Raw genomic sequence first — 226012 nt, forward strand, 5'->3', positions numbered from 1 at the left:
GGCTTGCAATAATTTGTCATTTCCCATGCTTCCACATCTGGTTTTGTTACCCTTTTCTGGCACAGGAAAGCAGTCAGGGGCCAGGGCTGGGTACCTGACTCTGAATGCCTGTTCTGCACTCATTTGTTTTCTCCTCCTTGCTGTCCTCAGTAATAATGGGATTGTGCTTCCACAGACAAAGAGAACCTGCCCTGTGCAGTTCTGGCACTGTGACTTTGTGGAGCAGTGTGTGTGATGAAGGTGCTGCTTAGCACAGAATCTAGTGAAGAATCTTTAAAGAAATCTATGGAAATTCCAGAAATTATGCTGCGGATACGCCGTGCTGTTCTCCATCAGGAATGGGAAACGTTGGGAACCTATAGGAAGATTTTTTTATTATAAGATTTGGTCTGGAAAAATCCCTAGGGATTATCTTCCTGGTGTGGCTTCCAGAGCAAACACTACAGAAATTCTTTCCCTTTGCAGTGTTTGGACTGGCACGACCCAGAGTTTCACTACCAACCTCCGCATCTTCAGGCTGCAGCTTTCAAAAAAAGGGGATGGGGCAACAAAACTTCCAGTGCCACCTTAACAGCATGAATCCCAGTGTCTTGCCAGCACTGTAATTAGCACCCTAGATCCATACACCATGGCAATTAACTTGCTTCTGAAGACTGTGGAGATAGATAACGGTTGCTTTAGTCCTCCTGTTCTTTGACTTCCCTTTAAATCAAGGCCTGCCTTACAGGCCCAGGACCACTCCTATGTTGATCTTGCTGCTGGAGGAAGTGGGAGCAGGTGCTCCTGCTCAGACAGGTGCCACCCATCCTGCAGCACATGCCCCGTGTTTCCTGCTATGGGGGTCCCATGCTGCAGGCAGGAATGCTGAGCCTGGCAGGCTGCTGCTTTCATGGGGAGAGGAGCTGCTGTAGGATGCTGCAATTTGTGCTGTCACAGAAAAATGAAAATGGCTTGGATTGGTCTTTGCCTTACTTCCTAGTGCTGAGTAATCCCTACAAGAGTGATTGCTCTTGTATTTGTTAGGAAGACCAAGAAATTGCTCACAACGTAGCATGGCGCTTTCCTTTTGGTGTAGTGTGGGGCCTTCTGTTAGTAAACAATTTTGGGGTCAGCCCTTGGGGATGATGTGTAGTGCTTTGGGGCAGAAGGGGAGAAGGGACAAGTGGTGTTGAGGCACACCTGGCATTGCTCTGCTCCCAGCCATCGTGACATATTCTTGGGGACCAAAAAGGCAGGAGAACTCTTTCTGGACCAAGTGGGCAGTTGAAAAGCAGTGAGCAGACAGGCCCAGGTGGTGCAGATCTGAAAGTTCAGGAGAGGTGGTGTCAGGTGGTTGGGTTGCTGCTAGAATTGCTTTCAGTTGGTGAGAGAAGCTGCTCTGGAAGGTGGGAGGGTAACAGATATATTGCCTGTTTTTTTCCTAGAAGGATTCTGAGACTGAACTAAGTAATTGCAAACATGTCAGTGTTTAAAGTGTCCTTATTGAAGTGGTTGAAATGATCGTGGAGTTCTTCGGAGATGTCCATCATTGTATATTTTTGTCTCAGTGGGATGGTTTGAATTCGTCAGCAAACCGTGAAAGAAAGAGCAAATTAATACAGTTTACATAGAAATCCTTTGTGAAGGTTCAGGGAATACTGATGGGGATGGGGAGGGACCAGGAGGGATTCTCCTGGGAAATGAGACAATAGAAGGACTCTTATTTTAGAGAACAGACACTGGAAGATGTGATACGTATTATTTAATAAAGTATTAAGTGGTCTAAAGAGAGTAGACTTGTAGCTTCTGTGCTGCTTGTCTCATCAACAGACAGTCAATGGAGTAAGAAGGGAAAGAGACCTGATGTAAGAGTGTTGCTTTCTCTGGGAGCTCGTTCAGCAGATGCCTGTGGCCATAAAAACTGCAGGATCAGAAAGGCTGAGCGTGCTGTGTGGACGGACGATGATGACACTGATCACTGGGGGATTTTTTAAGAATGAAATGTTGCCATTCTGGTTTTCAAGAAAGTTTCTAGGAAACAAAATGAGCCCCAAAGGGGAAAGGCTATGACAGGCTGTTTGAAGGATCATAGGATAACTCGGGCTGGAGGTGACCTCAGGAGGTCTCTGGTCCAAGCTTCTGCTCGCCCACCCGTGGCTGTGAGCAGTTGCTCAGGGCTCTGTCCATCCTATCCGACCCGTTCTGCCTGCTGGGCTCTCAGCACGTGGCACTGGGGCAGTGGTGCTGGGCTGAGTAGACCTGAGCGACGTGTGCAGGTCTCCTCCTTACTTACACAGGTCAATGCCAGTGGCAAAACTCAGCACCATTGGAACGTGTCATTTCCTTCTCCCTCCTCTCGCACCCTGGAACTGTGATCAAGAAGAGCAATCAGTGTACACTAAATCTCACCTTCTCCTTTCGTTTGTCAGGTTCCATCTGCCATTCTTATTGATCTTGCTTTGTTCTGATCTGATGATCCTCATTTACGTGACGGGCACAACTGGGCTGAAGATTTGGCATCTAAGTAGATAGGTAAGTGCCAGCATTTATTTTATTTGACCAGCTTCTGTGATTTGTAGAGTCCTAAATCCTTCTAAAGTGAATTGAAAGCTATACTGAGAGCAATTATTTTCAAAGCCATTACTTTTCCAGCTCTACTAACTCGTGCCAAAACTGGCTGTCAGGTCACACTGACAGTAGCAGCATCGGAAACACTGAGATGCAGAGCAGGAGCCTGGGCATGCAGGTCTGGAAAGGGAAGAATAAGACATAAATTGTTCGTTAGTTTTGCATTGTTTCTGTGTTTGACATGGTCTTCATGGGGCACTGAACATTGATTGCAAACACAAAAGTGCAGATCTGTTTCAAAATTTACTGTCAGGCACTGGCCGTAAATAAGCTGACAGTACAAGTGTGTCTGTGAGAAGTATTTAAGGCTGTGGAGGATGTGAGATTCTATTTTTCTGCACACGCTGTCTCCTACTTAGAAGAAAAAGGTTAATTTACCGCAATAACTGCACCAAGATTCTGTCCAGGAAAATGAAATTTATGAACTGGCTACATAAAACTTCAGTTTCTCTCTGGCAGGAAATGACTCCAAGATTCACAGCAAAATCCTCTGCTCGTTCAGGAGGCTATGTCTAAAATAAATAAATCCATTAACATCTGTAATTGCTTATAGGAAAGGCTGACCCATGAAAGTGTGTAACCAGCATTCCTCAGCCTTGCCTGACTGCAGCCAAACCATTTGAGAAAACAATCTTGCCTGTGTTTTTCCTCCTCTTTGAGTCTTTCGGTGCCCAGAGCTTTGCTGGAGAAACTGAGCTACAGTTGCTGCCATTCCAAGTGAAACACTCTGTTAGAAAGAATTAGGTTTGGGGAGCAGTATAAAACCTCTGGTAAAATAGCCAGAACTGTAGTGAGCTTAGGACTGGGAAGAAGAGGACAATCAAAATGTCTAAGAATAGAGATCTACTTTTAATGTTGCCTGGGGATTGATGACATTTCCATCTGGATATTACAGCTAGTGCTCTTCCAAGTAATTCATAGCTAGTATAGCTATTTTATAGCTGAATAAGATGAAGAAACCCTGCAATATCATTTGTTTAGTCTGTTTACCTTGTGTGTTTGACAGCAGTCTGTGTGACATGGTTAGTGCTGTAGTTTACTGCGTACTCACTGGAGGAGTTGAGTGTTAGCAGGGGAGCTGGAGCTGAACGTGAGCAGGCCATGGGGGCCGGAAAAGATGAACATGCCAGATAGAGTTTTTCTAAGACTCGTCCTTGAAACCCTCTTGAAATGCAAGAAATTCCCTTTATTTACTTCTCAGAAAGAAGTGAGGCTCTCCCTGTTAAAGGTGCACTGTCACAAGTGTAAGTATGAATTTATTTTTAAGAAGAAGCCCCTGGGCAGAAGCTCACATAGTATCAGATGCGTGCTTTCAAAGCTTTCCTCTTCTCTCCTCATGTGGCTTGTGTTGGCTGTAGTATAGCTGTAGTGGTTTGAATCAGTACATGCTTGTCCTATTATTATTTTGGACAAATTTGGTTCTCCCCTGCCCTTTCCCCTGGGGGGTTGGACTCGATGATCTCTGGAGGTCCCTTCCAGCCCCTACAATTCTGTGATTCTGTGATTCTTTCACATCCTGCATGTGTATAGGACACCCCATGTAACCCCCTTGTGTATTTCTTTGTTTCAGGGCTTTCCAGGGTGTCTTTCTGAAGCCCTGTAGCATACCAAGGAGAACCTGTGCGTGCTCTGCACAAACTGCAGTGTTTACTTTATGTTCTAGAGACATCTGAAGAGCCAGATTGTCAGTGCAGTATATGTGAAGGCAAGTGGGGTCTGTGAGGAGAGAATATGGCTGCGAATTAAGTGTGGAAGAAAGAACCGTGGGAACGATGAGGAAATGCCCACTGCTTTGACCTCAGTGAATTCTGGATGTCGGAGCTCCCTGAGGGGATGGAAAAGGTCATGAAGGATGCACACCTGAGCTGATTCTGCTGTCTTCTGCTGTCCTTCAGTCCACACAGTGTCATTAGGCAGCAGCGTTACTGGAACCTGCAGGCCAATGGATGAACAGGACAATGATTTTAAAGAGTTGTGGGCAAATCTTTTGGGTAAAGGGAAGAAAAAATCTGGGGATACTGAGGCTGCAAAGAGGGCTCAGAAAAGATCAAAGAATACTGCAGCAAAAAGCAGAGTAAGAAGAGGCAAAGCTGCTGCTAAGAGCCAAAACCATCACCTCTTTCCATCTGCAAAGCAAAAAAGCTTGCTTCAGGATTTGGGTCCTAGGATACAAACACTGGGGCACAAAGCAGACAGTGACACTGTGGCCTGCAGTAGTGGTGACACTTCAGAAGGGGATGGAAGCAGAAGCCCTTTCCCTGCCAGCCAGCTGAGTTCCACAGCCAGTGACTGTAGCCAGGGGACTCTGACAGGTGAGTCAACCAAAACAGAAAATACACTAACTGAGAAGAGTGGAGCTCTTCACCTGGAGAAGATGAATAGCAGCACTGTTGAAGGAGTTTCCATCTGCACTTAGTTACGTAGGCTTATCTAGGCATTTAACCCAACAGTGTGCTCTGTATAGATGATGTAAAATGCTTCATCTTTTCTCAGATGTGGTGTTATCACAAAGGAATCTATTAGGAAGTCATGATTCAGTGATTTTCACAGTGTCAGAATTTAGAAAAACGCCTGTGGAGGTCAGAGCAAAAAACATCAGGAGCCATCAGGACATTGTGCATTGGGAAGAGCAGGGCTTTAGGGCTGTGTTACCTGTTCTTCTCACTAATGACCCTAATGACCTTCAGACAAGGTTTTTCTTAATATTCCTCTCTGAAGGGGATGGAGAGGTATTTGAACTGCATTGCAGCAGGAAAGCTTGATACTGTTACTGTGGTTATCAATCACGGAGTCACATAATACACTGAACATGAACACATTGTTCAGTTCTCTGTCTAAGAATAAGTGTTGCAAAGCTGAGCCTGGCTTAGCCTGGCTTCCCATCAGCTCTCTGGGCAGCTCAGGGATGTGTTTAAGACTGACTGGTAAAACTCTGCTGTTTCTTTCCCCTTCCAGTAAATAGTCGGAGTGGTTGCTCCCAAACAACGTTATCTTTCCATCCTGCGACACAGCCAGGGAGCTGTTCTTCACCCACCTCAAAGATTCCACCTCTCACAGGCTCCAAGGTGCGGGTGGCAGAGCTGGTAGTGGAGAGAATGCAGCAGTTCAAGAGAGTGGCACCTGATCAGCTAAAACACAGCACAGATTGTAGCTTGCCAAAGTCCTTAACCAGCGGAGATTTTGCTGGTGAAAGCCAAGAGCAGAACTCAGCAGAGAATGGTAAGTTTGTCCTCCTTGCTTTTGTACGTGCAGAAAGAGTGCTGTGGGTTGGTTAGAATGGTTGCCTGAGAAGGAGCCCAGATTCCTGGGCTTTGTTCCCAGCTAGCCAGTGGCTCGTTGCACATGCAGCACTCCAGATCTCTTAGAAAACTTGCTTTCTCAGTCGTTAAAGGACTGTCCATTCCTTTCTCCCAGCTCCTTCCTGAGCCTGAATTAATCTCATGTTAGATTCTGGAGGGCTAGTCGATTTCTTGGAAGCAGGTTGAAGTTCTGACGGGATCAGTCCACTGTGTCATCCTTCCCTCGAGAGGTGAATATGACTCGCAGAATGACCTCATCATTGGTAGCCCACCAAGAGCTCTTCAGAGCTAGTATGTTCTGTGCAGGTGAACTGAATTCACAGAAATTTTGCTCTGCTTTCACTCGTTTCTTTGTTTATTTATTTTATATCAAGGCCCTCTTTCTGCATCAACACGAAATCTGTGTGGTTATGTATAAGACCCCAGTTCTTCTTAGCAACTTTAGCCGAAGCTTACCTGCCTTGGCAGTGTGATGTGCTATGAATGACACCTGCTGCTCCCAGAGTAGAGCAGTTCTGTGTTATTTAAAGAGTGCGTTTTGTACATTACCTTGTGAGAAAAAAGATGTGAAGGTACAGGAGGAAGATTGTAGAGCTGACTTCTGTGTGTCTGGTTTAGTAATGACAAGTGTAATAACTCCCTGCCTTTCATACAGGATTCTTCATTCTCTGTCTTAGCTTATCATGTTTCCTTTCTTTTGCCAGATCTCTGTGATCTTCAGTGCATGCAGCATGACGGTGCTCTGGCTTTGGCCCTTCAGCAGGAAACACAGAAGGATTCCCTGGAAAGCCTGGAGGATGCAGGTTTGTTCTTCTGTCAGATCTGCCAGAAGGATCTCTCAGCTATGAACTCAACGCGACGAGAGCAGCATGTTAACAGGTGAGGGACCAGCAGGATGAGTCCTTTCTGCATCTTCTCCCTGCTCAGTCAGCTTAGCCATTACAGAACATGGTAATCTGAGAGGTGACACTGACCTTTATGGCTTGAATTAGCAAGTTGCTTTGATCTCAAAGCAGAAGCTGATTGTCTTGCCCTGCAGGGCTTCTGCAGAAATGTGTTAAGGTAAATGCTGCTTTTATCAGTAGTGCCTTGGAGGGGCTGTGATTGTGAAGTGGCTAGCAGAAGTAATGAGGAGCTGTTATTGCAGGCCTGCCAATCTCAGTCCACAAAGTGATATTTTGCTCTATTTTGCTAAAAATGGTTTTCATAAGGTCATTTAACATGTCAGTGCACATCTGAGTTGTTTGCTGAGGGAAAAGTATTCAGAAAGAGGGAAAGTTGCATTACAGCATTTGTCATTGAGAGTGGAGAGGAGAAGAGGCCTTATCAGAATGGTGAGCAACTAAGCTGAAACCAGTGCCCTTAATTGAGCAGTTTCCTTACTTGTAAATATCAAATAGTGTTAATACATGATGTGCAGGTGGCTTCTTGTAGATTAGCAGCCTGTTGAAGAGGTATCAGAAACAGCACACTTGAACAATTGTATTGTCTTAATGTCAGCACTTTAAGAGGCTGAAGAGTGATTTGGTCTGCCCAGTTCTACAGCTTGTTTTTGAGCAGCTCACATTCACTTGCACTGTCTACAGCTGCGTTTTTGGAGGTGCTGCTGCTGTTTCTGTCTTCAGATACTTGTTGGGAATGCAGATGCTCTAAAGCAGTGCCAGTGTCAGGAATAACTTTGAGAATTGTCTTTCTGAGCTGTTAAACGTGGTCATACAATGAGATTACAGGGTTATTGGCTGCGGATTTTCTGATGGCAGTCTTCATCATAAGACGTAAAGCTGCAGATGGATGGATGTCTTGGCAAACTGGTAATCACCAGTCCTAGGACATCAAGAGTGGTCTCTTATACAGCCCCTCGTCTGCAGGTTCTGTACTTTATGTCCTAATCAGGGGGTGATTTTTATAGCGTGCTTTGTAACACAAACAGGTACTGCGTATCTCTTTGGAGAGGAAGGAAAAAGAACCTGTAACAATTTTTCCACAGTCCTGGCATACCAGAAATTATTAGCAGTTAATTGTCCAGTACTCTAGAGTGCAGCATTCATTTCAACCACTCTGCTTTTCTGTGGCAAAAAAAGCTGCCATTGTCAAGAGAGATGTCTGCCTTGAAGGTGGCTTGCTTTCTCAGCACTGTATGAGGTCATGCCTGCAGAAGTGATCAGTGACAAGAAATAGCCACATTTTGGGTGAGGAGGACTTACTGCCTCTCTGGTAGGGTGATTCCACTTTGAATGGTGATTTATAAATTAGCTGGAATGTTAGAATGGATGCAGAAAGAGGGATTAGATGACGGACACACAGTACAGTTTTAGAAGTTGATTGCTTGCACTGGCTCCTGAGCAGCATATTGTTAATGTGCCTCTGAGGCTGTGACGTTCAGCTCTCTGTTACATCACAGCCATCACAGCAGCAGGCACATCATTTTGTTAGGGGATGTTTTCTTGGCTGTTAAAGCTGTGAGATGGTTGTACTTCCTGGTCTTCAGCAGGGCTTAAACAGTAGTGTGGATAGTTGTAAAGCTTTACTGTTGTCTCACAGGTGTCTGGATGAGATGGAAGAAGCACAGACGTCATCCTCCAGCAAACCAGCAGTCCCTGAATGTCCCATCTGTGGGAAGCAATTCCAAACCCCCCAAAGCCGAGTCAGTCACTTGAAACGCTGTGCTGTTGAGATGGATGTTCCTCCTCAGATGCTTCTTCAGGCGGTGCAGATGCAGGTGTCCACGCTTGGTGAGGCACCTCTTCAACTTCCCAGGTATGTGGTGAAAATAGAATCCTAGAATGGCCTGGGTTGCAAAGGAGCACAATGCTCATCCAGTTCCAACCCCCTGCTGTGTGCAGGTCGCCAACCAGCAGCCCAGGCTGCCCAGAGCCACATCCAGCCTGGCCTTGAATGCCTGCAGGGATGGGGCATCCACAGCCTCCTTGGGCAACCTGTGCCAGTGCCTCACCACCCTCTGAATGAAAAACTTCCTGCTAATATCTAACCTAACCCTGCCCTGTCTTAGTTTAAAAGCAGTGAGATGCAAAGTGCTCCTTTGTCCTGAGAGACATTGACCTTGCAGTCTTTGGAAAGAACTGTAGAAGCAAGGCAGGCTCATGTGGGCCCAAGTCCAAAGAGGGTGCTGCTGCACAGCAGACTGGGAGCGCTTTTTTTTTCTCTTCTTTTTGCGAGTTTGTTTTCATCCTGCTTCAACTTTGTTTAATTGTTGCCTTTTCATACATATTTTAAAGTGTTCAGGATAGAGATCACAGGTGTTTAAGAAACACACGAAACTTCAGTCACTGTTGTGGTCTCATGCTTACCTTCTCAAAGTAAGGTTTTCTCAAGGTTCTGTAGGTAATAAGGAATCTAATCTCTGCTGGGAAAGAAGGCACTCCAGATAGTTTCTTATTATCCCAGATGTGGGGATCACTCTGATGAAGTAGAGCAGCTTCTCGGAAGTGCTTGGCATTTCTTGTCTCTGACTCAGTCATGCTAAATTGAGCTTCCTGCTGCATTCTTCCATTTCAGCAATCAACCAAGCAGGTCAAAGCGAAAAGTCTCCTCCAAAGAGGACTCAAAGAACAAGCAGAAGAGGGCAAAAATGGAGACTAAGGATGAAGATTTGCTGGTTGCTATGGCGATGTCACGCTCTCTGTTGGAGCAAGAAAAGCAGGAACAAGCAAAATCAGTTACAAATGTGAAACCAGTGGCTGCTTTGCCAATCAGATGGAAGCCAGGATCAGGTATGTATTAAAGTGAATTAATGTCAAAGACTGTGTTATGGGAGGAATGATGTAACTCAGCCTGCTTTTCACTTTCCTGTTGGATACAGGAGGGATGACAGCCCTGTTCATATTTTATTTAATCTGTAAGAGCTTCAGCAGTGTGTAGAATCCACACACAACCAAGAAGGACTGCGTCATGTCTGTTGGTTTTAGAGAAATCTCTTACGAATCTCGTGCTTCTCTTTTTTTTCACTGATTGTTTTGAACCTGTAGAATATTGTTAAGATGAGCTATTGTATTTTTGTAAGCTGTTAAAGTAAAAAGAAATAACTCAAAAATAACATTGTTGTTTCTCATGCAGTAGATTTTTCTCATATTCATCCTACTGCAGCCTTGATTGATGCAGTTTCTCTCTCTGTTTTCTTCCTAGAGCAGACATTGTGTGTCTTACATGCTGTTGAGCCTGTGCTTTGCTCTTTCAGTGTACAACAAGGGTTTAGAAAGGAAGACAGCTGGTCAGTGGAGAGTCCTGAGTGCTGCATAGAGCACTTCACTCTTAGTGACCTCAGATCTCCTCCTGCCAGTTGGATTAGGGGCTGGGCATTAGTAAGAGACAGGTAGTAAAACACAGGATTGCCAAACAGCAGCTGTGCTGTGGTTGTGTGGGCTGAGATTTGATACTATCAGTGACCATGACACATGAATATGCACAAAAAGAGTCCTTCATAGATTTGCTTGGTTGTTTTCTTTCCCTCTCTTTTTAGTGCAGCTCTGGGATCTATCGAAACCTGTTTATATAGGCACCATGCTGTGGGTCTGGGAGGTGCACTGCAGGAGTATCAGCTGTAATGGTCAGACTTTGTAGAGATGTGGCATCTTTAAGCATAGAGCAGAGCTGTGCAAGCGTGAGGCCATTTTTTTGGAGTTCATTTCTCCAATAGGGGTGATGTGAGGCTTCGGACTCCTTGCAGAAATGCTGAGGGCTGCGTTCAGCTTGCAGCTACATTTTGGTTGTCACTGACTGCAACGCTTGAAGGAGCTAGCGTGTGAGCTCCTCTGCCCTATGTGCTCAGCTGCTTGTTTATTTGGGTTCTTCTTTCTTTTCTTCTTAAAGAAAAAAGGCGACGTAGAAGAGGCCCAACTACCCCTCCTCCATTACTGCTGCAGGATCCAGCGAAGGTGCGCAGAAGGATAGAAGAGAGGCTAGCTGTGCTGCTTGCACAAGAGGTGGAATTCCCTCCCACTCCTCAGCTTCCCACCAGCAGGATTTTGGAGGTTGAATCTGGGAAAGCAGCCTGGCTCTTGCCATTGCCCAAAAACAGGGACTGCTTTTTGTGGAATTTCAGTGCTCTGACAGGACCGTGTGACCCTGAATCATTCTATGCTGCTGGGTTAACCCCTCCGATTGAACCTTGGAAGCCTGTGCAGGTAGGACGCTCTTTCGTCCACGCTGTGGTTTGTATGTGTCCTAGGTCCCTCACCCTGCAACTTTTTCCTGTTGCATCACTTGATATTTAAATGTGACCCCCTGCCTTTGCATACTCAGTTCTCCTTTACTGTTGTCCCCTGGTTGTACAGTTGGATTTTGTGATTTTGAACTTTCAGTCCTTACTTTTGGAGAGAAACCAAGGTTTGTATTACCCTGCTTTTTGACCCAAACTGCTGTAGCTCATGGAGCATTTGGACACCTCTCCGAGACACAGGGTTTGGATTTGGGTGATCCTGTGTGGAGCCAGGGATTGGACTCTGTGATCCTTGTGGGTCCCCTCCAACTTGGAACATGACTCTGTGTTGTGCTCAGGCAGCAAAGAATTAGGTGAAAAGTTTAAACTGAAGACTGCTATTTTTGCCTTTCATAGAGAAGGTGAGAGTGCCCAGAATTGTAAAGTGAAGCATTTGCACTTCAGGCTTTCCCTGTGCAACCCACTGACTCTTGGCACATGAGCTTTGATCTTGTTTTCAGTTCCACTGTTTCATTCTGTTTTTCATCCAGATCTCCTGCCTCTTTCAGTGCTCTGTATTTTTATAAAACATGCCTTCACAAGGGACAAAAGTCTTTTAATCTCTCATCTTACTACAGACTTGCTCACCAAGAAGAAATATATTACTTCTCTTCCTTCCCATGTGCCTTACTTGAAGGATTGTTTGGTGCTTCTCTTCCAAAGTTACTGTGTGTATATAGGTACTTCTTAAAATAACTTTTTCCCTTGTCAAATTGCAGTGTTTTTCACTGTTTTTTTGCTGTTAGGGCTATAATAGAGGGACTCCATTCTTTGTGGATTTTCGACCTCTCAAACGAAAAGCACCAGAGAAGTTTAAAAAGAAGGGAGACCTTTAAAATCAGGGCCGTGTTTGCCCGTCTCATTCCTTCCATTCTCAGAAATGGCTAAGCCATTTCTACTTAGAAATGAACAAAACTGTTTTCAGTGGGAAGCAGAAATCGATCCTGGAAAATATCAGCTCAGAGGTGAAAGTTTGGCATGGTTACTTGTGACTGCAAAAATATCTTTAGATCTCAGAACAGAAGCACCTGGGCAGCTTCAGCTACAGCTTTTGCCAAACACTTCAGCAATAATGAAATATTTGGATGTTGAATTGGGAACATTTCCACCATCCTTTCTTCTTCCTTGCCAGTTGCCTGCACAGACGTGCACTTTCTGAAACCACTTTTCCTGTATTTTCTCCTGTAGTTCCCTTTTCCCTTTTTCCCTTTATAGCTATCTTTCCTCTAGAGTGTCCTTCATAGAATTACAGTTTCTGCCTTGGAAGCCCGAGGTATGCTCTGTAATTCTTTACTAGATGTTCTGAAACTGTGTTCTGAGCTCTAAAAATACACACTGCACCTAACTTATTGGTGTCTTTTTCCCCTCTTTTGATCAGAATCATAAACCAGAGGATGCCCTGCCGTCAGCAGGATCTGATCAGCCAAAAGTATCTCAGCAAATTCAGCCTGACTTTGGTTCTCATGAGTCTACTTGCAGAGAGATTAGAGACCAAACCTGTGATGAATTCAAGTCAGGCCCTGAAGGAGATGGGCAGATTTTATCTCACAGCCAGAAGGATATTCAGAACCTGCAGGATCTAGTTGAATTGGCCGGGGAAGGACTCACCCTTACTCAGTGGAACCTTGATGTTGGCCATACTCGTGCAGCAGAGCAGGCAGGTGAGTTCTGGCAGTTTCTTGAGCCCTGTCCCTAATTGCTGCAGCTACACAGAGCCAGACTTTGGTTGCACCGTGTCAGGAGAGCCACGACAGCATCCACAGGTGGCTGATGATCCGGGAGGTGATGCTGTGGGTGAACATTTCTCTGCAGTAAGCTTTAGTTACAATCAGCAGACGTTTCTAAAATGAGTTGTAAGTCCCGTCATTGAGAACTCCCAGCAGCAAATACCACATTTTATTTTAAAATTCCTTTAAGGTTATCAGAGGCTTTTCTGCCAGCACAGAGCCCAGGCATATCCAGTGACAGAGCCAATAAGTTCATTCTGACTGTTTGGAAACTTTCTGTTATGTGTGCTGTCTTCTTGTTCTGGAAACGAGAGATGCAAGAGCAGTGATTGGTCCATTGGTACAGAGACCTGAAGTTTATCTGTACCTGCACAGGTGAAAAAGCACAACATCTGCTCTAACCTGCCACTCATAGTTGCACACAGTGCACAGCTGCACTTTTTAGTGTCACCCCTTAAAATGGCCTGGGCTTTTAGCAGGGTGTACTGTGTGTCTCCTGGTCACTTGTGAGACAGAACATGGTTGATGAGACCACCTGCCTGCCTGTGTTTTCTCTTGGGTGTAATATTCCTCATTTCTCCAATTAAGCTGCAGCAAACAATTGCTGTTCCTGTAAAACTTGTGCTGGGTTTTCAATGAAGATACAGGTTCCTGGGTGAGGGAAATCATTTCTGCACATAAATATAAATTGTGCATACAGTAATGCAACCGAACCCATTTCTGAAGACATCAATTCCTTCTGTTGCTCCTCATCCTGGTCTGTGCACAGCACATGGATCAGGCTGTGCAAAACTCCTCTCATTTCACTGCTGCCTCTGAGCTCTGGGGCCCACGAGCATTTTGTCTAGGTTGAAATGCAGATCCAAGATGCACTCTCCCTGTCTGCTGGGGTTTGTCCCATCCCACTCTGTGCCTCGTTTTTTTTCCCACTGGAGGAAAACTGAGATGTGAAGTGGAGAAGCGTGCCGTGCTCAGCAATTCCTCTGTTTAGGTGAAAACCTCACGCACAGAATGGTGCTCACATACCCACAGCCTGTTGCAGCACAGAGCCATACCCCTCTGAGAAAGGCCTGGGGGACAAGCTGGGTGCCAGCCCAGCCAGGCTCACTGTAGCAGTTGTCCTGGGGAGCTGCTGTGGTAAAGATTCTCTTAGGAGATCTTACATCACTCTGTCTCAGTAGGAAGGTGTTCATGATTTGTGATCCACTTTTTCTTCTTTGAGGAAAAGAACTGAGTTCCAGTGATATTCCATGTACTGGTTTTGTCCCTTCACTTGAAGAGAAGAGATTCCTGACACGCAGCTGTAAGAAAGTAAGGAAAAACCTTTTCCCCACCCTTATTTTGTGTTTGCTTACTGCTGTAAAAAGGAAACTATAGGATTTGTGCAATCTGTAGAAATGTGGAATATTTCCTGTTCCTTTCTATGGAAACAGAAGTACTTAAGGTTCAGTCTCAGGGATGATGATGGCACAGGTGAGATCAATGCACATGGTCTTTCTTTGATACCTATAGGCAGACCTGTGAATTTGTCTTGTCCCACCTAACAAGAAAGATGATTTAAAATGACAGGTAACATAAAGCCAATATCTGCATTGTTTATATAAAGAGAATCAGGCTAAACCATTATGTTGAAGCATGAAAAGAATTTGGAAGCAGGGCTGTAGCTGTGCTGCTGTTGGTGGTACTCTGCTTGAATTCCCAAGCTTTATCAGAGCATGTTAGCTGGAGCTTGGGAGAGAGAGGGTTGCCTGCTGCTTCATCCAGGCTCACATACCAGTGACTCTGTGGTTCTGAATGGAGCTGTTCCTTTTCTGTCACCTTCCTCTCCACATCACGCTTACCAGTGGGAGAGAAATCATTGCAAGGGCTGACTTAGGCTGAATTATTAGACATAGAAGCCTGATAGATGGGATAATGTGCAGTTCATGCTTCTTAGACGCTCACATTAGCAGCAGAAGAAAATCCTCAGTTGTGAGAACATGTATCAGAGGAACTAGGTGAACAACCAGTGTGCTCTCTGTGGTGAAAGCCACAGGCCAGAACGTCACAATTTCTTATGAAGACAGTAGTGTTCTGTAGATCATGTTTAGCCTGGATGTCCCTCTCCTTTCTCCTGTAGATGTACAGTCAGTTTTCTTCAATTAAAGTTTGTTTTTAAAAAAGCCCTAACTCATCTCCAGGGCCATCTCATGAAACTTACCATCTTTGGTTTGCTAATAACTAATTGTGCCATGAAAAGTAATAGGAATTGGTGCCAGGTGAACTTTGGTGCCTTGAGAAGACAATTTTGTGTTGAGCATGTAGAATTCAGAAATTTCTGAAAGAAGACAAATCTTTGAGGTCGGAATCAAATAAATTTGAGCATCCCAATTACTTGTTATAGAAAGTCTAGATGTTCTTTGAAGGTGTAAAAAAATCCATAGCAAATAAAACTTGCTATTTCATAAGCCTCTGAGCATGAAAACAAATGCCTTTAGCAGTGCAAGGACTGTTCTGATCCTGTGGCTGGAACTCAGTTACCAGCACTAATGTGATGATTGACTGTTCAAATCGAGTTTAATTCCATGATTCCCAAACAAATGAAGAGTTCAGTTGACAGTGAGAGAGATTTGTGCTTCGTGAACACAACAGTGGTAAGCACATAGAGCTAATAGATCCACTGCATTTGTGACACATCTCCCTGCCCCGTGCTTAAAAGCCCTGTGACATCTGTAGAATCCAGTCTGGTTGGCTTCTGTAGGAGAGAGAGTGTCTTGGTGATTTCTCTTACAAGCTCATGTACCTGCTGGAGCTGTTTTTACACCAACCTGTTTACTTTGCACAGAGAATGATGCAGCCAGGAGGTTTTTAGTCTTATTTAATTTCCCCATTCTTGATTTGTAATTTTAACATCAGCAGGAAGGCTGTCCTGGGCTGGCTGCCTGGAGCACAGCATCAGGATCTGTGTTTGCTGGCTTCTGGAGGGGCTGTCTTGCAGGTATCCACCTGCCAAGAATAAGAAAGCAAGAAACATGAGATTAATTTCCAGACTGAGCTTCCTATCTTCCTCTTGGAGGTCAGTCCACACCACTCCCAAACACACGCAGCCTTTGTAGGCCACCTACGAAGTCTTGGAAGAAGTGTTCTGCTGTGTGCTGCTGTTTGACTGCTCATTATTACTGGCTGCCTGCAAGCACGTGCTGGAGCAAGTAGAAAGGTTGGATTTCCACAGTCCAGTGTGGAAACCTGCTAATAGAATAAAGAGCTGTGTTGTTCCACGTGGAAGTGCATCTCATGCAGATGTTCTCTAGAGTAAGACTTGCATTTCTTCAACTCTGCAATAGGCTGAAAAAGCACAGGCTCAATGACTAGTGTGTTATGTATGAACTGGTTTTCACTTGCTCATTCTCTTAACTGTGAGCTGAGATTATCTCCTGCTTCTCTGAAGCAGTGGGCACCTCCAGAGGCACAACATTTGCCTCCAGGGGTCTGAATCTTTAGAGAATTGCCTGGGGTGAGTTTGTACTGGGAGCAGCTCCAGAGCAGAAACCGTGTCTATCAACCCTTGATATTGTTTCTGCCTTTGGCAGCATGCCCCAAGCCTCATGTTGCCATTGCCATTTGCAGTCACAGGTAGCTCAGGCAACAAGCCCTCCTCGAACTTCCAGCAAGGTGTTCTGGAACTGTAATAGAAACTAGGAGTTTCTGATGTTATTGTTTGGGGGCTTTTTTGAGTGGAGTTTTCAGGAGGAGTTTGTGTAACAAGCATGTAAACTCCTTTCAGCTAGATTACTGCATTAGTTCTATTGCATGTGAGCCCCTCGCTGCAGAGCTGCTCTTCTGAGCTGTCACTGCCAGGCAGTGAAAGAGAGGAGAAAGGTTCACTGCCCCATCGCTGAGTCACCCTCTTTCTTCTTACTCTAATTACAATGAACTGAGCTCCAGTCCATCAAAGTGAAAACTACAGTTTCCTAAAATGAGGTGGAAGGCAGCAGATCAAGAGGCCAACAGGAGGCAGTGGCTAAACCACACCAGGAAATGGTTTGGAAATCTGATGGTGATTGTGTGCTGTAATGCAAGGCAGAGCAAGGAGAATACAGCACAGCTGCCATTTCTTCACCATTGCCAGGCTGTGAAGAAGTAGAAAGGAGGAGGAGAAAAACAAATCCAGAAATGTCTTACAGGCTTGTCTGCTTGTTTCACCTAATGCTGCTGCTTATCTGCGGAAGGCAATGACAGCACATCCAAAATGGGGCCCACAGTACAGCAGTGCTGACAGTCTGGGTAATTCTCGTGTCAGGGAGGTGTGTGACAGCTGTGATATGACTTGTCTTTGTGTTCATTCTGTGCTCTAGTCCTCCCTGAGGTCGCTGGCTGCAGATTTCAGTGCAATGGTCAACAACCCCCACTTAAGTGATGTCCAGTTCCAGGTGGACTCTGGGGAAATCCTTTATGCCCACATGTTTGTGCTGTATGCACGGTGTCCGCAGGCCATTCAGACTGTAAGTACTGCTGATAAGTAAGTACTCCTGTGCTGTAAGTACTCCTATTCTCCTTCAGCAAAGCCCACACCTACAGTCGGTGCTGCAGGTCCTAATGGCAGGTGCCTGCGGACATGCAGGCAGATTCACCCAGAAGGCAGAATCCTGACAAAGTAATGGAAACACATAGTATGTTATCTGGAGGAATTATAAGGAGGCAAGGATCCTTACTTACATTCTGCCCACGAGCAATGCAGAAAACTTCCAAGGTGCCCTGTGCTTTTGGGTGTTACATTAATACCAGTGCAGACTCCATCTTAGTATCTCCTGCCTTTCACCCAGACTGGGAAGGTTGATTATGGGTTAAAGAAATTCTGGGCAGTACTTGAAAATAACCTGCACAGGGGTTCTGCCATTGTCACAGTTGCTTTGGAAGTAGCTGCACTGAACTGGGCTTTTTGCAGGGATAGTGCATGGTTCCTGTGTCCTTGGAAACATTTTGGGTTGATTGGTTCCCCAGTTTTCAGCCTTAATGTGAAATTTATTAAGGGATCTTCACAGCCACTATCAAATGTGCCTGAGTCCACAAATCAAAAGATTTTAAAAAACCAAACAAAACAACAGTGCATTAGCCAGACTTTCTTATATCCCTGCAACTCTATTTGGCTTCACTGTTCCCATCAGCTGTTTTCATGGGCAGGAATCATTTGCATGAGCACAGTGGTGAGACTGACCCACGCTCTGTGTATTTTATTCCTGCAGAGGGTTGGTTTCCACCAGGTCCATGTCTGCAGTGTTTCACATTTGTTTTCCATGTAGATGCTCTTATTTGTTGAAGCATTCTGGTAGCAGTGAGAAAGTAATTAATCAGAGTTGACTTTGGAGCTCATAATGCCCCCTGACTTTGAGGAGAGTTTCAGGTAGCACATTACATGATTGGACTGCAAAGGAAGTGAAACCTTACTAAACTGGAGAGATGTTCTCAGCAAAACCTGAAATCGGATTGGACCCACGCAGATAGTGATCCAGTTCAGTGACACAGGGTTTATTTGGTGTCTCTTTTCCTGCAGGACACCGGGAGAACCAGAGATTTGTCCATTTATCAAGAGTAGGTAAATTCAAAACAGCTAATACTCTAATAAAAAGTACAGAGGAAGCTTTCCTGTGAGGGAGGTGTAGATAACTCTGGAAGCTGTGCTCTGGGCAGTAACTGGATTCTGAGGCAGAATGGAGAACTCAAGACCATATTTTGCATGTTTAGCTAAAACAACGAGTGGTCAAACTTTATCCAGTCTAACAGCTGTAGAGTCAGGCAGGAAAGAATTTGTTCTGTATGAAGCTCTTCATAACTGGTCACGTCAGGGTCCTGGTCCTAGGCCAAGCCTTTGGTGAATGGAAGAAATGAGCTGACACAGATATGAATATTAGCATCGATACTCCTTTGCTAGCAACTTTTTTTTGTTTTCCTCTTACCCCAGGAGGGCTTTACTTGTTCTTCTCTTCCCTCAGGTTCACAGTGAAGGGTTCTTAGTGGAGGAGGATGGCAACACGCAGACGCACCGTGTGCTGCTGAGTGATGTGACAGGAGAGGCAGCCCGTGCTTTCCTGCGGTACCTGTATGCTGCTGATGCTGACATCCCTGCTGACGTGGTGCCCCAGGTGGGGGCTCTGGCTGCCAGGTTTGTATCATAAGTTTGTTTGGGATCCCTTCTTGCTTTCAGCCCACAGACAGACCCTATGCAGACCCCACAACCTGGGCTCTTCTGTTGTAGGTTTAGTGGCTAAAAGTTCCATAGTCCTCTATAGCATTACTGCCCTCATGTTTCACACAAGTCTCTCTTCAGGTTGAGTCTTTGTGAGATTTCCTTTTACAGCATATGTCTGTCACACCTTTGCCAAGAGTTTTGTCTCAGGCTCTGTATTGACAGCCGATGTCAGTGATGAGAAGCATGCGTAGCATGTGTGATTCTTAAAGCATTACACTCTATGCATGTGCAAACTGAACACTTCAGAGTGTGTGAGGTGCACAGAACACTGATGTATTTTGTCAGCTATGCTCTCAGTTATGAACCTGGATGTGCACTGAGTAAAGAATCTGGAATAGGAACAGCTGAGACACTGATAGCTGGGTTTTGCCTTTGTGTGCACAGGGGTGCCTTGTCTGCCATGCCGTGGGGATTTCACCAGTGCAGTTGTCAAGGGGGTTTTAGTCATGCTTTTAGAAGGTTTGTATGTTTGTTTGTTTTTAAAAAAAAGCAAGAGTGAACCTGATGCTTTCATGTGACACCTGGAAAAAGGAATTCTGGGTGTCGGGAGCACACTGGAGCTTCTGTATGTTAGGAAATCAACATCCTCATGCAGATCCTTCACAGGGCTCGCAGGAGTGTCCAGGCAGGGAAATACTGAAAAGGGGAGGTATTAACATTACTATTACATCCTTGCAGGTTTGGTGTGAGGGAGCTGATGGCAAACTGTGAAAATAACACTGGAGAGAGTCAGATGTCTTCTGGAGTGGATTCAGAATGTGATCTGATCTCCGTGACAGATGACAAAGATTGTGAGGACAGAGCAGAGAACTTCCAAGACCTCTTGAAGTCTGTGTGGGTGGGTGAAGATGAGGAAGAAGTAGCTGACCTCAACCAGGAATGCCAGAAGGAGGATGACAATGCGGTGGGTGAACAGGAGCTGGAAGAAATCTATGAGTTTGCTGCAACTCAGAGAAGGATGATTCAAGGTAAAACAACACCGAGTGAAGGAACTGACTGCAGCGTGTGCAGTGATACTGAGGCAGCCCAAGAGATGAACCAGCAAACTGAGGAGGAAGAGGTGAAGAGATCTGTATCTTCTTCAGTAAGCAGTAACTTCAAGGATTTGAGGGATAACAGTGATGTGGAAACATCTGCATGTGACTTATCTGCAGAAAAAGAGAGAATGCAGCATATAAGTAGATACAGAAGCGTGAATGCTACACAGATCACTTCTGTGCCTCACCACAGAGAAGCTCAAAAGAGGGATGTAGCATCCCGTGGTGCCACCACTGATGAAGGAGAGACTGTAAGGAGATGCGAAGGCGGAAAGGACTCCAGGTCATCTCAGGCCTCACACGATGTAAAAGGGGAAGATCACTGTGAAAAAGAGTTTCTTAGCTTTGCCATTGATACTAATATCAATGAGAGTTACGAACACTTATTTTCTGCAACTCAGGGAGATTACTGTGAGCCTTCCCCAACAAAAGAAGTTAGTAAGGTATCAGAAGAAGCTCTTGGTGAAAAACACGTTGATGTCAATGATTTTCATCTGCACAGCAAAACACAGAAAGACTTTTCTCCATGTAAAAATGGTTCTTACAGGAGTCCTCCTTCCAAAGCTTTTGTGCCTCTTTTTCCTGCTGTTGGATCTTCACCTCTGTCTCCAAAATCAGACAGAAAGCTTGCGAGCGAACATATGTCAACACCAAAACAAACAAAAAAATCATTCCCACCTGATGAAATTCTTTTTCAGAAGGCCAATGAGCTGGAGACTGCATCTCCACCAGAGCTTCCCAACACTGATTTAAACAAGCATGTCCCAGTGTTGTCAGCACCAGTTATCAGAACTCAGGATCCTGCAGCTCAGGGGAGCAAGAAGGGTGATGTCATTGTTTTATCTTCTGATGATGAAATGGAGTTAGAAGACAAGAAGTCACCAGAGTCAGGCTCTGTTCTGAAGAAAGTGGAAAGCCCTGAGCAACTGAAATGTGCAAATAGAGGACGTGGTCCTGAAATACCAAAACCTGAACACAACACATCAGTCACTGAAACAGAGCAGAGATCACTGCAGATATCACACCTCGTTACAGATAAGGCGCACGTAAGTAATGATGTGAAGATGTCCACTGAGTTGCCTCCCAGCAGCCACGCAGATGCTTGTACAGAGGGTGAGCAAAGCCCAAACCTGAGCCCAGAGAAAATGCTCAGTCACGAAGTGTCTTCAGGTACTGAGAGCTCCTGGCTGGTGCCTGACACACCAGTTCTGACCAAAAGCAGAAGTTCCTCAACACAGACCCACGTCACAGGTAGTAACTCTTCCAGGAGCCCAGAATCTAAAGTCAGCACAAAAAGCCTAACAGCTGATAGTAGTAACCGTGAAATGGACAGAAATGTAAGAGAAGTTCATCAAGCAGCATTGTCAGACAAACATTTGCCTGTGGAGAACTGTGTCAGTGAAAGAAATCCTTCCAGCAGCCCAGAAGCAGGGTCAGTTTTTGAGAAATCTGCACCGCTTTCTTCAGTGGATCCAGTTCTCACCCTTGCTCACACCAGCTCACAAAGCAAATGTGATAATACCTCATTTTTGTCCAAATCTGTGCCTCCATGCCATGGGAAGTCAATGGAAGATAAATCAAACGTCAGCGTGGTTGAGATACAGGACAGTGAGGGGGAGAAGGAAATAAGTATAGTGTCTTTGAGCAGTAGTGTCTTGCTTGCTGATGAGCCTGCAATTCCTGCTGATGACTGCTGGCACAGTAAGTATCTGTCACCAGTCAGAGCTAACAGCCAGGACTCCAGACAGAATGGCCATGCAAACACCAGCGCTGCCAGCAGCCCCCAAACTGACCTTGTGCACGAGCAGTGGGAGAGCCCAGACCAAGCGTGGGAAATTAAGGGCAGTACTCCTCTTCAAGGAGCTCCTGTTGGCAGAAGAACAACTTTGCTCCGTCTTGAAAAGAGTCCCATTGAGGCATGTACACCACGGGGCAGCAGAGCAAGTTACCTGAACTCCAAACTCTGGGATGAGTGGGATGGAGAAGAGGAGGAAGATGAATTTCCAGAGGTGCTTCCTCTGTCACAGAGGGTATCAGCAGCAGCAGGTGCAGATCCTATAAAGACTCCTGGTGAGAGCTTGCATTGATACTAGTTTCACTACAGTAGGTTAAACTGTTTTCATTTAAAGTCATTCCACCTCTTGTTCACTTGATATGCTGGTAGGGATTTTGGCTGCCTGATAGTACTGTCAGGGCCAGACGCAGAGAAGGTGCAGTCATCTTCTATAGCTGGGGAGCACATATCTAAATGTGAGGTTACTGGAGCACACCTGCTTGTGTGTCATTCTTGCTGGTTCTTTGATGATGTCAGTGGTCACTGCAGAACCTACGGGTACCTGGAGGAAAAAAGAAAGGAAATAAACCAACCAACCATAACCAAATCAAAACAAACAGTCTTCAGTTTGCGTGCTGATGGATGTGTATTCACTGTAGTACTAGGTTTCTGTACAGTCTGCTGCTTTTCATGCATTCAGGAAGCGATGCTTGTGCTTACATCAGGACATCTGGTAAGCAACAAGATGCAGCTCTCTAGCACAAGTGCAGTGGGTTTCCTTGTATTGAAGGTAGCTGGGCTGAGCACTGATCCCAGCCCGTGGATTTGCTTCATGCATGCTTTTCTGCAAAACTCTGCTGATGCATGATTGTCTTGACTTCCATTGCCTTCCATTTGCTGTTTCTGGGGTCTTGTAATAGATCTCTGGGTGCTGGCAGATACCTGAGTGCACGGCACAGCAAGAAGTCAGCATGGCACACATAAGACTGAGAGCCACAGTCTTTCCATCTTTGTGCCCGCTTTGCCCTGGGATCCACAGGAGTTCAGCCTTCTTGAAAGCCTGACGGTGCACAGAATGCTAACATAACCTTTCTGGTCCCAAGAACTTAGAAATATTAGTATTTTACATGTGTTGCACTTGCGTGGTTCCTTCCATTTAACACCAGTAAATGATCTCACAGTGCCTAATTAAAATATTGCTCTGTACTAAGTGAGTAGTTTAACCAGTGCTGACAGCATGACCTGCAAAACTGGCTGCTCTTCACAATGGCAGCAAATCTACTGATTCATCAAATCAGTATCTAACTCAGGACCCCAGGAGCTTGACTTGCTCAGTTTCTTCTTCATCAGGTCTCCCATGAAATTTCCTTCATGGAAAAGAACTGCTTCATGGAATTCACTAAACACTTTTTTCACTGCCTTGCGAGAGCTGCCTGTTCTAACAGAGCCCTGAATGGCCTTTGTAGTCAGGCCTGACTTACACCTTGATGTGAACCATTTTCCATTTTCAATTCAACAAAAAGCAAGTGTCCCACTCTAAAAAGCAAAAGAAGTGTCAGCTGTTCCATCCAGTATGAAGGTGAGTAGTAAGTAAAAGAGTTTGTACTGCTGCTTAATTATTATATAAAATTAGAATATCTGCCACTAAGAATGAAAAATAACAGCTATTTTAAGTGCTAAATCTGATCGTGGTGATTTCATTCTGCTGCAGAACCTGCATGTCAAGAGAACAGCAATTCTCCCAGCACTCCAGTGACACCAATGCCATCTTACTCCATGATGGAGACACCACAGCTGAAGGAGGAGTTGAAAAGGTTAGCGTTACCTCCATGAGTACATCTCTTGCAGCACAAACTTGCGAGCAAGTAGTGTGAAAGGAAGCAACTGGGATGAAAGAGAAACCTTGGTGAAGCTCTTCCAGCTCACCACTGGAGTTCCTCGCATGAGCACCTTCCTGAGGTATGGCAGTGGAAGGTGCAGCATTATCTTAGCCTAAGCTCTTACTTTTTTTCTTTCAGATTTGGAGTTCGTGCTCTCCCAAAACGCCAGATGGTGTTGAAACTGAAAGAGATATTCCAGTATACTCACCGGGATGGGGACTCTGACTTTGAGGATAAAGTACCCTCCTCCCAGCCTCCCCAGAAGTCCCCTGCCAAACGCTGTAGGCAGTCAAAGGCAGCTCAGACTACAGGTGGAAAGAGTCCCAAAGCCTCGAAGGCTGTGAGCAAAAGGAAGCAGGTTGCAACAGGTTCTTCAGTGCTCCCTGTAGGAAGGAGAGAGGATGACCTTGTCGGACCCTCTAAAAAAGGCTGTGCAGCACCCAAGCAGAGAAATGAAATGATACATCATCCAGAAGGAAACAGAGAGCAGAACAGGTCAGCTGCATCTCCAGAAGGATGGTCTCTGGGAGCTGATGGTGAGGAACCAATGCTCTCTGCATCTCAGAAGTCTACAGTTTCTTCGGGGGATGGAAGTGACTTCTCCTTCAGTTCACAGAGGTAAGGGAGTAAAATACTGAACAGAGTAGTCAAAGATGCAAGACAGAGATGAGCTAGGAGCACGGCTAAGAGGTGAGCGTCTCCGTGGCCTACAGGAGCCCTGCTGCTTCCTTGGGTTTGTCATCTGAAGGTCAACACCATCGTGTAAAATAAATGAACTTTGGGCTGTTTGCTCTAAATCCCAGTGAGCTGTTCTGTTCCCAGAGCACAAAAGCTTGTGGCATGGGCAAGGCCCACGTCTGGCATGCCCAGTCACTGCTTGTCACAACAACGAGCATTGGCTGAGAGCTGCATTTGGCATAGGGAAAGGAGAGCACAGCAGTACTTAGCAGAGAAGGCCGTGGTACAGCAGCAGTAGGTGCTGTGGGTCAGAAGCAAGGAATGGCAGCCAGTTCCAGGCCTCAGTGAGCAGGACTGGAGCTGTCATGGCTGGAATAGGAAAGTTTGTAGAACGTGTGCCTTGTTTTTCACTCAGCATGTGTACTGGTATCAGTCTATGATCCTACAGATGGTAGTCACAAGGGCTGGCCACCAGCTATGTAGGGAGCTCTCGTTCTGGTCCTCGTGGCTTGTTCTTTCTTTGATTTCGGGTACACTTGGCCTTCTTTTTAGTTCTTATGTGAAGGAATTGGAGGCCTATGCATTTGCATCTGAAGAGGAGGAAGAAGAACTTCCAGCATCCCAGGCAGCAGCTCGGGAAGAAGAAAAACTGGAGGCAGTGAGGTGCTACATCCGCTCAAACCCAACCCTGTACGACAGGATTCTCTTCTATGAGCCCATTGAGCTGGCTGACCTCCACGCAGAATTGAAACTGAATGGCATTAAGATTTCCAAGGCAAAGCTGCTGGACTTCTTAGATGCTCAGTGCATCACCTTTACCACAGCTGGAGCCCGGAAAGAGAAGGAACAGAAGAGAAAGGGGAGCAAAAAAAAGAGGAAACGATACTGAATGGATCCCACTCCTCTATCCTGAAAATTTCCTTCACAGAGGCCTTCCTCCTAAGGTGGAAACCCTGTGCCAGGCTGCTCCTGGCGGAGCTGGTGTGATCGGTGGGTGCACTGCTCCTCCTTGTGGCCTGCTGTCCAGATGACACGCTGGAAAACGGATCTGAACTGAGCTCCTGCTCTCAGCTTTCCTCTGAGCTGCACAAAATCCTCTTTCAGGAGCCTTTTTATGTTCCCTGATTTTCATCCTGTGCATTCTCTTGTCTTTCCATTTTAGTAGTTTTAGATCCCCAGCTTCTCTTCTTGTTGGTGCTTCTGAGATGGCTGCTTCCTCCAGTGGTACTTGCCACGGTCCTTGCCCTGGCCTTGGCCTGAACCCTTTTTGTTCCAATATTGAGTGGAATAACCCATGTGTGTTTCGTAAGTGGCTGCAAAACAGTGCAGGTGTTTTTGTGGTCTGTTTGTGGTGGCTGCATCACCAGATGTCACGTAGAAGCCGTTGAGGTTTGAACGTTCAGTTGTGTGCATTCACTTTGCTGAGATTGGTGCTAAAGACATTACAGCTCCATTTTCTGAGTACTGTTTCACCGTGTCATTCTAGCTTGACTGTGTGACATTTTAAAAAAGACAGTGTTACAGTGACCAATGGATCTCTCAAGCAATTCTCACACCCTGATCTAAAGCCTCTGTGGATCTGTCTTGTCATTTCCAAACTGAACCAATATTTGGTTGGAAACTGTCTGGGACTCTTGGGGAAGTCTTGGACGCTAAATAGTCATCTTATTTATTAACTTCTACCACACCTTTGGATTTTTCTCTGTTCTGGCAGGTCTGAGTCTGCAGAGTCTCACTCACCAAAATAGACACAACAATTAAAAAGAAAAGGCTTGATTTCTGAATGTATTTATGTATTTGGAACATACTTTTTTATTATTTGATACAGCACTGCCTTGGTTTTATTTGATTTCTATACAATAAACAATTTGGAAGGAAATAATGCTAAGCTATATGTAATGTCTTCTGAGGGACTTTTAGGGATGGTTCTAAGCAGAAACACTGGGTCTGGTTGAGAGCAGGAGGAGCTGTGCACTCTGTGCCTGTGCTGATCAAAACCTGAGCAAAAAAACTGGAGGAGGAGCATTTGTGCCAGGTGCCCTGCAGCACAGAGAGGTGGACTGGGAGAGATCAGCCTGCACTGATGGATGGTGGATTGGTGACCTGGAGGGAGACGAACTGCACAGGGCGTCAGGAATGCGTGGTCCAAAGGTAAGGGAGACTGCAGGGAGGGCAGGAGAAAGGGGGGGGGTCTTCCAAGAGGGACTGTGGGATGGGTCTGGCCTTGGAGGGGAAGGGGAAATGGGTAACCACAGAGGGCCTGTGACCTTCCTTCTCTATCAGGCGTTGCTGTGGCATGTGTGATGGCATAGGGACCTTCAAGCAACACTTTCTGCCATCTCTTGTGACTTGTCAGGAATTTGGGGCAGTTTTCTTCCCTGGCAGTCACATCACTTTTGCTCCCTCATCTTCTTGTGCAAGAGTGCTGTGTGATGGCTTTATTAGATAAAAAGACCCAGGCTTGCCTTGAAGAGGCAATCTAGGAAATGTTGCCCTCATTGTACCTTGTGTTTCTCCCAGCAGATACTTAATATTCAGAAAAAGCTTCAGTGACACTTGATCTTAATACAGGAAAATAAATGTGATTCCTTCCCAGCTTTTTTGGCTCTTTCTAAGTAGGACTTACATTTATGATCAAAGATTCTGCAGCCAATTTTTTGTTGTGTCTTGACATTCAGGTGACGCAGCGTCACATTTCCATACACGTAAATTACAGCTGTTCAAATATAAGAAAGAGCACTGTGTCATAAATCATTGAGCATGCTATGAAAGAAATCAGAACGTTGGTCCCTGGCAGTGTCTCCAGCCTCCTGTCTTTGGCATCTGTAAACTTTGCAGTGTTGTCTAAGGTAAAAAGATAACTTTCATATCTCCCCTGTGCTGTCAGGGTTTGGAGATGACCATTTTGCAGGAGCTTGCCACAATGCTTTCTTGTTTCTGAAGCTGATGAAATGGCTCTTGAAGTTCTAGAATTTTTTCTCAGATGGCAGATAAAGGATTTGAAGTCTTTTGCAGCCTTCAAGATTACAAGGACATGTCTGACACGCACTGCAAATTTTCTGAAAGCCATTATTCATTTGCCTGCTCTGTTAATCTGTGAGCAAAGTATCCATCCCCCAGCTCACACTGGTGTTACCATCTGCCACCGATAATGTGGTGCCAGTTTGATTTGTAAGTATTCCTGTGTCTTTTGCACACCCGATGCAGGCTTATATTCTGTCTTGGAAAATCCATTGTCATCATTTTTTTTATTTCCAGCTGCATATTAGCAGCTATGAAAAATATTCTGGCACTTCTGTTTGTGTTAATGCTTCCAAGGTCACAGAAAAGAAAAAACAAATACCTTTTCAACTTTGGTTTTAATGTATTTGATTTTATTTGTGTTAAAAGACAAGCAGATTTACTGGCATTGCTCACACCTCACATGTCTCACCAACATGCACTGCGTGAGTGCTGCATGAGCTTTGAAAACACTGCTTCTGAATTCCCTGTGGCATCCAAATGGTGTGTATGATGGATTTCTGAAGATTCTTTTGCAGCTACCGTGTTGTTTTCTGTATTGTCACATTTCCTGCTGGAAAAAAAGAAATAGACTGAAAAGGTTTTCTTCTGAAAAGCTGTGCTGCAGATGTTTATGTAATAATCTTGTATATGAGCACTGTTTCCTTACAGAGATGCAGTTCTGTCCACTTACCCCTAAGTCACCTTGTCTCTTAATGGCATTTCTTCTGCAGCTATCATCCATCACCATGGCCGAGAGGCTAACTTAAATAAAACACATGAGAATAATATAAAGCAGAGAGAATAATATAAAGCTGTGCTTTCCCTTCGTAGTGAGCCAACAGACTTCAAATGTTATGTTCACGGTGCTAATGTTTAGATTTCACGGGGCTGATTATGAGAGCAATCCTTTTTGCAGCTCTTTAAGTGGACTGGAGCCATTCTGGAAATGCATTTCGAATGCACTTGTTTGCATTTTGGTGATGGTTTATATTACTCCTGCACAACACCTTGTTCACAAGCATTGCTGTTTAATGAAACGGCAGCGCCTGGGAGAAACGATGCAGCCTTCAGCAAAGCTGTCTGTGTGATTCAGCTGCTCTCTGTGTTTCAGAGCAGTGTTTCAGAGGTACCTGCAGTATTCCTTTGCCTGAGTGCCTCGCATCCTGCTGCTGAGCTGCTCTAGTGCCCGAGCAGTCATCTTGCAAAGCTTGAACACGTTTATCTCAGAATGGAACATTAACGCAGTCCTTGCTTGAGCTCAGCACAAGCCCACCTCTCCCTTTCTTACTGTACTGTGCAATGCTGAGGCCACGTCTCCACTGTGGGGACGCAGGGCTCCCCTGCAGCCTGACCCAGCGCACCCAGTAGGTCCTTGTCTGTCAGCAGGACATTGAGCCCAGGTATAGATTTCCCAAATTCTGCTTCGATCCCCTCTGGCTAATTTCTTCTTGGAAGGAGTTGGCTATTTTTGTGCCTTGAAGTTTGTCTTGTTCACTGAACTTCTGCAATGGAGTGTCTGTAATGCCACCTAGGGTGGGTGTTTGCTGTTCACCTAACAGAAACCTTCCTGGAAATGTTCTTCTTTTGTGTTATTTGACTTCTCATTTTGGAAGATCTTCAATAATTTGCACAGTTGATAGCATGAGTTTGTGTTAAAAGATTTCTTACCTACAGAACAGTTCAGAGTTGTCACTCAGATTTGGGCAGATGAAAAATGACCCCAATCCCGTTTGCTGCAAAGTCTTTGTCATGCAGCCAGCAGTATTTGCTATGACTATTTTTCTCCCTGTGCCAACACAAACACCCAGATCCCTTCATTTTTTTCTTATTAGATCTCTAGAAAGCTGATCTGCCTTTTATTTCAGGCAAGAAAAGTCCTGAACATTAAATGCCAGTGTGAAACACAGCTGACGTGACAGAAACCTCTGTTCCTGCTGCACCAGCACAGGTGATGCATCTGTATTTCCCTAGTAGCTGACAGAGTGAAGGACGTCTCCCTGTCACACTGGGGACCTCCAAAGCCTCTGGACCCACGTGAGGCATTAACAGAATGTGGATACTTTGTATGTTCCCAACTGCAGTATAGGGGAGCCCTGCACCTTCTTGGACTTGCCCTCTTCTCACCTGTAAGACCAGCCAGCACAAGCTGCAGAGGTGGCAGAGGGACATGAACAGCATGCCTCGAACAGCTTTTGCTGCAGCTAACGTCTCCCTCTGGGTGTGATTTCTCCTGTGCACACCAACGTGCTGACACCGGAGCCAGGAGGAGGAGAAATGTAAACCCAAAGGGGCTGACTGAGCGCCGGGGCGAGCTTTGAAACAGAGGCCATCTGTGAGACTGGGGATATCGTGCTGGGAGCTTGACTTACGCACCTTCTGCTATTGCAAGAGATTGTCCTTGGCTGGAGAAATACAGAACAGCTTTGTTCTGGGGAGATGTGTGGGCTGGCCGTCCTGGGAGAGCCTCGCTGGGCTCCGACACTGTTAATACTGATAGGTGAGGAAAGCCGGGAACCAGCTGCGTCTCAGCTGTGCCAAAGTGATTGCTGCCGGGTGTGCGAAGAATTGCCTTCACGGACAGCGAGTGCTGTGGCAGAACAGCGTTAGCTACCCGCGGGGGGAAGCTCCTCGGTCCCCAGAGCCCAGACAAGTGCCGTGCTGCAGCGTCTGCCTCCATGTCCTGGGCAGCGCTCAGCTGTGCCGCCCTGCGGGTTGGCAGCGACCAAAGCCAAGCTGCTGCCACGTGACTTCGGGCAGGGCTGCCTTCGCACGCACGCGGCTGCGCTCAGTGTTACGGAGCAAAGTTTGGAGCAAATTGCTGCTAACTCCTTTCTCCTCTCCCGTGCACGATCCCTATTACCGGGTATCTCCTGCTCGGTTTCTTTGCTGCTTCCGCGGCTCGCTGTTAGCTGAGCCAAAGCGGAGGCACGCACGCGGTGCCCCGCGCTTCACGGCGCTGATCTCGGTCGGTGTGAGGAGCAGAGCTCCGCCGTTTGTGGCGGGAGCCCTCCCGGCCGCCGGGCTTCCTGTGCGTTCGGGGAGCGTCTGCACGGTGACTGTGGGCGCCGGGCCGTGAGGGCGGCGGGAAAAGCTGTGACTTCAGATGGCGGTTCTCTCTCGCGTCAGCTTCGCGGGCAGGAGCGGCCCCGAGCACCGACCGCCGCCATTTCCCGCCGCCCTCGGAGGCGAAAGCCCCGCGCGCCATTGGCCGCCGCCGTCACGTGACACCGGCACGCCGGCTGTGCCGCGCCGATCGCGGTGCCGCGCGCGGGTTCGTCCCGCAGCGCCGCGGTCCCCGAGGCTCCCCGCGGGGCTGAGGACGCCGTGGCCGAGGCGCCCGCGTCGGTGGGACCCGCTGTTGTAGCTCCCCGTTACCGGGCGGAGCCGGGCCGGCCTCCCTGCCCGCCTGCAGGACCTCGGGGACGGACATGATCTCCCACGCGGACCCGAAGGCGGAGCGGTGGTTCTCCCGTCTGCGTGCCTGCGAGGGGCGGGCGGGTCTGCGCGGCTCCTGCCCAGGTAAGGCGGTCCGGCTTTGCCTGCACCAACCTGGGCTGTCGGTGGGTGGAGGAGCAGGCCGTGGTGCATTTCTATGTGCTTTGTCCGGTATGGACGTCTTTGTTTGCTGTGCCAGCACACACTGAGATCAGCCCAGGCAGCACAAGGTGCAGAGGCTTTCCCCCCCTCCCGCAGCTCTCTGTTTACCTGTCATTACCCGTCACCCAGCTCGTCAGTGCCCTGAGGTGCTGCCACAGTTGATCCTTGCAGTCAGCATTCATCCCCTTGGCCCTGAATGGCATGGAATCACCAGCAAATCTTTCCGTTTTCCCCTTTCCCTCCATCACCACATTATTTCGGGTCCCTCTTTGCGTAGCAACTTCATGTCTTATTCAGTTCATGTGAAGAGCAAATGTTCAAGAATGCTTTTAGACACATCTCCCTTCTGTAAAATGGATGATGTCTCTGAAGAGCTCTGTAGTTCATAAGGTGAGACTCCTGTTTCCAAAGGCTGTGCTGGCCCTTCCCCAGTATGCCTTCCTTGGTCATCTGTCACTAAATCTCTTATAACAGCTTTTGTTTATTTGCTTGGAATGTCTGCTGGGCTTCCCGCTCCCTGGATGTTGCCTCAAGGCCTCCCTCTGCCATCACATCCAGCCACCTGACAATGAGGTACAGCAGCCAGGAGTCCAGCTGTGTTGGGAAGTTCCATGAGCAGGCCCTGCTGGGTTAGACCCAAGTCTAAGCCACGTCTTAGGGATCCCAGGACTGGCCAGAAACGGATGATGCCAGAGAAGGGAATCAGTATACAGTGACACCTCTGCAAATGCTCTGCCATTCTTCCACTTAAAATCCTTCCAATGACTTCCGCTCATCACGATGTTGATTAAACCTTTTACAAACAGCTTGTCCTGGGTGCCAGTGAAGATGTCAGATAGGTCAGGCATCAAACAAAAATGGTCGTAGAAGTTTCATGGTGGAGAGCTGGAGCCATACCAGTAGTTACTGTGACAGGAAGCTTAAAACTTCTGATACTCTCCAACTAAGTCTGATGGAGAGGTCAAGAGTTTCATCCTGGCCTGCCAAAAATGTCATCCTTCTAACCTGTCTTTGGATATCGTTCACTTTTCTTTCAGGCCTGGATGGATGTAACTGCAGTCAGATGGAAGTGCCTTCGTAGTGAATAGCAATGTTCCCGTTTCTGTTTCTTTCAGGGGATTACACTAATGAAAACCATGAGAGAACCACACCAAATTGCTATGAAAAGCCACTTAGGAGTTCTCTGTGAAATCATATTGTGACGTTTTATACGCTGACTAGAAAGAGAGAGATTAAATAGGTACATATATTGGTTCGGTTAAAAATCGTAGACTCTCCTTCCTTAACTGCCTGCTTACAACTCAGTACTGACTCCTCTTCCAAGGCACACAGTTCCTTATCACAGCTCTGCCAGACCACAGGAAGCATCTGTGGTTTGTGCATCAATCCCACTGGGCCGATATGCTGCCAGTTTATTTTACAAGAGTTTTCAGAGTGTCAGGAAATAGCAGTCAAATCTGTCCCACTTTAGAAAACAATCTGGAGGTCTCTGTTTCTGCAGCTTTACTTCTCAGCCCCTTCCATATTTTGAGTTTTATGTATAGTCAGCAGCAAGTCATCCCTGGAAGTCCGTGTAAGGAGATCACATGGAAATCTATTGGCCTGATTGACCTATGTGATGATACATCCATCCCTGGAGGCATTTGGGGCGGGATCCTGGGCAGCCTGATCTAGTGGTTGGCAGCCAGCCCGTGGCAGGGGGTGGAACTGCACGATCCCCTCTAACCTAAGCTGTTCTGTGATGATTCGTGTTGCCATTTCTCCCTAAGCGTTCACACCTTCTGTCCTGCCACTTTAAGGTATAAGCTCGCAAAGCCCACAGCACTGTTGGGGATTCAGGTTTTTGATCCTCTTAGGATGCTCATCAAACCACACTTCAGTAGTGAGCTGGAAACAGTCACTGCTCTGCATAAATGCCCTAGAAATCCATGCAGGCTTCTTCCCCTGGAAAGGCTTTCAAGTGACCTTGAGTCTGTGTGGCATACATTTCTGTCAGTGGTGGTTCTCCAAGACTTTGTGCATAAGAGGGCAGGTATTTGCCTGTGCCTTGCTGCACAAGATAGTTCTTTATGGCCTTTCTCTGCCTGTTCAATTTCTAATGTTTTTAGATATAATATCCCAGAATAGCAGCTATCTTTTCCATTTGAGCACTAAACTTTTACCTGTGATGTGCCAGTAAGCCCTGGGTAATTTCCACAGTTTGTTCCTGATGCTGTGAACACTGCAAAATCCTCTGAGTAGGTGGGAAGGAGTTATCAGAACGTTTTAACCTTAAATTCAAGCTGCTGCATTTTTAGAATTTGGCCCCTTTTGATTTCCTTTGTCCAAGGCTTCTTTCTTGCATGTGACACCTCTCTGGATTCTCGTTTTCTTACAGCTGAGGATGGGATTGAAAGCAAGAAAGAGGAGACTCCCCACTGGGGCATTCCTGGGCCAGCAAAGCCTGAGGGTTTAGTGTCAGCACTTCCCAAGGAGAAGAGTTCTCACAGTCCTGAACAGGACTCGGTTCACCTACGCAGGTCAGAAAGGGCTCAGAAACCTCCCCTGGGGAAGAGGCACAGCCGGGTGATGGTACGTGGAAAGAGCTTCAGGAGGCTGCCAGATATCATCCAGCAGAGAAATCCTGCTGCGGCGAGACTGACAATATGTGGGGACTGCGGGAAGAGCTTCCGGGTGAGCTCCAACCTCATCCAGCATCGGAGAATCCACACTGGAGAGAAACCCTTCGCCTGCACCGACTGCGGAGAGAGCTTCAGGCAGCGGTCACACCTCATCCAGCACCAGAGGACCCACACTGGGGAGCGGCCCTACGCCTGTGCCGAGTGTGGGAAGAGCTTCAGCATGAGCTCCAAACTGATCCGCCACCAGGTAACCCACACAGGGGAGAAGCCCTACAAATGCACAGAGTGTGGGAAATGCTTCTCTGGGAACTCCCAGCTTGTCCAGCACCAACGGGTGCACACTGGGGAGAAACCCTATGAGTGCAGCGACTGCGGGAAGAGCTTCAGCGTGAGCTCAGCCCTCACACGGCACCAGCGGGTCCACACCGGGGAGAAACCCTACAAGTGTGTGGAGTGCGGGAAGAGCTTCAGCCAGAGCTCCGAGCTCATGAAGCACCAGCGGGTCCACAGCGGGGAGAAACCCTACGAGTGCTCCGAGTGCGGGAAGAGCTTCACGGTGAGTTCTGCCCTTATCCAGCATCGGCGGTTCCACCTGGGCGAGCGCCCTTACGGCTGCACCGAGTGTGGGAAGAGCTTCACGGTGAGCTCCCACCTCATCCAGCACCGCCGCTTCCACACCGGGGAGCGGCCCTTCGAGTGCGCCGAGTGCGGGAAGAGCTTCTTGTGGAGGTCGGCCCTGCTCCGTCACCACAGGGTCCACACCGGGGAGAGGCCCTACGCCTGCTCCGACTGCGGGGACAGCTTTCGGCAGAGCGCCCACCTCATCCAGCACCGCCGCATCCACAGCGGGGAGCGGCCCTACAGCTGTGCCGACTGCGGGAAGGGCTTCACCGTCAGCTCCGCGCTGCTCCGGCACCGGCAGATCCACCGGGGAGGGGAGCCCTAGGAGGACCGAGGGCGTGCGGTGGTTTGGCCCGATGCTTGCTGCCATCCCTGGGAGCAGAGCCCAGCGTCTCTCTCTCCTTGCACTATTGAGTGTGCTGCTTGTCGGGGGTGAAAGCAATTTCTTTTTAAGAGAACAAATCCTGAAAGGTAGGGATGGAGGAAGGTTGCAAAGAGCTGAGCTGGAGGTGGGGGAAGGAGGTGGGATAGCTCTTGGCAGAGGAAGAAGTCATTTGAGAAGGGCAGAATATCATCAGCGGGGTGTTTTAGAGGAAGGGAAATACACTGCCTCTCCTCTCCTTGGAGAGCTGACAGAGGGAGGGATCTCAGAGCCTGCAAAGCTCTGATTTGGGTAAAGAAAAGCTGCTTTCTTCCATGGTTCGATCAACGTTCTCCAGATTGAGGGCTGTGCCCATAGCATGGAGAAGCCCAAAGCCCCGTGCCGCTGCCACCCACGGCTGTCTGACGGTGTGCCGGGTCACAGAGCAGTCGGTCTGAGGTGTCCGTCTGTCCGTCCGTAGCCTGCGGCTGCGTTGAGGCTCCTTTTGGGGCTGCCCCCTCGCCGGGCTGTGGGCGGAGCAGCCGCACGGCGCTCCATGAGGGCATCCCGGACTTTCAGCTTTGAAGATGTGATAGCTGAGCGCTCTTTCCGAATGTGAATAAGCATTAAATCGTACGTTAATGAGGTTTAATTATTTCTAAAACTTGTAAATAAAACCCTTCACTAAAAAGCATTTTCACCGTGCATCTTTAGCCCCCGCCGCGTAGCCTCGGCTTTGCTCCTGCCATCCTCGCTTACGTTTCATCTCGGAGCGGAGCGGCCCGATCAGCTCCGGACGCGAACCCGGCGTGCGGTCACGTGCTCAGCCGATCGGCCGCGCGGGTCGGAGGGCGCGCCGCCGTTCGCGCCTGCGCAGCGTCAGACCGTGGGCGGGGCTTGCCGTGACGTCAGGTGTCCCCATTGGCTGTCGACGAGGCGGGGCAGAGCGGAAGCGCGAGCCCCCTCAGTGACGTAAGCCGCCTCCTCCAATCACAGCTCTCTCCCGCGAGGTAAATTCGGGCCGGCAACGCCGGGCCTTTGTCTTGCGCCGCGGGGCACGGCGCGAGCGGGCGGCGGCGGGTGAGTGCGCGGTGCGTCTCTGTGGTAACGCGGCCCCGTGGCAACGCGACCGGGCCGGGCCGGGGCCGCGCTGAGGTACGGCGATCCGGGGCACGGCCGGGCTGAGGCCTCGGTGCCCAGGGGCGCTCGCGGTGTTTGCCGGCCCCTTCCTAACGCTGTCCGGGTGGGGACCGGGCTGCGGTGTGGGGAGCGGGGAGCCGCCTCGAGGGAGCGGTCCGTGCTGCCGCCTTCATCGGAACCGGCTGCCGGGACGGTGGCGGCTTCGGAGGCGCTGCTGCCGTTGTGCCGTCGGGTGAGACGGGCGCCTCGTTCGGGCCTCACCGCGTTCGTACGCTGCTGCGTTTCGTTCATCGGCCCGAAGTGCTGCTGCTCCAGCCTGCGGTGTCCCGGGCTCTCCCGGAGGGAAGGCTCTTCTATCTGTGTGTCACGCTGCGCTGCCCTACCGGAACGTAACCCCTGCGAGGCCGCTGGTGGGAGGGCTGCCTGCTGAAGGGCAGGGCTGGACGGGTGACCTATGGTCTCAATAGGTGCTTCCTCCCTCAATCGGTGCGCTGATCTGCTGGACTGCGGCTCTGGGAGGCAGAAGTGGTGTTTGCTTGAGCTCGTTGTAAGACCCAGCTCCAGGTGGAGCCTTAAATCCAGGTGGGATCCGGTAATGCAGCTGTTTGTTCCGTGGGTCTCTGTTTCAGCTGACCTCCCCAGCAGGAGGAGGAGGGGTGAAGCTGCCCCAAGTTCTTTAGTCATGACCTCAGGCCTGGAGTTCTGGGGTCAATCTCCTCCCTCACCCCGCCTTCAGAGATGTTTGGGTAGGTGTAGTTGTGCTCTGCTGCTTTAAAGCAAGGATCTTAGCCGTGTGCATTCGGAGCCATGTGCTGGTTGAATCACAGAGACGAGCTCTGTATTGAGTGGTTGTTCTGTCAGCTACTGAACCGATGAGAGTGCCCAAGCAAAGCCAGCACTTCCAGTCTTGCTTCTTACTGCAGCGGTGTCTCTCGGATTCCTTCAGAAGGCATAGAATTATTCACGTTGAGTATCTGAGAACAACAGCCATGCATGTTGAGTGTGAAGCTTGCTGTGCGATTGTGCGTAGGGGCAAACAAACTGCTGGCTAGATGAGGATATTTTACAGGAGGGGCTGAGTGCTGTGTTATTGGAAAAGAAATATGTGGAGTGCTGAGCTGTTGTGTACCAAATCTTCTCCAGCCCTGCTGTCCTGTGGCTGCTGGATCGCTCCCAGGCAGGCTGCTGGGGACTGTGTTTACTCTGAATGTCAGCCAGGAGCCTCAGAGCAAATGAAGCAATACTCCAACCCCTGAAGCACCAGCAGGCAACTGCTGGGAGCTCCCTCTGCATGTGTAGGACACTGCCTCTTTCAGAGGAGTGGAGTGCTCCAGGATACCGTTGCTTTGACCAGTGACTGTGCTGTGGGATTTCAGTTGCTGAGGGTTTGTAGTGACGGGAGAGTGAAAATGTTTTTATTTTCCTCTTCTCTGAGTTCTCCTACAGTGTCATCATACCGCAGAAGATGTGCATTGGATTGGTGCTGCCTTGTCCCTGATTCATGGCTCATCAGGGAGGTGTCTGTACTGGAGACTGTATTGGGGAAAATTAAACTGCCTTCTTTTCCTGTAGGCGTACTGTCTTCAAAGCATGCTAGAAGGACTGGCTTCATTGCTGTTTTGTTATGGAGATGAACATGACAAGCTGAGCTTCTCCAAAAAAGGCTTGGGAGGTGCAAGTCTGAGAGCACTTGGTCCTTAAATGAATTTTTACATGCTAACTCCTTCCAATGGTAGGAAGATAGTGGGGCTGTAGGACTCTTAACTCACATTACTTTTCCTACTGCACGGGGCTAACTCATGTCACAGAGCAGTGCATTTTGGTCCTGCATGGTCCTCATCTGTGCTGCCACCTGAGCCAGGCTGTCAGGGTGAGAAGGAGAGCTGTCTGGGCACAGGTGGAAATGTCACCCTGGTAATGTGCCCCAGCTGTGTGCTGTGCTGTAGCACACCTGGGGATGTGCCATCAGCCCCAGCTGCTCTGCGGGACAGAGCTCTGCAGGGTGTCCAGGGCACCTGAGAGGGTTAGTAGTAGGTGAGGAACTGGAGGGCAGTTAATTGGTAACTAGCATGGTTTGTGTTTGCATCTCGTGAGAGTGGAGCCACCGACTGTTCTGCCAGCTCAGGCTCTGTGAGCTTGCTTGGCCTGTTCTCATCTGTTTATCTGGTCTGCTCTCCTCCTGTCCCCAGATGCAGCCCTCCAGGGAGGCCTGAACTCAGTGCTGGGAGAAGGGCTGACTCCCTTACAGCCTTGGTTTGCTGAAGAGCCAGCAGGAAGCTCAGCTCCTTGCTCATTTGGCGAGGCTGCCTGTAATTTGGGGGAGTAATCAGCACAAAGCTGATTACAGCTCCATTTTATAAATGGGATGCCTGGATTTATGGCCAAGCCAGAGTGTTCAGCTGGTATAAACCAAGTGTCTTGCTCCTGGCTCTGGGTACTTTTTGTGCATGCTGCTACATCACATGAGAAAGAAAATCTACCTCTGCTTTGGAACGTAATCTGCTCTGTTGCAGGGAAGGCTCTTGTGAAAACGTCTGGTGGCTGCTCCTCACCACCCTGCATGGTGGTGCAGCTGCAAGGCTCCCTGTTGGGCTGCTCCATGTTTCCTCCCCATTATTGCTTTTGTTAAGGCAGCTTCCCTCTAAAATCCCTCTCTAATTTTGCCTTTCAGTGTCTCTGATCTCCAGAACAGACCAGCAATGCCGTCAGTTATGGAGAACTCAGAAGGAGGAGATGAAGGGGAAAGCTTACGCTATGAGGAAATGGAAGATGACAACGTCAGGTGAGTGCTGCTGGCCTTGTCTGGTAATGTGGCATAGAGCTGGGTTTGGGTAAGGCAGGGCATATCAAACTCAAGTTCAGTGATCTCCTTGCTCATCTGTAGTCTTCTCTAGCTGAAAACTCGTCCAGCCAGGACTGAGGCTGCCCTGCAGTTGGAGGTGTACGTTCCTACAGAGTAGGAACAAATGCAAAGGCTGTTCTTGTAGGGTGATGTATCACAGAGTGGCCAGAGTTGGAAGGGACCTCAAGGATCACGAAGCTCCAACCCCCTGCAACAGGCAGGGCCACCAACCTCCACATTCAATACCAGCCCAGGCTGCCCAGGGCCCCATCCAACCTGGCCCTGAACACCTCCAGGTATGGACGGGGCATCCACAGCCTCTCTGGGCAGCTGTTCCAGCACCTCACCACTCTCTCTGTAAAGAACTTCCCCCTGACACAGAGCAAGTTCTGCAGAACTTCTTCAAAGTACACAAAACTGTTTGGTTATCCCTCCAAACAACAAATAGCTGCGCTCAAAGCATTCTAAATTGTGCTTTAAAAGGAAAATTTTCTTCATATGAAAATGAGAAGGGCGAGTAGGGTGGTTCCAGAATACTGAAGTGAGCTGATTGATTGCTCTTTGACTTGATGGGCTCAGCTTCATGAGAGGTTAATGCTCCCTGGCTCTCCTGTTGTGTTCAAGTCTTGTCTAGCCTGTTACTTGCATGAGTACGGAGCGTTCAAAATGTCTTTTTTACAGCTAAGGTAAACGTGCTGTCTGTAGCAAACCAGCCATAAAAACAGGGTAAGGTGCACTGTGGCATCATTTTGTGGGTGTAGGTGTTGATAACTGTACCGAGTTCCAGGTACGTGCAGTGGCTGTGATCCAAGATCATCAGTTTTTTAGAAGGAGAGCTTGTGGAAACATGCAAAACCAGCATATTTCAGAATGAATACCTCTTGTTTTTAAGAGTGTTCCTGCCCTGTTTTGTCTGTGGGTTCTCATCTTTTCTCTAGTGGTTGCTCAGAGAGGTTGTGGGTGCCCCATCTCTGGAGGCATTCAAGGCCAGGTTGGATGTGGCTCTGGGCAGCCTGGTCTGCTGATTGGTGACCTGCCCACAGCAGGAGGTTGGAATTGGATGACATTTGAAGTCCTTTTCAACCCAGGCCATTCTGTGATGATTAATGCAGTACCCTTGGTGCCCCAGTCAGAAAAGCTCAAGTTCTGCCTGTATGTGTCCATCTGCTCCTACTCAAGGCTGTCTTCTGCAAAGAGACTAAGTAGTATATGAGCAAGGCCCTGCTGCTCTTTATCCTGTCCTGGTAGTTGCTCTTGATACGCTCAGGGTCTCCTTTAGTGTTGTTGTGGCTCAGGGTTGGAAGTGAAAGCACCAGTGCAAGGAATTGAGAATCCTTCACAATTTCTCCAACATCCTGGAGCCCCTGCTCAGCACCAGGGCTCCCGGGTGAAGTCTGGCTCGGGTGGGAGCCCTGACTGCTGTCACCCTGACATTTCCTGGGGGTGATGCTGGTTGCAGCCAGCAGGGCTGGGCCGAGGGATCCCTGCTCTGAACCTGCACCAGACAAGGCCTGGGATAGTGAGGCTGGAGGGTCCCTCCAAACTCAGCAAGGACAAACTCATGACTGTATGTGGGAGTGGAGTGAAAGGAGCTCTCCCTGCTTGCCTGCAGCCCGACTGACCTTTCAGAGCTGCTGAAGGAGGGGACTAAGGAGTCCCACGACCGTGCAGAGAATACTCAGTTTGTCAAAGACTTCCTGAAAGGACGGATCAAGAAGGAGCTCTTCAAGGTGAGTGTGGCTCTGCTGCCTTGGCAGAGAAACTCTTTGTTGTACTTGATGACTACAGCTGGGGACTTGCTGAGGCAGAACACCACAGGCCCATGTGTAGAGGGTAGATTGGGGATGAGGGGTGGGGGGGGGAACTGGTTTCTAGATGGCATGGCTGAATGGTGACCACTACTGGAGGGCCCTGTGCTGCTCAGTGTGTCTCAGAGCTGGAACTCGGGATGGTGAGGAGCATACTGGCCCAGAACAATTTCACTTAGGTGGAAGTACTGTGTTTCTGGCTGCTCAGGGCAGCTGCAGCACATGTACCAATGGCAAAAGCTGTGTGCTTATGGATCAAAAGCCATGTGGGCTTACAGCACTCATTTCAGGCTCTGGTTGTTGTTTTCTGTAGATTTCAGGTCAGTGTTTTCTGTTCTGAGCAGAAGAGATGATGTGGGGTACTGTCTTGGCACAGTCAGTCTTTGGCTGTTGGTGTGAATGGTACCTTTAGGATGCAGCTGGTCCTGTGCCTAGTACAGGCTCTCCAGGTCTTGCGTCCACCCTGGGGTTTCCTTGTGTAGCCCTGTTCCATGAAGGGATGGAGTAGTCACAAGATGCAATAGAGCAAGCAACTTATGTTCACTGTGCTTTGTCCACAGCTGGCTACCACAGCACTTTACTTCACATACAGTGCTTTGGAAGAGGAAATGGATCGCAATAAGGACAACCCAGTGTTTGCTCCTCTGTATTTCCCTCTAGAGCTTCACCGGAAAGAAGCGTTGATCAAAGACATGAAATATTTCTATGGAGAAGATTGGAAAGAGAAGATACAGTGTTCAGATGCAACTCAGCAATATGTGGACAGAATCCATCATGTGGGACAGCATGAGCCTGAGTTGCTGGTGGCTCATGCTTACACACGCTACATGGGGGACCTCTCAGGTGGCCAAGTGCTGAAGAAGGTAGCCCAGAGGGCCCTCAAGTTGCCCATTACTGAGGAAGGGATCCAGTTCTACACGTTTGAGAACATTTCCAATGCACAGAAGTTCAAGCAGCTGTATAGAGCAAGGCTGAATGCTCTAGACTTGGACAAGAACTGCAAGGAACGGATCGTGCAAGAGGCCAACAGAGCTTTCAGATTTAACATGGAGGTACTAAATCCTTTGTGCCCTTATACACAGTGGTTTGGATGAGAGACCAGATGAAGGGATTCTGGTGGAAAGGGGATTCTGCCTTTGCTGTTTGGGATCCTAGTCTGAATAGATCTTTCACTATTTTAAGGAGATGAGGTTTGTATTGGGCAGGAATTCATGCCATACGCACCAGTGGAACCTTTGAGCCTGAGCTGAGATGGCTTCACTGCGAGATTTCCATGAACTGTGTGGCTTTGAAGTAGAGGTGGGAACAGAGCTCTCTGAGATGGCTGTACTCAGCCTGAGTGCAGTGCATCCAGTCTCACCTGTGGGGTGGTCAGAAGTGTTTGTAACCCCATGGGCCCCTGTTACTGCTCAGGGTGTTTGCCAGTCATAAAACACGCCTGAGTTTCAGTAGGAGATAAACGTAGGCTTAGTTACCAGATGTGAGCCTTAATCTCTGCCTGGAGCATGTTACTGGTCTCAGCGAGGTGGGATATGGCAAGCTCTTCCATCAGGATCCTTACAGAAGCCCTCCAGCAGAGCTTGAAGGGCCTGCACAAATGGGAGCAGTAACCCAGAGAGGGTCTGGCAGCAGGGAGGGCTCTTTGCCCCGTACTCCCATGTGCAGCAGGCAATCTGGTGCTTTTGCCATTGGCTGTGCCTTCTCACAGCTGTGGTGTGTGCCAGGTGAGACCTCACCACACACCTGCCTGCAAGGCACTCTGAAATGAGTATCGAATGCTGCGTTTGGGATCTGGGCGGAGGCAGGCAGAAGCAGCTCTTGCCAGTTCTGTGCATGTCTCCATAGGTCTGCATGGCAGCTCTCTGGCTTTGCTCACTCCACACACTCGCTGTGCCCACTTGCAGGTGTTTGATGAACTGGACAAGATCGGCCAGTCGCTGGTGGAAGAAGCCCAGGATGGAGGTGTTCCAGTTCACGACGGGAAAGGAGACGTGCGCAAATGCCCTTACTATGCAGACAAGCTGGGTAGGCTTGGGGTGATGCGAGGACTGCCATGTGAATGTGGCAGAGGACTTGCAGCACTGACAATGCTTTCTTTATTCTAGCAGGCAGTGCAGCAGCTGGCTGTCCCTATCACACTGCTGTGGCCTTGGCAAAGCAGCCCATCGTGCAGCTGATCCTGGCGGCTTGTGTTGCTGTGGCAGCAGGAGTTGCAGCGTGGTATGTGATGTGATGCCAAGCCTGGCGCCTGGCCACATATGTGGTGGTGAGGGGAGAGACACCCTGCCCTTGTTCCAGCTCCTCCCTTGCTGCTGGTGGAGTGACTGCGGGGAAATAAAGCAGGGAGAGGTTAAAAATCCAGGGGGACTATCCAAGACTTCTTGCACACCAATAATGCAAGCACTGTAATGCAATGTCTTTAGCTAACTAGTGTACGGAACTGATCTGGTAAGAGGATGTGAAGATTCCAGTTCAACACTGCTCTATGCTGGCTGGAGCAGCTTTTAAAGCTAGAGATGTCTTGTCCTGCAGTGGCAAAGCCTTCACGTGCTTGGCTTTTCTTTGGCTGGAGCAGTCTGTGGAGGGAATTTCCTGCCCTGGGCTGCAACCCAAGAATGTGTCGTCGGTCTTCTCAGAGAAGAGTACTCAAGTTTCCTACCCTGAGAAACAAACATTTGTCATACTCTGACTATGCTGTGGGTCCGTTAGCTCAAAGGAGTGACCCAGGGACCAAGCATAACTCTCGTTGGATGGAGCTCACTGGGTGAGGGGGCAGGACCAAATGTGTGGGTTGCTGGTATGAAGGTGTCAAATGTACATTGTGCAACATCGATTTATCTTTGCTGAAGCCTTGATTGGAATAAAAAGCTGCTGTGCTATAGCTGAGGAAAGCCAGAGGGCCCTCTGGAGGAGAGTGTAGTTCCGTGTGGGGGATATGGAAGGCTGGGGAGGAGATCTGTGGGGAGAAGCAGGGTGGATGAAGACTTACCCGCTTAGTTTTTTGACTCATGCACATCTAGAGGTCCTCCTGTCCTTACAGGCCACCCTATCACTGCTGCCTCTTGAGTTCTTCCTAGCTCCTGTGAGGAGGTGATTTGGCAGTGCAGGAACCCCTCTGCCTTCTTCCAGTGCTGTCATTGGTGAGCAGTTGGACTGGAGAAGGGATACCTGAGTGGTGGAGCTGGGGACACCTGGAGTGCAGCCCACGGTTGTGCAAATGGAGGTTCTCTACCTGGGCCAGGCCCAATGCTGCCCTTAACATCCTGAGCTGGGGTAGGAAACTGCTGCTCTTCCTCCAGTGATTAATGCTACCACAATTCTCCCACTCATACAACCCTCACTTAGCAAACTTGGGGTACATCTGCGTATTTGCTTGCAGGGGGATAAGGAAAAGACGTACACTGAGCTCAGGGTCTTATGTTTATTTACGTACAAATACTGGGACTAGCGTCACAGTTCCACCTCTGAGCAAACAGCAGCTGCCTGTGCAGGCCAGGCTGTTTGCAGACATGCTCCCTGAGAAGCCCCTCTGCTCAGTTCTGGGGGCTGCACACCTCTGCTGCCCTGACTGCAGGAGGTGAGAGCAGGGGGAACCAGCATGAGGTGTGGCCACAGAAATTGAGACTGGCTCTCAGGTCCTCTGGCCCTTGTCTGTCACAGTGCTGCTGGCAGCTTGTGTTGCTGCTTGCCCCCATCTTTCTGCCCCGTGTAAAGTGAGCTAAAAGTAAACCCCTACACCCACATGCAACAAGGAACCCCACAGGATGCGCCTGTGGTGACAGCAGGGCGGGTGCTGCTGCGGTGCCCACAGACCCTGCTGGGCTTGGGGTGGGGTGCAGCTCTGCAGCAAGTGGGTAGGGATCTGCTCCAGAGCTGGGAGCCAGCTGCAGTCAGGTAACAAAGTCCCCTATTCTACAGCGCCAGGGCAGGTAGCAACATGCTGGATGCACTTCTGCTAATAGCTTACCAGGTGGGTGAGAAACAGCCAGGGGCTTTCCTCCCCTGAAACACCTGCAGCAGGGTTGGGAGGAGGTGCATGCAGCTGGAGCAGCAGCGGACACCAGGCACTGGGGCTTCCCTACCAGGATGGATGGGCTGGTTGAGGGTGCTGTGCTGCAGCCCTTTCCCTGGCTGTGCCTTGAAGGCAGCTCCATTTGCCTCTACCTGGGACACGTTGCCTATAGGTTCTACTGACCTGGCTGGAGAGGGCCCTGAGCCAGGTGGAACCTGGCACTGACTGCTTTGTCTCCTCAATGCCAAACCTCCACCAGGCCACGTCCTAAAAGGACTGCAATTGAATGCATTGGCTGTGCTGCATCTGCAGTGTGCTCTGCCAGCTGCTCTTGCTTCCCCCATCCCCTCAGAACAGCAAGCGGGGCAGCATATCCATGCTCCCCCACCCCACCATGTCCAGTGGGCTGCAGTGAGGGGTGGGCACTCCAGCAGCTGCTGCTCATCCCCAGCTTGCTCCAGGCGAGAGGAGCCGTGCTGATGCCCTGGAGCAATAGGTGCCAAAGGACAGCCCTGCTCCTCTGTGCTGCAGAGCAGCTGTCAGAGGGAGCCCTGCACGCAGCACCTGGGGCTCAGCCCTGTGCATCCACACCACATCCCCAGTCTGACCGTTCACAGCGAGGAGCGGAGCTTGGGGAAGCAGTCACAGCCTGGAGCGAGAGGGAGGGAAGGGACACACATACACACCACCAAGGGTAAGCAAAGGAGTGCTGCACACGCGTGGATTAGGACGGCAGTGGGAGAGGGGCCGGTGTCATTCCAGTGGCTCAGGCTCCCGGGGTGCTGTTAGCACATGCGCTTGTACGTGTAGATATAGGCCTTGCAGTTGGGACACGTGTGTGTCACATCCTTGAAGTCATCGAACAGACAGGGGATGAGGCAGCAGCAGAGATCGCACCTGGAGCACAGGAAGATGCAGAGTGCTGTGAGTTCTGGCTCCCAGCTGTGGGTTGGGGAAGGAAAGCAGGCAAGGGGCCACGCGTGGGGTTTGCTCTTGGGTCTGGAGAAGGGGTGAGAACTTGCTGCTGTGAGCCAGCCATGGCAGCCCCCCCCCATCCATCCAACCTGCAGCACCACAAGGTCTGGGCACAGGGCTCGATGGCTCCTGCACACAGCCTCTTTGATGCTGGTGGCTTTACAAAATGTCTTTGGGGACGCAGCTTCCTCACAGCTAGCAGAAGCTCAGGGCTCCAAACGCTGCCACCCCACAAAGCTGTGAGCTGTGCAACAGCTCTGCCACAGCCACTGGCATCGGGGCCACCAGGAGCAATGCGCAGTAAGCACCACCGTGGTAGGGCTGCTGGCGGCACCTACCCCACGAAGCAGCATAAGAAGCCCAGCAGGAAGCTCATGAGCCCAATCTCGTAGGTGATCTTGGTGGTGATGGCTTGCTGGCAGTGGGGACACACTGTCTGCACCGGGGCGCCCTGGAAGATCTCGCCCTGCAGCACGGTCACTGTGGTGGCAGTCCCTGAAGGGACGAGCACCGTCGCCGTGTGGCCGCTGGGAGATGGGTAGTGGCCTGGGGCAGGGTAGTAGCCCATGGGAGGGTGAGGGCCTGGGGGTGGATAATAACCTGCTGGGAAACAGAAACAGGCACAGATGTGTCTTTGCGCGAGGTAAAGGAGGCCATGTCTCCACGGACCGTGCCCTGCTGCCGTACCACAACTGCAGTTATGTCCGTGGGCAGCCCTACTGCAGGCTGCCTGCTGCAGGCACTGAGCCCCCCTCCTGTCCAGCCCCCGTTCATTGCCTTCCCTCACCCAGCACCACCCCGTGGCCCGCAGCTCCTCCCCACACTCACCAGGCGGCATGTAGGGCCCGGAGCCTTCTGTGGGCATGTGTGGGGGCACGAAGCCCGGCTGTGGAGGCTCATATGGGGGGGGTCCAAATTCAGGAGGAGGGATGGGAGCCCCCTGGGGCTGCACCATGGCTGGGGAGATGCCATCTGAAAGGAAACACAGAATGAGCAGCCACGGCAGGAGGCAGCAGACAGTGGAGGCTTGGCTGAGCGATCCAGAGCCCTTGCGGGGAAAGAGGACACAGCACGAGAAGGAGGGACTGTGAGGAAGGGGAATAAAGCACACGTGGAGGGTCTGTGGCAACTGTGGGGACACAACAGAGGACACAGGGAAGTGCCCATCAGGCACTGCCCCAAGGCAGCATGCCCAGGGCCACGAGAAGCCCAAATTCATGCAGCAAGCAGAGCTCCCCCTGCTCCTGCCTGCTCAGCAGAGGCACCCTGCTGGCAGCTGGGACCCTCAGTACCTGTTGCAGGGGGTGGGCCGTGCTTCTCCTCTATCGGCGGTGCTGAGGGGCCTCCAGGATAGGGTGGTGGAGGGTCGTTGGACATGGCTCAGGGCTGCCCTGCAAAGAAGCACTGTTAGCGGACAGCCCGCCTTGGGAGCTATGGGGTGCTGGCTGGGAGCTGACTGAGAGGCCTGGTGGCACTGCAGCAATAGCCTCAGCCTCATCGAGGGCAATACAAAGCCTACAAAGCCCTGGCCACAAAGCTGGGCAGGCCCTGAGCTGGGTTACAAACCCAGGGTGGAACGCTGCCTGATGGCTCTAAATTGCAGCGTGAGGTGGCACAGGCTCAATGGCTGAGAGCTTACCCGGCCTCTTCCTTGCAGCAAGGAGCTCAGCGGTTTTGCCAGAGGTAGGAATGCCAATTCTCAGCAGTGCACCCTGGAAACTGTCCTACCCCACCAAACCTGTGCAAAAGGAGAAAGCAAGCAGGTTACAGCACTGCAAAGCTGCCTTGGCTGCATGCCCTCACCTCCCCTCCCCAGTGCTGGTATGGGAGAGCAGCTCTGGGCACCCCATTGGTGTCTGGCACAGCTGCTCTGTCCTCAGCCCATCGCAGAGCCCCAGCTGCATGCTCTGAGACTGGGACACAGCCTGGGGTAGTTCTCATCCTGTGGGCTGGGGATTCCCCTGCAGATCCTGCAGTGCTGGGGCTGCTGCACCACCCGGCATGCATGGCGTAGGCCCCAGCCCTGTGTGCAGGGGACCCAGCAGGGATGGGAGCCAGAGGCGGGCCTGGCACTCCAAGGAAGTGCAGTGACATCAAGCAACCCGATTTTCCTGTTTACTCTGGCTCAGTTACAGCTGGTAGGACGTGACTAAATTGGGAAACATACCAAGAGGCTGTTCACTCTGCTCGGGAAGGCTGCCATCAAGCACGGGGCAGGGGACACTGTGACATTGCTGTCAGTGCCCGGGAGGCAGTGCTTGGAGCTCCCCCCGGGGCTGAGCACAGCATCCAAATCTCCCAGCAATGGTTCCCGGCAGGCCAGGGCACATGGACTGTGCTGCTGCAGTGCCCCGGTCTGCTGCTGCCCCGGGGACCAGCTCGGTGCACTGAGGAGCTGAGCAGAACCCAAACAGCCACTGCATCTCTCCAGGATGTCAGTATTTACTGAGAAATATCTCTGCCCAGCGTTATTAACTATTACGATACAGACACGCTGCTTCCAATCCCAATACTGGGGCAGCCGGGGAGTCATCTTCCTCTCCGTTTTCTTCCTTAAAAGCAGGCACACAGCCCGCATGAGGCTCACACAGCGCTGCCATGCGGAGCAAAGCAGCCATCCCCAGCGCACCGAGCGCTGCAGAGCTCTCCTCCTCCCGTGACCTACAAAGCCACAAACTGGGCCGTGCCCCTTTTAGCTTCACTGGGGATGTAAAGAAAAAGGTTTGTTCTTCTGAAGGCAGCCAGCCCTCCTGCCCTGCGTGGGGCTCCTGCAGGAGCACAGCCCTCTGGGGCAGCCCAGACCTCCCTCTGTCGCACATGGGAAGACCCCATCACTGCTCAGCTCTGCCTTCCCAGAGCACGGCATCCCGCAGCGCGCCCTGGCCACCATCCCGCGCCACTAACAAAGCACAGGGAGATGAGCCCCAGGGGCAGTGCCAGCCCTGTGCTGCAGCACTTGTTCTGAGCCCGGCACCAGGAGCTGCTGCCTCCAGCTCAGAGCACAGGCTGATGTTTGACACCGGTTGTTACCATCCCACACCAGCTGCCCCTGGCCCAAAGGGATGGCCGTCAGAGGAAGGGAGGATGTTTATGGGCCGCAGAGCTGCTCTGCTCGTGCTCAGCCACTCCTAATGCAACATCCTGCTTATTAAAAGAGATCCATAAAGTGCGAGATGTTGTGTGTGCCCTTCCCTGGAGGAAAGGAAAGCCTGCTGCTGCTTCTAAGCCTTTCAGAAGCCATTCCTCCTATGCTTTCTTTTATCTCAGGGCAAGAAGCACAAAGCCCATTGCTGTCCATTTCCACTCACGAGCTCCATGAGGAGCACAGGGCTCCCCAGCACAGGGCTGGTGCCAGACAGAGCTCACCCCACACATCGCTCCCAGCACTGCATCCCAGCACAGCTGGAGGTGAGCACCCAGAGGGAGAAAAGTTGCACAGACAACTCGGGCTAAGTTTACTGGGACCTGAGCTGAAGGTCTGATGGAATCACACAAATGCTCCATACGTGTCCTTTGAGGACCTGGCTCAAGATCGTTTGACCCAACAGGAGCTGGTAACCAGCAAAAGGATGGGGATGGACAGAGGAGATGGCCCTCCCAGCCAAAAATGCAGAGTTCTTCTAAACTGAAGGAGCAGAGCCTGGCTCTAAATGGATGGGAAACCTTGCAGTTTTCAGCCTAGGTTTATTTGTACTCAGATTACCTCCACCTGCTCCTCAGCCTGAACAGCCTTTCCTGCTCTCCCACTGTCTGCCAGCAGCCACCATCACAGCTCAGGCTGCATTTGGCACACAGAGCTCCTGCAGGCGTTTCTGAACCATGATCCTGGTGCCATCCTGCTGTCCCCTCAGGTCTGAACAGCCACAGTGACCTCAAGTCACGCTCAGCAGTGAGCACCTCCTGTGGTCCTCTGGGTGCTGGTCCTCTAAGGAGCCGGTGCTCCCTACGGGTGGCCAAAGCACAGCTCTCCACACACTGCTCGCCCCGGTGACATGGCAGCATCAGATGCTGCTGCACCCCGATCAGAACAGCCTGTTTGTTCATTACTCACTCATTCTATAGAATTTTTTCAGAGAAAGTCAAAGAATGCAACGACACTGCCGCTGAATGGAGCTGAATAGATGTGGGGCTCCCATTAAATAACACACTGAGCTCTGACAGAGGAAGAAATGAGAGTCATACAGGATGGAGACAGAGACAAATTTCAGCCAGGACCAATCAGTGCCCAGACCCCATTGGAGCTCCCTTGCAGACTGTGCAACACAGCGAGCTGACTTTGAATACACGGGTGATGATTCCAGGCCCACTTTCCTTCCACAACACATGTCCAAGTACTGATGTTTCCTCAGCCAGAGCTCACTGCAGGACCAGCCGCAGCCTCTGAAACACCAGCGTTTCTGTCCCCCGCCAGCAGTGCTGCCTGGCACCAGCAGAGCTGCTGACACTCCTATTTAGCAGCACAGAGTCACCTTGTGTTTTTCCAAAGGACTCATGAGAAATACTCACTGTCATCTGCTTTTTTAAGGGCCACAGCAGTGAAGCATGGTTTGGGATTGAGTAGGATCTGAGCCCTTGCCAACTCCTTTGTAAGCCCTCACCCCAAACCTGCTGCTCAACAGTGGCATGCGGTGAACTGCCATGCACCCATCGCTCTGCTCATGCCAGAGCTGCTCCCCACCATTCTCTTCTGCTGATGATTGCTGGGAGGCACAGCAATCCTACAGGACACACAGAGAGCCACAGCACTTGCCCTGCTCAGACACAAGCAGATCCGACATAACTCAGCTACCACGCTCAGTGAGGACTGCAGCTGAGCATACAGTGCTGTGTGCCCTTGGAAGACAAGGGAGAAAGAACAGACAGTGGCCTCATACCTCCCCAGGACAGCTCTGGGCACCATCTCCATTGAGGCATGTGCGGGATGTGAGCCACATCAACCCCACAACAGCAGACACAGAAAGCAGAAGGCCTCTAAAACCCAGGCACTTCCACTGATTTCAAAGCATCACTAATGCTCAGCAACGCCCCCAAGCCTCCCTTCTGAGCTCTTCTAAAGCCTTGCTCTGTCATTACCTCTCTGCCTTACTGTGAGATGCTGGTTAGAGGGTTTCCAAAAGCCCCAGGACTGAAGCTATGTGCAGAGGCTGGATCATCACTGGGTTTTCCAGCTGCAGTGCCCTCAGGAAGGCTGATTTCATCCAGCAGCACCTGTTCTCAGGGCCTCCTCACACAGAAATGCTTTTATCTTGGTTGGCTTAACAACAAAACAGCATATCCAAAAACGTGGGGGGATGCTAAAGAAGAACACTGCCCCTGCATGGCACAACTCACAGCAACATAGTTAAGCTTGCTAGCGTTCGTTGGTAGATACTCCTGCCCTGCAATTCTTATCTGGATAACAGAAAGAGCCGTGTCTGAATCAAGGAGATAAGGAAGTTCTGCTGAGCCTTTGCACCAAGGAAACTGGAGGTCCTGCTTGGAATCGATCACGGAATACGTAACACACTTCTGGGAAACTTCTGCATATGTAACACAAGTAATGCATATAAACTGAAGATCTTTTGTGTAAGCTGTGCATAATAGCAGGATTACTCTTATGCATCCACTGCTGACATTGAAGAACATCTGCTTTATAACACTCCAACATGAGCCTTAGAGAGTTTCACACCCAACTGTCTTAGGGCATCATGTGCTTTGAGTTCTCTGATGCTTTTGTCTGAGACTTTGTAGCAGAAATGCCAAGTCATGGCCTGAAGCAGTGATGGAGCACCTGGTGGGAAGGCAGGGCCAGCCCAGGGGAGCTCAGGTGCGAGCAATGCACTGAGTAACCAGAAGAGCTGGAGCCAGGAACCTCCCCTTCCCAGCCCTCATTTAAGGGCTGGCAGTAGAGATGAGAGAATCTCTCTGGAGATCCCTGCCTACCTGAGGTTTTCTGAAGGTAAGCAGCTTCTTTCCTTTATTTCTGTACCCAATGCTGTTGCTTTTGAGTGAATCCTCACTTGCTGCAGCCTGGGATCTTGCTGTTCTGCTGTAACTGCACTTTCCATTGTGCTACAGACATTTCTTTTGGCAACCATGAGATTTGGGAAAACATAGAGGACCTCTGTTGCTTTTAAAGTCAACTGTATTTTCAAGGCAAAATAGATACTGGTTCTGCCTGCTTCCCACTTGTCTAAGTCTTAACAGAAAGAGTATTGCTCTTAGTAAGACCAAAGCTATTCAGCAAAGATAACTGAATAAGGGACACCATATCAGCTACTTGAGATGATTCAGTAATTCAGGAACAAGGAAAAGATCGGAGGAAAGCAGGGTGTAACAACAAGCGAGAGGAGAAAACAGCAAAACAACACGAGGGTCTCCTTGCTCCTATCAGCCGGGAGCTACTGGCCAACAACAGCCCATCCAGCAACCAGGAAACAGAGCTGTGGGAAGGGCTGAGTCATGGCCAAGGGGGGAGGAAACACAGCAGCTGTACTGGGGACCAAGACTCAGGACTCCCCCACCCAGTCCTGAAAGCTCAGGCTATGGTTAAGCTTTCCTGACATCTTTCCACGTGACAGTCTTCGTTCTGTGACCTAAATGAAATCGATTGTACAATAATTCTCCTGGGTACGGCAACCTTTGCCCGTAATCTCAAAGATTACACCTACTCTCCAGCTGTGGGGCTTTGGGAAGACACAGAGGGATTTCTGAGCACCAAGGGCTTATTTTTAATGCGATTGCTTGGCTGCTCCTCCCAAATGACTGAGGGGGCTGTGTCTTTCTCATTAGCTGCTTCAGAGTATGTTAAGAAGAAAAGGCTCTGGATCTCCCTTGCCCCCCAGGGTCCATCAGATTGGTGCTGCAAGGTAACAAAGGCCCTCTTGGGGAGATCTTCCACTTCAATGCAGAGACTGGGATCAAAGCAGGTGTGGGACATGCACAACGGGAATGTTTGGTGCAGGGTGGAGGGCCCACCATGTCAGCACATAACTTTGAACACTCTTAAACTATAAGATACTGTTCCACCTCCATTGCAGCCCTGTGCCAGGCAGCCTTTTCTTTCCCAGAACACAGCAGATGTCAGGCAGAGCACAGCCACGAGACACCTGGGAGTGAATGAGCTGAAAGCAATGCTTCAGCAGCAGAGAAGAGCTTCTGTCAGCGTTCTGTGACAGAAGTAAAAGCGGTGCTCCCCCGGCCTCTGTACTGATGAGAAAATGGACTGTGGTTTTTATGGCCTCTGTGTTAATTGTGTTCCCTTTGACGTGAGGAGACGCACACAGTGCAGCATGCATGGATTTGATGCTGCCTGTGGAAGCTGTGCTGCTGCTCGTGGGACTGATACAGGGAACAACAGGAAAACAGCAACGGGGAACAACAGGAAAGCAGCGTGAACGTCACGTCCCAAGGAGAAGTTGTGTGCCACGTGTTTTCCAAAGATAAAACAGGTACAAACATCTGTTTGTAAAGTGGCACACTCCCAAACCTTGCTCTGAAATCCTTGGGAGAACAAACCTCACCTTCAGGCTGCAGTTCTTTGTCTTCACAACGGCTGTAAAACCAGACCCCAGAAGTGAAAAATAAACCTGAACTCCACAAAGATCAGCAGAGCAGCTGCAGTTCCCATGACAAACTACTACCCTCAGTGCACTGGGCAGAAAGAAGAGCACTGTGTGATTAACTGTTCCCTCTTAGAACATCAGGCAGCGATACTATCAGCACCCACCTGCTGCTCTCCAGTTCCCTGCCCTCCCTGCTCTCAGCAGCTTTGCATGGGGTCACTCTGGGAGAGCAGCTCCTGGTTGCTGTGTCCTTTCACGTTTCACTTAGAAGCTGGCAAACCTGTCTCAAATCCTGAAATTAAACTCAGCCCTGCTGCCTTTGTTATTACTTTAATCTTTACATTGCTTAAATACTATTTGCTCCTGCTCTCAGCTGGCAGCCATCAATCTTATCTCAGTGCAAAGTAAACGTGTCTTCGTGTAGAAAAACTGTCTCATCACTGTCAGACACTCAGCACATGCACATCCTATGGTAATACCAGCAGTAATGCACGGCCTGGCTGCAGGCCCTACAGAAATTATACCAAAAGACTGTTGAAGACTTAGCTTCTTTCAGGCTAAGTTATTGTCTTCTGATTAAAGCAATCGTAAGAAAACAAACTGAGCTTTATAATGGCACTACAGACAGAAGTGGAAGACTTGATATCATTTTTCTTCTTACCTATAGCAGAAAGAAGACCTTAGATCTGAGCAGCTACAGAAGACTGCCTGCCTCCTTCCACAACCACTTGAGCTGGAAGAGTTCTGCACCAATGACACAACTTAAATGCAAGTATTTGTCTAATTCTGAATTGAAGGGGCAGGGGAGCCTGCAGCCTCCTCTTGTGATTTTGGTGAGTAAGGCTGGCACTGGGAGCGATTGTTTGAGAATGCAGAACCCCCATAGCACAGTACTGGTGCTGTGGGTGCACCCTGTCACAACACCTTTAGCTGGAGGAGAGCATCCACTAGTTGTGCTCCATCCTGAGGAGAGCAGTAACCATGCTTTGCATCACTGCATGACATCGCATGCGCAAAGCGTGGTCAGCTGGGAGGTGAGTTCCAAAAATATGCTCAGAAAATGAGACATGGCACTGACAGAGACACATTCCCTCCTTAACAGTAGCTCCAGTCAGAGCAGGTGCCTGAGGAACTGAACTTCAGGTGGACTGAAGTTGTGTAGGACCTGTTGAGGGAGCACAGCAAGACCTCGGCACAGCCTTCTGTCTTGGGAAGGGCTGCGGCTCTGAAGGAGAAGTTCCCTCTCTGCTGCCTGTCCCAGTCACACTATAGGTACTCAGCACAGCCTGACCCAGCCCCGTGTGGATGCAGCCACCAGAGCCCAGCTCAGGGCATGCCTGGGAGAGCTGCCCCACCATCACGGCCTCGCCCCCTTCTGCCCCAGCCCACACTACAGTGCAGCCTTGCAGGCATTCATAAGGTTGTTCTCTTTCTATCTTCCTCACAGAGCGCCCAGGGACAACAGAGCAGCCACGTTGCTAGATGCTCCAGAGATCTCCTGGGCACGTGGATGCGGCTGCACCATTCAGCCAGGGAAACCTTTGGGGAAGTTCTCAGCCTGCACTTCCCACGGTGACCCGAGGTTGTTCTGTTCCTAAGTACGAGTGAGCGACGCGTTATGGTCAGCCTGTACTCACACACCCACGCTCGCAGAGACCCAGAAAGGCTTCAGCCTGAGCGTGGCTCCTTCAGGCAGCCCAGAGGACAGCAGCACAAGGGGCCCGCAGCTCCCAGCAGCCGAACGCCTCCGTAACAGCTGTGGCAGCTGCCGCTCCGATCCCCGTGGGAGGCAGAACCGAGGTCTGTGCGCTCCCGTGGCTGGAGCCTCCTGCCAGTATTTCCTAACGGGAACGCGCTGTTGCACAACGGCATCCATGAGCAGGAAGGGCTCTTCTCGTTTCACGGGGAGCTGCCAACGCGCTGACGGACACCGCCTGCACCGTCCCCATCAGCCGCAGCGTTACTCTCTCCCCGTCTGTTCCGGCCCCGCTCCCCTTTCCCCGCAGCCCCTCGGCGGGCCGTACGACAGCCCCCGTTCCGCCTATTTCCGAGCCCGTGCCCTCGCTCCCACACGGTGACATTTCGGGCCCCGCCACGCCCGACCCTTCCGTCCCCGCGCCGCCGGCACAGCCGGGCCTCCCCGCCCCCCTCCGGCTTCGCCTCCCGAGGCCGCTTTGCCCGCGGCACGGAGCCCCGGCTTTCCGTCTCTCGGCGCCCCGCGCGCTGCCCTTCCCGGCCCCGCACACGCACCTACCGCAGCGGGCCGACGGCTCCCGGCGCTCCGTGCCGGCACCTGCGGGGCGTGGCGCTGCGCTGCGGGGCGGGCCCGGCAGAGGCCTGCGGAGCCGCGGCCTGGCGTAGCGGGGCGGGCCGGGCGCCTCCTCCCCGCGGGCGGCTGTCGGAGCGGCCCGGCTACGCCGTGCGCCGAACCGCCGGCGGCTCGGCCCTGCGCTGCGGGGTGGAACCCCCGGCTGTCGCCGGGTAACGGCGCTGTGACCTCAGCCCGCCGGCCCGGCCCGGGCGCCGGAGGCGACATGAGCGTGGCGGTCACGTTGGCGGAGCTGGCGGATGTCGCCTTCCGCACGGCCCGCGGCTGCGGTGTCAACGCCGGCGCCCTGCAGCTCCTCCTGCGCGGGCTGCTGGAGCACCTGCGGCTGCAAAATGCCGCCACACACCTCTCCGAGGACGAGAGGGGCCTCCTGCAGCCCGAGGTCAGCGCCAGGCCCCCCATTCTCCTCCATCCGGGCCATCCTGGCGGGTCCCTGGGTGTGACGGAGCTGCTGAGCTCTGGGCAGGGACCTGGCACGCCGGCCGCTGACACGGAGCAGATGGTGCAGCTGAGGAAGAGGATAGAGGTGATTGAGGAGGGGATGACGAAGGTGAGGAGCCATCCTCAGCATCCTGCCCTACGCAGTGCTGTGCCTGTGTTGTGTCGTGTCCACGTCCCCAGAGATGTCTCCTCAGACAGGACTGGAGAATCTGGCATAGCACAGGGCCGTATTTCTAGTTCAGGTGATGGTAGCTTAGCTATGAGGTTTCATTAGACTGCAATACATTAACATTGCCACTGGCCAAAGGTGGTTTTGGCTACTTTTTATCTGCCCCTTTTTATCTGAGGAAATGCCTCCATTGCATGATGCACACTTTGTGTTGTGATCTGCTGACAGGTACTTCAGGTTGCCCAGGGAAAGTGTAGGTGCCCCATTCCTGGAAGCACTCAGGGCCAGGCTGGATGGGATCCTTGGCAGCCTGAGCTAGTGTTTGTTTGTTGCCTATGACAGTAGGGTTGGAGCTTGATGATGTGGCAGCCCCTCTGGGTCTGAGCTCTGTGTCCCAGAGGGCCCTCCAGTCCCAGGTGCGGCATGCTCAGAGGCACTGGCTGGGCACTGTTCCTCAGGTCACAGACACACTACAGGAGGTGCTCACCAACACCTGCTCCCTGAAAACCACCATCCAGGCCTTCCAGGAAGAGCTGCAGCTCCTGAAGGACAGTTTCCAGAAGGTATGTGAGTGGAGCTGGGCACTTGGTAAATAGCTCTTAGCGGGGGGGGGAGAGGGAGGGTCAGACTCTATGGGCATCTCCACGTATGGCAAAGGGGCACGGGGTTACAGGGATGAATGGAGCTGGGATCTGCCCAGGGGTTTTGGAGAAACAATGCCCAGCAGTGTCCAGCACAGGCATTGTTTGGCTGCATGGAGCCTTTACTGGACACTGCTGACACTGATACCAGTCTCAGTCCCTGTGGGTGCTGAGCCCTTTGATGTCCCTGTTTATCAGACAGGTCTGGAGGAGCTGCGAGAGCAGGTGATACAGCAGGACAAACACAGCCACCTCCTGCAGAACATCCTGAGCCAAATGGTGAGCCTGGCAAAGCGGCTGGAAGCAAGTACCCAGCCCCTGGCACTGGCTTGCAGGGTTGGAGACAGCATGGCACTGGGTGTGCTGGCCAGGTTTGGTGTCCTGTCCTCACTGCAGGGGCTGCTCAGGCTCTCCCTGCCACAGCAGGGCTGATTTCTCTGCTGGTCACAGGTGGAGGTGCGGCAGCAGCTGAGCTCCTTCCCCTGGCAGACCAAAATGCTGTGCTCGCTCTGCAGGCTGCCTGCTGGTGAGGTTTGTGCATGTGCTCCTGGTTACCAGCTCCAGCTGGAGGCTGGCAGGGCTCTTCTCCCTCCCCTAAACCTTGGGGCTGTTTCATTTCAGAAGCTTTCCAGCCAGGACCTCATCCCTGAGTCCTCACAGGAGCCAGCTCTCGAGGCCCCATGCAGGCTGAGCGGGCTGTTGGAGCAGCACGAGAGTGTGGAGACCTGCATCACCTGCAGCAAGAGCACGCTTCAGCAGCACGGTGAGCACTGACTTATCCACCGTGTTGGGTCACTGTGCTGGGCTGAGCCACTGTGGCCTTGCTAGGTGCAACACGTGGCAATGGCTACACTCAGCCATCCTTGCTGAGTCTTCACTCCACTGCAGCCCCTGTGTCCCACTGTCTTTCTCCCAGCCACGCTGCCTGCAGCAAAGCTTTGGTGTATTTTCAGCTGGCCTGGGGACCTCAGAGGATGTGGCCACGGAGAAGATGCAGGGAGAAGTAAGGCACCTGTAGGACAAAGGAGAGAAAGCGTCCGGTTGCCCAGGCCTCAGGGGTGCTGCCCAGTGGCCTGGGGGCTGCAGCCCACTGCTCCACTCACCACGAGCACACTGGGGCCACTCATGAGCCCACCTCATGTGGCTTCCTTGTGCTGTACACTTGCCAGGGGTCAGATTTCGGCAGGGAGGTGCTGAACCAGGTGGGACAGCTGCAAGAGCAGTGCACAAGACTCCAGGAGGCTGCAGAGCAGCTGTGGGGTGACTCCAAGGACACTCAGGTGAGTGTGGTCACCAGCTCAGCGCAGGAGCCACTCGTGCTGTAGTTAGTGTCAGGTCCAGGTTGGAGGCAGGCCTGTCCAGCCTTGGTGTGTCCCCACCTCAAGTTGTTCAGCGTGGCAGGATTTTGCAGACTGTGTGCTGTTAGAATGGGGCGTGGGTGTTGTGAATAGGGGCAGAGCATGGGCGTGCAGGGATGGAGGTCTGCTGGAGATGGCTGACACCACATCCTCTCAGAAAGCAGATGAGACTACACTGGAGACCAAAGCAAGCCAGGATGAGTTACAAAATACCATGGCCCAGCTGAGTGAGATGATGCAGGACTTGCTGCAGAGGATGTTCCTGCATGGCCAGGACAGGCATAAAGCCTCAGAGCTCACCAGGGAGAGGAACTCCAAGGTAGCAGTGTCACCCAGAGAGGATGGAGGGACGTGCCAGACCAGGGGACGGTATCCCTGTGTATAGTCTGCAAAGAGAGGGCAAGCGCTGAGCCTGCCTTGTGCCAGGGCTGGGAGAGTCCTGGGGTGTTGCCAACATCCCCCAGGGGCAGCAGTGTCCCCAAAAATGGGCTTGGTGTCCCTTCGCCCTTCCTGAACTTGTGCCGTGTGGTGCAGGCACAGCGGCAGCAGACTTGGAGGCTCAGCAAGCAGTGCCACTGCCAGAGACCTTACTTTGACACCAGCAGTGCCAATAGACTCAAGAGGTGAGGGCTGCTAGTTCTTATTCTACCCCACTTCACACTACCCTGTCCCTCTCTGTCCCATCTCATCACTTCCAATCCTGTCCCGCCCTGCCCTGTCCATCCCGTACAGATCCTGTTTGTCCCACTCTGCCCATGGGGTGCTGGCCACCCATGGGACCTCCCATGGTCCCCGACTGCCAGTGGGATGCTGAGCAACTGCCCCTATGTTGCAGGAACCTCTTTGATCCCATGAAGTGCATCTCCTGTGACAGACCTCTGGCCGCAGCCCCAAGGCTGTGAGTAGTGTGCAGACTGTGAGCTGCACCTGCGCTACTGCCCAGCTCTGCCTTATTTTGCTCACCTGCAGGCCTTTGGTGACAGTCCGCAAGGCCAGTGCTGGTGGCTCCGACTGCCTGGCACAGCAGCTGCCAGGAAGGTGAGGCCAGGGAGGTCCCTGCCTCTCCCTCTGGGGTCCCCTTCCCTTGGCAGTAATGGTAACATCAGTTACCATCTCCTTCCCAGGGAGACCAAAGGGCGCAACCAGATCAGCCAGGGTCCCATAGCTCCCACCAGGCCACCGTCTGCCTCCAGCTCCCTCACTACTATCTGTCCCTTCGGAGTCCCTGCAGACCTCACCTACAACAATGTGAGGCCCGTCCCTGTGTGATGTGTGTGCTGGAAACCAGCTGGGCCCAGCTGGGGTGGGATGCTGGGAGCTGAGCACCTCCAATGGCATCTGCTGCTCCTCCCTGTAGGGTCAAGTGGATATTTTGGGCATTGACGGAATCATCTACAAGGGCAGGCTAAGCTCACAGGCCACCAATGGGACAGCCACTCGGGGCAGGGACTTCCCAGGTAGGGGAGCAGCCCTGGTGCACTGCGTTAGCTCCAACCCGAGCCAGCAGTGCTTGAAGTGGCTCAGGTGCTACCTGCCCTATGACCCAGCCTCATGTCCTGCTGCTAACAGTGCTTTTGCATTCTGCCCTGAAGGCACAAAATCCCCTCAGCCCTCTGCCCAGCACACTGCAGAGAAGGTGCGCCGCAACCCCAAGTATGGCAGCCAATACGTGTCCCCGTACTCCTGTGAGTGCCTGTCCCAGGTGTCCCACACACAGTCAGCCCTGCTGTGCACGCTCACCCCGCTGTGTGCTGCCAGGGCTGTGCCCCACACCGTGCTGTTTGTCCTTCTGTGCTGCAGGTGCTGCCATGCGGACAAGGATGGTCTCCTCAGCGGGTCGCTGGCCGGCCTCTGATGGCGGCAGCAGGATGGCAGGTGTATGAGCTGGCTGCGGGTGGTGTGAGTGTACAGCAAGGGGCTTCAGGGATTGGAGGGGTGGGGGCCATGCTGCCCCAGCCTCTCCTTCTCCCTCACAGCCTCTTATCACAGCAGGGTAACACCATATGCCATAAATCTCTCTCCTCTGCTGCCTGGGCTCTGTGTGGTTCCTGAGCATACAGGGCACCCTGGGGGAGGACCTTGCAGAGGTCCTGGTGCAGCCTCTAGGATGGGGCAGTACAGGTGGTTCCTGCCCCATTTTAGCCCCAGCCAGGTGTGTGCTGCTCTCCCCACAGCACTTTGAGATGTTTCCCCACAGGGATGCTTCTGGATCGTGCTGAGTCCCAGTGAGCTCTCTAACCAGTCCACAGGTCCCTGGTTAGCCCTGGGCTGGAGCATGTCTCCTACAAAGGCAGGCTGAGGAAGCTGGGCTTGTTAATCCTGGGGAAGAGAAGGCTCTGGAGAGACTCACTGCAGCCTTTCAGTATATAAAAGGAGCTTATAAGAATGATGGACTTCTACAGGGCTCTGTAGTGACAAGGAGCAGCAGTTTTAAACTAAAAGAGGGGACATTTAGGTTGGATATAGGAAAGAAATTTGTCACGCAGAGCACAGTGATGCCCTGACCAGAGTCATGAGTGCCCCATCCTTGGAGATACCCAAGGCTGTGGATGGGGCCCTGGGCAGTCTGAGTTGGTGGGAGGTGTTACTGCCCATGGTGGGGTTGGACTGGATGTTCTTCACATCCCACCACTGCTGCAAACGAAGCAAAGACACTGGGTTCAAAGCAGAGCGTGTATTGCAAGCAGCTGCGACATGTCCAGAGAGACTTGCAGCTGCCAGGAGAAGAAAAGAACAGAGGGGTTAAAAATGATCCCAGTCTGTAGGGTTACACTTTGTCATGCAAACAGCCCCAGGGCAAACCCCATCCCAGGAGGGTGAGGAGATGTTGTGTGGCTCACCCAGGGCTCCGCATCTGCCCCCGGGGCTCTGCGCCTGCCTCAGCCCTGCTCACCCCCAGCACAGCGCGTACAGGGTGCAGGAGCAGCCCTTGCTCTCCTTCTTCTCCTCATGAAGAACCAATATGGGGTATCTGCCCCCCATCCTGCCACATGAGGCCAAAGGAAGGGGGCACTTGGGCAAGGTCTGGCGCAGGGACCGTGAAGAAGGAGCCTCTTCCTCCGTAAGTGTTACTTGCATGCAAATTCCAGTGTCCCAAAGGAGGGGGCTGCACCCTCCCCGAGTCCAGGCAGAGGCTGGCAGCAGTCTGTCCCACGCAGCCTCCCGCTGTCCCTGGGGAGCTCTGCTCAGCTCTAGGACAAGTAAAAACTACTTCAAACCAAACCCATGCAAGGCAGCTATTTGCTCATGTGTCTCTGTGGCTGCCAGACCCCCTGGCAGCAGTTTCTCTCCTCTTTGGGGAGTGGGGGGGGGGGGAAAATATATATATAAATTTATATGTAGGGGTCCCCGCTGCAATCGCTCTCCACCGCAGCCTCATCTCTCTGCCTCCATGGTCACGTTGGCCTTCTGTTCTGCTGTGGCCTGCTGGGAGACGGTGGCGGGCCAGCCTGCGGGCTGCGCTGGGGGGGTTGGAGTCCACATGGTCTGCTGCTGGCCGGGGGGTGAGGCCGTGGGCCAGGCAGGGTTGAAGGCCCCGTGCTGGGGCAGCGGTGGGGCCGGGGGTGGCGGGGATGTCGCCATAGAGGCCACAGGGCTGCTGCTGTTGAAGCTCTCGGAGGCCTTGAGGCGGGAGAACATGGTGAGGGCGTCGGGGAAGTTGGGCGGCGTGGCTGGTGTGTTGGCAGGAGTGCACATCTGTGGAAGGAGAGAGGCGGTCAGCGGGGCCGGGGCTCATCCCCAGCTCATGGTCTCCATCTTTTGCCTCCCACTGAGGCAGTGCCCCTCAGCTCTGCTGCACACAAAGCTGCCTGGACCTGATGCACAGCACTGATCTGTAGGACCTAGCCAGCACAACCCAGCCCCTGGCTTGGGGTAGAGGTAAGAAGGGGAGGCATAGAGGCAGAAAGGGACGAGACATCGTGTCCTGATGATGTCCCACACACGGCAGCTGCCAGCAGCCTTGGGACAGCGCTGCCTTGGTCTCTGCTGCAATCTTCTCACCTTACTTTGCGGCTCTACCAATGATGCTCCCTGTCGGTTGTAGATGTTTAAGGCTCTGAAGCTTGATTCTGCATCAAGAGCTCTTGGATGGGACCCTGCTGCGTGTGCTCCTGTGCCCAGCTATGCTGGAGGCTCCCTCCATACCACCCCTGTCCTGCTGCCGTGTGGCTCTGCAGGCACCAGGCTCAGCTTCTGCCCCAGAGCCCCTTCCCACAGCAGCCCAGCCCCGCCGGGCATTCACTCTGCAAGCTTACTGCATGCTCCAAATACCCAACTGTCCTGTACAGTCAAATAAGGACACGGCAGCCAGCAAATCCCTAAGATACATCTGCCCAGGCAGATTACAGGTTGCTGAGGCACGAAAGTTAAAGGGGCAGAATCTCAGATTGCTTGGGCAGGCAGCACCCATGTGCATGCATGGCCTCATGTGTGCTCATGTCCTTCGTGTGCCCCTGCAGGAACAGGGGTTTGCACACTCAGGTGCTCCAGTGAGAGCACAAGAGCTCACGTGTTTACAAAGTCTATGCGGTCTGGTGCTCCAGAAACCCTTCAGCCTCCTTCTGCTGTGCTGGGACTGCAGGCCATGCCCAAAGCATCCTCTATCAGATCACTCTTGCTTGCGCTTTGGGAGTTGGGAAACAGTGAGCTGGGCTAAGTGATGGCCCCATGTGCCTGCCAGCTGATGCTGTGGACAGGAGGGATGGGAGAGTACTTACCATCTGATGGTGGTGGCTGTAGGGGATGTTTGTTTCTTGGAAAAAAGCACTGAGCGCAGTCTGAAAAGAAAAAAAAAAAAAGGAAAAAGCAAAAAAAAGGAAGGAGATGTTAGCAGCAGCATACAAACAGGGCATCTACATCATCCCTGCACACACAGCCTACTTCCAGCTTGGGGTTCACATCGTGTGAGAGCCAAACTGCTCTAACACAAGCTTGGCCACCCAGCCCAGCATCTGTTTCAGTCGGAACAGTGTCCAAGCCTGGCCCTGGGGCTGCACTGCACAGGCACTGCCACCTGCCTCTGGGGCCAGCAGGAGAACAGCCCTGGTGCCCTGAGTCTGCACTCCACGTGCAGCTGCTCCTGTGATCCCAAAGCAATGCTGTGCTCGTGTCTGCTCACAGCAAGGCAGGCAGCCATCCCAGTGCTCAGGTCCATGGCTGTGCACGGAGCAGGGCCCAGCCGCATTCTCACAGCTGTCAGCAATGCTGCAGGAAGGGAGAGGAGGGAAACCAAACCTAACCCCAGCATGAGAAGCACAGTGGGAGCTGCTGAGATGCGCATCATAAATGGGACAGACTGTGGGCACTGCCTTTGTGCCGGGAGCTCCCCAGGGCCATGGGTGGGACTCTGCCCACTGTGTGCACCCAGGCATGCTGAATTCAGCTGCCAGGCAATACGGTACGACCAACATCGTTTTGGTTTGCTTCCAGTTCAGACCAGTAATAATCTGGTGAATGTGTCACGTGCCCGTGGCATGTGATAGGCTTGAGGGCTGCAGGGTGTGGGGCACAGAGGGGTGAGGAGGGCAGGCGCCAGGAGCAGGGCTGGGAAAAGGCAGCGGGGCCCACTGGATGCAGGGTCAACAACAGTGAGGCTGCCCCACGTTCTGCACCAGGTGTTAACTGAACTGGGGCTAGGAAACACAAATCAGTTCCCCTTGTTGATCCGATGGAAAATGGCTCTGGAAAGGTGCAGCTGTGCTTGCAGCACTGCAAAGCTGGAGAACTGCTGCTGGCCATTTACAGCAGGGTTTATGGCTTCCTGGCTAACCTATCAGCACTACGTGGCAGCCAGGGGTTACCTGGTTGCTACGTCCCATGAACAAAACATGAGAATCCAGAGATGGGTGGGGAAGTGATTGCTGCTCTGGAGCCTCGTGGCTCCAATCTGCAGACGGGACATACAGCAGTGGGGCTGGTGGGGTGGTTCACAATTGTGCTTCTCTGCCTGGGCTCAACACCTCCGGGAGCACCCAGTGCCCCACATGGCACTGCAGAACTCAGTGATGGCTGCAAAGCACGAAGGGGAGATCTGCAGATCAGCCCTGAGAGCTGATGGAACCAGGGTAACTTCCCTGCCACTGTGCTGCCTTCATCCTGGGTTACTGGCACTGCCTTACAGTGTAACACTGCAGACAGAAAGGAACGTGGTAAGAAAGAGAATGCAGTGAATGGGAAGTGTGCACAGAGGTGGGGGCTAAAGATTGTAGGCTGATTAAATCTGCTGTATGCTCCTGTTCTCCAAGTGGCCTTGTATCTGGGGCTGTGTCACCAGCAGATGGGACAGAGAAGGTCCCTGGTGTCCCCTGAGCCCCCTTTCCTACCCAGAAGCCATCATCCTGGTGGGGGAAGCACACCACAAACAGTCCCTGTGCCCAAACACTGCATCTTCTGCCTCCATCTCCATGTTCCCAGCACTCCGGGCCTCACGTTTCTAGCTCCAAAGGGCAGCTGCCCCCAGAGACCTAGCATCTGCATGTCCACCAGGTGCCAGGACCAGATGTGCCCAGAACTGTGGGTGCCACCTGGTCTCCAGCCAGTGTCACAAGTGCCAGGAGCAATTGGTGCAATGGCAATTAACGCTCTTGATTGAGCCACTGCAGGGAATCTGTCCTGGGGATGTGAGCGGGGGCAGCTCCAGGGCCTTCAGCCACAAAGGAAAGGGGAAGGGGCTGGATAAGCCTTAAATACATCAGGACAGGAAGTGGAAATCCAACCACAGCCACAGCAGGGCCCAACAACCGCTCCTCCTCTCGCTCCCCTCTCACAACCTCGCTCCCCTGAATACACACTACACTCAGCAGCAGCAGAAAGGCAGAACCGAGCTATTTTTTAAATCTGACGTCTTCTTATTCCTCCCGAGCAGCCCCAGGGGCAATCGGCACATAGCAAAGCCAATTAACATCCTTCTACCTGAGCAAGGAGCCTGAGCCACAGATCAGCCCAGCGTTCTGCAGATGCCCCAATGGCATCTCGCGGTGAGATGGGAGCGAAGGGACAGCGAGTGGGAGAGCCACGCATTGCCTACGGCCCTCCCGACGGGGCCATCGCCTCGCAGCCTCTTTCTTGCTGTCTGTGAGAGGCAGCAGACCGCCTGGCCTGCCGTTGTGCTCCCGGAGGAGCACTGTGTGACCACAGACAGCACGAGCAGAGGCAGTGGGAACCGGCGCCGAGCTCGTCAGAACTCCAGCAATTTGCTCTCACCGCAGATCCGGGCCAGCCAACAAAAGGGCACCGCACAGAAGAACAAAAGCCTGAGAACATGGCATTCTGGAGGGGAGGCAGCACCTCCCCGGCGGGGCTCCCTGAGCAAGCCGTGCCCAGCGGCCATTTTGCAGAGGGAACGATCTGACCGTTGCACCAAAAGTGAGTGGGAACGTGGTTAATGGCTCCTCGCCTGCGTTTGTTTACAGCCGCGCTTCCTCTGAGTCATGTGAGCTCCAACCGGCAGGAGAGGCTGCGAGCACTTGTGCAACTCGCCCGGCGGTGGCAAAGTTCTGCCAAGAGTCGGCTTTAAGAAAAGCGACTTTTGTCACCCGTCCCTAAGGCTGCGCAGGGCGGGGGGAGCCGATCCTACAGGCAATGGGGGACACCGTTACGCTGTGTTGGTAAACAAAGCCCGGGGCTGTGCTACGGAGCAGGGACGCGGCAGCGTCCGCTCGGCCCCTTACGTCCCGCATGGCTGCGCCAGGGCTGCGCACAGCCGGGCTTTGGTGCCAACACTGGGGAGTCCTGTACGTGCAGGCGATGGGCTGCTGCCCACGGCTGGGCGCAGCTGAGCCACCCGCTCTGCATCCCGCCTCAGACCCGCAACACAAAACAGACGCTTCAATTGGAGAGGTGCCACGAGCGTCAAATCCATCAGCTCCAGCCTAGCGAGCTGCCGGGGCTGCACGGGAAAAGACAAAACCCCGTTTAGAAGGAACGGGCCGCGCAATCGCCGCCGCGCTCCCCGCGCTTTCACCGTGCGGGAGCGAAGCACCGAAGCGCCCACCCGAGACCGCGCCGTGCTGACAGCGCCGCCCGCGTCCCTGATCCCGCAGCGGGGAGGGCCGGGAGCGGCACGCGGAGCGTTCCACGCTCATTCGGGGCCGCCTCCCCGCCCGGGGCTCCGCGCGCGGAGGCCCACGAACGTGCGCTACCGCGGTCCCGCGCGCGGGGGCCGGGCACGATCCACGGCCCCGCCGGCAGCGCGAGTCCCACCCGCGTCCGCGGCGCCGCGCTCCGACTCCGCGCCCACACGCCGCCCCGACGTGCGCGGGGCTGGGGGAACCCGCGGCCTCCCCGAGCTCCCGGGGCGGCCTCACCTCGAACTGCCAGTGTGCCGCCTGCAGCAGCTGCTTGGCCTGGTCGGCGGCGCAGCCGGCCGCCAGCACGAACTGGTTGATCATCACTTGGTGCTTGAGCTCGTCCATGGCCCCGGCCCGCCGCCCCCCTTCCCTCCCCCCCACCCTCACGGCGCCGCCACCATCGCGGAGCCGGCGCGGCTCACGCCAATGTTTACTGGGCACTGACTCACGGCGCCCGGCCAGCCCCGCCGGCTGCCGCGCGGGGCGGGACGGGCGGGGCGGCCGCGCGGGGGGTGCCGGGAGATGGAGTCCCCGCCCGGCGCTCAGCGGCGGCGAGCCTCCGCCGCTTGGACTCCATCTCCCGGCATGCCCCGCTTTGTTTGCAGAGCGGCGGCGGGCGTCGACGAGAGCTTGAGTGACCCGTACGGACAGCCAACCGCCGCCCGCGGTGTGGTAGTACCTTACCATATATGGTCAACAACACCGCCGCCTCCAATGAACGAGCGGCGGGGGCGGGCCCGGCTGGGGTGGGGCGGGTCACGTGGGCGGGCGAGCGGGGTGGGGGGGGCGCGGCGCGGCTCCGGGCGTGCGGTGTTTACAGTCGGCCGCGTGCGGTTTCCTGTTGACGTGCGGGGAGCGGCCGCGGACGACCGGGAACGGCCCGTGTGCCTCGGGACTCGTGAGGCGGCGCAGGGCCTGCTAGGCTCCCGCCTCGTGGGTTAAAGCCGAGGCCTGGCACGGCAGCGGCGGCAGCGCGGTGCTCCCCGGCTATCCCGCGACCTGTTGTGTCTCTCCCATCCCAGGGGCGCAAACCCCGCTGCGCTACTCACCCCCCACCCTGTGTTTGGGGAACGTTCTGGAAGCCCTCTCCGCCGTGAAAGGGTGCTTTGAGCGCCGTATGGCCGTAGTGGGGGGGCGCAGGCGGCGCTGCCCGAGGACAATGGTGCTGCTGAGTACCAGGAGCGATCAGTGTGCGTATGGGGAAGAGGAGCCGATGGAGTGAGATGGGGAGCACTGCTGCTCCTTGGAGCTTAGGAGGGCTGAGGGCCTCCAGGGAACTGCTCCAGGCTGCAGCTCATGTTGCCGTGGTGGGCTTTGCCTTGCTGGGTTGTTCCATAGCCAGGCCTGTGCTCTGTGTATGGCTGCAGTTGCGGCTGAGGTGTTGGACCAGAGCAGGGTGGAGCTTGCAGGCCTCAGGCACAAATTGCCTCAGTGTTGCCCAAAGTTGTGTGCCTGGAGCCAGCTGTCCCTCAGTGCCTGTGTGTCCTCCTACAGCCACTGCCCCAACATCAGCAAGGAGCCATCTGTGCAGAGGGGAGCATGTCAGGGAGTGTTGCAGAGGGGAAAGAAGCAGAAGGGCTCTGCGGCCAGCACTGCGATCCTCCTGCAGAGTTACATTAGCTAGAGAACACCGTGCACTTGTGGAGATCTCGCAGCTTGGTTTGTGTAGGGGGAAGGGCTGGCCTGGGTCCAGCAGGGTGTCTGGGGAGGGCTGTGAGCTCTGTGCAGTGTTAGGGAGGCAAAGTTCACAGGCATGCCACTCCTTCTGGCCAGGAATAGCTGTCAGCGCTGTCTCCAAGGCTTTGTTTTACAAGCAACTGAAAAAGAGTAGCAGGGAGGGGGCAGGAGGCAAAACATTTTGCTCTGCTAGGCCACAGGCTCCATGCAGCTGGTTGGACTTTGGCTGAGCAATAAGCCCCAGGCTGCAAGCAAACACACACCTTAGTTACAGGGCTGCTTGTGACTCCAGCCAGGATGCACCGTGAAAGGCAGCAGTGATGCTGTGGGTGGTTGGGTGCTTCCTTGCAGGGCCGTCACGTTCCCAGATTGACGTTCCAGTGCCCGAGGTCCAACCTCAACACCTTTTTGATGGGTGAGGAGGTGGTGCACTGGGTGCTGGTGCTCCGGGACCTGGTGCCCCGGCTCTTGGTGGCAGTGAGCTGAGGACAGAGCTCCCAGCGGAAGGATCTCCCCTGCACACTGCTCCTCCTCGGCCACCCTGCTGGATAGCATCGCTTCACCTCTACATCTTGCCTACAATCACGCACGGCCGGGGTTGCGTCCCGCACACAGCGCGGACGACGGGAAAACAGCGGAGACAGGAAAAACTGCTGCGCGCAGAACGCATCTCTGCGCGTGCGCCGCAGCGGCGCCCCCTGCTGGCGCAGTGCCGCGTGCTGGGGGGGAGGAGAACGAGGCGGAGGAGGCGGCTCCGCCGCGGGGCCTGACGGGAGTTGTAGTCGCGGGCTCGGAGGACTCGCGGTCCCAGCGTGCCCCGCGCCGCCGCCGCCGTGAGTGCGGGTGCGGGCTGCTCGCCGCCGCGTTGCCGTGCCGCCCCCGGGCCGCTGCCGCCATGGGCTCTCTGCTCAGCCGGCGCATCGCGGGCGTGGAGGATATCGACATCCAGGCCAACTCGGCCTACCGCTACCCGCCCAAGTCCGGTGAGGGTCGCGGCCTCGGGTGGGGAGCGGGGCTTCGCGCGGGGCCCGGCGCTGCTCGGCGTCCCGTCCGGGCCTCCGCCGGGAGCAGCGCGCGGTGTGCGGTCCCGCTCCGGGTGCGGGGCAGAGTGGGGCCGCTCCCGCCGCTCTGGAGCCGCTGCCGGCCGTGGGGCATCGGGGGGAACTCGGAGCGGGGGAGCGGTGCGGGACCGCCGTGCCGTCACGGCCCGTGTTTGTGTGCGAAGGGGGAGCTCGGAATACCGGGTTCCGTGCCGGGTTCGGCCCGAGGCTCACCGACGGGCTGGCTGCAGCGGCCGGCCGGGCTCAGCTTCTGCGGAGTGATCTATTCCTTCCTTTCACAAAAGCAGCCGTCAGGGCGTTCTGATGTCTCTCTCCCTTACTGTACCCACACGCTGTTCCCGTGGCTCGGGACAGGTGCTGCGTCCTATGGGCTGTTAGGGCTGTGATGGAGCCGGGGTTCCCCTTGGGTTTGTTGTGGTGGCAGATCTGAAGCGGAGGCCTGCCGTTGTTGCACCCTGGCTTGTTGCAGGTTTGCCTTCGGTAAGGATGGGGGTTTTCCACGAGCCCTTTCCTGGTGCGGCTGCTCGGGAGCTGCCAGGCCTACATGGCACTCACAGCTAACACTGGCACTAACAGCACAGCTGGCACCTGTCTGATGCTGACACATGGACAGGATTTTAGATGTTAGATTCTAACTGGATTAATTATTACTACCGCACACAATGAACCTTCAACTACTTCTTTGAATTCATCACCATTCAGTTTTCTTACTGTTGTAATTAGTTGGATCAGCGTTTAAGCTGTGTTGGGCTTCAGCCAATGTACTCATAGACAGAAGTCATGACAGCAGTGCTGTGTTCCTGGGGTCTGCTCCACACTCACTTCCCCAGGAGCAGTGATGTCCCTGATGCTGTCACAGAGCCTACCAGTGCAGCCCCTAGTAAACCAAACAGCTGATGCTTTCCAGCAGTTGATTAAAAAACATACTTATTTCCTTAACAGCTTTGGATGCAATTAGGGTGCTTGTTAATTGTGGCTGAATTTTCTGTTGTACTTGCTTGTGCTTTTCTAGAAAGCATGCTGGCCATGGCCTTTCTCCTCACCTTCTTGAGGTTTATCCAGCAAGGCTGTATTGGCTTCAGGGAGAAGAGCTGTTGGAGCTCACGTTGATTTGTGCAGAACAGATCTGAGCGCTTCTAAGCTTTAGAGTCAGAGGGTTACTGAGAGAGGAGTGGAAGGAGTACTGCCATTGCCACAGCCTGCCTCATTTTAAGGTGATGTGTTCAGGTGGATGCTGTCCCCTGGTCCTGCAGTCCTTGGGCTGGCTGACTTGGGGCTGGCAGGGCTGCTGTCCCTAGCATGAAACCCCACAGCCTGAAGTGGGCGTAGATCAGACGTGATTCCATTGAGCTCACTGGAAATGGTTCATAAAGTTCTTAGGCTAAATGATTGCTAATTATTCCCAACTCAACAATATCGCATCAAACTCTGTACTGCTTTAAAGGAAAAAGGCAGATTTTCCATCTGATCTGTTGTGTGTTTGAATGTGTGCCCTGCAGTGCCAGCCCGACACCCCTGCAGGCTCTTGGCTGCCCACAGGCTAACTGAAATGCAGAAGTGTGGGCAGGGAGTGCTTCCTGAGCTGACTCTACTGCTGGGGCCCTGTGTGGCACTGGGGGTTCTCTGCTGCTTTCTGTGTCCCATCCCTCTGGGTTCAAGCAGCTCCTGACTCGTGGCAGGTGTCTGTGCAGGCTGCTGTGGCTCTGACCAGCTGCTGGCTGGGATTGCTTTGGTGAATGCAGGTTTGCATTCTGGAGCAAGTATGCCACCTGCTATGAAAGCTGTGTTATGCAAGGTGAAAGCCACAGAGTGTGGGCATCCCAGTGGTGATGGAAGCAGCATGTCAGCCTCTCTGTGGAAGGGAGCGGAGCTACTTTACCAGGCAGTACTGAGCATTGGCATCTCGTTGAGTCAGGGCTGGGTGCAAATGCTGTGATGAATATTCACTTTTCCTCTATTGGCTGTTGGGGTGCTCAGTGCTGGGTCAGCTGTGCTCTGTGGAAGATGGAGCTGGCTGTTAGGGAATCCACCTTGGTCCCAATGAGCCAAAGTCACCGACAAGGGGCTGGCAGATCATTCAGCAGCCTCCTGCAGCCAGCATGCAACAGGGTAATTAAGAGTCCTCCTCTGAAAGTTCCTTGTGTGGTCCTCTGAGGTTCTGGCTATGGGTTGTCTGCGTTTCCCTTTCTGCATCCAGCCAAGTGCTGTAAGGTGACTCCTAATTTCTGTACGTTGCTTTTCACTGGTACCTTTTAACCTTCCTTGCTTTGTGGAGCCTGCAAGCATTGCTGATGCCTGCCTGGTTGGAAGGGAGTTGGAAGAGTGCCCAGCCTGTAGTGAGGAATCAGTGCCTCCATGCACTGGGCTAAAAGCAGGTAATCACAAGGAGCAGCTCCTGATCCTCGCTGTGCTTCTGTGCTTGGAACAGTAGAACGATCCGTGTCATTGCACACAGCCTCGCTGTGTGCTGCCCCTGTCACTTCAGCAACCAGTGAGCAATGCACCAGTGCTTCTGCAGCTCATTTGTCAGCTCATTGCTTGTTCCCCAGAGCTCATCCGCAGTGTGCAGCGGGCAGGGCATGCCCTTGGGATGGCCTTCCTCCCCCTGGAGTAGCTTGCAAGAAAATTGCAGACCTTGGCTTTTTTGGGAGCAAAAAGGAGAGAGATGATGCCTCTGTGAAACCTGCTTTGTTGTTTGGACCCAGTCTGTCACCTTGCTCTTGGCTCGGGAGCTGCATGCATTGTGACAGTGCTGGGACAGAAGTACTGCAGGTGCAGTCAGTCCCATTGTCCCTGTTATTGTGCTGTATTCCTGAAGGCCTTCAGCCCCACCTGCTGCTCCTTCCGTGCCACCTTCTCCACAGGCACTTGTCTTATGGCTCAGCAGCAGTTTCTTCCTTTGCTGTTGTAATTGCTTTTGTTGATCCGCGTTCTGTTTAGCCCAACTCGGAGCCCCGTTGTGATTTGCCATGTGATGGCTTTTGGTGACCCAGGCACAGAGGTTGGTGAGGCTGATTCAGGTGCTGGCCGAGGAATTAAAGAAAGATCCACTTCTTTCACTTCACCATTAATTCTAATAGTGGCAGGAAGCCTAAATTGTCATCTAACTGCACTCTCTTCACAAAGGTGCTACAATACAGCTGTCCCAAGCAATGCCTCTGACCGTCTTGGGATGCTCTGATAAGCAAGCTGTCTTTGGAAGGTGCTGTGCTCAGTGGTGGTGAGCCTGTGTCCCCTGGGGTGGGATGCTGATGGCAGAGCAGTGAGTGACAAGATGGGATGGATGGGCACCGGCATGGATTGAGAGGCCCAGAAATACAGGCTGGGCTGAGCCGAGCCCCACATCAGTGTGATGCTGGGTAATCAGCTGCTGCAATTCTGAAACATCCTGCACAAGCGTTTTCTTCGCAGTTGATCAGATGAAATGCTCCAAAACACAATCCTACTTGACCCACATAAAATGTGAAATTAATTCCTATCCCTCAGCGTTCGTCATGCTTTTCTGAACCTCCGTGTAAGCACAAAGCACCGTGGTGCATCTCAGCTGCAGGGACTGCATCGAGCTGGCTGTGCTTGGAGGTTGTGTGCAGATCAGCATTTTAAGTTCTTGCTTCTAGGGAGGGGTGGGAATAGGTGTTCTGCCAGTTGGAGTACCTGTGTGTCAGTCTGTGGATTCTGAGCAGGTTCTGTGCTGAGGTTGGTTGCTGTAGCTGGAAGGACAGACGTGTTTAATGTAAACATCTGGACGCTTGCAGGCTGAGCTCAGCAACAGAGAGCACTCATCGTTAGAGCACTGCCAGCTGTGCAGAGAAAGAGGTTTTTCTTGAAGCATAAAGGAGGAAAACTTTAATGGAAGAAGCAGAACCGTTCATGAAAGCCCTTCCATTTCAGAGTAAATCATGCTTTTAGCTAGGGGGACTGAAAATCCTTCCATAATGCTCCCATAGCCATTCACTTGAATAGTTACTGCTTCTGCAGCTCATTTTAAAACAAATTCTAGACTGTCTGTGCACCTGGAGAAGGTAATGAGTGTTTGCCTCCAAATTTAAAAACCCCACTCTAAACTTAAAGGAAGGCAGTTTGAATGGAGCCTTTTAACACCCTCCTGCTTCTCAATCCTTGGAAGCTCCAACTCCATAAAGTTTAGGTGTGAGTGTTCTCCCAAAGCCTTTCTAGAAGGAAGCTGCATCTGTGGTGTTCTCACACGTGTATGTGTGGCTGCAGCTTGGGGGCATGGGAGGGAAAGCCAAGTGCCCAGCAGGAGCCCCTGGGGTGTGCAGGGAAGAAGCCTGGTCCTTCAGTGAGCGGGTGTGTGTGGGACAGAGGTTTGCATCCGGAGCTGCCACAGGGAGGAAGGATTCATCAGAATTGAGAAATATTGGGAAGAGCTCTTTCTCTTCTGGAAAACAAGTTAAAATGGGATCATCTCCTCTGTAGTGATTTGCTCCAGGGTGATTTTGTTCTGCATCTGCTGTTGGCAGTGACCTTGTGTAGTACAGGGAAGGAGTGAACAAGCAAGTATTTTCTCTGCTTTGTGCTCGTATGAATTGAGAAATGCATAGACCAGCTGTTTTCTAGGAAGTATGGATTTAAATTTTTTCATAGAACATCCTGAAGCTGGAAGGGATCCACGAGGATCATCGAGACCAACTCCTTTTGTTTCCCGTTTTTTTTTTTTTTCCCTAGGAAACTACTTTGCAAGCCACTTCTTTATGGGAGGCGAGAAGTTTGACACCCCTCACCCCGAGGGATACCTTTTTGGTGAGAACATGGATCTAAACTTCCTTGGGAACAGACCTGTTCAGGCAAGTTCCTATATCCTATCTGTTTTGCACTTCTGTTTCAGGCCCATAAAGCCTCTTCATCAGGTTTCCCAATTGGAACATAGCATCAGTTTTCCCAAATGGAACATGGAAATATTTTGAGGCTCGCAGATGGGAGACTGTGGAAAGCTGCCTGCTCCAGTGCAGAGCCTCTGTTCAAGTAGAAAGTGCAGGTGAAGAACACAGCTAGGAAGGAGGGACCAGATGGAAATTCTGCTGGACGTGCAGTGCTGTGCAGGCAGGACGAGGCCCACCAAATACCCTGTGCCATGTCTGCGTGCAGGGCAGTGATGAAGTGCTGACTGCTTCTCCTTTGCTCTGTGAGCAGCAGCTGCACAGCACTCCAAGGAAAACAGAAGATGTCAGCTCAATACCCGATGTGCTTACGGCTGCAGGAACTGGTTGTGCAGTCTCAGAGTTGCATTATCTGTGTGTCTCAGCCTGGGTTCCCTTGCAGACATTCTGGCACTGAATTCCATTTCTTCAGAGGGGAGTGGGTGAGAACACTGTTAACACAGTGGGACATTTGCCAAATGGGTTTAAGAGTGGGAGGCTGTCGTGGCCTACAGTTTGCCAATGTAAGGCAATGCCCTTTGGCAGCTCTGATTAATCTTTAAGGAAAAAAAAACCGACTTGAACACGCAGCAGCACCACAGCTCTGTGGAAATCGGCCAGGTTCTCCTTTTGAAATAACTGAGGACTCGATTGCTGTGTGTGCAGCACTGCTACTGACCACAGTGCTGAGCAGTTGGGTCACAAAGAAAGCAGTTGCTGCCTCCATCAAGTCTGTGCTGCCTGTGGCTGTGGATTGGCACCCTCGTGTTGGTCAGAAATGGCATGTTTTCTTTCAGGCTCTGGGTCTTGCCACACCAATGTGCTTCTGTGGCCCAAGGGAACAATGGCACAGGGTTGTGTGTTGGAACTGCCTGAAGCTCGGCGGGAGCAGCAGTAGGCTGCCTGCTTAGCAGATTCCTCATTTCTATGCATACACTCATATTGGTGCTCCCTGATATTCCTCTGAGTTAGTTGTACTCTCTGGTAGCTCAGCATTGCTGCACAGCTCCTGGTAGCTGTGTTTGAAGGGCCACAACTTTGATGTGGCTGTGAGGTGGCACTGCTGCTCGTTACATTCCCCTAACTGTCAGCCTGAGAGCCTGTCTGGTAGCTCTGTATCTCTGTGTCACAGTGTTGCTCTGATGCAGTGTGATTGCATTGCCAGTCTGAGCACCTACAGATCTTGCAGACATTTCAGCCTGACTGCTCTGCAACAGCAGATCTGCAACAGCAAGGGCTACAGGCCCCACACTGAGCAGTTCTCTCCACATTGCTTTGTGGAGGTTCTTTGACCGGTGTAGAAAACTAGTCTGCATCACCAACCTTCTGCATTTAAAGGGCAGTCTGTGAGAGAAGAACTCTGGATTGTGGAAACGAATGAGGACCCCTATTCCCATCTCTTTTTTTTCTCTCCCTTCCCCCAAACATTTGCCTCATTGTTTCGGAACGAAAGAATTTCCCCCAGTAATCCAGAGCTTCTGCATGCTGGTTATCAGTCAGTCACTGCACTCTGTAATACGTGTGAAAGGGCAGCATTTCTTCTGCTCAAGCTGGAGGTAGTAATTTCTGTACTGAAAATAAAATCTTGTGAGAGCGAGGCTTTCTAGACTGCAGTTCTGGAGTGCAGAAGAAGAGCTTGTGAGAGTGCCCTTGTTAAGGGACATCCGCTGGTGTGCTTGCAGAGCAGAATTTTCACTCTGAAACATGCTTGATTTATCTAAATCAAAGAATAAATACAATTCTCTGTCACTGTTCTTTGGAGATAGATGAACGTTTCTTGTTTTGGGTAAATAGTTTGTCAGGTAACGTACTGCTACCTTAGGTAATAATAAGACGACAATCGTTTGCTTTTGTATTTCAGTTCCCATATGTGACCCCAGCTCCCCATGAGCCCGTGAAGACACTGAGAAGCTTGGTGAATATCCGCAAGGACTCCCTCCGCCTCGTGAGGTACCGTTACTGCCTGAACTCATGTCATTCAGCCCAGGGATCCAGAGCATCTGGAGCCAAACTGCCAGTTCCATACGGTTTAGGGGAACAGCTGAATCCCAGATCTCTGTTGGTAGATGTATTCCAAAGGTTCTGGGTACCACTGTGATCAGAGTTTTCAGGCAGTTCACGTGCTTCTTCATCCCTGGGCTTAAGCAATCTGTGTTTTCAGAGAGGACCAGTATGTGTCTGTACAAAGAGAACAGAGTGGTAAACAAAGCCTTGAATTTTGCCTGCTATTGCTAGCACAAATGGAACATATTAGTCGGGTCAGTAAACCCTTCAGACAGATTCCTTTCTGCATTCTTGTGTAAGGAAAAGCCAGAAAGTAGATGCTCCTGGTGCAAGTCACTGGCAGGGAGCACTAATTGCTTTTGAGAGAAACTTCCTCGGCTTCCTCCTGCTGCCAAGACAAAGTTTGGTCCTGGTGTTATGTACTGATGTAAATGGCTTCTGTCCCACGAGTAGGGAAAGGAGTTCTGGATAGTCTTGAGATCTGTTACCTTTCACTGCTTTACACTGAGATCTAAGGCCACGCTAACAAAAATGTGACTTCTGGACTAGATGCCACTTTGATTTGAATTAACACTTTGATTTGAGGCTGCCCTCTTTCACACAGATGGCTGAAGAGCAGAGACCCAGCACACAGGGCTTTGTTTTGGTCTGAGCACTTGGGCAGATGTCCAGGATAAGCATTTCCCAGAGATGCTCGAGTCTCTGAATTCTGTGTTACTGACATGGGGTTGGAGTGCTGGCAGGGGGCCGGGTTCAGCTCTCAGCCAAGGTGATTCTGAGAGCGTGGTGTAATGTGAGTCAGTCGAGTCATAACCATGCAAAACCTCCAGTTTGTTTTTATCTGAAAACTGACGTTGGTTGTTTGTTTGTTAATAAATGAGCGATACCTGTTGTTTTGAAATCAGCTGAACAGGAAAAGAGAGAACTTCTGAAGAAGTAACCGTTGGCAAACTGTTTTGAATGCTGTCCAGCTTCTTCAGCTAAGGGCTGTGAAGTTCTTTTCTGGAACAAAGTCTCACATTCTTCCCAGACTTGCTGTGGAAAGGGCATTTCATTCTTCTTTCAAACATCCACAGTTCAAAAGAGGAGTTGTTGCAGGAGTTTAGTTTAGTTCGTACAGTTCTATCATTTTGTTTTCTGGGATTTCGTGCCCTGCCAAGCTGAGTTGCAGCTCTGGACTATTTGAGATGTAGAATCTATGTACCTTGGCATTATCTTAGTTTTGTGTCCCTGTAGTTCCCAGTTCTTTCAGTTCTTGGCCTCATGAACTCTCACAGGCTCTTGTACTGCTGTGTTGCAGCTGACGACAGCACCACTAATACTATTCTATTTTATTTTATACCAATGTAGACCCCAGATGGGATTTTAATTGCCAGTCCTTAAGGGCATGTTCTTTCTTGTGCTTTTCAACTGTTCTGTACTGCAGGCTTTTCATTTCTTCCTGTGTACACATAAAGGCACTTGCTGCCCCCTCCAGCTTAGTTCATTGGCAGTTGATGGTTAAGGCTTGGAGATTCTTCCCAGAAGTAAAGAAGATACCATTGAACTGAGTGCCTAGGTACGAAGTAGGCTCTGATGGTAACATCCTCGTGGTCCATTTATTTTCTGCTTGTTATTTTTAACTGAAAATTTGTTGCTTTCCTCTGGAAAGAGTATTGATTCATAATTTGGAATATAGAGCTGAATGGAAGAAGGTGAAGAAATGTTCACCCTGGGTTTCCTGCCTTGCTGTCACCAGACAAAGTTCTGAGCTTTGTTGAATCCTAAGTATATCCTGCAGCTTTGGAGAGAAGCAACAGACCTCTGGGTGTTGATGTTGGAGTTGTGAGTCTTTGATGCCTGTGTGAGTGCTTAATCTCTAACAGGATGAAGTTCTGCAGACCTCAGAGGAGGGCAGCATGAATTTTGCTGTTAAGCATTGACAGAAGAGAAAGAGGTTTTGTGTCTGTTGGCCTTCTTGGCCCTGGCTTGAGAGCTGCCTTTCAGAGCTGAAGCACCTGATGGGCAGGACCAGGCTGCTTGCTCATACCTTGAAAGCACTTCCTGCTGCAGGAGGAGGGTCAGCTTATGAGGCAGTGTTTCACAGAGCAGGAGCCCCCTGGCTCAGCCACGCTTCTTCAGTGTGGGCTTTGGATTTTGAGTAGAGCATCGTGGAACAGAAATGTGAATACTGATAGAGATGGCAGCCAGTTGTTACTTTGTTTGGTGACTGCCTCAACACTGACTTAATGCATTTATGAGTGTACGTCGTACTACAAACTCACACGCTACTTAACATTTATAATGCATGTCTATTGAGTTGTTCAAAACCTTTAATTTCCCCAAAGGATGAAATCAGGCTCGACTTGACCCATTTCTGTAACATGCTGCTGTTAATTATATTTTTATCTTTTAATTCTTTAACAGACAAGCAAAAAGTTCCAGCACTTCCACTGTTTTATCCAGAAGGGATGTCAGACTAAGTGGCCTCAGCTCCCTTGGTCAGCCTGCTTTGGCTTTTACATCATAGCATTGGATCAGCTGTTTGTTCTCGAGGTGGTCGGTCTGTTCTGCCCTGTAGGTGTGATTGTTAAGCTATGTCATTAACTTGTGTGCATGACCAAAAGTCACACTAACAAAGTCACTGGTTTCTAAATTAATGCACACATCTGAGGCCACCTCACATCAGCACTGTCTGTAGGGTTTGACTGAAATGTACACTGTAAACTTCAAGTACAGATGGAGACAGAAAGGCTCTTGAAACTCCTGGACCACCTCCTTGTATGCCACATTTGTTGCAAAGATGGGAGGAATACAAAATGTGTGGCTTTGTCTTGCTGATCCCCTGAAGTTTACATCCTGCACCATAAGGTGGAACATGAAATGTCCCTGCCTCTCAAGGTATGCTCTGTGGTAGTCCTTGCTTGTCCCCTGATTCAGCTGCTGGCTGGCAGAGCTGCAACCTTTTCTCACATGAACTCCTTGTTATGTGGCCAATGTTTTCATTAATCTCCAGCACCAATATGTTATCATAGGAGATGTGCAGGCAGCCTTACTGAGGCTGCTGCTGTTCAGAATGTGTGCTTTGCCCCTTGTTCCAGTGATGCTACCGCAGGCAGACGGGGCTCTGACTCCACTACTCTGCAGCAGTGCCCTCTCCAGAAGCCTGCCCACCAGGCACTAGGTTGTAGTAACTAGGTTATCCAGAGTGCCAGATCAATTCTAGTCTAGATTTCACCCTTTTCTACTTACAAGTGTGGGAACGTGTTCTGAATGCTGGTAGGGAGCTGCAGGAGTGAACCTGGGAGCAGGGAGGTGATATGGGAATTTGGGTGCTCAAAATGATTTCCCTGAGAAGCAAAACAGAGAATGGTTTTACTGTCGACGTGTTTGTTGCTCTTGTGGGATCCACCCTCCTGCAGGTCTCCCACTTTGTTACTTGGGGCTATTCTGGGTATCTAGGATTGTGTTGCTTATCAGCAGCTGTGCCTGCCAACCTCTGTGCAGTGAGATGAGGTGAGCTAGCTAACCACCATCAGTGCCTGCATGAAACAAGTGCTGGCTTTCCCCAACCCTGCTTCTTCTGGAGGACTGGCAGGTGCATGTTAGCCTGGAGATTTTGCTCCTCTTGACCTTTGCTGCCTACTTTGGATCAGCAAAGGACCACAGAGCAAGAGCTAATTTTCAGCTCGTGTTGCTGCTTTCTCTGGACACGCACAACCTTGCAAGTGGGTTAGTGGATTGTTGCCTTCAGTCTTCTCACATTGGTCCAGCACAAAATATTAAAGCTACAATCGTATTTTCTATGGCTAGAATGCTTCCTGTGCACAGCCTTGAAGTGCCATGATTTTATTCTTTGAATGTCACCTGCTTGTGTGAAAGTACTGATGCAATACTCGTGTACAGCAGAATACTCATTCTGTTACTGGTTGTTGTCTGCTGGCTGCTGCAGATGTTTAGTCTGCCCATTCCTGGGTTTTGTTTTTTTGTACTAGCAGTTTGGATGTATTCTAACTTGATTTACTCCTCTGACCTGAGTGAACCCTCTGGCAAAGGTCTTGTTTTGAGTCTTTCAGACAGAAATGCAAGTGTATGCAGTACTTATCACAGAGCTGTAGGAGTTGGAAGGGACTTCTGGAGATCTCTAGCCCAACCCCTCCTGCTGAAGCAGGTTCCCAAGAGATTTGGTGAGGTCACATTAGTACAAGTGTGCATGTTTGGTATTTGATTGTACTGCTCTTAAATTTTATTTTGTGCCTTCTTTAATTGGCTGAAGCAGAACATTTCATTCTTGTTTAGTGTGTTAAGTAAAATTCATACCAGAATTCTTAATTAGGCAGCAGTTATTACGTCCCAGTGAACTTGGTAAATATGAATTCCCTTGACAATTTTTAGATTGAATGATGGAGGTGTGCCCAGCCTATTTCAGAGTGTTTTCAGCAGTGCAGCGTGTTTGTGGAGGCTGTTTAACGAGGGGAGAGGCCAATTAATACTGTGAACTTAGAGATGGTGCCAAGCTTTTCCTGAATAGTTCAGCTGCCTGGCTCTGACCCAGGCATCCTGGCAATTAAGCTAATAGCGACAGGCAGTGAGGCTGGGACTGGGCAGCACAGCAGTACTGTGGTACACTGCTCAAAGCTGACCTGCTGCATTCACCATTACCACATAATACAGAACGAACTGTTGGACCTGAAGTTGTAGAATTACAGTGGGGTTTGAATTAACGAATGAGAATCTGCTGTTCTGCCAGTAAGTTGTGTCCTTTCTGTCATTTGGTGCTTAAGGACAAGGGCAGCTTTTCTCATGGTATGTTGCATTTGTTCCAGAACCTGCTGGTTTTCCTGGCCGTTGGCACACTTCAACTCACAGCTCATCCACATCTGTACCGTGCTGCCCTGCAGCCTGCCTGCTTCATGCCACCTTTTTCACTGGATTTGTTGCCTGTGTTTTTAGCAGGAAGGAGGAGTAACATTCTGTTGTGGTGATCAGCCGTCACACAGTGGGATCCAGCTGTCCAGTAGCCCAAATCCAAGTTATTGCTCCCTTTTATGGTCACTGAAATACACATTCTTGAACATGTTATCCTGTATCTGATGCAATTGAATGTGTTAATTTTTGTTGATGTAACAAATGTATATACCTCTCAGTCATGAAGAATGTTTCTTCTCCTAAAGTTCAGTGTTCAGTAGTTGACCTTCTTGGCTCTTTCCACGGCTGTAAGACTGGATGAGATTTCTCAACATCATTGTTATGTAATTCACTTCAATAACTTCAGAAAAATCTTGGAAGAACCTTCCTCAGAGGAAAGAACAGAAATTTCCTGGGCATTATGGAAGCCCATGATGACTTTTCTGCCCAGAGCACTTACACTGGAGTACTCTTATTCTGATTTCCAGAGTGAACTCGATGGCTATGAAATACCTCATAAATGTGTTCTAATCCTTGGCATTCTTTTGCAGGTATAAGGATGATGTGGACAGTCCTACTGAGGAGAATGGGAAGCAGAAAGTCCTGTACAGCCTGGAGTTCACTTTTGATGCAGATGCTCGTGTTGCCATCACAATCTACTGCCAGGCTACGGAGGAGTTTGTTGGTGGCATGGCCGTGTAAGTCTTGGTCTTGTGGGCACTTGGAGGGGTACAGAACCTCTCAGGTGAGGAGCCTGACACACATCTGTCCTTTCTTGCCTGTGAAGCAGTGCTGCTGCAGATGATGGAAAGTGGATTCTCTTTCTGTTTTATGTACTCTGATAGCTTTGAATATTGCTTTCACTTCCTTCCCCCGCAAAACCAATTTCCTCTCTTGTTCCCACATTGGTTTGTCTTTTGGATGTGGGGAAACCATTTTGTGTTCAACAAAGGAGAGGAACTCACAGCTGTGTGCTTTTTCAGCAAGATGATTTACAACATTTCAGAAGCAAATACCCTCCTCTTCAAATACGATCTGTTTTTCCAGATCACACCACTGGATAGATTTTTCTGTTCCCTGGGGTGGGAGCATCTGGGCCACCAAAGAGAAGTTCAGCTTGACGAGTACATGTGAGTCCGTGAGGAACTGAAACCTATCCAAAGTCCCATGTGGGGGTAAATGACTACCTCAAAACAGGGTATTGTAAAATGGCTGTCAGGAACATTTGCTGCCCAGAAACCCTGCCTGTATGTTTTCTGTCAGGTACAGACTAACCTTTGGCTCGCTGTAAAAAGAGTGCTCAGGGTGTGATCTGTGGAATCTTCCTCACATATTTCGTTGTAGTAATGTATCTCTGCAGATTTCAAAGCCTTTTTATCTAAGTGAGCACATTTAAACCATTCCAATCCACACTGTGTGCCTGTCCTCTAAGATTACAAAAATTTCCTCTCTTCACTGAGGGCTGTGGTGGCTGAAACTTGCTCTTCCTTGTGTGCACTGGGCACACTTGAGCTGCTGGTACATGACTGCAGACTTCAGTAAGCATGGAACAAAAAGTTCTTCTTGTTCTATGGGTAAAGGCTGCAAAAGCTCTTGGCTTTTTCTAGTAGAGGCTTTTGGCTGATCAGGAGCTCTGTGCACATAGTGCTGATGGCTTCTGCTGTTGTGCTCTTGATTTGGGGGTAAAGTCGTGGCTTATTTAAGTGATCTGTAGAGGTTTCAGCAGGGAGAAAGACGTGTGACAAACCATAAAGTGGCTCATGTGCTTTATACGAAGTATAAACATCTCAGTGATGCTCAGAATAAGGTGGCTTTAGAAATGAGACACCTTCAGTGCTCCCATCCAGATGTCCTTTCTTCCAAACTGGAGGATGTCCTGGTCCAGGATTTTGTTAGGCCCCTCTTTTCTGTTGAAGATTGTGACTGCTTAGTTAATTAAGTTAATTAAGTTAATTAATTTGATCCTTTTAAGTGATTGAAAAATCCCTCCTGACAAACTCAGAAAATCCCTCCAGCTCTGAGAAACTGAATCTAAATAGAATGCAGCAGGATGCCTTAGAAATCCTGATGAAGTTTCCATGTTCTCTCTTAGGTCCTTAGGTTTCCTGTGAATTTAGTGCTAGTCAAGTGCTGGAATGGCAACCTTGGAGATTGAAGTCCTCTTTTCCTAATACAGGTACAGCGTGGACAGGCAGCTAGTTTCCCTTGTGCTGCCTTGCAGAGCATTCCTTGGTTTTCATCCCAAGAGGGAAACTGTTATGGGCTAATGGGGAGAGCTGAAGGCCTCCGTGGCCAGGGTGGATTTGCTGTTGTAGCTACTGCATAGAACTTATTGTTTCTGGACTCTGTGCATTTCTGTAACTAGGAACTCTGTCCTCTCAAAGCTCTGTCCATTGATTGGAGGTGGAAAACACAGTTTCTGGTTCACTTAAAAGGATGCTATTTTACTGAAATTTCATACCAATTAAGCCATTGGCTTCCTCTTGGTCTGCCATCTGTTTTTTAAAGCTTATGCCACAAACATGAATTACCTAATTGCTTGTTAAATTGAATTCCTAGGTACAGTTTATGAAAGGTAACATAACTGTCAACTTCAGATTAAAAAATACATTTTTAAATACCAAGTTTTTAATCCACCCTGTCCATGTTCACCAAAAGATGGATCTCTGCTCAGGTGATGAAGGAGAACCTTACCTGCCTCTGCATGAAACCAGGATCTGTGGTCAGTGCTCATTTCCTTGCCACATGTGGCTGATGTGACTGAGTTGCCCTCAGGGATGGAAGCAGTTCCCAGAGCACTAACCCTTCATGCTGAAAGTCAAAGCACTTGGATCCAGCTCTTGCTTCCACTGCTGTCCTTTTATTTAATAAATCATAGTTTAATTTCCTCATAGCATAGAATTGATGAACTGTCTATTTCTGCTCTGGAGTTCTTGCACAATAAATGTTACAGAAAAATGGGGTGTGGGGTGCTGCACTAGAAGCCAGTAAACTTTTTGAAGGCATGATCCTGATTTCATGCAGATGTGTAGGTAGTAGGGGCTGGGGGAAGTGAGATACAAATATAGACTTTATAAGCTGCTTTAATTCAACCCAGGCAGTTTTTCCATGTGGAAGTGGCTCATGAAGCACATCTTGGGGCTAGTGCAGCTGCCCAAATTAGGCATCTCTGCTTCTCTGGATTTGCTGGCTGCTAGTAAAAACCTTTTGAAGCTCTGATTTCAGCTTTGCAAAGCAATTCTGAAAGGACAGTGCTATAATTACTTTGATTTATTATTTTCAAGTTCTAGTGGGGAAAAGCTGTAAGTAGAGTAAACTGTAAGAGTGCCTTTTTAGTGCACTAGCAGGAATGCAGCTTTGCTCCACGTGAGGTGGTACTTTTTTCTCTTTTTCTCAATTTCTCTTGGTGCTGACACCTGCATTTAAGTAACAAATGTGTGCAAGAGTTGCCCTGCACTGTGTGTAAACCCAAAACTGCATTTCTTGCTGTCCAGCACTCGATTGGGAAGAAGACTGCTTTGTTATAAAGGCACTTTTTTTTTTTCTTCCACTTTTCTAAATTGATGCTGATTCCTAAAATGGGAGAAACTTTCTGGACCATTTTCTAAAGCAGAAATTTCCTCCTAGTCCTTGGGCTGCAGCATGGCTCCTTAGAAGTGCTAGGCAAGTTATTCTTGCTTCTTTGCTGGAGGAACTGCTGAACCTGATAGCATCCGAACCTGATAGCATCAGTGTTTCTGCTGCTGTGAAACTGCAGCTGGGAACATCATTATGTTCATGCAGTTTGGAGTGGGAGGATGGAGGGGATGAGACTCTCAGTGAGATGAGGCATTGCTTGTTGTCAAGCTTCTGCTCACCTTTGCCTGCGGTCTGTGGGCCTGGCTTTATGAATAGCCAGTCTCTGTGACAAGAGGGAAGCGTTTCTGCAATCCAGGAGTCTTCCTCCTAGAACTGCTTGGGCTCCATCTAAAAGCTGCAGGCTTCATCAGCCTATGCTGCCTGTACTGACCTGCCTTAGAGAGTGTTCAGCACACTCCCAGGTAGTGATGCTGGGAGATGTGTTCAGCTGTACTGCTTCCCAGCCAAGGTCTTGGCAACACATCTCCCAACCACTATCTGCCTCTTGTCCTGAGCTACTGAACTCTGAATTTCACAGCAAGCTGTTGTTACCGTGATGGGGTTGTAGCTGACCAATAAAGTGTGAAGATAGCATATGTATGTATCTGGGGAAGGGTATCCAGTACTTTCTGGGGCTAGTGCAGATACAGCAGCAGCCCCTTGAACAACGTGGGTATTAGTTTAAATCTGGAGGGCACTACTGCTCTGACTATCTGAGTATCTCTTGTCCAGGTAGAGTGTGCTTAAAGAATCTGTAGGTGAAAACATGTTAGCTCTTGGTGGAGCAGCTGGTGAATAACCCAGAGCATAACAGGCCAGAGCTATCTATGTCTGGAGCCTTTTTAACAGCATGGAATTAATGGCAACCTGCTTCTGAACAGTTTGGTGTCCATGTCATCCTCAGTTTTATGTATTGTTGTGGTTGTGTCCATTTTCTTTGATTTTGAGAAACTGCCCTGACGGGACATTTGGTTGGAGGAAGAACAGGGGGTGTTGGGTCAGGAGGATATTTTAGAGACTGCGGATTAGGGAGCAGTTGGGTTTGTTCTGCTTGGCAAATTGTGGAGCACAGAGATTAAGGGCAGGCCAGAGAGGAGGTGTGCAAGGGATGACTGGGATGGGACCTGGCTGAAAGGGATGAGAATCCCTGCCTTAGCAGAGGGAGGCACAAGCACACAGATGTGTGAGCTGCATCAACTACTTGTTAGCGATCACCCGTAAGTCTGTGCTGTCCCTCAGAGAAATGATAAGATATTATAGATATCTGTATCTATAGATAAGATATATGTATTGCTTGCAGTGCAAACAGTTCCTAGAGAATACTTGAAGGACTTTCAGTTTATAGCCAGCTTTTTTCTGCAGTGAATGGTTTGTGTGTTTGTACCCTCAGATTTATTGTAGGAGACAAGTATGCTTTTGGGAACAGGTAAAAGAGATGCACGTATTCTCTTTTTGTGTGCTCAGTGCATCTATCCTTTCCTTTTCTGGCACAGCCTTGATATGCACATATTAGGTTCCTGGGAGGGCCCCCAGGACTTTTCCAGCTGTGAGTATCTTGCTGACTAGCAGGAAGGGTTGTGCAGTTCTAACATGGCAGCAGTGGATGTTTCCTCAGGGGAGGGAGTCAGACCAGCTGGAAGCACTTAAGGCAGCCAGCTCTCAGGGCAGGAGCAATGTGCACAGATCATGAGCTGCTGATAAATGTGACATGAGAGATGTGAGTTTTTGCAGTCCTTTCTTATGACAAAGACCTTCCTCTTTGGACAGAGATGGTACTCTTTCTTGTCCTAGTAATGTTGCCGATGTTTCTTTATTATAAGGAGAAAACAATGAAAACATACCAGTTAGCTCTGCTAGTCTTCACCCTTCTTCAGGATTATGCTGTCTGTGCTGCTGATGCACAAATGGGTGTGCTGGAATTTTTTTGGTCTAATTTCCTTGCTTGTTTTGCAATGTCTGCTACAGATTACAAACATTCTACCGCTGTCTTCCAAACTGAAGTGGATGTGACACTGCAGTACATGATGTGTTTTGTCTGCATGTGGAGATGTGAATAGGTAGCTCACCAAATGCAATCCAACTGAAATGTGTAGCTCAGCGCATGGCCGTTTTCGCTAAAGCTTGTGTAGGAGGGACAGCAGCACTCATATTCCTTTGTTTAATCAGTAGCCTCTGTCTGTCTGTTCAGAGCCTTTGAAAGGTGCTCATGCTGCTTTTGGCTGTGAACTGTGGTGATTAATATGAATTCTTTGCACAGAGAAGATTTCTTCAATGTGAAGAAATCAGAGGCAGAGCTTTTTTCTGCTAGGCACAAGCCTTAACAGCCAAAGCCTGCTTTGATCTATGCAGGCACCAGTCCCCAGGGGACTGTAGTGTACAAAGTTCACATGCTGAAAAGCTAAATTGTGTAGATTTCATTGAACAGACAAGCCCTCTGTCTTTAATAAGGGTTCTGGCCTTTGTGCCTTTCTCTGTTGTTGTGCTGTAAGTTGCCATCTTTGAAGCCTGGCTGGAATCAGGAGTGCAGCTCTCCCTGCGATGAGCTCAAGTGAGATGGCTGCAGGTGCTGGAACAGGATCTGGATGGCAGGGTTTCATTGCATGGTAAGGTGTTTGTTTCTTCCTGGCCTGGCTTGGAAACCAAATCTTGTGAGGAGGCAGAGGAAGAGGAGAATAGTGTGTGTGGCAGTGACTGCAGTGCACCAACTGAGCACCCACAACTTCTAGACTGTGTAGGAGTTTCTTGGTGCTGGATCTTGCCTAACTCTGGCTGTGAACCAGTGCTACAGCCTTCTTACATTTTGTTAGTGTTTCTTTTATCAATAAAAAATCACTTTGAGTTACCGGGGACACTTGCTCAACTTCCTTCTTCCCCAGAAGCTGACTTGTTCAGATCCTGTCCAAAGATAAAATGGAAATGTGCAGATAGAAGGGAGAGGGAACAATGTACTTGCTCCACATCAACTCCTGGCCCCTCTGAACACCAGCAGAATGTGACTGGCTCCTTCGCCGAGGATGCGGAACTTGCCAGGCAGCTGCACGCTGCAGTAGCAGGAGAGCTGGTTCCTGAGTACCCTCTAGAGCTGGGACTGGTGCCCTGCTGTAAACTTCCCCAGGCACCGACCTGGGGAGGAGTGAGAGGGAAACTCCCCTGCATGTTCATCTTGCTTCTCTAATGAGTGTGTAGCAACAGCAACTTCACTTAGCTTAGCCAGGGGTTCCCAAACATCATCTTGCCCCTTGTGCTTCGGGAGCTAATTAAGGTCTACAGGTGCCCAGTAGCAAATCTGGTCTGTTTGAGCCGTGGACTGAGCAGCTGCATGCAGGTAGGGAGTGCTTCTCAGCTGAGGGCAGGGAGTGAGATTTGGGGAATAATTTCAGTTAGTTTCTTGGATTCCTCATATTCTTCAATAAGCACTGTCTGTGTCAGGCATCCAGGCCGTCTCTGACCTCCACTCTCTCCTCTGCACTTCAGTTGCAGTAGGTTCCTCTCTTGTTGTCACCTTAGATAAGTCATTCCCCTCCTTCCCAGTTGCACAGGGAGAATTGTGCCTCTCTGCATAGCTGGGAAGCTTTGAGAGAGCCACAAAAGGAGCTAGGTAAAGGCATACTCTATTCATTGCGCCTGACAACTCAGTAAATAAAACTTCACTCAATTGCTCTCCCTGTAATTCACATACAAAAGATCTGTCATCCTGATCTCTCCCACACCGTGCTTTAAATGCAAAGGATGGGGTCAGAGCTTCCAGTAAAGCAGCACTATTGTAGAGCAGTTCAGGAAAGTCTTTGAGGGTAATGTATTATCAATGCATCTACCTCGGCAAGAAGAGCAGAGAGCACATGATGGTCCTGATCTTCATTATGGCCTTTCAGATTTTAATGCTGATCTTGTGGCAAGCCTTGAAGACCATCTCCTCATGGATCCTCAGTGGTTGCTGGAACTACACCAGTTTTCCAGGGAAAGGCAGATTATGCCTATTTTTTTTTTCTCTTGGTTTGAGAGGAATTAAGTATCCATCATCATCTGGTATCCAGGTTTTTACTGCCCAGCTGCAAAATGCATCCTAATAATTGTGCTTTAAATCTCTGTGTTGGCTAATGAGCCCTGGAGGGCAGGCAGCATCCCTGTGAGCTGTATGCACTGACATCAGGTTGGGAGGCCTAGAACAGGCTGTGTGGGTGCTGGGAGTCTGGCTCAACCCAGCCTCCTGCACAGGCAGGGTATCTTTGGGCTCTGCATTAGCTGGGGCTGGAAATGTGCCCTGCCTTCCCCTTCTGCTTGGACAGGGGAACGCAGTGGTAGGGTTGCTAAAAGTGTGTTTAAAAAGTCACCAAGTACACCTTGCCACAGAGGTGTTGCTAGGGAGATTGAGGAAATTAAGCTCCATAAGCAAGATAGAAGATACATGTTAAATAGTTATGGTAAGTAAAGCAAGAGCTGCATTCAGCTTCTGGTAGGAGGCAGAGCAGCTATTACTGCTCCTTGTCCTCCAGCCAGTGCTGACTGTGGTGTCTTATCCATTACAAAGTCTGTGCACATGCATCGATCCCATTTCATCATCCAGGTTCGTTAGTGTAAAATAGCTTCTTGTACGATATTAAGGCTCAGATGTGTCTTCACTAATCACCTCTGCCATCCTGCAGCCCAGTCTTTTCTACGAGATGTGAAGTCTCAGGTGTGCACATCACACACAGTCATCAGATGTGATGCTCAGTTCTGCAGTTATTGGCTGACTGTGCAACTTGAGCTCTTCCCACAACATTTGCTTCACCACCTCTGGAGGTGAGCTCCCTGAGCCCTCCTGCTCCCTGCTCAGAGAAGCAAGAAGGCATTATGCCTGTTGTAGAAGAGCTTTGCATTGCCATCCTTTTCTGATGTGCTGTGCTCCTCCACAAAGTCTACTTAGGCTGATACTAATTGGAGCTTTGCAACTTCTGCTTATGCAGCTGGTGGTTTGTAAACTGTGTCTGCATTTTGGAATGGCTGAATGTCCTTCAGAGTACAGAATCGTTTCACAGGCAAGGATGGTCTTTTCTGTGCTTCTGTGCATGCTCTGTTAACTGCTTTACCTCACGGCACTCTGTACTGATTTGGTCCACAGCAAAGCGATGCCTTTGGATCTTCTGGTGTTGTGCTCTTCACAAGGCTGGCAACAGCACTGTTCACTTTATCATTTGAGAGTTGTTATCAGCAAAATACGCCACACTGATTGGCAGGGAATACTTTGTGATATCCCAGCTTGAATTAAGGAAAAACTCAACCTAGAGCTCTTGGTTCTAATGTGACACTTGTCCCAGGATGTCTGGTCAATCATGGCCAGTGGCAGTTAAGTTTGAGCAGTGACCAGAGCTTCTGACTGCTCAGAGGTCTTTGCAGTGGCTGGAGGACAGTGTTCTCCCAACTCTCACTTTATGAAGCTCTGCCCTGGAACTCAGAATTAGCGTAGGAGAGACATCATCCTATTATTGTGATGGGTTAACATCTTCCTTGTAGAGCTGGAGTTAGACCTGTCTGTCACTGGGCCTGTGGAGGTCTGTTGGGCGAGGGATCTTCCTCTCTGTTTTGTCAACATGCTCTGAACACAGTGTTAGTAGCTCAACAGCACAAAGGCTGTGGTAGTAAAACCAGCTTTGGTTGTTCCCACCCTGCTTTATAGTCCACTGCCTGTTCCTTTGTGCCAGAGCTGGCATGGTTCAGAGATCATGTGGCAGAAAGGGGCATAAAACCCTGTTTTGCCACTGCAGCCCCTTGTAAGTTGTGCTGTATGTAGTGAAATATATTTTTGGGGGCAGACAGTGCTGGGGGTTCTGGATGCAGGAGATGCTGGATGTTAGCTCTGGTTCCCTTCCCAGAGGCATTTGGCCCAGCCTGGCAGTGCTGGGACTTGGTTGCATTTCATTGATGGCCCTTGGGTAAGTGGGAGAGTTGTGACTTCTCTAGGAGGCTGGCATAGAGGACTGCTTGGTGGTTCTGTAGTGCTGTTGGTGCTGTGGTACCTCTGGGGAAGCATATGAAGAGTAGAGAACTGGGGAATTGGTCTGAATGGACCTTGCTTTCCAGAATGGCCCTATGCCGTGTAGTGTTTCTCATTGCAGTGCTGTCCTGCAGAGGCAAAGGGCAGCTCTTAGTGCTTTGCTGTGTGATGCTGCTGTTATATCAGTCCTCGTTCTTCCTGGGTTTCCTGCAGAAGATAACTGTGTGCTGGGTGGGAAGCCAGCGTTGCTTTGGCTCTTGATTTAGCAAGGTAGCTTTTGCGAGGCTGCTGCACCCCAAGGCTCCTCTGACATGCAGTGTTTCCAGGCAGGTCAGTATGATCCAATCTGACCTTGCCTGTCTGTGCTGCTTTCCCTCTCCATGCTCACCTTCTTCCCTTTCCCTCCCCTTTTTGTATTCCCAGTGAATGGCTGCCAGCCCCTGCCAGCTCTGCCTCTTAGAGCTTCCACTTGTGATTCCTGGAAGGCAGACAGGCGTGAATGAATAAGAGCCTAACAGAGAGCAATCACTTGTTACAGCAAGTCTTCTTTTACCCCTTTCTTCAGATACAGCACAAAGAATCCCTCTCTGCAGTCTGAGACGGTTCATTACAAGAGAGGGGTAAGCCAGCAATTCTCCCTGCCTTCTTTCAAGATTGATTTCTCAGACTGGAAGGATGACGAGGTAAGTCTTTCATTCGTGTTGCCTTCTTTCCACAACTCTGTTGCCCCAGAAGCATTGGCCTCTGTTTAGTATCACTGAGATACGGCTGGAAGATTTGCCCTCAGAGCTGCCACGGCACGCTTTGTGGGTGTGAGACAAACAGGGCCTTGGGAGCAGCAGATATGAACACTGCCTGGGAACTTGGCAAAAAGATGAGGGAAACAGGGAAGAAAAGAAACTGAAAGAAGCAACTTCTGATAACGCTGATCAGCTGGCATCCCAGCAGCTGGCGTACGAGGGAGACAGCAGAGATTGGCACAGGAGCTGTTCCCAGAGCAACCCACACTCTGCAGCCTTGTTCTCCCTGTCAGCCAGAGAACTTGTGGGAACAAATGTGCCCCTGTTCACTTGCTAAGTCTTACCCGGTTACTTTGGGACAGAGCTGATAAAGATTCTGAAAGGGCCTGTCTTCATCTCTCCCTTTTGTTTTTTTTTGGCTTGTCATTTAGACCAGACTCCAGTGGTCTCCAAAATGGGATACATGCAGCAGTAAACGTTGATAATTCATAAATTTATGTATGTATATATACATATATATATACACAAGGAGTGTATGACCCAAATTGTTATATTGATGGGAGTGAAAAATTGAAATAGTTTGGAGACTGCTGATCTAAAAATAAGTCTTACTCTGTTTAAGGGCTGTGTCCTGCATTATGAGCTCAAGCAGTACCGTGCAGTGGGGGGATATTCTCCCCCCTGGGGCAGATCCACACTGGTTCATTAATGCCCAATAAGGGGATGCCTTCATCCTTTTATTTTTCTTTAACCCATAACTGCAAACAGATGAAGGTTTGGTTTTAATTAAGCTCTGTGGCTTTTACTACATAGCAAGATCTATGGAGTCCTATTAATTTTGGTATCTCTGTAGAATTCCAGTCCAGGCAGTAACTCTGCTTCTTGAGCCTCTAAATGTTGGCCCAAGAGCTTCCCTGCATGTTACACAAGGCAGAAAGGCTTTGCTGTTTGCCCTCCTCTGTGCAGAGCTGTCCTGAGACATTCCTCATGCAGAGGAGTTGGTCTGTAGCTACTGCTAATACACTTGTTCCTGCAGACCCTTCTCCCAGGTCAAAATTAATACAATGCTCATTTCTTCTCTCCGGCTTGTATAAGAGCATTGTGTATGTGAACCCTAATAGGAAACACTACCTATTAAAAAATTAAGATTAAAAAAAAGAAAAAAGGAAAGAAAGAAAAGTCATCTTTCATGTATTTTGAAAAGATTGAATAGCTATTGTCTTGGAGTTGCAGTTTTAACTAGAATCAGTCGTGTGCTGTAACAGCGCTGTGCCAGTTAGCAGGAGCCTGCAGAGTCTGGCCTCCTGATGTCCTGGTTTCTCTGCCAATATATGATTTCACAAGTTCAGCCTACAAAAGCCTGGAAGAGCTGCTTTTCAACCCCTTCTGTCATCTGAGGGAACTGGAAAGTAGGAGCTCAGATCCCTTTCTTATAGAGTTGGGAAGCTTGGTTTTCACTTTTGTTCCTGCCAGCAAGGTTTTAATTTGAGTACTAAAGTCACAGCTTTGACTGCTTAAAGGAGAAGGGAGATGCAGTGGAAAAGTAAGTTTCTAGCTCCCTTCACTTGATTCTGCTGCATCCTCTGGTCTTCTTCATTGCTTTCATGGGGGCTCTGGTTGTTGAGACAATGTGGGACAAGCACTGTGATTCAGAAGTTTCTTTCCCCACTTTGGCTGTGTGTATACGTTGTTTGTTTTTTTTCTCTCAAGTGCAGTAAAATGCTGAATCTTCTTAACTGTCCCTTGAAATGCAGTGCTTTTATCTGACAGCTGGCTGTTATCATTCAGCTGTGTACAGTTATGTGTTCAGTTGCCCTCCTACTTCAGTGTTGGTGTTGTCAAAAAAAAAAAAGAGAGATTTGTTTCATGCTTTTGCTCAGTTAATACTTGGAGATGATGTAGTTCTTGGCTGGTCAGCAGAATGGAAAATAGTGTTACGTTGAGTTGTTATGTGGAAAAACCTTATAAAAACCTTGTAAAAACACCTTTTTACTTTGTTTTCATAACACGCTGGTTTGCTTGTGAGCTATAGTGTAAGGCTTGTGTTGGCAGTTATTTTCAAGCCCCTAAAAATGATTGGGAAATGAACCATTAAAGCGGCCTTTTGTTTGAGAATGCAATAGTTTATATGGTATAGCAAGCACAGTTGGTTGCTTTACTGTGATGCGACTTTTCTTCCTCATGGACAAAAAGTAGCTGTTGTGTTATGGTAATAAATCAGAGCAGGAAGCAAAGCAAGGCCTTAAGCTTCTTTCAGCAGTCTTAATCAGCTGTCCTCGATTAATGATGTTTTTCGTTCTCTGGTATGCTGTAATAGCTCAAAAATACAGGATAGAAAATAGCAGCCCTATTAGTTTAATCTAACAAGTACTGAGATGTTAAATGATGCTTTTATGTTCTCTGTGTTACTCTGCTCATTTCAAAGGAGATTATGGTCACTTGAAGGAGGAATAAAATGTGGAATCATCATACAGAGAATGAAAATCTGCAACCCTCAGGTTTGAAGAATATCGGAGACAGCAGGGCTCAAGGCAGAAGGTCTTCCAGCACGTGCTTTCCACGTAGAGTGGGATATGCATTTTTGAGCAGTTGTGTGCATAATGCAGCTGGGAGTTATTTCTAGAAAACGTTCAGATCGTGTGCCTTTGAGCCACTCAACTACTGACAGAAGAGCAGTAGGCTTGGGATTGCCTCTGCTCCCACACAGCCCATGGGAGACTGTGAGTTGTAGACCAGAGCACGTGCATGCAGCCAGTAGCAGAGCTGCAGCCATGTGAGCAGTGGGCTGAGGCCTCTTGGTGGATGGATGCCAAGGTACATCATGTCCACGTGCAGTTATCAGCATTTAGCTGTAGTTCATCCAGAGTGGAACCATCTCCAGCTCTGCCAGGGCTTGCTGTGAGGGTTGCCTCGCATCCAATCTGGCGTTCTGGTTTGGCATTTTTGGTGATGACTGAGATTTTCCTCCTGGTGTATCTTTTGAAAGCCTTAATGGAGGAAATCACAGCTCCAGTGGTGCAGAGGGTGAGGAAAGATCAGGAGGCCCCAAAGCATCACCTGAAGGACCCTGCGACGCTTTGAAGTGAGTCTCAGCTTTCACGGGAAACTGGAAACAGGCTGCCTGGAGCACCATGGTGAAAGGACACCTTTTTCTCTCTTGGCAAGAGATGAGACAAGAAAACCAAATCAGTAATTAATAGAAACGCTAGAAATCCAGTATGTGAGCCACTTCTGTTCCTGGCACAGGACAGTGTTTGTAAGGTTGTATTTTTCTTGCGTGTATAAGATCACACGTAGCTTTTGAAGTGCTTTAATGAAGTGCAAGGCAAAGGAAGAAATTTAGTCTATTTTCCTTGCACTCAAGGAAACTCTCAACTCTTAAATTTTCACTCTCATCCATTAGAAGGTCAGGGACCTGAGCTTCATAACATGCCAAGAGATGGAAATCAGTCTGGTGTTTCTTCAAAGCGCAGTGTGAGCTTGAAGTTTTGCAGATTTCATTCTACATCTTCAAGAACTTCATACACGAATAAGGGTTGGTTTTTTTGTGGTGTAGGGAGCATAATGTGTACTGCTGTTCTGCAGTCACGGAATGGCTTGAGTTGGAGTGGACCTTACAGCCTCTCCAACCCCTCAGAAAGGGCTAAATTATCAATCAGGGCTAAATAATGCAGAGAATTCTGCTTTTAGTGCTTCCTGAGGCCTCATATCTCTGAGGCCCATGGGCGCAGCTGGGGTGGTAGCACAGCCTTTAGTGGGAGAGCCTGCTGCCCTTGCAGGTGAAAGCTTGGTATCCTGTAACTTCATTCTTCTATTGCTAATGCTCTTGCAAGTCTTCAGACAGGCCTGGTGTCAATTGTCTAAATTGATGTTGTTTCTTTCCCTCAGCTGAACTTTGACTTGGACCGTGGTGTGTTTCCAGTGGTCATCAGAGCAGTGGTGGATGAAGGGGATGGTAAGCACGGCATACGCTCGCTCAGTCTTCTGTCTGGCTGGATGTTAAGTGACCCTTTATGGGATGCCTCGTTCTGCAAAAGCAAACACATTTTACAAGCAGCAAAGTTGTGGGGAGCCTTTCCAGAATGAAATTATTTCAGGAATTCACCATCACTTTCTTTCATTAAAAGAGTCGAGCTAATCACAGACTCTTACATAAAGATATGCTTTTAAAGGTAGCCTTGATTTTTTGACAGGAGAATTGGCCGGGTAGTTAGTGTTGGAGTGGGGTTTAGGATAGCTGGGGTTAGGTGTTGGCTCTGCCACCAGAGTCTGGCGCAAACTGGAACAAATGATTCCCTCTCTTTTTTAGTTTTGTGTTTGCTTTGTTTTGTAACACAAGGATGGAGTTTGTATCTTCTACCTCTTTGAGGTTTGAATCATCCTTGTGAAAGCTAGAGCTGTCTGTAGGGCTGAGGAACTCTCAGAAGAAAAGAAAGGGCTTTTAAATCCTCAGGCCACTGTTCAACCACAGACAAATTAATTCAGCACTTTAAAACTACATTCTTTTTCCCAAAGGAAGTTGAATGGTATTAATAAAAGAGCATGACTTTTGATGGTAAATAATACTGCTGGTTACATTTAAAGCACGCTGCCCTTTAAGAGAAGAGTGGGCAGTAAATGTTTAGATTGTTAATCACCTTGTGCTGTGTTTTCCTTTGGGTGTGTGTGCTTTTGGGCTCTGTGTGTTTGCACTCATTCTGAGCGCTGGTGATGGAAGGGGCACAAGAAAGTCACATGTTTTTCTCTACAACTGATGGCTGTTGTGCTCAGCAGGACCAGCATTCCCCTTCTGCTTTTTGCAACTTTTGGTCCCAAACTGAAGAAAAATCAGAAAGGAAAAAATCCCTTTTAGATTGTATTGTTTATTGCAGTTTGTGTGCTCTGCTTCCTGTGTGAAAGAAGTTCACTGCATTATTTTACAGTCCTCCAAGCAAACAGAACTGGAGGAAGCTATTTAAAGTGTGACCAACACAGCATAGTGCAACAGAAAATAAATTGTTTTTAGAGTGCATCTGTTTTTACTGATTTCAGGTGCTGTTAGTAATATTGACATATATATCCTGACCACGGATAAAAAAACAACTTCCACTATATGCTGAACTTTTGCCAATGTGTTTCTACTTTCTTATGTCAGACGTATTGAGAAAGACCAAAAATAGAACAGGAGGCAGCATGGGAAGCATACATTTATGCATATAATATGTCAGCTCTTAGCCAACAGTGAACTGTCATCTATATTAATAGCCTGGAAACACAATTTCTTTTAAATGCTCTCCTGGATAGAATATCACCACAAAAATATGTGACACTTGAACAAGATTGGGAGAAATTGCTGTGTGTTCTGGTTCTTTTTTACTGATGAGATGGGCAGGAGCTAGACTTGTGTGTTTGGAGTATCTGGGAAATGACAGCTAGCTTGTGACTACTTGCAATGAATAAAATTGAATGGGAAATTAAAATAGCAGTCAGCAAGATGTTGGTTTGGACTGATTTCTGCCAGGGAGATGTTTGTGCTCCTTGAAGAATGTAAGCTTGCAGCGCTAGCACTCTTCATTCCTGCTTGTGGAACTGCTCTCAGTAAAAGTGCAGAAATCCTTAGGGGATGGAAGGTGCTGTGCTGCTCAGCCATATGTGCTGCTTGAATGAACAGGATATGAAGGGAAGCCGTGTCTGTTATCTCTTCTTCGGCTGTTCAGACTGCAGTGAGGGACCTGCGCTTCATTTACTCAGTGATCTGGAACAGACTGCCCTTGTCTGGCAGGGAGGGAGCATGCAGGTGAAATCCCAGTTCTAGCCCTCTGTTCTGGATACCACTGTGTTCCTGAGCACATCCTCATTGCTGTGACCATTCTTGACTATCTTAGCGTATCTGCAGCCCTGGACTCCTGTTCCAGAGACTGCTGTTTCCAAACACGGTCTCTGTGCCACAGCCCAGTGAATGGTTCCTGTTTTGCCTTTGTTGTTCATGGCCCCCCAAAGAATCTATCAAGCTCCCATCCCTTTTTAGACATCACAGGAGTCATTTTCTTCAGCTGTTTACATTCTGGCACAGAGCTCATAGAGCTGCCTATCTGCTCTTCTGCACGTGCTGACCACAGCACCCGTATTCCAGGCAGGGCTGGGTGGTGGCATACCTTTCCGTCCTTTGGAGATTCCTCCAAGATTCCCATTTCCACAGAGTGATTGTAGTTAGACAAAATGTAGACAATTGGGGCTGAACAGAACTGTGGATTCTTGAGTCAAGATTGTGCCTTGGTTTCCTCTATTTAGCACTTATGTTTCCCTGTGGCTTTTTTTGATGGTAGAGTCATGGATGCAGCATACAGAAACCTCTGTTGGCCCCTTGTGAATGCTGTTGGATTAAGAAGGGGGCCTCTGATTTGGAAGAGGAGGATGGGATATTTGTCACTGGGGAAAAAAAGATCTGATAACTGGACAGAGATGTTTTGCTGTCCAGACATATGAGAAATAAAGGTTCTACAAGCATGTAGGATTAGACTGTAATAAAGTAGTAAGTACTGGGGCTGGAAGGGCTGCCAGCTGCTGTTAAAGCTGATAGATTTATTTCTCTGTGGTAAATTCAGGTAACTACAGCCAAGAATACAGGGAGAGAGCAAAATGCCATTGAACTCTTTGTTTTAGTGTTTCCTATGCATCCTGTGTTTTAGCAGCTTCCTTATGGGTATCTTATAAGGGACAGTGTCAAAAGCCTCACCGAAGTCCTGTGGGACAGCACGCACTGCTCCTCTCATCCATCAGGCTGGTCATTATAGAAGCTTATCAGGTTGGTCAGGCCTGATGATTGTTGAATCCATGCTGACTACTCCTGACAATTTCCTTCCCCTTCATGTGCCTGGAAATGATTTCCAGGATGAGCTGTTGCATCATCACGTTCCCAGGGACTGAGGTGAAGCTGGCTGGTCTGCGGGTCCCCAGGTCTTCCTTCTTTTAAACAGCAAAAGGAGGTGAAGGTGGTATCGGTTTAAAAAGTGCAAATTCTAAAATCTGACCAAAATTCAGCTCACGGTGATGTCATGCTTGTGCTGCTTTCAATGTTTAACCAGGAGCGTTCTGTCTTTCTGCAGTGGTGGTTGAGGTGACAGGCCATGCCCATGTTCTTCTGGCTGCATTTGAAAAGGTAAATGACTTCTCTTTTCCGTCCTTATCACTGTATATGTAAATATTTCCACGGGTCATTAGTTTGTGTTGATATATCACTTAGCACAGTGGGGTCCTGGCATGAAACTAGAGTTCAGGAGTGGCACTGGAGAACAAATAATAGCTTGCAGCAACTGCTGGGCAGTGTGTAATCACTGTTTGTACCTGAGCTGGTCAGTCAGCTAATTGTAGCTGGTGTTTCCTGTGTGTGGGGAGAGGGTGTGCCGTGGTACCTGTGATGTTTGAGAGTGGTAGATGTTGACCAAGGCTGCTGGTGTGCAGCTTTCCAGGGCCTTGGGATCAGTTTACAAAACTGGATTTGCTGTGTCCAGAGCCTGCTGCACCTTTGTTTGGCCTTACCTTATGCTTAGCACCAAGCCCTTTTATGGCTCAGGGTACATCAGGCATAAAGGCTTCACTTTTCCTTGATAGTAGCTGACCTGAGCATTGTCAATGCAGGGAGGCTGAGCACAAGCTTTGATTGGAGTCTCTTCGCATGGTGACTGTACCTTGAAAACATTTACAAGATTTCTAAGTACTTTATGTTGTGTCTGGACACATGTCCTGGGCAAGTGACGTGTAGTGACATCCTAAGATGAGGCAAATGTTGCTGGAGTAGAGTTGGGCATGTTGAAGAGAGCAGCATTAGTGCTGTGCTGTTAGAACTTCCTGCTTCCAGGCTGGCACGTGGGCTGACTTCTCAGTCTGCTCCGTCCCTGCCATGTCCAGAAGTAAGCAGGAGTAAGTTGCCAGGACTTATCCTAGGTGGATAGTGTAGATGGTGATATTCTGAGTCAGAGGGCCTGGGCAGCACAGTCAGTCCTCAGGAAGCCCTGTGGTTGGAAGATGCTCGAGGTTTGGTTTGTTGTTTAGCTCGGTATGCGTTGGACTTACTGCGGACAATTAGATCTGTGAGAAATGAGATGGGCAGCTGCAGCACTTCTGGGACTGTTCTTCTAATTGCCTTGTCCAGATGAGCTGGAAAGATCAAAAAGTCTCTGGAATCCCTCAGTCATTGCTTGGCAGCACCTGGGGGAGGACAGTGTGGGCAGCAGGTCCTTGGGAAAGGCTGTAGAGTTTGGAGTCCTGCTGTCATCTTGGTGAGACTGCACTGCAGAATCCTAGGGCCAGCGCTTGGTAACTGCCTTGTAGAAATGTCTTTCCCTGAGATACCTTCCAATGGAACAAGCTTAGTTCCCATAGTTGTGAGAAATGGCACCTAGGCTGTGACTGATAGCATAAAGTGCTACATCTCCCAGTGCATGTTAAATATGCTGGAGATTGTTAGAGCTGTTACGGTGTTTTCTGGGTCCCATACAGCTGCAAACCCTGAGAACACAGTCACGCAGCTGGCTTTGGGGAAGGAAGGGCAGTGCCAAGCCCTGCAGAGTGGTCTGGTGTGTATTGGGAGTGTGTTAATGTGAGGGCAGAAGTGAAGCGTTGGAAACTTCCGGCTCATGAGGAAAGTAGCTTAACCACTCCAGCTGTGGAAGCAGGCTTTCAAGAATTATAGATAATTTCCATGTACTGTGCAGAGCTTTTGAGCTGTCTGGATACATAAAGGTGATGGCAGAAGTCCCCTGAGTGCTCAGGAAGCTGAACAACTGAATTGGGAACCGACTAAAGCTGCTCAGGCCATTCCATCAATGCTGGCTCATGCCTTGTGTCCAGCTCAAACGCTGAATCTGCTTCCCTTCTTTTCCCAGTCTGTGTGTGCTCTGAGAGGGAGGTGCCAGTGAGGCCACTCCTGACTTCTGATCTTCCAGCTGAATGCTTAAAACAAGATAAAAAATTTTTTTAAAGGTCAGAGGGCAAAGTGCTTACAGAGTTCTTTCTCCTCCTGTCCTTAGAATAATTGCAGCTTTTGAAGTGTAGGTATATCAATCTGGAGGAGGTTTTTGCTAATAATCACTGCTGCTGATCAGCAAAGTATGTTTGGAGGACAGGCAGGTCAGCAGGCTCAGCAGCTCGCTGTTGGTGTGCGTCTTTAAGAGCAGAACTGTAACCTTGACACTGCACAGTGTCTGACTTTGTAGCTTTTCCAAGGTCAGAAACTTGGCTCGTTGTGTTTGCCTGGAAAACAGTACTGTTTTGTCTTTTGGTGTAACATTTTTGTGCCTTCCTTCTGAAACTCCTCCAGCAAACAGATGCGTGTCTGCAGCTGCTCGCAGCAGTAGGCCTTGTTGGAGTTTCCCCTCAGTCTCCTTCCGTGCTCTCAATACTCTGGCAGAGGAGTTGGTTTGATTCCCATCAGTTGGCACTTGGGGATGAGGGAGAAAATAGAACTGGCACATTATTCCTGATGCTAATTCTGACACCAGGTACACACAGAATTGTTACAGTCGTGCCTGCTGCAGCCATGCCAATGACGTGCTAGAGGTGCTGAGGCAGAGTACGTGTTTCTGACTGCAGCCAGTGGCCAAGCCTTGCTGTCAGCCTTGTGCCACCCCCTGCTCGCCTGGGGCTCCAGCCTCGAGAATGGCTCTGACTCTGGATGTTACCTAGGGAGTTAACAAATACCTCCTGCCAATTATTGCTGCATTTGTTGAAGAAATGTTTGCACCCAGCTGGACTGGCTGCACCCTGAAAGCATGCAGTGTGCCAATGGATTTCTGTGCATGCTCTGACCCACTTGAGCCAAGAGGCTAATAACTGGAGCCAGCTCCATCTGCCTCTGTGCTGCAGTGAACAAGGAGCACACTGATGCCCTGTTCCACTGCCTGCTGGGAGCGGTTGGTGTTCAGGTTATAATACACATGCCACTTTTCCCTTAGCTAAGAGATGACAACTGATCATTACCCTGCTTTAATTTTTGTACATTTTGTCTGTTTAATGCGTTTCTTTTTTATTTTTTTCCTCCTAGCATGTCGATGGCAGTTTCTCCGTGAAGCCATTAAAACAGAAGCAGATTGTAAGTACTTGTTTGTTGCTGATTAAAGTCGTATTTCTGTGCCAGAGACACTCAGTGGTACCCAGTGGGAAGCTTTGATATTAGTTCACCAAAGGCCTGACAGCTTGGCTACTAAGCTCAGATAGCACCAGCAAAGTGGGTTAGTGTTGGGCTGGATGTTGTGTGCCGTGTGTGTTGGGGGAACAAACATGGCAGTGCAGTCATGCAAGCCTGTTTATTCTTCTCTGCAAGTCAGGCACTGTATAAATTCAGTCTTCCTTATATATTGCTGCCTCACAGATATTTGGTGCTTTTATGAAATTGGGACCGCAGTGCTGATGTTTTGATCTCTGTGTAGGTGTGTGTAAATTAGGTTTGTGTAAATGAGCTTAAGGTTTGTATAAATGAGCTTAAGGACTATGGATGTTAAGTAAAATGAGCCACATCTGTGTGTCCACACTGCCTGGTTGCTTTAAGTTCTGTGTTTTGTGCTGTGGAAGGATATCTTTGCTGACTCATGTCCTACGTAGAGGCTGATTACTGTTAGGTTTCCACATATGTGGATGTGAAAATAATAAGGGATCTTATGCGTATCTTCTCCCTGCATAAGCTTCCTTTTTGTGTCTGTAGTATCTCTGGAGAAATCCCATGGATTGAAACCTTTTGGCCCAACCTGCCTGTCCCCTGTGAGTATCCTGGGACTTGAGCAGGCACAGACACCATTGTTCTTTGACTCTGGCTTATACAGACTGCACACACATGAGGAGGGCAAGGCAAGAAGGAAGAATGGCAAACAAAATGTTAGGGATTTGTAGCCCTCTTTTAGCCCGGTCCAGAGTGGTGCAATGCACAGAAACTGTGCAAAGCCTTATCAAGATTGAAATTGCACTTGGTCCTGCATGGAGAGAAATGCATAAGCAAATGCAGACTTCTAAAGATTGCCAAGAGTTTAAGCTTCTGAAAGACAATTGGGTAGCAATCCTGCTGCAAGATCAGATTGAAATGTCTTGGTGACAGAGAAGAAATAAGGTTGAACATACAAGTAGGCTGTTCAAATGGATCTGGGAGATGCTCTGTTTCCTGAGAAACTGACTTAAATAGCCTGGCAGCTTTGGTATGCATCTTGCATATTGTATGAAGGATAATGCTCTTCGGGTTAGATCAATCCAATCTGATATTGTTCTGGTGCATGGTCTTAAGAGACACAAAATATGAGGTGGGAATTCAGCAGATCGTGTGGTACTGAGAGCAGTGATTCAGTCATGTTACTTTGGAGTCCTCGCAGAGCAGTGGCTTATGTAAAACTTGGCTGAAGTAAGGGGACTTTCAGTACCTGACTGGCTTCCTCCTACCATTCCTGCATCTGCTGTAGTCTTGTCATCCTTTTCATTGCTGGAGCTCTCATCAAGTCTGAGCATTACTCACCAGATCTGTCTGGATTCTTCCCACATCTTGAAATTACTTCCTTGTTGCTTGGAAACTCGACCCTTCTCGTCCTTGTTGCCGTAACCTCCATCCTCACTGCAGTACACACAGCATGCAGTGTTCTCATTTCCTTGTTGTTCTTGAACATACAGTATTTGTGTGATAATCACGGATAAGTTGAGCTTTGTGCTTCGTGCTGCAGAAATATGTTTTTGCATCGTCTTTTTTTCCATCCTCGTTTCACACTAATGCTCCTCAGATTCTCCTCTTAGCCATGCTTGGCTCTTTTCTGCAGCTTTACCTCCTCTGTGACTGATTCAGTCATAGAGGCTTGTTGGTGCTCCCTGCTCCTCATCAGGCACTTCTGCAGCACGTTGTTGGGACTGTCCTGTTTTCAAGAACAGTATGGGTGAACTGACAGACATACTCTTACCTTTTGTTTTTGAAAATCATTTTGCACTGTGACTTTTGGTTGCCTTTTTTCTTTGTTTCAGGGCATTATCTTGTCTGATGACTGTATTAGGATGAGCAGTCCCTTTCCCGATAGAAATGTTGATAGAAATTAGCTGCCTCAGAGCAACAGCTGTAAATGGCTTTGTCTCTGCAGAACCTATCTTGCAGATTTCTTTCAGATAAGATTTCTAAGCTGTCTGTGCTGAGACCAAGTGGTTATGAAGTTGGTGTTTGAAGCAGACTGGGGAGAAGGTGCAGGCTTCTTGCCCTTGAGAATTTACAAGAGTTTGGAATAAACTACACCCAGCAGAAAGCCACAAGGTTCACTCCCTTGAACTGGCCAGAACTGCATCAGTCAGGGTTCTGCACCCCAGTGCTGTGCTGCAGCTGCAGTGTGAGCTCCCCCACGTGCCTGGTGCAGAATGCAAGCCCTGGAGGTACGTGGGATAAAAAGGCAGATGGGAGGGAAGTGTGAGCTGTTTTGGAGTATGAGCTGCGGTTTTCAGCCAGCAAAGTTCCGTGTTCAGTAACTCACTGAACTGTGAGTGCTGTGCATGCACTCGTGGTCTGTCCTTCAGGTTTGCTCCTGCCCAGCAGAAGCAGCCTTAGCTCTCCCTGTCAGGGCTTCATTGCAGTGCTGGAGATGAGTTACCAGCCTGAGCCCTGCGCTCGTCCTTCCTCTGAGCTTGGTTCTATTGCAGAGTGGTTCCTGGCTGAGTCCCAGGTCTGCATCCTACAGGTGTTGTTAGCAGCCAGCCGGGGATGGTTCCAGAAATCAGTGCACAAGGGCACGCATGTGGTGGGAACATCCAGAAGAGTGCATTCTGCAGGGAGAGCTGGGTGCTGTGCTGGAAAAGGCTGCTGAGCTCTGAGGGAGCAGAGCAGTGTGGTGCTAGCTGCACTTTGTTCCACATTTTCTTCTGCTCAGAGAAGAGCATTACAATGGTGAGCTGACAGAAAGCAGCTTGTTTATCTTGCCTTTTATTTAATGACGTGCATACATGGCTATGAGCTCTCTGAATTGATGTTGGATTGCTATGCACATTAATGCACTGTGTGCATCGTTCTCCATTTTAGTACTCTGGGCTTCCCAAATGGAGGACTGTGTTGCTAGAAGTGTTCTCTAAGGAAGTTCCTTCCCCACCACGACATGGTTAGCTGACTCTTGCAGTGAAGCAGCGTGTGCTTGTCTGTCTGTGCTGGCACAGCATGAGTCCTTCCCACTCAGTGTTTGGTTGTCGGTGCTTTTTTTTCTTGGCAGTTTGTAAAATTTAATGCTTACATGTTCTCTCCCATTGGTTTTAAAATAGAAGTAAACTCTTGCTAGAAGAACACACAGTACCACTGAAACTAATGTAGCATCTGCATCTATAGGAGCACAGAGCAGAAGTATGGAGTATGTTGGGAATAATCCATCTGTGTAATGCTATAAATGCTTCCCCATTGCAGCCTTTCTTCTGTCTGCCCCTCCTTGCCAGTGCCCAGATTCCTGGGTGCTTTGTGTGCACGGATCTCTTAAGCTCTTTGGGAGCAGGAAGCAGCAGCTAATGAGCTGGACTGCTTTGTTCTCTCAGCCAAAATCAGCCATAGTGTATGTACCAACCTGCTCTTAAATGAAAAGAACATGGTTGAATGGGAACAGATGGAATAAAGAGAGCCAGAGAGGAAGCATGATCTGCAGTTGGCCAGTGGCACTTGTGTGCATCAGGTGGGTCTGAATTTAGCAACAGAAGCCTTGGGAAGGATGACGTGCTGCGGGAGAGATGAGAAGGTGAGGGACAGCACAGTGTAGTATCACCTATTGCTAATTTACCCCTGCAGTTTTAAAACTTAGAGATCTTGTAGTAAGAGCCATGTTGTGCTGCTCGCTCTTTTCTTAGTAGAGCCACATGAGCTTCTTGTGGGATTTCTTTTGAAGCAAGCAGTAAAATGAACACAGAATCCTGCAGAGACTTGGGTCTCTCCCTTCCTGATGTATTTTGCTCTTTGAGCTGGCTGTTGTGCACTCAGTATCGCTCAGCATGATCCTCGGAGGAGTCGGGATGCTGTGAAAAGACTCTCTTTGACATGTTGAGTTGTAAAAGGACAGCTCCCACATAATTGTTCACAAACTTCCTGAGACGCTGCAGAGGATTTTGCTCGACGGTCCAACTGCTGACCTCAGTGCCTTGAAATGCAGGCCTAGAACAGATTGCATGCTGAGTTAAATGGGCAGACTCTGGAATTGGTTTGTTAAAGCTGCTGCATCCCAGCTCAGAGCATTTCTAAACTAGTAGGCAGGCTGGATGTAACTAGCTTGTGCTCCCATCTTGGCATGGAGCGTGTTCTGCAGCACTGAAATCCGACAGCACAGCCATTGCTCTTCTGAGCACCTGGCTTGACAGAGGAGGAGGAGCAAGGCTGATAACACCTGGAAATGCCAAAAGCCCTAGAAAAACGCTGAGCCATTGTAACATTGCATTCCCAGTGGCTTGGCTTCACTGCATGGTGTCAACTGGACAGTTTCTGGAGCTAACAGGAAAGTGTTTCATACCATTCCTCACCATATGTGTCAGTTTGTTACCTTGCAGCTGCTTCGCTGTTGCTTTGTGAAGAGGAGCAGGTGTGCAGAGCTACCACAGAGCAGCATCTCTGTAATGTTCCATACAGCTGTGAGAGTGTTGTGCTGTACTTGCTGAGCTATGGAGCCATGGAGAACACCACACAGGAGTTGCTTCTTTGGGACCTGAGCCATCAGCCTTTCTTGTGCTGCTTTAATTCAGCTGCTCAGGGTAGTTTGGGGGCAGCTGCTAGCATCTGCATAAAGACGTGGTTCAGAGGAGTTCATTGGGTTGTGTGCCTGGCAGTGCTTTCTGCTACCACACACCGCAATTTAAAGATGCCACCAAGGGCCTGGAGATGGTCATAAATGGCACTGCACTAAGGGAGATAGTTTGTCTGTCTTCAGTAGCTTGCCCTTACGCTCCCAGGCGACAAGGGAGGCATAGTGCAGTCCTGGATGTGCAAGTAATGAGCCATTGGCACAGCAGCACACTGAGGACCATCCCTAGCCTCTCCTTGTCTGAGATTACGAAGATGGATGGAAATCCATCTTGGCTAAGGTGAGCAGTGCTTCCCAGAGGGAAGGGACTGTGGGAGGCTGGTTTTATCTGGCTTCTGTGAATTTTGGGCATATGTTACTTTGTGATTTCTGTGATGAACAGAGTGTTTTTGAGATGATCTTGGTAGTGACTGAAGCGACCAGTTGGGCTCTCAACTCACCAGGTGGGGTAGGCACCACTTTGGAGCAAGGACACGTTCATTCTCCTGCTGTCTTTTGTGATATTTGCTTCTATTAATGGTTTCCAGTAACTCTAGGAGAGCCAGTTGCCGTGGGTGTTGCATGGACATTTTGACACAGGGAAGGAGGGAAAATAATCTCAAAACAGCAATTGCAGAGCAGCTGGTAGAACTCCAACTGTTATCTTTCTCCCTAGGTTGACCGGGTGAGCTACCTGCTTCAGGAGATCTATGGCATTGAGAACAAAAACAACCAAGAGACCAAGGTAAGGGTGCTCAGAAGACTCCTGCTCCCTGGGCTGTGGGTTTCCAGCTTGCTTCTTCCACTTTCAAGTTTATATACGAGTTCTGGCACTGTAATTAAAGATGCTTTCCAAGATGGCCATCAAGTCTGTGGCGCTACTGCAGGCACTGAAGAAGCCCAGGAATGATAGGCCTTCACTGCAAGGCTCAAACAGTGTGATTGTGCTGAGATAATTTCAGATAGTCTGAGCCTCATGAGGATCTTTCCTGGAGCACAGGAAGGGGAGGGCATCAGTGCCCCTCAGTGTTTCAGAGCCAGGAGACAGTGTGAACTGCTGCTTTCAGTGCCCTGAGGTTACTGGCCAATCTGGGTGCTTCCCAGTGTACAGACAAGAGGCTCTTTTTTTCTCATTGACTGTTAATGAGCATTGCCTCTCCACAGTCAAGGTACCCGTGTTTGGTGTCCATGCTTTTCTGCTGTGGCTCTTCAAACATCTGTTGTTTTGTTCTGTTTTGTTACGGGAGGACTGCGTGTTCCTGTAGCACTGCATGAAACTGAGCTCTAGAACTTGCAAGATCAACCTGGATTTGTGTACAGGAGGGAGCACAGCATTGGTGACATGAGGGGATATATATATGCAAGTGCCTTAACCAGAAGCACCGCCTGTCTTCGGGCAGGAGCTTCTCCCAAATCCTGGTTTGCTGCACAGCCCCAAGCATGATGTGTGACTGCTTTGTGCTTGCAGTAGCCTTACGCAGGGCTGCCCTTTGCTGCCATCTGGGCTGCAGAGCATATGAAGTGCTGGTCCCAGACTGCTATTCTGAGTATTAGTGTGTGATTTGCAAACAGTGGAGCAGCCACGGTGCAAGACAAGCTGGATTTCCTCTCCAAGTAATGCAGTGTCCTGCCTGAAGCATACTGTAATCTCTGCCTGCCTGTGCCAACGGGTAGCACCTGAAAAGGCAGAAGACAGAAGATTTTGCATTTTCCATTCTCCTGCCAAATTTTTGCCTCTCATTTCAGCCTTCAGATGATGAGAACAGCGACAACAGCAATGAGTGCGTGGTTTGCCTGTCAGACCTCCGGGACACTCTCATTCTGCCCTGCAGACACCTCTGTCTGTGTAACTCCTGTGCTGACACCCTGCGCTACCAGGCCAACAACTGCCCCATCTGCAGGCTGCGTGAGTTTCCTGCCCAGGGAACAAGGGCATCTTCCTCCCTGTGCTTCTGTTAAGTCAGCAGAGGCTGTGAGGATGTGTATGTATTGTATTTAACCCACCCCAGGGCTCAGTACCAAATGTGCCACTCTTCTGGGTGATGTGTGGAGGTTCCTGGCATCTAAAATAACTATCCTTGAACAGGGAAGGAATACAGTGGGAGGAAGGCCATTTGACTGGGGCCTCTGAAGGCCCTCTCTCCTAAGTGAGGTGCATGGCAGCAATAGCTCTGGTGCAGCTGAAATTGCAGTGCCATCCTAGTCTTGTTAACATGACTCCCTCAACATTTCTTTTAAAGGCAGACTAAAGCCCCAGGTCACTCTGATGCTTTCTGGCCCTGCACCCTTCTCTAGACCTCGCCTCTTACCCTGCACGCTGCTGCCTTCTCTGTTTGCATGTGGATCACTCCAGTGATTCTACCTTCTTGCTATTCTGGGGCTAGCAAGGTGGGCACTGAGTGCACAGAACCGATTTTCTTTTCCCTCAAAGCTCCCAGAATGTTGAGAGCATCTGCTTAAACCTCCACTGCTCGGTTCCTAAAGTTGGAATAACTGAAATACCCATTTTGACATTCAGACAATACTTGCTAAATTCCTTGTCTTTTTGCAAATGCACAGAGATGCAGGAGTGTTTTGAGAAAATGCCTGTGTCTTGGCTGGAGTAGCAGATCCCTGTTTTTTACCCTGTGCTTTATCTTGGAGATATTTGATCGTTCCTTCTTATGAAAAGGATGAAGAGCCTAAGACAGATGTTTGGCCTGAGAAGTTAAGTCTGAAAAGTTCAAACTCGGCAAAGATACAGTAACTGAAAGCAAGAACTCATCAGAGGAAGTGCTAGACAGCCTTGACTATAAGTAGCACAACTTAAGATATGGAGCAGCATTATCTCATCTGCATTCTGCAGTGAAGTAGGTTGTTTATGTTTGGAAGGTGTCTGCTTGCTGGACTTCCTGGGAATCTGTATCTGAGGAGTGCAGAGACAGTGAGGATAGATTGGCACCTCTGGCTTTAGCCTGATCTTGAAAGTGTAGGGTGCAGTAAGAAGCAGGGAGATGCCTGGGCTTTTCCTGGTGTACAAGCAAGTTCTTACAGCTGTGTCAGAACAGATGTCTAGCTCATTCATGTGCGCCTTTGGCACTGAACTGACAGTATTAAAGATCTGCAGATAGAAAATGGGACCGTGGGCATGAAGAGCAGACTAAAGCTGTCATGGGAAGGCCGAGGGCTCGCTGTGCTGTGGCTGTCTGTTCACCTGTGTGCTCTTTTCTCGTAGCCTTCCGTGCCCTGCTGCAGATTCGAGCTGTGAGAAAAAAGCCAGGGGCTCTGTCACCGGTGTCATTCAGCCCCGTCCTGGCACAGAGTGTTGACCATGATGAGCATTCTGTAAGTAACTCACTGCAATCCTTTATACAAAACCTGGATGCTGGTCTCAGCCTGGGCAGGCAGCTTGTGTGTGCACAGGTTGCTTGGCCTGTTGACCTGTGTCCCTCAGACCTCAGGAGGTTTGCTCAGGCCTTGGAGTAAAGCCTTCCTGCGTTATGCAGTGCCTTTCCTCAACTCTTCTATAGAGCTGGGACTTCTGTTTTCATATGTTAGTAGTAGTAAAGGTACAGAAATGTGGCAGACACTGGGACAACAGGCTGGGCAAATGGGGTTACCGTTCAACTCTGGATGTCTGTGTGGCAGCACGCTGTGATGAAACCCCCTGGCTCTGGGATACTCAGCACAGTAGGAGAGAGGCCTCTTTGTGCCAGCTTCCCTGAGTGATTAGGGTCTGGGAAGCAGCTGAGTGAGCTCAGGATGGGAAATGCAGTGCTGTTGGCCTCCAGACCAAATCACATGCCTCTGGTGTGCTGAGGGCAGAAGCTCGTTGCCTGAGCAGTGCTATTGCACAGCTGGCTCTGGCGAGACATGAGGTCAGAGTGAGGAGTTCTCCCTCTAGATGATCTTGCAGGCCTTAATGAGAACAGAAAAGGCTTGTTACAGGAACAGCCTGGTTTTATCCACGTATCCTCTTCAGCACTGTAGCCCTGCTGTCTACAACTGGGGCTAAGAAATAGGGCAGGGGAAGAAACTGAAGGGCAGAGCGTAGTGTAGGGGAGAGCAGGCGCTGTCACCCGGAGCAAGGTGAGGAATTGCTGGGTGTCTGTGCGTTGCTAACCTCTAGGAAAAAAAAAAAAACAACTACTTTAAAACATGGTTTTCTCTTGACAGTGTCTCTTTAAACCCCCTAAAGTGAACACTGTCACCCTGCCCAGCAGGAAACCTAAAAGGAAAACAGTAAGTGGACTCAGTTGTATTTGTATCCCATGGCAATTATTTGCCAGAGGCTTCACTGGCACGTGAAAGTGTTACAAACATGAGGGCTTGCTAAAATGCTGGATTTGACTTGTGCTCCTGCACAGCCTGCAACACATGAGCACTGTCTCCATGTTAGTGGTGAGGTGCTCACAGCCTGCACAAATGATCACTAACCTTTCTGGCTTGCGTACCGAGGAATAAACTGTAGGGACCCGGTGGGTGACTGCCTCTGGGTCCTGAGCCTGGCTGCAGAAGACATTTCATAGCTTTGTAGGAACACAAGCAAGCTGCTGTCCCCTTGGCTCACCCAAAAGCTTCCTCTCACTTGTCTCATCCAGTTTGGAGTGTGCACTTCTCGCTGTGGTTCCCACACTGGTTCTGAAACACCGAAGTAGGCAAATAGGCACAGCTGGACTTGCATTAGGACTCCTGGCTGCAATGAGCTGCTTTGCTTTTACAGAAACAGGAAGGATAGAGCTTGTTCTGTTGAGGAGTGTCCAAGATGGTGTGAGAGTGTGTAACTGGAATGTCATCCTGGGGATGGCATGAAAGGCAACTGTGGGAGACCAGGAACTGGGAAGGGGAAAGGTGAGGGAGGCCCCCCTGCCCCAGGAAGGGGCCCTCACTGTGTAATCCTATGCAACTATAGTTGTCAACAGTATTAAGGAGGCTGCGGTTTTCCTCATGCCGGTCCAGACGCTCAGACTGAGGAGGAATGTGGCTTATCATATCTGGAGAAAACCTAGGGCTGGGTTCAGTAATGGGGCTGTCACGAGTTTGATGTGACCTGGCTCCGCACAAGCCTCAGACAGCAGCTTGTACTTTGCTGGAGCTCTGGGAGCGGTGTTGTGGAACGCGGCCCAGGAGAGGGCAGTGTCTCTCCAGACTGAAACCTCAGAAGCTTTCAGCCAAGATGCTGTAGGCAGTAGCTGAGATCCTCCTCCAGCCTCTGAGCGGTGCTGTACAGCCTGAGCGTTCACCAAGTGAAACAAAGCGAGCAGCAGCCTTTGAGCCCTCAGGCCTTGCTCTTCACAGGCAGGAGAAAATGGTCCCCCAGACTTGAGCCAATGGCTTTTGTTTTCCTGAACTTACTGTCTACACAATAGCACCTCTGAGCTGCTGTATGGAAATGGAATGCCTCTGTGCTTGTGGCTCCTGAACCTCTGTTGTGCAGGTAGCAACTGTGAGCCAATCCCGGTCCAGATTGATTTGAGTATCTCACAATCCCCATCTGTGGTCTTTTGGCCACAAGGTCATTGATGTCATGAGGCTATTTTTTTAGAGGGCATAGGTTGATTCCTGACCCCAGCTGCCAATCGTTCTTTCTTCCTCCATCAGATCTAGCTCCTTCTGTGACCACAGGTGAGTCAGTTCAGCTATCAGCTCACCCTCGATTTAGTGACTGTAATGGAATAGATTCCTGAGGAGTTCGGTCTGCAGCTGCATGACTGGGAGGTCCAGCACAGAAGCTACAGACATCATGGCCAGGCTCAGCAGCAACACTATCTTTGGTACAGCATACAGCAACCTCCCTGAGGGTGCAAGGCTGGAACAGATTAAGTTAATCTAAGCTTGGGCTTCTGTAGTCTTGCCTCTTCATTTGCAGTGGGCTGGGCTGCCTGTGGCACTGCTGGGTTACAGCATAAACTCCATTTACCTCTTGAGTCTGCAGTGCCTTATTGATCAAGAAGATTTTGGGAGTTAAACCGTTGCTGGTTCAGTAGCTTTGGAAACTTCTCTTTGGCTGGCAGCTAAACTGAGTTATAGAGGGAATGGAAATGTGCAGTTTTGCTCCCCGCCTGTGGGGTCAGTGATTCTGTGATCCCTTTCAGTATTTTAGCAGAGGTGACTGTGCAGCTGCATTAGCAGCTGAGGGAACACAGTCAGGGGAAAAAGTGCAAGTAGTTTTGCAGGACCAGCTCTTATCTGGAGAGTCACTCCTTTGACTATCTCAGTGACTGTGGTGGTGCTGTGAAACAGCTGCATGTACACAGGTGGAAGCAGTGGTGGGGTTCTTACTGGCTTGCAGCTGAGCCTCCCATTACATATGTCTCCAGCCTCGTGAGGGTTTCTTAATGTGCCCCTCTCTTCTCACCCACAGAGCTCTGACAACATCCCTCCAGGCTATGAGCCTATTTCCTTGCTGGAAGCTCTGAATGGCCTTCGCTCTGTGTCCCCCTCCATCCCGTCAGCTCCTCTGTATGAAGAAATCAACTACTCTGGCATGGTGGATGGGATTCCCCCTGCAAACCGACCGCTTGTTGGGATGGACAGAGCTGTGGAAAGCAGCCACCAGAAGGGCAAGCGGAGCAAGTCTCCAGATAGGTCAGCATGGGGGCAGAGGGGGTCCTTTGTAGGCCCTGAGGGCTTGTGGCCATGTACTGGGGCTGGAAGGGAGCTGTGCCTCTGAATCACTGCTAGCTCATCCTGTTAGGAGGCCAGCGGGTCCTCATGGCAGTGAGAACTGGGATACCACCTCTGTGTTCAGCCTGAAGAGACCAGCTTGTGTCTCCTGGGAGTTAGCTTTGACATCCAAAGGATTTTTAGTAAGGAAATTTCACCGAGTCTTTGGGTGGGAATGTCTTCCTTTTCAATGCAGCTAGTGCCTCCACTTGCACGTGACATTCAAACCTTGCAGGATTTCAGCTTTCCATAGAGTTCCCTGGGAACAAAAGAATGGAGAAGTGACCTGAATTTCAGAGGACAAAATGCTGAGATCCTTTAGTTGTTTTCTGAGGCTTCCTCTGATGGCCATGGGTTGAGGTGTGGGTCCTGTGGAGCATCCCTCGCTGAGCCATACAGAAGGCTGAGTCACACGGGGTCGTGCTGTGTTTGTTTGGGCACTGCTTGCTGTGTTCCAGCTGCTCGTGAGTTTTTGCCACCTCATCAACAACAGCAAGTCATTGCCTGTCAAACAGAGCTCACTCCAGGGCTTGGCACACCCCAGGCAACAGAATGGGCCACTGCTGGAATCACCCATTCTGTGCCCTTCCATCCTGTCCCACAGGCTCTGCTCCCTCAGACCCAACTGCCTTCTCCACCCTTGTTCTGGTTTGGCTAATGACCATTTGAGGAATGAGGTAGAGGTGGTGCTGCCCCGGGAGGTGCAGGATGAGTGTCTTCCTGCACACAACTTGTATTTGCTTACAGCTCTGTACCTTCTTGTCAAAAATCTGGCAGAGGAGAAAGATCCTCAAACTGTCAGGAGGAGAAGAAGGAAAAGGAAGTGAAAGAAAGGGACTGAAACTGCTGCTTTGTCGCTTTGGTAGGACGTGAAATCAGAGCTGTGCTAAAAGTACACTGAACGTCCTGGCAGCCAGCAAGGACTCATGGCTGTGTCACAGAGCTGCTGCTGCTCTCTGTGTAGCTGATCTTTAGAGCTCTGGTGAATCTGTCTCAATAGTTTGAGTTCCTGCTCTGAATTATCTTATGTTGCTGGTGGAAGGTGGGTTGGGCAGAGGGATGGGGCAGGGTGATGACAGCTGGAACTGCCACCACCAAACAGAGTTTCTCTTACTGCAGCACACTACGGTCTCCCTCATCCCCAATTCACGAGGAGGATGAAGAGAAGCTCTCCGAGGACTTGGACTCACAGCCAGCACTGGGCGGGGGCGAGCTGGTCCTGAGGGAGACGAGCTCCCCAGAAGTAAGTCAGTGCTATGAGCCAGAGCTGTCCTGCGGGGCTTCTGGGGCTCAAACTGTCTCCTGAGGGGTCACTGCTTCCCCTGTGTAACAGAGAGCCCAGAGTCAACAGTCTGGTCTGCCTCCAGTCACCCACCGGGCTCCGTGCCTCAGGACGCAGCCTGTGCACCCAACTGAGCTTTGGGAATTGGGAGGTGGGAGAGCTGCAGTCAGTGCACATCAGGGCAGACATTTGCCCTCTGTGTTCCTGGAGGCTGAACAGTTTGAGTGGGAAGCTGAACCTTGTACGTCCAGCATCTGCAGAGCTCTTCTGCTGCTGTTGCCTGTGAAACACCCTATGGTGCCATAGAACCAACACTGGCTTCTTGCTCCTACCCTGAAATGAGTCCCTGCCTCAGGCATCGCTCTGGATGTTAGAGGAGTTAGAGGCAGTTAGAGGAGGAGACAAGTGCAGGAAAGGCTGAAGTAACTTGTGCTGTTTCTCCTTACAGAGTGTGGCAGGGGAAGAGATGGAGGACAGCTCATCCCTGCAGAAAAGTGAGTGTGCACTCAGCCCTGGAGGCTGTCAGACTTGTGTTGTGTTGTGAAGGAGAGAGGCACTGGACATACACGTTCAGAGCTGTGCAGCCCCTGAAATCCATTGCTCTGAGCTGCTGTGCTTTACCAGAGGAAGTTGCCAAGGTTTCTCCTGGGAAGTGGAGGAGCAAAACCAACAAATCTCCCCAGTTTATTTGCCAGACGTCTCTCTTTGCTTGAAGTTCTGTGCTCCAAACAGCAGAGCTGGTCTCCTTCCCTCCTCACTGCCTCTACCCGTATTCAGTCCTTTGCCAGGGATGGCTGAGGGAGCCTCTGGGGCAGATAAGCAAAGCTGCAGATCCTGAAGCGTGGGTGAGGATTCAGAGCCCACACCTGATTCCTCGTGCAGCAGCTGCCCCTAGTGCCATGCATCATGTTGCCCAGCTATGGATCCAGCTTCTTCCAGGGCAGCACTGGCTCTAGCTGTGCATGCCACGAGCTGTTTGCCCTCACTGCTGAAGGGCAGATGGCACGTACTGCTGTGGTTCTGTTGAGACAGGGCTGTGCACAGTGTGTCCCATGCCATGGTGAGGATGTGTGGTACTCAGCACCATGAGGGCATGAGGATGGGATGAGAGGGGTGCGCTGGGTGCATGCGGGAACATCAGCCTGTGTGTGAAGAGCAGCCTGTCAGCACTGTGAGCTGCCTCTTCCTCACGGCTGGCACTGACTGCAGCACTCCTGGCTGCTTGCAGGTGGCTGTCCTCCCTCTGTCGAAGACGTCCTGCAGGATGGTGGCTGTGGGGAGCACAGGAGCCTGACGCAGTCGGACGCAGACCCTCCGGTCGATGTCTACCTGCCAGGTAATGGCTGCACTGCTGGGTGTGTGCTGTGCTGTGAGGTGGCCGAGGGGGAGGCTGTGGGCTCCATACCTCACTGCTGGCTTCCCAGAGTGCTGCAGCCCTACCTCCTCTGGGGCCTGGATGTTGCTCCAGGGGCCAGGATCTACCTGGAGCACAGGCTGCGCATCCCTTCAGTGCACAGAGCTGGCTGCTGGGGGTGAGGGGGGCTAGCAGCAGGAACATTCCCCCTTTCTCTCTCCACCTCCCCGTCCCTTCTGTTTCTGTCCTTCCCCCCTTTCTCCTCTCTGGGCTAAGCCACTGGTACAGCACCTGGGACTGTTTGCATGTGGCTCCTGCCCCTGTCAGGAGGGTGCCAGCAGGGAGCTGCCCACACGGGCCAGAATGAGCAAGGGGTGGGGTGAGAGCTTAGTGTCTGGGCCCTGATCTCCCTGCTCCTGTTTCCCAGCACCAAACACAGCCTCAAACTGCCCTTTGACCTAAGGAGGGGAATTAGCCCACCCCAGGTCAGGGAAGGGCCAGCGGGACACGCCTTGCTGACAGTATGGCTGTGGGGTGCAGTGCGGGGCCTTGGCCCCACCGTTCTCGTTGCAGCCTGTTTTCTTCCCTAGAGTCGCAGGCTGCGCTGAGCACCTCTCTAATGTCTCCTTCCCTCTCTGTCTGCCTTCCTCCCTCCTGTTTCGGGCAGCACTGGGTCCTGATTCCTGCTCTATTGGTATAGAGGAGTAAGCTGGTACGTCTTCTGTTCTTCTTACTCATCGCCGTGGTTGGGCAGCAGCAGCCCTGGGACCGCCGGGGGCGAGAACGGCCGTGCCCCCGCTTGCCGCTGGGGCCGATCCGCCCTGAGGGCCACCACCCCCTCCAGCAATCCGTGCCAGCCGGCCCGGCGCTGCCCTTCACCCCTGCCCGCCCCACGGCTCCACGCCCATCTGTTCGGCGCCGGAGCTCCACGGTCCGGTACTCCCGGAGCCCGGCGACGCTGCAGCTGCGGCGCAGCCCCCCCCCCCCCCCGGCCGTCCCGCCGGCCCCGCTCGCACGCCGGGTTCCCGCAGGGCTGGTGGCGCATCGCCCTCACGTCCTGCCCTGGAGCCGCGGGACCGCGCGACCCTACGGCCGACCGCGCTCTTCCTCCTCCTCCCGCAGGTTCGTCCGACTTCACGCAGACGCTGCCCGGCCGCGGCTCCGCCAGCCCCACGCAGCCCCTTCTGTTCGAGCAGACGCGCCTGCACCTGGAGGACGAGCACCGCCTCTCGTGAGCGGCCCCGCGCCCGGAGCCGTGCCCGCGGGATCCCCGGGACGGGGCCGCGCCGGTGGCCGTGAGGGGCCGGACGGAGCGGGAGGACGAACGCCGCCGCCGATGTACGCCCCGCGCCCGGCCGGGACGGCGCCGCGCGTTTCCCGGGAGCGCCGCGCCCCATCCTGTCCCTTCCCGGCCGCGGGGGCCGGGCGGCGCCGCCGTGTGCCTTCGTTCTGCTTCGTGCCCGGGCGGCGCCGCGCCGCGCGTTTCTATGTTTGTAGGAATAAAGGCCGCGGTCAGCCCCGCCTCCGGCCTCCTGTGCGGGACGGGGCGGGCGGAGGGGCGGGGCCTGGGGAGGAGCGGGGCTGCGGCGCGGCACGTGCCCGCCTCGTTCCCGGCGTGCTGTTCGGCGACGCCGCGCGGAGGATGCTGGGGCGGCCGCGCGCCCTCCCCCAGCTTTGATCTCATTGGGCTGCGGCGCGGCGAGCCTCGAGCGGCCGCTACCTAGTATGGCGCGCGGCGCGGGCGGTGGCGCGCGTCCCTATTGGCCGTCGGTCACGGGACCGAGGGGCGCCGTCGCTATTGGCCGCCCCTTCCGGAGACGGCCGCCGGAATTGGCGTGCGGAGCCGGGCTCCGATTGGTCGCGCGGCGCACGACTGGCCGTCATTGGCCGTCGGCGGCCGTCGGTCCCGCCCTCCGACGTCGGCGCGTCCGCGCGTGCGCAGAGCGGGCCGGCGGGCGGGCGGCGAGGCGATGGCGGCCATGGGAGCCATGGGAGTGATGGCGGCCGTAGGAGCGTTGCCGGCGGGCGCGGGGTCCCTCCCGCCGCTGCCGACGCTGGGGGTGCCCGGCGTGCCCGAGCTGAAGCCGCTGACGCGGTACGAGGCCATGCGGCTGGGCCCGGGCTGGAGCCACTCGTGCCACGCCATGCTGTACGCGCCCAACCCGGGCATGCTGTTCGGCCGCATCCCGCTGCGCTACGCCGTGCTGGTGAGCGGCGACGGACGGGCGGGGCCGGGGCACGGGGACCGGGGCCGGGGACGGGAGAAGGGGACGCGGGATGGGGCCGGGGCCTAGTCGGGGCGCGGGGCCCAGGGCGGCGCGTTTCGGGTCGGGCCCGTTAACCCCCGCCCCCTATTGCAGATGCAGATGCGCTTTGACGGCCTCCTGGGCTTCCCCGGGGGGTTCGTGGACCGCCGGTACTGGTCCCTGGAGGACGGTCTGAACCGGGTGCTGGGCCTGGGCCTGGGCTGCGTGCGCCTGACGGAGGCCGACTACCTGTGCTCGCACCTGACGGACGGGCCGCATCGCGTGGTGGCGCATTTATACGCCCGGCAGCTGACCCTGGAGGAGCTGCACACCATCGAGATCAGCGCGGTGCACTCCCGAGACCACGGGCTGGAGGTGGGGCGCGTGGGGAGGGGCCGCGCGCGGCTGCGGGGAACACAAAGCTCCCCTTCCCGCCCGCCTCGGAGCCGCTGGGCCGCCCCACCCGCTGCCTGGAGCCCTCGGCGGCCACCGGGAACTCCGCAGCCGGGGGTGCACCGCGGGCTCCAGCCCTGCCCCTCGCTGCCTCAGTAGGGAAGAGCCCCGTTTACCCGCTCTGCATCAGGATGTGGGCGGGGTCCGTCTCACACCTGCAGCGGAACCTCAGCACGGCAGCGCTCTGCTTTGCTCCGTGCTCTCCGGGGGTCGCACAAAAGCAGAGCAGGGGCACGGGCTCCTCCTGCGCGGCTTGGCCACCCTAAGGGCAGAGCGAGGCGTGGGGGTCTCTCGGGTGCTCCCTGAGCACACAGTGAGCTCCAGCGGGAGCAGAGGTGGCAGGCCCTGGGTTGTGGTGCTGCTGAGGATACAGGGCTGCGCTGCGGTGCCTCCAGGCAGGGCTGGGTGGGGAGGGGAAAGCGGGGATGCCCATAGCAGCCCGGGCAGCGGGATTCACCAGGGAATGGGGCTGGGACTGGGAGAGCAGGGAATTGGGGGTGTGGGGAGAGGCAGAGCAGGGGCTTCAGTGGGGCTGGAGGCAGGTGAGAGCAGGCTGCGGTGGGGGTAGGGGGGGGCACCAAGCACCGGGGCTGTGGGCTGGGGGTCCTGGTTGGGGGTGCGGGGCCTGGGGGGGTGCCGTGATCTCCGCTGAGTCGTGCTCCGTGCCGTTGCAGGTGATGGGCATGGTCCGTGTCCCCCTCTACACCCAGAAAGATCGCATGGGTGGGCTGCCAAACTTCCTGGCCAACTCCTTCGTTGGAACTGCCAAATTCCAGCTGCTCTTTGCTCTGAAGATCTTGAACATGGTGCCGGAGGAGAAGCTGGCCGAGGCAGTGGCTGCCACACAGAAGCCGAAGAAGCCGGCGATCGACCACGCGGCCATGGCAGCAGCTAAGCAGGCCAACGAGCTGGCAGCGGCCGCCAGAGCAGGCAATGAATACGCAGATAGCGGAGAGAACCAGGCAGCTGCGCACGCTGCGGCCGAGCTGGCAGAGCAGCAGGCGGCCGGGCTGGAGAGCCAGGCTGTGCTGGAGCATCTGGCGGCCGTGCCGGGGGCTGAGGCTGTGGTGGCGGAGCTGCAGGCGCAGCCCGGGGCAGACGCCGTGCTGGAGCAGCCGGTGGCTGAAGCCATGGAGTGATGCCACCGTGTTTGTAATTGATTAAAAGTGGGTGAGGAGACTAGAGACTTTCTTCTAACTTTCCAACCAGTTGCTGGCTGCGAGATTCCGCTGTGTAGCCAGGAGGGTTTGGAATTGTCTGAAGCAGGGGAAAGCTATGTATTTTTATGGCCATTAAACTCTAGCGAGCTTCCCAGATCAATCTGCACAGCCCCCTGCAGAGAGTTCATGTGCTTATGTGAAGGTGCTGAAGCCTTAGAATTACGCTTTGATTTCAGGGACACACTGCTGCTTTCAGGTCCCGGTTTCATTTTTAAGGAACAAAACTCTTATTTTGAGATGCCCTGTGTTGACTTGGACGCAGCTGTGTTTTGCAGTGGACACAGCTGAGGAATAAGGCTGCTGGTAAAGCGCCTTTGCCGTCGCAGGCAGAAGGGCTCTGCTCTGCTGGCAGCTGTGAGGCTGGGCTCCCATTGGAATGCCGGTGCCCGCGGTGACTTGCACTGAATTCCCTCTGGGGCACTGGGACATACTCTACTCGTGTGGGTTTCTATCTGGAGGTCTGCGGGAGCAGGAAAGTGGAATAAATGGCTTTGCTGAACGCTTTGCAGTCGGGATCTTTCTTGACTGCCAGCGCACAGCACTGGGGGGTTCCAGAAGGCTGCAGAGCTGCTGTCCCTGCAGGGGCCCTTCTGCCTGGAGAGGAGCGAGCACAGCACCTCTCTGGCCGCGGGCCAGGACAGCTTGCAGGGCGCAGGGTGCCGCAGGATTTGGGGTGCTGCACCTCTGCAAACTTCTGAAGCTTTTGCTGTTTGGTGACCCCAAGACAGTTCTTGCACGTGGTTGATGCCAGCAGCTCTGTTACAGGTGCCACAGCGGCTGTGTGGTGGGCATTCACTGCTCCCTAACAGCTGCCGCTGCCAGACCACAGGCAGCCAGTGCCTGGCCCAGCTGCCCTGAGCCCGCAGCTGCAGCAGGGCCTGCGCGTGGCACACAGCTCTGCAGGCTGCAGAAACCGTTTGCTAAAACCTCCAGCCCCTGCCTGCCCCATGGCAGCTCTGCCTCCCCTTTCCACCTCCATCCTGGTGCTGAGCCGTGCCCCAGCCCTGGCCCAACCTGTGGTCACTGCAGCACAGCTGCTGACTCAGCTCAGCGCCGGTGAGAGCAGAGCTGCCTCCACCACCGCTGTCCCTTTCCAGGCACTGGGCTCAGTCAGGGGTGTTGCTTTCCTTATTTGCTGCCTGTGTCTGTCCTGCCCTGCACAAGGGCCCCAGAGGTGCCCAGCAGGCAGCACCCCACAGCCAGCACAGGGCTGCTGCACACATCGTGGCAGAGTGCAGCACTGGGGGAAGGACCGTGATGAACAAACGACTCACAAAAGAGATTTGGTTTAATTGAAGACGTTTAGAGAGGCTGACGGCAGCAGCATGGTGCTCTTCAATAAATAACGGGCTGTGAGGTGGGGGTGTGATGCCATAGGGGATGGGGTGACAGGAGGATGGCACATAGACCACTCTGCTCCCCCAGGGATGTGCCTAAGGGCAGCAGCTGAGGAGTTGGGGTGCACAGGGGCAGAAGGATGGGGGGGGGAACGTCACATCAGTGACAGGAACATGGAGATTCATTCTGATCTAGAGGACATAAATGCCATAGAAAAGCAGGACCTTCCGTTGCTAAATAAACTCATACAAACCAAGAGGAATGTTCAGGTAGGAAGTGGCGGAGCTGAAGGAAAAAACAGTTACACACATGAGGGTGACAGAGCGCTTCGGGGCTCCCAGGAGCAAGAGCTGTGATGAGGAGGGGCTGCAGGCACCACAGCTGCCGCTGGGAGCAGCCAGGCTGGGTGAGGGGCAGCAGCCTGAGCAGGGCCTGCAGGTAACAGAGCTGCCCGGCTCACGCCACAGCAAAGCCAAAGCACAGCCAGCACTGCGAGCACAGCCACGGGGCCGTGGGGGCAGGGAGCCCCATGCAGGGGGACCCACACGCAGCCACCGGCCCTGCGGCAAAGGGCAGCGGTACCTTATGTGCATGAGGCCCTCGGGGCACAGGTAAGGAGGTTTTGTGCCACTGCCAACCACCCCTGCGAACTGGTGCCTGGCCAGGGCTGCTTGAATGCGTAGAAGGGGAAAATGCACACAGGGAACCAACCTGGAGCAGTTCTGCCGCACCATGCGCAGTGCTGGCACGCTCTGCTCTGCATGCAGCTGCACCACGCTGCGCTTGCTGCCGGGCTGTGGCTGCAGGGCTGTGCAGCTTCACGAGCAGGGAATGCTGACAGCCACAGGCAGAGCCCACACTGCATTACTTCCATGCCCCAGCCAGGGATGGTCTCCCTGCCCAGCCAGAACCTCCCCAGCTGCACCGCAGCTAGCACTGTGTGCCAGCCCTGGCTCTCCCTGCAGCTCCCTGCACTGCACTCTGGCAGGCGCAATCCTCCTCCCAGAAACACGTTCTCTTTCTCCTGTCAAGCAGCCCTATTCTCATTCCAGAAAAGTGAGCAGCACCTCCAACAGCCTCTGCTTCCCCAAATAAAGTATCTGCCAGGCCATCAGCCGGACTGAAATCCTTCCCACAGTCAGAGCTGTGCAGAGCAGGGAAATGCTGCACCAGCGCTGCCTGCTGTGCCAGCAGCTCTGAGCCAAGGCAGCACTGGGCCACTCTGGCCCCGTTCACATGAACCAGCACAGCACCATGCAGTGAGCTCTCCTCCACACCCTTTTATTGTTTAATTCTCATCTTAGGGGCTTACAAACACTGAAATGACTTTGTATGGTATGAGGGCTGCAAGCTCTTACCACGTTTGCTCCTTCTAGGTCTAAACCTGACCCAGACTATGGCTCATCCCCACTCCCTGCTCTCACCCACCAGCAGAGCTGGCCCTGCACACCAGAACCTGCACAGCTTACACTGCCCTTCACTTAAGCCTCACTTCCAAGAGGGGCACAAGAGTGGAAGGAGGAGCACAGCGCTGATTATGGGAAGCCTTCACCAGGGCAGAGGACGCAGTGGGGGCACGGTGCTCCCCACACCTCCAGCACTGGTGCTGACGGAGCTGCAGACTCTCAGCCTAGGAGCAAAGCACTCGCTCCCAGGGGCAGGGATCACGGAGGGACCAGGCCCAGCTGCAGCACACAGGAGCCTCGGGGTTCTCCCAGCAGCACGGCTACTTGGTACGGGGGAACACAGCCCCTGAGCCCGGCCCCAGGGCTGCAGGGAGGGCAGCTGACAGTGAAGCCCCGTGGCAACGTGGCCTGGAGCACCCAGCAAGCAGCTGGGGGGCTTCTCTGCAACAAAGAGCTGTAGTGATCTGCATGCAGCACTCTGCCCTAAAGATCCTGCAAGCTTGCAGCCCCAGTGCCAAAGGAGGATGCTTGCTGGGAGGGGAAGGGCTCTGCCTACCACAGTGGTCCCACAGCTCCAGGCCCTCCCCTGCTCTGTTCCAGCTTGGAAAGAGGCAGAAAGATCTATACAGTATAATATATATTTCACTATGAAATAGCAATTTCATCCCCTGCCTTCTACTTGGTGCATCCTGGATCAGGTACTTTTTACACCCCCCCCCCCCTCCGAAGGGCTGGGGCCGACTCTCACCTGGGGCAGATGCCCTGCCTGGATTCCCTAGCAAGGCAGGACGCAGCCGTGCAGCTCCACTCCTCCCAGGGTGCTCACTGCTCACTCACAGTCAGTGCACCTCACTCACACTGCTTTCAGCAGCTGTGGCGTGGAAGCAGCAACTGAACCCCTCCCCATCACATCCAAGCAAACCATCCAGAGGTGAGGGAAGTGGCAGGGACAGTGTGACATGCTCACAGACCGGTGACGTGGAAGCCCTCAGCCCGGTGCCCCCTGGCAGCCCGGCCTCCCAGGAGCGCTCACGGGCTCCAGCCCACAGGGTGAGTCAGGGCTCCAGCCCGTCCAGGGTGAAGTCTGCAAAATCTTGGTCAGTTTGTGGAATAAGGAGTCTTTTCCAGGGGGTGGGTCACTGACCAAGAGCCATCATCACTGGAATCAGTGCAGAGCCAGATGGTTCAGGAGATGAAAGGAAGAACGATCCCTAAGGAAAGACAAAGAGGGAAGCTGTCTTAGAGAAAACAGTTGTTAATGGGTCTCAAAGTGTACTGGGTCTCAAAGTTCCACAGACTTTAGTCAGATCTGTGCACACTGGCTCTCGGTTCCTGAGCTTGGACATTGTGTCAGTGAAGTGGAGGCTCAGTTACTCCATCCATCAAAGCCGGTCTAACGGCTGGGAAAAGGGCCAGAGGCAGCAGGGACAGCTTTAATCTGCTCTAAAGCTCCGAGCCCACGTAAACAAGAGGAGAGTTCAAACTCCCTTCACATGAAACCAGGAGATTGGCAGCTGGAGGCCAGGGCACGGCGATGCTTCACACACCGGCGCAGCAGGGAGGTGGGCAGGCAGCTCCAGCACACTCCCAGCTCCCCAGACAGGGCCAGAAGGGAGCCCGCCCTCAGGCACCAACCTTTGTGCTGTGTGCATCTGCTGAGGTCACATCGTGCGGCTGTACTCGATGCCACTCTTGGCAGAAATGCCAGACCATGGCAGAAGGCTGCAGAGAAGGCTCTGGGCTTGTCTGTATATCCTCTGGGGGATGGAACACGGGCTCAGGCTGGCCAGCGTGGATCCGATGTGCTGCAGGTAGTCAGTGGCCATCTGTTAAGGACAGTGATGGTGATACTCTGACTTCAGAGCTAACCTGACGTTCTCAGTGGACTGCTACCTGCCACAGAGACCCTCTGACACAGCGAGGGCTGCTCTGCTCAGCTGATTAGACAGACCAGCTCCTCGCACTGCACGACTGCTCCTTTCTGTCACAAGCAGGTACACCTGGCACCGTAAGATGAGACGATTTGGAAACAGAATAGCAGCATCAGTAAAGTTGAAAAAGACCTGTAAGATCATCTAGGCCAATCATCAGCTACTGTTACAACTCCAGCTCAGCTACAACCTGGGGGGGAAATAGCCCACCAAAGCAGCTGCTAGCTTCCAGCACTCCACAGCAACTTCCTGCAGGGGCTGAAATACACTAACCTGCCTGGAGAGATCTGGAATAATTAGTTATACCTGAGAGAGATCAAGTCTCTTTACCAGGACCCAATAAATTCCCAAATTCAGTTTGAGAGCAGCCTGCTGAGACCTCAGCCAGGCCAGGGTCACAGGATGCCCAGTGGCAGGAAGCAAGACCAAGGGCTTTTCTGCCACTGTGCCAGCCAACTCTGCACCATGCAAGGCAAAGCGTGCCTGGTATGCTGGTTTAACACGAGCATCCACAGAAACTGGCCTCAGCTTCAAATTCAATTTCCCATCCTTCACTGTTCCCAGTAGAGCTGGTGAAGTCTGGGCACAAGTGGGTCTGAACCTGTCTAACAGTGCCTTCCTTCTGGCTGCAGGGAAATCAGTCCAACTAAGCTCCCATCTGAGCAGACATCAGTCCCCACACACAGGCAGGTCACACTCGGCTGGCTTGCCATCTTTAGGCCCAGCCACGGCTGATGCCTGCTCCCTGTGCCTCGCTGGACACCAGGCTGAACCCAAAGGATATAAGATCGTCCAGGGCGGGTGCCCACCGTTGATGTACAGGACGTAGGTAAAGCCATCTTTGAGGACCCCTCTTATGGAATAGTAATAGGGCAGGTAGTGGTGCTGTTTAAAGTCTCTGTTCTCATAGAAGTTTATTGCTGTGTTGTTAGTGGTGAGGACGTGCAGGTAGATGGCTTTGCAGTGATCCTGGGCAGTCGTTGATATATGGTCTTTTAAACTTTCAAGCAGGAGCGAACCTGTTGAAAGACAGAAGAGCAGAATCAGGCAGTGCAGCTGCGTCCCTCAGGGCCAGCACAGCTCTGCAGGGCTCCTGGCTGAGATCTCTGGCAGCCAGCAGCCAAGCAGCAACTGCTGCACACGTGTAAGAGATCAGATCCCCCCGCTCCCCAGGGCACCGTGAGGATATTCAACAGGGCAGCACTGCAGGGTTTTAATGGAAACCTCGCCTCACCTCTGAGCCTGGTTCCACAGAACAGAGTGATAAAGACAAACCCTTCTGGCTCAGCAACCACAAAGGAACTCTGCCAGCAGCACCCATCCCCACCACACAGCACCCAGCTTTGCATAAGGCCACTGAGTCACCTGCAGTGGTATCGCTTCCATCTGCTCACTGATCTTATAGGCATTTAAAAGAGCAGAGACAACAGGATTTGACAAGCAGATCATTGCACCGAGTATATGAAATTTAAAGAAAAGAGCTGGTAGGATTTAAGCTCCCTTCTTAGAAGGGCGAGTCGTTGTCTCACTCAGCCTGTATTTGCTCAGCCACGAGGAAAGGAGAGCAGCAGGGAAACCAGAGAAGGGCACAGAGGACACAGAGCCCCAGCAGACGGGACCTGGAGGCTCATCCAAGCCACCTCAGCGTGGGAAGGAGCCAGCAGAAGCTGCAGGACTAACTCCTTCCAGCACTAACAACAGCCCAAAGGCTAATCCAAGCACTGAGATGAAACGTGCTCTTTCACAATCCTCAGGGCACAGCTGGGTTTCTGCAGGGCCCGCAGGATTTCACAGCAGAAGCCAGCAGCGCCGACACTACGGCTACTTCAGACTCAGCAGGAATTTGTTATCAGCCAAGCACAAAAAGACACAGAAACCTCAACGGGAGAGCAGTTTAATTTTGTTATCAGATATGCCACTCACAGCTCACGGTAAGGCAAGTGCATTCTGGTTTGAGAAGAGCAGAGAACCAGAAACGAAAGGCTTCTAATACCTGCCAGCAGAAATCACAGCTCCAGTGCTTTTAAAATGTACTCGCAGTGAAAAACCTCCTACATGTAAGACTGCAGCTTCAAACATGAGTAGAAAAACTTTTGGAAAGCTCTCAGAAAAAGCAGCAGCAGCTCTTTAAGGTTCTTCTGCTGCAGGTGCAGTGCAAAGGTTTGGACGCGCTGCCTGGATTTAATGGATACAGGAAATGCTGATGCTGTAAGGAGGAAAGTCCAGCAACATGGAGCTGAAAAGAATGGGGATTTGGAAACTGAAGGGGCCCTCAAACAGCCCCAGTTTTACAGAATGCCCCTTTACTACCTTATCTGAGCACTGCTCCGTGTGAGCACTTTATTCTTTGCACAGATAATCTATCTAAAGTAGCATTTCAACGTAAGGTTTAATTACAGCCCTCCCACTGAGGTCTTTACACATCCTACCAACTCTTACCTTTCTAAAGGAAGGGGGAAGGGAGATACAGCCCATAGCTGTATCCACTGAAGAGGCTCCAGATATACAACAGTGAGTCATGCTGCCAAACCCGACCTCCTTCCTTTGGCAGATCAAAGATGCAGATCATGCTTGAAACTGCACCAGAAGGGCACTTAGTGATGACAACTTCCTGCTCCAAATAGAGCCGAGCCCTTCTGGCTGCAAGATTCCCAATTGGCTGCAAAACTGCTGTGTGTTGCAGCAGGGATTCAGAGCTCACATGGACGTGACAGGTTAAATCAGGTCTGAGTTACACTCCTCTTCCAGTTTCCTTCAGCTTTCTCTAAACACTTCTGTTGGTTTAAGCTGTAAGTTTAAAGCCACACGAGCAGCACAGAGTGGATGTGAGAGCATCTCAGCAAGTGCTGGGATCGATCACAGAGAAGGTTTTCTCAAAAGGAAACTGGAGTGAAGTGCTGCAGCTTTATGACCCGTGCCCACAGATGCCCACAGAATTGTCATTTAGCAACTCACCAATCCCGTGTTTCCTGAACTCCTTCACCACACCAAGACTGAGTATGTAAGCAACTTGGGTGTCCAAAGGAAAATTGGAAGCTAGGATGTCTCCATCCTGAGTAGAGACAGGACAAGGTATTTAGTCAGGTACCTGGCAAGGCAGAGGAGAAAGCAAGAATCTTGTACCAGAACACATGAAAACAAAGCAGGAATCTTCACTGATCAGTGGAGAAAGATGAAAGGAGTGCTGTCCTCTGGGTGAACTCCCACTTTTGCTTGGCCTTTCCAGCCACAGAACACAAACCACAATGTTTCTTTACTATATACATGGTTTGCAGGCCTAAGGACACAATGTATCTGCACTCTTTACCAAGAAGGATTCACACCGCCAAAGCCGAGTCACACACCAGGGCCTGGATCGGACCGTAGCTTAGCAGCAATGGACTTGATTGCCTGCTTAGGGCTTTGTATCAGCTGGAGAGGACAAGGAACATGCTCTATAGGCCCAGCTGTCTGGGACAGAGTCTGGATAAGCCCTGGCTTTCAGTGTTTAGAACAAGAGCCTTTTGGTAGCTGCTGAAGACTCCGTTTGACTTCGACCAGCTCTGGGGTGAAGTCAGCTAGAGTGAAGAGCCCAGTGCCACTTCGAGCACCTGGCTCCTGCAGGAGTTACTGACTGCTCCACACCATCACAGTGCTGATGGCCTTTAAGCCCACCACGTTTCCACCACTTTGTTTTTAATCTGCTTTCCCACGTTGCCCTCCCTACACTACCCTGGGGTCTCCTGTCTCACCCTCTTCAGCAGCCACCTCTCCTTCCCCTTTCTGAGCACACTGTGCTTCCCTCCAGGCCTCTGAGCTCTGTCACCTCGAGGCCTGACCTTCCTGCAGGTTGGTCACCTCTGCTTTGTGCTCAAGAAGTGACTGTGAAATGAAGGACACGAGGTTGTTCAGGAAGGCAGCTCGCAGCAGTGACTCACCTGGCACAGCTAAGGAAGTGCACTGCTTGTGTAAGAGAGGAGTAGTTTTGCTGTCCTTTGGCTGCACGAACTTCTCAGGCACACTGAGAACAGCCAGGCAACAGAGCCGAAGGGGTTTGGAGACCACAGCAGCATTACCTGATTTCTCTTTGCAGCCAGGAAGCGAGTTTGCTATCAGAGCACAGCTGCCCAACCCCAGCAGAAAGGGACTTTCTGTGACAGACCACATGTCTAAACACACCCCACCCCTCAGGCTCCGTTAGCTGGAAAGCAGCACATCCCTGCCTCTTCACAATCAGTTCAGGACAGCTTCTGAGGGGAGTTGGGAAAGAGCCCCCAGGCAGCTCCATCCCAGCTCACCACAGCAAGGGGCAGAGCGTCTCAAACTGAAGCACAGGTTTCCTACCTCTTTATGCACCTTTGTTCTGCTCTTGATCTCTGCCACTATCATTCCCACGATGGAGCCTCTGTACGTGGCTGCGAGGGAAAAGAACTTCTTGTTGGAGGTGATATCTCGGTACCATGAGTCAGGGTACCTGGAAGGAAGAAAAAAGATATTATTTTGTACCAATGTGCATCAAAATACCACGTGAGCAGCCTCCAGGTGCCCTCCCTGCTCCATGCCACCGCAGGGAAGCCAGCATACACTTATTTAGGTTCAAGAGAATTCAGCACACCTCCTACCTTAAGCAGAGATACAAATTCTAAACTCCACAAATGCTTTTGCTGGTTTGTTGCTCGTGATCTTAATTACAGCCTGCTAACATTCTCTATAAACCCTCTCAAAGGGAAAAAAAGATTAAAAGTTTTTAAAACCCGAAGCTGTAGTTTCAGACAGAAAGTTTCAGACAGTCCTGTGCTTGTGCAGACACAAGCATTTACCACGTGGGGAACTGAGCTGGTGCTCAAAGCAGAGCTACAGAAAAGACTAATACAAAAGCTTTTATGCTAAGAGAGTGGAGAAGCAGGAATATTTTTAATGGAAAAAAAAAAACCAAACCCAACACAAAACTGTGAGGCCTCAGACAAGAGTTCTGCACAAGTTTCCTCTACCCAGAGGTTTGGCCTCAACAAAAGCCCATTGCAGAGGGTGCCCATCGCCCTCTCTTCCCCATCTCCTCCAGTGTTTTGCAGGAAGCACCACTGATTGCAAAGCCCATCCTTCTGCCAATAACTACGCATGCACGGCCTTCCAGCTGAACCAGGACTCGTGGCAGCAGGCCACCACCGCCACCAGCAGCACCGGGGTGCACAGGAGCTTCAGCACTGCTGCCTGCTCAGCACCAGCCCAGGGCTGCAGCTCAGAGCACAGGCTCCTGCTTGGTGCCACCACCCATATCCACACAGCAACGTACTCTATTGGGAACCAGTCACCACAGAGCTGCTTCACTGCATCTATGTCATCGTGGCACAGCAGACGCAGGTTCACGTCGGTGAGCGCGGTCGGAGGCACCTCCTCTGTCATTCACACCTGCAAGACAAGAAAGCACATCAGGAAGGATGGAACACAGGCAGGTGTCTGTGCCAGGGCAGCTCTCGGTGTGCAGGGAGTTGTTCTTCCAGCTGAGTGCACCCTCAGTCAGTTTGCACCAAGCTGGTAGGAGCGCTGATGTAGCTGGGGGGTTTGAAATGCTTGAAGAGAAAAGCTGCAAACTGCAGCACTTGGGCACTGCCTGCTGCTGAAGGGGCTGCTCAGCTCTCCAGCACCCTTGCTTTTAAATTCAGAGACTTGAGATGAGCAGATTTCAGCACAGGGGGCTGCAGACGCCGTTTGAGCAGTGTAAGAATTCCATCATAAAACACAGCAAAAAGGCACACAGGGTCCACACAGCAACGACCTGAGCCTGATCTGCTCTGACACACACACAACCACGCACCACCAATTCTCCTGCAGTGCCTTTCCCTGCTGTTCCCCCAGCCACAGCAGGTCCAGCCCCAGCTCCACGCTCCCAGGCCAGTGAGCCAGCTTCCTTTGCTCACCTGCTCCTCTCTGAAGAAGCACCCAGGAAGAACTGTAGCTATTTCACCAGACCGTGGCTGCACACTTACCAAGCTGCTTTCACAATCACTCCAAATGTTAGTTTCAAAACAACAAGCACCTAAAAAAACCCACACAATATCTGTAGTCTCACTGGTTTTAAAACTACTTTGACAGCTAAGACAGGTGTGACATTTTGGGGGGTCCGAATCTGGGCCTGCCAGCCCTGCAGTGACAGCCCAACGCACCGCAACTTCACCCTTGAGCTCAGCTCTGCAGCAGCATTGCTCTTCTTACTACAGATCTTCTCACTCTTGAGAAGTTTTGATGACCCTGTAAGTCAATGCCTCTTCTCAGTCAACCACTATCAAATCCTCTCAGTGTCAGTAAATGAGGGATGAAAGAAAGAGTTGGGACACAGTCAGGTTTTGGGGCGCCCCGGAGCACTCAGCCAGCAGCACGGGGGCTGTCCTGTGAGGATCAGTTCATGTTCAGCAATCATTACACCCTCTAAGAGCCAGGCAAGCACTGTGTGTTACCTGGTAGGTCTATCTCTATGAAATCAAGGAGAACGGAGGGCAACTGCAGTTTGCAGCAGCACTTGATCGAAAATTCTTCCCCCAGGTTTGCAGGGAGAAGTGAAGTGACAAGATAAACCACGCTCAAGTGGCAGTGATGGAGTGGCACCACTTAGACTAAAGGCAGAGGAACTCCAAATCCTCACGCATAAGCTGATTATCAGCTGTGACAGTGCTCTGTAATTATTTTTCTTTGCCTCACTGCTTGCAGAAGCACCAACTGGCTGCAATCGCTGCCTCAGCCCCAGGCTCTCTGGGCTGCAGCTGGGTGCAAGCCGGGCACTGTGGCAACACGTGAAGCTTGGTTTGGCTTGCACACAGCCCTCAAGAAGCTGGAAAAGGCTGCATGGGTACCTGCAGGAAAGAAGAACACCTGCTTAACAATTAACAACTGAAATATTCATGAACTACTGCCAACAGGGGAAAAATACGCAGGCCAGATCACACACAGAGACAGCTAATAAGAAGGACGTGTCCAGAAAATGGTTTCTGAGGAAGTAACAACCTGTGCCAAAACCCACAGCCTGCCTACACCGGACACAGGAGCACTCCTGCACATGCAGGACAGGGTCGGTGACCAGCACAGGGCATTAACACCACGCAAAATCTGCTGGGCACCAAAGCAGGTGTCCTCCCACAGCCCGGCTTTTGGATGCAGCTGGGCTCAAACACCTTCAGTTCCAGCACCCTGATAACTTCGTTTTGCCAGAAACAGACCAAGGGAACACTGAAGCACCAGGAGACAAGCATGCAGGTGCCCAGCCTGAGGAAGCCACTCCATAGGCAGCCATACCAGGCTTCTTCAACCAGGACAAACTAAATTCCACTTCTGTCTCCCATAGCTTGCTAACGTCCTTCCCAAAAGCCCAACCCCACCACGCAGGGATGGGAGGGTTACAGTGGAAAACAGGCAGGAGGCTGGAATGGCACGTGATGCTGTTGGAAAGAGTGCAATAGCTGAATATGGAGCAGATGAGACTGAAACATCCAAGCAATTTGCCAGCACATCCAAAAGCTTGCAGCCCAGAGAGCAGCCTCACGCTGCCCTAACCCACAGAAAAGGGAGGTTATAACCAAGCACCTGATGGTACAAGGCAGAAATTAACTCACACAGTGCACATCAACGTACGTCTGCAGTACAGCCATCACAGCTGCTACCAGAAGTGAATTCTAAGCCTCTCCTCTGCCCGTTAGGAAGAGCTTGAGATCACAGCAGCACAATTAGAGCAGCAAAACACTTCAGAGAAAATAACATCTCATCTGCATTTGCTGGCCAAGTACTGATGTAAGAGCTGACAGGACCCTGTGCCAAGGGAAGCTTTGCTTTATGCATCACTTTCAGAGTCAGCTTGGTTGGTTGTTGGGTTGTTTTTTTTTTTTTTTCAGAACAACAGATCAGAAGCACAAAGGAAAAAAAGCCAGTTTCAAGTCCATTTCCTACCTAAAAACTGCAGATCTTTAACATTCAAATGAATTTCAAGAAAATGACACGAAAGCATGAAGGCTCTGAGCATCCACAGCCTTGTGCCTCGCTTCACTGAGATAAACTCAGCAAAACATTACATGAAAGCCCCAGGTGGAAGGAAGCAGTTTTGGCTTTCTGTGTATGGGCTGGCTGCAGAGGAACCTGCTGCAAACTAACCCATCATATTTGGCACCCAGGCTGTGCACTGCTGCCACCAGCACCCCCAGCTCCTACTGTGCACGTCTTGCTTGGAGCTTAGCTGAGCCAGCAGCTCAAGGGACACGTTCTTTCCTTGAATGAGGTGATTCACAGCAAAGAAACCTCAGCTCAAACTTCTCTCCGGAGCAGGAAATTCTCCTTCCTTTCTAGAGCTCTTGCATATAAGAAATAAGGTGAGTAGCTCTACATAATGTTCTATTCCTACAGAAATTTAGCTAACCACCCTGAACCAACACCCTACATCTAAGATGTTCAAATGCAAGACAAAGCAGACACTCACTAGAATTCAGTGAGAAACTGTGTAAGGGCTTTAGAAAACCCTTCAGGCAATTCTATGCCTTCCACACAGCCTGGCCAAGCAATCCAACAAAGCTTCCCTTTTTTAGGGCTATCAGACATGCCCTAACAATGCTTCTGCTCTGTGCATCCTGCAAACATCAGCTGGATTTGAAGAACCTTACAATGCCACTTACCCAAATTCTTGTTTGGATTTCCACTGCCATCCAAAGCAGCTCATCAGATACAAATGCTGTCGACCAGAAATAAAACCACCCAGTTCCCTGGCACCCTTGCAGAATAAAACCCAAGACAAACTAAGACTGAAGTTAAACAAATACCAACTGGAATCACACATAGATACTCAACAAGGAGTGCACTGGCTCTGCCAGATCACAGCCCTGCTTCAGAGACCAACGCGTGTGCAGCAGCTGCGCCTCACTTACAGGAGCAGAGCGTGTGCTGGGCACAAGCAGGGCAGCTGGCAGCCTGGAAGACGTGCAGGCACAGCACTGCAGAGCTGGGTTCCCCTGTGGGGCTGCTCCCAACACAGCAACAAATCCCCACGTGGCCACAAGGACAACCCCCAGAGCATCACAAGATGAGATTCCCAGGGGAGAAAGAAAAGTTTTTATTCACATCCGACATTCTGTCCCACTTGCAAATAAAGAGGACGAGACAAAGCCTGAAGGGAAGGTGAAGAGCTGCTCCAAACACAGGGCAGCAGCACAGCAGTGTCTCCCAGCCCCGGGCTCTGCTGCTGGCTGTGATCACTGCGGGACTGCACAGCTCTGTGCCTCCACCTCACAGCACCCAGTGCTGGGGGTCAGATTCACATGAAACCTTTTGATGTGAAACAGCCAAAGGCCTTATTCCAACCAAGGAGTAAAGAGTTCCGTTCTGCATTTCACTTTAAGCACACTGCATTTTTAGGTTACTGGTCTCGCAGGGAATGTCCCACACAGATACCCCTGTTACTGTGCTCCTTTTATTTAATACAATAAAACTGCAACTGGATTTGAAAAGGTGCTGAGCTCCTGCCTTCCCACGTAACCTCACTGAATGGTGGGCCAGGCCCCTCCTCCAGGCTCACCCCATGCTGCTCAGCCAGACCTGCCTCAGCACCTACACTCTGCAGACATCACTAGGAAACTGGCACCTTGTTCCTGGCTCTGCACTTTGCTTTCACTGTGCCCAGGCTGCAGTTCACTTGCCAAGGGACTGAAGTCCAAAAGCCAAACTCTTGGAATTGCAGCAGTTCTGCCAGGGAGGATCACAGTGTGAAACAGATCCCAAAAGGATACTCAACAAGAAGACCAAATCAGCTGTACCTGTGGAACAAACAGCAGTTATATCTGAGATCAGAACACTCACTGTCAGAGAAATCCATCCACATGTGCACCCCTGTCCTCTGCTCACTCATACTCATGTTAATCTGGCAACCACGAGAGGCTCTCAGGGCTGTTCTTTCCCCCTACAGCTCTGGATGCATCACAGGAGCCGTGATTTCACGCAGGCTGCTGCCACACAAAGCATCCCCAGAGCACACTGCAGAACGCTCAGCTTCCTCCTGCCACTCCTCTGGGTGAGTAAGAATTGCTAAGAGGGTTCTGTTGTTAAAGCTCCTCTTGTCGAGACACAGAAGAGAAAATCTGCCTTGTGACAGCAGCACTGCAGGAGCTGAAGGCTGAGGGTCCCAGCAGAGGCACGTTCAGCAGCAGAAGGTGACGGAGGAAGGCAGCACCACGTGAGCACTGAGCACGGCAGGCATCCAGCACGGCTGCTCCTCCCAGAACCAGGAACCCCGGGCAGCTCATCTGCATGCAGGCCCGCTGCCATCCCAGAATTAGAACAAACAGCTGCACACAAGATGCATGCAGTGACTCAAAGAGACAGAAATCAGCACAGCGCAAAGGCTGGGAGAGGGAATTCCAAGCCCATCTCCATCACGAGGCGCTGTCCTCGTTACCGAGCTGTCTCAACTCAGGCACAGCACATGCTCCATCACAAAGGCACCAGCAGCAACCTCCAGAGGCTACTGAAAACAACTGACAATATATTCCCTTCCCCAGCTGGCAGAAGGCTCCCAGGCTCGCTGCTCTCCGAGATCTGTACTTATAATGTGCACCAATGAGGCTGCTTTCCTCTTCCTTTCTCAGTGGCGTTTTCCAGCATGAGACGCCCACACTTGGTTCAGCACACCACTGGCTCTGCTGCAAGCTTGTAGCATTCAAAATAGATTCTGGCACCCACAGCAAGAAGTTTAAACCAAGGAATTCCAAACTGACTTACAAACTAACGTTGGGAAACCAACCAGCTGCAGCTGCCGCCTTCCTGCTAGGAGAGGGGGAAGCAGAGCAAGGCGTAAAGCTCTGGGTCTTTTTGCAGTGCCCCACACTGAAGACATGAGCGTTTAAAGAGGAGCGCTGAGAGAAGGCGGAGCTCTCGCTGAACAGCCTGTCACTCAGCACAGGGAACAAAGCAGGAATGTGGCTGCACTGCCTGCCACAGCTGAGTCAGCTCCTGGTGGGTACGAGGCACCTCCAGTGTCAGCTTGTGAATGGAGATATTGCACACACTGGTTATAGAATGCTAGGAGAGAGCCATCAGCTTCACTCCCAAAATGCACCACAAGCATCCCATAAAGGCTTTTAAAGAGGAAAAAAGTCACAGAGGTGAAAGGGAGAGTCTCTGGCAGACTAAATGGAATAAATGATAGGAAATAAAATCCAGCATGAGCTCTTAAGGGAAAGGCACCCAGGTGTAATCTGCTCAGCAGATCCATGACAACTGGAGGGAAGAACAGATTAACCGATACGCACCAAAGTTTGCCTACAGAACTTTGGGATAAAGCACAGATTTTCAGGGCAACAAAATCCAAAGCTGTTCACAGTCATAGAACACGTTCACAGCCAAAAGACCAATACACAAAATACCAACACACTGGAAGGCAGTGCCTGCATGTCAGTAGACAAATAAGGAATGCCAGCTAGAAACAGGCAAAGGTTGCCAATTCGCATTAACCACGAGGGAAAAATCCATGCTTGCACAGTTCCCCGAGAACATCAGTTGGCTGCTCAGCAGCAAACCAGGATTCTGACAGTTGTCAGGATAAGCAGAGATGAGCAAGATAAACACAACACGCATCGTGTCTGAGCCAGCAAGTCCTCTGTGTGCTACAAACTTTTAGTGCATCTGACAGTGAAGGTCAGACATCGAGGTACATTCCTGCAGTTCTCAACAGCTCACCCACGTGCCTGGCACAAACTGCCAGTGTGAAGGTGCTGAAGCAGAACAAAGCAAAACACAGCAGAGCAGACTGATCAGCTCGGCAGCAGAATGAAACACTTGAACACATGGCAACTGCAATCATTTGAGGGCTTAGACGTGCTGGACACAGCAAACCCCAATGCTAAGCCAGCATCCAAACGATTTCACCCACACTTCAATTTCACCTGCATTGCTCAGAGACACCTCACTATCAAAGGGCCTTGGGGTATCTGTGCAGCCAGCAGCTGTCCTGCAAAGCAAAGCAGCAGCTGGACAAGCAAGTGCTTTGTCACCAGTAGTGCTGGTCACAGCAGCACTGACAGCATGCAGAGAGCAGCAATGCCTTCAACATTTGGGTCTGGCAGGCAGAAATGGAGAATTTACTTCAGCCACAAGGACAGCACATGTATCAGGCCCCACTGTACAGGGCAGGACGGGCACTGAAGAACCAGGCAGCCAAGTGCTTCTCCCAACATCAAGTACACCTGTGCCACTGCCAGGGGCAGGAAATGCTGCTGACATCTTTGGGACAGCGTTTAAGGCTCAGCTTAATCAGCTGCAATTAAAAACCTCATGACACATCCTGCAAATCTACGCAACTGCCTGCCTGCTTACACAGTACATCAAGGTATTGCATGCTTTGTGCTGAAGGCACAGGCACATTCAGATAGGCACAACGCTTGCACAGGGCAGGGCACAGAGGCTGAGCTGTCTCAGTGCAATCTGTTAAATGGCAGCAGGGTGGTATGTGAGCTGCCAGGTAGCAAGACGTGGTGCTGCTGGGACCCCCAGTGTCCACCCAAGCAAAGCCCTGCTGTGAAGGATGGAGCTGCAAGGCCCTGGTTATGCTGCAGAGCTGCATGCTGGTGGCTGAGCCCCCTAAGGTGAGCCTAGAGCTAGTCCATCAAGGGAACAGGCTGTAAGCACAGCCACAGAACCACCTGACCTCAGCTGAACCAGGAAACGCCTTTCTTTAGTAGCACTTCCATGCCCAGCTACAGAGCACAGCAGCAGCTCTTTTGGCCAGAGTTCACCTTTTCTCTTTAAAAGCTCAAACGACACAACTCCATAGGCATAACTGCAGCAGTTCAGAGAATGGTTGGGTTGGAAGGGACCTCACAGCCCCCAGCTCCAGCCCTGTCATAGGCTGGCTGCCCACACCAGCTCAAGCTGCCCAGGATGCCTCTCCACGGATGGGGCACCTCCAGCACTGGGCAGCACCTCAGCTCCCTCAGAGTGAAGGGTTTCCTCCTCACATCTCACCCGAATCTCCTCTCGCTCAGTTTAAAGCCGCTCCCCTCTGTCCTATAGCTATATGCCCGCGCAAAACCGCTCCCTCTCCCACTTCTAAGCTCCCTTTAGGCACAGGAAGGCTACGCTGAGGTCTCACCAGAGCCTTCTCCAGGCTGAACAACTGCAGCTCCCTCAGCCCTTCCCGAGCCGCTCACACCACAGGGCTCCAGTTAACCGAGAGCTCCGGCCTGCTCCTTCCACCGGAACGGGCCCGCAGCAGCAATACCCCCAGCTCACCTGGAAGGGGCGGCGGTGCCGGGCAGTGCCGGCGGGCGCCGGGCGCGCAGCAGACGGGGCGGTGCGGGCGCTCAGCGCATGCCGTAGCGGCGGGGCCAGGCGAGGAGCCGGAGCCACGGCGGACACCGGCGGGCGAGCGGGCGGGCGAGCCCTTCCTTCCTGCCTTAGGCACCGCGCAACAACGCGACTCCCCATTGGCTGCTCGTCTCGCGTGACCAGCACAAGCGACGCATGCGCAAATCGGGAGAGCGAGTTGAGGCCACGCCCCCTTCCGGGCAGCCGGCAGCGGCTGCTCCGCCTCCTCCCCCAGTGCCGGCCCATCGCATCGCACCGCCTAATCGCTACCGAAAGATAAAGCCACAGAACCATCTGATGCGTCTTAAGCGGTTTCCTTTAATAGGAAGTGATGCTTTATTCTACCTTGTGCTTCTGAAGCAAACATTTGTGTTCCAAAAATATACAGTGTACACATTCTGTAGCTATAGATACAAACATTTACAAAGAGATGGACAGGCTGGAGTGGATTTGCGTGAAAAACTGTATGGCTTTCCATCTGCCCTACTGCCCAGAGCACGACTGTGCTGCTCTCAGTGTGCCAAACAGACAGGGGCTACTGACAAACACCCCACTGAGAGATGTACTGAGCTCGGTGCCTGTATCAAATACTGCGGGTCAAAAGGGTCTCCGCATGCTCCAGAGGGTTCGACTTGCTTGCCTTTTTCCACTCCCTCCCTTCATCCATGTGGTGCTCTCATATCCTCAGCCCACATTCAGAGTAACTGCTATCCTCCTCCTGGAGTCTTCTCTGCTCCCAGAGGTGGAGCCCTGCTGCAGGCACTGCCCAGCTTCCCAACAAAGAGGAAAACTTGGCTCTGGAGACGGTTGCTTTTCTCTGCAAGGCTTCCTCAGACCAAGGGAAGCCGTCACCTTCTGCAGTCTGAGCACGTTAGCGGATAGGCCTGTAGGGGAATGTCATTCCTGGTATGAACGTTTGTACGGGGTGAGCTGGGAGTGCAGGGTGAGCTGGGAGAGCGGGGTGAGCACCGTGTGCAGGGTAACCCAGAGGGGGGGTGTGGATGTGAGGATAGAATCCTGGAGGCAGAGCGCTGTGGGCCGGTTGCTGTACAGGTCCTGAGATGACCAGCTGCAAAAGGCTGCAGAGAGAAGCACAGACAGTTGTGTTACTTTGAGAAGGCAAACTAGCTGAAAGCAAGCTCATTTTCACTTTGTGAGCACTCTTCAAGTGGACACTGCTTTCTGCTGAAAGTGTCCTATTAAAAAACACTGCTGTGAGCAGAAATGATGTCATTTCCACTAAAGGCAACAGTGCTGCTTTTGAGTTTTTTTTAGAAAAACTCAAAAAACTTTTGAGTTTTTTTTAGAAAAACTCAAAAAAGAAAAAAACTTTCTTTTTAAAAGATTATTCCTTTTTCTGTAATCCTCACAGGTTAACAAGACAGGGAACACCAAGCTGGGTGCAGCTTCCCATAGCATGGGCACCACCAGGCTTTTGCAAGGGGAGATTCTACCTCTGAGCATGTTCAGCTACTACTAAGAAAAGATCAGAGGTTTGCTAAGGGTGAGAGGTGAGAAACAAAGTACAGTTAAGCTCTGGTTTGGTTGAAACCATGGGGGAGTTAGGAGAATGGGATAAGTTTGGGATAGGTTCCACACTGTCATTTTGTTCTCCCTTCTGTTCATTTGGTTTAATGCAGGTTGGGTAAAAACATCTCTATAGAGGGAGTCACGGAACTCTCCTCAAGCATCCAGGGGAAAAACCACCATCACCCTTAACCTGATAATAAGCTGTGTCTGAACAAAGGCCAGCTTCCAGACAGCAAGTATAAATTTTTAAAGGAGGTTTTGTCTCAACAGCTCTCAAGTATGTGTCTCAGGTACTTGAGACACGGGTGCAGGAAGGTCTCTTACTTGTTGTGTGGTAGCCTGGAGCACACGGTCCTCAAGTCATCTGAAAGAGAACAGAGTACAAATCAACAAGGGTCAAGCAGAAACGAGAGCAACTTTCTCTGTAAGGTCAGGTTACTGGAAAAGCTCCACGGATCCACAATCCCATTCTCAAAACAGTAAGATATCTGTAAGAGAGAAAATGTTTCTCTATTTCTTCAGTTCTTGCCTCAGCTTTTTCTGCTTCACACTTCATTCTGTGTTCTACTTTGAACCTTCACTACCACACAGGAAACAATTTCACCTGAAGGTAGCCCAAGCCTTAGCACAGCACACACAGCAGGCCTGACACAGCTCTGCCCAGCTCCTGCCACCAGGAACCTGCAGCCAAGGGAGACGGCAGGTCCCAGCTCACTGTGCTTACAGCCAGCCCTGCCTCTACCCTATGAAATACAAGATGCTGCTGACCTCCCAGGATAACAGAAAAGCTCAAGCATTTGAAAACAGTTCAGGCAAGATGACGTTCAGACATACAGTGCCAAGAACTGGGAATCTGAATGATCTGACCACAGGAACACACCTATCAATAAGTAACTAAGACAGCTAATACAAGGTGTGACTGCTCCGTGAATACAGTGCTTACAATGTCAAATGCATTGAGTCAAAGGGCAGGAAAAGAACTGGTTTTCAAAACAGGAAAGACAGACAAAAGCCACACTAACAGGCTTCTTCAATAACTTTGACTTAAAATGCACAGACTGTAATACTGTGTCACTGAAGAACTGAAGGCCCAGAAGTTCCAGATAAACTGTCTTAATTTGCTTTTCTTATCCCTTGTTTAACACATGAACCTCATGGCAATCTACTTCACAGTCTCTCCTCCAGCAAGTAAACTCAGAGAAGACAAACTGAAAAACAACTCAAGAGTGCTTTTTAACTAGGTACAAGTAATCCCTGGCCCCAGACTGCGTGGGGAAGTACACAGCTTTCCTGGAAAGCAATTATACAGTCAGGATCAAGCTCTGCCCATGCTCTCAGCTAAAGTAATTAAAAAGTAAGACAGATGCAGAGTCAATACTGTGCCTCATCCTCTGGTGAAGGAGCAACCTTTGACTGACATTCAGCTGCATGCTCATCAGCACTGCACGGCTTCCCATCAGTTTAGGATTTCAGATCAGGCTTATGCTGCTCTGCAAAACCTCTTTATTTAAACTGCAGAAGTTTCAGTGACTCGTGAGGTTACCACCATAAGAAACGGTTTCAATACTTTCTTCCTACTTTAAACACCACAATGTACCAGTGACCCCTGAGCCAGTCAGAAGGCAGCCCAGACTGCTCTCATGAGAAACACAGGAAGAACTGCAGGCTGGAGACTCTGCTGGAGAACTAGGCCAAGCAAGACAACTCTGGGCTCCCTCTGGCTCCTGGTCATCACTTTCTGCATTTCACAGCAAGTTTACAAAGCTGGTGGAAAAATAAATTAAGCTTTTAGTGTGCCAACTGGGACAAGTGCTGCGGTTTCACATGACACATCTGCCCTCCGCTCTCAAAAGCTGGCCCCGGAATTATTTTTCAAAGCAGGCAGAGTTCAGAGGGGGACCAAGACCCAAGCAAAGAACCTCAGCAGGATAAGATTACGTCCCTCTCATGAAATGGAGGAAAAGAAGCCAAAGCCAGGTTCCTTGGCAGCCCCACTGACCACTTACCTCGGGTGCAGAGGAGCGCTCCTGATGCCATGGCCACTTGCAAAGCCTGAGCCAGTCTGTCCAGAGCCAGTTCAATCTCTTTGGATGCATTGAGAGGATTGAGTTCATCAGACAGCCTGTTAATTTCCTCCACAAGTGGAACCACATGATCAAAGGGTATCAGCCCCAGGCGCCCGTAAAGGTTCTTCTCTGTTAAGTGTCCCTGAAGCATCATAAGAACCTGCAGCACGCTCAGATGCAGTTTTGAATACAGTTGATGGCATTCTCCATCATCTCCTTCAGCCGAGTCCTTGGCAATCTTGCTGGTGGGGTGTCCATTGGAGAGAGAGGCTTTCTTCTTCCTTTTGTAAGCCAAGGGGGCCTTCACACACCAACGGATCAGCCCCGTCAGCGGGGTGAGCTCTAAAAACCCTATGGGCAGGTTGGCTGCAATAGGAGTGTTCAGAAAGGTGATGAGGATCAAGCGGGGGTCTTCAAAGATCCAGGAAACAATCAACTCGAGCAGGTCTGAAGGAGGGATGAGGTCATCTGAAGAAAGGGAAGACGTGGCTCAGTGAGCAGGACGGGACAGCACTCCAATTCTCTCACACATACACACTTTCTGCACTGTCACTACTGCAATTTCAGAGCCTCCCCAAGTCTGCCGCTTTTTCGTGAAGCAATTTTGCCCCTGGGTGACACAACCATCACCTCCTGTTAACCTCAGCTTTTGTTCTGAAAGCACCACATCAACTTTTAACCCTTTCCTCAGCAAAGCTCTTTTTTGTTATTTTCTTTCCAGGCACGCTGCTGTTTGTGTACCCAAATCTTGTCCCCAGAACACAGGAGGCTGCCCAATCACAGGGCAGTCATTGAAAAACAAGATTTCCTTCCCTGTAGCATCAGCAACATCTCAAATCAAGAAATTAAGTAACAATAATAGTAAATAAGAACTTCCTACAACTCATGCTATTTTTTTTCTGACATTTTTAAAGTTGGATGAGATTTCACATGGTTGCACAAAATTTATATAAAATACTGAGGGAAAGTATGCTACAAGCTCTACTTCTAAAAGCCTGCATCTCTCTCTCATCAACATCAAGCTACTGAGAAGAATGAGCAGAACACTTCCTTTATCCATAACAAATAGCATTTACTTTTTTCCTAACACCACGCAGCGTTGGCATTTAGCAGATGGTTGTGTGTTGGCCTATCACAAGTTGTCTCACTGGGTAAAAATAAAACAACCTTCTTTTAGACACATGCATGTTTCTAGTCTCTGAGCAACACCGACACGAGTCAGGACGTATCAACACGAGGTGATGCACACACAGGAGGTAGGTACACTGTTAACTGCATTTCATATCACTGCTCAAGAGTTTGTGAACATCCAGAACTTGAATTTTCTCCATTTTTGCAAGGAATTTGACTGGCAAACAGACCTGAGTCTATCTGCTGGCTAGCAGACACAACAGGGAAGAAAAGTAGAAGTCCAAGTAGAAGTCCAAGTAGAAGTGCCCTCACTTCTAATGCTGCTCAATCAACGAGGTCCCTTTGTCCTTTGCCCACTATCAGATGTTACCTGGCTGCTTCTCTGTTACAGACTCTCCCTTCAGTTACTCCTTACTTTCTTCCTCACCCCAGCAACAGTTGAGGTCACAACTCTGAGCTGCTGCCAACAATAGTTCCATTGTTACAAGCATCTTAAGAATTTCTACAGTTAACTGCTTGCAACAGTTAATTTGTGTTGCTTTACACCATACCTCTTGCTCTGTAAGACACAGCCAGGAAATATTTACCTGAGGAGAGGTCATAGAGAGCTGTGACCGCTGTGATGAACTGGCAGCAGAAGCGAGGACTGGCACTGAATATCTGCTTCAGGGTTTGGATGGACCCTGGCACCAAGTTGCAGTAGTCATCAACCAAGGCTCGGGCCAATCTCACACAGAACACCGCAGGAGTTCGCTGCAGGGATGGAAGGCAGCACACCATGAGAAGCAGCTTAAAACAAATCACAGAAAGTTCTATAGAGCTGGCTTTCAGTTCACTCTGCCCAGACACTCACTGCTCAGAAGCTTTGCTGGTTCAACACCTGTGTTTCCACTTTCCCAAAATCAAAGTGCATATAAATGACCCATTCATAGAGAGAAGTAAAATTTTAATGTGGAAAAGCTCTGTGCAACCCCCACATTGTCTAAGAGCTGCGTTCTTTAAAAATAATCTACAGACTCTTCTGCTGCCCAGGATACATCCCTTCCTCTAGCAAAGCTCAACAGATGGAACACTGTACACAGATTAGCAAAAGCTCTGCCCTGTGTTGGAGTAAATGATGGATGTGAGCACAGAGGGTGGTGAGGCACTGGAACAGGTTGCCCAAGGAGGCTGTGGATGCCCCATCCCTGCAGGCATTCAAGGCCAGGCTGGATGTGGCTCTGGGCAGCCTGGGCGACCTGCACACAGCAGGGGGTTGGAACTGGATGAGCATTGTGCTCCTTTGCAACCCAGGCCATTCTGTGACTCTACGTGAGCACAGAGGGACACATCACAGTGTGACAGAAGCTGCAACAGCCTCCCGTCAGTTAAAACCACCATGGAAGAGGAGTTGCCTGCAAGCAGCTGTGACCAACCATGAGGTGGCACCCACTGCAGCACGGCCCTTTGCTCCTTCCCACGGTGATTCGTTCAGCCATAAATCACACCTGCAGCCAGAAGGCAGCACACTCCAGCACGGGCACTCTGCACACAGCCACCGCCATGGAAACCAGCTTTCCCAGTAAAGCCATCCTGTTGTCATCCGCTTTGTTCCCTTGAGGGCTGAAGAGCGATGAGAAAATGATCTGCCGAACCGAATCCTTGGTTTGCTCTTGGAAATAATTGCACATGATCTCAAGGAGCTGAAGTTCCTGAAGCGAAGTCAATCTCTGGAAGGAAACAGAAGCAAAACAGCGAATCGCACTGGGGATTCATGAGAAAAAGAGGGCCGGCCGGGCGTTCACAGCTCGGTGTTCGCCACCACCTCACCAAACCCCGCATCCCCTCAGGCCTCGCGGGGTCGGGCCGCACCTTGGGCGGAGCACCGCGTTCCTTGGGGACCTGGAAGAGGAATTCTTCCAGCAGCTCAGCCGGGCCTTTATCCACCAGAGGCAGCGGAGCGCTCTGCAGCTGGCTGCTGAAGTAGATATCGAGGTGATACAACACCTCCTTAGCGGCGCTCAGCGCGTCCCGCCGGAGCAACGAGTGCCGGATGTCACTCATGATTCTCTCCCCTCTCCCGGCTCTGCGCGGCCTTCTCGTCAATGCGCATGCGCGCAACCGTGGGGGAGCCACGGAAGCTCGCAGGGACCAAAAGAGGTCGAAGGCGTTCCGCGCACCCCTCGCTGTGCAGCGCTCTCTGTTGGTGGGGCTGCGCGCTGCACCCTCATGCTGTGGGTGGCGAGTGTCACTCACTGTGCTGTTTTGGCCACTGGTCCCTGTCCCCAGGGCCCCCCCCGCGGCCTGTAGGCCGCGGGGGGGGCCCTGGGGACAGGGAACCGTGGCAGAAACCTGAGTGCATGCCCCATCCCACCGCACAGAGCACCAAGTTGAAACCACCAAGGTGCATAAAACAACCCCCAGCGGGCTACAAGTGGTCATTTCCCCTATGTTGTCCACCTGGGGTGCACTGCAATCCGGTGCTCTCAGTGTTTCACAGCTGCTGGCATTGATTGAAAGAGGTATCTATTTATTTTTTCACTGAACAGACCTTTGTTTCCATGAAAAAACGCCATATGGAGCCCGAGGCCTTGCACGCTTGTTGGCTGGGCTGTTGGCAAAGCCAGCATGGCCCTCCCTATAAATACAGGTGTCACACCTCCTTCCCCTTCCAGTGACCAGGGGACGGCTCCACAGGTACGTCACGCTCCTGAGGATCTCCCTGCAAAGCCATTTTCTGCAGCTCAGGTGAGTTTTGCTTTGTGCAAAGGCTGCAACTCACGGGCATCGCCTGAGCATCTGCATGTATGCATACATCCACAGGTGCCTCACCCGTGGGGGCATTGCCATATCATAGCATTACCAGGAATTGGAGCATTAGAAACTTAAGCATTTGCCATTGTAGCAAGGAGGGAAAAATGGGAAAACTGAGTGTTTTTATCAGACTGGTTGCTCCGGCCACTAAAACAAGCCTGGGGGACCACAAAGCTGGGGTTGTTTCCCAGTCCTACCAGCAGATCCCATTGCTGATCCAGGTGCTCAAGGCACACAGGCTTGGCCACAGTTCAGATCTGATCGTGTTGGAAGGACGTAGTGAAACATTACCCTAACTGCCTTTCCTGTGGATGGGGGCTGCTGAGTGGCGTTGGAGCAGGTCCTATAGTGCTCTCCTGGGTGCAGACAGGGCAGGAGCAGCGCGGCTGACATGGTAGCCCCAGGTGCAGAGAGATGTCAGGGGGCAGGGGGCCCTTGCCCACTCCAGGGAAGGATGCTGCTGGCATGCAGGAGTGCTGGGGGCATGCATCCCTCACTCTGCTCCAGCACGGCTGCTATAGGGTCTTTTGCATACCTGGACACACCTGAGGAGCAATGAGAGAGGCACAAACTGACATGCTCCCTTCCAGGTGGGTCATGGAGAGCAGGCGAGCTCATGAGCACCTGCGTGGCAGTGGCTGTGTCCATGCATAGCTCAGTGACCTAAAGATCTGCAGCGCAGCACAGGGAAGCAGCTCTAAAGGAGGTCCTTCCAGCACATAAAATGACCAGAAAAGCCCTTATCTGCACCTGTGCTCAGGGCCGAGGAGGGCTCCAGCTGGGCCAACACCTCCTGCTCCCACAGCACTTGTCACCAGGCCCAGAGAGGTGTCTGTGAGTGAAGGAGCAGCTGCTCTGAGTCACCTGGAATGGCATTTGTTCCTGTGCCAGAGTTATCAGCTCAGGCTCTGCAGGAGGTCTGGGCTGCCTGCAGGAGGATGGGCAGCACTGGGACAGCAGGATGGGACCCCATATGAGGCAGGGACAAGGTCTCATTCCCCTGGTCTGCAGATCATCCCTGCTCCTTTGCGTGCAGGATGGCAGCCCCAAAGCTGGTGCTGGAGCTGCTGACTGCGGCACTGCTGCTGCGTGCAGCCGCCACACTGAGGATCAGTGCCTTCAACATCAAGACGTTTGGAGACAGCAAGATGTCCAACCAGACGATTGCAGACTTCATTGTCTCTGTGAGTGCTGGGGGAGAGGAGCAGCACTGGCTGTGCTCTGTCCCTGGGATGTATTTGGCTTGGGGCAGCCAGGCACTTGTCCGTCTGTGTGAGCATACATTCATGCATGCATCCACGCCTCCATCCATCTGTGCCTCTATCCATGCATTTTCCACGTCTCCACCTACCCTCCTACCTGCTGCCCTCCAATCCCCATCTCCAGCCCAGGCTGTCTCCATTCTCACTGGCCTCTGCCTAAGGACAGGAACTGCTCGATGCCACCCAGACACCTCATAGCAGCTTATGTCTAAGATGCTGCTGGCATGATGGATGCTAGAGAGATGGTGTTGGAGGCCCCTGTGTCCCTCTATGGACCTCCAAGCCAGGTGGATCCTTCTCAGGGCTCTCTGTTCCCCAGTGGCACCACATGAGCAGCTCCCAGCCATGGGTGAGCAGCTCCCAGCTTGTTCCTGCAGATCCTGGTGGAGTACGACATCACCTTGGTGCAGGAAGTGAGGGATTCTGACCTGAGCTCGGTGAATAAGCTGATGTCCCAGCTCAACAGGTGACCCTGATGGCACTGGGTGCCGGGTGCCAGCAAATGGGTGCTGGGGCAAAGCCTGGGCAGCATCTTGCTGCACTGCAACACCTCCAGCATGTCCAGAGAGATCCTCCCTCACTGTCTCCACATTTTCCTCCCAGTGCATCATCGTACCCCTACAGCTTTTTGAGCAGCACCCCCCTGGGTCGGAACAGCTACAAGGAGCAGTACGTCTTTATCTACAGGTAAGGGATGCCACCAGTGTCCCCCTGCCAACTGCTGTCCCATCCTGGAGGGAGCTGCACCTTCCCACTCTCTTCCTTCAGGTCGGACATTGTCTCTGTGCTGGAAAGCTACTACTATGACGATGGCTGCGAGTCCTGCGGGACAGACATCTTCAGCAGGGAGCCCTTCATCGTGAAGTTCTCCTCTCCCACCACGCGTGAGCAGAGCTGCCACATGGTGGCTGTGTCACTGTTCCCACTGCTGCCCCCAGCCCCACCAGCCCGACTGCTGGCCTATGGGGCTGCCTGAACCCATCATAGGGTCCCCACTGTGGTCACTCATTGCTCCAGGGGCTTCTCCCATCTGAAGGTGCCCCAGGGTTTTCCCACATTGTCCCATCTTCCATCACCTCACAGCTTCCATCACGGGGCGCTTTCACACACTCCCATCTCTCCTCCACCTCCTGCCTCCTTCCCAAAACCACGAGAGCTTGGGAAAAAGGAGAGCAACAGAGCTCATAGGCTGCCCTGGCTCCATGCCCGGGGGCTGACGGCTGTGTCCTTGTCAGAGGTGGACGAATTTGTCATCGTGCCCCTGCACGCAGAGCCCAGCAATGCCCCGGCTGAGATCGACGCACTTGCTGACGTCTACACGGATGTCATTGACAAGTGGGCAACCAATGTAAGTGGCACTGAGATGTCCCTGCTCCCTCCCTGGGACGCAGGAGGGCTGTAGCACATCCCAGCAGCCATCCATAGATGGATGCATCTCATGGAAGACCTTGTGTGCCTGTCGGAGCGGGTGCCACCCCACAGTGTGTGGGCATAGAGATGGCATAGAGCTGCAGGCTGGCTCCAATGCCCTCTCTGCCACGGAGAGCTGGATGGGTTCTGCTGCCCTGTGTGAGTCTGGGGAGCCATTGCTGCCCTGTAATGTCCGTTCCTAGCCTATAGGCACGGCTGAAAGGCTCTGGAGGGCTGCCCACGCCAGATATATGGCCACAAAACCCCACTGACTCTTGGGGCAACCCGAGATCAGGGCTCACTGCTGGGCATTGGACCCGTGAACAGCCATGCTGTGGGCACCAGGGCTATGAGCCAGGCTCAGCGCAGTGCTGCCCTGCAGAACATCTTCTTCATGGGTGACTTCAACGCTGACTGCTCCTACGTGACCGCGGAGCAGTGGCCCTCCATCCGCCTGCGCTCCCTGAGCTCCTGCGAGTGGCTCATCCCCGACAGCGCCGACACCACCGTCACCAGCACCGACTGCGCCTACGACCGGTGGGTGGCACAACAGTGGGCACTGGGACTGCCATGGGGGGAGCAGCAGGTGCTGACCCCCCCATTGCCCTGACAGCATCGTTGCTTGTGGCTCTGAGCTGCGCCAAGCGATTGAGTATGGCTCTGCTAAAGTCAACAACTTCCAGGAGACTTTGGGTATCCAGGACAAGGATGTGAGTGAAGGGGCAGGGGCTGGGTGATGGCAGGGGCCTGCTGAGGGGCTGATGGTTTCACCTGGTGTTGTGTTAATCCAATCCACAAAGCCTCTGTGAGTATGCACAGGCACCCAAAAGTGGCCCTGCTGCAACCTGTGCACCACTGCAAAGCAACATTTGGGGTCTGGTCTGCATTTGGGGCTGGAGTAGAACCTTTGAGCTCCAGCTGGACGCAGCAAGGAGACCAGATCTGGGCAAGCAAAGCCACCCCTCTGCTTTCCCTGCACTCAGGCTTTGGCCATCAGTGACCATTTCCCAGTGGAGGTGACGCTGAAGGCCCGCTGAGACCTGCGCCAACAGCCAGCGGCGAGGAGTCGACGCGCCACCAGCTCCAACAAAGCTCTGTGACCGTTTGATTTGCTGCGTGCTGCCTTTGCAAGGAGCCAGCCCTCGGGGGTCCTTCCATTGTGGGATGCCCTCAGCTTGCATTAAAATGATGTCATGTGCAGCCCTTGTGCTCTGGAGGCAGACTCAGGCTCAGTTGGTGGCAGGGTGCTGCTCCCACACGAGTGCCATCAGTGAGCTCACATCCCCATGATCACACACCCCATAAGCACCATCCTGTGTGCGTGCTGTGCACCCCCACCTGCCCACTGATGCACACACTCCCTCTCATACACACTCCTCCATATGCACATTATCCCATGTGCACAAAAACACACTCCCTTGCACACATCCTGCCCTGCAAACCCCCACCATCTCCTGTGTGTCCCAGAGCAGCCCCACGCATGTGCCTTCGCTCCCATCCTATAGGACTCATTTCCACTTTTCCACGCCACATTTTGGGGACACACCTAAGGGCATGAGGGTGCTCAGCAAAGGAACACCCCTAGGGAACAACCATGTGGTCAGCGGGATGCTCAGGGTGCTCACCCATTTGCCTCCATCCCCCGTCCAAAGCTCAGCAACCCCCTCCCGTGTGGCATCCCTGTCATGGAGCCAAGATGAGAACATCAGGCCCTGTAGGTGGGAAGGGCAGCTCTGAGCAAGTAAGAAAGCAGGCTGCTGGGAAAGGCCTGGGAGGGTTCAGGCAGGACCTGTCACTCTTGCTGAGTCGCGTGATGCAAGCAGCTTTTCCTACATCATGGGGCCACATCCTGCTGGAGCCCTCCTGGCTGCAGGGTGTCTGATGGGTGCTGGTGATGACGGTGGCAGGTGGTGGAGGATGTGAGTCAGCTCCCACTCAGTGGTGTGGTGCCTTCCCGGGGGTTTCAGTGCTTTCTCAGAGTTTCAGTGCCTTCCCAGGTGTTTTGGTACCTTCCCAGGGTTTCAGTGTGTCCCCAGGGGTTTCAGTGCCTTCCTGGGGGTTTCAGTACCTGTGGATGAAGAGTCCCACCTGGACGTTTCATGCCCTGTAGGACCCTGCATGCCCCAGCAGCCCCGCTGCAAGGGAGGGCCATGCCTTGGGGCATCAGTCCCAGAGGAGAAAGAGGAAATGCTTCTCCCAAAGGAACTGGGCCACACGCTGCCTGCAGGGATGGTGCAAAGCCTGAGCAGGAACGCAAAGGTGTATGCGAGGGCACCGCACTCACCCCATGACTGATGGTGAGGATGCCATGCCAGTGGTGTGTGCAACAGCCTGACGAGTCCCGGCATGATGAGGTCACCTCCCTAGCTGCCAGCTCTGTCCCCTGACCCTCTGGGATGAAGTGTGTGCACGGGGACCCTGGGACATGGTCCCAGCCATGTTGCAGCCTCACCAGTGGCACTGGGTCGGCACCGCACCCTGGACTGCATTGAGTCAAGAGCAGGGCTGCTTTGTGCAACCAATGGAACTGCTTTGGGTGCCCAATGGAGCTGCTTGAGGCCACCTGCAGGGTTGCTTTGGGTGACCAGTGGGGTGATTCTGGCTGACCATTGCAGCTGCTCCAGGCATCTGTGGCTCACCCCTTGCACAGAGGCCCGTCGTGCCACTGAAGATCCAACCGGCTTGACCCGAATGCCCTGCCGTTTCCTTCTGTTCCTTCTAATTACATGTCTGAATCACTTGCATTAAGGCCATCCCCTCCAGTCACCTGCCTTTCCCCTCCCCCCATGGCATAGTGCTGGGCTGGGGGCACTGCCAGATACCCACCCCAGCTGCACACCTCGAGCTCCCCACATTCCCCACTGGGCTGCCCCACTGCCCCCACTCCTCCCCAGCCCCTTCTTGGTGTTGAGCTCAGAGATGCTGACGCTGGCCCCACCCTGCCCCTGTGCGGGTTTTGGTTTCCCAATGTAGGAAGGAGCCCAAACCTGTGCCAAAACACCCACGGGGGTGTCCGACTCATCCTGCTTTTCCAGCATCTCAGCTGGGAATAAAACAGCCCGCCTGCCACCGGCAGGGCAGAAGTGCTGCGTGCTCACACGGTAAGGATGGAGCTGGGGCTCAGTGCCTTTCAGGGCTGCGATGTGATGGGCTGAGAGCCAGGTACCTGTGGTGTGGGCACTCACTGCGGTTCATCCACGGAACTGGAGGAACCAGGGTCTGCTGGAATTAGGAGTAGCTCCCGCACCTTCCAAGCCTGATGAGCGACGCAATTCCAGCACAGAAAGCAACCGGCTTTGGGGAGCAGCATGGAAGAGATGAAGGGGGTCTGTGGCTGAGTTTAAGGATGCAGAATTGCAGTGCAAGGTCAGGAGGGGACTGCGAGCAAACAGAAGGATGCGATACATCCTGGGGTGCAGGCAGAGAGGGAAGGAGCCCGCAGTGGGAGCAGGAGAGCGTCATGGGGAGCAGGGCTAGGAGCTCCCAGAGCTCACAAGTGATGGGTAGAGGCGCTCCTAGGCAGAATGAGCTTTGTCTTCCTCTGGAATTTGTGGCAGCCCACCTGCTGGCTCGGTATCCAACAGGGCACAGCAGTTGAGAAGGACCTAAGTGGATTTTTTCACTCTATCCCCATATGCGAAGCCCTTTCCAAGCCCAGAATAAAGCCTGGCTCCTGTCATTGAATCCTGCGGCTCAGAATCCCTCCTGGAAGAATGCGGACCGTGGTGCTGGCACTGTCCCTGCTGAGCACGGCTCTCCTGTGCCCAGCCACCGCCGTGCTGCGCATCGGTGCCTTCAACATCCAGGCATTTGGGGACAGCAAGATGTCTGATGAGAGCGTGGCAGGTGTCATCATCAATGTGAGTACAGCCGGTGCTGCATGGAGCATGTGGGGATGGGCTGTGTGCAGGGACAGAGCTCAAATACAGCCCCTGTGCTGGAGCTGCTTGGGGACACGGTGGTGGCTGGAACATTGTCCCAGTGCCAGCCACCACAGTGCCAGGCTTCCTCTCACCATCACCACTGCAGATCCTGCGCCGCTATGATGTTGTGCTGGTGCAGGAGGTGCGTGACTCTGATCTCAGCGCTGTCACTGAGCTTCTGGAGCAGCTCAACAGGTACGAGTGGGGCTGGGGCTCTGGGGCTGAAGCCACTGGGGTTAAAATGCTGGCACTGCGCAGGGAAAATGAAGCTGCTTGAGCAATAAAAGGAAAACAAAAGAAATTCTGTTGAAAGACAGTTGGTTTTCTGGAAGAGGAATAAGAGGAAATTGTTGTAGCTTCGCAGAAGGAAATGGGAAGGAGCAGCTGAGGAGCCTGCGGGCAGCTTGGAGCCTGCTGGGTGTCATGCGGTGCTTCACCCTGGGGGCACAGGGGTGCCAACGGGGCAAAACCCTTGTGAAGGCTGAGGTCACACCTGAACACAGAAGGCTGAAAGGAATTATAACTCTGGCACACTGAATCTGGAAAATGCAACGGGACAGGGGAAAACTGAGGCTGAGGATGAAGTCCTCAAGGCTGGGGCTTAGCCTGGCAAAATGTGACAAATCAGCTTCAAAGCAGATGGGGAGTGGTGGAGGTGGCTGTGCTCTGAGGTGCAGAGCTCTGCACAGCCAAGGGTGCCACAGGGATGGGGGTACTCCACTGGTGGGACTCAGTGCTGAGCGAGGCTGTGGCAGAGATGAGTGCTCCCAAGCAGGTATGCCCGGCCCATGTCCTCACCCCTTTGGCTCCCTCCAGCATCACCACAAAGCTAGCGTGGCAGCAAGGGTGACGCCAGGCCCTGCAGGCTCCAGGCTGCCAATTAATTTAGCTTAGATGCAAATGAAGGTGGAGAGTATCCCTGCAGAGAAATTGTTGGCAGGGGTCAGACCTGCACCCTTCTGCTGTATAGGGAGAATGGAGCTCGTGGCTGGGGATGGCGGGTGCCTCAGGGCTGCGGTGCCCATGAGGTTGGCAGAGCTAGGGTCATCCCAGGGCTGTGCCAGCACCGTGCCAGCTGTGCAACTGTCCTCCATTTGCATGCCTGCAGTGTGTCCTCATCCCCATACGACTACGAGATCAGCGGGCCCCTGGGACGGGACAACTACAAGGAGATGTACCTCTTCATCTACAGGTAACGGGGTGGGCACGCTTCTGTTCCCCTTGGTGTGTTGCAGAGGGGACACAGGGGTCCCATGTCACTGGATGGAGTTCAGGACTGCAAAGCCACTACGGCAGGGCTGAGCAAGGGGCCATGCTGGTGGGCCGTGCTGAGCCCGGGGTCACCGTCCCCTCATCCCACAGAACAGACGTCGTGTCGGTGGTGGACACCTATCAGTACGAGGATCCACAGGACATCTTCAGCCGAGAGCCGTTCATCCTCAGGGTGTCAGCACCCCACAGCAGTGAGCAGCGTGGGGCGGGGGACGGCTCCTCAGTCTGAATGAGGATGGGTGAGCAGGCTCCTGTTCCTCTCCACACAGAAGCGGAGGAGTTTGTGATGGTGCCATTGCACTCAGCCCCGCATGATGCTGTTGCTGAGATCGATGCCCTCTACGATGTCTACCTGGCTGTGGTCAACAAGTGGGGGACAGATGTGAGTGCCCCAGCAGCACCATCCCCGCCATGGCCCCGTCTCCTTCCAGGGGAGGAAGGGATGGCCACAAAGCTGGGCTCGGGGCCAGGCTCTGGGGGTGGATAGCTGAGCCCCCGCATCGCCCTTTCTGCAGAACATCATGTTCCTGGGGGACTTCAATGCTGACTGCAGCTACGTGAAGCAGAGCGACTGGGCCTCCATCCGCCTGCGCAGCAGCGACGTCTTCAAGTGGCTGATCCCAGACAGCACCGACTCCACCGTGGGGAAGTCAGACTGTGCCTATGACAGGTGGGTGCTGCCGTGGCTCCGTGCCACAGGGCCCCACAGAGGCTTCCGTGGAAGCAGTGCCCACTGCGTGCTGTTCTCTTGCAGGATTGTGGTGTGCGGAGCCAAGCTGAAGCGGAGTATCGTGCCAAACTCAGCCGCTGTGTACAATTTCCAGCATGCTTTCCAGCTGGAGCAGGAAGAGGTGAGCAGGGATCATCAGCAGGATTCAGTGTCTGCTGTGCACGGAGCTGTTTGGGACAGCAAAGCTGAGCTGCCATAAGTGCAGCAAACACAACCTGGTACCACGAGGCTGCCAGTGTTTGGGATTAGGCAGCCTGGGCCCAGCCATGTGGCTGCTGCGCTTCTGAGCCAGCACAAACGCAGGGTGAAGCAGCGTCGGCAGCCCCAGGCGGCTCAGCCATGGCTGCAGGTACAGCAGAGAAGGCATGCAGCCCTCACCTAAGGCGCACAGCTGTCCTCACAGCCAGCCAACACGAGGCTGAGCATGCTAGGAGATGCATGCAAGAACACGTGAGGGGGATTTGGGGATTACTGCCCATCCCTGTGAGAGGAGAGATGTATGGGGCGTTTCTGTGGCTTTCGTGGGCAGAAATGGGCACGGCAGGGGCAGAACTCCATGACTCCCAGGCTGGGGACATCCCGTCCACATCCAGCAGCCACAAAGATCCCACACAGCGATGACAGCCACCCCAAGGGCCCCATCAGTACTGTGAGGGGCACAGGGCTCACACAACTCTGGTGTTACACCTCCCTGCCTCCTGTCTTCCTGCAGGCCCTGGCAGTCAGCGACCATTACCCTGTCGAGGTGAAGCTGATGGCTTGAGTTCCTCCTGCTGCCACAGACAACAACCCAGATCCAGCTCCCACCAACCCCCATGAAGACGCTCTCTGCAGCCCCATCCATGAGCCCTGTATGTGGGATGCTCCTGAGCCTGCTCTGGAGAAGAGCTGTGGACAGGCCCCCATCCCATGGCTTGTGGCAGAGCCCTCCAATCCAGCAGGAGCCAGGAAGCAGTGACTGCAGACACGCTTGGGAATGAAGCACACATCTCCCACATCATCAAATGCTTTATTGACAATTAGCTGTTGGACAGGAGGAAGGATACCCAAGGACATGTAGGCTTGATCCACAGTGTTGTCAAGGCTCTCTCTGCTTGTTCCTTGGGTGAGCTGAGCCAACAGCTCTCCCTGCCCTCAGGAAGGCAGCAGTGGTGACAGGCACTCTATGGGGACTAACAGGAGGGGGTGGTTGTGGTGGCCACAGAGCAGGCAGCATCTCACCCATCACTCACACTGCAGACAGCTTCACTGTGAAAGTCTACAAATAATGCAGTGTTTCGGAGGGTCACAAAAGCTCCTGGGACCGGGCCTTTGCTGGCTGCTCCTCAGCCCTTCTTCTTCTTCAGCATCTCCATGTACATTGAAAGGGACTTCTGGATGGAGTCTTTCGAGACGAAGTTGACAAAGTTCTGAATGTCTTCCTCCCGGTGAGCTAGCATGTGGTCCAGCACTGCCTTCCTCATCATGGTCTTGGTGAGCTGACGGGCATGGTCTGTGGAGAGGACAGTGAGCAGAGCGAGCATGGTCCCTGCTGGTAGCAGCCAGCTCTCTCTCACTGTCATCACGTGCTGCTGCCTCCAAAGCACAGGTAGCATGCATTGGAGGGCTCTTTAAAAAAGCATGGGGAGGTGCAGGAAAACTCAGCTGTCTGGAACCTGACCTGGATACATTCTCATGCAATAAATTCTGATCTCTAATCTACTGTGGAAATGACTGATCTACTGGCACACATTAGAAAAAGCAGTGCAACTTCTTCCTCCCTGTGCCCTCTAGAGCCCAACCCTCACATTGTTACACATTACTGAGATCAGGACAGCAGCAGATGAACAAAATCATCTGTTTTTGGAAACTCATCTGGCTTGACGTGTTCCCAACTCCTTCAGCCTCTAGAAAATATTCTGCACGTGCCAAACATCCCACACAAAAGCCATCAGCACTGTCCCCAAGGGTTCATCCCTGCTGCACACACTGGACTCTGCCTGCCATCCCAGCCACGGGCTGCACAATTCAGCATGGAAATGGGGATGCTGCTGGAGCATTGCTGCCTGCTGGAGCTGACTGAGGCCTTCAGCATGCATCTGGTCACGCACACCATGCAGGTGTAAATCTCTTTCATGACATTGCACATATCAGTGAATTGAGAGTGAAAATCCCACATACCCAGGACCCAGAATTACTTTAGCACCTGCCTACTATGGACATTTACAACCAGATAAACACTTGCTGGCTCTGACTGAGTCACGAACAGCACTGCCTGCCACTTACACCTTCACCTCACATGGGAGCCCCGCACACCAGCTCCTGTCCCCCCCACACCCACACCCAATTGCTGCCCCGAGGGCAGCAGCAGCAGCAGGAGGTGCCTCCCTTACCAGGCAGAGCCAGCCACTGTGCCACAACAGCCACAGCCTTCTCCTGCAGCTTCTCCTCTGGCACCACCTCGTCCACAAGGCCGATCTGATGGGCCTCAGGCACAGAGTGCAGCAAGCCCAGCTGGAGGGAGCGTTCAGCAACTCGGTGCCCCACAGCATTCACAAATGTGTCCTTAAACCTAGGAGAGATGGCAGGAAAAGCTTTTGCAGGTGCACAGCACGCACTCACAGGAAAGCATGCTCCCAGCACTGGTTTCAGTATAGATTGCATAGTAGGAACTGAGGCACTGCACCCTCCAACTGCAATTACCAAGGACTCTGTCAGGAAGGATGCAAAGCTACATCCCAGTGGCAAATTAAAGCTTATTAAAACCTTTGTGATCTCTTTTTAGGGACCTCTCTGTGACACTAGACACGAAAGACACTGGCATACCAGAAGGGAGCCACAATGCCCAGCTGGGCTTCGTTCAGGCCGATGACATATTTGGGGTTCTCCGCCATGATTCTGTAGTCACACGACAAGGCAATGAGACATCCTCCAGCTGGGCTGGATCCCTGGCAAGGAGAAGGAAGCAGCGAGTTCAGGTCAGCCCTCATGCTCCAGCTGTGAGTGCTCATGCACCCTCAGCAGCCTCTCTGTTTTCTCCATGACAGGGAAGACACAGGGACAGAGCTGCCAAGGACGACACAGATGTCTCCCCAAGGCTCCAATCACCTGACTCAAAACTGCCACTAAAGATGTCTGATATGCTTGCTAGACTTTACCCTTTCATTTTTAGTGCTCTTTGTTTCTGAAAATCTAAGTAACTGCTCTGCTTCCTTTGAGTTTCACTCTTTAATTCAGAGACTCCTCCAGAGAAAACACTGCTTGGGTTGCAAAACCTGCAGAGATTTGTTATGGCACTTTCTTATGAGCCTGTGACCCTCACTGCCATCTAAACAATTTCAATTTCAACCACAATTCAGTGCCTGCTTAGCCCTGCACAGGATGCCTGCGGAACGCTGGTCAGAGACCCAGTCATCTTCAAAGACAGACAGACACAGAGCTACGAGCAAAGCAGTACTGCACTGAAAAATGAAAACAAGATGCTGACTGGATAACATATTTAGGAACACTGCAATTCAAAGTGCATTTCCCTGCTGGCACACAGTTCTAGCAGGAGGAAGACAAAGCAGACAGAAAGGAATAAGACAAGGATGCGCCCCACTGCCCAGCTTCCAAAGCACTGCTGTCCAAAGGGCAGAAGCCAATTATTTGCAGTACTGCACAGCTCCCACCCAATCTCCTCCCCTCCAGCTACAAAGGCAGTGCAACAGCCAGGCAAACAAGACCAGACAACTCCCATGAGTCTCATCTGTGCAAAAGAAACACTATGCACGTGACAGGCACTCTACAGACTAGCAAGCGACTTCTTGGGGCTGTGACTGGCTCTTGCTGCACAAAACAGTGTCTGTGATATTTAGGTGTGAGCCCGTTAGCCAGACATGAGTGCAGTGTGAGCTCCCCATCACCCAAATGCTGCTGCATCTCAGCATCATGTGCAGCATTACCTGGAGACTGCGATGCCCCCCACTCCCAAGCATTCCCATACCCCGGTGCAGCAGACCTGCACATCCCAACACTGTATTTGCTTCAGCAGTGACAAGACTGGTTTGGGGGCTGTCCCTGCACACACGACAACATTACACAGCAAGCAGCAGAGCACACAGAGCAGCCAGGAAAGCAAATATAAAGGACTTGCATTGACTGCAGCGACTGTCACCATGTTGGAGCCGTACAGCCGGAGCCACATCTCCTGCACAGCTCTCCAGAACTCAGCATAGTGCTCCGTGCTCTTCCCACACATCTCCATGATGTCCAGGCCAGATGAGAAGACTCTGGGGATGGTCTGGAACCAAGAAAACACAAATATCACCCAGAGGCAAAGCGTCCTGCAGCACACTGCCATCCCAGGGCAGCATGTACCGAGGTGATGATCAGGCCCCGGCAGGCCCGGTCGTTCTCCAGCTTCTCCAGACTTATGCAGAACTCAGTGAGGAAGTCCAGGCTGAGGCTGTTGACCGGAGGGCTCTTGAACTTCATCGTGGCTACACCTGAGCCGTGGTAAACACAGAGGCATCAGAAACCCCACAGCAGAGCAGCACACACCACTCCTATGCCTGTTGTGCTCAGAATTCCTTCTGAGCCTTTTTGCTTTCCCACTCTACTCAGATCCTATCTTTTCTCCCCCTGGTTCTTCAGGCCTGCAGCCCTTCACCCCTCCCAGACAGGACAGCCCTGCCCCAAAGGCCTTCCCAAGGCCCTGAGTCCAGGGCAGGCCCAACAGGAGGGGCCCAATGGCCAAAGGAGACCCTGGGAAACATCAAGCAGAGGGGACACGGCCCCGTGACAGCTACACCTGGCTGCCAGGGCACAGAAATCCCAACAGCTGCTCCCTGGAGGACAGTCTGCTTCTTCTGGGTACACGAAGCAGGGACCCTATGGAAGCTGGGATCTGCATGTGGCACACAGCCTCACCAAGTGCCACACCTGGTGACAACCTTGTCCCCACACTCTTCTCTCTGCTGGCCCTATATGGCTGAAGGCAGAACGTATGGGGCTCTGGTGGCTCTCCATGCCCAGGGCTGCATGGTGGGGCTCAGTGGGGTGATGTGACGCTGTACCTGAACTCGTGTCCAGCTCCACCAGGATCTTGTTGTTGCTGAAGGCACGGCGCTGGGTGGAAAGGAGGCCAGGGGGCTGCCAGGCAGCTTGACTCCAAACCTGTGGGCTGCTGCGGGGAAACAGCACACCTGGGGGACAGGGGTATGAGGGCAGACAGGGAGAGAGGCACAGGGACACCATGAGCGCTATGAGGGGGCACGGGGACACCGTGACACACTGTGGGGGGATACAGGGACACTGCAGTGCACAGAAGGGTGACACGGGAGGAACAGGGACATGGCACACCTTGGTGCAGTGACATGGGGACACCCGAACACGTGGTGGGGGTGATCGGGACACCCTGAGCCCTACAAGGAGACATGCGACAATCCTGACACGCTGACAGCGGCCATGTGGGGACATGGAGGAACCCGACCCGGCGAGAGGGCACAAGTATACCCTATTATGTATAGAAAAGGGGGGACACGGGGCGCCAGACCACCCCCCGTGGGGCAAAGTCCGTGGGGATGCTCCCGCTCGGACCGGCAGCAGGGGACACGAGAACTCAATCCCGTCGATAGCACAGCCGTGCGGGGAGCACCTGATCGAGCGATCCGACGGCCAAGGGTCAGCGCTGCCGCCGCCATGTTCTCCGGGAAGGCCAAGCAGACACGGAGCGGCCCCAAGCGTCACAGCCCCGCCCTGGAGCCCCGCAGCCCCGTTCCTTGGCGCTGAAAGCCACGCCCCCAGCCTTTAAGCCACGCCCCCGGCCTTTAAGCCACGCCCCCGGCCTTTAAGCCACACCAGCGTTGGGACCACGCCCTGGTCCCCGTAGCCACGCCCCCCGGCTCTGAAGCCCCGCCCCCAGCCGGCCGCGCGGCACTGAAGTTCTGCCGCCCCGTGGTGGCGGGCGTGAATCCCAGTGCTGTGCTGTGCTGTGCTGTGCTGTGCTGTGCTGTGCTGTGCTGTGCTGTGCTGTGCTGTGCTGTGCTGTGCTGTGCTGTGCTGTGTCCTCCTGCACCATCACACCTGCGCCATCCTGCACTGCTCTGGACTGCCCTGGACTACACCAGCCTGCACTAAGCTGCACTGTGTTGTCCTGCACTGTCCTGTCCTGCCTTCACCATCCTGCACTACTCTGCCTCGCTTAGTGCAGCATCGTGCTCTGCCTGCTTGCTCCACCTGCTCTGCAGACCCCAAAACTCCCCCACTCTACTGCCCTCTGGGTTCTGCCTTGCACATCTGAGCCTGGTGCAGCTACATCCCGTGGCAGTGTCCCCGTGGCGGCCCTTGCAGGCACAGCTCAGTCCTTGGGCAGCAGGGCTCTAGTAGCTCCAGGGCTGCAGAACCAGCCACACTGGGGCAGAATGGCCAGGGGCAGCTTCTCCGGTGGGAGCTGTGAGGCTGCACCAGCACCTCTTGTAAACTTCATCACAGTGGAGGCCATTCCAGGGAGCAGCACAGGACCTGGGGCTGTGGGCAGACTGCATTCAGCAGCAACGTGGCGGGTTCAGTGCTGCCTCTCTGTCACCCTGCAGGGCAGCTTGCCTGATGCAGCGCAATGGGCTGGGAACAGGGTGGTGTGGGCGTCACTGTGGTTCATCCATGGAACTGGAGGAACTGGAATCTGCTGAAATTAGGAGAAGATTCTGCACCTTCTAAGCCTGATGAGCGGTGCAGTCCCAGCACAGAAAGCAACCAGCTTGGGGGATCAGTATGGGAGAGATGGTGAAGGCGGTCTGTGCGAACCAGGGAATGACTAACCAGTCAGTCTGATCTCAATGCCAGGAAAGGTTACGGAACAGACTATCTTGAGTAGGATCATTCAGTGTGCGTGGGACAGCTGGGGGATCAGGCTCAGCAAGCATGGTTCCTGAAGGGCAGGTCCTGCTTCATCAATCTCATCTCTTTCAGAACAGCAGAGCTGAGCTGCCCCAGGTGCAGCAAAGACAATCTGGCATTCATGACTGGGGGGTAAGGGTGGGCAGGGAGAGGGGCATAGGGACACCATGAGCACTGTAGGGGGGCATGGGGACACTGTGACCCACGCTGGGGGGGTGACATGAAGACACTGCAGTGCACAGAATTGGGACGTGGAGGGAACAGGGACTCGCCAACCCCTGGGTGCATTCCAACGCACATTGAGGGAATATGTGTGACAACCCTGACACTGACGGGGGCTGTGCGAAGACACGGAGGAACCCGACGCAGGGAGAGGGAACAAGAGGACCCCACAACATACCGAAAGGGGTCGTATGGGGACATGGGGTCATAGGGCACTCTCCTGCTTGGACCAACAGCAGGGGACACGGGACGTGGGGACTCACCATCCTGCAGGGGAGCGCACCTGACAGAGTGATCCGGCGGGCGAGGGTCACCACTGCTGCCATCATCTCCCGGTGGGTCAATGGGACGCGCCGCAGCCCCGGGATCCTGACGGTGCCGTCCCACCACCTGGCGCCGGAGCCCCGAACCTTGGTGATGAATCCCCGCCCTCTGGCTCCGAAGCCACGCCCATTGTCGCACAAGCCCCGCCCCTTGGCGCTGAAGCCCCGCCCCCAGGTGGCCGCGCGGTGCACACGTGCTGCCGCCCCGTGGTGGCACATAGCGAAGTGCACGGCGATGTCCTGAGCCCTCTTGTCCTGTCCTGTACCGTCCTGCACTGCACTGACTGCACCATCCTGTTTATGCCATTCTGCACTCTTTCATGCTGTCCTGTATTGCTCTGGGCTGCACCAGCCTGCACTAACCTGCACTATGTTGTCCTGCTCACCATCCTGCGCTGCCCTGCTTGTTAACCCTGTAGGTTCTCTATTGCTGCATAAGCCCAAACCTCCTCCCCACCATGCTGTCCTCTGGGTTGTGCCTTGCACACCTGGGCCCAACGGGGGCACATCTGCCAGGAATGTCTCTATGGCTGCCCCTGTGGGCACAGCTCAGTCCCTGGGCAGCAGGGTTCTGGCAGCTCCAGGGCTGCAGGAACAGCCACGTTGGAGCAGGATGGCTGGGGGCAGCTCCTGGCTTCGGTGGCTGTGAGGCTGCGCCAGCACCTCCTGCAAACCTCATCACAGTGGAAACCATCTCAGGAAGCAGCACCAGAGGCTGGAACTGGAGCTGCGGGCAGACAGCATTCGGCAGCAGCATGGCGAGGTCAGTGCTGCCCCTCTGCCTGCTGCTCTCTGCCACCCTGCAGGGCAGTTTGTCCGATGCCCCAGGGCTCACGGCCCGCAGTCTCCCTCTGCTGTGGCGGCTGCGGCAGCTGGAGGAGCAGGTGGGTGCTGGGCAGCCTGGGGGGCGCAGCACAGCAGGGCCCATCCCTATGGCATCCTTCACACCACTCCATTGCAGTTTCGCCGGTTCCAGGAGGTGACGCTGAGCCATCTCCAGAGCATCGCCAGGAACTACAACATCTCCTACAATATCGACAGCCGCTTTCGGTCACTGGCAGAGCAGGCAGAGGCAGCCGATGCAGCTCGGGCTGCCCTGGGCTCTGAGCTGGCCCGCCTGGCTGCTGTCAGTCGGCAGCTGCAGCGCAGAGTAAGAAGGCTGGAAGGGCGAGCCCAGAGCCCCCGTGCTGAGCCACAAAGCCTGCGGGATGCAGTGCGCAGCCAGCAGGAGCTGCAGCATTCAGTGTCCCTCAGTACTTTCAGCTCTCGGCCCCTCAAGGTGAGGCAGCAGCAGCGTCAGTGGGAGCAAAGGCAGCGGATGCTGGTGGAGACTGGACCCAGTAGAATGCCCGGGGAGGATGCCGAGCCCTTTGGTGACACCAAAGCTGTCACAGCAGTGCTGTCCGCTTCAGCCACTGGCCCCCAGGAGCAGCTCCCGGCCCTCCAACAGCTGGAGACAGGTGGGTGCAGGTCCCTTACCTGACCAGTGAAACGGGAGGGTGGTCCGGTCCTGGTGCTGACAGGTATCAGAGCTCTGTGTGACACAGCTTTGCCTTTGGTTCCATTTTAAAATATGGGGCTCCACCCAAGTCCTGTAGTGAGGGCTGCAGGGATTGCACAGCCCACTGTGAAGCCCTAGGGACATCTGTCCTTGTAGCTGTGACTGAGTGCTGCTTTCCCTCCCCAGTGTGCAGTGTGGGCTCCATGCTGCTGTTCTCCAACAACTCAGCCAACAGCGGTGCTGTGCTCCAGCCGAGGCTGCATGTGGGGCTGCGGGAGCTGTCATTGTGCACCTGGCTGCTCACCCCAGCCCCTCATCTCGGCACTGTCCTGTCCTACACCAGTGAGGCTGAGGGCAGCAAGCTGGCCCTGCACGGGGTCCACCCTGGGTCTGCACATTTTGTTATCGGGGACACAGAGTTTCGGCAGCTCTCAGTTACACCACTCCTGGATGGCAAGTGGCACCACCTCTGCCTCACCTGGTCATCCAGCTATGGCCAGTACCGTTTATATGTGGACAGGAGGCTGCTGGCTGCCGGCTCTGGTTTCCAGCAGGGCTATGAGGTTCCTGCTGGGGGCTTACTGATGCTGGGCCAGCAGCAATCCCGCAGTGGAGACTTTGTGCCCTTTCTGGGCCAGCTGGCTGGCCTGGCCCTCTGGAGCAGGGCTCTGCTGCCTGGGGAGGTGGCCAGCATGGCTACTGGGCAGGGGCTGCCCCATGGGCCCCTCCTGACGCTGGCTAATGCCACCCTGCAGGGTGAGGTGCGCAGGGGGAGGTGTGCCTGCCTCCAGAACTGCCCATGATGGCTGAGGGAAAGTGCTGGTTGCTAGTGCTCATGGTAGCTTGTAGTGCCTGGGCAGTGTGAGCTGCATCCCCTGGGTGATGGCACGTAGGCAGCAGGCTGCCTCACAGCCAGGGTGGTTGTGTTCTGGTTGTGTCCTGGGGAGCTGTGGGCAGGACGTGGGGGGGCACCAGGCAGAAGTCTGCTCCTCCACATCTCCAGCTCCTGCCCCCAAGAGCACATACAGCCTCATTATTCCTATTAAAGTGCTTTAGAGAGAGAGGAAATTGCATCTATTTTTGGTCTTGCTTTTCACTGCAGCACTCGGCGCCCCTCACAGCCCTGCTGGGTGCAGCGTTCCACAGCAAGCTGTACAGAATTCAGTTTCAGGCGGGTTTTAACGTACAGCGGCGCCCTCTGAAACCCGCACGGCTCCCTGGTGCGCGGGCTCTCCACGCCGCGCTGCCGTGCTCACGCGGCGCAGCGCAGTGACAGCCGGGCGCCGGCCGCCAGCATCTGCCACTGAGTCACAACCGGGAAAGTTGGGGCACGGAAACGCCAGTGACCCGCGATGAGCCAGAGCCGCCAGCCCAGCTGCCCACCGCCCCGCCTGTCCGCCCTGCCCTCCAGGAGCCACAGAGCCCCGCGGGCGGTGCCGAGCCGCGGGCTGAAAGCGGCCCCGCAGGACGCGGGGACTACAACTCCCATGGTGCCCCGGGGCGCGATCGCCGCGCCGGACGCCGTAGTGCTCACGTGACGCCGGCAGGTGTCACATGACCGGCCGGTGAGGCAGGGACCGCCGGAGTCGCAGCCGCTCCGCATGGCCAACGTCGCCAAGAAGGTGTCGTGGTCCGGCCGCGACCCCCGCGACGACGAGGACGAGCGTGCCGGGGAGACAACCCCGCTGCTCAACGGAACCGGGCCCGGCGCGGCGGGCGGCGCCCGGCAGGTGATGCGGGGTGGGCCCCGGGCACGGGGTGCGTGGCTCCCGGCTGCTGGGAACGCCCTTTTAATTCCTGCTTCCAGTGTCGTTCTGTGGGAGAGCCCGATCCTTATCAGTCTGCTGCCGTGCGGGTCTGGCAGCTGGACGTGATGGTGTATGTATGGAGGCAAAGAGAGAGTCCGGGGTGGGCGGTGTTTTTAGCGCAGAAAGGCCCCTTCCTTCTTTGTAAATCGCTTTGGAGAAGTTAATCTCATCCTAAAGTAAGCTTCTGTGTGATGCTCGGAGAGTTGGGGCTGTGATTTGGGCCAGGCTGAGTCCATGGAGCACTGCTGTGTGCGTGCTGGGTGGGAGAGGGGCTGCCTGAGCACAGAGCTGGTGAATTTCCTATGGAAAGTTTGTGGGAAGCCTTCAGCATAGTTAGGAAGGCAGGCTTTGGCAGCCTTTAGCCTGGTTCTGTTGTCTGGCATGGTTCTGTGCTGCCCTGCTCCTGGGTAGATCAGAACAGCAGGCTTGTTAGATTAATTAGAGAAAAATTCAGGGTTTGTTAGGCTGCAGGTTTCTGGTGTGGCTGGGCAGGATGGGGGCACAGCTGGCTGGCTGGAATCGGCTGTGGTCCTGCAGCTGTTCTGATCTGGAAGGAGAAATAAGGTCAGTACAGCACCTCTGGGTGTATCTACAGCATGCTGCCTTTACAAATCACATGGTGAGAGCTGCAGGTCTGAGGCATGGTAAGGGAAGGATTAATCAGATCTCTTGGCTGGGGGTCAATTAGAAAAAGGGTTTCTGTGAGTAGCTTTGAAGAAACAGCAGGGACAGCGGGCGGGGTGAGACCTGCCCCTGCTGGTCTGTGTTTATTGCCACTGTGTTTATTCCCTGATGGTCCAGCTGGTGACAGAGCACTGCGTGTTGTTTCCCTTAGAGCACAGGAGTGAGTGCTGTACTGTAGCTCTCAGCACGGGGTGGGGATGATGGGCAGCAGGGTGGGCGCTGACCTGGCAGCACAGGTCAGCACAGCTGCTTCTTTCCACAAGTGGTCCTGTGACCTTAATGCCAAACAGCTCAGTAGGACCCTTTGTAGCTCTGTGCTGCTACAAGCACAGCCATATGGGTACGTGAGGAGGAGAGCAGGTCTCTGGCAATGTCCTCATACCCCCATAACTGTCTATGGCCAGGTTACACCAATAGGAACCAGCTGGGTGTGATGACAGCATGGTACCAGGCAGGGGGTACTGAGAAGTGGGGACGGGATAGCTTTGGCAGAGGGTGGAGCTGTTTTTGTGATGGGAGACTTTGTTTTGGGTCATGATACTACAACAGAAATGGCACCCAATTGGGGTTTCTTCCCCTTGCATGTTCTTTTAATGGAAATGAAAGTGATTTTAAAATCACGAAAGGAAATACGGGTCTGTAGTTCCCCAGCTAACTTCTGCGAGTGACTGAGAGCTGGTGGGTGGGAGGTGAGAGTGCCCTCAGTGCGTGTGTCCATGGTGACAGAGGTGAGCTGCAGGGATGTGCTTGGGCTCTCTGTTCTGGGGTTTGCTGGCTCAGGGGAGCTGAGCACAGCACCAGAGCTGGGTCAGCCTTCATCCCATCAGGACCTGGCTGTGCTGCTGTGCAAGGTGCTGTCTGCACATCTGAGCATCACGTGCCCCAAGGTGTGGGTTGCCCTCCTCCCATGTTTTCACGTTGCATGGAACAAATTCTCAAACTGAGAAGTGGGTGGATGACTTCAGTAAGAGCAGCCAATTCCCATCATTAGCTTGAGGTGTGTTTTGTTTTGTTTTTTTTTTAACTAATATTTTTTTTGCTACCCCTTGAGGGTGCATTCTGTATGTGTACTACAGTGCCTTGTCTTTGGGACCTGTGCGGTGCTTATGCTCCTGAGGGTGCCAGGGAAGGGGAGGGTGGGCAGGGGGTTGTCAGGCTATGGGATTGCTCATATTCCCCCATGGACCACAGTGAGCTGTCCGGTGGCATGACAGGAGTTATCTTTTCCCACCACTGAGCAGAGCCAGGAGGGCACTGGGGGCTGAAAGCCCTCTTGCTTATACAGTGCAGGCTGCTGGTGTGGTTTGTGCACAGTGCTTTATCTCACTGATAACAAAACCACGAGCATTCAGAGCTTGTTAGTGAGGAGCAGGGTGGTGATAGAGAACTGCTCATGGAGGGTACTCTGTGTCTCTGGGGGGTGGTTGTGGATGCAGTGCTGTCCTGCAGGTTTGGCCTTGCTGGCTGCCCTGCAGATGAGTTATGGAGCAAAAGCTCCATTTGTGGTTCTGCAGAGTCCAGTTAGCAAGGCACTAAAAGCCCACTGTGTACACAGGCAGTGTTTGCTTTGTGGCTGTTCTAGATAGCCTTGTTTGAAGTTGTTCCTCTATTCACAAGCCAGTGTCGTGTTGTGACCGCTCTCTGAGACACATCACTGCTGTGATGGGCTTTCTCTAAGCAGTTGTTCCCTTGCTGCAATTCTACTGCTTCCTGACCTATGGATATGGGGCTTTGAGGAATGTGTGGCCTTATCTCCTCTGTAACCCCTCATCAGGTCACTGGGACAGCATGAAGATCTCCCTGAGCCAACAGGACTGCTGAGGGCTGGGTGACATCACCTTCCTCTGCCGGTGGGGAGGTCCCAGGTGTCCCCATCTGGGATGGGAGAGCTGATGATCTGTCTGCATCCTCTGGGTTCTGACAACATGTGTGCTGTTGTAGGGGCACTGCAGTCACGCCAACATCATATGTGCCTGGGAACAGCAGGCTGTGCTTGGAAAGCATCCAGGCTGGGGTCATGCTGCCTGGGCTGCACATCTCTGAGCCGTGCACAGATAATCCTCTGTCTGCGTCTGTTGTCCCATTTCCCCTGTTCCTCCTGTGGAAAATGGGTGTGATGGAAAAAGCCTTTTGCTGTTCTTCCAGCATGTGATCCTTGTGCTGGCAGGATGGAGCCAGCTGTGCTCTAAATGTGCTCAGCCTGTCTGAGTGCTGCCTGCTGCCAGGGTTCAGGATGAGCTGGGCAGGGATTCTGTTATACAAGCAAGATGTTTTCAAATGTAACACGGAATCCAGCTTCAGGTCCGACTGCAATTCCTTTTCTTTCCTGTTTGTGTTCCAGTGCTCTATAATCACTTGGGGGAGCAGGCTGGTGCCTGCAAAAGCTCCCCCTGCTCCCATGTGTCCCTGCATGGTTAACAGCATTGGTCTGCCTGCCTCCTAGGAGTTTTACTGGTGCTGAGCTGGAGGGTTTGGGAAGTGGGGGCGAAGCCCATCCACAGGTCAGGGAGTAAATGAGTGTGTGGAGCAGATGGGGAAAAGGGAAAATAGGTCAGGCTGCAAACACAAAGGGGTGTTCTTCATTGCAGTGACGTGCGTGGCTCCCGCTGCTCTGGCCTGCGCGTTCCAGGCGGGATCTGTGGGGATTAAAGCAGGAGGGGCTCTAGCTGGGATCTGCAGCTTGCAGGCCCCTGCAGAGAGGGGCTGCCCTGCTGGGACCTTCCTATTGCTCTTCAGTGCTCCTTTATTCTCTGGTCCTTCAGCTGTTTGGGAGTAGGGCTATCAGAGGGGTGAGAGGCTGCAGAAGGGAAGATGTGGATGTTGAGAAATGGTGTTTGGGCTGTTCTTAGTGGCAGTGCTGCTCTCACGCCCTTGTATATCCCCATGTTTCATAACAGCAGCGGGTGAGGGCAGCTCTCTTGCTGCTGCTGGGGCTCCGTGTGCACTGCTGGGCTGGTTCAGCCTGAGCCCAAGCCTGTCTTGGCCCAGAAAAATCCCCAGACTCCTGTGTTGTGCAATTGTGCTGCTCGTAACAAGCCTGAGGGCTCACCAGAGAAAGGAGAACCTTCCCGGCACTGTCCTGGGCGCTGCTGAGCAGTGCTGGTGTCCCTGCTTGTGCACACAGTGCTGGCAGCCAGCCTAGGCGCTGTGCTGTGCCCAATGCACTGAGGGTTTTGAGGGAAGTGAACGTGCTGGTGTGCTCATCTCCCTGGCCTCTTGCAGAGCAGGTGGAGGAACAAAAAGTGCCGTTGGCCATCCCTTATTGCTGCCTGGCTGAGGAGTAGCCCTGACTGCTTGGGGGCTGGTCTGTCCCCCCTTCCAACACCTCACACCATTCCTGGACAGCGCTGGAGCTTGGCAGGGAGGCACAAGGGGTGGACAAACACAAGCTCTGGCCTTCCGTGGGGATTCCATGCATGGAAGCACTTTGAGGAGCAGGACCCAGCCTGGGCCTGAGGGTGTGCTGTGTGCAGCTGGCACCAGCTGGGCCATCTGCTGGTGGTGCATTCAGGAACTGACTTTGTTCTCTCTTCTCTTTGTAGTTCACTCCTTCCTCCTTTCTGCGCCCTGGACAGCTGAGCAATGTGGATCTCAATGAGGACATCCATGAGCTGGTGAGTGGCACTGAGAGGGGATGTGACTGAGTTTCCTTACTGTGAAATAACCCATGGGGATGCTCCCAGGGCAGCAGGGTTAGCCATGGGACACTGTGAGTGCTGCTCTTTCTCCCCCATCCTGCTTGTCATGTGAAGGTTCCTGCATGGCCATCCTTGGGTCTTGAGTGCTGCAGCTATTGAAAGGCATTTCTGTTGCTGGTTCCAGCTGGAATACTTGTGACTGGGTTGCTGTAGCATATCTTAATGCAGTGCTTTGGAGGAAAGACTGGGCCAGTTCTGGATGTAGCTGTAATGCAGGACTGGAAGAAGGGCAGTGATGCCATTGGGACCCCTCCTGCAGCCCCAGTGAATGCCTTAAATCAGAGCTGGGAGAAGCTTGCATGATCAAAGGCATTTATGAAACAGAATTTAGTTTCTACTCGAAAGCACAATCGGCTTGAAATAGCTCCTTGCTTTAAGCCAAAGGAATTTCCTGTTGCGGTGAAATGTTGCCCTCCACTGGGAGCACAGAGCTGCTGTGATTTATTAAAATAGCAGTTTGGTGCAGGCTGTGCAGAACCTCTGCCTGCCTGGTCCCTGCTCTGCTGTACCTGTGGCTGCCCATGGGACACGTCCTGCTTGGGGACGGTCCTGGAGGGCCAGGGGTGCACACACAGAGGGCTATTTGATCTGACTTAAATCTGCACACACTGAGCAGTGGGAAACTGCCCTGGGCACTAAGACTGCTCTCTCTCTGGTCCTTCCTGTGCTTCCTGGGTGCTCATGCAGTAAAACCAGCACCAAGCCAGCATTATGGCATGAGTATTTCTGTGTCAGTTGCTGGTTGCCCTCAGGGAGGCAGGCAGGGACCCTGCCAACCTCTGTGTCTTGACCCACAGGAGACAGAGCTCCCCCGGCCGCATCCCAACGAGATTCCCCACAATGAGAAGCTCCTGTCGCTCAAGTACGAGGTATGTGCATCCCTGCTTCTTCCTCAGCTCTGCTGCTGCCAGCTGCCCTCTCTGAGGCACTGGTGAGGGATAGCTCTTGAGTGAGGTCTCAGATTGGCCCTCCCCTGGCATAGGGGTCTTTCCCAGCATTAGACACTAACAGCATCTCTCTTCTCTGAGCTAGAGCCTGGACTATGACAACAGTGAAAACCAGCTGTTCCTGGAAGAGGAAAGAAGGATAAACCATGCGGTGAGCCCTGCCACGACCTGGTTATCCATCGTCCCTGCACACTGACACCATTCAACCATTGCTCCCTGTGTGCCAGGGGAATGCGGTGCTCAGCAGCAGTGCTTGAGCTGTGTGGTTTGATGGGTGTCCACCAGTTTGCAATGGGCAGGGGGACCAGCTCTGCAGGAGCCCAGTGTGGCACAGGGGAGGGATGAGGAGCTCGCCTGGGTGCCGTGGTGATATTGCTGGGCAGGGTAGAACACCTGCAGTGGGGAACGTCCTATCCTGGGGACTTTGGGAGCTAGTACTGCAGCAAGGTAGAGCAGGAGAGTGTGCTGAGAGGCTTGATGGAGGCAGGCGAGCTGGGAAAGCTTGTCTTCCAGCCAGAGATCCCTCGGAGGCACAACAGCACTGGGGGTTGCCTTGAAATAGGTCAGGCTTTACAGTCCTATGCCAAGCAGAGGATAAAGAAGGTTGGGACTTGACTGGGAAGGTGGCCAGGTGGTCCGGAGCCCATCTTGATGCACACTAGGGGCTGTGGATGCAGGGTTGGGCAGCAGTGGGTTCTGATGGCTGTCTGTTTGTCTGTCAGGCCTTCCGGACCGTGGAAATCAAGCGCTGGGTCATCTGTGCCATGATTGGCATCCTCACCGGCCTCGTTGCCTGCTTCATTGACATCGTGGTGGAGAACCTGGCTGGGCTGAAGTACCGTGTGGTGAAGGACAGTATCCTTGCATGGAGCTGAGGCCTCCAGCCAGGCAGGATCTGTGTTTTCTGCTCCCGGTGGCAACAAGAAGGATGTTGGAGGAGAGGGCAGCTTCCTTCTGGGCTTGGTGCACAGGTCCTGCTGCTCTCAGCACTGCTCTGAGGTGCTGCCTGCATCCAAGTGCTCCCATCGATGCACTCTGCACACCACGGCCTCAGGAGCCCCATGGTGATGCTTTGTGATGGTGGGAGGGATATTCCTGAGTTGATAGCAGCCTTTCCTTGATCCTTCTCCACAGACATCGACAAGTTCACAGAGAAAGGGGGCCTGTCTTTCTCTCTGTTACTCTGGGCCACTCTGAATGCCAGTGTGGTGATGGTGGGCTCTGTTATCGTTGCTTTTATAGAGGTGAGGGTTTGGAGGCTGCCTGTGAGGAGGTACTCCTGTAACATCCATCAGATGTGTTCCTGCTGAACTGGCCCTCTGAAGCCCAACGCCTTGGTGTTGGCTGGAAACATCTGTGCTGTAAGGTTTCTCCTTAGGTGGCAGGCTGTCAGGATGTGCTGCCTTCATTTGCAGCCCCAGCAGCCTGGGGCAGGGGAGGTGGCAGAAGGGCATGCTTCAGCCTTGGATGTGGGTGCACCTCTTGCAAATTAAGTCAGTTCATGCAAGCTCTGAACTGGGCTCAGCCTCTTTGCTTTGCATGTTTGTGAGTAGGCAGGTTAGGTGCTCTAAGACACACTCAAGAGGAAAAGTCAGAAACTGGCAGCTGACTGGTGATGTCTGCAGGGCAAGTTGAGGCTGAGAGAGGGCAACGACCCCATGCAGGTCAGCAGCAGCCTCCTTGTTGCTTTGCCCTTGCTCTCTGGCAAAGTTTTCCCTGGCCACCAAGTGTGATCTTTCTGCAGGGAACAATCTTATGCTCCCCTAGAACTTGCTGACTGCATCTGTTTGCCCTTTGGGGCAGTGTGTCTGTGGGGGCACAGCAGGTGCCTCTCAAGAGCTTGTAAATAAGTTTGGAGCCTCCCCAAGATATGCTTGGTATATAAGCCTGTGCTTAGGGCCAGGGTAAGGTGGCAGCGTGTCCCCAGGCTCCATCCTGTATGTGATAGGTGCTGACTCCTTCCTGTTCCTCACAGCCCGTCGCAGCTGGCAGTGGCATTCCCCAGATTAAATGCTACCTCAATGGCGTGAAGATCCCACACGTTGTCCGCCTCAAGGTAAGAAGTGGGAGCTCACAGGATGAGTTCCTACTGCATGGGCCGGGCTGGAGCAAACGTGCTTCATTCCTGTACCGTGGGGCATTCCCTCTGTGTTTGTGGCAGAGATGGAGCTGGGCTCACTGTAGCAGCCTGGGGTGCTCCTGTCAGCCTCGTGATGTGCTGTGCCTCTTGCTCTGTCTTGCAGACCCTGGTGATCAAAGTCTGCGGGGTCATCCTCTCGGTGGTCGGCGGCCTGGCTGTTGGGAAGGTGATGTGCATAAAGCTCTCTGTTGTGCTCCTGGGCTGTTGTTATCTGCTGCTGGCATGTTTGCCACAGCTCAGCACCAGCCCTGCGGTGACTTCCCGGTTTTATTCCCTGCCGGTCTGGTGTGTGGCTTAGCTGAGGGCAGGAGAGCAGCAGCCTGTGTCTGCCTGTGTTTGTCACCATGAATGTCAGTTGGGGGAGCACAGGTGCCACACTTGGACTTGGCTGACCTGCTGGGGCTGAAGGCAAGGAAGGCAGTCTTTGTAAGCTCCTGTCTGCTCTGCCAGAGGGAGTGCTGGTGGGAACAGGAGCCATGTGCTAGAATGAGGATCTGGGGCTGGGGAAGAAATTGCAAGGTCTCTATTGACCAAAATCCTTTATCACTGTACCTGCAGAGACAGAGCTGGTACAAGTATAGCATCCAGCTTCTTTAGGGCCATTACCCAGGGATCAGCATCCAACCTTCCCCAGTTTTCCTTAGCTGTAGTGGTTCTTCCTTCCGTGGTCTGACTCCACTCTCCTGCCTACAGGAAGGACCAATGATTCACTCTGGATCTGTGATTGCTGCTGGCATTTCCCAGGGAAGATCCACATCTTTGAAGAGAGACTTCAAGGTTGGTGCTCAGGGCAAGGAGTTCTGCTATAGGCTGAGCACAGAGCACAGTGCCTGGCTGGCCTTCCTGGTGTCAGAGCCCAGCCAAGCAGTGGGCTGGTGCAGCTCTGACTCCTCTGGGGAAGGTGCCATAGAGGAGGGAGCTGTGGACTCCATTTGGTGCCACCTGAATTCCCTCCTGTTGCTGCTTGTGGTACCCAAAACAGCTCCATGGGGTTCTGCTGGTGGCAAGGGGTTGTAACTGTGTCTCCTCCGATCTCATGCCTTTGGCCATGCCTGAACCTGCCTTCACTTTTGGTATTTCAGATCTTTGAGTACTTCCGCAGAGACACAGAAAAAAGGGACTTTGTCTCAGCTGGAGCTGCTGCCGGCGTCTCTGCGGCGTTTGGTGCCCCCGTGGGTATGTGTGTCAGCTCTGATGCTGAGCAGTGCTGCGTGCATCTCTCAGGGGGCTGCTCTTGCCTTCAGGGATCTGCACGGGGCACTGCAGGAGCCTGGGCTGGGACGGCCCCTCATTTACTTCCAGGCTCAGGTTCTTGCTTGGAAGCCCAGAGGTTGGGTGTTGCATGGTAGGAATCTATAAGCTACTCAGTCTGGTGTGCTGCCAACCTCTGCCAGTTCCAGGATTGAGAAGGGGAACTGTGTCTGCTCTGTGGTTATGCCATGAGCCTTCCTGAGAAATGCCCACCACTCCTCCATGCTGCCCTGCCCTGCCGTGCAGATCTTGGGAAGAGAGGAGGGGGTTACCTGTGTCTGATCCTAAATGTTGTTTCCTGGGATGGAGGAGAGGCAGTGAAGAGGCTTTGCTACAAACAGTATATCAAGTGTGTTGGGCTTGGTTGGTCCCTTTGCTTGATTCCGGGAGCTGTGGGGCACGTGAGCTGGGATGGATTTGGCTGCCTTGGCTGGTGCTGAGAGGTGAGAGTCTGTGGCACGTGCCTGTTGTGAGGATGTTTGTGTCTTGCACTTGCAGGGGGTGTCCTCTTCAGCTTAGAGGAAGGAGCTTCCTTCTGGAACCAGTTCCTGACATGGAGAATTGTAAGTGCTGCAAAGCAGAAGCAGTAAATTAAGACAGGCCTTAATCCAGTTAACGCAGGCTGCGATGGCGCTGAGGCATCATCTTTCCTCCTGTGCCCTGAGGCTCCATATCCTACAGCTGTGTGCCTCCTTTCATCCTTCCCTTGGGCAGCTGTGTAATGCATTGCAGAGGTCATGGCATCCCAAATTCCCTTTTAGCTCCCAGGGGCTAAATTTGAGTCTGTCTGAGTGAGGTCTCATTTCCTGAAGCTGCCAACTCCTTTTCCAAGGGAGCTGCCACAGGGCAGAGGAGAGGTGAGGAGTGAGGAGGAGTGAGTCCGTGGTTGGTGTAGCCTGCCCAGAGCGTGTCCATGGGGAATGTGACACTTGTCCCCAGCACATCCTGGGTATCAAGTCCATGGGGGATATTTGGGGATAGTGTGGATGGAGCTGGGCTGGCTCTGTCTAGCAGTAATTATGTGCTGCATCTCTTTTTAGTTCTTTGCCTCCATGATCTCCACGTTCACTCTGAACTCTGTCCTGAGTGTTTACCACGGCAATGCTTGGGATCTGTCCAGCCCTGGGCTCATCAATTTTGGCAGGTTTGATAGCGAGGTATGCCACAGATTCTTCTGCCGGGGAAGTTAGAGGCACTCAGGGGTTCTGGGACTTCAGTCTCTCTTAAAATGTTGCCTGGGGCAGGCTCTGGGGTCTGGCTGGATCCCAGCTTCACCAGCATGAGTAGAAGGTGTTCCTGCAGCCCCTGCTGGGTCTAGCTGCTAAGGAGCATTCAGGGCACATCCTGGGGCTGCTCCAGGCATGCTGCCACAGACAGACAGTGACTGGCAGTCAAATGTCCAGAAGATCTGAAACCCATCTCTTGTTTGCAGAAAATGGGATACACGATCCAGGAAATTCCTATCTTCATCTTTATGGGAGTAGTTGGTAAGGGAATTCTGCTCTTTCGATCCAATTAGTATGAATCATTGCCTCTGTTCTGTCTGGGCCTAAAAAGCTTCAGGATCTACTTTCCTGGGGGGAGTGGAAAATCCATTAACTCAAGAGCAGAGGCTGTTTGTGGAATTTATGGGGGTGAGAGCAGGATCCTGGGCCAGCCCCTCACCCTTGTAACAAAGGAGAGAACATGTAATCTGTATCCTGCAAAATCCTCTGTGGGGTTGGGGTGTTGCAGTCATGGACAGCCCTGTGCTGCCACGTGCCCTGGGGCAGCCAGTCATGCTGAGTGTGTCATCGTTGTCTCTCTGAACTTCCCCTTTTCTCTTGGGTCTTGTGTGGCTGTAGGAGAACCTGAGACTTGCATGCTGACTCTTCCCTCCTTTCCACTCGCAGGTGGGATCCTGGGGGCTCTGTTCAATGCCCTGAATTATTGGTTAACGATGTTCCGGATCAGGTAAGAGCTTGTGGGTAGCCAAAATAATTCAAGTGGGTTGGCTGATATCTTCTGTGCTTCCCGGTTGTGATGTTCCCAGCCAAAGCCAGGCTGTAACCTCATGCATAGTGGCAGCAGCCCCTGAAACCTGACAGATAAAGGTGCCATGTGCCTCTTGCTGCCTGCACCCAAGGCTTTGACCCACATCATCCCTCCTTTGCTATGATCCTGCTAAGTATTTATTCTTAGTGACTTGGCTGCTCAAACAAGTGCAAGTACTGTGCAAGACATGATTGCAGCATGAGAGCAATGAGAGAAAGATTGCTGCTGAGCCCATCAGAACCCACTCTGGCACAGCCATACTTGCCACCAGCATTTCAAACCCCAGAACCAGCCTTGGGATGTCAGAGAGGGGTGACCTGTGGCATCAGCAGAGCTGGTGAAGGGTCTGCAGCATCTCCCAGGGCATCACTCCTCCTGGGGTGAAGCTTACTGGGCTTGGCTCTCTGCTGCCCTCCCTCTCCTGGCACAGCCTTCCATTTCCTGCAGCCTGTAAGGCTTGCTGCATCTCACCTCTGGCAGCCTTGGGTGCTGCTGTGGCAGAGCTGAGCTCACTGCTCTGCTCCCTTTCAGGTACATCCACAGGCCTTGCCTCCAGGTGATTGAGGCCATGCTGGTTGCGGCGGTGACGGCGGCCGTGGGCTTCGTCATGATTTACTGCTCTCGAGACTGCCAGCCCATCCAGGGGAGCTCAGTGGCCTATCCTCTGCAGGTAGGAGATGCTGGTGAGCTGCACCTGAGGTGAGGGATACCCTGAGCCTGAGCAGGGGAGTGAGACTCTGCTGGAGCTTGTGGCCCTGGGCTTGCTGGTTCCCCTGCAGCCACTGCCCTCTGCTCTGTGTGGAGCTGGAGACCTTGAGTTTGCTCTGGACTCCTTGCCTTAACACCCATCTCAGAGATGTGAGCCCCACCTGGGCTGTGGTGTTGCTTTGCACAGGTCTCTGTCACCAGCAGCACAGTAGCAGGAGGGAAGTGCTGTGGCATTGGTGTGCTTGCTGTGTGCAGTCCCCCCAGCTCTGCACCAACTGGAGAACGGCCGCTTGCCCTGCTGTGGGGCAGCTCATAGCTGACAGTCCTAACTCTTTCTTTCCTTCCCTTCCAGCTTTTCTGTGCTGACGGAGAGTACAACTCCATGGCAACTGCCTTCTTCAACACACCTGAGAAGAGCGTTGTCAACCTCTTCCATGACCCTCCAGGTCTGTGTACCAAGTGAATGCTTCCTTGAAGAGCAGTGCAGGACAGAATGTGCGCACAGTGGCTGACCTGTTCCCTTGTTGCCTGTGGGATGGGGTGGGGTATGATTAGTGTGGCTTAAAGAGGGCACGGTGAGGTCCAGAAAAGCACTGTGTGGGGCTGTAGGCAGTGGCTGCTGTGGCTACCAGCAGCTGAGTACCCCTGCAGTGCTGCAAACAGGAGGTGCTGGTGTTCCTCTGCTGTGGCCATGCACCCATCAGGGCAGATCTGCCCTGAGCCTTGTGCTGGCTGCAGGGCACAGTGCTGTGCTGGGTATAACAGTGGTCTGGTTTTTCTACCAGCAAGCAAATTCTGATCTTAACAACAAAGCTGCTCCTTTCCCTGCTACCCAAGGAGATGTCAGCTCCTTTGCTGCAGCAGAGGGAGGGAGGGATGGGTGCTGTGTTTGGAGGCACCATAAGCTGAGCCAAAGGGCTCTGCCCTCAGGGCTGCCTGTGAACAAGGAACCAGTTTTGTCTGTTAGCAAGCTGTCATTCTGATCTGTGTGGGAGCGTGACTGACCCTTGCTTGCTCTCTGAAGTCTGTCCTGGAAATATCTCTGGCTGGTTTCTTACTTAGCTGGGCTTCTTGCCCCTGAATGACTTTACCTTCTGGGTAGGTTGTGGAGGTGGATTTTGGAGTTTGGATCTGTGTGAGAAATGAAATCTGGCTTTTAGACTTCAGCTCTTATTTCCTTTGGACCCCGTGTAATGCTAAAGTGTTCTCTGCCCCCTGGAGCTGCTGCTTTGATCTAAAAGCTGTTCTGGGACCAGTTCACCAGTGCCTCTGCCCACCAGACCTTGTCCTCCAGTGCTGATGGTCCCTCAGGGCTTTGCAAAGTTTGTCACGCTGCCCTGCAGGAGGGGCTACTGGCTGTTCTCCCATGGCTGTAGTGCTGTTCAGGCTGTCGGACTGGCACTGATTCCCTGTTCTCTTCCCACCCCAGGTTCCTACAACCCCATGACACTGGGCATGTTCACCCTGATGTATTTCTTCCTGGCTTGCTGGACGTATGGCCTCACGGTGTCTGCAGGGGTCTTCATCCCTTCCCTGCTGATCGGTGCTGCCTGGGGGCGGCTGTTTGGCATCTCCCTGTCCTACCTGACCAAGGGCTCGGTGAGCACTTGATGAGAAGGAGCAGTGCAGCTTCTCGCTCACCTCCTTTGCTGCTGACCTGGCTGTGCACGCAGGCAGTGGGCATGGAGCTGGCTGAGAGCCTGGCACAGTGGTCTGGAGAAACGCGGGGTGGGTTGACTCCTCACTTGATGTTCTCCTGAGCAACATCTGGGTTTTTCCCTGGCCCTGACAGAGCCCTGCTGACATACGGGCTGTGCAGGCAGCTTCTGGCATGCTTTGCTCCTTCAGAAGTGGGGTTTGGGGCTGGGGCACTGCCCGTTATCTCTGTGTGCCCTGGAGCTAGTGGCTCACTCAGTCTCTTCTTTCTCCTGTGCTCAGATCTGGGCTGACCCTGGGAAGTACGCCCTGATGGGAGCTGCTGCACAGCTGGGTGAGTCGCTGAGTTGCCCCCCTTGGGGGTTCATGGCCACATTCAACTCGTGTCATAGTGAAGGTGGCGTGGGGAAAAAACGCTCTCTGCTTCTCTGATGAAGATTTTCCCCTAGTTGGAGTGCAGCCTGTACTGTCAGGTTAAAACCCAACCTCACAACACTACCAAGTGCTGGCAGCACTGTGGTGGAAATGAGGGCTGGGCTTGTCCAGGGCAGATCCTGGGGCTGGAGGTGCCTGGGAGCTCTGGCCTCCCCTAACCTGCCCCAGAGCCCTGTCACTGTGTGGTTTGCTGTCACTTGGTGACTGGCTCCTGCCTGCAAAGCCAGCAGAGGGGAGCGGTGTCCCTTGGTGGGTTGGATGTGGTGCCTTTGTGAGAGTCCTGGGTTGCTGTGCAGAAACTGAAGGGTCTTGGGCGCTCTCCCCTGATCCCCTCGGGTGCTTCTTGCAGGTGGGATAGTGAGGATGACGCTGAGTCTCACTGTCATCATGATGGAGGCAACAGGCAACGTCACCTATGGATTCCCCATCATGCTGGTACTGATGACAGCAAAGATTGTGGGAGATTACTTTGTGGAGGTGAGGACTGGATGCATTCACTGTGAGCCTGGGATGGGGTGGGAGGCTGTGGGTGAGAATCTGGAGTACTGCAGAGCCAGGGGAAGCTGTAGGTGAGGACTGGGGCTTCTGCAGAGCCTTGGGAGGAGACCCTGGTATCTGATGCAGAGAGGAGCTGCTGCCTGGCTGTACTCCCTTGGCATATCTCCTGATGACATGACACTCCTTGCAGGGGCTCTACGACATGCACATCCAGCTGCAGAGCGTGCCCTTCCTGCACTGGGAGGCTCCTGTGACGTCCCATTCGCTCACAGCCAGGTAGGTGGACTGAGGGTCAGACACCTCTGGGGACAGCCCTGGGGTCATGCTGCTGCCAGCCCAGCCCCTTCCCCAGCAGGGTGATGTCTGTTCCCATGCCTCCCACGCTGTGGGGGCAGAAGACTGAGAGCTGTGCACTTTGGGGTGGATTTGGGGTGTGCTGCCATCTGGCTGTTTCACACTGACCCTTCTTTGCAGGGAAGTGATGAGCACACCTGTCACCTGCCTGCGGAGGATCGAGCGGGTGGGCACCGTTGTGGACATCCTCAGTGACACCTCCTCCAACCACAACGGCTTCCCAGTGGTGGAGAGCAACCCCAACACCACACAGGTGGGCTTGGGACTGCCTGGGGGGTTGTCTGTGCAAGAGATGGCTGTGGTGGTGGGACGTTGCTGCCCCAACCAGCCCTGCCTCATGCTGGGTGCTCTGTTGCAGGTGGCTGGGCTGCGGGGTTTGATCCTGCGCTCCCAGCTCATTGTCCTGCTGAAGCACAAGGTGAGTACACAGCAACCGTCCCAGGGATCAGGAAGCTGAGTGCTCCCCTCCAGAAGATCTGCCTACCCCATGCTTCTGGCCACTTCCCTCCCTGCCTGTGTGGGTGCCCTGGGGCTGTGCGGCTGAGTGCCTCAGTGAGCAGGGTGGTCCCTGAGGGCTCTCATTCCTCCCCAGGTTTTTGTGGAAAGGGCCAACCTGAGCCTGGTGCAGCGGCGGCTGAAGCTGAAGGATTTCCGGGACGCCTATCCCCGCTTCCCCCCCATCCAGTCCATCCACGTCTCCCAGGACGAGCGCGAGTGCATGATTGATCTGAGCGAGTTCATGAACCCCTCGCCCTACACTGTGCCGCAGGTAATGACTGCGGGCCGCTGCCCCTGTGGAGCCCACCACCAGCTGGGGGCACGCCGTGACTGCCACGGCCCCGCTCTGCCTTGCAGGAGGCGTCTCTGCCGCGGGTGTTCAAACTTTTCCGAGCCCTGGGCCTCCGGCATTTGGTGGTTGTGAATAATCACAATGAGGTGAGGCCCTGGGGCGGCTCATGGGGATACTGCTGTTGTCCCCACGTTCTGTTCGTTAGTGCGGGGCTTAATTCTGTCCTTTCCCTGGCAGGTGGTGGGCATGGTCACCCGCAAAGACCTCGCCAGGTACCGCCTGGGGAAGGAGGGACTGGAGGAGCTGTCGCTGGCACAAACGTGACGTGGGGCAGCACGACCCAGCAGAGTTGTGCCCTGGCCCCCGGCCCCTCTGAGACCAGGACCTTATTTTGGTGGAGGCAGGGAGAGGACAGGGTTGGCTTGTGGAGGCATCACGGTGCCTGGAGCACCGACCCAGCCACACTGCCCTGGCTCTCCGTGTGTTGCTGCCTTCTCCAGTCTGCTGGCTCCCCTTCTCCTCTTCCTCACTACTTCCTCTGCTTCCCTGAGGGATCAAAATACACGGTTAGCTCTGTTAGCTCCTTGCATAGGTTCATCACGGGTTGGGTGAAGGCAGGAGTGGGCCCAGGGGAGCTGGCATGCCCTGCTGAGCTGGGCCCAGTCTTTCTGCCACAGTCTCTGCCCTCTGTCTCTGCTGCCACCCTGGGCTGTCTGGGCCTGGCCCTGGCTGAGCACCCCGTATGGGGCTGGGTCAGGCTGTGTGGGGATGGGAAGTGGTGGGGCTCCTCCTGCTTCGAAGTCCCTGTCCCTTCTCCCTATGCTGCTGCCAACTGTGGGGGTGAGCCCTGTGCCACACTCCTGCAATTCTGCTCCTCTGGCTGGAGGAGTTCCCTGCCCTGCTGTGCAATAAAAGGGCTCCCATGGTTCAGCAGCTGCTGCCTCCATCTCTTTCTTGGCTCCCTCAGCTGCTTTGCCTCTAAGGGCAAGGTGTGAGGGATAGTGTGGCCATGCCTGGGCTCTAAGTGGGGAGGGGAAGAGGAGAACCCCCTTTTCCTTGGGGGGTGGTGGTCCTAGAGCATGGTTCCCTCTGACTCCTGCTCTCCTCCAAGTCCCAGAAGTGCTTCTTCAGTGATGCTGGGTCCTCAGCTGTGTTTCTGGATGTGCTGCAGTTTGGTCTAGACTGGCGCAGTAGCCTGGGTCCTGCTGGGCTGGGCCACAGGGGGAGACCGGTCTGCTTCTCCCTGGGTGAGGAGAGTTTCCAGCCCTCACATCCCCCTGGTGTAACTCCCCCTCCTCTGTCTTCCTTTGCCATCATCACTACAGGTGCTGGCCCTATCCCTGCTCCTTGCACTGCACCATGCCCTGCAGTGACAGCACCCTATGCTGTGCTCTGGGCTGAGAGCTGTGCAGGGCAGAGGAATGCTGGTACCTGTGGGCTTCCAACCACTTCTGTGCTGAAATAAACCCTGTTTGTACTTTTATTCTGGCATTGCCTGTCTCGTGCTTCCCTCCATCTCCTTGTGCTGTTGCTGGAGCTCAGCTCCCAGGATTGGTGCTAGGGGCTGTGAGCACTGCTCTGCCTGAGAATGCCAGGGATTTGGGGTGCTTGTATGGGGGGAGTGCTGCGTGTCACAGCCCCCTGGCGAGGGGTGGGTGCCCAGAGCTTCTTCCTGGGTGCTTTTCCCTTTCAAGGCCAACAAAGAGCCACTGTAATAAAGGGGGGAATGCCTTGGCTGGACCCTGGTAACAGGGCTGGGTTCCAGCAGCAGCTAGGAGGCCATGGAGAAGGGGAAGTCTCCAGCCTGGTTCCTGCTTGCTGGCAGTGCGGTGGCCCTGGGTCCGTATGGTGCTGCTGAGTCCCCCCACCCAGGCTGCAGTGCATTGCTGGCTGGCAGCTGGGTGCTTTGTGAGGCCCCACGTTGCCCTTTGCCCCGGCACAGCTGAGATAAGGGGATGGGATCCACCACATTGGGCCTGCCGAGCAAACACAGGCTGTGCTCCTCCAGCCTCTGCGTGTCCCTCCTCCTCCTCTTCCTGGAGCCGAGGGTGCTGTGCTGCAGCCCTTTGCCACCCAGGGCCAGGGATACTGTGGTGAAGGAAACCGCACGCGCTCATGCCTGTGGGAGTCATTTATTCACTCGTCCCATTGCTGGCTCCGACCCACTGGCTCCAAGCGTCCCATTGCCCATGGGTTGCTCATTACCTGGGCGGCGCGTGGCAGCCCTGAGCTGCAGCGGGTCGCAGTGGGTCACAGCCCGCTGTAGGGCTCGGCCTCCAGCCCCGCATGGCCCGGCACAGGAGGCAGCTCCCGCCCGCTGCCCGGCAGCTCCGGCCCCGGCTCCACCGTCCAGTGGGCCAGCAGGTCGCTGAAGTCAGGGGTGCCGGCGTGCAGGAGGCTGCCGGGGCCGGGACCCGGCTCCCTCCAGAAGGAGGGCGGCAGTTTCCTCCTGTGCATGGGGGTGATGTGGCCGTATTTCCTCTCCAGCCGCTGCGCCTTCCCGCTGACCGCCTGCGGTGCCAGGCACCGGCGCACGCCGTACTCAAAGAGCTCGGCCAGCGGCCCCAGCCTGTGTGCGGCGCCGTGGGCACCGAGTGCCGCCTCCGGCTGCGCCCGGCCGCCCCGTGCCGTGTGCCCCAGGCTGGGCGAGCTGCGGGGCGAGCTGCAGTCCTCGGGCACGCCGTGGCCGCCAGCGGCCTCCTCCCGGCCCCGCCGCCCGAAGTACCGCTGGATGTCGCAGCTGATGAGCTCTGAGAAGCGCAGGAGTCGCAGCGTGGTCTCTGCGGCACTGGGGCAGGCGGGCTCCGGTCCGCCGCTCTGCTCTGCTGCCTCCTCTTCATCCTCCTCCTCCTCTTCTTCGTCGTCCTCCTCGGAGAGGTCGGGGAAGTCGGGCTCGGGATGCGCAGGCAGGAGCAGGCCGTGCGGGAAGGGCGAGGGCAGCCGCAGCTCGGCCAGCGGCCGGATGACGCCGGCAGCCATGTCGGTGCAAAGGGACACCCCGGGGCCTGGGCTCACCCTGCGGGCAGGGACACGGCGTGAGGGTGGCACGCAGCCCCGTCCTCCCACCCTGTCCTGTCCTGCTGCCCCGCTGCGGTGTTCCGCCCTCAGGCATTGTGGGGCTGTGTCACACCGTGCCACCGCCAGTGTGGGGTGCGGGGCAGCGGGGATGTACCCCTGTCCCTGGGATGGGGGCCATGGGACACAGAACAGCAGGGATGTCCCCGCTGATCCATGGGACACAGGGCAGCGGGGGTGTCCCCTCTAACCCCGCTAAGTGCAGGGCAGTAGGGACGTCCCCAGTGAGATGTGAGGCGGCAGGGGCGTCCCATCCAAGTTGCAGGATGTGGAGCAGTACGAACATCCCCCGAGCTACAGAGTAAGGTTAGTGTTCCCCTGGACGTCCCCTGTTGCCCCAGGGCTCTGCGTGGTGGTGAATGGTGTTGAGCACCTCCCGCCCTGGGCACAGCACTGAACCCCATGGGCTGCACCGCCAGGATGCTGAGAGCCCACCACAAGGACCCCAAATGTTTCTCTGTTAGGGGATAAACCTGGCTCCCTCCCAGCACTGCTTTGTAGGCTCTGGCCACAGCTCAGTCCTGCCGAGCTGGATGAGGCCCCTCTATGCTCACTACAGAGCACTCAGCCACATGCCCCATTCCCCTCCACGGGCAAGTGATGGGCTCTGCTCCAGGGGCTCTGCACACCCTGCAGGGATGCTCACCTCCAGGAAGCAGGGAGAGCAGAGCTGCAGGGGCTGGAGGGCATTGCCCGGTGCCGTGTCTCCTGCAGTGCCCTGGCTCAGCCCGGCTCGGTCGGCACTCACCTTAGTGCTGCTGCCCGGCCATGCATAGGCTCCCGCGCCGTTCCCCCTCGCTGTCCCTCCACCTGGGCCTGAAGTATTTATAGCGGAGCAGCGAGCTGACGGCTGGCAAATATTTGGTAGCCGTATTGTAATAGTAGACTCGGTAAACAGAGCCAGGGTTTGCTTTAGCACCCAGCAACGGGAGAGCGGCGCGGGGAGGGACGCGGGGACGGAAGGCAGGGCTCACCTTAATGGCTCACTCGCCAGGGGATTTTCAAGTGTTGTTCCTGTAGATTCACCTATTAAATCGGCAGCCCCAGCTGCCAAACTGCCCGCACACTTGTACCGAGGGCTCTTATCTCCCCGCTGATTGGAGGTAGAATCAAGCTTTGTCAAATAGGCGTAAAATTAAATTTCATGCTATTTTGACTCCTGGAGTAGGGATCTTCTGAAGAACACGGTGCTTATCGAGCGCTGCCTGTGCAAACAGAGCTGTGGCTGCAGTGGGTGAACCCTCCAGACTGCAGCCTCCGAGGTGCTGCTCACCCCCCCTTGCAGCTCCATATCCCCATCTGCAGCCCCATGCTCCCTGCAGACCCCAAGATGGGTGTGGGGCTCCGGTACCAGCCCTGGGGTGGAGGTTGGACGTTTTGGGGTGTTAGGGCACAGCAGGAAATGCACTTTGAGTGCTGGGGCTGGTGTCTCTGTCGGGCAGTGCTGGATGCAGAGAAGACAACACTGTTGTGGGGAGCTCTGGGCCAGCCCCGGGGCAGGGGCAGCACCCAGGTGGTAGCAGTGTCACTGCAGACAGGGTGCTGGGATGCCCCATGTTCCTCCTATGGCCTGGGACTGTGTTGGTCCATGCAGGGACAGAGGAGAAGCAATGACAACAGAGCAGCTGATGTCAGCAGAGGGCTGTGGTCTTGCTGTGCCATTTCTGTTCTGGCACTGGGACATGATGGTGTGGCCATTCAGAGGGGTGCAGAGCACAGACAGGGGGCATGGGATAGCCGGGGGACACAGGGTGGCCAGAGGACATGGGGCAACCTACAGGTGACAGCAAGAGGACACACATGGAATGGCTGCCGGTCTGATTCAGTCCTGTCTCCCCTCCTGCAGCCCCTGCTGGGGCTCTCAGGTGGGACACCATGCACAGGGCTTGGGGATGGGCAGACCCTGCTCCAGAGCTGTCCTGCCCCTCTCCCGGGGGCTGACATGAGCTCCTAGTCTGGCCCTATACCCTGGGGTGAGCTGTCCCTCAGTGCTGCTGAGGATGGTGCCATCCCGGGCTTGTTCATCACCCACCCCACCCTGCATGTGGGGGGCAAAGCTGGGATCCGAGCCCCAGCCATGCCCCACCGTGCTGCCATCCCTCCCCACGCTCCCCTGCTGGCAGCACTGGGGGGGGCAGCAGGTCCCGCCCAGGCACCGCTGGGCAAACACAGCCAGCAGGAGCTGATAAGCCACGGGCAGCCTTCGATCTGCCACCTGATGTCACCCGCTGCCACCGCTGCCTGCGATGCACAGCCTGGCACAGCTTGGCACAGAATGGCACGGTTTGGCACGGCCTGGCGCAGTCTGGTACCATGGCCTGGCCCAGCCCAGTATGGCCTGGTAGAGCCTGGTACAGATTGATGCAGCTCAGTAGGGATTGAGACAGCTTGGGGCATCGAGGTTTTTGGTTCAGGTCCATCGAAACTCATAAGGTCCTCTCCCTTATCTTGACACTATGAAGGAGACCTCGGAGCAGGGGAGTGAGTCGGTCAGGATTGATGGGAGCCAGCATAGGAGACTCAGCTACCAGTCCTTGTTGGTACACGGCCTGAATACAGGCAGCTTTTTGACCAGGCAGATGACCTGAGGTCTGAAAAGATGGCTGTTCATATGACCAATGGGTAAACCCAGTCCTGTGGCTCAATTCCTCCTGCCCAGTACGCTGCATGGGCGGTCAGAGAGTGATTTTCTTGTCCTGGTTTCATATTGAGAAAGATGCCACTAAAGGAAAGGACCAGGAAAGGAAAGGACCACAAAACCACAAAACCCACTGGCTTCCATATATCACTTAACATAATTTTATCTCCTCCTGTCAAAGACACCCTACAAAGATATTCAGTCTGATTCCTGCAGTCTCCTGTAGTATTTCTCTTGTAATTTGGCTAGCTCAGCCAGGGACCAAGGAATTGCTCTGGTAGTGGTGATAATGTGTCCAGGCTGGTCATTTTCACCTGCCTTAGTCCCTATTTCCATCTTTTCAATGGGTCAGACTGTGGTTGTACGGGGAGGTCTCTTGTCACTGCTAGAGTCCCAGATATCACCATGCATGTCTCAGGGAAGGCACCAGACACCAGATTCTGATTCTTAGAAGGGTTAGGGGTGGTGGACATCTGCGATATAATTAATTTCAACTCCTCTTGTGACTTTCTTTCCTGAGTTTCAGATTCAGCAAGAGCCCTTTAGATTCTCCTCTTCCCGTCTCACTGCTTCTAATTCCAATTGTAAATCGCTGTTTGTAGTTTCCAAACAGACTGCACTTCTCTGCCTATCAGCTCCAGCTTTATAGTCCTGACTTTTCTGTTTCTCCTGTTTAAGTTCCTCAGTAAGCAGAGATACTTTAGTTTTGTCTAATTCAGCACTAAGTTCTTTAAACACCATTTCACAATTGGGGTTAGGCTGCTGTGCCCGCTCCTGTTGAGCCCATGACAGACAGACATGCTCCTGGGACCAAACATATCATGCTTTTCCTCTTCCCCACCTTCTTCTGTTCTTTGTGCAGGGTTTCTATCCTCTGGATGGCATTTAGAATCTCAGTTGACAAACACTCAACGGATAACAATTCCAAACATACACAAACAAGCATAGGATCTTGGCAAAGCATACAACAACTAACATGGTAAAGGGGAGGGGGTGTGAGCAGGATGTGTACTTTTGGTTTTCCATGAATTACCAAGTAATGGAGTCCAGCAATTCCCCCAAGGCATAGGATTAGACCAAATTCCTTGAGAGAGGTCTGTAACCAATGCCCCCGGCAAGAAGAGAGATTTCAAGATATTCTTAGGGACGATAACACGACCTGATGTTCACTGGTTGGTTCAGATATTGGTGCTAACGGTGTGGGGCTCTCAGTCCATCTAGGAGGGGATCCTACTCCATAGTGGTCCCTGCACTGTTTTATAATCTGCTAGCATTTGATCTCTGCTGAGTTTGTTACTTAATCACTACAGTGAAGCACACTGCTTCTGCTAAATGGGGTTAGTCCGATAAGCTGTGCTAGGCTTGCCTCATGAAAGAGGAAGGAAAGCCTCCCCTGGGTCCTACAGGAGTTAGCTGCACTTCTTTATTTCATCCTAGAGGCACGGAGCCATAGCTGTGAGCATCATTTTGTGGTCCTGATTCAGTCTAGCACCATTTTGTTTCATATAATCAAGCCACACACTTGCCAGTAACCCACCAAGTTGGGGCTGACTCAGGCTCTTGGCATTAGCTAGGCCATGACTGGAGGGACAGAGTCAGGTTTATCTGTTCCCCAGTGACATAACTGCTGCAGGCCATGCAACAAAAGGGTGAATAGGACTACTAGGCAGAAAACTGTAACCAGACCTTTGCCTAGTCCTGTTTTCTACCTTTCACCCAATTATGCCTTTCCCTTTCTCCAGCATGCCTTTCCAGGAGAATCCCACACACAGGTTGGTACAGCTTAAAGGGGCCTGACATGGTTCAGCACAGCATGGCACAGGCTGCTACAGCATGATCTAGCAGTGCTCAGTATAGCCTGGCAGGGACTGGCACAGCCTCACAGGGCTTGGTATGGCGTGGAAGGGCCTGGCCCAGGTTGGTGCAGCTTGAGAAGGTCTGACAGGGACTGGCACAGCCCGGCCTGAAACAGCTCAGCACAGCCTAGCAGGGATTGGTGAGGCCCAGCCTGGCCTCACTTGACCTAGTAGAGCCGGACAGCATGGTGCAGCTCAGTGAGACCTGGCACAGGTTGGTGCAGCTTGAAAGGCTCAGCACGGCCTTGTACACGTTCAGGTTCAGCGTATGGCCCAGCAGTGCTCACTATGGCCTGGCAGAGATTGGCCTGGTCTGGTATAGCTTAGCATGACCTGGCAGGGGTTGGCACAATCTGTCCTGGTGCAGCCCAGCATGCCCTGGCAGGGGCTGGCATGGCTTGTCTTGGTGCAGCTCAGCATGGCCTGGCAGGGGCTGGCGCGGCCTGTCCTGGTGCAGCCCAGCATGGCCTGGCAGGGGCTGGCATGGCTTGTCCTGGTGCAGCCCAGCATGGCCTGGCAGGGGCTGGCGCGGCCTGTCCTGGTGCAGCCCAACATGTCCTGGCAGGGGCTGGCGCGGCCTGTCCTGGTGCAGCCCAGCACGGCCCAGCCCGCATTCCCCGCCCCCCGCAGAACTACACGTCCCAGCATGCCGCGCGCCGCCGGGAGGGGCCACTTCCGCCCAGCGCTTGTCGTGCGTCGCCGCCGCCGAGGCCGAGGTCGGAGCCGCCGTTGAGGCCGCCGCCGCCGCCCTCCTCCCTCCCTCCTTCCCTCCCGCCGCGCCCCGCGGCCCCGCGCCCGCCATGTCGGCCCAGGCGCAGATGCGGGCCCTGCTGGACCAGCTGATGGGCACGGCCCGGGACGGTGAGTAGGGGCGGGCGGGGCCTGCAGGAACCGCGGCCTGGCGGCCGAGTGGGGCCCGGTCCGCCTCCGCCCGCGGCCCTCGGGCCGGCGTCGGGGCTGGGGGCCGCGGGGGGGGTGGCCGCCTCGCCCCGCCCCGCCCTGCCCGCCGTGCCCGTCGGGTCGCAGCGGTAGGTAGGTGCCCCGCCGTGCGGAGCGCTGCGGTTCGTATCGCCCGAGCGCTCCGATCCGCCTCGTAGCGGGGCTGCTCAGGTCCTTTGCACTTTGTTTCGTAAGTGAATAAGTGCCTTTCTCTCTTTTCGTGTATTGAGTTGCTGTTGAATTGCTTCCCATATATTTTATTTCATACAAACTGAACAATTGTGGCCCCTCTATTTTATTTATAAAGGTTCAGTGTATCTTTGCCTGCCTACATCAATCTGCAAGGGAGTTGCAGAAAAGCCTCATGTTCATCGAGCCGTGAGTCACAACCAATTTTTAAAGCTGTTATAACAAAAAAAAAAAAAGAAAAAAAAAAACCCAAAAAAAGTGTTTGCTTTTTTTTTTTTTTTTTTTTCCCTCCCCACCAGTAACTTTAAAAGTGTAGTTTAGAAAGAAAGAAAGAAAAACCATTTTCAGTAGACACAATTCCTGGATGCTTGCAAACCCTATTCCTATTGAGTACTACACACCTGTGTCGTATACACAGCTTAGCTTTAAAACTGTCACATACCATTACCACTTTGCCTTTACTTTTATGTATCGTTCCCCTGACTTCCTTACTGCAGGTGTGGGCAAGAAAGCTTTTCCTTTAAAACTTTTCAACAGTGGGCATAAAATTCTGCAGCTGAGGTCTTGAAGAATGCAGATGGGTATAGTATATGTTGGAGCTCGCAGTGTGTATTGACTAACTTTGTTTCTTTTTTATTTTTTATTTTCTTTTTTGCTTTTCTGATACTGTCTTGTTGAAGTGGCTCCTGAGTGTAAAATGTCTCCTGAGGGCGGGAGGAGGGTGGGAAGTGCGCTTCGTGCTCCGGGCCGAGACCTACGAGATGCAGCATTTCACGGCCTTGGAAAACACACTGCAGACTTGGTATTGAGACCAAATGGACTGATGTCTTAATCATCAGATTAACAAGTAGCAGTTGCCTATAAAAAGAAAACAAACGAACAGTCAAACCCAACTGCCCAGCACAGCCTTATTTTGTGATTCGTGGCCCTCTGCTAGCTTGGGTTTCAGTATCTCCTGCCCCTTCATTATGGCAAAACAAAAGGGGGGATAAAACAACCAAAAGCGTTGGCTCTGAGCCAGACTGTCTGTCTCCTTTTCCTCTTTGGGCTGTGCAGTCTCTTTATATGGATGACAGGCCTTGGACATTATTTGGCTCGCCAACACTGTGTTTAACATGGTGTACGATGAATAAATGCTAAAATGGCATTTGCTGCCAACTACAAGTTTTCCAGAATATCCTGTCACCCTCCAAGTAATCCTGGGGAGCAGGAACACCAAGTATTTTAATCTGCATATTGAGGTGAAGTGATCATACCGACATTTCTGTTCTCCTGTCAGTGTTCTAATGTCTCCTTATTTAAAACCACAAATGAATTTCAGGAGATGAAACCAGGCAAAGGGTGAAGTTTACAGACGATCGTGTCTGCAAGAGCCACCTCCTGGATTGCTGTCCTCATGATATCCTGGCAGGAACAGTAAGTATTCCTCTGGAATAAGGAATTCTGGTAAGGCAGAAGTTGGCACAGCTCTTCAGGGCTTCTCTGTGCCACCCAAAGTACCTTCTAGCAGATGCAGCCTGGGAAATGTCAGACTTCCCTTGCCATTGGAACAGCCAGCCATTTTCATCTCAGGTTCCATACTGTCTTTGGAACCATTACAGTCAGGTGTACTCTGAATTCATCCACACTGCTTTTTCTATCACAGCTGATGTGAAGTTGCAAGCTTATTTCTGTTTTGACAGCTTGTGGTAATTAGGATGTGAAGCTCGTCCTGTGGGGGTCGTGGGATCGGAGCCTAGGGGAGCCAGCCTGCTGTCCTGGGTGCTGCAGTGCGCTGCATCTTCAGCTTGGCAAACCTCACGAGCTGCAATAACCCTCAATCCTCAGAGCTTTTCAGTCTCCTTTTGTAAAGCAGGTGATATTCTCCCAGTGGAATTTCAGCTTTTTCATCATAAAGGGTTGGCATATAATGGCGGGTTACAGCTCAGGCCAGCTTTGTCTTTATTTTGTTGGTGTGAGAGGTATGTTGCTCTGCCTGACTGCTTTCAAACAGCTGGAACAGTTTCCTTCACTGGTGCCCTCTGGGGATACAGCTGGCCACGTTTCAGAGGCTTGGCTCAGATGTTCTCTGTGAGAGCAGAAGGTGATGTGGTAACAACAAGATGTTGTGCAGTAAGAATCCGATTCAGTGCCCGGATGAAAGATGCAATCCAGCTTTCAAAAGAAAAGAATGTAGGACTTTGGTAATTATTGCATTGCTTAATTGCAGGATGGAGATGAATAACACTGTTTGTCTCTAAATGCTGTGACGTTTCATGTTGTCCATCCACTTAACCAGGTTTTTATTTTTAACTGCAGTCCTTGTTTATAGCCCTTTATTGTGTCATTTCACGAGCTGGGTTTGACACGTGGGTTCCCAGCAGAGGGAAGGGCTGGTATTACACTGCTGTGGTGGCAGGGTGGCACGGCAGTGCTGCCAGGGAGAGCTTTACCAAGCACTGCCTTGGCTCTGAGCAGGCAGACTTCACTTCTAAATGGCTGTTGCTGCCATTTAGGGTAAGTCTGGAAGAATGGAACGCAAATCTTTGTGTTTTCAAAGCGTCCTAAGGGATGCAGGGCCAAATTTGGAAGCTCAGGTGTATTTTCTATCGCTGCATCAGTTTCCGTGTCACCTCACTTCTGCTTCAGATTTTCAAAGCTTCTGAGATCACTTCTGCTCATTCTTCCATTCTTCGTGTGAACCAAGGTGGGTTAGGGTAGAGTTTTTTGAACGTGAGACTCTTAGCAGGTTTTTGGAGCCTAGGTGTGGTTTGAAGACGTGTGGTGCCTTCTGCTCTTCCAGCATTTTTCCAGCAGAAAGCTGATGGTGATTTGAAGGGGTTGAACGAAGCAGTGTGAGGGACTGTTTGCAGCTGGTGATGAGGCACGGAGGAAGCCTGGGGTTTGAAGTGTGTTCTGAATGTCCTGGGTTGGAGAAGCACCCAGGAGCAAGGAGGACTGCTGCTACACACGTGTTCTCGTGGATCACCCAAATGATGTTGTGGTGGCCTTGAAGTGGTTGAGGAGCTCTGTGCACCACTAACAGTAGATTCTTGGGAGTGAGAAAATGCATTGGTGCCACAGGTCTGTATGGAGAGAACAAGCCAGGTCTGGAACAGGATCAGCAGTTCAGCTGTCAGTGCTGCCAGCACAGAATGAATCACGCAGGCTTTCATTGTGCGTCCAGACAGGTCTACTGGCATCTTATGGTGCTCTGGTAATGAAGGAGCTGATGGGTGAATCAGCCTTAACTGAATGGGGTGACATCCATCTCTGGATGTGTGTTATTGAAAAAGTCAGGACCTTGGAGCTCCTTGGCAACTTCCAGCAGATGTTCTGAGCTTTCTGGTAACAATTGCGGTGCATCCTTTCTCCTGAAGGCATTGTTACTGCTGCATCCTTCGTGTATGCAGCTGTTTCTTAGTGGGAGGCTGGTTGGAGATGAGCAGGGAACTGGATCTGGTCAGTAGCAGTGCTCAGTGAGATACCATCACATCCCCCTCACTGACCTTCAGGTGTAGGGTAGGAAAAACCCAGATTTTGGGGAACATTCTGGAATGTTCCTGACAGCTGCAGAAGATGCATTTGCTTTGTTCAAGTGGGCCAGTGTGCCTGGGGGTGAGGGCTGTAGTGTTATTTGGCATATTCTTGTGATTACTGCTATTTTTTTTCCATCTGAACTTTTCATTACCCTGGTTTTCTTTTTGGTCTCCATGGGAAAGAAGGACAATTCCTGGGAGAATGCAAGTTGGTGTTTCTTGTAGCCAGGTGCCAGGAGAGACTTGGTGTGGAGGTGGTTAGTGGCCTGCAGGGAGCTTTGCAGGGAGCAGTAGGTGCTTTGCTGCTTGTGGAAGTACTGCAGCACATTCTGTGATTTCTGTCTCTGCTGATGAGTGGACGGATGAGCCCAGAAGCTGTGCAGGTAGAACAGTACTTGGAAATTGTATTCAAGGAAGTTACTGTGTCCCCCAGCGGGAGGTGAGAGAGCTGAAACCTGTAGGTTGCAGGATTACTTTGTGAGTATCTGTGCTCCTGTTTTTTTGGCTGGGCAAATCACTAGAGCCATGATTACATCTGAGGAATGTTCCTCATGGAAGGAGACTGGTGAATTAACAGTTTAGCAGTGGTACTCAGAGGAGACCTCAGGAAGTGGGTTGTGCAGCAAACACAAGGGGGATTTGTTACCACTGACATCTGAACACGTTTGGTCTGTGTCTGAGTGGGGAGTTAAGGCTTTACTCAGGCTCTACCATCTTAAGTATCTGTGCCACAGACCAACCATGGGTATTGATTGGAGCAAGTCACAGCCCCTGCTAGAAAGTCTGAGTATTTGGTGCCAGGCCTCCCTGGTGAGACAAGAGGAGTCTTTGAAACAGAAAGGCTAGTAGTGATCTCACCTGAGGTGAGCGATCCATGAGGAAATCTCCGTGCATAGAGATCACGTCGAAGGATTTGAAGGAAGACTTGAGGTTTGTATGCCAATGAAACCTGGGCGTTTTCCCTGGCAGAAGAGACTGAGAGACTTGCTGCCTTTTAGCAAAGAGTGAGAGGAATACAGAACACGGTGGCTCTGCTGAAGCCTTCTGCTGGAGCCCCTTCTCTGAAGTGGAGTGAGTGGCTCAGCTTGCCAGGAGAGTTCACAGGAGATAACCTATGATCTGTAACAATCCTGTGGAGCGTTGCTCTTTCTCCCTATATTGTAAAGAGATTGCGGTAGAATAACGATAAAAATAAAAAAATTAACTCGTGTAATGCTCTGATGCTTACTAAGTTTTTCTTATGGTAAAAATTCCAGTAGCTCTTCAGCATTTCTTCAAGAGTTTTGCCTGAAGATGAACGTTATTAAGCTCTAAAAGTACTGGAACAACTGTTTTTTGTAGGCATTAAATACCCACCATTAGAGCTCACAATGCTGTTCCTGAATGCAGGATCTGAGCCTGCTGTCAGTGCCTCCTGTTTTTGGTAAATGTGAGTGAAATGAGTGAGATTAAATAGTGACAAGTCATCTTGAATTATGAAAGGAGTTAACAATGCAGATAACTGCTGAAAACCCAAGCATTACCTGGTGGAGCTTTGATGGCTTTGCTTCATTCTCAGCATGTCCATTGCTGCTGTTGGAACGCACTGCTTCATAACCTGTCCTTGGCAATCCCCAGCTTTGCTTTGGGGTGATGCTGGTGGGTTCTGTGCTGATCCCAGTGGAGCTGTATTTAGCTTTTCCTGCAGTTCTGTCTAGGTTTTTCTCCTTGATGCTGATGGCCAGGAGAGAAGAGGAATGGTGCTGGGATGTTCCTTGTGAGCCGGCACGTACCCTGCTGCTTGTGCTGCTGCCTGTGGCCCACACTCAGGCCTTTTGTTGTTTTGACTTTCAGAAATGGTGTGCTCTTTTCTATTTTAAGAATAGAGGAATGTTCTCCTTTACATATTGATAGCATACAAATGCAATTTCCACATTTTGAGAGCATAATTCAGTTACTTGGCCATTAGCTACTAGAGTTGGGAAACCAACCAGATTTAAATAGCATTATCTGCAATGGAAGTGAATAGCAGCGTGCAAGTCAGGGTTTTCCAGGAAAGGAGATGCTCTCGTGGAGTCTGTCATTAGATAGAGACATCAAAATGACCTGATGCAGAGAAATCAGCATTGAACTGGTGGGTTTAAAGTCCCAGCAGTAGCTGAAAGCAGGAAGGGCTAACTGCAGAGTTAGGATCTGCTGCATCTGAGCATGGCACTGTGCTTTCCTACTGGCCGTACCCCTGCTTACTGTAAATCCCCTTGCCCTTGCTAGGAGGCATCCCATCTGTGTTCTATGGTTTGCTGTCTTTCAGTATGCCATCAAGGCTCTTTCTGATACAGATACACTCTTCTGTGTGAGCTTTAAACCTAAGGCACACAGCTGTGTGTTTGCTGTGTTGTAGCTTCTAAAAAGGAGGTGTTTGTATTTGGTGTCTGTTGAAGGAGCTCCTGCTGTAGCTTGCTGTGCCTTCCCAGCTCCGTCCCAGCAATTTCCAAGGCCATGCTGTGACCTGAAGCAGGAGTGGGTCTGGACTTGAAGTATTTGAGGTACTTTGATATTGTTGGAAGGATTCCTAGAGAAGTGGTTCTAGCAAACGTGATTCTTCTGGCTAGTTCTGTTACTGATAGGTTAAGAAGAAGCTCTTCTTCCCAAAGAAGTTTTATTTTGATATGATAAACTTGTCAAGAGTTAGATATTTTCAGCTCATTGCCATAATGGAGTTTTCTTACATATATTTTCCTTTTAAACAGAGAATGGACCTGGGAGAGTGCACAAAGATCCATGACTTGGCACTGAGAGCAGATTATGAGATTGCAAGTAAAGAGAGAGATCTGTTTTTTGAGCTGGATGTAAGTATGGGGGTGTTTTGTTTGGTTTTGTTGGTTTTTATGGAAACTGCCTCTTGAAATCATTGGCTGACCCATAGAACTGGGTGTTCTATTGTGGGTGTTTCAGCTAATCACGTTATTTGATGTGGCAAAAATGTCCTGCCCCTTCCCAAACATCATCTTGATGCTGACTTTAAATTGCAAAATTAATTCTGACTCTTGTAACCAAACCAGTGCAGCTAGCTGGGAGGCTCTTTGGGCATTCCTTGCATCACAGAATCACACAGAATCACAGAATTGTAGGGGTTGGAAAGGACCTCCAGAGATCCCACACCTGCTGCTCTGTAGCAGGTCATTGTAACCTGGTGGCCTGTCCCAGCAGGAGAACGAATGTTACAAGCTTTTGCTCAGTCGTTTTGCTTTTGGCCACGTTTAGCTTTCTGTGGTGAAACAAATCAAGTGGAAGAACATTTTGCCTTCTCGTTTCATGCAATGCTTTTTATGCTTGCATCTGTTGCTCACCCACTGGAAGTTGCAGTGCAGAGCTGTACATGACAGACTTAGGGGCAGGGATCGAATTTTACTTCTGCAGAGCATCCTTTGTGCCCATTTTTGAGGTTGGCTGTGCACTGTGTCGTTGTGGATTGCACCCCTAGCTGCTGGCTGTCGCTCTGGCACAGAGCATGTGGACTGACAGTTGTTTGAACGTGCAGGCTATGGATCACCTGGAGTCCTTCATTGCCGAGTGTGACAGGAGAACAGAACTGGCCAAAAAGCGCCTGGCTGAGACACAGGAAGAGATCAGTGCTGAAGTGTCTGCCAAGGTATGGTCCTCTCCTTTAGCCTTTGTTCTGAAAGTCTGTGCAAGAGCACTGATGTTCTGCTGTTGCTCGATTCTGGAAGTTACGCTCAATAAAGACTTTGTGCATTTGAGCCATCACCTTCAAATGCTGCTCTGGCTGTTCTTGTGATAAACTTCTTGGTTCCAAGGGCAATAGTAAGATAAAATATCAACTCTAAAATATATTGCTTAATTGTGGCTATGATATATATATATAGGTTTTCCCTCCTATTCAGTGTTCGTGTGGCAGCTTAAAATAGTAAATCCATCTTGTAATCATCGTCTTTCCATGTAGCAAATGGTCCTGTGGTTTCCTCTTTGGGAACTTCTTTCAGTGGGACAACACAAAACATTTCTGAAGCTGGATTTGTTGTGTCTCCTGTCCTGTAAGCCAGGAATGTGCCACTGTTTGCAGCAGAGCTGCTGATGTCCTGTCCATGTATATTTTCTCCCTTCGCTGTCTGTGACTGCGCTGCCTGTACTGGGCACACCAGTCCTTTTTTGTTGAGACTTCTGAAGTTTTGTGGTCTTCTATAACAACAGCTTACACAAAACAGTAGGTGTTTTTAGTTTTCTAAGGGAAAAAGGAGAAGTTGCCCTGCAGTCTTTTGCAAGATTTTTTTCTCTGTTTTGTAAAGAAACGAAACAAAAAACAACTGTTTTCTTTAGGCAGAGAAGGTGCACGAACTGAACGAAGACATTGGAAAACTCCTAGCTAAAGCTGAACAGCTGGGAGCTGAAGGGAATGTTGATGAGTCTCAGAAGATCCTGATGGAAGTGGAAAAAGTCCGAGCAAAAAAGAAAGAGGCAGAGGTATGGCCTTGTCCAATGATGTGTAGTAGGTGATTGAGTTGGGCTGAGTCCGTGACAGACACCGGGGTGGTTCCTACCTCGTTTTCTATTTCACTAGCACCTCCTCTTTCAGTGCCAGCAATGTATCAGCAAGCAGCTGGCAGGGTAGTGTGATAAGTGAAGAAAAGCTTTGTAGAAACTCTTATCTGGTGAAGAGAGATGACTGGGGAGGTGGCAGTTCTGAAATACCTGGTCGGTGCTCAGTTACCTGCAGGGATAGAATGTCAGGTTAGCTGTGCTCACGGTGTTTTGCATGGTACCTCCTTTGTATTGAGGGTGCTTTTAATGATCCTTGAAAGCATCAGGGCAGTTCTTTGCAGGACTTTCCCTGGAGGTCACAATTGACACTTGCCTGTTATTTTTGTTGTTGTTTTTTGTCTCCCTTCAGGAAGAATACCGAAATTCAATGCCTGCATCCAGCTTCCAACAGCAAAAGCTGCGTGTGTGTGAAGTCTGTTCAGCATATCTTGGTCTCCATGACAATGACCGGCGTCTTGCTGACCACTTTGGAGGCAAATTACACTTGGGTTTCATTCAGATTCGTGAGAAACTGGATCAGCTGAGGGTAATCTTGTCTGTTTTAAACCTTCTCCTTGTAGTTCTGAAGGTATTCAGTACATACAGTAAGTTCATACAGAATTCTTTGCAGAATGCTTATATAAGCCCAGAAGTTTCTGATGTCAGAACCCCTGAAACTTCAAATGCTTAGTCCTATCTTGGGTTCTGTTCTGCAGTTTCTGTGTAATGGAAAAACTTCAATTAGAATTAGACCACTGCTGTAATTCCTTCCTTGCATATGACTGCACCAATGGTCTTTTCCATTGGTTTGGCTGAAATTTGTCACCCTTTGCTTCATTTCTGTCTATCGGAGGGCACTTTGGTTTCCTTCAGTGAAGTGCTTTAACTGGAGTTTCATACAGTGCTGTCAGTGATTAAGGTCTGCAGCAGCTGAAGTGTTGAAGTTTTCTGGAAGGGTTTGTAATGGAATTGCTCTGTTGGCCATGCTTGCAAACTGGAACCCTTCACCTCCTTGAGTAAGAGTTGTGGTTCCTGTGCAGTTTTTGTTTGTGTTGAGGTCAGTGCCTTCACTGATCATTGACACTGGGCTACTGCACTGTTCTGTTGTGTGCTTTCTAAGTGTGGTGGGACAGCCCCTAGGCTCACAGCATGCAGACTCATTTCTTACAGCACAGGTGCCCAAAACAGGTGCGTGGAGTGACGTTTCTTGTGCCAGTGTTTGTCAGTGAAGTTGACAGTGAACCTTGATAAAGATCTTGGCTAGCACAAAGAATGCAGTGAAACTGTTCTTTATCTTACTGCCTGAGTAAGCTCCCTGCAGATGTGTCTGACATGCTACTTATACTGAGGTATGATGTGAACTTTTTTTTCTAGAAAACAGTGGCAGAAAAGCAAGAGAAGAGAAACCAGGATCGTTTGAGGCGGAGAGAAGAGAGGGAACGAGAGGAGAGGATGGGCAGGCGGTGAGTGAAAGCTGGCAACTGTTTTGTGAAGCTGGTTTTGAAATAATCAGATTTCTTACTGCAGGAAATCAGCAGCTGTTGCTGCATCAGCTGTTGGATGTGCTGTGGATGCTGTGTGGGCACCTTGGCATTCAATTAAAAATAATGCACAAAATCCCCGCATCAGAGTAATTGTAACCTCCTCTGTCTGAAAACAGAAGCTCAGAAGAGACTTCAGGCTTTTATTGGTCTCGTCCCTGTCTCTTTGGAGTCTGGATGAAGTGACTTCACTGAGTGCACCCAAATGGGAAGACTTAACATGAATGCTCAAATAGCTCTACTAATACCAGAATTCCTGGGACAGCCTTCCTTGGTTCGAGGCTAGGAGGTGACAACAGAGTGAAGCCAGTATCTGTGAGCCAGATGGGAAGCTGCCTGTCTTATTCAGAAAGTTTTCTACAGTAACAGCAAGGCACTTCTGGCACAGTTTTGGAGAACACTTCCCAGGACATCCTCAAGCTGTTCTGCTCAGAGGAATCCCAAGGAGTGGCTGTTTCTGATGTTCATTGCCACGTGTGTCACTTTCTGCTCACGTGTGTATAATCCTTGAGCTGTGGGACTGTGTAGCAATTGGACAGATCAGTGGGATGGGAAAAGGTGTTTCACCAGAGATGCAGTGACCAAAGGATCAGCACAATAGAAAGGTGCTATAAGAGAAGAAGATTGCTTACTTGTATCAGAAGATTCCAGGTTCACAGAGGAAAACTCCACCAAGGAGGGCTTTCCATAAAGAGATCCTTCCTCAGAGGCAGTCAGCTTTTAAATAAGGTCTAAGAGAGGTGCAGCCAGGCTCCAGCCCTTCCCATCACACAGCTGAATTGCCTTCACCTGTGCTCCCTGGGCTGACTGGCCCTTTCCCCAGGTGCTTGATCAGTGGTTCAGGCACATTCCCATACAGAGTGGCTGCAGTGTTGGTATTCTCATGACAAGCCTCCTTCCAGCTAAACTGGAAAAACAAATTCTTCCGTGTGCGTGAGTGACTGAGTTAAACAGCGTGGTGTGAAGAGGGTGGTTGTTTGCCCTGGTCATGCAAAGGAAGTGGCTGAGTAGGAAGGAGTGCTGTTCTTCTTGTTACAGCACTTCCCCAGTCACGTGCTATGTTTCTCCTCACAGTCTTGTCCTTTGTGAATCTAAAGAGCCACTTTGCTGTCTGTGGAAAGCTCTTTTTCGATGTCAGCTGAAGAGTATTTCAGCCATCTGGCTGCAAGGTGCGTGGGATGCATGACCACAGTGTGCCCCTGGATATACATTTCTGGAAATGCTTGCAAACAAGTACCAGAACTGAGGCAGCTTGGCTTCCTGTGGTCTGTGGCTTAGTGGTTTCAGTGATTTGTGAAGGTATGAGCCCCAAATTGTTGTGCATTCTCCAGTTAGTGTGTTTTATAAAGGTTCCCTCTTGCTGTGGGTTGCCTGGTGTCAGAGCAAGAACTGTGTTGAGTTGGCCTGGGGTCGGAGTTCTTGCTGGTTTGGTATTTTGCACTAGTTAAAGATTGTGGCCTGCCTTTGCCCTCACTCTGTATGGAGGCACCTCTGTGCTCTTCTATTCAGATGCTAAAGAAAACCACATTGTGGAGCCAGGAGTGACATATAGAGGAGGTCAGTTTTCTTCTCTGAAATGAGAACTTGACCCAAAGAAGGAAAACAGTTTTCCCAGTGGATGCTGGGACGAGAGCTCAGGTTTCTTGATTTCTAAGTACCCACTGCTCTGGGTGCTGCGCGTTGCCATGCTTACAGGGGTGTTTCTCCATCAAAAACACATCAGTGACTTCAACTGACTTAAGCTCTGCTTGAGAAGCAGTCTCTTGACACTTAAAGAACCACTTAAAAAATGATCCTTCGTAACTCTGACTGCCACATCTTCATGTGCAGCATCTCTGTGCTGATATCCAGTAAGGGGAACAATGCCACCTGACTCTGAGAAGTCTTGGTGACTTACAGGCACTGTGTCATGCCACGGAAGCCTGTAGACGGGCTTGCAAAGCCATAACTTAATTCATCTGTCAAATGAGCTGATTTCCATAAAGAAATGAGTGAACTGGGTTGTCACCCATAGTGGCAAATAAAGACAGTCCTGTGTCATTTGGTGTTGCTGGTGACTCAGTGATCTCTTCAGACTGTAATTATCTGGGAAGCTGGCATGCTGTTAAGCTGAGCGTGCCGTGGAGATGTGAGAATGAATGAGGCCTGGATGATTCTTCTCAATTTGATTTATATAATCTGGGGTGAAGAATTTCCAGTCTATCTCTGCTACTGTTCAGTAACAGTTATTCACATTTGCTTCCTCTTTTTCTTTTCTTTTCTTTCCAGCTCATCTTTCCTAAGCAGGAAAAAAATAACTGATGGAAATTTCCACTGATTGTTAAATCCTTGTGATCAGAGAGAAAACACTGCATTTTTCCTTTATTAAAACCATTTCTTTTTTTAAATGTGCAGCCACCTCAAAGGAACCAAAATGAGAACACTGTTCAGTGCCTATCCCACACTGGCTGGAGAGTGGCACTTTTTCATGACAGTGTTCATCTAGCTGATGTTAGACCACGGAGGGTAAATTTGAAGTTAGAAAGGTGCATTGTAATACTGTATTAACAGAGTGGGTGTGGATGGTAGATCTTTCCTGCTTCACAGAAAGCTCTTTGTGGAGTCAACAAGCTGTCCCAACGAGCTCTGCTGGGACTGGTGCTTCTGTCCTGTTCTTTGCTTTTTTGACAAGTCTGTGACACAACCTTCCCCTGTCCTCCTCCCCTCTGCAACTGAAGCTGATGTTTTTAGGCTTTTTGGCAAGCTTTTTAAACTGACATCTTAATTACTGTGTTAGTGTTGCTCCCTTTGAGAACTGCAGGGGTGAATGGGTTGTTTGTTGGGGGAAAGAAACATAAAAACCTGCCATACCTTCTCTCACTTAACTGTCTTCTTCCTTCTAGGTCTGGATCGAGGAATAGAGATCGTCGAAGGTGAGTGTGAAGTGCTCCCAAATGCCTGTTTGTGTTTTTATGTAGTTACTGAGGACTTGTAAATGGAGTTGGTGCTGTGCCTCAGTCTTCTCGTTGTGCTCCCTGAAAGAAATGGGAGCTTCTGCTTGGGCCCTTCTGCAGTACTGTGCAGCTGAATGTCAGCAGCTGAGCTGCAAGGCAGGAGTGGGCTGCCCAGCCAGAGAAAGGGAGCTGTGCTCTGCACTGCCGGCCTAAGAATGCTCTCAATGTCTTTGCCAATAAATGTCTCACATGCTTTGATAGTTCTAAAGTATGAAATGTACCTGTTAGTATAATACCTCAGGTGTAAAAATACAGAGATGTGTTACTAAAGCTCCCATCTCTGTGAAGAGCTTGCCTTGATGGTGTGACAACATTCTATAAGTGATTGTGTACCTGGATCTCCTCTACTGTTTTACATAGATGTTGGCACCCTTTATTTGGTTTCTAGAGCAGATGGAAGCAAACCTGCTTTGAAAGTGCAGTGTTTTCACATGGGGGATGCTCTCTTTGGCAGGCTGCCGTAGAGGTTATGGCAGTTTCACATATGACTGACTGCTTCAGCCTAAGCGAGGCCTGTGTCACAGTTGGTAAGCTGTGCTCTGGGCATCAACATATCAGCAGCAGGAGTGATTTTTTCATAAGCTTCCCAGCGACTTGAATTGACCCTTTGGGGTCCTGTTGGTAGCGTGAGGCCAGCGATGAGCCTCTTCGCCCTGCTGGTGATTTGCCTTCTGTGTTGGCAGGGAAGGGGGCGGGGGCCGATGCTCTGGATTCCTGTTAGTCTGGAAGGTCTGAGAGGTGGGCACGGGGTTGCAGACCCAGCGCACTGGCCTGTCTCTTGAATCTGAGGCAGTCTGTGCCCTCTGCAGATCCCGGTCTCGGGACAGGAGGCGAAGGCGCTCGAGGTCGGCGTCCCGTGAGCGGCGGAAGTCCCGCTCCAGGTCCCGCGACCGACACAGGCGCCACCGGAGCCGCTCCCGCAGCCACAGCAGAGGCCACCGCCGGGGCTCCAGAGACAGGAGTTCCAAACACAAGTACGTATTCCTCACGTGAGTGCCTCTGAAAAGGGGAGTCCCCGACGTAGGTGAGCCTCCTCTGATCCCTTAGAGTGGGTGGAACTACCACCACTTTCTCAAGCTGGGAGCTACAGTGTCCTGTACTGGGTCCTGAGCCAAAGCAGTGTTTCCCAGGGGCAGTTTGTAGATGCTTTGATATGTTTATGGTCTTAAACTGAGACAGGGAAGGTTTAGGTTGGATATGAGGAGGAAGTTTTTCGCTCAGAGGGTGGTGAGGCACTGAAACAGGTTGCCCAAGGAGGCTGTGGATGCCCCAGCCCTGCAGGCATTCAAGGCCAGGCTGGATGTGGCTCTGGGCAGCCTGGGCTGCTGGTTGGCGACCTGCACACAGCAGTTCCAACCCTGGAATTGGATGAGCATTGTAGTCCTTTTCAACCCAGGCCATTCTATGATTCTGTGAGAGCAGTAACTGTACAGTCAGGTCCGAGCTTAAGAGCAGAGTCTAGGAGTTAGAACTGTCATTCTCTGATCTGCAGTGCTGAGCCTTGAGAAACTGCATAAGCAGCAGCTCAAAGGCCTGCTGGCACACACACAGTCTCCCCAGATGTGTAAAAGCCAAGTAACAGAGGCAGTTTTGGCATTACATTTCTGTGGTTTTCTTCTGCTTCCCAGCTTCTTGCTCTCAGTGGCATGGGGAATAGAAGTGTAGTAGAATGATTTGGGAACTAAGGGAAGTCTTCTGTTAGGGTAATGAGACAGCAGGTTAAGAGACAGTTATTAGAAATTTCTGTTGAGGGGGGAGAAAGACAGCTGTAATGAGGAGTATACCATTCTGCTGTCACCAAAGAGAAATCCTATAGTCTCTCTTCTGAGACTTAGCAAAACACCCACTGTGTTGGAGGAAAGATGAAGCAAGCCTATATATGTAGTTGTATTAGCAAGACTGAAATGAAACATTGCATTTCCCTGCAACCTTTCTAAGCCTGGGGGCAAGTATATAACCAAGTGTTTGCTGAAGTTAGATCTAGCCTTTATTTTAGTGCTGTCAGTTAATAGATGAGTGCTTCAGCAGTGTCTCATCTGATTAGGGACCACCACTAGAATACGCTTCTAGAAACGAACCTACTGTTGTGTATTTTGTCACTTGAGCTAAAGGGTAAGAAGAGGTTTTCAAGACACTTGATGGGAGGGGGATAATGGTCTGAAAAAGATATGTCTGTTAATAACTGTTGGGAGGGGGGGCTGTAAATACTGTTGATACTCCAATGGCTGAGATACTAAAGTCCTTTTTTAAATCTGTCTTGAACATGGAAAAAAAAAGAAAAGAAGTTTGGACAATTAGGAAGTGAGGAAGACCCTGTAATAACTATTACTAAAGAGCAGGTAAGGGATTACTTTGAAAACCTTGAACACATTCAGATCAGCCTGTTGAAGCTGCAGGTGGATTGGCTAGCTGACATATTCCCACAAAATTACTGAGAACTGGGGAGAGGTGAGACAATTTTAAGAAACAAAAAGTGAATGAGAAACCCTAATCCTAATCCCTGAAAGTGTAGCTTCTGTTTTTACTCTGAGAATTCATGAAATGTATGTTCTGGTTCTGCTGGTCTGAAGGCTCACTTGGAGGTCTTAGGGTAAGAGAGCTGTGGGCAACAGGCAGCGTGGGGATGGGAAAAGAGTTGATCAGATGAGACAGGCTTGTGTTGTCTTCTGTCTTGTGCTTAAATGGCACAAATGGTAATGAAAGCGACATGTGATGTGATATAGAGGGCTGTAAGGTTTCAATATAACTGTGCAATAGTTCCAAAGATTAGAATCCGCCTGAGTGGAGGCTGGAATCCATAAGGTACCCACCTGGTCTTTTGCTTATGACTGCAGAGGGACCTGCACACTGAGCTCTAGAAAACAGTGTGCTGTGCAGGATCTCTGAAAGCTCTGCCTAGTTCTGAAGGGCCATGGGCTGCTTGAGACAGCGACGGGCCAGCACCTAGTTGATAAGCTGACTGACTGATGGATTTACAGTTGGCATGAATCATACAGCATAAAAACTTTCTAAAATTGGACCTAGTATGACACCCTCTGCTTCATTCTGAGTGGGCTGACAGCAAAGCGCTGCTGCAAATCTGCAGCTCTCATTTGGGCAGGCTGTAAAAAGATTTGTCCCTGCTGTGGTTTCTGAATAAAAACCTGTGTCATCCTGACTTTGAACCCAGGATGTTAAAGACTGCGCTTGTCAAGATGCAAAGTGACAAAAGCCCAGGACTGAGCCTTTCAAGCCTTTGAATGCAAAGAATACTGTTGGCATTTAAAGCAGTTGAGCAGAAGGCCACTAGCTTAGAGCGTAAGCAAAACACTGTAAAAGACACAAATGATGATGAGAAAAAGATTGGAAGTGCTTTAGTATGGCCCAGTAAACTAAGCAGGGGCGCAGGGAACACCTTGAGGGACTGACAGAGGCTGCACAGTGCAGTCAGTGCTGCAAAACTGTGTTCTCTTACATAAAAGCTTGTAGAGGGGCCAGAGTTTCCATCTTGGGTGGCACTACTCCTGACACTGCAGTACCCAGGCACACTTCTATAAGAAACCTGTTACAGCGTGGCCCCATTAGCAAAGATTTTGCCATTTTTATGTGCATTCTATGTAAATACTTTCTTCTGAAGCATATAGCGATGGTTTACTTTGTACTTCAGATCTTCTAGGGATCGATCTTCAAGAGAGAAGTCACGAGACAGAGAGAGGAAAGAGAAGAGCTCTTCTGAGAGGCGGCACGAGAGCACAAATGGCAAATCTCGTTCCAAGAGATCAGAGGAGAGAGAAGCTGGCGAGATCTGAACTCAAACGATCGGTGTTGCACTGTAAATAGTCCGATAAACATTCTACACAAAGGCTAAATTTCCCATTTATATTTACTGAATACGACTCATCTTTTGTAGTTTGGAATTTTTATTGTTTGGCAGATAGCTGTGAGTTTGTAGAGACACCCAGTCCCGTACTGTTTAACAGGATTTTGTTTTAGTAGGAATCAATAAATCTGACGGCTCGTTTTCAATCCAGGTGGGAGGCTCACGTGCTGTGTTTGTGGTGCTGCGATGAGCAGGGCAGATGGTGCTGTGGTTGGAAACCTGTGCTGTTAACACTTGGGCCCTTTTCATGAGACCTCCCTCCCTCTTTTCACAGTCGGTATTTGAGAACAGCAGTAGCGTTGCTTCTGATTGGATTCATGTCTTTTTCTTTGCTTGTACGTGTTGAATTGAAAAGCTTGCTTTCCTCCTTTCAGTGTTTAGCCACCTCGTTTTTACACCTCCTGAGCAGCGCCTTGCTGTCCCAGGTGCTGTTTGGCCCTCGCGTCCCCCGTCAGCTGTTCGTCTTTGTGCTGGGGACAGAACGACCGGAGCACATTTCTAAGTCTGTTCCCGGTATAACTGGGAAAAGAAAAGAAATTGCGCATATGTAGTGCGCACCGCAGTCAGAAAGCAGCTCGGCGCTGGGCTTTTCTGACTCAGCGCTGCGGAACGGCTGGGGGCAGCGGCTGGGCGCGGGGCTGCGCTGGCTGCGAGCGCACAGCCGGGCGGGACGGGCCGCATCCCGCAGCCGGGGCCTCCCGCCCGCCTTTCTTTCCCAGCAGAGAGGCGGCCCGTAGCCGCGTTACCCGAGCGGTGCGGGGCACAGCGGGCGCTACCGGCTTGGCGCCGCGCCTCCCGCCCCGCCGTGCGCGCTCCTTTCTCTATAAACGCTTCGCTCCCGGGGCCCGCCGTCCCCACTGCGCCGCGGCTCCACTCCGTACCGCACGCCAGGACGACCCGGCGCTCGCCGTGCCGCACTGAACGCGCTGCAGCCCCGCGCCGCGCTCGCCTTAAAGCCGCGTTTGTGCCCCGCCTCCGCCTCAGGGCGGAGGGAGTCCCCGCCCTCCTCAGGGCGCCCGCGGGAGCGCGCTCCGCCCCGTGACGTCACTTCCGGCGGACGCCGTGCGGGGAATGGAGGCGGAAGTGACGGCGGCGGCGGCGGCGGCGCGGTGAGTGCGGAGCGCGGGGCCTCGGGGCCGCGGTGGGGAATGGCGCTGCACGGCGTTCCGGAGCTGCGCGGCGGAACCCGGCGCCCACGGGGGCGGCACCAGGCCGGCTGTCGCTCTCCCGGTGTGCTGTGGGGCTTGGCGGAGCGCGGCTCGGAAGGACCGGTGCCGGCCGCGGTGCCGCGCTCGGCCTTAGCGGGAGGAAGCGGTGAGCGCTGCCCGCACGGCGCTCGGTGCCGCCCGGATCCCCGCCCCAGACCCCCAGCAGAGGGGCGGCCTGGGGAGCTGCAGCTAGAGCTGCTCCCGGTACCCGGCCCTGATCCCGGGCTGGAAGCTGCGTGTCTCCGCGGGGCTGAGCGTGTCTGAGCCGTGTGGGAGCCGTGGGCTTCCGTCTGTGTGTGCTGTAAAACAGGGGGAAAGAAAAATGGATTCAACCCCGAGGGAAGAAACGGGTCTCTACTGGCAATAGCTGATGGTGACAGCAGCAGGTGGAAGAAGGCCATTACTTCATGCCACCACGTGCCTTGCTTATCAGCAACGGGAGGGAACCAGTGGGCAGCAAGGAATGTGTGACCTGTGGGTTAATTGAGATCTGCGGAGTGAGCTCTCAACTTAAAAATGCCCTTTCTTTTTGTCTTTTCAATAAACGTGCATGAAATGACTGCAGTGTGTTCTAAACAGCTTCTGTGCCTGGAGATCTCCCCTAATCTGAAATCTCTGGCAGCTCGGGGATGTTGCTGAGGCTCTGACGCAGGCTGGGAAGCTGCAGTGGGATGGGGCTGACCCCACAGGCTCGCATGGCTCGCAAGGGATCTGCAGCAGTGGGTGAGGGTGGGTGGCTTTGATCCCGGGCTGCTGATAAACTGCTTGTGTTTCTGTTGCTTGGTTATTATTGCTGACGTAACCTGTAATCGGTGTGGCTTTGCAGTGTTGGTGCTGCTTTTCATCAGAGGGTAGATCTCTGTTGGATATAAGGAACTGATCTTTCACAGTGAGGGTGGTGAGGCACTGCAGCAGGTTGCCCAGTGATGTGGTTGATGCCTCATCCCTGGAGGCTTTCAAAGCAAGGCTGGATCAGGCCCTGGGCAACCTGACCTAGCTGTGCTATCCCTGTGTGTTGCAGTGGAGTCAAACCAGATGGCCTTCAGAGGTCCCTTCTAACTCTGGGTTGCAGATGGCATCTTTACAAAGGCCATAAAGATCACAGGAGGTGCCCCAGAGCCAGAAGGGACGGTCAGTTTGTGGCAGCTCTGTGTGCACGCCGGGGCTGTGGCTTTGTCAAGAAAGAGCTGTGGGCTGCAGATGACCCCGCAGGAGCATAAGCTTCAGAGTGCTCTGAGCTTATTCAGAGAGGAAAATCTCAGTCGGGGGAAATCTTCAGTGTTAGTTCCTCTTGGCTGGATGCTGATGTAAGTAGAACTGAACAGAAAGGGCCCAAAAAGTGACGCATTGCCATTGTGGAGCAGCAGGTGACTGCCCAGTGAGCTTGCTGCAGTGCTGCACACATCACACCGCAGTCAGCTGCTAGGAGGCAGCCACAGTGGGGATGTTGCATCTTATGCAGGGCAGTGTTTGCGAGCTGTTTTGTCATCAGGGATTACAGGGTGGGGTTTCAGCTATTTTGGCTGACACAAATTTGAAACAAACAAACAAACCCCCAAAGCAAATGCTGTATTTGTGTTCCTAAAAGGACCGGTCATAATCTGACTCCAGCACTCTGTAAAACATGTGAACACACTGAACGTCAAATCTGGGTATGATGTATTGCTAGAGAATTTCCAGGAAGAAGCATCGTCTTGTGAGATTAGTGCAATTAGGTCTGTGCTTGGGCATTTTATGGGTGGAAAATGAGTTAAACCTTCCATGGCACCAATGCACTTAAATGGCTCCTGTCTCCATACATCCTACTTTGTGCAGTTCTCTGCCCCAGCTGACTGGTAATGATAGTCTGTCCCTTTGGTTTGGCTGCAGCTTGGCACGGGCAGCTTGCTGCACAAGTTGCACTGGTTTAATGCAGATCAAATCTGCAAAGCTGTGCTGTAGAAGAGGAGATTCAGTGCCCCATGAAGGTGAGTTACACGGCAGAACCTGGAAGCACCATTGTTCTGTGGGACAGGAAAGGCGTTTGTTTGGTTCCTCCTCTTGCTGGGCTGCAGGAGCAAACAGCCTTCAGAGCTCAGAGAGTGCCTCACTGGAACTGCTCGTAATTATTTGTAATTATCAGCTATGTCGTGTGCGGTCTGTAATTCTTTCCTTTCCTAGGAAGTCCTTTTCGTGCAGTGTCTCAGGTGAGGCCTCCTGTCCCTGAGCAGAGCCGATGCTGGCCAGCAGACCCAGCACACGCAGCAGTGTTAATGCTGCAGCAGCACGTGATCCTGTTGCTGTGTATTTCGTTGCAAGCTTCTGGGTGCATCAAAGCCCCCAGGGAAGTATTCTGTGCCCTCTACCAATGGGAGACAAAATGTCGGCTGCTAGAGGACAGAAAAGTCACCCGAAACGCACACTATCGTTTTCTGCTTGTCTCCAATTAAACTGATTAGCAGACTGCTTTGTTGCTCAGAGATCAGACTGTTTCATGTGCTGCCAGCACGTACTTTGGCACTGCAGACAGTGGGATTTCTGCATTGTTTGAACCCTCGTGTCATTGTTCTGGCCCTCCATATGCTCTGGCAGGGGAGCGAAGGGCAGTGTTCAGATCCTGAAAGAAGAGAGAAAGGAACTGGTTTAAAGGCACAGAGAGCTTTGTAATCAGGGTCACTGCTGCAATAGAAGGGGAATTGCTGGGGCTGGCAGTATAATTACTACTTTTTTTTTTTTCTTGTTCTCATCCCAGTCTGGATGACAGTGGTGTGGTTTGTGATGCCTCCCAGAAGTGTGCCTTTGGAGTTAAGATGGTGCCCGTTTGGGGCTGGGCAGAGAAGCAGCCCAGTTTCATCGCACGCTGCAGGAAGAGTCACAGGTGCTGGACGCACTCTGCTGCGCCCCAGCAGTTTTCTGGCTTCCTGCCTCATGGGCAGCAGTGTTTTAAGGGCTGCACTCAAGCTGTGACCAGCAGCATCACCGCAGTGCCAAGGAGGGTGAGCTGCTGCTCCCAGCTCAGAGCAGGAAGATCACCTCACCGACTCCTGCCCTCTTCCCCAGCACCACAATGGCAGAAGCTGCTGTTGCTCCCCTCCAGTAAATCATTTGCTCAGCCCATGGCTGTGGCCTCGTACTTTGACCCCACAGATGGGCCGGCTCCCTGCGGTGCCAGCAAATCAATGCTCTGCTCACTGCAGCCACTGCTTTCTCTCCTTCGTTGCTCGTCCTGCCGACTGTGTGCTGCAGCAGGTTGGGATCCGACGGCCTCGACGAGTTCTCTCAGGTGCTGGGAAGGGCAGATGAGGTCTTTGGAGTGAGGGCTCTGGAGGAGGACACAGCTCCTACATTATTGATTTAATTGAATTTGCATGGTGTTGCGCAGCCTGGATTCAATGGCCTGGAGAGAGATCTTGTACTTGATGTGCTGTAGCAGAATAAATGCCAGAGTGCTTGGGTACGAATGCTTCGTAGCTACAGCCCTGAGGGCCCAGTGCATGCAGCAGTTGGCTGGGGGCCTGACCCGGCCATCCCCTCCTGCTGTGCTGAGCTGTTTTTCCCTGCTCCTTTGCTCCTTCCCTGTGCTCCATCCCACTGGGCTCGCTGTCTCTGCCCCTGGATGCCTGTGTGAGCCGCCCTGGTGAGGTGAGGGCTTTTCCTGGGGTCTCTCCTTGCTGCTCTGTTTCCTCCTGGGATCTCTGCAGCCCTACAGCAGTGAGCCCCTCCTTATGGGAGCTGAAAGGCCAAGGGCTCTGCACTCACACCGGTGCTGACTTGAAGTTCCTTTCTGCTGAGGAATCAGTTGTTGAGGTGGCAGATTTGGGCACACGGCTGTCACAGTGCAGTCATGGAAAGTTGGCTGGGTTGTCATGTTTATTTGCTCAGATAGAACTTGTTATAACGTGGTCATGCAGCTTTTTCCAAGGCTGCTGGAATGCGGTGTTTGTTCTTTCTTCTGCTGTTTTTTTTTTTTTAAAGAAGCACTGTCTGAGAGAGGCCTGAAAACTGTCTGGAGTTGTTTCTTATTGTTGTGGGCAATGCTACAGGCTTCTGTAGCCAACGAGGGGCTTTCCCTTTTCCCCTTTTAGAAGATAAATAGCACAGAACCCCTTTGTTGCTGTAACTGCAGCTCCCAGTACTGAGCTGGCAGAGCTTAACAGTTTGCCGTGGAAATCACCAATGGCATTATACGTGCTCCTGAGAGGGCAAGGAGTTCTTTGTCTGCTCATCCTCCTCTGACTTGTATTTGCCATTTCTCATTTACCACGGCCTCTTCTTTTGAGCATTTGGGCTGAGTGCTGTGGGTTCGGGGCTGTGAATTTGGAATTCCAGGCTGCTGCAATAGGGGGCTGGTGGGGTGGGTGAGGATCTGCTTGCTGCAGCCCCTGCCCTTTGCAGGAGTCCAACCCTGTCCTGCAGAGAGTTCTTTTGACTCGAGCTGAAGAAAAGCAATTTGACGATTTGGAGGAAGAGGGACATTTCATTAATTATAGATCATGAGAGATAGCAGGAGAAACTAAAGTAGCAGTTGTTAGCTCTTCTTCCACTGTCGTGGAATGAAATTTGCCCAGTTTTAGTCTAAATGCATGCATTCCTACAAAGAGGAAAGTATTTGCTCTCCTGCCTGCTGTAGGGCTGGGCTGCAGCACTGCTTTGGGATTGTGCTCAATGGTTTTGTTCTGCTCCTACGCAGCAGAATGTGCTGGTGTTTGTTTCTCTCTCTCATGTGCTCATTGCACCAGGGCACATCTTTGTGCTGGAAAATGAGGGCCACGAGTGTTTCCTTTCACCTGTCCCACCTGGCATCAGGCTGCCATCGGCAGGAAGTGTCAGAAGGCTTTTCAGCAAAGGGAGCTTTTGGTGTTCTTCATCAAGAGGACCAGCACGAGCAGCCAGGCCATTCAGCATAGAACCCATGGCCTGCTTTGTCCTTGCTCCGGGTCTAGCAGAGCTCATTGCCTCCTCTGAAGAAAAAAATGGTGCTGTTTCTGTGTGTCCCCATCTCTCCCTGCTGCTGTGCATAGGAGATGTCTGGTGTCAGAGGTGCTTGGCACCCAGCTGTGTGACAGCAGTGACCTGGCACCTCCCGTTCCGTGTCTCCAGCATGAATATCAGGTGGTGACAGAACACTTGGGCATTTCTTGCCACGTTCCAAAATCTGCTTTAACTCTTCTTCCCGTTGTTGCAGGTGAAGGAGGAGACGGGTGTCTGAATACCTATGAGTGAGCTGCAATGGATAACAAAGACTCAGAAGCTGAGATCCACCCTCTGAAGACAGAGGACGTGAAAGCTCAAGAGAACCATGAGAACTCTGTTGAGAGGAGGATTATCATCAAGCAGTCGTCGCAGCTGTCTCGCCTCTCCCGCTGGCGCACCGCCGCCTTCTTCGTCTCGTTGTTTTTGTGTCTGATCATTGTGTTTGCCTTCTCCTTTATCATTCCGTGCCCAGAGAGGCCTGTTTCAGAGAGAACGTGGCTCCGAAACTATGACAGTGCGGGTGAGTTTGCTGCAGGAGAATAGTTACCTTGGGCCCTGTTCCCTTGTGGGTTAGGAATTGGAATTGTTGAACTCTGCCTAAGGCTGATCTGGAGCTGGGCCTGCAGGGGTGCTGCTCTTGGGAGTGAGGGCTGTGAACACCTGGCCTGGATAAGCAATGGCCCGTCATAATTGGAGTGGCCTTCCAGGAGGTGTTTGCAGGATCTAATGGAGAAATTAAATGCTGCTGTGAAGCACTGATGAGCTCACAGACCAGTCTTATTTGGAAAATAATGGGGAAGGGTGCCTAGCAGTAAATCTGCATTGCAGTTGGGTCTGTGAAGTGCTCCCTTGAAGTTTGAACTTTGGTTTGGGGACCATTAGGCATCCTTTCTCTATCAGTATGACTTTCCAGCAATACTCTGTGACTAACAGGAAGGAGAGAAGAGCAATTGCATCTTGTTATTTTGTTAGCTGCACAAAGTTATAGTTGTTTTAATTGGCTCTTTAACCTGGGAACTGCTCCTCGGTGACTCAGCATCCACTTCTGTCAGTGCTTGCCTTTAATCTTGTGTGTGGTGATTGTGTGCTGGTTAAGCTGTAACTGCAGAGATAGCGCTCCCCACCTGGGATGAACTTTATGCTTTAATGCCTAAATCCAAAGTTCTGCTACTTTGAGATATATATGGCTGCTTTCAGCTGAAAGTGAGAAAGATTACGTATTTGGGGCTGGTTTGGGTTTTTTTTCCCCTGTATTTTGGGAATAGCAACCCCACCCCAAGACCAGAGTTGTTTTTTGTTAAACATAGTTCAGATTCTGGACGCCTGGCTATAAAAAGAGACAAATCCTCCGGGGGATGACAAATGAAAACAAATAATCCTTTGGCACTGACTGCCAGTGCTTAGTGCTCATGTTGATGCCTTTTTTTTTTGGTTGTTAATACAAAAGCCAATTTGTCCTGATGTCGTGCAGTCAGAGCTGGAGGCAGTGAGTGGGTCTCTGTGAATGTGTGCTTTGCTGCAGCCAGCTGTGCTGATGGTTGAGGCAATCCTCACCAGTGCCTGACTTCTGGTCTCTCTTACAGTGGCTTACCCGTTTCTTGCTATAGAAGATGTGAACGAGGACAAAGTGCAAGATGTCATCTTTGCTTTCAAAGCCAGCAATGGCAGCAGCAGCTTCAACAGCTCCTGTTTGGATGAAGGTAGCTGATTCTGAAGCAGAAGGCCTTGTAGTAAGGGCTGCTCCTTGTTTTAGTTGGGATTAATGGGGCTGCCGTGGCTGATGTCCTGAGGTGGGTGCCAGTGTTGGAGTAGTGCCCATAATGTCAGTTCTCCTCTGTGTCATTAAGTTTGAAGCACTGAAATGAAGATAAGGGGAAATGCAGTGGTTCTGGGAGAGAAAACAGGGTGGGGGGAGGCCTGGGGGGAGGCACAGCACCCGGGTGGTGCAGCGTAGCAGATGTGGGCAGGGCTCACACTCCCTCTGATGCATCTTCTCTGCAGGTCTGCCTTCTCCATGTGCTTTCATCACTGCTGTGTCCGGCACGAATGGCAGAGTGCTCTGGGAGAGGCCTGCTGCCACGGAGGTGGAATGGATGCAGTGTGGCATCAAGCAGCTCGGAGGGGCCACGGGCTGCCTGCTGGTGGGGCAGCCGGTGTCACTGACTGCAGTTGACCAGCAGACAGGTGGGTGGCAGGCAGAATGACAGAACAGCACTACTTTCATTCCTCACCTTGTGGCTGTCGCACTTTGGGAACACTGAAGTGACATCACGAGGTGACGTGGACAGTGTACACGGAGTATTTATCATTGAAAAACCTTGCTGGAGCTGTTGGCTGGGCCCTTGAGAACTGCCTGTTCTCTGTTGCAAGGACTGGACTCTGCTGTGGTGTTTTGTGCCAGCTGCTGTATTACGAGAACAACTTTTCGACAACTTTTAAAACGGGAGAAGCAGCCAGCAGCTGTGAATGTTCCTTGGTGCTCTTGTGGGCTGGGCACAAAGCAGTGGTGTTTCTCAGCCCTTTGTGAACAAGTGTTAGGAGTGCCTGCAGTGGCAGTAAGCATGGAGTTACAGGGATTGGAGATCTGAAAGTCATCAGGGAGAGTGCACAGGAGAAGGATTCACTGGTCCGTAGCCTGGGATTTTGCCTGAAAAAAGGAAGCCTTCATTTCTACACCTCTAGATGAAGAGATTCTTCATCGTTCTGCCTAAAGCTGGGGGGAGGATAAAGAATGCCTGTGCTTCTGTGGGAACAAGTCTGTTGTGCCTTCCTCTCTGAAGAAGACTGAGATATATTTCCATTTTGAGGGTCGCTGTTTCAAAGGCTGTAAACAATGTGTGCTCTCTCGTGGAAGCATGCATAGGATCCTGTTCTCTATCTGATATTGCACCCCTTACGCCCTATTTTCCAAATACTGGGAGAGAAAAATAGCAAGAAATAAGGCTCTAAGAGATCTGAGAAAAAGCTATTGAAGCTTTTAATTTCCAGTGTAGCTGGAACAGCACATGAACCCGTAGTCAGCTGGAAAGCTTCTGCAGTAACTGAGATAATTAGCACCATTTTTCTCATCAACAGGCTTTAGTACAGGTTATTTATAGACATTAATGAAGTAGTTGCTTTTAGGTCAAAGCGTGGAAAGGTGGCTGCTGAGCCAAAGCCTTGTAACTGAAGTCAGCCATAAGGAAACAGCACGTGTATGTAGAGAAACAGCTGGGCTAAGCCACAAGTCACAGGAACAACCTGGTAGGAGAACATCCTGCAGATAAATTAAAAGCAAGAGGTAAAAATTGCTTCTGATACAGAAATGAATACTCCAACAGTTGACATTTTTGGCACCTTTATGCTGTGGCTCTAAGTAGATCAAAAGCAGCTTCTTAGTGCAGTTGGCTTTTGCTTTGGGATAGGAGGGCAGGTTGGAATAAAATATCAGGTTAAGTGTATTTCAGGTGGTGAAGTCTGACTTTCATCACGTTGTACTAAAACCAGTAGTCAGGTCGGTCTTTAGCTGTTAATGATTCATCATGGTGATGGGTTGGTGAGATTCCAGGGACCTCTGCCTTCAATCTCTGCCTGTAGGAAGGTTGAAGGCGGGGTAGGCAGGTAATCTCAGAGTGACTGATGTGGGATTGATACAGTTAGTCTCTTTCTGTCAATTCAAATTGTATTACATCTTGCTTTCTTTGTTGCCAGAATAAGTGACATGAGCCAACGAGAAGGAAGGCACAGGTATTTGTGTGCTTCTGTTTGTGTGGAACACTTAGCATTCCTTTGTGTGAAGGTAAAGCAAGCGATCTGGAACACAGCTGTTCCAAAGCAAACCAAAGGTCTGTGTGGTTGGGTATTCTGCCTCTACCACGGCCGAAACCAGCATCCCTAGGAAGAACAGGGCTGGGTGTGTGGTGGCAGCTTCTGCCTTTACCTGTGTATGAGCCCTGGGAATGGGTCTGGTGTCATTTCTTCAGTGGAAGAAATCATGGAATAAACCAAGGCTCTTCAGCCTGCAGAGTGTGTGACTAGAAGTAAATCTGTTTTGCTGCTTATCACTCAAGACTTCACAAAGAATGGCTGTTTCCCCTCACGGTTCTTCTTTTATCTTTCTGCATATCTGCTGTGTGCAGAGGGCTGGGAACTCAAAGGTGTTCAGTAAACAAGCGGGCAGGGACGTGGCAGAGAGGTCTGACAGTGCTCTGTACAAAAGACCTGCCTTCATCTCAGGCAGTGTACGAGCTGCAGGCTGGGAAAGCACAGTGATGGGCTGTGCACTCATCCAGAACGAAGCAAGCAATCCTGGCCCTTCACTTTGCAGTTCCTTGGAGTGAGAGTTGCACTCAGCCATGGAAGTTTTGAAGTCCTAATTTTATTATTCCTTCCAAACCAAACCACAACCCTTCACTCAGGCTGGATTTAGCATCTAGGCACTTGTCTTGTTGGCTTACATTGCTGTGCTTTTGCTGTGATCCTGGACTGTGAGGGAGAGCAGTCAGATCTCCAATTAGCAGGGCAAGGTGGAGTTGGATTCACAGTTGGTGCTCCTTGGGGGCTGTGTTAGACCATGTGAGCTCCTTAATCCCTTTGTGTTGAAGCTGTCTCAGTTACCACTACGAGTTTGTTAAAGCAGACTTTTTCAAGGGAGTAAAACACCTTTATCTACAACTCTTTTCACAGTCTAACCAGCACAGAATTGAGCATTATGCATCAAAATATGAATTTCAGCAGCCTGATCTACTGATGGAGCTTTGGGCTATACTGAAGCCAGTTATTTATAGTGATAGTTTATATATTATTTATACTTGTAGGATGTAGTTATTTAAAACTTAAACTCTTTGTAGTTTTGGCTGCTTGGGTTTTTTTGTTTGTTTGTTTGCTTGTTTTTAGGGGTGGAATTGTTTGCCTCCCCCTTATTTCCGGGGGGGCATTTTTCTATTCCATATCTCCTGGTCTAACAACAAAGGCACGTTTGTTTTTTTCCTCAGTATTTCAGTAGAAGCTGGGGAGGAATCTCACTGGCAATGCAGCCTGCCTTAAATGACTGCAGGCAGCGTGGGGCAGTCATTCCTTGGCCCTCACTTCTTTCTGCCTACAAAGAACAGGATTATTTTGCATTCCTGAACTGAGGATGGCTGCGTGGGATGCAGTTCAAAGGGGCTGGTTAAGCATTTCCCCTCAGAGCACCTGGTTAGGCACTTAAGTCTTCCTTGAAAAAGAAAAAGCACAAAGCCACAGCAATCTCTCAGCAAATACTGCTGCAAATTCCTCTTGTCAGGGTCTGGAAAGTCGCCAGCAGCCCTGGGCAGAGTGCATCTGAGTGCAGCCAAAGCTGTGCTACCTGCATTGACAAGCAGCTGAGGGACAGAACTGTCTGAAGAGCTGTGCTCTTCCAACCAGGGAGACAGGAGGGGTGCAGGCTGAGCTGTGAGTGCCCCGGGAGCTTCTGCAGGAGTCAGGTTGCAGTAAAACGTGCTGCTGGAAGTAGCCATAAATGCTGTGATCAGAATTCAGCTTCTTTGTGGTCTTTAGAATGCCTGCACGAATTTAAGTAGACAGAATCAAGGTTTTAGAGAGCTGGAAAGGATTTTCTGTGCACTGAACACAAAGGAAAATGTCTTAACCTGAGGCATTGAAAGCAAGCTGTTCTTTGTGCCTGGCTGATGGACTTGAGCCTGTATGCAGGCAGCTGGAATTGCTTTCCAGTAAGGGCTGGAGTTGTGGATTCTGGGTCTCATTTGAAATGCAGAAATACCCCATGATGAGCGTAATTGTGGCTGCCTTGCAGCGCTGATGGGCTGTCTGTGAGTGACTGCTGCAAAGTGCTTTGAGGAACAAGAGTGTTTTAAAGCCTTTCAACCTGAAGTGCTTTTCAGTGAGCATTTCCCAATAACTTCTTTTCTAGGGGAAGTTCAGTGGAAACAGTCCAGTGACTTTGGAGCTAATTACACTGTGCTGACTCCCTTGTCAGTGATTCCTGATGTGGATGGCGATGGAGTTCAGGACCTGATAATCTTTATTGCTGCAGGAGATAAGGTATGTCACTGTGAAGCTACGCTAAGCCCTGTGACCAGACTGCAGGGCAAGGCAGGAATGCTGTTTGTTTCAGTCCTGCAGATTGCAAAGGAAGTGCCCAGAGGCCTCTGATGTCTGTGTTTGAGGGAGGTTCTTTCCCACGCTGCAGAAATGTACTCCCAAATCAGTGCAAGTGTTCTATGGCTTAAGAAGAGAACCAGACAGGAACCATCTCCCTTTTCAGTCTGTGTTCCTCCCAGGCTGTGTATGGAGAGCACCTGGGCAAGATGAGCTTGCAGTTTTCTATGGCCATGCTCAGAGAAGTGGAAGTGAACAAACCCTGACAGCTTTGGCTCCTGGATCAAAGCGTGTCTGACAGCCAGTGCCTCTGTACAACCACTGGTCTTCCTGGTACCTTCCATGGCTGTGCTTTGCCTGCTTTGCTCAGCTCTCTTCCTGCTGTCGCTGTGCTGATTAGTTCTGACTTGGGTTCACTTAGTGAAATTGCTGTTAGTTGCCATTTCTCTTTTCCAATATTGCTTTTCCCCACTTCTTAGAAGGGAAGAAGTGAGGTAGCTAAAAATGTTTTCATCACAATCCGTCCACATCCATAACCGAGTGATGTGCATCACCTGCATGTGCACCTGCACGCAGAAGTTGTAGTTTCCTTGTAGCAAGGCTCGTGGGAGGAACAGGGGCCGTGTGTCCCCACACCAGAGCACTATAAGCAGATTGAGTTCTGCTTTCAGAGGCATTGTTGTTGCCAGAATCATCAGAAATTCTATCCCCTCCAACTCCTACATTTCTCTTCTGTTTCCTTTCCTCGCTGCTTTTCCTATCCCAGTTATCTCAAGACTTTTGTTTTTCTTTTAATCTTAGGCAGCCAGGACATGTTTGAAAGCAGTCTCTGTTCTGCTAAACTGCTGGATGATTTGTTTTTTGTTTAACCTTTCTGGATGTTTTGGTATGAAACCCTTCCCTCCCTCCCTCCCTTGGGACTTGGCAGGCACTCTCTCAACTCAAGTAAAAGTACACTGTGCGTTGAGACATGGCACAAACTGTGGGGAGCCTGAGGGCAGCTCTGCAGCTAGGAAAGGCAGTCTCTTCCAAAGGGAGATTCGGTCCTTAAAGTTCCTGACTTTGTTGCTGCCAAGAGCTGAAGTTGAATGTGATCTTTACTCGTGTTTCCTGAAATGGCAGAGCATTGAGCAGGGTATGGGGAAGCCTCTGGGTGCTTGGGAGGTAGGGGATTAGATGGAAGTTTCTGCTAAGTCTCACTGACCCCTGCCTGCTGCAAGCTTCAGCACAGACACATCCTGGAAAATCAGATTTATTTCAGGATACCTTGGCTGTAGCACCTCACAGAGATATGAAGCAGTGCCCTAAGTAAGGTGCTGTGTATTCTCCCTGACTGCATGAGTGCCATTGGTTGGTTCTGTCCTGGGGCAGCTGCTGCACCCGTGCTTGCCAGTAAAGGTGAAGCTGTTCAGTAAGTGCTGATGTGTGTACCCTCCCAAATGAGAGGCTGGGAGCAGCTGGTAAATGTGCTGCTCTCCTCCCCAGCAAACTCTACCCCTTGTTCACTTACCCAGAGTCACCTGAAGAGCAGCAGATTGTCTTTGCTCTCCTGTCAGTCCTGCTCAAGGAAGAGGGAAGCTCTCTGTTCTTGCCTGACTCAGCACCCCTACGAGATGCTGTCCTAGTGTGCTGTGCTTCCCCCAGATCACACCTCTTGCCCACTCTTAAGTTTCATCTTGACTCTACCCTTTTTTCTCTTGGGTGAAGTGTTGTGTGGATTCTGTTGCTCTGATCCCTGCACTAAGAGACTATAAAGAAACCTGGCAGCTTTTTTTTAATTATTTTTAGTCTCAGTGAACTGGCAACAGCTTTAGAAGGGTGGTTTTAGGGCACTAAAAATAGTAGCAGAGCTACTCTGTGGCAAGAACTTGGGTCCCCCTGCTTTTGGCAGGCCTGCAAGGACAGAAGGAGCTGTGCTGGCTGGTCTGCACAGTGCTTCCTGCAGGCACTGCGAGAGAACACGGTGAGAATGCTGCATTCGGAGTGATGCAACTTTAACCCTTTTTTGTTTGTTTTTAATCCCATCCCTGTGTAGATTAAGACCTTCATCCATTCAGGAAAAAATGGCAAACAGATCGGCTCCACTGGAAGCCTGAATGTGGATGGGGAAGCTCGTTACGTCATGCTGAGCCCAGGCTCCTCCCACTACTTCCTTTTCTGTACAGGTACTGAGTAGGACTTGAGTCTGAAAGAATGGTTATAACTGTGATGTGTTAATTACTGAAGAGTTGTTGGAAGCAGTGTTTTACATTCTCAAATCTATGTCCTGTTTCGAGCAGCAAGGGAGATATCTGAGGTCAAGAGAAGGAGGGACTTCTGCTGAAACTGAAGTTATACATACTGTAGTAATTTCATACTAAAAATGTTGAGGATGTAGGTTTTAGACAGTCATTTACATAGCCATGATTCCTGTGGAACTCATGGGTTGTGAACAGGTAAGATGCTGAACGTGTTCAAAAGCAGGTTTCAGTCTCAAGATACAGCTACAGCTCTGAGATACAAACCCTAAAAATGCAGTTTGTTGTTCATCTGCCAGATCCACTTCAGACATGATCTGGAAATCTGTAGCACTTGGAGCAAGCACAGGATAACTTTTCTCCCTCTTTTTTGCTCTTCTTTCTTTATGCAGCCAACTCTCTCTATGCGTATTCCCTGAAAGATCTCTACAGTGCAGCAACTGGGATGGAAATTAAGCTTCCTGGCCTTGAGCAAGATCCTCAGTGGGAGAAGAACATGGAGCACACCACTCACCGCCTGACCACTCTCAGGTTTGGTCTTGGATCTTGTCTGCTGGTGGGTTGGAGGGTTCTGATGTTCCTGCCTTTGTTCTGTCCTGACTGCCCATACAGTAATGGAGGGGAAGCAGGTTGGGATTTTGTATGTGAGTGCAATTGGAACATGACTTGCACCTCTGGCAACTTATCCAGTGTGTGGCATCTGCAGAACCTGGTGCTTCAGCTCCCAGCCCTGCTTGACTTCCCTGCCTGTTAGAATGAGTTTCTGACTCTTAATGTGCAGGAGAAAAGAACTTGAAAGGAGTCCCTCCCCAAAACAAAGACCACGAAGAACAAACATTCCCAGTCTAGGAAGCATAACCCATTTTCTGTTCCTGTTCAGCACTGGAGACATTCGTTACCTGGCAAAAATTCCTGGCAGATCGCGGGAGAACATCCTGGTTGTGAGCTCAGAGGTGGCCGTGCTGATCAGTGCACAAAATCTTCAGACACTGTGGACCCTCAACGTGTCCCGTGTCATGAGGTAATGTTACCCATGTGGGTTCTGTACGGCATTCCCAGGCTTCCAGCTGCAGTGCTCCTGGCAGATGCTGTTTTTTATTTGAAACATAAAAGCCTGCGATGTAGCAGTTGAGTCTTTTATCAGGGTTTTTTTCGGTGAGGATGGAAGCTGCTCTGAAAGAACAGGGTATGCACAAGCTGTTAGGTTGTGTTGTGATCTGTCCTTTCTCCTCCTTTCTCTTAGTGAGCCACTGCTTGGTTACTACAAACCTGATGTTCTTGATGTTGTCCTTGAGAGTGAGATCGGACCCAACAGGAAAAAGGTTTGAAAGCTCTTCCTTTTAACTTCCTTTTTCTCTGCATGTCTCAGCTGAAGCAGACATTTTGTCGAGGGCAGCTGGTATGATGTGCTGCCTCCAGCTGATTTTAGAAGGCTTTTGGCTGGAAAATGATCTCTTTTAAGAAGCTACTGAAGGCAGCCCAGACACTTTAATTCTCAGCAAGTGACTTCGATGACAGAGCTTTGAACCTCTTGAAATAACTTGCGAGACTTGTGACTCCACTCTAACGTGGTCCACCCCAGGTCTCACAGCTCTGTGATCAAGTAGAAGCTCAGCTTCAGGTGTCTCCTTGTCTTCCCGTGTGTCAGATACTTGTTCCTTTAGACAGTGTGGGACAGAGACAGCTGCCTTGACCTCTTACTCGCAGCTCACGGAGCTCTTTGATACGTGTTCCTTTTCTTTCTTCCCTGCTAGGTTATGATTGTTGAGGGTAGATCTGGAGCAGTCCAATGGGAGCTGAAGCTGAACTCTAGAGCAAAGAGCCCCAGGCCAGCCACACTTTCTACTGCTGATCATCGGTCCACCTTCCTCATCTGGGGTGAATACCAAGTAGCAGGAAATGAAACGGTGAGTAGTGCTGCTGAGTGGCTGCTTTTTTCTGGACTCAGAGTCAGAATTGTCTGAAGCCACCCCGTTTTCCCAGTATTCACATTCAGTTCCTTGTGTTCCCCTAACTGCATCATTCTGTGCAGACTGTGGACTATCCACAGTCTCTGATCAGCCTGGTCTACATGTGGCAGGCATGTGCTCTGGTCTGTGCTGGTCCTCACAGTGTCCATGGCAGTGTTCCTGCTAGCAGCTAGTGTGGCACCAGCAACATTCATCATCCTCAGCCTGGCTGCATAGAGAAAATGGACTTATTGTCTGTGTGAGCAAAGGCACTGGATTGCCCATTGCCTTGCCTCCGTGTGCTGCTGTATTTGAGTTGAGAGGCTGCTGGCTTAGTACCTCTGAATCTGCTGCTGTTTGACCTGCAGCTTCTGCAATAGTACTGCACGCAGTGATGTCTCGTGGCCACATTAATGTCCCCTCTGTGCTCCAAGGCAGTGTCTGGTGGCCCTTGCGTGCTGCTCAGCTGTGTGACAGAGCCTTGCTGGAGCAGTGGCTGGCAGTGGTGGTGACAGTTTGCGTCTTGGAGGATGCCTGAACACCAGCTGAACTTCCTGTGCTTTTCTTGCTGAGTTTGTCAGCCTTGGGGCAAATGTGTCTCTTGCACACAGCAGACAGGCCTGTTGTTCGCAGGACGGTCAGGCACCAAGCAGGCAATAAAATGCCAGCACTGTTATGTTGGCCATGCACAGGTAACCGACTGGATGCACTCTGTTGAACATGAAATAATGGCTGAGCCTGGTATTTGGGATGACTGTGTTCTGAGCATGTCTTGTTGGTTACAGACGTCAGCAGCTCCTCTACAGAAGCTGTATCTTTTCCATCCTTCCTACACTAACGTCCTGTTGGAGCTCCGCAACAGCACAGATCAGATAATTGCCTTCAATGGTGAGTTCTCCCCCTTTGGCAAGGAGGTGCAGGAGGACTCCTGCTGCTGCCTCCAGGATGCTGGGCGCGTGGTGCTGGGCTCGTGGCAGCCATCTTATGCTGGGCTGTTCCTTCTGCTCTGTTACAGCCACGCTGTTCGAGCGCAGCCGTCACGCCTGCTATGTGCTGGTGAGGGGGCCTCAGCCCGGCGAGGAGCCTGGGCTGGTGTCTGTGATGAAGCGTAAGCTGAAGGAGGACGTCTCTGAGAGCAGAGTGATCTGGCTGAGCCAGGTGGCTGTGGACAGTGAGCAGTACATCCGTGACCGCCTTTACAGGATGCGGTACCACAGCAGAGCGTGAGCTTGCCAGGAGACCAGGAGAGTCTGCAGGCTGCTTCTCCTCTGCAGCAGTGCTCTTAGCAAACCCAGATCGTGGATTCAAATGGGAAGCTGCCTTTGTCGATCCGCAAACCAAAGCATGGCTGGCAGGGAAGCACCCCCCACTGCCTGGGTATGCCCAGGATGAGGGAGCAGCTGCCAGTGCATCCGTTGTCAGAGCTGATGGGACTTCAGTGCTTGGCCACCACTGAAGTGTCATGAGCTCAGGGATGAGGGCTTTCCCCTTCATTTTTTTGTGCCCACAAAACTGTGCTGGCTCAGTCTGTAGGTGGAGGAAAACATGCTCTCTGGGGATGCCTGCACTGATTGTTTCTTGGGTGCTTGCATGAGAAGTGGAGCTTCTGTGTGTGGTGTTAGGTTTCCTTTCTGAGTCAGCTGTCCTGGCTGCTTGGCTGCAGGCTGATCACAGTTACACTCTCCTGAATTTGGGCCCCTGCTTCAGTAGTGGGTATGTGTAGTGCTAGACTCCAGCCTTATGACTGGGCTAGGTCTTACCTGGGCCAGCAGAAGAACGCAGATTGAAGTGTCATTCTACTTAGAAAATGACCTTTTCTCCTAAGAGCAGTGTGCCTCCCCCTGCAGTCACAAGCCTGCCTGTGTTTTCTGTGCTACTTCCTTTCCGGCCAGGCTGTGCAGCACTGGTGACACCAAAAGGGAGCTGGTCTCCTACCTGACTTATGCACCAACTTTCCCCTCACCTCGTTGTGTTTATAGGGGATATGAAAACCAGCCTAGGCTGACTGGTCCCCGCAGGTACGGACATCACCTCTCCTCTTGGTTTCAAGGTGCAAGAGGATCTAGGCCATTTTTTTAACAGTGGAATTGCACTTTAACCTTTCCTGGGAGCTTGGCTTGCTGTTCCTGGGAGTCCTGTTCCACAGTGGCAATGCCAGCTGTCCTGCAAATGCTCCTGCAACCTTACAGCTGCTGTGGTGCCCATCTGAGTATGGTCCCCTGTGCCAGGAGGTGAGCGTGTTGCAAGACTTGGTGAAACTACAGGAGCTATTTATGCAGCACAGCTCTGTGGAGAGCTGTGTGCTGCCTCCTCGCCCCGGGTTGAAGTGATGCTGGGTGAGGAACTCCAGGTTGCTGGCTCTCAGGGGCCAGCCTGGTGTCCCCAGAGAGAGAATGGGTTGCTGTGTGGAGGTGATGTCTCACTTGGAGGCTTTTCATGGTGAGATGTATGCCCTGCTGGGCACCAGTGCAGGCTGCAGAAGCAACATGCAAAGCCTGGAAAAGATTTTGAGTAGGCTGCCTGGTCCTGAAAGCTGCTGTCCCTGCACCAGCTGCACTGAGACACAACCACAGTTTATACACTGGTGTCCCTTTGATTGCTGAGAAGAAGGCGGGCAGAAAACGCACAGCTTAGCGTGGTGGAGTTTGCACCCTTAGGAACATCTCTGTTTAGTGCTTGGAGTGGGCACCTGGTGCTGCTGTCAGGTGGCCCTGGGGCTGCCTGAAGGATGCGCCTGCACCGTGGCCCAGGGCTGAGTGCTGCAGGTCGGGTCCCACTGCAGTTCTGTGGGTGGGAGCAACGTACCTGGGCTGTATTCTCATTGGAATGACACTGTCCTTCATCCTCAGCTCTCAACTCAGACCTGACTTTTCCAGTCGGTAACACTGAACGTCCCTTAGGAATGCTGGGTTTTCAGTTCTGGGGGGCTTTTCTGGCTTTAAGTTGTCCGTTTGTGTTTCCAAATACTTTGGAGACCCAGAGTTCCCTGTGGCAGCTCAACTAAATGAATCAGTGCCAAACCAGCACCTTCTTAACAAGTCCTTTTTCCAGCTTCTTTCCCTGTGTAATTGTTTTCCGCAGTATTTAATGAATGACTTTGTGCCTTGATTCAATAACTCAGATGGGTGATGATGGCATTATATCACTGTGTTATGCATTAGTGTGTTTTTTAACACTAAGACTGTTGGGTTCTTTAACTTATTGCAAATTGTGCTGTATAGGACTTGGTCTAACTGTAATGGTTTCAATAAATCCTCTTTTGCATTGTTTGTAAATGGTGCCCTGCTTCTGTTGTTGCTGCTGACGAAGAGCCGAAGTTATGCAAGAATGGAGTGTGACTTCCCAAAGGCAAAAAACCCCTTCTGTGGGAGGGACCCGGTGTCCTGGTGATGCTCCCACCTGTGCAGGTGGGTGCCTGCCTCTCCCCTTTGTTCTGGTGCTCACAGAATCACAGAATCACAGAATTGTAGGGGTTGGAAGGGACCTCCAGAAATCATCGAGTCCAACCCCCCCGCCAAAGCAGTTCCCTATACCAGGTCACACAGGTAGGCATCCAGGCAGGTCTTGAACATCTCCAGAGAAGGAGACTCCACCACCTCCCTGGGCAGCCTGTTGCAGTGCTCCGTCACCTCACTGTAAAGAAGTTCTTGCGCATGTTTGTGCGGAACTTCCTATGCTGCAGTTTCCGGCCGTTTCCCCTTGTCCTGTCTCCACTCACCACTGAAAACAGTCTGGCCTCGCCATTCTGCCCCCCACACCTTAGATATTTATAGACCTGGATCAGGTCCCCTCTCAGTCTTCTTTTCTCAAGGCTGAACAGACCCAGCTCACTCAGCCTTTCCTCATAGGAGAGATGCTCCAGGCCCTTCACCATCTTTGTGGCCCTCCGCTGGACTCTTTCCAAGAGATCCTTGTCTTTTTTGTACTGGGGAGCCCAGAACTGGACGCAGTGCTCCAGATGAGGCCTCACCAGGGCAGAGTAGAGGGGGAGGATCACCTCCCTCGACCTGCTGGACACGCTCTTTTTAATGCACCCCAGTAAGCCATTGGCCTTTTTGGCTACAAGGGCACACTGCTGGCTCATGGCCAACCTGTCATCCACCAGGACACCCAGGTCCCTTTCCGCAGAGCTCCCCTCCAGCAGCTCATCCCCCAACCTGTACTGGTGCATGCAATTATTCTTCCCCAGATGCAAGACTCTACACTTGCTTTTGTTAAACCTCATCCGGTTTTTTTCTGCCCAGCTCTCCAGCCTATCCAGGTCTTGCTGAATGGCAGCACAGCCTTCAGGCGTGTCAGCCAATCCTCCCAACTTCGTATCATCAGCAAACTTGCTGAGGGTGGCCATTATCCCCTCATCAAGGTCATTGATGAAGATGTTGAACAAGACCGGACCCAGCACAGACCCCTGAGGAACACCGCTGCTTACAGGCCTCCAACCGGACTCTGCACCACCAACAACGACCCTCTGCGCTCTGCCAGTCAGCCAGTTCTCAACCCACCTCACTGTCCACTCATCTATCCCACACTTCCTCAGCTTTGTTATAAGGATGTCGTGGGGGACAGTATCAAATGCCTTGCTGAAATCAAGGTAGACTACATCCACTGCTCTCCCCCCATCCACCCAGCCAGAGACAACATCATAGAAGGCTACCAGGTTGGTCAAGCACGACCTCCCCCTTGTGAACCCGTGCTGACTATTCCTGATAACCTCCTCTTCTTCCAGTTGTCTGGAGATGACATCCAGTACAAGCTGTTCCATCACCTTTCCAGGGAAAAAGCTCACGCTTACCCTGAGCACCGTGTAACCCCAGGGAGCAGCTGGGATGTGCCAGCCCAGCCAGCTGTGCTGGTGTCAGGCCAGAGGTGAGCAGGAAGAATGTGAGCTGATACTGAAGAGGTTGCTCTTCCCTTCTGGCAGAGAGGAGCACCGTGCTGCTGGAAAAAAAGGGCCTCTTGGCCCCTTAGAGCCACTCTGAAGAGCGGTCCTTGCAAATGCACCTCTGGGGTGGCACTGCAGACCCCTGGCTCTCCTGCTGCAGCAGTGAGGATGCTGGACCCTGCAAAAGCAATTAGGTAACAGAGCTGGGCTGGCCCGTCCCTTCCCCCTGCCTGGGACTCGCTGACCTGCTTTTACACCCCAGATTCCTGCTGCAGTCCATCAGCATGAAAATCTCTCTCCAGGGCTTGGATTTGGATCAAGCCAGAGGAAGCCGTGCAGCACGCAGTGTCTCCTGGAGCGTGGCACCATCTGTCACTGCCCCGTGGCTGCCAGCACTGAGGTCCCAGGTTCCATCCCACCACTGGGCTCCTGCAGCTTCCCCAGCACCTCACCCCAGGGCCTTTGTATGCCCCAGCACCAAGCTGAGCCGTGAGCAGCCACTTCGTGATGGGGCTACATCAGCAGCAGGGGAGGATTCCTGATCCCGCACGTCTGCACGATTTGTCAGTAGTCACAGCGCAGGCTGGCCCCCCCTTGGTCCTTAATGGGCTGGGGATGACCCCACGCTGCCCTGTGGTTGTGCTCAGCTCCAAGGCTGAGTGCCAGAGGGCATGAGCCTGCCTCATGTTTATATAATGGCCACTATTAATCCCCCACAGCTGGGGCTCAGCTCTGGGAAAGAGAATAATCCTGCGTGAGATCCTCGGGCTCTGCTCAGATTAAGGGGTGGCGGGCAGGCAGAGCAGCTCAGCTGCCAGCCACCATCCTTGCCTG

General features: G+C 51.9%; 16 protein-coding genes across 22 annotated transcripts; 10 read left to right on the forward strand and 6 right to left on the reverse strand.

Moving 5' to 3' along the window:
• Positions 1–4549: 4549 nt before the first annotated feature.
• SLX4 (SLX4 structure-specific endonuclease subunit) lies at positions 4550–25332 on the forward strand (the record flags this gene model as incomplete). The annotated part of the gene is made up of 14 exons (XM_079543082.1): positions 4550–4919; positions 5563–5826; positions 6611–6785; positions 8448–8663; positions 9423–9637; positions 10734–11047; positions 12500–12782; positions 14071–14159; positions 17183–17329; positions 18818–18987; positions 19753–22181; positions 23597–23699; positions 23904–24383; positions 24996–25332. The coding sequence occupies 14 exons, from the start codon at positions 4550–4552 to the stop codon at positions 25330–25332; spliced, it is 5592 nt and encodes a 1863-aa protein (XP_079399208.1).
• Positions 25333–38485: 13153 nt separating this feature from the next.
• HMOX2 (heme oxygenase 2) lies at positions 38486–42669 on the forward strand (the record flags this gene model as incomplete). The annotated part of the gene is made up of 5 exons (XM_079542776.1): positions 38486–38568; positions 40241–40358; positions 40997–41488; positions 42341–42461; positions 42542–42669. 5 exons carry the CDS (start codon positions 38486–38488, stop codon positions 42667–42669), a joined length of 942 nt encoding a protein of 313 aa, XP_079398902.1.
• A 2564-nt stretch (positions 42670–45233) lies between these two features.
• CDIP1 (cell death inducing p53 target 1) lies at positions 45234–46800 on the reverse strand (the record flags this gene model as incomplete). Of its 2 annotated transcripts, none has more annotated exons than XM_079542754.1 (4): positions 45234–45345; positions 45762–46023; positions 46252–46395; positions 46716–46800. In XM_079542754.1, 4 exons carry the CDS (start codon positions 46798–46800, stop codon positions 45234–45236), a joined length of 603 nt encoding a protein of 200 aa, XP_079398880.1. The 2 variants fall into 2 exon arrangements, with proteins under 2 accessions (XP_079398880.1, XP_079398879.1); XM_079542753.1 differs by having other exon boundaries at positions 45762–46026.
• A 14480-nt stretch (positions 46801–61280) lies between these two features.
• UBALD1 (UBA like domain containing 1) lies at positions 61281–66319 on the reverse strand (the record flags this gene model as incomplete). Its single annotated transcript, XM_079542762.1, has 3 exons — positions 61281–61601; positions 62624–62683; positions 66212–66319. 3 exons carry the CDS (start codon positions 66317–66319, stop codon positions 61281–61283), a joined length of 489 nt encoding a protein of 162 aa, XP_079398888.1.
• A 2227-nt stretch (positions 66320–68546) lies between these two features.
• On the forward strand, positions 68547–116197 carry MGRN1 (mahogunin ring finger 1; the record flags this gene model as incomplete). Of its 2 annotated transcripts, XM_079543093.1 has the most annotated exons (17): positions 68547–68634; positions 73399–73517; positions 75451–75539; positions 81032–81178; positions 90638–90755; positions 94701–94767; positions 97898–97950; positions 100834–100881; positions 106215–106283; positions 107285–107444; positions 108753–108862; positions 109694–109759; positions 111882–112105; positions 113303–113426; positions 113914–113959; positions 114694–114801; positions 115942–116197. In XM_079543093.1, 17 exons carry the CDS (start codon positions 68547–68549, stop codon positions 116052–116054), a joined length of 1749 nt encoding a protein of 582 aa, XP_079399219.1. The 2 variants fall into 2 exon arrangements, with proteins under 2 accessions (XP_079399219.1, XP_079399220.1); XM_079543094.1 differs by lacking the exons at positions 109694–109759; positions 115942–116197 and adding an exon at positions 115410–115519.
• Positions 116198–116789: 592 nt separating this feature from the next.
• On the forward strand, positions 116790–118832 carry NUDT16L1 (nudix hydrolase 16 like 1; the record flags this gene model as incomplete). Its single annotated transcript, XM_079542919.1, has 3 exons — positions 116790–117026; positions 117180–117440; positions 118193–118832. The coding sequence occupies 3 exons, from the start codon at positions 116790–116792 to the stop codon at positions 118655–118657; spliced, it is 963 nt and encodes a 320-aa protein (XP_079399045.1). The 3' UTR covers positions 118658–118832.
• A 4311-nt stretch (positions 118833–123143) lies between these two features.
• NAA60 (N-alpha-acetyltransferase 60, NatF catalytic subunit) lies at positions 123144–128795 on the reverse strand (the record flags this gene model as incomplete). Of its 2 annotated transcripts, XM_079542766.1 has the most annotated exons (5): positions 123144–123308; positions 124203–124432; positions 126369–126465; positions 127737–127866; positions 128686–128795. In XM_079542766.1, 5 exons carry the CDS (start codon positions 128793–128795, stop codon positions 123144–123146), a joined length of 732 nt encoding a protein of 243 aa, XP_079398892.1. The 2 variants fall into 2 exon arrangements, with proteins under 2 accessions (XP_079398892.1, XP_079398893.1); XM_079542767.1 differs by lacking the exons at positions 124203–124432; positions 126369–126465.
• An 8797-nt stretch (positions 128796–137592) lies between these two features.
• INTS15 (integrator complex subunit 15) lies at positions 137593–143491 on the reverse strand (the record flags this gene model as incomplete). 2 transcript variants are annotated; one of them, XM_079542782.1, is made up of 7 exons in its annotated part: positions 137593–137800; positions 138576–138615; positions 140258–140477; positions 140712–140785; positions 142036–142201; positions 142936–143100; positions 143300–143491. In XM_079542782.1, the coding sequence occupies 7 exons, from the start codon at positions 143489–143491 to the stop codon at positions 137593–137595; spliced, it is 1065 nt and encodes a 354-aa protein (XP_079398908.1). The 2 variants fall into 2 exon arrangements, with proteins under 2 accessions (XP_079398908.1, XP_079398907.1); XM_079542781.1 differs by having other exon boundaries at positions 140258–140785; positions 142936–143157.
• A 1787-nt stretch (positions 143492–145278) lies between these two features.
• Positions 145279–147950, forward strand: LOC306952331 (deoxyribonuclease-1; the record flags this gene model as incomplete). The annotated part of the gene is made up of 8 exons (XM_079543021.1): positions 145279–145425; positions 145881–145969; positions 146107–146190; positions 146272–146387; positions 146739–146851; positions 147296–147450; positions 147527–147623; positions 147897–147950. The coding sequence occupies 8 exons, from the start codon at positions 145279–145281 to the stop codon at positions 147948–147950; spliced, it is 855 nt and encodes a 284-aa protein (XP_079399147.1).
• Positions 147951–150626: 2676 nt separating this feature from the next.
• Positions 150627–153601, forward strand: LOC306952141 (deoxyribonuclease-1-like 2; the record flags this gene model as incomplete). Its single annotated transcript, XM_079542791.1, has 8 exons — positions 150627–150773; positions 150943–151031; positions 151945–152028; positions 152199–152299; positions 152378–152490; positions 152624–152778; positions 152863–152959; positions 153551–153601. 8 exons carry the CDS (start codon positions 150627–150629, stop codon positions 153599–153601), a joined length of 837 nt encoding a protein of 278 aa, XP_079398917.1.
• Positions 153602–154163: 562 nt separating this feature from the next.
• ECI1 (enoyl-CoA delta isomerase 1) lies at positions 154164–160244 on the reverse strand (the record flags this gene model as incomplete). Its single annotated transcript, XM_079543077.1, has 7 exons — positions 154164–154330; positions 155211–155389; positions 155644–155765; positions 156953–157099; positions 157177–157304; positions 157875–158003; positions 160097–160244. The coding sequence occupies 7 exons, from the start codon at positions 160242–160244 to the stop codon at positions 154164–154166; spliced, it is 1020 nt and encodes a 339-aa protein (XP_079399203.1).
• Positions 160245–160996: 752 nt separating this feature from the next.
• Positions 160997–162545, forward strand: PTX4 (pentraxin 4; the record flags this gene model as incomplete). The annotated part of the gene is made up of 3 exons (XM_079543078.1): positions 160997–161125; positions 161203–161701; positions 161929–162545. 3 exons carry the CDS (start codon positions 160997–160999, stop codon positions 162543–162545), a joined length of 1245 nt encoding a protein of 414 aa, XP_079399204.1.
• A 798-nt stretch (positions 162546–163343) lies between these two features.
• Positions 163344–179069, forward strand: CLCN7 (chloride voltage-gated channel 7; the record flags this gene model as incomplete). Of its 2 annotated transcripts, none has more annotated exons than XM_079542849.1 (25): positions 163344–163493; positions 167777–167848; positions 168730–168801; positions 168965–169030; positions 169602–169734; positions 170014–170123; positions 170855–170935; positions 171123–171185; positions 171713–171796; positions 172102–172195; positions 172769–172833; positions 173311–173427; positions 173703–173757; positions 174163–174223; positions 174836–174974; positions 175365–175458; positions 176442–176611; positions 176951–177002; positions 177453–177580; positions 177792–177877; positions 178076–178208; positions 178314–178373; positions 178548–178724; positions 178811–178891; positions 178983–179069. In XM_079542849.1, 25 exons carry the CDS (start codon positions 163344–163346, stop codon positions 179067–179069), a joined length of 2430 nt encoding a protein of 809 aa, XP_079398975.1. The 2 variants fall into 2 exon arrangements, with proteins under 2 accessions (XP_079398975.1, XP_079398976.1); XM_079542850.1 differs by having other exon boundaries at positions 163344–163472.
• Positions 179070–180995: 1926 nt separating this feature from the next.
• On the reverse strand, positions 180996–182594 carry PERCC1 (proline and glutamate rich with coiled coil 1; the record flags this gene model as incomplete). The annotated part of the gene is made up of 2 exons (XM_079542958.1): positions 180996–181761; positions 182569–182594. 2 exons carry the CDS (start codon positions 182592–182594, stop codon positions 180996–180998), a joined length of 792 nt encoding a protein of 263 aa, XP_079399084.1.
• Positions 182595–187114: 4520 nt separating this feature from the next.
• LUC7L (LUC7 like) lies at positions 187115–203800 on the forward strand (the record flags this gene model as incomplete). Of its 2 annotated transcripts, none has more annotated exons than XM_079542846.1 (10): positions 187115–187175; positions 188764–188858; positions 193690–193788; positions 194481–194591; positions 195278–195421; positions 195849–196025; positions 196853–196941; positions 199902–199931; positions 200822–200986; positions 203659–203800. In XM_079542846.1, the coding sequence occupies 10 exons, from the start codon at positions 187115–187117 to the stop codon at positions 203798–203800; spliced, it is 1113 nt and encodes a 370-aa protein (XP_079398972.1). The 2 variants fall into 2 exon arrangements, with proteins under 2 accessions (XP_079398972.1, XP_079398973.1); XM_079542847.1 differs by having other exon boundaries at positions 203668–203800.
• A 6487-nt stretch (positions 203801–210287) lies between these two features.
• On the forward strand, positions 210288–221523 carry FAM234A (family with sequence similarity 234 member A; the record flags this gene model as incomplete). The annotated part of the gene is made up of 11 exons (XM_079542676.1): positions 210288–210552; positions 211616–211732; positions 212034–212216; positions 215923–216053; positions 218146–218275; positions 218740–218878; positions 219228–219368; positions 219591–219669; positions 220102–220254; positions 221082–221184; positions 221312–221523. 11 exons carry the CDS (start codon positions 210288–210290, stop codon positions 221521–221523), a joined length of 1653 nt encoding a protein of 550 aa, XP_079398802.1.
• Positions 221524–226012: the final 4489 nt, after the last annotated feature.

This window comes from Tetrao urogallus (genome assembly GCF_951394365.1).
Source record: "Tetrao urogallus genome assembly, chromosome: 15".
Lineage (NCBI taxonomy): Eukaryota > Metazoa > Chordata > Aves > Galliformes > Phasianidae > Tetrao > Tetrao urogallus.